At 39.8% G+C, this 243,345-nt stretch overlaps 5 protein-coding genes across 7 annotated transcripts; 3 read left to right on the top strand and 2 right to left on the bottom strand.

The window, feature by feature from the left end:
- Positions 1-25,182: 25,182 nt before the first annotated feature.
- On the top strand, positions 25,183-55,102 carry LOC128364708 (transmembrane protein 132D). Its single transcript, XM_053325300.1, has 9 exons — positions 25,183-25,255; positions 31,034-31,910; positions 39,220-39,357; positions 45,472-45,664; positions 47,367-47,510; positions 52,521-52,726; positions 53,000-53,264; positions 53,488-53,679; positions 53,768-55,102. Exons 1-9 carry the CDS (start codon positions 25,183-25,185, stop codon positions 55,100-55,102), a joined length of 3,423 nt encoding a protein of 1,140 aa, XP_053181275.1.
- Positions 55,103-58,436: 3,334 nt separating this feature from the next.
- Positions 58,437-75,168, bottom strand: glt1d1 (glycosyltransferase 1 domain containing 1). Of its 3 annotated transcripts, none has more exons than XM_053325940.1 (12): positions 74,732-75,168; positions 73,605-73,756; positions 73,377-73,482; positions 71,932-71,983; positions 71,049-71,085; positions 70,351-70,407; positions 64,711-64,809; positions 63,970-64,019; positions 61,720-61,763; positions 61,083-61,198; positions 60,464-60,562; positions 58,437-58,819 (listed from the first exon to the last, which is right to left on the bottom strand). In XM_053325940.1, the coding sequence occupies exons 1-12, from the start codon at positions 74,797-74,799 to the stop codon at positions 58,779-58,781; spliced, it is 921 nt and encodes a 306-aa protein (XP_053181915.1). In that variant the 5' UTR covers positions 74,800-75,168; the 3' UTR covers positions 58,437-58,778. The 3 variants fall into 3 exon arrangements, with proteins under 3 accessions (XP_053181915.1, XP_053181914.1, XP_053181916.1); XM_053325939.1 differs by having other exon boundaries at positions 61,083-61,203; positions 74,732-75,160; XM_053325941.1 differs by lacking the exon at positions 73,605-73,756 and having other exon boundaries at positions 61,083-61,203; positions 74,732-75,137.
- Positions 75,169-75,380: 212 nt separating this feature from the next.
- Positions 75,381-100,450, top strand: slc15a4 (solute carrier family 15 member 4). Its single transcript, XM_053325937.1, has 9 exons — positions 75,381-75,535; positions 75,769-76,405; positions 78,543-78,835; positions 80,027-80,168; positions 80,451-80,534; positions 83,302-83,482; positions 87,012-87,170; positions 91,889-92,047; positions 99,739-100,450. The coding sequence occupies exons 2-9, from the start codon at positions 75,824-75,826 to the stop codon at positions 99,888-99,890; spliced, it is 1,752 nt and encodes a 583-aa protein (XP_053181912.1). The 5' UTR covers positions 75,381-75,535; positions 75,769-75,823; the 3' UTR covers positions 99,891-100,450.
- A 9,152-nt stretch (positions 100,451-109,602) lies between these two features.
- Positions 109,603-201,091, bottom strand: si:dkeyp-14d3.1 (transmembrane protein 132C). The gene is made up of 9 exons (XM_053325575.1): positions 201,032-201,091; positions 198,893-199,836; positions 162,659-162,805; positions 139,710-139,896; positions 125,630-125,773; positions 119,724-119,932; positions 115,279-115,552; positions 112,181-112,372; positions 109,603-110,772 (listed from the first exon to the last, which is right to left on the bottom strand). Exons 1-9 carry the CDS (start codon positions 201,089-201,091, stop codon positions 109,603-109,605), a joined length of 3,327 nt encoding a protein of 1,108 aa, XP_053181550.1.
- Positions 201,092-230,081: 28,990 nt separating this feature from the next.
- Positions 230,082-235,955, top strand: asb6 (ankyrin repeat and SOCS box containing 6). The gene is made up of 7 exons (XM_053325938.1): positions 230,082-230,109; positions 230,498-230,645; positions 230,936-231,117; positions 232,844-232,950; positions 233,067-233,175; positions 233,259-233,345; positions 234,723-235,955. The coding sequence occupies exons 2-7, from the start codon at positions 230,536-230,538 to the stop codon at positions 235,442-235,444; spliced, it is 1,317 nt and encodes a 438-aa protein (XP_053181913.1). The 5' UTR covers positions 230,082-230,109; positions 230,498-230,535; the 3' UTR covers positions 235,445-235,955.
- The last annotated feature ends 7,390 nt before the right edge of the window (positions 235,956-243,345 follow it).

Below are 243,345 nucleotides of genomic sequence, written 5' to 3'. Positions count from 1 at the left end.
CTGGTTCAATGTGCAGCCAAGCTATCCCAAAAGCAGCAAATTGAGATCAAAGCAAAATTAAAGCTGACTCGTTCAAAGCAAGATAAAAATGTGTGAGCCTGCAGCGATATTTTCTCTATTGATTTCCTCCTTTGCTTGCACTCCGTGGGACTGTGCTGGCTGTGCTGTGCTCAGCGCCAGCATTGGAGACTCTAAGGCTGCTGCAGGGAGAGAGGAAATGACTATCGATACAGACAGAAAAACACTGTCATAATGATCAGGGATAAACGGATTTCACAGAGCGGTTGAGATCTAAGTGATTGGGTAACTTTTCATTGCCGTCCAAATCTGTTTTCACTTTGCATTAAGACACATGGAAGAATAATGAGAACATCTAATGGCAAGCATGAGAGTGGCATGAAGAGCAGGCATAGGAACGGCATTGTCTTGTGCTGTTATTAGCCACGATTCTCTGGATAGAAAGAGACGTTTAGAGCCAAGTTTTGTCATTGTCCTCCCATCCTGTGCATGGGACTCCTTTTTAAGGAACCACATGTGGAGTCTGTCTCTCTGAAGTTTATTTACATTTGCAAGAATACTGAAGAGCGTCTTTCACAGACATTTCTGTGACCGTTTTTTATTTGCTTTTATGTTCAGTACTAGCACAAAGAATCAGGCACAGATCAAGTTTTCTCAGCGCTGCACAGCAGATAGCTGCACACTGGAAAGATGTCAGCTTTAATTAGAGAGAGCTAGCTTGAATGTGGTGTTTCAGTAATAGCAACAACAGCAAACAAAATGTCTTTGTTATGTTGAGCTCAAATCTGAGTAATTATGGGTAATTTACCATCGCTCTACTCGCGCTGCAGGTTGTCGGCAAGGTGTGAAGGGATGAGTGAAGGTGCAGGTGAAGGATTCAGAGCTGTGTTTGAAGTCTTGGGAGGGATTGACAAGCCTTGCAGTGAAACCTGAACAGGTATGAAGACAAGCTGGAACAATCAGTGTCTGCAAATGCCGCAGACCAAGTGTTTCTCTTTCTGATGTAATGTCGTATCTTTGTCTTGCACATCAATCTTTATCTACAGTTGAACAACGTAGCAAAAGATGTCGGAAAGCTGAAATCTAAAATGTCTGTCAGTCTGCACTGGAGGCTCCAACAACTGACAAAAAATGAACTCTCTTTGTTTTCTGCATCTCCCAACCACATGCAAGAGTGCATGTACACATTTCGCCTGTTCTCTTCACCTCTCTGTTGTGAGGTGTAACACCTGGGCGAGCTGAAAGGAGCATGAATCAAGCTGAAAATGTCTTTTAATCTGTTTCAGATATTGTTTCATAGCTGTAAGCAGTCTTACCTCATCTATGAAGCTTCCTCCTCAGACAGAGGGATCACTGTATCTGTAAGCATTCCTCAGGCTCAAATATCAAAACAGCACTAAATAACCTGTCATTCTCCCTCTGCAGAATATAGAAGTTGCTGCATGATCAAGCTTGTGGTCCATTTTTTGAGGGAAAAATTACCCTAAAAAATGGTAAAACCTGTGAATTTTAAAGGTTATACTATATTAGACAAAGTAAAAGCAAAAGCAGTGCAACAAATGTGAAAAAGGAACTGCTGTTATCAAGTAAACTTTAGCCTGGAATAAAGTATAATGCTTCAGCCATATAATGAATGGTAGCAGTAAAAATATCCGTTATGGAATGTGCCAATGGCCTTTTTTTCCCACCCTCTTACACTCTGAGCAAGTGTAATGGCTGTTTGACTTTTACGCTTGTGGTGTTCAAGCGGTGTCCCTGACACTGATATCAAACCTAATACCAAGTGAATTCTATTTCACATCAGTACTTCCCGAGTGATCCAACAGGGAACCTGTGACATCCAACACTGTCAAAATAAGAAACCGCTGCGACAGTCAGTCAAAAGTTGTCCTGAATGGAGCTGTTTGACATGCAAGTTTCATACATCCTGTTTGATACACTTGAGTTTTATCTCCAAAGTATGCGGGATGGTATCTTTGGGGAATGGCTGTTTTCCCTGTGATTAAACAACACATGAAACAATATGCATTCCTCTATATCTATCACACACACACACACACACACACACACACACACACACACACACACACACACACACACACACACACACACACACACACACACACACACACACACATTGCTTTTTTATAGTTCCTGCAGACAAGACCATAGCTGCTTCTTGTCACGAGAAAGGATGTTGATGTCAGGGCTGAAGAAGAGGGATTTGAAAACACTTTTATTATTGGTGGCTCCACTATGAAGACAGTGAATTAAGCATAGGACTACATGTTCAAAGATGCCTGTTACATTTTACAACAGACTGGTACAGATCAGGTGTGACAGACTGAGGTCAGGTTTGAACTCTTAAGCTCATTATTAAAAGCATTCATGGACTGCAGCTCAGAGCAAAGAGCTTCTTCGTCTTCCTAAGTTGTTATTATTTCATTTAGATCAATTCAAAACAACAGAGTAACCATATAATTGTTTTCATGCTCAGACACTGTCGAAAGCAACAATCTGAAAATCGTTTGCACTGGATGTAACAAAACATTATGGTACGTAATCCGGGATTTTGCAGAATCATTAAAGTGGGTGTGGAGTGTGCCTGTGTGTGTTTGGGTGACAAGTCTGCTTCTGACTGATCTCAGAGCTCACTAGGATCCAGTTCTTTCTGTTACTCCTAATCCCTCTCCTTTTCTTTGAAACTCTGTGCATTCATGTCTTGAGGTCATTAAGCATCTTGATAAGGTCAAATTTTTTGCTTAAGTTGAAACATTTTCAACTTGCAAAGACCTTAGTTCATGATGTGCAAAGACAATTCCAGTCTCTTCACAGTTGCTTGTGTTTGAAGGGCCGAATATACAGTAGCCTAAAACAATCATGGACTCTCATCATGGCTTTATTTAAACTTCACTGACTACTGTCCGCACATGTTTGCTGGTGTGAATGGGGCACTCAGGGGCATAGGCAGATGTCAAAATTCATGTCAGGCAGACTATTCATTTAGTTGTATGGATCAGGTAAATGTGGGTACAGATAAATGACTATGGGGTACAAGGGAGTAATAACTGGGCATTTTAGTGGGAATAAAATAAAGAGAGAAATTATGCTAAATTTAGCATTTTTGACAATACTGGGTACATAGCAAATCAGTGGGACACAAAACTGATATCTGGGGAAAATGGTGTTAACAATGATGATATTCTGCAACTAACTCTGTAACTGACATGAGCAAAGGGCCAAACATTTGTTTTGTTGTACTTCATCCATTACCAAAAAGACAAGCACAAACACTGCAGTCAATCTAATGAACATAATGTAGTGGGCTAAGTCAACAATATGTGGTAAGTGAGCAAGTGAGTCCCTTAAATATGCTTCCTGCCACAAAACATCACCATTTTGGGAACGTAAGTCATAATTAGTATTGTATTTGTTCTTCAATAACCCCTCCATCTGAGTTTAGAGAGATTCTGCCGAAGCCAGTTATGGTAGCATATTGTAACTGTGAAATACAGTATCAGTGTTATTTTCCCCAAACTCCATCAGTTCTGTTTCCCATGAACCCCTTAGGAACCAAGTAATTACAAAAATACTTAAGAGTATAATTTATTTCTTTGTTCTCCAAAATGCCCAATTCTTATTCCCTTGTTCCTCATCTTGTTTTCCACTGTACCTTCATTTAAATACCAGAACTGGGAAGTATTTTATTGATATCTGATTCATACAGTGAAATTACATTATACATAATAGTTTGCAACATGAAGTGTTACTATTAACACAATAAGGATGAAGGACAGCTGCGTTTTTCATGACTGCATCCAATTATCATTCTGTTTCATCTCTTTTACAGATGCTGAGATGTAAGGAAGATCCATGCCTTCATTCACTTAAGTGGAAGACCAAAAGGAGAGTAAACAAAACTTCTGTGTCTGAAGTGCCGTCTTGAGTGTCAAGTGCTGTTGACAGTCTGTGTTCAGAGTGAGAAGACTGTTAGCTGTCCAAACAGGGTGACAGCGAACGCCCCACTGTAGTTCAAACAGGTCAGCAGGAGTGAAAGACAACACCGGCTCGGCTGGCCCCCTGTCCTCTGGGAGCTGACATAACCTTGTTGGTGCCCCCCCCCACCCAGCCCCAAACTCCTCTCCCTTGTGTCAAGTGACACCCTTGTCCCCTATCCTCTAGCTATCACTGTAAAGAATAGGACATGCTGTCACCACCATGACCCTCTTAGTCTGGGCAAACAACTGTAGCCTCTCTACATTTCAGTGTCTGTCTCTTCCTCACTCTCTCACCTCCTCTCCCTCTGTGGTTTTGACAGAGAGGCTGGTGTTTCAGGTTCAGGACGTTTCCATTAGCACCTTTTGGTGAAGCCCTTTCAACCGGCTGTCACAGCCTGTGTGATCTGACCACGGCTGGGCTGTTAACCTGCCGCTGTGACAACGTCAAAGCAGACAGATCTAACATTGGGGAGAAGTCCTTAGTTCAGCAAAGACTCCTTCTGTTTGCTTCCTCTCTAATAATTGTTTGCTCCGCTGTCTGGAGGTGTTTGTTTACCTCTGTTGACATTTGGCTCAGGGTAAATGTCTGATATGTGTTAGCGATATCAGTTTTGTATGAATGTCATTCTTGAGTGCAGCACAGTCCACTGTAAAATGTAATGTTTTACCTCAGAAATGTGGAGGTAATATTTCTTGCTGGCACCCTAACATGCATTTTATTATATCAGTTTACTCTGCAGACATGAGCATAGAGAGCTGAAGTCCTGAATTCATGTCCAAGCTAGCTTTTGTTTCTGCTTCTGTAACTCAATACAACCTCTCATTCAACAATTCTTTCATGTCTTTCTGAAAATAAATGTTCTTAGTCTCTACTATCCACATTTTAAGGTTAATTAAAACTTTTAATTAAAACAACACATTTTTAGTACACAAAAAACAACAGCCAATAAAAATGATCCAGTTAAGCAACACCAGTACTTGCGTCATCATGACTTGATTAATACTTATATGATATCCACCCAAGCTTTCTTCTAATGTCACCTACAACATTTGGATGTGTATGTCTGTACTCTAGACTAAATATATATAAATATTGACATAGCAAGGTGTGTCATCATCCATTGATTTGCATTGGATTTAGTTTGAAGCTCAGAGTGGCAGTGTATGGTTGGCGCCATCTTTTCTGTTTGGAGTCAGGACTTTCTAGATAAGGAGTCCAGGATGTTTCCTTTCACGCTGTGGAAACACACACCGCTACCTTAGACCCAAGCTAATGCTAGAACACTGAGTGGTGTGCACGTGGGCTAACATTAGCAACTTCAGCTAAATTGTACTACCAAGGCAGGTATCATAATCAAATAACATTGAACTCAACAAAATATTGTGATAATAGGTTGACTCAGTGCAAGTCCTGAGAGAGCAGCAGGTGATGGCAGATATCAATATGTCAAAATAGCACACTTATTAGAGGGCCTAATTTTATCAATTGAGACCATAATGACTTATTCACTTAGAATTTCTCAAGAACAGTTTATGCTTTTTGAATTGGAGTCAGTTGGAGGTAGGGATTTTTACTATCACTGGTATTGCACTCTCAGGTACTTCCACACTGGCGTCAGCCTAAAGCCCTAATAGTCACAACTTGGTCTGAACAAGCACTTGACTTAGCCATGAACTATTTAATCAAACTGCTAATGTTTTCATAAAGTAGTCTAGGGCTTATGAGATATAATGTAAAAGGCAGATAAAAACAGATGGATTAACAATGATGTTAAATTGTATTCTTAAAATGTACCATCCTTATCTTGACACACAACATACTGTTGAGTATGGTATCTTCCGATTTTTTGTCATTTGTCCTATAAATGTCAGTGATTTTAAATGATTTTCGGTTTTTGGAACAGTCACATGTGGTTATGGTAGATCAACTGTATAAATGGATATGTCATTCATAGTTATGAATAAGCCTGGCCTCTGCAGAGTAATGTGAGCTTCAACCAGTGATTTGTTCCGTGCCAAACAATTCATCTCTACTCACTGGCATCCAATAAGTCAAACCATTAAAATGATTAATCAAGTTCTCATTGAATACCAAGGGACATACTTCAATTGATGGGGCAAACAATTAATGGCATCCTGTTTATTTGAAGTGATTATACTGGGTTTGTTCCCATCTGCCTCGTGGGAGGAAGTGGCGTCCCTGGTGCAGATGCTGTTTGTCAGAAGTCAGAATGGTGAAGCAGCGAGCCAGCATGAAACAGAGGAGATTCAAGCAAACTGAAATAGAACAATGGCTCTTCCAATCCTGTATCCTATTTCACAGAGAACAATGCTTAGTTTGTGGCACTTTTCCGTACACATAAAAGACAAGCCTTCTATAGCGCTATACACTGTACGCATTTTTGTGATATTTTGGTTCTTCTTTGCTTTGAAGTGTGTTAGGGGAAACACAAGCCTCATAGCATCAAATATTTTGCTAACTCCAAAGGGTTTTTAATGCAGAAATAATCATTTAATTCCAAAATGTGTTTAAATGGGTTATACATATAGTATATTTATTATTAGCTGCTGCATCTCAGACTTTCCACACCTTCCAGACCAGACCTACCCAGGGGGTAGTTTAAGCAGTAAATGTTCCCAGCTCTCAATATTATATGCTTTGCACCTATAGCTTGTTCTTGTTATATCATAAATAAGACTAAATTCAAGAAATACAAAAGAGTCAGCACTAGAGTAGCCAAATAGTTTGGTAACTGCTCTCTTCTTTGCATGGACCCCCCTGACCAAACTGTGGCTGAAGGGGACTCCCCCTCCTCTTCTTGTTCCATAGCATGATTGTTTGTTGTCATTGCGGTATTGTTTTCTCTGTCACGTTTTGATCTTGGTTTATGGTCCCAGATGTTGGCAGAGGGGTGCTATCCCACAGAAAAGACATTTCAGGGCTGCAACTGATGCTCTCTGTGGTGTAGTGCTGCTAAAACAGTAAACACAGATTCTTCTTCCCAAAACACCAAGCAACCATGGGCCGATAGAGGAAAGAATTGTGGCCTGAGCCTGTGGCAACCTGTTCTATTGAGTTTGAACAAAACAGCCTAAGAGATGTCATTGTTTTGCAATCCCAACTGTCTACTCTTATTCTGTAAGTCTGGGATGCAATAGAACAGGCATACAAACAACATCAATAATACTTTAAGGACTACAATGATGACATACCACTGTTGACAATGCTACAGCTTTTTCAGTAATTTGTTGTAAGGACTATTGTTTTCTCATACAAGATTTGGGAAATGATGACTCCCTCTCCCTAGGTGGCTCCTACCTCCACTCTCCTGGTTGCTGTCTGGTGGTGTGAGGAGGCCACCCTAGTCTTTTTTGTATGTCTGTAAAGGTTAGGAGATGTGAATGAATCAGTTCTGTGTGTGCCCAGGGAAGAAGCAGCACAAAGGCCTGTTGTGGGGGGTGAGATGGCCCCAGCATAGCTTCTTACCACCAATCAGCAGTGATAAAAAAAGAGAGAGTAGAGTGAGCCAGAGGCGGCATGGGGAGTAGAGCTCCTCTGTAATTACAACATGGTCTTAAAAAGCAAATACCAAGCCCTAGCAACCTCAGCCGGGAGACAGAGAAAAAAGGGGGGGAAATAGTGGAGAGGAGGGGTAGAAGAAAAATAGGCAAAGGGGAGTTAAGAAGCGCCACAGAGAGCGACCCTGCAATGACCTCGGCTCTCCAACAATCGTCCCCTGCCAGCTGGAGCCAGGGTTAGGGGCGAGAGCGAGGGGCCGGGCAGGATCCCCTCTGATTTATGACTGACTATAAGGCCCCTGAAAGAAACCCAATCACCCAGGATTCCTGCGCAGCATGACTCTGGCTGGAGAGAATAGATAGCCCAAGAGAGTGTGGGACTGGGGCTTCGGCAGCAGAGCCAACAGCTCATACACAGGCACTGACACAGAGGGCCACTTTACCAAGGGGAGGGCTAGTGGGCACTGGCTCTATTATCTGCAGCTCTCTGCATTGAGCATGATATCATTACACTATGCCGACTCTAACGTCAGCTGCGTTAAACGACTGCCCAAACTCATCCTCTGAACTCTCTTTGTCCAACATATTTCACAACCTGGATTTACATGCACCCGGCTAATTGCTCTATCTGTCTAATTAGTAGAAATGTAATGGTTATTAAATTTCAACCTGCTATCAATGTAGAGTGGGAAAGAGAGAGGCAGGCTGAGAGTAGGGCATGAATAGAAAGGGAGAAGGCAGCTGTCTTTTAAAGCGGGGTAAGCCGCGCTTGGAGCTACCCCGCTGATCCATTAGCATATCTGAATGATCCTGTTCCTGCGCAGCCACCACCACGCTGCAAGGTGGCACATCTGAAGAACGCGCCCTTTGAATGCGCTTGCAAGCTGGGGAAACTCTTATTTTTCAACCCGTTTGAAAATCCGGAGACAACTTGATGTTTGAGAAGCCAACAAAAATAAAAGAGGGATAGAAAAGGGGAGAGGGGAATAAAAAAGTTTCAGATTTTGAGGAGGACAGAGTTTTACAAGCTTTTTGAAGCCGGATACTTAATAATTCACTTGATGCTACAAGCAGCAGTAAGGCAGTATGGAAACATACTCATGCATGACAACAGTTTTCATCGCCTATGTCTTGTCAGAAGAAAGTGTGTCACAACCTCTGGTTGTGGTAGCAGAAATGTAGGGTTTTGTTGAGAAGGGGTGTCTCAGGGATCCTCAAAAGCAAACCCATGTTCGGAAACAGATTTTATTGATAGTGCTTACAAAATTTGGAAATTTGTGAAAGTTAACATTTTTTAAATTTGCTAATGTGAACTCTACTTAATCTCCTAAGACTTTTAAGAATACAACCAAAATGATTCTCAAGGTTGAAACTTCATTTTCAAAGCACACTGAACTGCCTGATCCACACTGCTAAAGAATTTGTGACATGTAAATAATTATTAACAAGCTATTCAAAAACAGGTTTGGCTGGACGTATCACTTTAGTAAGACACACCCAATAACTGCTGCACAAGTATACTAGTGAACTTTTGAATGCATAATGTGTCTGTACGTTCTAATCCTGATCTTATTTAGTAAATGTGTCAGAGCTTAGGGTTTTTCTTTTTTTTTTTCTTTTTTTTTGATCAGCCTTGAAGTTGGTCTCCCCTCAGCCACAAAGCGGGCTTCTATTGACTGGTTCCAGGGAGCGTATTGATGGTTCCATAATTTGGGCACAGGAACACAAAAAGGCTGACCCCCGCTGGGCTCAGCACGACAGCCCAGTCAGCAGGGAGGCTTGCATTTATTAGCCTGGGAGAGGAGCTCCTGCAGAATTAAAGCACATTCACCCACCCATTGATCTCTGTCTTGAAAACAATACTCGCCTCCCTCTCTGGCAGCGAGCTAGGCACTGCGCGCTCTGAGGTAATTCGGCGGCCATAGAAAACAGGATGGCTCACACCCTCGGGCTCCAAGTAAACTATTTGAAAAGTGAGAGGAATAGGATAAAAAAAACACTAAGCCATATTAGATTATCAATCCACCTGTCCAATTGTATTATGCCATGAAACAGGATGAATGGTGGATGGATATGAATGCAGCTGTTTTGTGTGTGCTTCCAGGGAGCAGAAACCAGTCTTTGTTTTTATGGCTGTGTTGTGACATGTTGAATGCTACTTTATGTGGCCCTGTAGGATTCTAAACCTAGGTTTCCTCTATTTCTGTGAAAAGTTGTCTGTGGGTTGGATCACGGTTGGATCTCGCAGCTTACTCAACTTGCCTTTTACTTTTGGCTCTGGCATTATGGTCATATGAGAGGTGCAGCGCGTGGTTACATAGCTTCCGTCTCCAAGGGATCTTATCTGCTGGCCAGTGGACAAGGGTAATACATGGGATACAGATGAGGGAGAATTAGGGCAGTATGTTCCAACACTGTGAGCCCCCACCATCTTAGATTCTGCTAATCCACTGATAATGGCCTTCATCACCTCCAAAAATACCAGAGAGTCAGTCACAAGGCAGGAGCATGCTCCTAGTATCTCCCATCTGATAGGGTTCACATGTGCGTGAAACATAGACTTAAAACTGCTTTACACTTAACATGCACAACCTCCCAAGAGAGATCCATGAAAACTGAGTTATCAGTTGATGTTTTGATCTGAAGGCGGACTGCACCAAAACTGCTCCCTCTCCTTGTGTCAGTGTCACTGTGTGTGTGTGTGTGTGTGTGTGTGTGTGTGTGTGTGTGTGTGCGTGTGTGCGTCATGTGTGCGTGCTTGCGTGTGTGTGCGCGTGTGTGTGTGTGTATACAGCCCTGACTGTTGACCTAAGGAACATGTAGGGCTTTGATGCTGCCCTCAGCAGCTAGTGTCCAAGGAGAGGGGGGGGCTGTCTGGACTGTCCGGTCAACTCCTCAGACACAGGCTGCAGTGTCAACACAAGACCCAAGAAGACAGTGAATGTCACACTTCACACATAGTTGAAAGGAGTAGTGTGTCTCATTATGCCACCTAGAGCTGCTTTTGTCAGCTGAGGTTTGATGTGTGGAGGGGTAGGGCTCAGGAAGACGCCATGGCCTGGTATGGGGTCTGCCGCTGCCACGTTTGAAGTCACTGTTGGGACATGGTCTTTCATATTTACAGAAAAGAGAGGAAAACTCAAGGGATGGTCATGATTGGCACACTGTTTTGTTAGCGCAATAAATGGTTTGAGCTAATCACCATTTGCACCCGCCCTGTTCATCAACCCTCTTGCAGCCCCAGGAGTTTTAAAAACACTGCTTCGCAGGCACTTTTTTGGCTCCTCAAACATGAAACTTCCTTTAATCTATTCTTACTCAAAAAGCCATTCAAACATCTTACATAAATTATGCTCTTAGCATTAGAATCAAAGGCAAGCGCCATCTCTCCTCACGCTGTCAGTGAACTTTTTGATGGACAGATATATTGAGGCAAGCTTTATGGGTAGCATATGCGTATTGTAATTCCAAAAGTGACTTTGAAACTCGACCGCATCTCTCGGTTACAGAGAGAACTCCTAAACCACCGTCACAGTTTTCCCGCATTAATTTCATGTCAGAAGAATACTGTTAAAAATGCAATAGGACAAAAATTAGAGCAATGTCTGCTGTACAATATATCAAACTAGAGCACAATGAAAAAAGTTAATTTTACTGTGAGACTATGAAATACAATACATCAATTCCTTTCTGCTTCATCATCTAAATCTAGGCTATTTTAATCCCCTACTTCGAATATAATATTGAAAGCATACATTTTCTCACTAGATACAATGGGAGTCATACCTACCAGAACAAAAAGTGTCTAACATATACAGTATGTGTAAACACACAAACACATATATTACATATATTAAAGTAATATGGCCTATCCTTCTTGTACATAATCACTGCCTACAAGGTACCAGTTCAAATTAGTGTCTTAAATAATTACAGAGCATTTTGACCACAATAGTACTATATATTATCCAAAGGAGTAGTTCAGCATTTTGGGGAAAAAAGACATTTTCTTTGTTTTCCTGTCAAGAATTTGTTGAGAAGATCGCATTCACCATTTATGTCTGTCTGTTAAATGTGAAGCACCAGCAGCCAGTTAGCTTAGCACGTAGACAGGAAACATGGGGCTCTTCCCGAAGATAACAAAATACGCTATTCCAGCAACGCCTTTAAAGCTCACTAATTAACACAGCAGTTCTTGTAGTCTGTACAAAAGGGGTAAAAATGTGCTTTTACTGTGCTGTGTTTGTTTAGTCTTCATGCTGGTTTAAGCTGACCAGCCATTGGCTCCAGTTTCACATTGAACGGACACATTAGAGTTGTAACAATCTTCTCATCTAGCTCTTGACAAGCAAGCGAATAAGTGTATTTCCCAAAATGTCAAACTATTCCCTCAATGAAAATACTAGATAAAACCTTCTCAACACAATTTATTGTTATCGCCTCAGGAGTGCTATTCTCTGAAAATAACATTTCTATCTTTATTTTTGCTTTGTACTGCACTGAATTGATAGGATTAATGTCTCAACCTCCTCTTCCTGTCTTTCTTTGTAGTGTGAGTTAGTTCATTGTATGAAGTCTGTGTATAATGTTTAAAAGGAAGAGCATCAATATACAACATTAAATATGCTTTGTACTTCAGATAAAAAAGTCTGATCCTGTGTCCTTCCTCTATATTCCAAATGAGAGAAAGAAGACTTTAGAGGTGTTGACTACACCTCAAACCGCCATGGAAGGTCATGGTCAGGGCTTCTCTTTGTAATAAACACAAGGCTTCTTTCATAAACAAAAGGGGAGAAAAAGAGAAGAGAGAGAGAGTGGGAGTGTGTGTGTCTGATGGCAGAGTGTAAATAGACTCTGTTCTTATCTTTGTTCAAATAGTGTGGAAAGGGAAAGTCAGGAAACACACAAAAGGGAGAAAGGAGAGTGGAAACAAAGCCAGGTACAAGATAATGACAAGGTCAAGTGTGCACTCAATGGCTCAGTTCAGTCGGAGAGAGATAAGGCCCAACCTGCTGACAAGGTGTGTGCAGCAGAGGGGAATGGGAGGTCAGGTAAAGCTCTGGGGATAGATGGCCCCTCCACATACACGCTTGCACATGCTGTCACCATCTCAAAGTTCATTCTAGTGTCTGTTTGTTGGAACCCCAGCTCACTAGCAACACCTGCTGGAAAAATTAGCACATACAACAGGCGAGTGACAGCTCTAGTGACAGTGAAGTTTGAAAAAAAATGTTTACACTGAACAACTGAAGCGTGTATCATCAGTGAGATTAGGGTTTATAATTAGAGAAAGAGAAAGTTTCATTTGATTCATCATAGACATGCATACATACTGCGCCAAAGTGTCTAGAGTATAATGACAGCAGTGTGGGAAGCTTTAAAAACTCCCTAACCAAAAACAATGCTGGCTTGAAAGGCATGTTGCCAATGCATTCATCAAGTATTTCCTGGAGCAAGTCCAATAATAACCAACAGTCTGACTGGAAGAATTCTTGTCTCTCTTTGATGTTTAAGTTTCTTCGGTTTCTGAGAGGCACATCACTGCCTGAGTGAAATTTAAAAAGGCACAGAGCTCCCTTCTGACGTTGAGCATGACATTAAGTATGATTTCAAACGACAACAAATAAAGTGTGAAAGGGCTACAGGCTCGCAACTTACTTTCACAGAGCATAAAGGATAGGATTAGTTGAAGGCTATCTCTGATGTGTCACTCATCTCCAGGAGAGAGGAGAAGGAGAACACAAGATAAAAACGTCTTTTGGTGGACTGGCGAAGCTAGAGAAAAAGAAAAAGAGTGATGGGGAGATATGCTTCAGTAAATATCTGATACAACTGATCCAGATACTGATAAAGTTACCCTAATCCTGATCTAAAATTCTGATCTCATGCCTGGATGAAGGTATAAAACCCCTTTAGGGGGTTTGAGGCAAAAAGGCAGGCCTTGGCCAGACACTCTGAGGTGGGCAGGGTCAGTTGGACATCAGGCAGCACTTTGACCACACCGAGCCTTGAAGATGTAAAGGGCCGAGGGTCTGTTAAGTTTCACCCAATACAGCCAGGCTCTGGGTGGGAGTAAACACCAGGAGAGTGGGATTGAAGTGAACTACAGGGAGCAAGCTGGCTATGCTGTTGTGACTGATAAAGAAGCGAGTCGGCAGCTTTTTGTGGTCCTTCATTTGCCAGCTTTTGAGCCTATGGAATGGTCTCATGGAAGCAAGGGACAGAAGGAATAATAATAGAGTGTTATTGATTGTATACACTAAAACCAGTGAAGCTGAACGTGACTAGAACATCTAGGGGGGTACTTCTGAAAAATACAGTTTGATTACAATGAAAAAATAAAATAAAATGTAAAAAATAGAATAATATAATATAATATAATATAATAATGGTTTGTATTAATAAAATATTTAAAACATCCTGTTTTAGCCACTACAAGTGGTAGCAGTACAAATATGAATTTAACCAATCCAACCTGAATATACATATTTCAAATCTATGTAGAAAGAACAACTTTTATATGTCATTAATAGTTGATAATCCAATTTAAAATCAATTCAAATAAATAGGTGGTGTCAATGAAGGGTACTTGGGTTCATCTGACAGGGCAATGACGGTTTCTACGGCTGACAAAAAAGGTTGTGAACCGTCTGGTTTAAATGAAGAGGACCGTATTTGTGATCCTATTAAGACAAGAGAAACAAAATTGGGGGTACAACTTAGTGAAGTTTTTCTAAAATGTTAAGAGAGAATACTTTAAATGATCCAACAAACCCTACTAAATTTATTTTAGCTAATGTTGCCATCTAGTGGTGACATAAATGCACTCGATCAATCATAATTGTGCAGGACTCCAGGCAATTTTCTTGGCTTCATCTTAAGGAAATGTTTGCAAATTTCTAAACCAACAAGATGCACCACTGCCAAAATGACCCAGATGGCTGCCTGCTTCCAGGAGGAGACAGCCTTAGGTCAGAAATGGAAGCTCGCACAAACACACAAAATCCATGCCAGAGCCTCTGCTGTGTACTGAGGATTAATCAGCCATATAGGGGCCCTGATGGAGGGGGAACAGAGCGTATAGAGAACATGGCTGGCCCTACTCTATCAATCAGACACCTCTCCTTCTACCCAATCCAAATTGACCTGCTGATGCACTGGCCACGTCCGAGCTCTGCGTGGAAATAAATCACATTGAATCAGAAGTAGGTACCTGTCAGCTCCACTGAATGCACCATCCCTCCCTCTGCTTTCTCCAGAAGGAAAGATGTGTCTGCATAGCCAGCTGCCTCACACACAGCAGATTGAACAGTTGACTGCACTGCACTTGAGGACAATTATCAGAAGAGCTTGTTTTCCATGTATGATTGTCTTTGCCTGGGTCAGTTTTCCATTAATTTTCATTTGAATAAAAGATAAAGGGGTAACTTATTTTAATGTTATATTGCAGTTATAATCCAGTCCCCTTGGATTTGCACTGATTTATTCACAGCTGTGATAACCTGCTACAGCAGGACAGAAGAGGTTAAAGATAGGGGTGAAGTGGAAGTTTTGTAATAAAAGTGTTACCTTCTCTCCTTGGATGAGAATAAATGGACTGAGATTTGTCTTGCTGACACTGGTGCAGAGTTGTCGATATGTCCTTGCATCAGTGCTGACAAGACACATTCGCTGACACTCATTGTACCTGATGAATACATCAATTTGGAGTCTTACTCTCATTATAAATATAACCACAACACTGTGCTCCTAGTGGTGTAGCATGCCTCCCCTCATCCTTCACCTGTCCCTGTATTCCCTGGTTGTAAAGTCTGTTCCAGAGGCTCTTAGCTCCAGGAAGTTTCACAACATGAGCAATGGTGTGAGGGAAGATAATGTGAGGAGGGTTGGCTTTAAATCTCAGGTCTGCTCATCTCCTCTCATCCTCCGGTTCACCTACGCGGCCGGCTGACAGATGACACAGTGTGCGGTCCGGGCTGCATCTCTGTTCTTGGGTCATCCATTGCTCCCGGAGTGATAAGTGGCTCTGTCGTGGTGTGGCTCATCCTGCTGCATACACAGTCAATCACAGGCCAGAGCCACAGTACAACAGAAGCCTGTGGAGGACAGCAGAGCAATAACAAAACCTGAGGTGACATCTGTATCACCTGAAGTGACAAAAGAATTTTCCACCGGGTCCAGTATAGGACTAGTTGTGCTACTTCTCCTGCCACAACTATAACTGTTAATTAACTACTGCTGTTTTGTAGCTCTGTTCAACAGCTTGTAAAGTGATGAGAACATCAACTTTATCAACATGTCATCTGATATGTTGGTTGTTTGTTCCAGTGTTTCATGTCAGCACTTAAACATCCACTGTTTAGTCATGGAAACTGGTTACCATTATGTTATAAGCAACAGAGAAGATAGTCTGTAGCAGTCTACATGTATAGCTGCATCTCGCTGCACTTCCACACAGTTTAATGTTCTTCCTATTTTGCTTCAGAGCTGCAACAAGTTCAAGAAAAGAATACATGTAGTGGTATGAAGCCTTTCATTCAGTCTTTTGCCCAGGTTTTGAGATTTGCTTTACCACCCCAACACAATAGAGGTGAATTGAATGCCATTTGTAGTACTCAAAGTAATGACATGTGATTTTATAAAAAATGAAGTAGCCTCATAGTAAAACATTTGTACTCACTCTCTTGCCAAGGGTAAGAAGGAAAGATTGATACCACTCTCAAATGCAATAACGATCTTCTCATCTAAGTCTCTGCAAGAAAGTAAAAAAGATAATTTCTCAAAATATCAAGCTGTTACTTTAACAGCAATATCATCAGTGCTCCTTTCACTCCAATGAATGAAACATACTGTCAAAAGTTTTCGTAACAACTGGGGCATTGGCAAGAAATCATGGATTAACATCTAAAAACTTGGGCAAATTAAATCCAAACTATCTGCATAGTTGGATACCACTTTTTAAAATTTGGCTGACCCCCAAGAGTCAAAACATCAATGTCCAAACATCAATGACACAGACACTAAACCATGGACACAGATACACACTGTAAAGTTAAATTGATAGAGCGTAGCAATAACACTGCCAGGACTATGGCTTTGATTCTCTCTGGGATTACCATTACTGGAGACATGTGCACTCCTGGCACTTTAAGATGCTCAGAATAAAAATGTGCACTAAGGCGCAATCCCCAGATACACAAACACACACACACACACACACACACACACACGCACACACACACGCACACACACACACACACACACACACACACACACACACACACACACACACACACACACATGCTTCACAGGAGATAAATGAAAAGAAAATGAATGCAGCCCAGAACTGAATTCATTTTACATCCCACTGCAAGCTCAACAAGCAGTGAGGTGAAGCATAGTAGCACTAGATGGCAGCACAGCCGCACTGCTGCACCACTTCCTGACTATTTAGACATTCACAAATGATCAGAGGAAACTCTGATCATTTGTATGACATAATATGACTACATACATTGTCATATCTGTCTATTCACCTGTGCTGTTAGATTGACATGTTGCCTACCCTAAAACTCCTCATGTGTGCAACATCATCCCCAGTAAGAAAAAAAAATCTAATAACATGGCTGGCTAACTGCTCAGCCTGCATGTCATGCTGTTGTGAGTTTGCTTGAAAGAAATATACATAAATTAAAGTTGAGCTCTGACATCCACTCGTTGGCCTTTTCCAAACCCACACTCTGGAGATGGAAAAAAAAGTCTGACTGTGGAAGAGAATATTCCTGTTAATCCTCTGGACCTGATCACAGTTCGCCAGGTAATTCTTGGAACTTGGCACTCTATCAGTGAAAGAGAAATCAGGCTTAAGATGTGGAGCCTCTCTGGTTTTGCAAAGTGTCTTTGAGAATGCTGAAGGGGAAGACTTGGAAGTTGGATGTTTACAGTCACCACTACTTACTACTTAGCCTGCGGTTACTGTTCATGTGAGAATTTTGCCTCAACTGAAACATATACTTTTTTGTAAAATTTTCAGCTTTAATCAAGAAATAGTAGGTGACAAACATCAAATTGCATCCATACTATGCATAGCCATGCATACATAATCAGGACTCCAAGATTCCAGTGATCATGTCCAAATAGAGATCATGGGTTATCCACATTGTGGTTTGTGAATGCAACGTGTGGTGTTGTTGTATACATACTAATCTGTATCTGGAATGCCTGCCTGTCATGATTCATTCCATCATGGCTGACTGTGTTCCCCAGAGCGTGAGAGAGAAGCTTATCATCTGTCTCTTCATTTCATGCCCTGTAGCAGACAGTCTTCAGCAATGGAACAAACTCAAGATGTCGCCATCATTGACACACCTTTATTGCCACACAGGAGACATATAGGGGAAGCGACATATTTAATCATCATATTCAAAAGGAGTTTCAGTTGTGATAGTCCCACGAAATTTTAACCTTTCCGCTGCAGCGTTTTCAGGATAAGGTGAGCTTGCTACAACTTTAAAATGTGCTGTAAGCTGAGATAACCTATCCAATATCGGTAACTAATGAGGCAGAAAGAGGAGCTGGAGCAGACAGACACTATCATTTCAGCTCCATACGTTTTCTTGCACAAGATAAGCTTTGTCAGAGGTCAGATACTGTGTGATAGTTTGACCAATTTCCAGTACTATTTCTGGCAATGGCTGTCGATTTGATGGCAGCTTGGATTGCCAGCCATGGTGAATGAGCAGCTGCAGTGCTTTTGGATCACAGGGGAAATCTGTTTGGGCTGCCTGGAGTTGGACTGCCAAGCACTTTTACTCCTGGTGAGAAGATTGCTCTCATGTTTTATTGAACGTTGCTCCCGGCACCTCTCATCCTTGACAATCTGATTCCACCAAGGTCCACCTCATGACCTTAATGTTCAACCAATGGGGTGTTGCAATTCACTCACACTGACCCCTCCATCAACCTCATCAGCCTCATAGGTCCTTTGGGTAGCATTTATGTGCCACTCTCAAAGTGGATTAATATCTTTGCTGCCCCCTGTATTGTACTTAACTGTCCTTGCACTTAAATAACCTGTCATCTTTGCCCTTTAGTGTACTCGCCCGATTACAGACAAGGCTAGACATCACTTTATCATCTATTCTTGGTTCTCTTTCACTGTTAAAGTGCGCAGCCAACAACTTCCTCATATTGAGTATGTACATGTCCTTTTGGCAAACATATTAAATTTGGGTCAAGGCCTATCAGCTTGCCAGCAACTGAAATAAGAGCCTGTCTAGTCTCCTTGTCTGACCTCTAGAGCTGTCACCCAAACTGCATTGTAGTGGAGATTTAATCCACTATAGTTGTCATAGAGCCAGTGATGCTTCCATAAAAAACAAACACAGTCCTCTATTATCCATTTTACCTATTAACCTCTACACAGTTTCTACAAAAGAGGGAACACAGAGGGGAGAAAGAGATATTCATTAACCCCCACCAAATGAGAAACTTCTCTTTGAAGGATTACTGTATGTTAATATAGAAATAAATGATAAATGAATGAGAACAATGGGAGGATAATAATGAGTATTCCATGAAGCATCTATACTTAATTGAGGCCTGGATACTGCATCACTGATTTTATTTCCTCTACAACCTCCTTAAGATAACTAAACAGGAAATTAATGAGAAGATTAATAAAATATGAAGAGCAACAAATGATCTTTGTAGGACACAAACGATTTGATAATTGCCTGGAACGCATTCTTTTCTTCTTTTGACTTTAAAAGGAAACACATCTCTAGATGTCAAGATCTTATTGTCACTATTGGTAACATATTTCTTCAAGACGGCAGCCTCCAGTAAGAATTATTTGTCTCACAGAAACATCAAAGCTTTCTAATTAGGCAAAAAAAGAAAACGTGAGAAGGAAGAAATGTTTGCATCTTTTATATGGCAACCAAACATGTGGTTTTCACCCAGTCAGATTCCATCTGGTTAGTGCTTTTTCAGACAGCTGCAAGGAGACACATAGAGGTGACATCAGATTTTTTTTGTCTTCAGAATTGTTTTGCCTCGGCTGAATGATCCTCAAGATCTTACACTTCTCACAGAAGCGTCATTACAGAAGTGGGAAACAGAAAGGAAACTTACTTAGAAAGTTGGATGATTTCTCTGAGTGCAAACATTTCTCCTACGCAGCGGTTCTGAAGAGTGTTTGAATTCAAGAGACAATTTTTGAACTTGATTAATAATATTTGTGTGAGATATCTTGCTATGATTGCCTAAGAATTTCAAGAGAGAATGTGGCAACATAAGTATATGCCAAAACTCTCAGTTACATGCATCCCAGATTGGATAGTGTATTTGTTTTTTTTACCCAAGAGATTACTCAATTTCACTCAAAATGTAAACAATCCTCAGTTGCCTCATGCATTTTTGTCATTTGTCAAGACATGTAAACATCAATTCAGTCCTCAATCAAGCGTGAGCTCCAATTTTCATGTAAAGTGTCTGTTGCCGTCTTCTTAACAGTGTGTTCATGTGTACACTCCAGTGTGCGTTGGTTGTGCAAAGGGCTTCAGAGCTTGGCCCTGCCCGCCTTGGTGTGTCTGATTTCTCTGTTGTGGTGGTGGGATTACTCCGGGGATTAGCAGGATACTGGCAGCACCCATCGATGGGACAGAGATGACAGTTCCCATCATGTAGTCTCCCGCTTCAACCCCTCACTACTCTCCGGTCTTAAAGCGGCACAAACAGCAGATTACATGAGTACGACAGCAGGGGAAGAAGTCACACATCACACAGTGGAGATTAGGCTGAACAAACTCTTCTTGGGCTGCCTGGGGGTATTCAGCCCAAACATGGAGAGCTGTCTCTCATGGCCCAGTTTGGGCTGGATTAGGAAACTGTAGACAGCATTTCTCTGTACGACAGATTGAAATAAACAACCGTTGGTATGCTAGTCAAATAAAGAATTTCACTTTTCACACAAGTTTGTAGTTGCAAGCATCACTATTTCAACTCTTGCTTGTAAGAATGTGAGCAAGACTTTTAATCTCTAGTTGCATGGCTAACACTTCTCGAAATCATCCAAGTGCACACTCTGAACTTCTAGAAGCTGTAAATGATCTATCACAGTCAGTTTATGACCAGAATCACTTGTGTACTCAGTCTTAATAAATGATTGTGGCAGGAATTATAGCAGAGTTAACCTGTGTGCCACTAGGACCCTGGGGGAACAATAAAACATCAGGCTCTTTGGTATATTTGAGCCATCTGAGCTTTTGTTTGCTCAGGTCTCTGCTTTGTACCTTTCAAGTTTTACAGACTTGCTATTAATGTTTGGAGAGCAGCTTGCGTAGGAGTGCTGTGGATGCTGTACAGGCATGTAATAGGAAAAAGCCTCCAGTCGCCTCCCTCCTATTAAGAATGCCAAAGCCATTTTCTCTTGTCGTTTAATAGGTAGAAGCTTCCAGCACATATCAAAGATTTGCCTATCACTATTTTATCCACTGAAGAACATAATGGAAAACTGTGCCTTAGTCTTATAAGTAGAGGGCTCATTATTCATTGCAGTTTGAACAATGTACACTCTTTGAAGGTTTATCGTGTGGGAAAGTATAGCTAGAGCCTGCTGCAGGTGGGAGCATTCCTAACTGTAATTGCATGTAGCTGACATGGTTTTAAGTAGACTGTGTTTGATCTGCAGCTTTAGTAGGTGTGGTCTTACTTGTCAAGTATCATTCCTTTTCTTATTCTCATTGCAATTTTATGTGCAGTTTGTCCCTGCGTGAGATCATAACCACCACCGTGCACCAGCAAAATGCACAAAGCCTTCCACTTCATCAGCACTTCATTATCAAGCACTTTCAGTCTGTATTGCCCCCGTTAGTGAACACAGTTTGTGCTTAAGTCCTGTTTATTCCGGACAATTGCCCACAGAGCAGTAGAAAAGCAACTGGCTTGCATACAAAAAAGTAAAAAGTGCTAAAATCAATCAATGAGTTAATTAAACACCTTCAGCAGATTTGAACATTGAGGCATTTTCAGAGGTGTTGATTTAGTCACTGAGAAATGTTAACACTTGCTAACTCAAAATAACTGTCAAGTCAAGAGAAGTGAGAAGATAGCTTTAGGATTCATTAATGAGATCAGACTAAATCCACACCACATGTTGATTTTTAACACTCTTAGAGTTAAATTACAAGTTAGTCTTCAATAGGAGATATTTATATTTAGGGGTGTTTAATTCTCTCCACGACACATTAAAATGAGTGGTATTATTTTATAATAAGGCATCCTTACTAAAGCATTTATTGATGTGACTAATGACTTTATTAATGGTCAATAAATAATAATGCTTTATAAGAAATATTGAAAATCCTACTGGACTCCAGTATGATACTTATTTCAACTTTTTAGTTCTTTATTTCATCAGTTCGATAACCCTTCTTTTATGAGAAAGTGGTGCAAGGCATCAGAATCAAAACCCATGTATAAAAAATAAGTCAAAAATGACAGCTGCAGACTTGATGGCTTACTCAAAAGGGAAAAATCATAATCTTTTTATCACTGACTGCAGACATGATTACAAATTCAAATATGAGGAACTAATGAGACTATCAACTTGGCTGCATTGTCACCAAGTATAAACACAAGGCACACATGTTATTACTAAACAAAGTGGAACATTTTGTAGTGAATACTAACACACACTGCAAAACATCAAAAACTCATATAGGACCTGCAGAGACAATGACATATACAAGAGCATGCAAATAAGCCCACACTTATACACACATAAATACTCTACCTGCCATTCCATTATATTCAACCTTCAATGGTAAACAATGTTATTGTAAAGATATGTAAATTTTAGTGCACTCTCTTTCTGAGTTTGCAATGAAAATGAGAATGGGGACATTAGAGTATCGCGTGTGGCTAAATGCACCTCAGCAGAAGCTACCTCTATCTGTCAAACAGAAGGATGATGTACATTGGAAACACATTCCCTTCCTCATGGCACTCACATCTATCACCAGTTTATGGCCACTCTCCCCACTCTAGCACATCTTTTGCTTTGACATCTATCTATGTCAGCGTACCAACTTGAAAATCCAGGGGCCTGTGTTGTTTCTCTATCCTTTAAGTGTTCGTCGCATATTCTTGACAGATTTCACCATATGTTTGGTTTGCGTCTGTGAGAGCTACTCTGGATGCTTCTTACAGGGAGTCACGGGAAGAAGGTCACAAAATTTCAACCTTTTTTTTTTTTTTTTTTCAATGCAGCGTTATGTCATGTTAAATGATGGGTGAATGTGTGATGCTGGTGACTGGTGATTCACCTTATGTGCTACATCAGGTGACTCAAAAGGCTTGTGATATTTTAATGAAGATTCGGTTGAGAGATTACAACCATTCATGTGTCAGTCCCTTAAGTCAAAACTGTCTCATTTACATAGCAGAGAGAAGAAAAAAAAGTAATTTTGCTTACTTTCAGCTATTACGGCCTGGTGAATCTCATGAAATATTTCTTCTTGTATGCATGTATTACAAGTATTCACGTCCTCTTTACACTCACTCTCAAAATGAATATGTATAAATGTGCACGCATGTGTGTGAACATTGACTGATTTATGGCTCTGTGTGCACCGCTACAACAACTTCAGCACCAGTTCTGGAGGGTAAATCGTCTTAGCCTTACTTAATACATAGTGTTGTTGGTAGTTTCTCAGTGTGTGAGGAGCAGGTAAATAGGAAATTATCCTACGGCAGGACTAAAGCATACTGGAGCAACCCCAACACCCAGATGCTTTTGCTGCTGCTGTTTATCACAGTGCTGCAGTGCCAGGGAGGAGCTCAAGTAAGCTGACAGTATGAGCTTGTGGCAACTTCCTTGTGCCTCCTGATGATGTGAGGTTTGGTCTATGTGTTGATATGGTGGTTAATCCTCTTTATTAGTCAATAAAGCCCCATTACATTTACTACTGCAAATCTTCCAGCAACTAACTCTTATTGGAGTGAAAGGAGTCAATATTTTGCATCTACTATTAATACTGTACTTATTGTGTTTCTGAAAGATGACAGGCATTGCTGTTTTACCCTTTTCCCCACGCACGCAGGTATGGACTTTGGACAAGTGTTAGCATCCCTTTCACGCAGCACCTGCGCAGAAAACTATCATGCATGAATTTAAATTCCACTCTTCTGCTCATCAGGATCTCCTGTTAACAAAATGAGCTAAAATGACTTGAAAACCTGAAAATTTCTGATGCAACTGGGTGCAAGCAACAATAGTAGTCACTCACCTTTGCTTTACTGACATGTAAACTCCTCTTAACCATCAGAGGGCACTAAAATCCACCTGATGCTCTAAGCCATTCAGAGGCCACTGGGATCTAAATATAACTATAATAAATGTAATGTTTTGACAGTCAACATGCAACACACTAAAAGATTGCAGGTTTGGTTATACAAGTTCCACTTTAATCAATCTTTAAATGTTGAATGAACTGTTCTAATGAAGTAAGTGTGATGCAATAATGTCCCAATTAGCCTGTTTTTCCCCTGCTTGAATTTAAATTGTGATAATTACAGTGCATGCTCTCTACCATCCAGGGTATGACAAGGTTGAAATACCTTGATTCTCTGTGCAGTAAAAAAATCCAATTATTTTTTGGAATGCAGTGTATGTATTTGTCTACTTTTCTCTGACACTGATTAAAAAAAAGTTATCAAAATAAATAAGGAATACTATACAAGCGTTCTTGCGTATGTGAAAGGTGCTATACAAATCATACCTATTATTATTATTATGAAATGAATACAGTCATCATCACTAGTTTAAAAAAATGTGTTATAGGTTTACATTATTTTTTTAAATTCAAGACTTCATCCTTATGTTTGTTTATTTGATCCTTCTTTCAGTGATTTATTCCAATACTTCCACACCTCAAAGATACACAAGAAGATGAAAATGAGGGGTGGCGTCTTTGTATGTGTCAACATACAGTGAACTCCCACATTAACAGATTAAGTGGGGGGTGTCTTTTAGTAGACACTAAAAACGTGATATGAACGTGATTGATAATTTCTCCTGACATCAAACCACCGCAGGGTTAATCCTACAGTACCAGCTGCATACTGGACGTGGCTTCCTGAGCGGATGAACAGTGACAGATGATGAGTTTAGTGCCCTGAGGATTGCGCACAAGACAGTCAGTGATCTGCTAACAGCCGTTTAACACCACAGATTCCCAGCCGTTTGGCAGACTGGGACACTTCAATCTGGAGGGCTTGTTGAGATAATTCCCATAGGAGGATAATATTGATCGAAACTGAACTCTAACCATCGCGCATTTTTGAGCTCGAGATTCCCACGTCTTCTGACCGTACACAAAGTCTTCAGGGGAGCCATCCCCAGGCTCGTTACGCGCAACTTTTACGCACAACCGTGAACCTGCCGATGAACAGATATCGATGCGCTGTTCTGGTCACCTGCAACACGGACTACACTCTAACTTCTACCCCAACAGGTGTGAATATGTTAAGTGTGCGAACTGCAGAAATGGATGAAACGATCCGCTCCATACTCTGCTGAAAGAAGAGCAAACAACGGACACTGGGAACTTGTCTGGAACAACAAGCCACGCCGGGTGCCAACATGAGCCTTTACTGCCAGATCTGGAGGATCTTACAGATAATATTTGTTACAATCATAGCAGTTCTAACACAAGGTAAGTAGCCTTGGAGTAATAAGTCGGTTGTTTGTGATTTTTTTGAAATAAAAATGCCTGTCAGAGACCAGTTACAGCATGCAAAAGGGCAATGAATTAACCTGAAGCCTCACTGTCACCGTTTGAGTATGCATATAGTGTCTGCAGTGTATTTAATGATAACAGTTGGTAAACAAATGAGCAATTAGAATTAACTATGTTCATTTTTGTGCACATGCTACTGAGGGGAGGTGGGTTCTCTCCCAGAAATGCCATGCCTGCAGTAAGCCTTCTCTATAAGACTGAATAATAGATAAATGTCCTCATTTGTGCCACAAACTTACATCTTGCTCCACAGTGATACAGCATCCCAGTGAGCTTAACATGAGCATATGTGTCTTACATGCATCAAAGGGGTGTCACAGCAGCCAGTGGGATATTAAACATTTAGGATGAAATTGGTGAGGATTGAAAGACTTGGGGGGTTTATATTACAACTTGCTTAATATAATAATAATAATGATAATAAATTTAATCAGTACTTTTCTCTGGGAAGTATTACTTTCCTGTATATGTCTGTCAGAAAGCTGAAGCACCCCATTTCCACACACACACACACACACACACACACACACACACACACACACACACACACACACACACACACACACACACACACACACGCACACACACCAAAGCAAACAAGAAGCAGGCCATCTAAATTCCCAACTTTGATAATGAAAAAAGAAAAAAAAGGAAATCACAAAGGCATTTACTGTAAAGCCTATAATTGCCTCATAGACAGCTATTTGCAGGGAATGCAGTCTGGCTGATTTATATGGATAAAAAGATATTGAAATTGTGATAAAACAGATTTTTTAAAGCAGCTTTTAGAGTCTCATTGGACATAGCAATCCCTACCAATCACAGCACAAGCTTAAGCTTCTCTCAGTCTCTCTCTCCTCTCACTCTATCTCCTTATCTTCTCCACCCTCTTGCTACCCAGACCCTCGGAGTATTACACGCTATATGATCAGTACTACATCATTCCTGTATGTTTGTATAAAGCATTTCTTAAAGCAGATGGGGATGTAATGCTGTCAAGTGAACTTTGACTACACAAGGAGATTTTACTGATAAGAACTCTTGTAGTGACTTTTTTATCCTGGAAAGTGGTTATAACCAGGCTTATTTTGCGGCTTGGCAGCACATAATTCACTGTCATGACTCTACAGTACATGGCACAACAATAAATCAGTGAAATTGTTTTGATCTCAGAGAATATATACACTGCCAGAGAAAAGTTTTTGAACTACAGTTTCAGCATTGGTGGCTAAATGGCATGCATTGTGCTAATGGTAGCTTACCTTGTGAGTTTTCATTTCATTTATTGGAGCTCCAATATTCCAATTAGGCACCTGTGACAGACAATATTGGATGCAAGTTTTTCTCATTTTGTGGATGTCCCGTGATAATTAACCACAGTTTTCATAGATGCTTAAAAAAAACACCATTTGTAACTTTTTCAAAATCATGTGCATATCAACACCTTGTCTTTCCACCTACAGAGCTGCTGATTACCTCCCAACATGATTGTTAAGTGTCTCACAAAAGACTCACATCTTTGTATTAAATTACCTATTCATCATCAAACTGTCAGATATAATGGGGCTCTTTACTGTTACTGTCCAATGAAATACTAAAGATAGATGACTGTAAAGGTCAGCCAGCCATGAGGTAAAAACACAGACTATATCTGCTACAGGTGACTAATTAGCATTATTAGCACTTGGTCCATTGCCAACGCTTTCTAATTGTGGCATCGACCCATATGCTACATGTGTGATTAAAAATATTTCTATATACATTTATTCAAAAGCATTTTAAAAGCATAAAAGAGACCATTTGAGACACAATAATCTCTCAGTGGCTGATTAAAATGCAGACATTCATTGTTGTCTTCTGTGATACTTTTGGGAGTCAACTCAATTCTGCAAGCTGTTTTGCACATATGGTAAAAGTCATTACTGCACATCAGAATTCACAATGGTTACTCAAGCTTTGTGCATTTTAATAGAATAATACAAAGATTGATTGCAATTGATATATTGCTAAAACAAAAAGACAAGCCGACTGACAAGAAGTTATCTGACTTGTCTTGTGGAAATAATATAATACAGCTCTAGATATAACCGTTTTTTGTATTTAATAATTAATCACTACAATTTAATGGTATGCTATAAAAATGGACACAAAAAACAAAACAATGTAGACAATAGACACTATAAACTTATGACTCACTAGAAGTGTGTGGCAGTGTATTTATCCACAGAGACTGTATTGTCTTATTTCTTATTATTTTGCTATGTTCAGGATACTTCTGGGTCTCAGCATTTGGGTAGTGGATGTGTAGTCCCTATAACAGCATACAGAGTGTGAGGTTGAGGCTCGTAGCATAGCCACCAGGTTACATCACTGTCCCTGTCCCTCTCCTCTCCTCTCCTCTCCTCTGCTCCGCTCTGCTCTCCGTCTCTCATGGATGTATAAAGAGCTGCAGGTCTGTGTGTCTGCTTGACCAAGGGTGTGGCTGAGCTACACACACGCAGAGCAGAGAGGCCACAGTGGAGAGGATGAAGCTCTGCATTCACACCAAATCCAGCAATGCAGCAGGAATTTACAGAGGTGTGCAGAGGAGTAGCCATCTTTATTTGTTTTATTATTTACAACAGAAATGCTGTGAAACAATGATAAAATAATGTTTTATTTCTCCGATTCACAGCTTTGTTCTCTCCAGTGCCGTTCGCTCTCTCTCTTCATTCACTCGCTAACTTGATCAACCATCCTTGCTCTCTCTTTCTGTCTTGCTCAGGGTGAAGGGGCCAATTTTGGTTGATGTGTTTAGAAACACCAACTGACAAATCATGCAAAGTATACCTTTAAGCTCTATCAGTAAACTTTGTTGTTACTTACATATACCGTAAAGCAGAACTATACTTTTCAGATTTAAGTGCCATGATTGCTTTCCATTTCCATTTTAATATAAGACAGTAAAGCTATTACTGGACTGTATTTGTTTCATACAAGTGGCCAAACTGAAAGCACAGCATGACTGAGGGATAATGCACACATCAAAAACTCCATTTCAAAAAGTCACACATGCATTTTGGAAAGGCGATCCAAACCTGAAGTTAATTTTCTGCTATTGTGGTTGCTCGAATGCAGTTTTAGTTTCAAATCGTGTGTTAAAAAAAAAACAACAAAAAAACAACCAACAACTCTTAAATGTAATTTCATACAGGGAGCATTTTAATTTGAAAGCAGAGAGGAATCAACAAAGATTTAATCGACAACACATGTTTTAAGCCTGGCATGAAGGGAATTTCATTTTTCTTCTCTCTCTCTCTCTCTTAGAAAGCATGCACAGAGAATAAAAAAGAATAAAGCAACAATGTCAGGCACTGAACTTGTTTAGTCTACAGGAGAGCAGTCTTGGGGATGTGGCTTTTAAAGGCGGTTGTAACATCTGCATGGCAACACTGATGCTTTCTGACTCAGCCAAGGAGGAAGAGAAGCTCAGGGTCTTCAAAAGAAGTGATTTGAGAGGCTGGAACAGCTGGTGCAGCGGATTTGCTCTCATGTTTATCAGTTGAAGGCAGTACTCTTATCATGATGAGAGGACCACAGAAGTACCAGAGAGTTTTGCTTACATTGGTTACTTGTTAAATATTCATAATATTGGTATGGAGGGATGCTGCTATATTGCTAGCCTGCCATGTATCAGAAACAAACAAGGGCTGCTACTATATTCACAACACACGAATTTGCTGTGTGCTCTATATGACTTATGCAATGGTCTTCTTTGAGCTTCATGAAACAGAAAACATGTGAAATAATGAGAAGAACACACATGATGCACCAGACTCGATTTTAAAGGGATGGGCTTGCATGTGAAGTACTTTGTTGCCACATTGGCGGTGCTCTCACCCTCCTGGAGACAGTGAGCCAGTTTATATTCACTCCAGCTGGAGCTGCTGCCAGCTCTGGTATTAAACAGCACATCTGTCACTGTGGCCACTGGTCGGCTAAGCTTCAGTCTCTCCTTCATGCAGTTTGTCGCCCACACAGTGAACATGACTGACACTCAGGTCTGTGAGAGTAAAAGATGCCTTTGTCTTCCTCTAAGGACTCCTTGGTTGACATGACTCTGACACAAACAGTATAATTGTTGCTGTGTGAACAGTCAGACCATCATGACAGGCTCTTTGCTGGGTTATATGAGCGGAGATGAAAAGCAGAAGAGACCTTGATAGATGGACCTGTCAAATGTCAGTAACCATGACCGACTTGATGACTGATTTTGACACAGAAAGGCTCCAAACTGTCCTCGTTAGATAAATAATAATTATTAATAAGCGACAGACACTCTATCTGACATCTTTTGTCATAATTTCACAAATGCATCTTACACACCATTGTTTGATAAACCATGCAGCGTGATGAAGATGTGTTTGAGTTGCTGCTGAAGCTGTTCACTATGAAATGCCACGTTTAGTATGGCTTCATCCATTTTGTTATAATCTCCAGGGTAAACACCAGTGTTTTTTTGTCCTTAATTCACCAAGGAGGGCAATTAGCCACGAGATAAACTGTGCACACTCAGGTCAGCTGCCATAATCTTCATAATTCTATCAAAATGGATGTTTAATGAGGACACAGCACGGCCGGGTGACCTCTGTCTCTCATTTCCAATGAGGCAAACACTCACCATGAAGCTTTTAAACCAGATCAGAGACTATTTATGCTGTCGGTTTGTTTTAACTCACTTTGGTTGCGTATAAAAAGGTCATTCTCTGCTGTGTGTGATCAGTATTTAACAGTGGAGCCAGTAATCCCTGCAATCATTGTAGTGGTTTACTGTACGACAAGCGACTAATACATAAATGCATATCTTACTGAATAATATGCAGTTTATCAGAGGGATATCTGTTACAGTTAGCGCAATATTCTCTTTACTTCATGTGATGCTGCTCCACTACTCTTCTTTTTTTTTTTTTTTTTTTAAAAAGGAGGATCTGCTGGGTATTCACAGCCTGCTGGCAATCTGAAAAGCCATTTTAATCCCACTTTTTGATGGTTGATTTCAACCTTGTGCCAGATATATCAGATCCCACCTTTCCTCCCTATATAGAAAAAGCAGATCAGCCATGTGAGAGATGAAACTGGGGCAGTGGAGAGGAAATATGGAAATATACAATGAAAGGCACTATTTATAAAGGAAATTCCTCATTTTTAAACCTCTTGACAGATACCATAGAGTAATGAAGTTAACATGTTATTTTTAAAGTTAATTCTATGATACATTAAGTAGTTATTTAAGTAAGTTATTTTCTCTTTTTGTAACATGAATATTATTAAACTATGCCTCAGAGTTAAAATGCAGCTACATGCGAGCATTTGCTGTTTTTAATTCCTGCTTGCTGGCTCAGAAATGGAAACAATCTTGTAATAATTTACATTACTTCACCTGCTCTGTTACAGGAATTTTAAGATTATGCTTAGAGGCCTTTTAGTGTAATATTTTGATGCTGCATTCAGTTGATCAATTGGCCCTGGCTGACTTTTGTGCTCGGGTGAACACTGCTGGTATTTTTCACAGCATTTTATTCTCAAATGTAGTAGAGAACTGTGCCTTAGCTCTGTTTCTGTTTCAAGTTTACGATAAATTGCTGGCATATATGACACTAGGATATATTCCCATGATCTGTAACAACCTAAGTGTCATTTTCTGTTTTCTTACAGATCTGAGCAGTAAAGAGCTGACTGACAGTAAGAGCCCAGTGCCTTTCCCTGTCTTCTTGCCGGTCAACTATGAGGTGCGTGATGCTGACTACCTCTTCCTTAAGGAGGCCGGGCAGGACTTCATGAGGAACTCCAGCATGCAGAGTCACACACAGTCCTTTGTTATCTTAAGAGTCAATCGCCAGCCAATTGTCAGCGCAAGCTATGGCACTATGTCCACAGAGCAGCTCGTGCCTCTTGATCTGGTCCAATCAGTGCGGCTCTTCAATGCTCCCGAGGTCTTCACCTTTAATTGGAAAATCCAGGCCTTTGTGCTGACCCCGCGGGTTTTCTCCTCCAAGCCCAAAGTGCGGGTGCTCTTCTATGTAGCAGGGAGAGACTGGGGCAGAGGGGAAGAAGCTGCAGATGAGCTACCGTGTGTGACAGTGTATGCTTTCTGGCAAACGCAGGAGGTGAGGGGTTCTTGTGCACTGGGAGGCGAGAGGGGAACCTGCATGGCTGAGCTGGCTCCTGCGCCTGGCTGGTTTGCTCCTGGTTCAGAGGGCACCAGTAGGGAGAGGCAGGACCCATCTACTGGGAACCCTGTGGAGCTGTATTACCAGGCTCAGCCCAAAGTCAATGGGAAGTGTAATTCTCTGGATGCAAGCCGCTGGGGTAGTTCACAACAGCAGGCTGAATATGTTCCTGTCACTCCCATGCAGAGGATTGGCAGCGTACGTCTCCTTCAGGTGCCCAAAGGAATGGCAACCCTCTCTAGACTCAAGCTTGGTAATGCCATAGTCATTCGGACATCCTCCAAACCACTGAAGAAGACCGACATTGCCACCTTCTACATACTCATGGCCAGCTCTGCTCAGCTGACTAACTTCACTCTCAGGTAAGACTAGTTTCTGTGATGTGACTGGTTACATGGTGGTAATAATATTACCCAGTTGGAAGTGAAATAGTTTCATCACTTCAAAGGGCTCTGCAGTTTCAATGAAGTTCAAAATAAATGGCTGAGTAAGAATTCAGTATGGAGAATTGATTGTTTTGTTTTAGATATGTAGTATATAATTTAGAAGGAGAATACAAAGGAGAATTGCTGGAAATTATAGGATACAAACTGTCTATCTTCATGGTAACTGGAACACCAGAATTATGTATTGTTTTTACTCCTAGATGTGAACGTTTCTGAAGAGGAATATGGTGATCAACTGTATCAAATATTTTGAAAGAGTCTTAAAAAATACCTTACCGTTTTCCTTTCTATCTCCAGCTTTGTATGTTTCATCAATTAGATGTGCACCATATATGCTGAATGTCTCTTTCTAAATCCTTACTGAGGTGCATGTAATTACAAAATAAAATGGTTAGAGACAGAGAAGGTATTTTTTGTACCCTCTATGTTTAATATTGAAGGATTTCATGATGGTTGAAATTATTCACGTTTCGGTCAGTTTATGATGGGGTTTGGGAGACACCAAAAGGGAAAGCACAGATAGACCAGGCCTAGGGGATACAAACAAAGTAACAGCTGGACATACAGGCTATGAAGGATATATATATATAATATGGATTTGTATCACCCAGTGAAGAGCAGTTTTTCCCTCCTTAGAAATAATATCAAGAACATTTGCTTAATTGGCACTGAATAGACAAACTAGAGCTAGGTGGTCTTTAGATATATGCGATAATGGTCTGGCAGGTTTCAACAACCTCAGCCCCACCAGTCTGTAGTCTATTAATAATAATTTCTTTGTTCCCATGCCTGTTCCATTGTTGGAATGAGATCTGCTCTCTTCTTCCTGAGCAATTCAGACAGGTCCTCATTTACATAATCGAGCTCTCACCTTGGCAGGTATGAGTTCTTTCACTTTGTACCGTAACAATTTCACTACAATTGGTCTTGCTTTTCCAGCTTTTCTATTTCATATTTCCAGTGTGGTGGGCTCTTTCAGTTTCAGAACACTTTGGATAAATGTTCAGTTTGTTGTTCAAAAACTCTCTGATCTTCTGTTCCAGTTATTTTCTTAATAAGCAATTTTGTCTGTGTTTGTAGAGTTCATACACGGAGAGGCTATAACATAAAAATAACTAACTCACATCTTCACTACACGATGCCACAAGCTGGTTGTAAGTTTAGAAAGATTAAAATGTCACAATATTAAATGACCTGTCTCTCTCCTTGGAAAAGATCGACTCTCTCTTCACCACAATAGCTAACCATCAGTTAGTTACTGACAGGGTTGTCAGTATACTAAGGAGAGGACATGATAAATATGAAGGCACTGAAAACAAGCATGATATTATATTGAATTGTGATGAAACCCCAGACATTTGGTGGTGAATTTTGAAAACTGAGACATTTTAGTGTTTTACATATATTTGTCAAGACTTGAGACATCTAGCTTGAAACAAGAACAATCCTAGACAATCCAGGATGTCTGGTTATCGTACATTGGTCTTAGAGCAATACAGTTATCTTTCTGGAGGCATTCGTGACATCTTTAATAATGGAGGCCATGCAAAGGTGCAAAAGAGGACATATTATGCATATCTCCAGGTCTTTTCATTCTGGGGCTCACCTGAAATATATTTTCATGTTTAAAAAAAAAAAAAAAGTATCGTATACTGGCCCTTTATTCAGCTCTTCAGTTTAGCCCTGGCTTTTGACTTGAAAAACATTAACATAAACACTATAACAGAAAATGATAAAAAGCATGTTGTGTCTCCTTATGTATATACATATTTTCTTCAAATTAGTGCCTCAACTATGTAATGCAAACTGATTGGTCTTCATTGTTATTCACAGCATAACACCTTTTGTTATCACTATTGTTAAGGTTATCTGTCAGAACAGACAAGTAAAGATTTATGCTAAATTGATTAGAGACTTTCCCCCCTACTATTATTCAAGACACTATCTGCTTTACCCCAAGCTGGTAAATAATTGTCTGTTGGGAAGTGTGACATCTGTTTCAGTTGTTCACTTGGTTTGTTTGTACATTTGGATCATGAGTAAAGCATGTTATAAATCCTTCTTACATGTGTGGTTTGGTTTCACATTGTGTGTAAGCTATGGTCTGTGTCAGTCGTAACATTGGGTGATGTCTGGTAAGGTGACCTGACATAAGAACAGGTTTAACAACAAAGTCCTCGAAGGCAGCAATCCAAAACTGTGCTGGTTTCTGAACATTAGTTACAGACTTTACAGGTAGATGGAGAAACATTGTGGTGCACAATCGATACTTCCTGAAAAATAAATCATTTCTGAGTTACTTCTGTCTTGACGTGTGCTCATGCATGCTCCAGTGGAAGTGAGCAGGTGAGGAGACAGTCAAGAAGGGAGTCATGGATTATTTATTCCTCTTTCACCTGTGCCTACATTCATTCACTTAGACAGTCACTTAGTCAGATCAATTGTGAATGCTGGAATAAGTAAATATTGATTGAGCGGACAGCTGTACATGGATGAACTCCACTTCAGGTTTCAGAGTTTAGTCTGCAGTAGGTTTTTTATAAATGTTCTCTCAGGTTTGCTGTTATTTTCTGATGTGCCAAAAAAAAAAAAAAAAAAAAAAAACCCTCAAAGAAAGATGAAGGCGAGGCGAGTGTGCATGATCCTGTCTGGTTTGGACATTTAATTGTGCTATATCTGTAGCTGTGCATTCATGTATGTTATAGTGGTAGACCGTGTATTTGAATTAATTAGCTGGTTTCTTTTTCTTTCTGTCTTTAGAGTTTTTCTGAAGCAATTAAGCCAAAAGAGAAATCCTGATTTCCCCTCTTCATCCTGTCACTTTTAATCATTGCTGCTTTAATTGCTTGACTCAGTCCCCATTCCGAACAAAAAGCAGATAGCTATGTCTCCTCTCCTCTCCTCTCCTCTCCTCTCCTCTCCTCTCCTCTCCTCTCCTCTCCTCTCCTCTCCTCTCCTCTCCTCTCCTCTCCTTCACAGCTGCTGTCACTTGGGTTGAAGATTGACAACCTTGTTGGGAAGCTTTGTAGTGATTAAACTCATGTGAGGGGCAGTTATATCCACATAATATATACTGAAAGACATACTCTTAAATTCCATTTTTTACATCCAATAAACATGACGTAATACACTCACTGTTCCTTTAACTTACAGAGGAGTATCACAGTGCTACCCTCCCCCAACTTATCAGCACATTAACAAGCCCTGTGCATCCAGTCCTCAACAGCTGTCTGTGTGCTTTATCACTGTCTGAATGTCCCATTAAGCTTTGCTTAATACTCTCTCATCAGCATGATAAACCTGTTATTGATGTCTACGGTTGGAGTCAAGGGACATTCAAATTTGAGGTTGATTGAGAAAAAGACAAGCCACACCTGTCCGTTCCAGCAAAATGAACTTATCATTCTCAGTGAGAGTTTGATAAAGGTCATAGTCAAAGTATTGTACCTCCATTATCACACAACACACGTGAAGGGCAATTAGTTGATCCCTTTAGTGTTTGCTCAGTAAGTTGAGCATGAAGTATGAATTTTTCATTTTGTTTTCTTCTTAGTATCTATAACAAGTCAGCAATGACACATCATAGTTTGTCTTGTTCTATGGGTTGTAGTTAAAGTAAAGACAACATTGTGACAATAAATACACTTCTGTACCAGCAGGACACTGTGTCAGTGAGCTCCTTAACCAGGGAGCGTAATCATTCATCTGTGTGTCAAATATGACTTTAACATCCATTTTTAGTGCTGTGGTGCCTGCCATCTGGCAGGAGTGTTGGCATGAACGTCTCCCCAACTCCCTAAACTGCTCCATAAGTACGATAAGCACGTTGCTGATGGCTGGCCATCAGACTGGCTAAACGGTGGACATTTGCCTGCATAATTAACGATTGCATCTGTTTCCGATTGCACTAGGGTTCACCAGTGGCACATGTGGCCCTGCAGTGATGCATTCACAAAGCCAAAGATGAGAACACAAATTATATCAGGGAAGTAATTACAAACCCTATGTAGCATCTTGATATCAGGCTTGGTGATGAAATGCATCTGGGCCAGGCTTGTCTAGCTCACACAGAGTAGACAATCTATCTTGCTGGTCTTTGATCAGTCCGAGTCTCAGTTTCATTTGGTTGCGTATTTGCTTCTTTGTATTGTCTCATTGTTATTGCTCTCTTTTGTTGGCCATGGCTCTGTGATCTTTTAAATGTGTTTAAAGAAAACTGCATTCCACAAATAAATAAAGGAAGGGGAGGCCAAGGGCCAAAGCCTGCTTTGAGAGTATTTGACAGAGTGAGTGTGTACCTATTTGTGTGCTAGTTTGCAAGTGTGCATATGTAGTATTTTTACGTGTGTAAGTGAATGTAAAAGGTGAAACAATAATGCCACTCATGTCTTGCCTGGTCAGAAGTGAGATGGATGGCAGGTGCAGCACCTGAGAGCTGCTTTTCTCACACACTATCAGCCTCAGTCTCCACAGCCATCCATCTTCCCTGCCCCGGTGCGTCCAGCTGCCCACTGCCTCCTCAGGGGCTGCTAACCAGAGCCATGGACACTGGTTCCTGCTCCCAACCACTCATAAGAAAAACCTCTTCTAGTCGCAGGGGCTTCTTTTTGTGCAGAGGGAGAGAAAAGAGGAAGAGAAGGGCTTCAGATAAGTCTTCTTGTTACTGTCACTTTTTATTAGTTAAACCCTGCTCCTCTCAGCTCAATACACAGAGGTATTTCATCACAGCAGGGCATGTTGTTCAGCCATTACTAGATTAACAGTCCTCCTAGGTTTTCTCATTAATACACTGAGCGTGCCATCCTGTTTACCTCATTGATTATGCCAGATTAAAGTTTTCCCCATTGGAAGCAAATGATCACGTTGCATTTATTATTCTCTAGTGTCAGCATCTGTAGTGTAATTAATACATAAAAATAGGAAATTGAATGTTAGTTAAAGTTGGTTAATAAAATTTAAATGATTATTTTTTAAATACATTTTACATGTGCAATGTGTAATGTATTGCATATCAATGATGATTTATAAAACACTTAAAAGGAGAAGGTGGGATGTTATGAATTTTGAGCATTGGATAAAATGTAATGGTTTAAAACATTATGTTATTTTACATGCAGGCCTGCAAAGCACCAATGAACTACTACCTGCATTTTGGAAATTGCAATAGGCACAATCATTAAGTATTTTGAATATTTTTCTTTAAGATGTAGTTGGACAGTGTCGCTTAAATGTAAACAGCTGATTGGCAGAATGGTTGTACAACTAAAAATAATCTGCCATATAAAATTTTTATTGTGTTGCTGTCAAGTGTCAGCCACTTTCCTCCTGGTTATCACGTCAACTTTCATCCTAATCACATACCTGTAGCTATCCCTCATGAATTTCTCTTCTGCTCATTTAACCCAGACTGAGTATTTCTCCTCTGTGTTGTTTACACTGTTGCCTCCTGGGAACCTGCTGCTTGATAACAATGGACTGGCTACCTCTTTCTGCTCTGTGCTGTCACTCAGTCTAATGCACAGTACACAGAGAAGCTAGTCACCTTCATTTACTATACTAACACACAGAATCCACAAAACACCTCCAGCATTTTGATTAAGTCTGATTTCGCTGAAAAGCTAAATCTTCTATTAAGGCTCAAGTCACTGAAGTGTGACTAAAACTGTGGTATTCGACCATGTGCAATCATGACAAAAACACTTGGCACCAAATGAGTTCACCTTTTAGCCCTCCCTGGCTGAACTTGTGTTAATCAGATAAATCAGCAGCTGCTGTGGTGTGCAGCTGGGGTGGAAACCTACTGCTTTCCCCAGATCACCAGGCCACAAGATTTAAACCACTATTGAAGAAGACACTGCTCATTCTTTTTTAATCGTCACCTTTAACCTGTGAGCTCTTCGTCTGTTTGAACTTTTCACAGTGTCAGAAATGCCGCCAGAGGAGCCAAATCCATTCATCCTGCAAAAGAAAAAGGGAGACCTTTCTATCTAGCGCTCCAGCAGTTAAGGCAGAAGGTCATTTCAAACAGTGTGGCTACACAGCAGAAACTTCCATGCTGAGATTAGTAGCCACTTGAGATCTCCTTTACCCATAGTAACGCTGAATGTGCAGATGTTTTCACAAAGAAAGAGTTTACCAATGCAGTCGCTCACAATGTGAATGTGCACATAAACATACCACAAAACAATTAAGAGGTTATCTTAAATATTTTAATTAGGAGATAATGCATGTTGTGAGAGTGTTTTGCTTCTTTGTGCTGAGCAGGGAGCAATGTCTCCTCTCCTTTTGCCTGACTTTCTCAAGTCCAAACCCCCCAATCCGAAGCAGGAGGAGAGCTCAGCATCAGATTGCTGTTGCTCCTATCATAGATTATACCTCCTCAGAGACTCGTAATGCGCTCAACACTTTGTGTTTATCTCAAAGATGCAGAGATAAACCACACAGCTTTGCATGCAGATGAAAACCAAAGAATTACATGAGGATATTTTCTCAACTATTTGAGGCAACTTGTCTGAACTGTTACTGGGTCTCCAGGGACCCTTATCAAAGCTTTGAGTACATGAAATAAAGCAATACTTGTTGAGCATGTTTAGTATAGTTAGAGTACAGCGCGTGCGTCCTACTCCTGGCCTTACTTGATCGCAATTCTTGTAGAAGAATATCTCATTAACATTTGACCTACAGCAAGCTGCTTATGCTAGGAAAGTCCACTGAGAGGGTCTCCATGTTCAGCTGCATAATGCACATCATTTACAAATTAGAGGCCAAGAAAACGAATGATTCATTAGCACAGTTGAGATAATGTGCACAATTAAGATGATTAGGAAGACCAATGTTTTTTTTCCTGTTTCAAATGCTGCTTTCAAAAGCCTTTGGGAATTGTAGTAAATAACACCTTTTCTACATTTTCTTCCTTGGTTTTCCAACACTTTTTGTTTTTATTTGTTATACAAAGGATGAACTTATGGTAATAAGCTTAAAAGGTACAGTTTGAATTAACAAAGAGAACTGAATTTCCTGACAATTTTAAAAAACTATAACTTAATATATCACAGACAAATTCAAAAAGACATGAAAAAGGGTTAAATAGAAATATGTGTCTACATTACGTACCATTTAAACTTGGGAAAAATAACCATTTCTTGACCTCAATTCTATTGTTTGTTAATATGGTACATTTTACATTTACCACATACTTGACCTTTTCGTTTCTGATTTTTCACAGAGCGACAGTAAAGAAAGGTGTGACCTTTCGAACAGCGACACCCAGTAACTCTTTACTGTGGGACATCACTCTGGATATGGGTGCAGATGGAGCCATTGCTGTTATTTGTCAGAGGAAGGCTCCCATTCCTGGAAAAAGGCAAGTCTGTTCTCTACTCATTATGTTCTACCACTGTGTACTTCCTATGTGTATCTTTAATGGCTTAAATGTGAATAGGCAGAAAGCACTCCTGCAGTCTAACAGGAATTTTTCATGTACTGTTGGATGCAAGTGTCTCTAGCTGTTAAAAGTGGCCTTCTTGTAATGTATATCCTGCAAAGCATATCAGTATTTGTCTCTGCACCTGTGGAGTAGAAGACAAACCACCTGCACTGTGCAAGTCTGACAAGGGCTTACTGCAGAAGCACACTGTGCTGTGTCCTGGGAGGACATCTCTTATACTCTAAGCACGGGCTGCCGGCAGATGCACCTGTAAAGCTGCTTCTTGTAAATAGCTAGTCTAGTGCTTTTTCTCCTTTATTGCCCTTATCTCCTTTATTTATCCCTTTGTGCTTTAATCACTTCCAAACAATTACCAGATGTGCATGTTTATACATTTCTAGCATACAGTGAAACATATTTTAACCTATGACCTCATAGCTTCAATCAATGCAAGGGGTTATACCAAACTGCAAAATACAGACTAACAGCCATTTTAAAAACTTACACTTATTAGAACATGTCTACAGGTTGTCCAAACTCAGACCTTTGGGTTAAGTTAACTTGCTCCATAACCACCTCTTTAAAAGGCGTTACACCCTTTCCCCAACAAGCAGCTTATCTCAGACCTTTCAAGTTCAATTGAGTGCAGCTTTATTTCATTGAACCGAGATGAGTTGAGTTCAATGTTTAGCTACATGCACGTGGCCCTTGTCACTTGAGATTACAGGACACTTTTTTTTGTGTGTGGAATAAAAGGGCACTGGGTTCATGCTATCTCTTTTAAAGCCTTCTCTTTCTTGCTTTCACCATTCTGCCAAAACACTGGCCTGTCTATAATTTAAATCTCCAGACAGGCTGAGAAACCATAATGTGCACTTCCAAGGTGTAAATGGAAAATTGAGCTTGTTGGTTCCTTGGAGGAGAAAATGGTTTCTTTTGCTTAAGTTAAGCACCTGTTTTAGTTATTGCATTGTACATAATGTGTAAAATGTGACATAAGTAATCTATAAATGTGAGTTTATTGTTGTGGCTGGCCATCTAAATATCTTGAATGCAACCTACATTCAGGAGAAAACACATCTTGTTGTTTTTGTGCACTTTTTTTTATTACTTTATGCTGTTGAAGCTTTCCAGTGCTCAAACAGTAAGATTAATTCTGCCTCTAGAGCAGCTCCAAGAAATGCGTGTGAAACTAAAGCTCTAATCTGTGTGTGAATGGTTGGCAGAGAAGCGTACGCAGCCAGCTCTCATAGGATGAATAACAAAGAAAAATATACTACTATAAGTAGAAAAAGAATAATGTGTTACAATAAAGGATGTAATTTTGTTCATTATATGAAAAAAGTCAACTGGCTCTACAGCAATTAATTTAAACTCCCTGTGGTTAAACATGCAGGTTTGTCTAACACTGACTGTGAGAGGTCATACAACAATAGGCCCAACTTGCTTTAAATGGAGACAAAACACAGACCTTATCTGTGCATGTTACTATTGGTTTGACCTCATTAAGTTGTTTTCCTCATTTGGCATGGATTATGACCTTGTTTATCACATTTTCTTTATAGGTTAACACATTTTTTTCACTCATTTTGACTAATCCTCTTGAAAATGTCATGAACCTAACAGAACCCCTGCGGAGACTGTCTACTGTCACACCATAGTGGGAATTTCTTTGACTTTTTGTCTTCCTGGTTTCAGTGAGTGCTAAAAGTATGTGCTGTATCTGTACATTAAAGTCTTTTTTTATCCTGTGTCACAGTATAAAGGCTTGGTTTGGATCTCAAGCATTGCTATTCACAGACAGGCTGCCGGCCATAAACAAGTTGTTGTGGCAGTATTCTACTGCAAGCTTCACAGGAATGACTGAGGGCGTAAATAGCACAACAGCATTCCCAATCTTATGGATATCTGTGTTAATGCATACTTAAGAGGATATAGGCATGCTTATGTGAGTCAAACATATCTTGTTTTGATACTTGACCAAAATGACATTATCTTTTAATCTCAGGTCTCTGTGCAATATGTTCAGATTATTCAATTACACTAAATCCATGTCTTCCCCTTGATAAGGGCAAATATTATGGTGCATTGAGTGAGAAGGGGATACAGAGAAGGACTTTTGTATGCTTTGTTGTCGAGTTTGGAACTTAATGGAGGATTAACTAAATATGATTTGCAGTTTCTCCAGTTGTTGTTGCTTTAATGCAGAAAGGCGGCTGGTATGTATCCCTTTAGAGGTCATTTTCATGCAGTAAGCAGGACTTACAGTGTGTCTGCACAGCTCTGACACAGATATTTATAACATGTACACACAGATGCAATGGGTCTGATAACACCCACATGTGCATGCTTATTGTGGTTTTTGTCCACCAATATATCTTTTCTATAATTCAATACAACGCCAAGAAATAACACCCAGGATACTAACACTTCGGCCATGGGAGAAAATTGAATCCATAGCTGGGACACTCTGTTCTAGCTGGCATCACTGAGGTCATTATAAATTACAAAGGCTTATACTTTGTTGTGTATGCAGGGTGCTGTTGCCCTCACACTACCTTTTATGCTGTTCACACATTGCAGTATACTAGCAACTTCAGGCCAGCATAGTGGAATACAGCTCAGTTTTGCTTTTGGTTTAGTTTGTGAAAATGCCCGGAGATGTAAAGCCCTTTTCAAAGTTAAAAAAGGGGGATTGGGTCTTGTCGCAACTACTGGGATCACATTCCTCTCCAACAGCATCTTCACATTTTCTATCCACAGGGTCAACATCAAACTATCTCGCAATGAATTATCAGTTAGATTTCTCCTCAGCTACTTTTTACTTTCCTTTCAATAACCACAATAATTTCCCAAATATGAGATTAAAGATGCAGATTTTAAAGTCTGATCCTGGACATTAAAGTGATTCAATATTTTCAAGCTTCACTTTAAATATTGTATGGCGACAATACATAATGTAATTCAAATTCAAATAAAAAGTCAGACTTAATAACACTTTGCTTCGCTTACGTGTCTGTTTTCAAAAATACATGTTTTTCCTTCTAACATTAAAAGAGAAAAAGCTAAGGCTGTAGGATGAGGGCTATCTGACTTGTTTGGTAAATGTAATGCAGTCTCAGCTAATGTTGGAGTTGATGAAGTGCAAACTTCTCCAAATCCAGTAAATTTCAGAACCGAGCTACTTATGTTACCCTAGACTCACAAATGAATATAGTTGTGCTCCTTAACCTTAGCGCTAATGGTTGGTTATTGTAAGTATCCGAGTTAGCTTGACATGCTAAGGATCCCAACTTACACTAGAGCAGAACATGATGTTAAAACAACTCTTTCACTTTTGTTCTTGTGTTTTTGGTTTTGGAAAAGCTTCAGCATGTGGTGAAATTCAAAGCCTGTCAGTTTGAGTGTCTAGCTGTTGCTAAGCTGGACAATTGCTGGTTGCATAAGACTGAGGTTGAGCAAACAGAGAAGATGAGCCCAAGGGAAAGCAGACAACATGTTTTTTTCTTAAACGCTAATTTATCATCTGCAATTTGTTTGAACGTCAGACTCCAACTAAGACACAATAAAAGAAAAACCCATGTTTTGCAGTTTCCTTTGTGCATAACTCCCTGTGGATTTGGGCCTACATTGACTTGAGAGCACTGAGCCACAGGTTGAAAGTGCAGGATGCACTGCTGTATAATCATTGCACCTTCATTCAGACATGATTATCTCCACAGGAACTTTGAGTAACCTGTGGAGAGGGAATTATAGACACCAATGGTGACAGACCCGGCCCTAACCAATGTGGCGCCCTAGGCAAGATTTTAGGTGGCGCCCCCCTTGCATCGAAGTAAATTCCACTGCTGGTGTACATACTCACAAGAAACTGAATAGCTTTATCTTGGACATTCTTTTATTTAAAGAAAGAAATTGCCCAATCAAAATACTTAGAACAAATTAGAAAGAAATACAAAAAAATATGATATGAATATATGAAATATAATATAAATAGCTTACATAAAGTATAAGATTTAAATACCCACAAAATAAAAAGTGTAAACAAGTGACATGCTGCTGCATCACTTCTGGGTTGTGCTCCTGAGGTGGAGGCAACAGGAGGAGCGCTTGATGCTGTAGGTGGCCCAAGATTTGCAGGAGTGGGACTGAGAAACCTCAACAGCGCATCTGAAGAGAGAAGAGGAGTATGTGACACCAGTCTAATAATAAATATGATATGATACATAGGCTAACATGATTTCAAGAATAAAATGAAATGAAATAATATAAATGAAAAATCTAAGAGATACATGCATGATGTTCACTATACTGTACATGTATAATATACAATGTACTTTTTCTGATATGCAAACTATATATGATTCAATTTTATTGTCATTACAACAAAATACTGATTAGCAGAATGCAAAGAAGCAGTAAACTGCAGTATAATATAGAATGTGGGAATGCTAAGTTATGCTATAACATGAATGATGTGCACTTTAACACTGATGTAAAGTTTAACACTATAAACACACTTTAGACAATATGAACTGTAACACAACATACAGCTAGGCTTACAACTATAATAAAAGGGTGGAAAAGGAATAGCATTTTGATTGACTATTACAAGCTAAGAAAACCTTAGCTAACCAGATGTTAATAAAAATGCTGATTAGATCTAATATTTACACATTTCCCTGAGGAAACCCAGCGAGCACAAACCGTAATTTCAACGTTTGATTTCCGGTTAAAAACAGGTTGATATGAGGTCTGAACGTCTTTTCAACCGTCTAAAAACAGTTACAACATCAACGTGTCACAAAACACACATTAGTTTGATTTCGGTTGATAATTACCTCAGTTGTAGCTCTATTGATTATTTTGACGTTTTTTCTATAAATGAGAGGAGGTGAAATGACGTCTAAACAAAACGTAATTTCAAAGCATTTAATGTTGAATAAAATATCATAAATATGAAACTATATAGGCTATGTCTGCACACTAAATAAGCTGGGAATTTTCTATACAGCAATTCCCGGTGAATATGTTTTCTATGTGAAAGTTGAATAAACGTCTCCATATAGCCGGTAAAAAAACGTTCACTTTCCAACCAATTTTCAACGTCTTTTCACCGGTTACCATAGATACACGTCTTTTAGACGTCTTTTCAACCAAAATGTGCTTGCTGGGAAGTAAGGTGGGAGTAGTTACATTACTATTTTCCAACTTAGGCTCTTCCATAACATTAACTGGCGTTAAAACTAACAGTTTAACAACAAACCATGTTATGCTAATGGTTAACGACGTTATCGTCGTTCTGCAACACACAAATGATGTCATGATATCATCTTTATTGTAACATTACCTCTGTCTTTGTCTCGTTTTCCTCCTCTTCTTTTCTTTTTTTCCTCCCCTGGGCACCAGACAGTTTGGGACGTTATGACATATTGTTGTCGAGCTTGCCTTGGGGTCACGTTAAAAAACGACCATCCTCCCCCAGGTAGCAGGTACAGTCTAATTAGTGGGGGGGGGGGGGCGTCTTAGGAAAGTAACGTGTCATCATTATTATTATTAGTATTCCTATTTAACAGGCTTTGCTATGCAGTTAAATTAATGTGGGCTTATTATCTTCATATTAAGACATGATACCAAGTAGTTTTAAGAATAGTGGAAGTTACATTTTTTTTTTTTTTTTTTCTTCTTCCCCCATTTGTGGCGCCCCCTGGATGGACGGCGCCCTTAGCATTTGCCTATACTGCCTATGCCACGGGCCGGCCCTGAATGGTGAAATAACCATATTAGTAACTGTGATGGAGATATTTTGTCTTTCTGCTGCTAATTTACACAATTAAACTATAAGAATAGAATCCTTCCAAAATAGTATACACGCTAAAAGCATCAAATGAAAGAAAGAAACATAATATGACATTAGAAAGCTGCAGTGAAATTAAATTTTCAGTATGAAGTTTTGATGTATTGTTGGTACACTGTGGATTTTCAATAAAGCCCATTCCTCTATTGTATGCATATCTGTCTACCTAAGCCAGTTATTTGCTTCTCATCCAGGCTTGAAAGCAGTCTGCTGGAGGTGCTTCAGATGGATTTTGAGGTTGAAGAGCTGAGCAGTCCTCTCGACAGTCAGGTGATCATATGGAGGCTGGAGCTCCCGTCCGCATCCAAAAATGTTGCAAAGACTGAGGGAGCCATGAGGATCTATACCACTCAGAGAGACTTTGTTGGCTTGGCTCCTCTTGTGATGGTGAGTCGACTGACAGCTTACACGTCACACCTAATCATTATGAAAACCAGCATCAATGTTCCAATAATGACAACATTGCATCCGTTGAGCGTTGGTGCATTAAAATATCATAAAATGCACTTTGCTCTGATCCATTCCTGTCTGGTTTGCATACACAGACGGCTGGATATGCTTTGGATTGTTTAGTAAATGGGTTCTATTTTGAGAAGGGAGTGACCTTGTGTTGTTGACTGTCAGTTAGCTGATGTCTCTCTTATGTGTTGTTCTGCTCTGTTCTGTCGTGCAATAATGTGGTCATCCTTTCCTCCTAACGGCTGCTTCATTTGCTTCTATTTTGGTGCTGCGCCTCTTTATCATGCTACCTCTATAATTAATCCATGATATAATATCCGCTACTAAACATGGAACATTACACAAGCGTTTACACCACTTTGAATTGTAATATGGAATCTGAATTATCTGTCACCTGGGACAATGACCTCTTAGGATACCATTATATGCAGGAATGACTGGTTTATACACTGTAAGATAATAAACGCAAACTGTTTTTGTAGAAACATTTGAGCATTCGTTTGCTCACATATTATGTAAGTAATATCTAATTTATACATTTAAAACATTTACAATAATTATATCATATCATACCTTCTTTAGTTATACATTTGGGCATATTTCACAGCACTGTCTAAATTTCCATCATAATAGTGTTGGAGTGTATGAAGTCATGAGGATATGCTATCCTGATTTGTGAATTTGACATGGTTCATCTCTCTTGTGGATTACAAGCTGACCTCAGGCTGAGGGCCAAACACAAGGAGATTTGATGGTTGGCTCGAAGGGACATTAGCGCTGACTGATCACTCTTAGCCTTGCTCTCTGAACTCCAACTAGTACTGCTGCTCGATACTCCTATGTAATGATGAAAGCCTCCCTGACACAGTCTTCAGATCTGTGTTTTTTAACTACATTGCAATGGCAGTGAAGGAAAGAAATTATGTTGAGTTATTTCTGCCTCATTTAAACCAGTTTTACAGTCAAGGGACACATATCCATCTGTTTCATTTTCATACTCTGAGTGGCCAAGTGTCTCTTTACATTTGATTTAACTGATCCTTCACAGATCTTGACCGGGCTGTGCTTCACTGCTTTCATACTAATTTACACACACATACACATGTTATTCGATTATTTCAACTTCATTTAAAACAGTGTGTTTTCACAGAAGAGGGACAAATATCCATCTGCTTCAATTTCATGCTCCATGGATGCACACATATGCACAGTGACAGAGAATTTTTCTACCACTTGTACTTCAATGTAACAACAGTATTCAATAATAATTCATTCAAAGAAAACACCTCACCATAACACCTCACCATGTACACTGAAACAGGTAATCATGCACTAAGCATTGAAGAACAGGCTGTAATGTATATTTCTAGGCGTTACTCTGAGTTTTATCCACAGCTCTGGTTATTTGTCCATGTTTGAAGTGATATGGAATTGCTCAGAGGGACATTTCTGTGCCTAGCCCCCATCTTCTCTACCTTCCTACTGCACTTGCATCAAATAGTGTTCCTATTCCAAAAACCTTGTCTGGTAATTTCCCCCACATGAAAACACCTGCCTAATGTCTGAAATGTAAAATTAAAACCATTTGTTATTTGTACATTATGACTGAGTTTTCCTGGCATCTCTGCAGGACACAGAGATCCTTAACACAGCTGTACTGACTGGAAAGAAGGTGGTGATGCCTGTGAGAACAGTCGCTGTGGAAGAAGATGGTTTAGTGACTGATGTCTCTGACTACACAGACTGTAGCTCCACTGATGAGGATGTCCTGAAGGTATGATTTATTCCTCCTCCCCTTTCTCACATACTGTAAGGGGGACATTCACACATTCCAAGAACAAAGGTTGTATTGTGGCGCTAATGGAATCTTAAAGACTGTTTCAGAAAGACACAATGATAAAGAAAAGGTAAAAGGTGAAATTGCTCTGAACGTTTTTTTTTTTTATCTACAAAGTATTTTTTCATTCAGCCTCAATCACATTCACTATAGAAGTATTGTGTAAAAAATGTTCAGTTATTAGTGGTTATTTGATGGTTTTAGCAGCAATAAGTTCAGGAATGTGAGCTGTTTGCCTGCTCTGAGGCTAATTGCCTTGAGGTTGGTTTTATATGTGATGGAAAGGACAAGAGTGGACAAATAAGTTTTACAAAAGTCACCTTTGTTCCTTGTCTCTCTTCCACATGGTAAAACAAACTATTAGTTGGAATCCAACAACATCACCCATCAATCATGCTGACAATGAACAGCCACTGAGCTAAATCGCCCACCACAAATGACCTCACAGTCTACCACTGTGCTCCCATCCCGTGACTTGTCCCTCTTATCCTGTGAACCTAAGCACGGCTGACTGCCAAAAGCCGGCTTTGTTTACTGATGAAATTGAAAGTCAGGCCCCTGGCCCCAAAGGTCAGAGGCTGTGAATGTATTTACTCAAGGGTAAAGTGGCGTTGTAAACAAAGAATAAAGACATGCAGTAGACTCAAGCTCCTTAATACGATTTTTTTCTTTTTCTTTTACTGGTTAAATATATCCCCAAACAGGTTTAGCAAACAACAGGGGCCACATGCAAATTATGTAAATGCACAAAAACCACACATTCACCATTTCCTTCACATAAACTGGTATAAAAACATGATGGGCCTCATTCATCAACTGTTCTTAAGAAGAAAGTTCTTCTTAAAACCCACTCACACAGATTTCATCAAGATTCTGACATTCACTAGTGTTTTCTTATTTGGTAGTTAAGAACGGAATCTTGCACACTCAAGATTATTATTATGTAATTCATTTACAAGGCATTATGGTCAAATAAACAAAAACAATAGGAAATAAGATCATTCTTTATTAGTTCCACAATGGGGAAATTTAAAGCATTACAGCAGCAAAGTGGATAGCAAAAAATAGAAGAGCATCAATGAAAAAATAAAAAAACAATTATTTAATCTCAAGGAACAAAACATCACTTAAAAAATCAAATAGGTTTCACTTCATATTATTATATTATTATTTGTATTAATTTCGTCAAGTGGCCAGTGTTGAGGCTGACTGTGAAAGCGTTTGGGCCATTCTCTCTTGGTTGAAATCAGACATGGGGCAGTTGAATGGGACATGGGTGAACACATGGAAGTATTGCTGCAGGGAGGTATTAGCCACCAGAGGTGCCAGGTTCCGCCTCAGCAGGAGATAATCTGTAAATGAATGATAAAAATCAAACCATTGGCTTTCAATTATGCAATTTTGGTCTACTGAAAAAGCAGAGAAAAACAATCACCTGCTTTTAGGTTTTAGACACTGGTGATATGTTAAATATGTCACATGTTCCATAGTTTCACAGCTATAGCTTTTAAGGCTAGAGATACAATGTACACACAAATTGTATTAACTCTGAAAAAAATGCCAAAAACAACAGCTTACCTTCTGATTGATAGGAGATAGACTAGGAGATGAAACCACTAACATGGGGCTCAACTCTGTGTCCAAATGCTCAGTTGATGGCACACCCAAGAGTGCTGTCTCTATAATGGCCCATATGTGCTGGTTCTGCTCAGATAACTCTCCAGAGCTCAGTGTCTCTCTTCTGTGTTTGGCAATATTTTGGCCTCAGATTTAAGATCAAACAATTTTTTAAAAAACTTCAGTTGTTCGCCCATCTATGAATGCAGTGTTCACTGAAAGAGTAATAGCATCCCATACATATTTTTTTTCTGTTATTTTATATCCACTACTGAGGCTTCCACATATAAAAGCTAGTTTGGTGTTCACTTCCTGCAGTAGTACCTCCACTATTGAGGGTTTTTCAGACTTTCCTATGGGCATTCTTGACTTCTTTTCCATTTCTGTGTGCGCATACGGCCCTGCAGTCTCATGCCCCTTCATGGAGATTGGTGGGGCATTTACCTATGCTAATTAGGATCACCTGGCACGCATGTTCAACTTAAGAGGACAATGGGATTCATCATTAGGCTATAAGAACACGTGCAAACAGTTCTGGTTAAATCAGACTTTTCTTAAGACCTTTCTTTAGAAATAAAATAAGGACCAATGCATGCACCTCATGCATTCTTTAGACCACGCATACACATATTTTTCTAAAACAATTTAAGGGTGATGTGATGAAGTGGAGACGAAATCTTTTAGTAAAACATTGTTTGTTTATGTTGATAACCAGCTATACTGACAGTGATTTATGAGCCCTACAAACTGATCATTGATTACATTTCTGAGATATCACTGCAGAGGATGGTTTACGGTAAAAAGAGCTTCACAGCCGTGCATAATGGTTGTGCATAATAACGTGTTCTGGATGTTGGAGAACCTCACCGGTGCAACACAATCGGTGAAACTGACACTTCATCTTCCCTGTTTGTTTCACTGACGTGTAAAAACTGGTGGAGCAGGCTGTGAACTGATATGAAAACAGCTGGTGAAGGGCATTTCTTCATTCATTTATGACTAATGTGGGAGTGGAAGTGGCTTGTGCACCTGGGCCAGTTCCTCAATGCTGTAGATTTATAGAAACAGAAAACAGAAAACAAAATCATGCGTTTGCACATTTTTATAAATCTGACGAAAAGAACACGTATGCATATTTCTATCCTGGTCTGTATGCACAATTTTAGTCATGAATCTACAGTTTTATTCATGTGGCCCCAGATGTCTCAGCTAATAAATGTAGTAGTTTGTTCAGATGGGATTCACAGTACATTATATACAGTAAGTGCACATGTATTAAGTGCAGATGAGTGTCAGTTGTAAGAAAAGCAGGATTATGTGAGGATGTCAAGAGGCCGGATGTGGACTAAATCATTCTCTTCACCCTGTAATATAGCCATCTTTGCTGTTGTTCTAAGCTTACTGTCGCTCTCAGTGTATTTGCTGACCAGATAGCAGCTTCAGTCACAAATATTCCCTTTAATCTTCTTAGTCTAACAGCTTGACTCAGATATCTTTTCTCTTCTGGTATGCCTGAAGAGTATCAAATCTGCTTGTGATAGATGGGAAGGATTTATCTAGAATGGGCAGCTCATGTGACAAAACAAAGCAAAACAAAGTCTAATCTGCAGTGATGGAAAGGTTTTTCCAATGTGCATAAATGATGGAGAGACTTAGAATGTGCACTGGATTGAAGGATTGACACGTGAATTCTTAAAAAAAAAGGGACATATTGCACATAGATGTCTACTTGGTTGATTAATCAGGACATTTACGGTGTGACATAGCAATATGACAAATTTGATTAAGTGATGTATATCAAGCCTCAACTCAACAACAACAACAACAACAACAACAGTAACAACAACAACAACAACAACAGTGTAACACTTGAACTTCATTTGCCCCTCTGCAATAGATACAGTATATAGATATATCCCCTCTGCATACTGATTATGATTCTTATGGAACTTGTTTTATTTGTGCAGGAAACTCCAGCCACAACTATCAGTGAAGTCTGCATTTCAGCATTTTAAAATGTCTGTCTGTCTTAAAATACTCTTCCCAATGATGAAAGTGAAATCCTATTTTAAATAAATATCTATTTTGACACCAAAAACACAGGCATATTCTTGGCTACAGAATGAGATTTGTGACTAAGAAGAGTGGGCGGATGGCACATAAAAATGGCATTCCCTTTTAACTAATGCTTCAGAATATTATTTGAACATGGCTCATGCAAGTTCAGCATAAGCATAGAGCTCTTGGAAGATGTTCTCTTTAAAAAAAGAAGAAATGAGCACAGTGTCTTAGATCATGGATGACTGGTTGACTGCCTTCACACTGAATTAAAATCTGAGAACTCTGCCCTTGTCTATTGTTCCATGCTTGCATTAGAAATTTTCCATAACAACTGTTCAAGGGCTCCAGTGCCACATTTTGTAAATCTGCTGTTTGGAAATCAAGCATAAGATTATTCATGGAGAATAGGTCAGTGCATCACAGTTAGCTACAAGGATGACACATAGTGATGTGGTTTATCAAAAGCTTAAGCTCTGGTCATGAGTGCAGGATGACTGACGCTCAGATACAATGATGACACAAGATCCTCTCAAAAATAGCATGTCCCTGTGACAGCACATCCTCTAGCTAACTGCCAGGTCCACACAAATAAGAGCACAAATCTATTTGCTATTTGTATCCCTCCTTAGGCTATCTGTGAAAGTCACATTTTTTCTTCCCCTTTCCTGTGCACTTTCAGCGGCTGGTGACTGAATTTCAATGCTGTGTTAATTATCCAATTTGTTAAAAGCAGGGGCTGTTGAGAGGAACAATGAGAGCTCCTGACTCATGTCTCAAAATATCCATCCATGAGATCTTTCAGCAGTTGCCTAAACTTTCCAAGGTCACCTTTGAAATTATGGTGTAATGAATGCACTTGGCTGTGAAGGACTGATGTTCAGCTTAGCACCACATGATATTTTGATTTACATAAAATTGCAATGCTGTCTCTTCGTAAAGCTTTGGACCAGTGATCATCGCAGTAGTTTATTACAGTTAGCTGACATTACTATGGTAACACATGCAGTGTAAAACTGCTGCAAGGCCATTTGTTGTTGTATAAATGGCCTATTTGTTAAAATAGAGACTTTTATGAGAGTATTTGATCATTTTTTGCCATAGAATGGACAAGTAACATCTCCTTCACTGACAATAATCTCAGTCTGACTTTGATATAGATTGTTTACACAAGCGTACTTATACAAACTCTTTGATACTATCAGGGAAATTCTAATGATAAGATATTCACATTCTGATTCATTGTTATTCCCTTTATTTCTTCCCATCCAGGTGTCAGACAGATGCGACTATGTTTTCTTAAATGGCAAGGAGACAAAAGGCAAAGTGAAGATGATGGTGAACTTTACCTACAGCTACCTGAGTGCTCAACTCGAACTGAACGTGTGGATGCCCCGTCTCCCCCTCCAGATTGAGGTGTCAGACACAGAGCTGAGCCAGATCAAAAGTTGGAGGGTGCCTATACTAACATCCAAGAGGTGGGACACCCAAATAACCATTTGTTTAAAATAAAAAACCTCCTTATTTGGTTTACAGATGGGATTTCTAGACGCATCCTTTAGCCCATACAAATCCAAATCATATCTCTCCAAGGGTTTAGGGCTTTGATTCCATTACATAATGTACTGCAATATCACAATGTGATCCAATCAAGCAAAGAGACAGGGCTGAGTGATTGGAGTATAGCAGGTCAAAGCATTTACTGTGTGACAGGTGTGACCTGTATGTGTGTTTTTCTGCTCATGTCCCAGACCTGGCTGGAACAGTGAAGAAGATGACAGGAAGGGGAAGGGCTGCATGCTGCAATTTCAGCACGCCTTGGTGCGGGTGCTAACACACTTCATGGCGGAGCAAGCAGACCCTCGGGACCCCAAAGTCTATTTCCTAGGCTCTGATTGGCAGGTGGATGTCACAAGGCTGGTTCGATACTTCATGAAGGTGGAAGATCCCCGTGTGGCGAGGTTACAGGCAGGAAGGATACTATCAGGACGAGATCTTGGGAGCACCAGCATTCAGGTAACCAAACTAAATTACTTTGCTTTTGCTTTGTTTAGCCTTTGCCCCAACAGCTGTAATGATTCAATATCATGCTCAGACAGCAAGAAGCAGCTAGTTAGACACTGGACTGGATGGGATGGTTTCCTTTATGAGTAGTTGGATTTAGAACCTGAACCTGACAAGGAGATTCAGTCTGAGGCACCCCAGTTAATTTACTCCTTCTGATATTGTTCTGTGACAGGTGTTTTCTCCACTTTCTGACACAATTCTGGCCAAGACAACTATCAAAGTTGTGGATGACAAAGTGACCATCACAGAGTTGGGGGTTCAGCTGGTTACGGGCCTCTCCATGACCCTGCAGCTCAGTGCAGGAAGCAACAGGGCTGTTCTAGCAACCACAACCACACAGGAGGTTCTACAAAGCCCCAAACAGGTAACAGTCTTAATCTATTGAAATGTCCCAAAAATAAAATTAAGGTTCAAAACACAATTACAATTTCTTTTATTTTCTGTCCCATCAGGAAGCTTTGGTCAGTACCTGGGTCCAGTTCAGTGATGGCAGCCAGACACCACTTGACATTTATGATCCAGCTTATTACCGTGTGACAGTGACATCTTTGGATGAGGGGGTGGTGTCAGTGCAAGGCACACCTCCGACTGTAGTGGCAGAGGGAGAGGGCGAAGGAGTTTTGGTGAAAGTAGAAATGTCCATCTGTGAGGCCTGCCAGAAGTCCAAACGCAAAAGCACTGTGGCTGTGGGCAACGGCAGCCTTAAGGTCAAGTTTCAGTTGAACAGCCGGTACTCAAACAGCACTACCAGCGGTATTGACAGCAGCACTGTTGGCACCGGAGGAAATAAGGACAAAGGCAGTGACTATGGGAATGACAGAGAGGTGGACAGCAAGAGGAAGCAGAGGAAGCCATCCCAGGATACTCCACCACGTAGCCCAACCTCAGAGAGAGAGGACAGCGCCATGCAGAAGATCACAACTACAATCAAATCCACAGAAAGAACCTTCATAACCAGCGGCAGCCTCGGGGGAGTGGGTAAGACGAGCAATTCCGGAAATCCCAGCAGTCCTACCAGTGTGGTCAATATCAGTGTAATGAGTAGCCCAAGTGACAGCAACAAAGCATATGGCTCAGACAATATGATAGTGGAAGATATGAGCAGCGTTAGCTTCACGAGTACTGTGAAGGCCCCTGGTAACCTAGTAAACTACAACAACTTCCCCACCAAGGTCGAGGTTCCTGGACAGGAAACAGCGGACATAGAGATTGGTGGTGAGGAAATGTTGGCCAACAGGCCTCTCACAGACTTAGAGATTGGCATGTACGCTCTGTTGGGGGTCTTCTGCCTGGCCATCCTGGTGTTTTTAGTAAACTGTATCTCATATGTTATTAAGTTCAGACATAAGAAGCCTCCTTCTCATGGTCAGGAGCCCACAGGGCACAGGCATGACTGGGTGTGGCTAGGAACAGATGCTGAGTTGGTGATGAGTGTGCCAGGCAGCCCTGTCCAGCAAGACTCCCAGACTACAACCACCGTGATTGACATTGGGCCTGATAAAACTGCATCTTTGTCCAGAAGGCCAAGTTGCCTAGCCTCTGTTACAGACTCTCCCCTTAGCTGTGTGGGGTCCCTTAGGAGCAAAACTATGCACACCGAGTCCCTCCACTCACCCACCAGTAAGAGAAAGAGAGTCCAGTTCACCACCTTTTCCACACTGGAGCGCCAGCATTCACCACATCTCCCTCCCAGGGAGAATGGCCATGGCATCCACTGGGTTGGGAAAGAGGACAGCTGTGAGGAGGAACCCCAAGTGCCCATCACAGAGCCTGGGGACCACTTATAATACAGAACCTGATCAGACCTCACATTACAGTAAATGTGGCTTTGATCACCTCAATGCCTTTGTTAACTCCAATAACTATCAAAAATATGTGGTTTTCAAAATCACCCTCCACCATATTTCATTACCTATCAAGGCCTTTTAAATGTATATGTACTGTATATTATTGTTAATACTGGAGAGTGAATATGTGTGGAAATATTTCAGATAGTTGATCAGATGGACTCTTCTTTTCACAACGTTTAAAGCCAGCAAATGCTAATGCTGCATGTGGATACTTGTCTAAATTTTTGCACTCACTTGCTGGTATACACAGTTCAAGACACAATTTTAAAGGTATAGAATGAAGAATTTAGTGGCATCTAGCAGAATGGACTTGGCAGAAATGGAATATAATATTCATATGTATATAATTACTGGAAAATAAGAATCGCTGTGCTTAGAATGAGCCCTTTATATCTATGTAAGGAGAGAGTACTCTTCAACGGAGCCTGTCATGTTTCTACAGAAGCCAGGAATGGACTGACCAAGGCCTGGGTGAGGGGTGTGGGGTGATGCCTCTAGATGCCACTAAATTATACACATTGCTCCTTTAGTATCCAAAATTACATATTACAGTATTACAATTGCCAGTTGTATTACAGAACTCAATTTGACAGATGTGGGTTTGACCAAAATGTGGCTTTGATTAAAGATAATGATAACCAGAATGTACAGTATGTTGTTCTATTATGCAATATCCAAGACCCTTTCTTTGTCATTTTAAGTTGGTCTTATTGAGTTAAAGAATCCTATTTTTTTTGTTGTGATTATTATATTTTCTTTCGGCTAAAGGTTTTGGAGGCTCAGCAACCATAAACCCAAAACCAACCAAATCCAGTAGGTGGGTTACTATGACCCCCACTACCTAGGCATCAATAATCTCCAATATCAACTGGATGGTGGCACTGTACCAAACAAACTTTGTTCTTTTGTCCTGGATTCATGTGGGTCCAGACAAATCTATTGATATAAGCCAGGCCACCATGTGCCTGGATAGATTTTTCAACATTTTGAATTTTCATTTTTTCATTTTCATATCTGTTTTTATGAAACTCCTCTCATAATTTTATCACAATCATCAAATTTGACTCACTATACAGCTTTGAGGGACCGACATGGACAATTCCTCCATAAATGACCAGCATTGGTCCAAAAACATGGCTGCCAGCATTGAGAAAAACTTAGCAAAAGGCAAGATTATAAGGAAATTAAACATAATTCATTCAATTCATTGTTTGTTTTTAAATGTTCATTGAGCACACCTGGTGAAGCATATTGTGCAAAAAAGTTAAATCTTGTAATCGGTTGAATGAATTGTATGAAATTCAGTTTGCATGATTTTGGGTCTTGACTCAGCCAAGGCATAACATTTGGTCAAGACTGATTAAAGTGGGCGTGGCTTATTACAACCAATCAAAATTTCAAGACATTTTACATTCCAAAATCTAAATTAAATTAATAAATAAATCAAAGCTAAAACCTTTTCAGCAAATCCACTGACGTGTGACAAAAGTTTACCTCTGCATCCTATGGTCAATTCAGAAATCTGTCACTATATTTTTCAAAATACGCAAAATCAATTAACATCAACAAGTCTTCACTCAAATACTACCAAAATGAACACAGACATTCTCATCTAGATGGTAGATATCAAGTGTTTCAAATGGTGTTAAGCTTGTTTAAATGGTGAGTCTGCAATGACAGTCCATAGTTTGCAGAGTTTTTTAGGTTCAAACAGACAAAAATATGCCAGTCATTTGATTTCATTGCCCCACATTGTATAAGGTGTGCAGAACCATGTCCCCCCCAGTGGTGCAGTCAGTAAGTCACCTTCTCTGGGGATACAAAGGGTTCTGGTTTGAGTCCCACGGTGTCCACTTTATACTTGCCAAACGTGGCAATTTATGAAAGTGGCATGTTTTCAAATTCCTCTGAAAGTCATATTAAGACTGGAGACTACCTTTTGTGCTTGATCATTTGATTTTTTTTTCAGTCTTATATCTCATATATCTGATTTGATTAATCTAATAATAATAATTATAGGCAAATACTATATTCATACACCAAAGTGGAAATGCCCCAAAAACACAGATAGTTTGTTTCATGATGGATTTTGTAAGTTATTTTTAATCCCTAAAAAAATATTACAAATTACAAATAATGGGATATTACAAATAAATTACATGTGTTGAATAGATAATTTTCCTGCCTACATTGTAAAGATGGAAAGTGTGTGATTGGTCTTGCTCCTGCTTTTAACAGAGTCAAACTAGCTAAAATGACTGCTTGGCTTTGTGAAGTCTGAAACCCACTGATTGCTGCTCGTGGCCTGAATTTTGGCTGATTGAACTGCTTCCTACTGTTGAGCGCACATTTTTTTTAACCTTCTAATCGTTGCTTGTGGCTATAGTTCACTTTACATTTTCTTTTCCATTAAATACATAATGATCTTGAATATTGCCTTTCACTTGACACCTATCATATATAACCATCAGTTTTTTGAAGAGCCATATGAAGCTTAAATTGCATAATTGACCAGTATAATTTCTAACACATATGAAATTACAATATCAATTATTAGGGAAGTATCTCAGCTCATATGTGAAAAACTTTGTTTCATTAACAAATGAAGTTGTACATCACTAAAATTGTCTTAGTCAAACTGTCCAAACCCTTTGTATTTACATTCACTTCATGTTACCACATATACAAATTGTTTTAGACATAATAACTAGAAATAAAATACTGCCATGGTCACTATTTATTTCACATTTGCTCTTAGCATTGCATCTACATTTTGTATATTTTTACAGAAGCTTTCAAAAATGTGGCACGGTGAAAAACAATCATGTTTTTCTAACCAGCCTATGCCCCAGTTTGTGGCAAAAATCAACCTTTGTGACAGCAAATTACAAGAACCTTTTGTGACCCTTTACCCTTTAAATAAATTGAGTTTTTGCTCAGCCCTTGAATGTGTTCAACTCAACCGTTGCACTTCATCAAAAATAAATGTGGTAGCATAGAGTGGGAAAAGGATAAGAAATACTATAACTGTTTTGACAAAAGAAGGTTAGGTGAGGTAAGTATGACAGACAGCCTCTTAATTTTATAGTTGGCATACATTTTCAGTTCACTAGCCAGTCAAAAACAACAAGTGGAGCTCTTCTCCTTTTTATTGAGTACAAAGGAGAAATCATGTGTTTTTCTATATTTGAACTAAACAACAAATAAAGACACATAATATATTCCACATATATACATAATACATCAAATATATTAACAGGACAAACAAGCATTTCTGTTTTTCATTCATTTATTGCATCCCAATCATCCCTGGTCTTTGGATAAAAGTGCAAAGCAAGCATAATTTCAATCTGGTAGCATAGATAAAACATGAAATATTATATTTTAAAATATACCAGTCTTAATTACACCCATGCAAGGTCAATACATGGGTGTAATTTCCAGTTCTCTGTCGCTGAAGTTCCTGAGAATGTATACAGAGTGGAGTTGAATGGTGTGATCTTAGAATCAGTGCAGAGTGTCCACCAGCCTCTGGTAGGTTTCTCTCTCTTGTTTCAGGCCATGATGCTCTTGCACATAGAGTTTTCCATTCCTCACCACTCTCTCTCTCAGCTCATGATCTGACAACAGCCTCCGAGACTGATGCACAAATTCCTGGCAGGGATAAAGGCAAAACGAGTCTCACTCACTGCCAAATGCCACTTAAAGCTTGCCATTGAAGTTGCCCGCAGATATGTTTTTTAAAGAATAAAAGATATTCCAAGGCATGAGAACAGAACTCTGATAAAAGCCTGTGCACTGATTAGTAAATACTTCAAAAGTGTCTGTACATTGCCAAAGGAAGGAGATATTTGTGGTTTCAGATCCAAATACGCCAGTCCAACAGACCTTTTCAGGCTATCCTAATAACTGTCACCTCTCATTTACTTATGAAGAAAAAGAAAAAAAACTACTACAGTTGAATTACACTACCCTAAACAGCTGTCACGGGGATGTGGGGAGAGGAAGATGAGGATAGAAATTACACAATTAAAAAAGGAGAAATGGTGTCATCTTTAAGTGTCGACTGAGAGTTGGTGTACCCACACAGCATCCTCAATCCTAGTGGCCCATCTGCTGGCCCAGCAGACTTAATAAGGGCTCCAAAACATGAAGCGAAAGTGCCTTCAAGCGTTCCTGTAAAATGGCAACCAACATCTATTGCAGCAGGGAGCCAATGGGCACACAAACTTTAGCCTCTGCCAGTCAGCAGGCACTTTACTTCACTTCACTCAAGTGATGTGATTATGTCTGGAGAGGCTCTTGGTAGGGAGACGGCTCTTCTGTACGGCCATATGAGAGCTATAAATCCTCAGCAACAGGATTAAAGCTCAACTTATGAGCAGCATGCTTATAATCACTTCCCTCTTCCCACAAATTACAGAGCCAGACAGGGAAGGCCATTTTTCTTTTTAAACCTTTAAAGTACTTGTATGTTTGTTTTCTGTGACACATTTTGTGATTCCTATATACTCTCTGTGTAATTACTTTGACAGTGTTTCTAGTTCTTTAAGCCTTCAATCAAAAGCAAGAGGAGTTCAAAGCATGAAAAAAGTCTAGAGCGTGATCCACTGCAACAAAAGTTCTGGCTCAAACACTAGCACTCGCTGCCCATCAGTACTGGCTGATGTCGGTGTTTATCTGGCCCAAGTCACTGCAACCATCTGTGAGAGTTTCCTCCTGGCAGCTCAGCTGAACACACGTGACCCCCCCTAGAGAGGACTTATCTCATGCCTTTTCAACAACATCACGCTAGAGCATAGTGTCTTCAACCATGCTATAGCCCTCTGTTAACTGGCCCTTACTTCTGCTTCAGACCTCATTAAATATCAGACTTAATAGTTTTAGTGGGGGCTCCCCATTTTGCACTTTCCTGCTTGCAGGTATGTGTTGCATCACTATGTGGTAATGGGGTATCTTTCCTTTGTCTCTGAAGGCTTGCACTTTCTGATTCTAATCTAGGCACTTTAAGGAAACATCAGCTCTTTTTGTTTTATTTTACCTGCTTAGATTGGTCTAATGATAAGAATTTAAAGTACAAAGTTTCACAAAATTAGTTAAAGTTGAGAAACGTGTGCAAGGAAAGAGACATACACATCTGCAATTGTCCAGAGACAGTGAGCACAGGTCAGTTTGGGTTACAGGAGTAGCTGTTGGCAGCATACTGTATATACAGTATATCTCTGTAATCCATCAACTCAGTGTTAGAGGTTAACAGGACTTAACGTGGTGACCTGATCAGTATTTGTCACTATATACCTGAGGAGAAGAGTATAGCACACCAGTAACCCCGTGTTGCACCACAGCTGCATTTCCTGGAATGTCCCTGGCCACGACGGGTATCCCAAGATCCATGGCCTGTTAGAGCAGAGAGAATTAAGCACTCGAGTCACAACCTAAAATCCACAGAGTCACAGAGAAAAGTTGCTCACTTCACAGACTTATTCATTCTACAATATAAAAGCACCTAAGCGCCTTTGAAACTGTAGAGCTCGGCTCTCCTGCGCTTCAGTGCCATAGTTCACTTGCGGAATTAACAATCTCTATCAGTTAATACCTCCAGCAGGTTGTTGAGTGAAACATGCTAACATACTAATCAGACCTTAAGCCTACTGTGGATTGCCTGAAGTGGTCAGATAACATTGTAACCGAGCAAGAAACAGCAAGACAAAGACTCCTTTCAATATTCACCTGGTTTCACATTTTTCAAGAGGTTTGGATGTCAAATTATTAATATATTCTTTGATGAATCAAAGTCTCATTAATAAACTTATTCTGCGAGGAATGAGCTATAAAAAGATAAAGCTGTGTTTTGCAGTTGAACTGTTGGAGTGAAAGCGCTACATTCCAATTACTCATGAACCCTGAAGATGTTTACCTCCAAGATGGCTGCTGACATGCCCTCTGAGACTGAGCTGTTGACCACGGCAAAGCACCTCTTCATTGCAGCATGAAGCTCCTTTTGGCTCCTCTCTTGGGCCAAGAAGACCCCTGCTGTTCTGTGGAAACAGTGGCAAAGCTCAGTTCTGTGTGACTCAGGGCTCACAAAGGTGTGAATGATGCTGAACAGCAGTGACAAGCTCATAGGAGGAAAACATGGCTGCACAATGTGTGACATGCACGGAGAGACCAGGTAAATTCCTAACCAGAGAGGGCAGCTTTCTTGCCACAAAGAATTTTGTTGTGGTGAAGGCCTTTGGCAAAAAACTGAGAAATCAGCCAAGACTTGAGCGTGGGAGGACAAAAAACAAACAAAAAACAAACAAAAAAAAAGAAACAAATCTTGCTTCTCTCTGTAGAACTGCATTCTGTTCACATAATGTTGTGATAAATATAAGCCAGATTTGTAAAGATATTTTTTTGTGCCACATGGGATAAATAGAAGAATAAGCAGATTACACATTTCTCACAGGAGCAAAGTCTTGGCAACTAGACTGTCAAATCTCAAGTTTGCTTTTATAAGATGTGATCTGATAAAGAAAGGAAAACTGAACAAAACAAAACAGAGGGCTTACCTCTCGACAACAGCTTCAACCTCTGCTGTAAGCACAGGATCCATCTGAGAGAGATGGAATACAAAGACAAGTAAAACCCCTTTCCTGACAGTCAAAAGCTTTGTTTTCATCAAGGATGCCGGCAGGATGAAATAAACAATGACACAATTACTAATTTCTATCATGAGCAAATAATTTTCTGAAAATCCTGTATTTTCAGAGATTGGGGTCAGGGTGGGGTGGGTGGCCAATCTGATTAATTGCAATGTGGGATTTGCGTGCATTAGCCTGCGCATAGAAAAGTCAGAGCATAGCAATTTAGGTCAAAGATGATGCCAAGCAAGCTGCTACTTTTTCTTTTTCATTTCATAGCTCGTGACATTTCTAAATAGAATCTGCTTTAAAGCACGTGTGCATTAAAAATCAAAGAATCTAAACAATTTTTTGGTTTCCTGGTGTAATCTGGGATTTAATAGATACTGTAGAACCAGCACGGGATGGATCATGGGCCACGATAAAGACTAACAAACACAAATTATTTAAGCCTATATTCCGTACAGTATCATGGTGAATTAACAGAAAGGGACTGAAAGGACTCGACCGGCGAAAAGAAGAATGCAGGCCCTACATTAAGAAGACCCTGCTTTAAGTTCATCTGACTCAATCCGTCATGCTGATTTCCATGTTATACTAATAGTTCTTATTGTCTTGTCCTCTGACAGATATTTTCACATTTTCACACAGCAAATATCTAATGTTACATTTTCACATTAATCTTCACATCAATTTCATTTCATAATAACAGAAAGTAAGCTGTGGCATTGTGGGGCTTGATAAAACCCACTTACAGAGGAGTGAGATGTGTCATCGCTGACAAACTGACCTGAATTTTTCTCTTAATGACAGATGCTGTGCAGGCAGAGCGCTTATTACTGGAATGAAGAAGCTGTGGATTTGTAGTACGTCATGACAGCTTGAGCAAGGCATGTCTCATTCTAACTTCTATTTGTATTTTTAGATTTCACTGTTACTTCATTAAATGCACTCAACAATGTGTGTGTTGAATTAACTGTGTGAATCCTAAAGTTATCACGGAGTAACCCTGACGGTAACGCAAATACATATTTATTGTAATAATAATATACGGCTCTTCATTTCTCACAGAAACAAATAAACAAACAAACAAACACACTTTCCCTGTGATTCAGGGGTGTCGAGATGAATCACGCGTCTCTGCTTCCACTGAACCATTTCATCAAACAACAACAAAGCAAAGCGGAACAAGAAGCAGCAGTAAGTATGTAAGTAAGTAAGTATGAGCCCCTGGTCACGTCTAATTGAGTTGTTTCTGAGCAGAACTAAAGCAGAACATACCTCTTGCTTGATACCACTGTTTGAAAAAAAAAGAACAGAAACTATACTGTACATTGATGTCTTATCAAAGGAAGTCAGTGGGACGATGAAGACAAACACACAGAGAAATCAATGAGTGAGAGACTGGAAATGAAATGGAGAGAAACAGAGCAGTTGTAAGAGCAGTGAAGCTACTGCTGCTGTCTGGGATATGACTGAAACACGCAGATAGAAATTCAGTGCAATCAGTTAAAAATAACAAAGAAATGAAAAAAAAAAAACCTTTAACATTAAATGTATGAAAACTCCCTCCACTGATTTGATTGTCTGACTGACTGACTGGTTGATTTATGAATATCATAAATCATGGCAGTTCAATCTTTAAAGTTTTTTTTTTCTTCCCCCAATTATTTGGCTTGCTTGACATAGCCTGTATTTATGTAGTTATGTTTTCATGGATAATACACAGGACATACACATGATGGTGTGTGACAGAGCCACAGACGTATTCGGTTTTCATATAAACCAACACATGTACAGATACAGGCCCATCCATGTGCATTAAAATGACATGGCTTTACACAGGTCACTAGTCAGGCGAGCACTAATCTGAAGTGGGCAATGCATCACTATATCAAACAGTCCGCCAGTTAGACGTAAAATGAAACAGGGACCACCGCTACTGCAGCTGACCCTCGCCTTATTCGTGGAAGATTGCCATTTCCTCTCTGTGCTGGCTGTAATTCCAGCTAAACAGTTAAAGCTGGTATCTGTGCTACATCCAATTACAGGCTGCCTGAATTCCCAGGGCAGGTTTCAAAGTAGTTTCCACTGCACAAAGAGCCATGGTGCACAGGGAGATACATATATAGCACGTATGGAAAAAAAATGAAATAAAAAAATAAAATATGTACTTACCTTTGGCCCAATAATAACCAACACATTCTGGGGATTCTCATTATGCCACTCTGCAAGACACGAGGTAAAACAGCAATGCAAACAAAACCACAACCATTTAGTGGAAGCCAAACAGCAGCATCTTTTTAAAAGCTGTTTTTTAAAATATAGAATTCTGCTACACTTAGATGATTTACCACATGTTTTTTAAGAAGATCTGAAGAAAGAAATGTCATGAGAAAATCTGCATGAAATGAGTAAAACTCATTTTTAATGTACAATTTGACGCCCTCTAGTGCTGTCCTATTATCATAACTGTGTTCTGTCAATGAGAGTCACATAAGAGAGGATTTATTAAAGACCTCACTGACTTGGCTAAATAGTGGTAATTCTCGCTGATGTGTAGCATTATGACTATCACTAAAGGAAACCATAAAGGAAACACTCATAACAGCATAAAAATGTTTCTGTAGGGCCAACATGAGCTGTCAGAAGAATCTTGTTGCACTTTCACATGAATTTTCAATTAGCAGAAACTCAACCGCATAGATCTAACATCGTGCCTAATTTATGAGGGCACTGCCACTGTCTCTACCGCGAGTCACAACGGAAATAGATTCAGAAAGGCTTTGTAATTCAATTAATTTTAAAAACAGACAGACACCATGCCAAAAACACCTACTGCCTCAAGCAGGCCTATTTGTTGCAAGTGGCTGTTTGATGTCTTTTGGTACTTACAAAATTAGGAAATGCATGATATACCTGAAAACACCTCCGCCAGATAGAGGGGGTCCTTGACTCTTCTGAGGCCACAGACCAACAGGAAGACATGTGTCTGATCCACACGCTCTCTGCTTACACCTGGAGAGGAGCCAGACACACAGAAAGAGAGCGGCCACAATATCAAAACACTGCATAATGAACATCCCAAGTACATCGGCGGATAATGAAAGCAATACATCACCCAAGGTCATGAGGAAAATAAGACAGCAGTGACTAATGTGCTTGCACAATTCTCTGATCAGAGTTGTAACGCTCAGCAGGGAAATTGTCGGTTGAAAACATTGGAAGGTTGCAGCCTAATCAGTGTGTAATACGGCCTCATAACTACAGAGCCAGAGCATTTGGGTGACAGTTTGCTCACTGAACAGACCTAGAGTGAAACTAGCCAACCCAACATCAAGCTAACAACATCAAACGTTTCGAGAGCCTTGTATTAATTGAGAGGCAGTATACTAAATCGGCTCTTTTCCCAGATCATCCAACTTTCGGGTTCAATCCAGAGATTAGTTCGAAACTGGCAGCCGTACAATTGCACGCAATGCCAGTGACTACTGTACTGCACCTGACCTTCAAAAGGCAACAGATAAAAGTCCTGATCCTAATAACACAACCCTGCACTATAATGATGGCAACACACACACCAGACTGTCAGTCTGCATCTTTTCAACAATAAACAGACCCTGAACTTTAAATAGATAATTACAATGTACTTCCTTCACAGTAGAAGTGTTTATATTTTAGGTGGACTGGAATTACCTCCATAGGTACCTTATGTACAGGGGAATGCATAAAAGAGGCTACTTTGTATTTATAATGTGCCAGAGACAATCTATTCCCCCCACTGCCATCTCAGCAGAGAAAAGTAACAGAAATTTGTTTTACACTTGTGATTAGGGTTATGTGTATTAAGACTAATAGTCTACAGCCACACTAGCAGCGTTGTGAGGCTGTATTTTGGCACAGCAGGTCCTTGAGTTAAACATCTCTAACAACTCATTAGTACTAAATACAGCACATAGCTGAGGTTGAAGGGAATATCATTATCGTTTTTTGTGGTAGCTTTAGTATTTAGTCATAAACCAAAGTAATGAGCAAATTTAAATTTTGACCTGATGATGGCACTGGATGAAAAGATCACCAAAATATCCGTGCTGAATTTAATCAAATTAATCTAATGGTTGGGAAAATATTTCACTCAAAGCAAAAAAAAGAGAAAAAAAGTCAATTTGATAGAAGATAGGGAATTGAGACTCATCCTCTGAATGCCTTTACAAAATTTCATGGCATACTATTCGACAGTTCATATATTTCTACGACCAAAGTGACGGGTCGGTCAACCATCAATGCCATCCCAAGAGCCAAGCCTCCAGCACAGCTATAACAAGAACAATTGGTTAGGGTTGTGATACAACCCTCTCTGTATAAATAAATAGCTTAATTTGAAAGAGAACATTATTCTCAGTGCCTGAAAATACAGCCTTGGTTTTATTTGTAAAGGGCAACACCTTTTAAGTCTCCTGGCTCAATAGATGAGCATTCATTTACACTAACACGAGCACATGTAATGGGATATTGTAACATTAGAGTTGCCCTCAGGGTCAGAAAATTAATTTTTTATCCCTGATCTTAAATGCTTGACAATGACCCAAAAGGATAAATCATAAAATATTGAGATAGCAGTGTTAGTAATGGATATGCCGGCAAAGCAGTGCTGAAGCAAAATGTAAGTGAAGTAGAAAATAAGCTCAGACTAAAAGTACTTTGTGTCTGTGACAAACTGAGAAACAAATCAGTTTGAAAATAATACCACAGACAGACACAAGCACGTGCTTAAAGCACAGTGACAGTCAAGTGAAATCCCCTGCTGCCAGATAAGTCCAGATCAGGAGGCTGAGGCAGCTCTTTTAATGCTATTACCAGAGCATCTTAAAATGACAGCGTGGAGTCTGGGCATTGACCCTGATCCTAGGAGCTGATTGTCAAAAAAGCTCTTCATCTGCAAGATGTTATCGAACCTTCTTGCATTGATTTGTAGGATGAGAAAGCACATCAGGTAAAGGTAAACACCCATGTCACAACCTCAGAACAAGATGCAGGAAAAATAATTGAGGAGAGCCGGAATCATACCAGAGCACAGACCTGTCAAAATGAGCAAGAAATTCAAAGAAATGAAAAAAAAAAGAAACTTCTCTGGATCTAAGACACAATTCATCTTTCCTCAGGGGAGAAAAACAAATTGTACAAATCATCTGTTGTGCCAGCAGCAATCTTTCCCCTCTCTCTCTCTCTTTGCAGTGAGCTCTATGCAAAAAACATTTTTGTTCGTTTGCCTTTGATTTCAGAAGGGCATTCTGAACAATCCCCTTACGCTTTAATCAGTACGTGCGTGGATGTGTGTGTGTGTGTGTGTGTGTGTGTGTGTGTGTGTGTGTGTGTGTGTGTGTGCGTGTGTGCGTGTGTGCGTGTGTGCGTGTGTGCGTGTGTGCGTGCACGCGCGTATGCATGGGTGTGGGGAACACATATCTATCTGAACAGTTCCTATTAATCTCACTCACTCTTCTCTCCATCAGAGCATGGAGTCTGCAGGGAAAGGACAAAATAATGACAACACCATAAGCCTTTTCATGGAGGACATTTTGACATATCGCAGTAGGAAAAACGGTGTAATTAATACAGTTAATGATGGCTGAATTTTATTTAGCTGCTTCACTTTCTTCTGTCGATTGTGCAGTGTCCTACTGTTATGGCTTACTGTGACACTTGAACACAGCAGGGTAATTGTTGGTATAATAAATAAAACCCTTTTCCACTATGACAAGTCAAAAAAAGTCAACCAAAATATATGTGCCATACTATATATTAGTACCTTTTATTGATATATATTGAAGCCAGCACAAAGGAAATGCACCAAAGTAAGACAGTGGTTCAAGCTGGGAAGCAGCACTTTAACTCAGTAAATAACAAGCACATACTTTTGTGAACTGCTACAGTAGTTATGTTGAATGTTGGTATTTGTGTGTTTTTACTCTACTCTACTTGAAGTCTGCGGGTGAAATTTGATGTTTTTTTTGGTTCTGTCATTCTTACTATTTGAGAGCGTTTTCTTTGGTATTACGCTTTGGTTTTCCCAAGTGAGTTGCAGCCTGTGTGTTTGTGTCTTCAGGCGTGTTGATTGTTAATTGATGACCCTTTGTGAAGGAGATGTTTGTATTTTGATCTGACGAAGGTCTGAACAAAAGCCTAGATAATAAATTGGGATTTTGCAGAAAAAGTGCTGGTATGAGATAAAAAAAAAAGTAATAGAAAAGAAAAGAGAAGAAAAAAAGGCTTGCCTTCAACAAAAAGGAGAGACAAACAAACGATACTGATTACACACAGAGTCGACTGCAGAACTTGAGTAATTATGTCTAAGACCACTTCGGGGTGAGCCAATTCTGAAATATACTAACTACCGGCTAATATCTGTAGCTAAAAAATTGTACCTTTTCTAAAAGTATTCAGCAACACGACTGAAAACTTTACAGAGTAGCTTTTTCAGTATCAATCATCCTAAGACCAAGGAACTAGACAAGATAACAGACCCCTTTGCTTGTTCCTCCTCACCCGTCATCGATTCAAAGCATCGCTGCTCACTCTACAGTGTTGTTCCTCCCAGCCTAGAAGCTTGTGTATCCCTTTAACCCCACCTCACAAGGTGCACAGCAGGAGCTACAAACAATATACATGGAGTGGCTTTCATGGACTGACAGCTTTTGGATCCCAGTACTGAAATCTGTGCCTTTGGAGACTACATGACACCCGAAGGATAACACTGACATGCAGACATGTATCTTCAATCAGGTAGGAGAGTTGCTTTGCTTCTTTCATGTGCCCCCAGTACAGGTCTCTTTAGAGTGAGCCACTGCAACACATGAAATCAAGCAATCAAAAGCTTCTATACAATTAAGTTTAGATCACGCTATTTAGTAATGCTTAATTTACGTCAAGCCAGATGGAGGGATGAAATAGTAAATCAATATGCAGTAAGATCTGGGAGGAGAAAAGGCACACATGGGATAGTGCCCCCTGCTGTGCTGGGAGAGTGCATCAAGACTAAAAGAGGATGAGACCTGACAGGAAAGAATACAGGTTGCTGCAGGAAGCCGCCTCTGTCAGATTGCATTGTTGTGTCTGAGGAAAACTGAAAACAATGACTTAAGTTGTTGAGACTGATTATGGGTTTGGCACCTTCAGGTTATCAAAGTTCAAAAGGAAAAAAGAAAAAGAAAAATGGAACATCTAATCTTGATGTTTTTCAGTTTTCTGACAATTTACACAGTTATTCTCCCCAAAAAGCACATCTGTAACAATTACAGACCTCAGGATCATTTTCCTTTAAAAATAACAATAATAATAATAATTTCAGCTCTTTGTTGAGGAGTCCCATTCACTGCTGTACACACAAACACAAGTAAAAATCCAGAGTATATGGCTTGTTGGTTATAGCTAACACTAACCAGAAAAAAACAAAATTGATGGAAAATGTTCTTAATGTTACTGAATGAATCTAACCCACATTCACACACAAAAAAAGACAAATTAACACCATCAGACAGCACATGTGTTGAAATGGAAACTACTATGAGTCAGATTACAGCTCTTTCATCACATCTGATGAAAAAAAAATCCCAATAGTGGTAACTCCCATTTCAAGTATAACAAATGGAGAAGTGACTCTGGGCAATTAGTATTACTTGCACTGGTTGTGAAGCATGGTGACAAATGGCCCTGAGCTGTAGGGTTATTAATCAACTGTTCCTCTCTGGGGTGGACATCATATTGCAATGTCCAAATTACAGTCCAGGATGTTTGTGGAAAAGATACTTGGAGCAGTAGTGCATATTTATTGAGCTGTATGAACGAGAAGATGGAAGACGGGATGAGTGAAGGGAAAAGGGAAAACTCTGGCCTCCCTGACCACCACAGCGATGCATCTAACATACTGTATAGCACAGAGTTCATTTATGTTCTCTGATTGGTATTCTCCAAGGTAGGGGTGTATGAGTGTATCCCCTATTCTGCTCCCAGTGGTGGCTCCACTGTTGATAACATCTATAACAGTGAGAGAGGTGGAAGTAAAGAGAGAAGGATGTGGTCTGAAATATGACATTGGGCTTTTATATACCATATTGCAACCAGTTACAAACAAATAGCATATACAGCTGGTCAAAACAACATCAATATAACCTATTTTACAACAGTGCCGTAGGTAGCTCTTTATTTTATTGCTTCATTTTACCCAGCAACTGTCCCACTGAGGTTTGTGGGAGGTGCACACAAATAGACTTGTTATAGTTTAGACATATAGCTTTAATAATCTGATGAAACATATCAGACTGACTGTGCCTTTACTTTTAATGCTACAGTATATAAAAAGTATGAAAATTTCAAAATGTACTATTCAGTCCTGCTATTAAAAGGGCCACTTCAACATCCACAAAATAAATAGTTTTTTATAGTTTTATTTGCTAAAATTTTGAGAAACTGTTTACTGTGGATCATCCACAGTAAAGTAACTGTCATTGGAAAATATTTTCTGTCATACACAGATAAAAACCTCAAAACACAACTGTGCAGTACCTGAGCTCCTCAAGAATTCAGTCCAGCAGAATATCTCTGCCACTTCTGTCTGGATACCTTTAAAATAAATAGAAATAAATTAAGTCAGTGCTCCAGGACAGCTTTCACTTTACATCAGTGCTAACATCTATTACACAAATCACCAAAGTGGTTTTCAATAACACAAGTAACTAAGCTAGACTAGAATTACTTTTCTGATCATGGCCTTTGGTAGTGATGTGACATCTCTAAATGAAAAACAACAGTCACATCCTATATTCTTCACATTTAGTTATGTAAGGTAAGTTATATAAAAACAACATTAATTTAACCTTTAATATTAAATCAATCTAATGTAACCAAAATGTTATTTTCTGCTGTCCATGTAAACAAGCACTTCAGAGCGATCGCTATCATGGTGAGCATAGAAAAATAAGCTTTTACTGGTTGGGGCACAGCCATGCAGCTGGCCCAGGGCTCTCCTCTAATCTATGAAGGGACACTATTTGCCAAACAGGACTACTGGCGGGAAACAACATGGAAGAGTGATTTGGGTTGTCCTACATGACACGGTGGCCAATAGCAAGAGCAAATACAACTCTGTACTGCAGACAGCATGATAATGGAGGAAAAAAATGTCAAAGCTGATTAATGCAACACGTCAATGGCGGGTCAGGGATGCACAGCATCAGGGGAGGATATTCATCCTGCTAGCTTACCTTGAGGCTGAACATAGATTTTCCTGCTCTGGGACAGCTTCAGAGGAAAAACAAAGAGAAATATTGGTTAAAACAAGTCTAAAAAACCTCACATACATAAGTGTCTATCAGTAATTAAAGGTAGCTTTTGTCCATACCAATTCAATTTAATTATTAGGTGCTGTGTTTGTACCCTCATATTAAACAATGAAAATGCTCTAGGTGCCACCAACACATTCAGACTTTAAAAAGAAAATAGTCAGCAAGATAGTTGCTAAGATAATTGGGGCTGCAACAAAAATAAATCAGAGGGGATGAAAAGGAAATTGACTGGATGTTATCACACTAGATTCATCCCCTATGTGTGTTTTCTGTCACAATAAAAAACGTGACGATGCCTCTCAGTGCCTGTCCGCCTGCTGTCAGCACTAAATGGCAGAGATAAAGTGTGTCACTTGCCTCAATCTACAGCCTGCAGCTGAAATCTAATCTGAAAATAAAACACCGTAATATTGTTTTAATGCCAAACTATTACGGGACAGGGCAGCGTATTGTGTTTGTATAGTAAAAGCCCTTCTGTTGTTTTTATTGAAGCTGTCAGGCTCCTGCTGTTTGTTGATGTCAGATAAATTGCAAACTAAAAATGTTTGCTCTCACTTCTTTATAGTGGCTTTGTAATATAGGAAATTATGTGACCGAGCAGAGGGTCAAAATTTTATTTATGTTATTATATTACTTATGACAGTCTTGTTAGTTCAGTGGTACTTGTAATGGTGAACAAAGAATGAGGCACATACAGAAATGCTATGTCAAAACTGGGAGAAAGCTAATGAGTCACATGAGTCTTTCCCATGCAAGCAATCAGTGCAGTTCACCAATTACAATGAAAAAAGTAAAATCATACCAAGAATATCTCAGCCTCTTCTTTCAGTTTGGTAGTAAATGCAACTGCAAACCTGATTAAAAAAAAATCATAATAATAATAAAAAAATAACAAAATCACACAATTTCAGACAATTTTCATTGCTGATAGTTAGTTTTTAGCCTTTTACAAGCAATGACAATTTGAACAATAGTGGAGAAAGCAGCAGTAACAATAGTAAAACACAAATGTCTCCAGGCTGAGATTTAGTAAGTTAGAGTGGAAAAACTGCATGTGGTTTGAAGGAGGACTTATGGATGGATACACTGAGAATACCAAAGGGAAAAACAAAGGGAATGTAGAACAAAAAAAACAGTGGGGAGATATTAATTTGGGGCGTGTGTGTGTGTGAGCGTGCATTATGAAATGGGCCAACGGGCTCAGAGTGGCGACTGGATTTCAAGATCAAGGTTTGGGTGAGGAGGCACTAACAGCAGGAGGTGCATGGATTCAGATGTTTGAAGTCATGAGACCTACATCTACCCGGTTCTCCCACAAGGCAATTATCCCCTTAGATTTACAAGACACGCCCTCCCGTCGATTTTCATCATAATAGAAATAGAGATGCTGGGGTCTGACTTCAGGACACGGAACAAGTTATCGATAACCCGTGAGCGCAAATTTGACTTTTCAGTGTTAAACTAGGGGAAGAGAACACACACAGGTTACCTTACATGTGTTCAACCTCTTTCTTTCATGCCAGTGTGGGGATATAGTTATTTTCTCCCCTCAGACAATTTATACACTTTACATTTATACACATTTATATATGATACACATGCACTCATTTATTGCTCATGAATTATTTATTTAGTAGCATGATTGATGAAATCAGAGATTGTGTTGATTGTATATCAGCAATTTAGTTTAAAATGGTCACATTTACTTCCTGTTTTAGCCCAAGATGCTTTAAACCTCTATAAAAGGAAGAGAAACCTCTTGTGGTACAGACATGACTAGCATATTTGGTGCTCACAATCAATACAGTGCCTATTACGCTTATTGTGAGAAGAATTTAAATGTGACATGAGAGCCATGCCAATGAATGACAGGCCATGATTAATGTTATTAGTTACGCATGTACCTTCGCTGTGATGACATGTTGAAACTCTGCTCTGAAAACATGTTAGTATCATATAGAAATATATGTTAGTATTATATATGCTGTATCATATAATAGAATATTCTCTGCTAACTAACAGAGAAACAAATATATAATAAACATATGTATACGTATGATACCAATAAAAGATTTATCACAAAAAAGGGCATGAAATATATTCCTCATAATGTATAGTGTCAGAGTGCAAATTCTGAGTTGTTTTTTAAAAGTGTACAGTTTGTGTGATGTAATGAACCAAGGAGTAAAATGAATGTACTCAGTTTGAAAAGAAATGGGTTAAAACAGTAGTTTGCAGAAACATCACCTGGCTTTCTGTAGCACCTGCTCCATAACCGCACGCTTCTGCTCAACTTTCACATCTTCATTTATGTCTGTTCCACCAAAGATAACCCCGAAGGGTACCTGGATGTCTGTTGTAAAGTTTAGACATGAAACAGAAAGGTCCTGACATCTGACAAGTGTGACAAGTGATCATTTATTCTTAAGTCCACCTGACAAAAAGTATAGTCCATAAAACAGCAAGAGGGTTTACCTAACAGAAGTCGGCCTGCTCTGAACAGATGAATGGCCAGTGCACCATCAAATGAAGGATTTTGGGATACTAGTTTTGTTACTTCAGCAGGAGACTGAAATTCTGCTGCATCTCTGAGCTCACAGGTGTGTCCTGCCGATTCAATGTGGTACCTAGAATACAATGGTGATTTGATGATAAGGAACTAAAAATGTACAATTTACAATTTGCTTTACAAGTTAAGCAAATAAGGTTAGAGATACTGTGACTGTCACAAATATTGAAGGACAGGTTCACAATTCATCAAGTCTGTCTTAAAACAACACTTGTCAATATGAACACTGAAACAGGTTGTCCCAGCTGTAATCATTCCTCTTGTCATTCACAATGTGTCCACAAAAATGAATTAAAAAGTTTATCTGAAGCTTATATGAGGCTTAAAGTGGATATCTGCGACATTTACAGTCTTTTTTTAACATCATATCCTCTCTCTGTTTTCTCCGACTGTGGTGGAAGTAACAAAAAGGTGGACTTTGGTTCCAAAAAGACTGCAACATTGAGACAAAAAGACTGTACTAAAAAGACAGTCATTAATGTGCGTAAAACAATACGTCTACTTTATTTGGTGCTAAAAATACTGTAACAATATACTGTACTTTATATGACTCACTGGGAATGAAAAAAATACTGTAACAATATATACTTTATATGACTCACTGGGAATGAAGCTTCATATTAACTTCAGATAAACTTCAAAAAAGTACACTTTAGCACAGTAGGCAGCTTGAAGATTATGCTCACCATCATTCACACTTTAACTGCATTACGAAGGGTTAAACCGGAAGAATGATTACATTAAGAAACGTCGACTTTAGTGTAAATTTGGGCAGCTGCCATTGAAAAGTATGAACCTGTCCTTTAATGCTCTAAAGTTTTATTCATTAACAAATTCACTGACATTTGCGGTCACTGCAAAACACACACATATGTTAAAGATCATTTGCAAAAGCTACTGTGCAGTAAGGTATGCAGTTTCACTTTCACCACTTCACTTGAGCTGTTGCCTTAACTGACATCACTGTAACACTTTCCGGCTTAACAATTAGCAGCAGCTGTAACTAGCTACACTTAGCAACAATGTAAATTACCTTATTCTGTCAGCTGTGGTGAGGTTCCCAGTTTTGGGGCTGAGGCAAGCAAGAAAGAGTAATTTCATATCTTCATCTGTCGATCTAACTAGTTAACAGGTGCGCATTAACGTCACTGAAAACCAGATAGAAAAGAGCAGCGAGCTGATCCTCTTTTCGCTGCTCTGTGCTGTTGCTAAACTTGACTTCAATCACATTTCCTGAACCCGTGTCGGGTAAGTTACAAGTTGTGCAAAGCTAGGTCATGATTACTTGGCAGTGGCACCATGCTTGAAATGTTTACAAGTCCGTCTCCTAATTGATCCCCTGGAAACACATGACGGTAAGGACATAGTGTACTGCAACTGTAGGTGCAATTTGCTACTTTCTTTCAAGACTTTCATCTTAAACCGAGTCGAAAAAACAATTCTGACGCAGTTTACCCATGCCAGGACCAATGGTAATAAAATGATAAACATAACCGCACAATCACTTCCTCCTGTCGCTGGTACGTAGTGGCTGGGGGGGAACAGACCTCCAAATCACAGGGATGGGCTAAAGCAACTACCCTCTGCATGGCGGGCTGTGGACGGTTCATGTACAGATCGTTTCCACAGCAACGCGCAGGCGCACAAACGGTTTGTTGACTGGGCGAAGTGTCACGCGACAGTACTGTGACACTGTTGTTTTGTAATGTTGACTTCTAGTTCTCCTTTGTACAAAGTATTGGTTTAAGACGGAACAAAGTAAACTTTTGAGCGGTAAACATTATCTAGGTTAATGGAGATAGTCGAAGAATACAGGGACGTGTTGAAATAATTCAAGGTAATGTATCACCAAACTCTTACCAAGCTACTGTGAAGCTAAAGCTAGCTCACTTACTTGAGGTGTTTTGTACTCGTTTGTCAAGTGCTTGAATTACATGTGATAAGAAAGGTGGCTGTTCTTTGACAGTACATATGTTGTGTGTTCAGTACTGCAAGCTGTTTTATCTGCGTAAACAGTGATGACAACGTTGAACTAACCTGTGAAACCCTGTCCATTACTTGTCTTGGCAGGTTTGAACTCTTACTTATCAAGAAAGAACCTAACGTTAAGCAATTGCATTGGTTGATGATGGCTAACAACAGGGATGCCAGTGAGAGCACCCCTCTTTTGGACTCAAATTCTGGGGATGGTCCTTCACCACCATCAGTTTTCCAGGGAAGAAGACTAGCATGTGCTGGCATCCTGCTGGCTGAGTCATTGGAGAGGATTGCATTCTACGGCATCACATCCAATCTTGTCCTTTTTCTCAATGGTAGCCCCTTTTATTGGGAGGGCACACAAGCGAGCCAGGCACCTCTGATGTTCATGGGAGTCACTTACCTGATCTCACCGTTTGGAGGCTGGTTGGCCGATGCATACCTGGGGAAATTCTGGACAATTGCCTCAAGTTTGATCCTGTACTTTATTGGCATGCTATTTTTCCCTTTCATTTCGCAAGATAACACCAGGACCGCACTGTGTGGAGAAGAGGCGGCGTTTCCTGTGCAACCTGCTGAGTGTCTGAGCACAAACAGCACCCCTCCAAGCAATGTCACTTGTCCCATACGCGCTGCATACTGTGGCCCAGTAGTCTACAGTGGACTGTTTTTAATCGCATTAGGTGTGGGTACTGTGAAGTCCAACATCACTCCATTTGGGGCAGATCAGGTAGAGTATGAGAAGTATTACATTCACATTATAAATCCAGCATTAAACTATGAACACTGACATGAATCCATTAAAGACTAGAAGGTCTTTGAATGAGATCTGTCCCCTGATATGGGTCTGTATAAGATTTGGTATGCAGTGTGACATAACTGAGCAGGCATGTGATGAGGTTTCTGTTTTAGCGTGACAGTTCACTTAGACATTTATGCCCATGACCATAATGGCCACTGGAATGTATCTTCCCTTATAAAGTCCACATTCGTGCACTTACACACACAAAAAAACCCAAGAACAGCGCTGTGAATAATAAGAAGTGAAACACAACACATCTGCCAGTTTGGTGATACAATTACCCAGAACCTCTACAAGAGGCAGCCATAGAAAACTAAAGACGTTCATCAATGGAGTCATTGTTTTTCAAAATAGTCAAACAAGCAGCGGGTAAAAACTTTCAAAGGCCACTGGTGGGGAGAATGTGATTAGTTCTTGAACCCGCCACACTCATTACAAGATTTTCACAATTCTGTCAATGTTTCTTTTGATCATGCTCAAACACACAACATACACAACATAAAGCAAGATCCATACTGTGGTGGGAAGCCAAAAGGGAAATACGGAAAGAATACATCTTACAGCAGCCCTCAACAGTGAAAACTCAGCAATATAAGGAATAATTCAGGGCAAAATCATAAAACATGACAAAACATGAAGTACAATTTTTGTACTTTTAGCTAGCTTATTTGAAAGTAATTGTATAAAGGCACCATTTTAGTGAATGTCCTGACTGAGAGGAAGTAGGAGATGTGTAAACTTGAGAATTGCATGGTTTGAGTAAAACTTGATTGAATTTCTGAAACCTGCAGCTTGGTGTCTTAGAACTACACTGCCACACTATGGCAAAGTGAAAATTGTATGTTTTGTCAGTTTTCTGATTAATCATGCAACTTGAGCATAAATGTGTTCAAGTTACAATTCTACTCAAGCTGCACACCAGACCAGGTGCATAGTTGGAGATAGTTGGAAAAGCTGAGATATGAAATCAAATCAAATCAGAGGAGAGGAAATGATGTTGTTTGTGACACAGAAAAACAAAGGATATTTGTCTTGTGAGTCTCTGCAGATGTTATATCTTAACAGTCAATAATCAGTGCACTATTCAACCCTGCGTAGTAAATGAAATATTTATGTCATGACACAAATAACACCTGATTGGTGGTAACACATGCCAATCAGGTGGTCTGCTAGAGCCTTATGATGCATTTTATAACTGACATTGAACAACTGCAGTGAGGAGCTCCAGGAAGATTTATGCTCATCATCAGCTCATTAATGTCATGACATTATCTCCCCGATAGTTAATTGTGGCTGTACCGCTGCCTTTTTCCCCCTCATATATAAAAGACATATCCACTTTATCACACATTGATAAAATCTTTTCCGCCATGGGGATAACTGCGTGTGGAATGGCTCAGTGCCACCGTGAGAATAATTTTATTTGGTAGCATAGACATTTAACTGACTTTATTGCAGTTTTGGCAAGCTGATGGTGTCGGCTATCATTAGCATAAGTCCTGTAATAATGCTCAAAGCCACAGCAGGCAGATAAAGAATAAAATAATATTTTGGTAATCCCTCCCCTAAGTCAAACAAAAACCCACATTTACACAATTATTATACTTGTTATATTAAGCTAATTTCATATGGCTAGAGACATTTATTTTGTGTGTTGAATTAAATGTGTCGTACCTGTGAGTTTCACCTTGTGATTGATGTTTCTCTGCACTGTCAGCAAAGTTTGTTTTTTTTGTATGTCAGAGATTATATAAAAAAAACAACTTGTTCCCTTAAATAATACAGTGTGAAATATGTAATCATTTTGTAGTGTTGCCCAATGCATCTGCAGTTAGTTGCACCATGTTGCTTTGAAAACTTGCATTTCAAAGTAATGATGATCACACCTGTTTTATGGCTGACAACTGCTGCTATAGCTGACAATCAAAATGCCACATAGCAGTAGCAATGTTCACAGTTCAAAGGGTATTATTCATGACATAGCTGTAATGTTTTATAATCTCTCTGCATGTGGGTCGAACAAGCAGTGAGATGACTGGTTCTTGTCTGTAATGTGTCGTATCAGGTCAAAGACAGAGGACCAGAGGCCACGCGCAGGTTCTTCAACTGGTTCTATTGGTGCATCAATTTAGGAGCCATCCTGTCACTGGGGGGAGTGGCCTACATCCAGCAAAACATCAGCTTTCAGATTGGCTATATCATTCCCACCGTGTGCCTTGGGGTTTCCTTCCTCGTTTTTCTCCTGGGCCGAACGGTCTTCATAAGCAAGCCTGCTGATGGCAGCGCCTTCACAGATATGTTCAAAATTCTGAGCTTCGCTTGCTGCTCCCAGAAACCCAAGGACTCTAATCTACTCCGGTGAGAGAAGCTTGTCACCTGTGTTTAGGGCATTTTATGTGATGATGGGAAAACACAATGACTGTATATAAAGATGGACATCATGACAGCTCCCCAAAAGTGAAGCCAAGAGATCTAGTTCACCACCTGGTGGCTGGCTGCAGTACAGGTCATAAATCCCGCCTCCGCCATGATGGGAAATAGAATATGAGCCAAATTATAAAATTAAAGTACAAATCAAATACAGTTTTCCCAAAGATGGTTTCTGTCATTTTAGGTTGTTCTTATCACGCTGATATTTTTCCTGATAAGTTCGTTTTTAGGTATTAAAAGGAGGTGTGACATCATGATTGACAGCTATAACAGCTGCTCTCAAGCCTCCGTCAGGCAGTGGGACAGGTCATCCCACCGCCCGACTCTACTGCATGGATTCCGACTCCAAATTACATCACTTAAGCAAGATAGCAGCTTCTTGACAGGAGATATTTTGGCTTCACTTTTGCATAACGTCAGATAGTTTAGATGTGCCGTCCAAATGTATATACAGTCAATGGAAAAACGTAGCATGAAACAGTATTTTCAGTCAATTAAAGTGGTAAAAATACACTGAATGTTTAACAGCATACTTACAGTAACTGCAGTATAGCAAAGCAGTCTGAGTCTGAAAGCTCCTTTCAACTGTGTTGAAGTTTTTTTGCTCATGGTAGACTTTAGCTAGATGGTGACTGATCCAGCGGAATAACACAGCTAGATGTTGTTGGTAGACCTTTATGTTAAAGCCTCCTTTGATCCCCCTGTATAATTCTTTTTTTTCTTTCCACTGGTCCAGGCATTCATCTCCTTTCCCTGTGGTAGAAAGTTATTCTCAAATGCTGTTAGTTGACTTTGAACCAAAGTAGCACAATCAGTTCTAAAACTTGACATTAAATATTTTAAGTTGGCCAGTCCCGCAGCCTTTCAAGAATTCCTTATTAAGGTATTTTCTCCAGAGATGGGGATTATAGGCTTTAGAATAAAGTTTCTCTCCTATCTCTAGAAGTGCTGTTATTTAAGGCTAAGATGTTCACAAAAAAGGCAGATTAAGCCACTCACTTCAAGAGTTTAGTATAATTTGAGTTTAATTAATATTTATTGATTGTTTATTTTATGCTGCTGATCACACTGTAACTTTAAATATGATTTTAATCTGTTTCTTTTTTTATCCCCATGAAGCAACAAACCAACACTACTAGATGGTGCCAAAGTGACCTATGGAGGAAAATTTCCAGAAGAGAAAGTAGATGAATTGAAATCCCTAGTGAAAATCCTCCCTGTTTTCCTCGCCCTTATCCCATACTGGACTGTGTACTTCCAGGTAAGTTCAATCAAAATTTATGAGGCATATTTCACACGACTGCATCTGAGTGGGTGAAGACGAGCGCAGACATAAAAACACAAGATGAAAAACTACAAAGGAATTTAATATAGGAGCATCAGCTTTGTGGATGTGGAAACGCATAGCCATGTGTTAATATGAGAGAAGATTATTTTTTCGTTTCAATATTGGAGAAGAATGGTTTTTGTGCCAGACATCCTGGTGATCATAAAGTGGAGAATTACTTCATGCTGGGACTCTAATCTCCTTATTGTGTTGCAGATGCAGACAACGTACGTCCTACAGAGCCTCCATCTGAAGATTCCTGATACTGCCCCCTCAAACAGCACTCCTGACTCCCAGAAGGTAAATTTGAGTGGAGAAATTCAGTCAGATTACCTGTTTCATGTTTAATAAAATATAACATCGTTGTAGTGACATATGCGGCTTCACATTAAGATTTGTTGTCTGTGAGAAATTCTAAGCAGCTGCTGTATGTTTCAGCACAAATGCATTGGCTTTAACCTGCCGGTGTGCAGCTCTAGCCTGCCTCTGTACAGTAAAACTAGGTCTGAGCTAGATTTTTCGCTGCTGAGACTAAAGGAGTCAGTAGGTCACTGACACACAATGGTAGGCAACAGCTGGAGGCAGCAGCATAGGTTTGTAATGCCTCAGGGATTAAGTCAGAACTTTACTTCACAGACTAATGCCTCTCAGATTAGCAACCTGGCTGTGGTTGTATTTCTCCACAGCAGCGCCTCCACCTGATTCTTTCTGACTAGTGTTCCTGGCGTAGCTTCTTGTCAGATTGTATGTAGAGTTCTGGAGGGCTTTGATGACTGAAGCCCCCTCAGTTACCCTTGCATGATAGCGCTAGTCCTTACAAATCATAGGTTTAAAAGTGATGAAAGTGGAATATACTAGGAAGGAATGTATATAGCACAGGTGTTCTGCTTTTTGAACAGGCATGCTTGAGATGAGAGTGACATGCACTGATTTCATGGAAATGTGAAGTGAAACACTTGTCCTTAACCACCTGATCTAACCTAGTGTTATACAGATGGCATACAGTATACAGTATATATGTATATATTGTTACATTTCACAATAATACACACTGATGGTTGTAAGCCTGTGAAACCGTCTGACTTTGTTTTGTTTATTCATATTCCACTTCGTCTAACTGTGTTTTGTAGAATTTTATTGGCAGGTTGTTTCTTTCTTCACATATCTATCTCATCCCAAAAACGGAACTAAGCCTTTTCTCACACCTCTCAACATCAAAAGGGAAGTGAGATTAGATGCTTGTGTGATTTGCCTCCTCGCCTCACCAGACACATTTTAATGGCTAAGTTGAACGAATACTGTCTCTTCAAGGAAACGGAGCCCATACTAATATTAACAGGAGGCAGGAGTGAAAGTGTCATAGTTATTTATGATTACATTTTGCTCTGAGATGTCATGTCTTAATGCTCGACTACAACGTAACATTACATTTTGTAAGGAATGTGTTCATTTTCTTTTTCCAATCAAACTACCTTTTCATTTATCTGTGTGGTACCCTGTGACTCATATAATGCATTTGCTTGTAAGCAACATCAATTCACAACCGCTGTTCAAAGATGACACATTTTTGTAAGCTGTGAGCATTTAGAGCAAAGTGATTTTTTCCTTCTTATGTTGTTTAATTGGTATATTTCACACATTTTTTTGTTTTTTTACTTTAAAAAAACCTGAAAAAGAAAGAACACATTTTAAACTAACTTGTTAATTGTCTGCCAACTCAACTCATAATACAAAATAGTGACCCTAGAAGTGTCTCTCTTTTATCAGCGGGTTTGCTACCAGGCCCTGAAAGTTTTTATTCTATATTTTTAGCTATGTACTTTGATTTCTCTGCTTACTTCCTAACTAGTTTTTATGTATCGATCACAGCATGTAGTGTGGGCTTTATAAATGTCTCAGGTGTCCTGTGGAGTCAGCCTGCCATAGTTCATTGGTTATTGTGACAATAAATATACTGATGATCAACCTCACACCAATTTATAAGGCAAATTTTCTGTTAATTTTCTGAGATATAAATTGTCTATTATTTCAGAATTAGCTGAGTTACTTTGCAGTCTTTAACATTCCCCTTGATAATTGCAGAAGTGTGCCTTTGGGTACACGTACCCATTGTTGAGATCACATGGAACCTATATGCATACAATATGTATTTACATATAATTAAGAAGTGGAAAAGCACAAAACACCATGCTCTGCCACAGAGACCATAAATCAACACCTCTTGTTTCATGCCAGGCTTCGCTTGGCAAAGGAAATAATCTCACTTGGCACTTTATATCATTCTGAATATGATAATGAGCAAACAAGGGAGGAAAATGCTCTTTAAGGGGGCTGCGTATAGACTGCCAGCGGTTACTCCAAGAAATGGAAATTCAATTTGAGAATAAATGATGCTATCAGAAGTGTTAAACCAGAGACACATCAGGAGCTCAGATGGCTCTTTGAATTTGAATTGCAAAAAACATCTCCAGCCTTTCATTGCTCACACATTGAGATATTGCCTGAACTTGTAGATACTTTGTATGCTCACTGTGGTTTTTCTATCTGATTGATATGTCATCCAGTCTATTTGCAAAGTGTAATTACTCCTTTCATAGATTACACTTTATGGTAATAGACTGAGATGTGTTCTAAAAATGTATTTCGAACCCAAACAAGTACATCTTGTCTATATACTACATGCACATTTAATAGATAAACATTTTAAAATGACTTTACTACTACTAACATTAATTATGATAATAGTAATAGTAATAAAACAATAATGATAATAGTAGTAATAATTGTAACAATAATTCAGCTATATATTTACTAATAATTAATTGGCTTGGTTATGTGCTTGTTTTTCATTTCATTATTTTTGGTTTTGACCACCTGGGGGTGCCAAAGCAATATAAAGCCCAAACTACACACACTCATACACACATGCACACTCATATGCACACAAGCACTTGGTGAACTGTGTTGGAATGCACTGACATTCTCTATAGTTTTCATGCTTTGTTGCTTTTTGCACAGTTTTTACCTCTGTCTTTTTCCTCTGAACCCCTCCCTCTTCCTTCCCCAGATGACGTTCCGCTTCCCGGCAGCTTGGCTCACCATGTTTGACGCAGTGCTCATCCTTATGCTGATCCCCCTTAAGGACAAAGTGGTGGACCCCATCCTGAAACGCCGCGGCCTGCTGCCCTCCTCTCTGAAGAGGATTGCAGTGGGGATGTTCTTTGTTATGTGGTCGGCCGTGGCAGCGGGTGAGTGCACTAACAGACATGTCCGCTCTGCACTGTCACAACCAGTAAGTGGGCCACAGGAACACCAAGGAAACAAAGTTGGTACTTGTTTTCTGTGGTGAATGGCGCACAAAATCAGTTTTTCCCAATGCAACATCTGTAATGCCACATTTGCATAATTTCTTCATTTTAATTTTGAAAACTGGCAGGCTTTTGCAACATGGTATCAGTATGTCAGTGCCTCACCATCAGTGGTACAAATATGGCACATGTAGAATATTAAGACATCTTTTTTTATGGTCGATGCCTTCACTGTGTTGTTTATTTTGTGGCACTCAGCAGATGGTGTGTCACAGATGTGTTAATTTCCCCTGCATCAAAACATCACTTTTCACCTGGCAAAGAGAAAAAAAACACAGCCCCAGAGTTGTGCCTTTTTTCTCCTCACCCTGTAGAGCACAGGGGGAGCTGTGGCATCTCACTGTTTGCTCCAGTATAGCTGAACCTGCATGCCGCAGCACTGCTCAGTCCTGTTCAGTTCCAGTGTGTGGATTATTTTGGAAATCAAGTCTGAGCCCAGCCTGTCAGCGGGCACTGCTGCATTGATACATCCAGGCTAAAATGTTTTGAGAGAGACAAGCCTGGAGGCAGGAAGAAAGCAAATCACTAACACTCCTGGGAATCAATGCACATTATATTTTCAGCAGCCATTGCCCTTTCTCCTTTCTCAGATGCACAATACATCTGCCACATAGAATATGAACATTTTCTGTCATTAATGACCTTTTAGATATTGACTGGAGGGCTTCAAGCAGATTGCCAATTGACTGTTAAACATGCACTGAATCAAATTTGACAACAATTGTGAGGCATAATTACATTTTTACGGCATATATTAATATTGTGTTCATGAAAATTAAAACTAATTAAAACTAAGACTAATTAGAAAATCCCCAAAAATACAGATTTGCTATTTCATGATTAAATTAACTTCTAAAATACCAATTAGAGGTCTGGGCAGGCCCGTTCATTGTTCCAAATGATTTCACTTAATAATTTTTAGAGTCCCCCTCCACGCAGAAATATGTTTTTCTTCTTGTTCCTACAGTTAGATGTTTGAGCCAATTGCAGTCCAGTTTTCAACTTACACAAAAGTAATGTAGAAACTTGAAGCCTTCAGTGCACAAACACTGAGAATGGACTTTTACAGTGAAGCAGGAAACATCGTAGTTAAACTTTTGAAACAAAAAATATTTGCATGTTCATAAATTGTAGAATTTTTAATGAGAGAGAGAAAGAGATGTAGCTTTAAGGATTTTACTGAAACAATTGTGGAAAAAAACATAATATACAAATGATTATGCAAAGTGGAGTATTTTATTTACTACACTATTACTAATTGTTGCCTCTGTAGTTATTTGACAGAAGAACCACATCAGTGGGTCACATGGTCAACAGGTCACATGGTCAACAGGTCACATGACCAACAGGTCATTAATTATGCACAACATAGTATTTGTGGCTCATGAAGAACAGCTGCATTCCCCGATTTAAGCAGCTGCATGCAAGTGGTGAGTGGGATCCATAGACTAAATGTATGATCTAAGGATGAAAGGAAATAGTATGCATCTATATTTACATGGTGTGTGTGTGTGTGTTTTTATACATAGGAGAGGAATAAACTCTGTGCCTTACTTCATAGTATATGCACATGTTGGAGGGGAGGTGAGGAAATTTGGAGGAGGATATTTTGACGGTCTAGTCTGAGAGTTATTAAAGCCTGACTTAGCCCATCAAAAACATCCATTTCAATCAGCGTGATGTGGTAAAAGGTCTATTAAGCAAATCTAATGTCTCTACTTTTCGGTTTGAAGTAATATTTTCTTTTCAGGGTACATGAGCATTCCTAGACCACAAGGTGCTTTAACATGTTAATTTCCATTCAGGTATCTACTTTTCCATTTGGCTTCTTGAAAGAAAGTGCAATCCTTGCATTTGAATTCAGGCAAAATAAATTTTGAATATTGCAGAAAGCAATTTGAAGTCCTGGGAGTGGAGAGAAAGGGTTTACGATGGTGCAGCGGTTTGGGCATTGGTCACAGAACAGTAGGTGAATACACAACTAGTGTGCAACACAGTCCTGACCTGGATTTTAAAAGACAAATCGGACGACTGGATCAAATCTGCACAATAATGTTCTTTGTGCTATTGAGTAATAATGATATTAGAACTGTTTCTGTCATGCATCATAGATATTTCAACATTTATTCATCCAGGAATGATTTGCTGAGCCTGTGTGCTGTTTATCCACAGCATTGCCTTGCCTCACATTCATTCAGTTACACACCCTGACTCCTGGGAGCTGCCTTACACTATTAATATGTTTCAAACTGCACTTCCCTCAGCTGGCTTCCTGGGTGTCCTTAGCACTTATCTGCATCTGTCCACTAACTGTAATCATGTTGCAGAGAGACTGACAGATAGATAGTTGTGAATGACTAAGTGTGGCATTTTTTGCCCGGAGAACAGGCAGTCCAGCACAGTGCATAGTCAACCTGCCACTCTGTGTCCACAACATTGGCCGCGCCACTGCTGTTCAGAGTTAGAATCGCTTTCATCACCATGTGCAAGAAATGTGCAGGAATTTGTCATGATGACATTGGTGCAGCAGTATTTCACAGGGTTTGACACATGGCACAAGGACAGCTGGACCTCCTATGCAGTGCAAAGGGACAGGCGAAGACATGCTGTCATGTGGACACTGACTGGACTGTTTCTGATCCTCTTTTCATTTGTATACAATGATCCAAGACTTCAGCCACACACTGGGGCCAGCTCTGAAAAGCAGCACTGACATTGCCTTTGATGTGATGTTTTTTTTAAGCATGTTTTATCACATTCTCTTAACTTTATATGCTAATCTCCTTTGGTTAAAGCTCAGTGGTTTTTAGGTGTCTCTTTTTTTATGAAGCACAGTTGCCAGGGATCACACTGGGTTGTCTGATGTGTGATGTTCAGTGTGAGGGGGGAAAAAAAGCAGGGTCGGGCATTTATAGTGAGAGACTTGCTCTGGGCAGCCCAGTGGCCACACTGCCAGAGATGGACGGCTGGTATTATGGGATAGTCGGATTACAAGGCTAGAACTCCTCTCAAATACAGCATTAAGTGTAGCTGGATGCTGTCTCTGGGAGTTATCTGGAAATAGCCGCTGGTTACATGATAATAGCTATCGAATAAAGCTTTAAGGAGTCGGAAGCGGTTGATGACAACTGCTTGACTGTTATTATTGAGCCATCTGCACTGTTATAATATGAAAGCGTGCAGATGTGATCTTAATGAAGTCGTAGCGTAGCCTTAAAACTGGCTAAATCCTAAATGGAATGTCACTGAGTTCTTGAACTCTTTGCAACATGGATGTTTAATACTTTGAGTGGCTTCATCTTAAGTATATATTAAGAGTCCTGTTTGCAGAATTATAGTTTATACATGTGTGTATATTTCTCAGTGCAAACTGTGCTAATCCACGCTGTTTTTGTGTCTGTCCTGCCAGGTATTTTGGAGACCAAACGTCTGGATATCGTCAAAGCACATGGTACTATTGACCAGACACTTGGCAACGTTGTCTACCACGCAGCAGATTTACCCATATGGTGGCAAGTGCCACAATATGTGCTGATAGGAATCAGCGAAATCTTTGCCAGCATTGCAGGTACAGTTGTTTCACATCTCTTGCAGAATTTAGAGGTATTAGAGGCTCCGTGGTCAAGTAGACATTAATATTCATATGAGTCAGACTAACAGTAAAACACTGTATCCTCCAGTGCTGAGCGGTTGCATGGTTCGAGCTGGTCTCAATTTCCTTCACACTGAGCCACTCTGAAAGGATTGCAGGCTTTAAACTGTAGTGCTCATTCTTTTCAGCAGAATGCAATGAAGACTGATGTGTAAATCCTTTTTGAACAGTTTGCTTGATTCATTGCCAGACTGCACCAGCATAATCTGTATGTGGGTTGTATTCTAAAGTAAATAGCCCAAGACGTCGATCGATAATTGATTATCCTGATTTTCTCACAGCGCTGCAAGACATTGTTCAGTAATGGGACATTTTATAAATAAGGTGCGAAAAAAGTAACCTTTTAGAATTGAAGCAGTGATGGAAGCTGTGACATCGGTCCAGCAAATGATCGAGATCACATTAGCGCTTTTCCTCTGCTTGTTGTACTAACAGAGGGATAATAAGACAGATAAATACACAGATATATACTTTATACTGTGCCGTGTATCCCTGAGGGTGCAGTCACAGCAGCAACACAATTACCATCATGACCTAAACTTCTCACCTCAGTGCTCTATCACCTGATGTTTTGACATTTACTGCTATGAACTTAAATATTTACCAGCATATGAAATGGCAGTCACCGTGTATGTCCTGCCCTCACCATTACACACTCTCACACTTGAGAAAGATCGTGCACAAATAGACTGATACTGTATTGCAAGTCTTACTCTTAATCACTCAATTAGCATACTTCCCCAGGTGATGCACTATTCATTAGGACATTTATTAAATTTGAATACATAGAAAATTAGGCTAATTTTGTTCATCAGTTACTTATCAGGGTGCTTTCTTATGTAGAGAGGCAGATAATAACATTTTTCTAAGAATGCTTAACGATTTTGAAAAAATATTTATTTTGACAGATATTGCATTTGCGATATGACTTACAATATTAGAGGGAATGATCAAATTGACATCATTATTCACATTGTTATTGAAAAACATATGAAAATGGTTTGATTTTTGTGGGGATCTGTAGCAAACAAAGATGTTTTCTTAAATCTGTGGAATATGATGTGTAGGCCCGGACATCTCTGCAGCACAACAAATTAATTTAAGCTTAATTTCAAGCGGTATTTTGACACACATTTAATCTGTAACAGATATTGCAAATCCTGGGTTTTGAAAATTGCTGAAGGCCATATTGCAATTTCTATAAAATTTCAATGAATTGTTCAACCTTACTGTACCGCCTAATGACTGCAGAAACAAAAGAACAGTCCTTGGCTCACTGTAAAGCCAGAAACATTATTATACAGTCCAAATGGAAATGGTCATATTCTCACAGGCAATATAACAAGTTAATGAACAAAAAAGCCTTGCATTGGGCTCGTCGGATGTTTTGCATGATCTCGTTCACCACAACAGCAGCATTATGGATAAAATCTTCAATCACAGTATTTCAACTTCTGGTACTTTTTTCACATTGCATTAAAGATTATTTTCCTGGAAATTAAATTGAGAAACAAGAGAAGACAAGAAAAAATAATCAAGGTTCGCTTAATAGCTTTTTTCAGTATGTTCAACCACAGCTGAGCCTATTATGAAACATGTACAATAACAATTGTGAATATTACCCTTGGCTAATCTGGTGAACTGAACACCTGACAAATCTAAAACTTTACAAGAATCTTGTAAATCCAATATTGCCATGAAGCGTCCATGTTTATTGATTTGCCCTCACATTGCTCCCACTGGTCTAATACAACTGGAGATGTTGCTGCCCTGGTATAAAGGATATAAAAAATCTCTCACTGTAGAGCACAAACAGAATCTGATTCATCTCCATTGTATTTGGGATGGCGGCCAAGGTTCCAAAGGCAGATATCTCAAATCTTCAGCACATAAAACCAACTCATGACTGCATTGCTAGATACTACCTAAAGTAAGTGAGAAAATATTGTTGTAACCATCCTCCCAATTCATTGGTCACCTGAAAAGCTGTTGCTGAGATCTTTTGTGAATAGATTTTATCTTTGAACTTCTTAGAGAGAGAGAGAGAGAGTTTTTAAGGAAAACAGGATTTTTATAGAAAACATTAAAACTTAAAAATACAGCATTTAGACGTATTCCTCACATTAGGAACATTTGTGAATATGTCTCCGGGTCTGATTTGAATTCACAGTGGTCTTACTGTTGCTGTTTAGATTATTCTGAGACATATGCTCATCAATATGAAGCCACCCATAGTCCTTCATTAGAAATTTAGCATTGTTTGCTTTCCCTGGAGAAATAGACTCCCTGTTCTTTGTCAGAAAGTGATTCAAAAGAAAAGCATTGAATCAAAGCAGCAGCGGGTCAGAATAGTTCATGTTGGAACTGACAGCTGCAAACTTATTTTTTGATACTTTCCAAAAACTGCTCAGCGAGCCAGCTCTCCTATTTTTGTGAGCCCTGACCTAAAGAGGAAATGCCATTTCATTAAAAGCTATGAGAAATAAGGGCATATTGCTGTAGTAATACAATAATGTGACAAAGTAAGAAATTGCTCTAATGTATCAAATCCTGGCTGCAAAATGTATGACAGGAATAGAAACAACAGCAACATTATTCTCTTTTATTAAAAGAGGAGAAAAAAAGAGTGAGAAACATGCTGAGTGTGATCTAGAACATACTCAGAAATCTGCCATGTATTCTGTTTATCTGTCTGTCTTTTTCTTTCTTGATGTCTTTTCCACTGCATCAGGATCACAGTTTAAAGTCCCAATTATCTTAGTGATTTGAGTTTAGGGCCTCTGGCCATGATTGAGTCATTCTCCTATTATTGTTGTAGACTCATCGATACAGCACTTGCTTTATTTCTATATCAACAGTGAAGATTGAGCCATTAATATTTAAGACCTTTTTTTTCTGGCTGTAATGGAAGAATTGTCAAAGCCATCCAGTCACTCCAGGGTGTAATGAATGTACATATGTCTTCATTAAGTTCAAAATCCATGGATACTGATTTGTTTAATAAGCTCAGGTGTATTTTAACAGAGCTTCATAAGATTCCTATAAAACACTGCAATTCACACAAAACTAACCAGGTCCCTATGAAAGCCAAATCCAGACATAACAAAGCTATAGGGATCCTTAAAATAAACGTACTCTCTTCTCTCCCTTTATACTATCCCACAGGGCTTGCTGCAAGGAAATTTGGCTGACAGAATTGTGACATATGTCTGGTAAAGAGGAATATTTCCCCTTAGTCTTCTTCAGTTTAAATAAATCTATTTAAAATCTCTGGAGCCATCAAAGTTCTTTGCTGCAATCCCTAGTCTTGTAGGACCATGGGTAATTCTTTGCTCCTACAAAACCCAAGAATGTTTGATTTCAGGCAGTTAAAATTTGTTTTGCTCTTTAGAAAATGTTAAAGGCTAATGCTACTTTCTAGGAATGTAAAATCACCCCTCTAACAGTGCCCTTAGAAGAAAAGAAATATATATTTTAAATTGAAAAAAATCTAAAAATATATATATCCTTTTTTTCTCTAATAATTCTGCCTTTTGGTTGAGAAAGGTCAAACTGTTGGTGGAGCCATGAAGGAATTATTGTTCCACAGACAGACAAGGGCTTGATTTAACATAATGTTGCAATAGTGGTCTGGTGCTGTTCCCTTTGCTGTGCAGTAGTTGTATCTTAGAAGCCTCACCAACCTTTGCAGTCTCCTGTGATATGCACAACTATTGACCAGTGTTTGTTGCTATCAAAAGCTTACCTTAGGAAATAAACAAATATATTGTTGTGTACTTCTGGAAAGGTTATTCATGTTTTCCATTGAGTAATAACCTTATGTTTGCCATACTCTTTCCTCATTTCTTATGCAGCTTCTTCGTTTCTTTTTTTTTTTTTTTTTTTTAGCAGAACAAGCACAGGTATCTGTAAGGAAACTGTTCGTCACATTAATTTGTGTTATGTCCCCCTCCAAGGAAGGTCTTAAAAGGCAAACGTATTTAACCGCAGCCTTCTAATCTCTCCTGACAGATGTAGCTATAGGGCTTCATTTGAAAAATCACATGTTTGAGGTGCCATGAAATTATCAATGTCCGCTTGCAGGCAGACAGATCACTAGGCAAAAAAAAGACACAGATTTTATGTATTTTTTCCCCTCATCCCCCACATCTTTTTCTCTTGGGTCCCTTGCCCATTTTTCAGTCCTTTTCTATTCATTCACAACACAGTAAATACCAAGTGATGTATTTTCCAGAAATAACTGTTTTTTGAGACCAGTGCATAGCAGGCTAGATATCCAACAATGGCACAACAGACCAGTGCCACCATGGAAAATTCACTGCCAAGCAGCTGCTGTGGAAGCCTTGTGGTCTCACATACATTGTATTAAAAGGAATACAGTCACGGTTAAAAAAAACATGTTTTCATACATGTACAAAGCAGATACATTGTGTTTGCTCCACTATTACATACAGTATATGTTCAGGCAAAAATATATGTTCTAAAATGTGTCTAAAAGCCTGATAAAACAAGCTACACCAGCTTTTTCTTTTATTTGCCTCAGTTTACAGCATGTAAGTTGTCGTCACATGTTATATGCCCCACATTTTCCACAAAGAATTCACCAAAGTATCTGTTTACTCTCTTTGCTGCAGGTCTGGAGTTTGCCTACTCTGCTGCCCCCAAGTCTATGCAGAGTGCCATCATGGGGCTCTTCTTCTTTTTCTCTGGGATCGGCTCCTTCGTGGGCTCTGGTTTGTTGGCTATTGTGTCCATTAAGGAGATTGGCTGGATGTCATCCCACAGAGACTTCGGTAAGAGATAAAGAAGCTTATACACTCTACTTAACAACCGAAAGCTTAACATGATTTCCAATAAGTCACTCTTTAATCTATAGTAGTTCCATAATAATATCTGACATTATCTTGAATTAGGAGTTGTGAAGGCTGGATGTTAATGGAGTTGTACGTATGAGTGCTGACATTACTCAGAAACAAGCAATTGACCTAATTGGTGTGAGACTCTTGTTGTGCATGCAATTGACTCCACAGCCATTTGACATGCATGCAGAATCACGGGATGCCTATGTGAGATTACTCGATTTGTCTTGATGTCTTGATTTGTCATGATGCTGCTCTCGTCAAACACATCTTCAGCAGAGAGTTGACTGATCCCACACAGTTTTCTCCATGCTGTCCACACACCACCTCAACTGAGCATCACAGTTGTCAAACCTGCCGTTAAATGCCCGGCGCATGTAGAGCGCACTATTGACTCCGCACATCGACTGTATATGCGGACTCGTAATAGAATTGTTGGTATCGATCCAGAATACAGAAATGTATTTTCAAGGGACAGACCATAAGAATGTACATAGCTGTTGCTGATTTAAAATCCACTTAAAGAGTTTGTAAATTGGACGCAGAGAGGGTGGGAACAACACTGTGTGCAGTTCTCTTGTTTTAAAAGCGTTTCCCATAATAAATAGACATGTCAGACTAACGACAAAAGGTTTGTGTAAATCTGTCCAAGTGGTGGAATGAATAGCACAGTGGTGGCAGCAGATGGATGGGTTCCATAGCGAGAGGAGGCTCCCAACCCAGATGCACTTTTCCCTGAGTGTGCGGTAAATAAGCCAGCACTGTAAACTGTTTACACACAAACACCTAATAGCTCATTAATACAGTGGCGCAGACAGGTAGGGAGGTACTTTTGATGATGTTAGCACTGGAAGACGCTTGGCAGGCTTCATAAATCTATCCTTCGCTCAGCCTCGCTTCAGTTGAGGGGCAGTTAAACCGGAGTCGGATTGCCTCTAAGACTTCTTTTGCTTTCCAACACAAGTCCTTTGAAAGGTGAGCTGAAGAAATGGAACAAAACATCCTCCTGGCCACTGATAAAAGCCACATTGCACAAAGCTTAAGCATTAAGTACAGTCAGGAATCGTGCAGTTTGTTTTTTGTGGCTGTTTTTCACAGTTTGCTGGATATTAACGTTCTAGATCTCATGGCTCTTCGAGGTGGAATGGATTCAAGTTATTTCCATGGCCGCGGGCAAACTGGTGTGCAGTAAACAGCATCTTGGGTGAGCTGTGCTGAGTTGCACCGAGCTGTACGGGCCTGAAGACAGATGAGCAACATTAATCACAGACTCGGGGTCTGATTACGTTGCCCTGCTCTTCTTAAGTAAAGCTTTCCCGGGAGCGTTTACATGGAGATGGCACTACTAGTCTGGTGTCACACTGGTGGATGCTCAGCTTTCCTGTTGTGCTGTTGCTCCATCTCCCCGCACTAAGCACAAAGTAATGTTAGTCAGCACATGCAGAGAGTTACATAAAGAGTCTGTCAAGTCCTTCCTTCGTTATGATGTTCCCAGCTGGTTTGGAAAGTGGTCAAGCTTGGAGCTGAAGTTCTTAGTTTGGTAAAGTTGGCAGGGAAGATTATATGATGTCCACACACCATACACCAAACCCCCCAAGCCATTTGTGAGCAGTTGACTATTTGACAGGCCATTACGATTTTTCTGACTCTTTTCATGTGGTGAACTATGTAATAATGGATTCTGCTAAGAAGCACAGGGACCCATTCTGTAAGGAACTAATGGAGGTAAAAGGCAGACAGAGAACTGTGGGATAGTTTTCACTATTGTGTGTTTGGTTGTAACCCTGAAAGTGAAATGTACTTGTATTTTTTTTTTTTAAATCTTCCAATTCCAACATTTAACACAATTTGTGAATAGTGCAATTGTGTTGTAGTTATGCCAGTGTTTTTAAAATGTTTTTTATTTATCAAATATGTTATTGGGTGGCATGCTAGTTTTTTTTGTCTAAATTCCTTTCATCTGAGACAATTTTGAATATTAAAGGATGGTTTTGCAGTTTTTTCAAGTCTGCCTTACAACAGTCACATGCGCTCATATGCACATTGAAACATACTTTTCCTCTTGACATATTCGTTTTCTCTCATCATGAATTTATTTCCTACATGGTAGAAAAAATGGATGCTGTAATTATTTAACTCACCTCTATGGACAAAAAAAGGTTGTTTTCCTTTACAGAATTGAGATTCCACACGTGTCAGCATTTTACCAACGATATAAAAACATCTGTAAAATAAACGCTGTAAAAACATCCTTTCAAGTTCTAATCAACACAGATAGTAGTAACTTCACAGGGGGAAAAAAAACCCTCCTCAAAGTGCTATCATGCCAGCCACTGGTTCTTTGAGTCTTGAATATCTGAAAGTGAATGACTTTCCCATTCGGCATGTGGGAGTGAATGACAACATATGTGACCGACCGCCCATGGCATCAGTCTGCAGAGCTGAGCAGAGCCAAGTCTGTTCTCCAACTTTAAACATAGATTATGTTTGGAAATTATTGATCCCTCAACTCCCACTGCACTTTGTTTCCCCCTTACGTATGGTAGATGAGTCATTCAGCACACTCTTTAATTTGATATTTTCCATCCTCTCCTGTCAAAGTCAGCATGGAGGTGTTTTAACCTCACAAGTCAAGTCAATTAAAAAATCAACCTTCACTCTTCTCACAAGCATATTCTTTATACAGGAGAGGGCTTTTGTTTCTAGACAATGTATTTTGCTACATTTCCTTTTCCTATTATGTGTCTGTTAAGTATCTTTGAGTCAAAATAAATGGTTTTTGTGAGCCGTCTCAGTCACGTGACAGGAAACGGCCTTTCCTTTGACCAGCGCTCAAGTCCCGACTGATCTTATATCAGATGTCTGGGATGTGTTGAGACATTCAGAGTGAGCTGACATTCACACATCCTGTTCGTTCAGTGTTGGATCACACTCAGTGAAATGTCAATGTCTTAATGTAAGCCTTTAATGTCAGATCTGGCTAATTTGACATGAACTCTTATTCCGTTTGAAAATGTAACTTTTGGGGCACCTGTTAAGTCAAGTCAGAGGTAAGAGCGTGGGTTTCAGCACAGATTAGAAGCCATCGTAAACTTTTCTGACAGGTGGAGAGCTGCAGAAAAAAAAAGTATTTATAGCTGAAACACACATGCATCGACTCCCTCTCTGATTTCATTCTGAGACCTTGAATGCCTTGAAGCATTAAGGTATTGGGTCATTGCACCGCATGTCTGGATCAATTGATCCATTTTCAAACGTAAAATTGATATTGACCCATTTCATGTGGACCCACATGATATGCTCACACACACCGCAAGTTAATTATTCCCCTCAGATATCAGATGGCTGACCTCTTGTGTCGGGGCATGTTGTATAATCATAGTCCTGTCTTTTACTGACTCGGTGCTGAATAACAGGACCCTCAACAGGACAATTAAGCCTGAACCATAATAGTCCACTCTGATTGGTCGGCTCTTTTTCCCTCCCATGCTCGGAATTTGCCTTTAAAATAACGGTCAAATATTTATGGGCTTCATTAATGTTTTTTTTTTTTTTTTCCCCTTGTTTAGTCTTTTGCTGATGTAATTAGCCCTTCATATTTTCGAAAGTGCTTAGCAGCCAAGTGGGCCCTGGGGGGCGGAGGCTTAAAAAGAGGAGGTAGAGCCTAACTTAATGTATAATGAAATTAGAGCAAGAGCCATTACAAAATTGAAACCTTGCACAATTTTCCAAAAAATGGGATGCATTTTTTCTTCTTTTCTTTTTGCCATTTCTTTTCTCATTCTTTGGATCCTAATTAAGAGAGAATTTTTAAAAAAAAATATAGAACAGAGTTTGAGATCCAGTCATCTGTCAGAATAATCTTAAGACTGCAGTTGTAACAGTTTTTGATCATTGGCGTAAAAAATGTCCCAAAATCAGTAATTGTTACATGCTTGAGGACCTTTAAAGTAGCACTGTTAAATATGGTGGTGTAAATTATGCACTTATTTTCATACTGTAACTGTAATCATATGGTGCTGTAACCTTTAACAGTCAGAATTTGTCTCTCTCTTCATTATTTGTACTAATAAGAACTTTCTACACTCCTTGCTTTTTGTAAGCTACCCTGCTCTGTTAATTAAGACTACAGCGGCAGACTCTTGGTTTACTATCTGTTAAAGTGAGTTATCGATCGAACATACAAGCGCTCTCGCTCCAATTGCACTACCCTTTTCCTCCCGTGCTCTCCTGTTAACAGCATTGTTTTGCACTTCATGAATTATTCAAAGAGCACTTTAGTTTTTGATCTATTCCTCACAACTTAAACCTCTGACCAGATTAAGATGACAGCAAAATAAGTTAAAACTGTGACGGGGGTCAAAGTGTTTGTCAGATTTTCCATTTGCCACTCATCTCATTAATGCTCTGGCAGAACTTCACAGTCGTCCGCCAGCTCTCTGTTCCCAGATCAAAGGTTTCAAGCTATAGAGTGTAGATGGCCCAGTGCACAGAAAATTGACAAAGAATCAGTCCTGTGCAGTTCATCCTATCATAGTGATCTTTCTTTTATTCTCCTCGATTTCTAATTATCTACAAGCGAAGGCACACAACAGAGAGACTGGGAAAAGATTTATCTATAAGCACGATGCATGCGATGACATTACAGAGCGTGATCTGCTCTACTGATCACAAGTGATCATGCAAAGCTCTGGGATCACTTGTTTCAAATGACTTAATCCTGCTCTTTGATCAGCAGCAAAGGATGCCCTGTTAAATCATGTACAAGGACATGAAGCTTTCTGTGTTAGCCAAGGATACCTAATGAAGTCATATTACATCTGACCTGGGTGAGGGAAAGTTTCGTGTTTTAAACAACTGTTGCCTTGAGTTCACTGATTGTGCATGTGGCCAGATTTATGGGTATATTAACAGAACATCATTTGACTGTACATTATTCTTGAAGGACCAGTGTTTTGCCTCTGTGTTCCACATGATTTCTTAATGGATTACTGTAGGGTTGTATTTTAATGGAGGCGTAACGACCAGTGCCAGCAGCGCTCCAACTGTTTGATATTTTCCTTAATTACCTTTAAACTCACTTTGCACATCTGTCTGGTATTTCCCTGACCAGTGCAGAGCGCACAGTGCACAGGTGAGAGGTTTATTCAAATGAAGCAGCACAAAGACCTTTTTTGTTGTGTTTTGGTTGAAATTTGCTCAATCAGTCAATCTTTATTTGCCTAAGAGGTAACAACTTGTGCTTGTCATTGCACTTGCACAGAGGTGTTTAGCATTTGTTTAGTAATAGTTTGAAATTCTGGGAAGTACAGTTTTATATTAGGTTAGGTGAAAAGATAGCTACTATTTGCATGTCTGTACTGCAAATATTAAGCTACTGCGAGGAGCCAGTTAGCCTAGCATAGCACACCGACTGGAAACACAGACTTAAGAGGTGGGAATGGAATAGACAGTCAGCTCCTTTTAATTGGTCTCTTTGAATACTGACCATGATTATTGATTGGTTTTTTAGTTTGTTCTCTCAGGCAACTGACTGTTTTCGACTGCGTCAGTGATCAAAGGGAAAAGTAAGTATTGATATTTAGCAGCTGATCCTTGTGTTTTACCACTTATACTTGTGGAAAAAGTGTTAGACATCATAAAAAAAGCCTGTTTAACCTCACTCTCAGATGTGTGAAACTTTTCTTTTGCTCATGGAACAAAAAAAGAACGATTTGACTGATATTTTTCCATCCAGCCCACATTAGATCAGGTCCAGATCAAAAACACTATAGTTAAGAGTCGTCAAATCTGGATCTAGATTGTCTTGGAGACTCCAGAGACTCGTTAAAACACAGTTTCAGAATTTATTTCAACTGTTGAACCTCATTTGAATGCATCACACTATGTGGGTTGTGTTCGAATTAATTAGAAGATTTGTACAAACAACATTTTTGCTACAGCACACTTTCTGGATTCTTATTATAAAGATTTGTTCACATTCAGCTGAGTAGTTAGTGTAAGAAGTTGATGATGATGTTGAAGTTGACTGTGTTGCCCTCTCTTCAAATATGAGGCTTTAATCGTATACCTGCATCACACTTAACACATTCGAAGATAATTCAGTAAAATAGCCGATGAAGTTTAGTCTGAAACAAATGTTAAAATCTTTCAGTTCTTTTTGTGTTCATAAGAACCATCTTGACCCAGCAGTCTGTTAACTTTAAATGGACAGGTGTAATTAGGCCACCCTCGAGTAGATTCACCCACACACACACACACACTCCTCTCATCATGTGAATAGGCAGGAGTTGAATTGAGAATTGCCTCTATATCTAATTAAAATCAAGCCTGCTTCTCTTTCTCTGGCCCTTTATTCAGTGTGACAGCTCGACATGGAGAAGCTAATAGGAGCTTTCTGAGGAAGACAGCAGATTGCTCTGGGGCTTCACATTTACTCGTTTGACGATAATGTAGGATGTAAGCTATAGGTATCGTCCACTGGTGAAACTGTGCCTCACACGGAGTCTGTTACATAAAGCAGAAATGTTCTTCAATTAGCTGTAGCAGAAAAAGGCACATTTCAGAGGTCTCCTCACTCAGCAAAGTAGTACACAGCATCAGCTCATGCAGTCAACTGCAAAGTCAATTGGTCCGTCTGACATGGTCAAGAGGACAAAAGCCGCTCTAATGCCAATCCAATTGTCTCCATACTTGAACAGTGGAGACAATTGTATTGTTGTCAGCTTTGCCCTTCATGTAAAACCCCAGCAAAGCGAAAACAGGATTTATTTAGAGCTTTCCTCTCGAGGTTAATCGCTGAATGTGAACAAGCTCTTCAATCAGCGGCGCAGCAAATGTTAAGACAGTTAGAGCCTGAGTTTAAAGGCTGCCGGTTAAAATCCCTGGACCCCAGCATGCAAAAACAAAATGGGCACGGAATGTCAAGAAGCAGCGTTACTCCGTGTTTTTGAAGCTTTCAACTTACTCTATGTCCTCAGTTCTGTGTGTCTCAGCATGATCTGGTTGTCTTCCCCTCTCTTCTGTGCACAACTCACAATTCAGTCCCAGCAAATCACAAAGCAAGCATCCCTTTATTTATTTATTTATTGATTCATTGCTACTTTTTTTTTTTTTTTTTATTGCATCGTATTCCCATGAGGAAACAAACCGTCCTTTAATACTGATGAAAGACTCCCCGGCTCGAATCACAGCTGAGGGCCACGTTGCTCTGTTATTTCTGATACTTCAGTCAATAACACTGCCTTACTATATCAGCACTGAAGTGTGAGGTCAAGCATCTTCACTTTCAGAGGGTTTTCATTGTAGGGAGATGAGAAGTAACAAGGCCCCCCTGCTGAATCCTAATTCCTGACAGAATCGTGTTTTCCTGCCATTGTCACTTCAAACCTGCCTTTTATGTCTTGCAGGAACACAGAAATCTGCCACAGTTGCAAAATCTGGTGGCCATTATTTACCTTTGGTATTCTTTTAATACGGAGCACTGTCCTTCTCTGAATATGTCATCACTGATTCTTCTGTTCCACACATTTCCATCATCTGAAGGCCAATCTTGCTTCTCAGCTGTTTAGAGTGTCACCTAAATATTCTCTATAATAATGTCCTTTTTTTTTTTCTCTTTCTAGGTAATATTAATGAGTGCTCTCTCAACTACTACTTCTTTCTCCTGGCGGGCATTCAGGGCATCACCTTGCTGGTCTTCCTCATTGTCTCTGTCAAATATGACAAACAGAGGGGCAGAGGAGGAAGCCAACGGCAGAGACACATCTCTTCTTGACCCAAACAACAAGCCCCACACTGCATCCCTCTCACCATACCTGCCTTTCCCAGTCAAATCACACAGTGCCCAAAGAGCCTGTCCAATAGGTACTCACTAATCAAATCCTACAAAGTCACCACTGTAAAAAGTTTAACATTTACATATGTGTTTCTTATTTAAGTTAGTTTTAGCTTGGAATCAGGGATTCTTTATCCACTTTTTTTTTATAACGATAATGGTTTTACATCACTGGGTGGATGAAAAGGTACCACTGAAAAGATAGAGATTAATAGAGTAATGTTTTTAATTCATTTCTACTGTACTCTGTTACTCCTGTTTGTTCACTCCTGTTACCTTTCCTTGATCACTTGCACTTGACTTGAGGAGTGGTGCCATTAAAAAAAAAAAAAAAAAAAACGATATCTAGGTATTTCTAATCTTGTTTAATTGTTTTTAAAGTTACATGTTTACGTTCTGTTTTTTAGCAATGTCTTATTTTTGCAGGTACTATTTTGCTAACCATTTTTGCTACTGACCTTGGTATGATACATGAGTATTTAGTCGAATGATTCAAAGAATTTCTGGACATGCATCCACAGTGTAAAATTAGGGTGTTTTCCTGTTGCCCCCATGCAGGGGAGATTCAAATACCTATGCAGCAGCATCCAAGTTGTTAACACATTGAATAATTAATACAGGGCAATTTATGTTTAGTGGTTGTTGCAGATTCCTAGAAATGACTGCTGTTAATTTTGAGACAGAAAAGTTTTTTTTTCTCTTGTTTTTTGTTTTGTTTGAGGAGATTCAAAATGAACACGCTTCAATTTATATTCAACTAATCTGATCTAATATTCAAATCTAATATTGGGAGAAAAAAGTATCCCACGTTTGTTTCCACTGCCTGTGATTACATACTAAATCCACACAAATCCCCTCTATAAATCCAGTATAAATGGCAGATAGCACCAAACATGAATAATGATAACTCCTCATATTAAAAGTACTCCATGACTCCTTTGAAGCATCAGAGCTCTTTTTCTTTTTTTCTTTTTTCTTGGTCAAGCTGTAAAGCTGCATGTCAGCGTGACACAACTAATTAGAGCCTAACCTTAAGCTTAACAGGAAACCTTGTGTATAGCTCTAAAAATGTCTGTGGCATTAGTGCTTGGATCGTGATAAAAATTAGGTGTTGTCTTGACAAAATGACAAGAATGAAAAATGTTATTCATTCACATTGGCATCTTTATGTTTAGAAATCAATAGCAAATGAATAATTTAAGAGTATTTTCTTGTCAGGAACTTTCCGCAGTGTTTTTCGGCTTCGCCAGGATATCTCAGCTGTTTTGTTGCTGTATTTATTGGACTGTGATGCATTTGTTTTAGCTTTATACTTTTAAGACAGAACATTTGCCTGTGTGTGTGTGTGTGTGTGTGTGTGTGTGTGTGTGTGATTCTTCAAGCCTCTGAGTAAAGTACAGCACAAGCTACAGAATTTTATGAAACAAGAAAACTCTCAGGGCTCGAGGAAAAGTGTCAAGTGATATAACTCTCCTGGAAAAGTAAAAAAACTGCCTCTGAGAGTTCAGATCAGTGTTTACCCTGTGGTGTAAATGACGTTACATTTGTAAGAGCACATAAAAACCAGAAGCTATCTCTGACAGTATGTGACGAGTGATTTTAGTTTGTGTGTAACTGTTTGGATAAATGGATATTCCTTGTTTCATTGCATATTTTATATATAGTTGCTTTGTCATCTCAGTTCTCTTACAAAGATTTGTTAAAGGGGACCTATTATGCCTTAATTTCTGTCATATATATATAATTACAATGTTGGATGTTTTTATTAAACTGGCCAAAGTAATCTTGTAAACAGAAAGCAGCAGCTTCAGTCTGCCCTGGATGCTCAGTTTCCAACAGTTTCTTCTGCTTTCAAACTGAGCTTTACTTCAACTAGTGACAGATTTCTTTACATGGGCATCTGCTCCACGCTCCACGTAAGCTGCTCCCATTCTTTGGTGCGCAAGGTCACTGCTCCACTTAGCTAACATTATGGTGTTTTTGCCATTGTTATGTGGATAGTCACACTGAGCCACATCTTGAGTTGAGCTCGCATAAACGGAGAGCTCCAAATATCTCCAAATCATGTTGTGTACGACTGTTTTTATTGAAGAATAGTGCTGCTGACGTATCACTGCTAATATGGTGTAGAGCAAGGTTAATATCCTGTAAGTTCTTTACAACTAAAATATCGTTATATTTAGTCATTCAGAACATTTTTATATGAAGCAGCAGTAGCAGGAAATATTGTTTTGATCACCAGTAACTGCCTGAAGCTGGCCAATCAGAACAGAGTGGGCTTATCAGTAGGCTTTTTTTTTAAAGACACAGGCACTAAAACTGCTTGTTTAGAGACAAAGGCTGAACTGAGGGGCTTCATAAAGGGCCAGTATAAGATAAGGAATTTTTCGAACTGTGAATGATGTAAAGATATTCCAGTAGAACCACTGAATATTAATATAGAGATGGAAATGAGCATTATAGGTCCCTTTTTTAAGTTTATTTTGGAATTACATTCTGTTTTCATATTGCTACAGAACTGTAATATTGTTTTGTGGTTATATGTGTGGCCATTAAAGTGTATTAAAATGAGAATTGGGTCATTTTTATTCATTGTATTAATGTCTTGCAAAGCTAGTTCAAATGTCTGTCACATCACTTTAACTGCTGTCACATAGCAAAGTGGTTGTAAAAAGGATTTTGATCAGGCCACCACTGCTTTGTCACAGGTTTTACAGTCACCCACTCTTGAACTGATTGATGTATTAGGGGGAAAAAAACGGGGGGAAAAAACAGGTGCTGGTGTTAAATTCCAAAACGGTTGACTATATAAATCAGATATATTAACTGGACTAAAGAGTTACACATCTAAATCTCAAAATAGTAGCTTTCTACTATTCTACACATGTACTGCATATCTTTAAGTTTACTGCTGTGCTCACATACAATACTGATGTAAGCAAACATTTTAGAGCATCAAAAAGCATAATTAATTTTGAGTGATAGTATGTTTGAGTTCTGTATTTTGATTTTATGCAATGGGGTGACCATGTTATTTATATCTGAATCACAGATTGCGCCTTTCAAGCCCGCCACGATACTTTCATGATCGGGGTTAGGGTTTGTTAGGCCTAAGGCAAACTCAAAGTGGAGTGGCTAAATTATTTATATTACAAAAAGCATACCCTGTGGCCGGCTGCTGGGGAAAAGGTTGCAAACACTGAGGTGTAAAGCCTCATCTCGCATTCCCGATGGGACAGCAGCATATTTCTTCTTAGTTTCATCAGACACAGATTGAAATCAACACGTCATCACAGATAATTTTTTAATGTTGAGGCCTCTCAGCGATGAGGCTGGGAGACGACCGTTTCCTCTTTAATTTGGTCCACGAGCCCACATAGCTGTGACTGAGCAGACAGCTTGATGTTTGAAACCAACACAATGCCTCCAGGTCATAACTCTAGTGTGGCGGCTTGTTTCTCATGTTGAGAGGAATTCCTGACACGTTGAAGACGTTATGGAGGCAAAACTGCAAGGCAATAACACAGAGATATATCGTTTTAGCACTGGCTTCACAATATTTTAAGTTGATTTATTAGCCAGGATTTAAGCAAACAGTGCTTTGGAGAAAACACCACCTGCATATATTTGTACCTTCTGGGTACCTTCAAAGATTCTGATTCAACCTTTTCATTGTTTCCAACTAATTTCCCAATAATTGTTCAGTAACTCTCATATATATATATATATATTTTTTTTTAAAGGTTTGTAAAATTGAAAGAATATAAAGATGGAATGTGCATCAACATATGTAATGTAAAATTAAGTTTTGTTTTTAAATTTAGCTGGTGTTGGTAGTATCCAACATATTAATTGGACAGAGATACCATTTTCCAAGCCCTAAGTCAAATAACTTTGTCTCCTTTATATCTTCTCCAAATGACTTTTTGGGGGCATATGGGGCATAATCTAGAGAATGTTAAGCTGCTTTTAATTGTATTACAGACTCTTACCTGTGTAATGAGAGACCTGCAGATGCTCCCGAAGATGTTCTTCTAGTAATTGGAGGATTAGGAGGTATCATTGCATGTTAATTAAGATAAGCTAATGCAGACACAATGTTTAAGGAAACGGCCAAGCAGACACGTCGCCTATCTCTAAGCACTAATCATCCGCATTTACATAGAGCTAATTATCTTATCTGGGCTGTCTTTGTTGGTTGTCATCCTGGAGCCTTTTCTGTGCAAGATTCCAAATGGGACAATGTTGGACAAGAGACAAGTTGTTTAACTCAAGGTTGATCTATTTTAGACATAGCTGTCCCCAAATGAAATCATGCTGAAGATAGGAGCTACGGAAAAGAAGACGTATATAGAGTCTTTTAACAATCTCCTGTTCCAGAAAATGTGCTAGTCTTGTCGCTTGAGAGTGCTGTCTGTAGGGCTGAGCATAACAGCAGGTTAAGGATGTTCATTCAGATAGATGATCTGTGAAATAAGCAACCATAAAATGCTTTAACAGCGTACATCCATTTGGATTTACAGCATCAACCTTGGTTATTATGTGCAGGCCCTGTGGTTTAGAGCATCTTATTTGTACAGAATGGGGCTTGACTCCCATAAAACAGTACATGTATCAAGATAAATCTTTCTCAGTCACGCTGAGGAATACCACTCATGCCAGGTGTATCTTCGTAGGCATCTGAACTTCTGTTGTTTTCAACAAGCAGAAAAATGCCTCAGCTTGTCTCAGAGTGCATGGGTGATATGTTGTTCCCTGTGCACGGTGCCCCACTGGTCCTCCTGGGCCGATATATCTAAATGACATGGTTGGGTACTCACCTCATGTTGCTGAAGGGCTTCGCTAGCTGCTGTAGTTGTTTATTGCCTTTGGGTTTTTGAGTCATGGCTGATATATTTTTGTAGTGCATATGTTTGTACCGTAGCATGAGTTTGTGTTTATATCAGCTGGGAGGATCCAACCTGTAGGGGAGCTCCACGAGGGCCAAAACTATATAAGAGTGAAACATTCGATAGCTTGACATAGACCTCCATTGTCATTCCAAAAACAGATATAAAGGTGCCACATGGTGGCGCTGGTTGACATGTTCCTTCATTACCATGAAAATGGGCACTGAGTTAATCCCACATACTCTGTCCTGTTGCTGCCATAAATACTTGCTAGATCACCAAATAAGATTCAATCCTCCGCTGAAAATGTCCCCAACAAATACACCATCAACAAATGCTTGCTAGAAACAACAGCTGCCTATCTGTTTTAAGAAATGAATGAAGGAAACTACATATCTTTGTGACCCACTGTTAAAGACTTGTGTTCAAATCTATTTATGGGTTTTATTGATGACAAAATAAAGCCAGTCTTATCCTAAAACAATGGTTCCTGATTATTCACTTAAATGACATGATCAATATCATGGTCTCTGTCTGTCCGTTGAATATGAAGCTACAGCCAGCAACCGATTAGTTTAGGTTAGTATAAAGACTGGAAACTGGGGAAAACATCTAGCCTATAAGCACCTTTATGGCTCACTAATTAAATCCTGTATCTGGTTTGTTAAATCTGTATCTTGAGCTCTGGGAGACAATGATCGCCATTTTTTCACAATTTTCTGTTTTTATATAGATCAGTTAGATTAGTGCTGGAGTACACCAATGGACAATTAATTGAGAAAATAATCGAAAGACCATTGAATTTTTTTTCTAATTTTCTACAGAGCTACACTGGCTCTTTCCCCCTGTTCCCAATCTTTGTTCTGAGCTTGCCAACTAGCTGCTGTAGATTCATATTTCTAACACGCAGACACATATGAAAGTACTGTATTGATCTTCTCATTTCATCTCTCATAACTACTGGGAAAAGAGTCAATAAGCCATGGATGTATTAATAAGTGCTTTTCCCAAAATCTAGACCTATTCCTTTAAAGGTTAAATTAGATTAAGGTTTGAGGGAAGGGCTACTGTACAGGCTGAAACTAATAGATAGAGGCTTTAGAAGGATACTAAGACAAGTTACTCTGTGTGTGTGAACATTTGTGTGTGTGCTCTGGTGTTTGTCTTCCCACTTTGGTACACTGGTCAGGTGGGAGACTATGTTTACAAGACACAGAAGGGTTTTGTTTATGAACAATGTTGTCATTGGTTCCCTGCGGCTCCATCTGTAAAAATTGGTTAGACCGGAATGACAAGCTGACCTTGTCAGCTGCTCCTTCATTCCTCTGCTACAGTGTGTTTAGTAGCTGTGAAACTACTGTGAACTGATTTAAAAATGAATTCAAAGGAAGCAACATAAATCAAGCAGCGAATAATCATTTGGAAATTGCAAATACAGACCCGGCACATTAGGACCACAGGGAGCACAGCCAACCATTAGTGAAAGTTTGTTGGTCTCACATCATCAATTTAATTAAAAATCCATTTAAGATGGAGGCCTGGGGAAGGTTTTTTCTTTTCTTTCAGGGAAGTCAAGACTTCAAGGCCAACAAAAATAAGTGTTGAGTTTCCATCCTCCAAGAATGGAAGTGAATACAATCATTAAAATCTCCAGTGCCACGTCCCAGCAGGTATGAAGCGTCTAAAACCAGAACCCAAGGGGCCGAAGACGGTGGGTCTTTAATGGGCTGATGTTCTGCTCCAACCTGAAGAGGATGAAGCCAACGACGATGGCCACAGAAAGAGAGTCACAGTGGTGTTTTAATTGAACAGGGCCCCCCATCAATCATGCCCCTTGTGGCTGACAGTTAAATCCTCCCAGACCTACACCGGCTCTCCTCACCCTTCACAGTCCACAGGCTGAGCACAGCAGCAGCCATGGTCCCAGCACACAACCCACATTGCACATGGATCCCACTTCTATCCCCGGCAGCCACCAATAGACCCACAGAAGCAGGAAATTCACATAGGAGACACTGAAGACGCAGGACAAAAAAAAAAAAGAAGAAAAAAAAAGGAAATCAGGACACACAAGAAATAGAGACAGAGGTGAGTTCTCTCTCTCTCTCTCTCTCTCTCTCTCTCTCTCTCTCTCTCTCTCTCTCTCTCTCTCTCTCTCTCTCTCTCTCTCTCTCTATCTATCTGTCTGAAATCTACAATGCCAACAGCGCATTTTAACAATTACACTGATGTAGTGCGGATGCAGTCTTTAACAGTAAAACAGCTATTCTTTTATGAAACACAGTTTCTTAAAATTGAAAAAAAAACACTTGAAAATATTGGTTAGCTTAGTTTAGCACACAGACTGGAAACACAAGGAATCTATAAAAGAAGAAAAGGTCATTACGTCACTGTGTAGCGTTGTGTGAACTTACATTGGTGCCAAGTCTGAGAACTTTCAGTTCAGCCAATATTGAGATGAACAGGATTGCCATCTCCTCATTTATGATCTGTCATTTTAACAGATTATTACACCGGATATCAGAAGCATCAGCAATTTGTTGAATTGTAAACTAGCTAATGTATGATATAGTAGTTGATGTATCCTTAGATTTTAATTTACATTTTTTACTTAAGGATATTTACATTGCTCTGAGAGGCAAAATCAGCCAGTTGTAATAGAGCCTGCTAAAGCTCATTAATGAACATGTTACATCTTTAGACTTAAGGAAGTTTTAGAGCCCAACCAAGAAATAGTCTAGCATATAACCCATAGTAAAACCACAATGTGAATTTTTGACATTTTGTTTTATGTATAGGTTAGATTTAAAAAAAAAAGATAGGTATTCATTTGTGTGTTTTAGAGGTGATCACAGATGGATTGGGTCACTTTTGGACAGAGCTAAGCTAGCTGTTACCCTCAGTTTTTAGTCTGTGTGCTAAGCTAACAGACATAAGAAAAGAATCTTCCTATAATTGTCAGCAAATATTCTCAAATGGTTCCTTTAATGTTCTTTATTCCTATTATGACTTGTCATCTTACTATTAGTACACCGTTTATTGATTTTTTTGTTGTTAATTCAATTCTCTGGCTCAGCATGTAGTGGATCAATAGCAGCAGCACAGAAGTAGAAAAGGGAATCAGTCAACAGGCTGCTTTAACTAATTAAATAAAAGTAGAAAAAGCCACTGAACTGTAATACAGGTGTCTAGAAGATCAATGGTGACTGTTGATATCACTGAACCGATCCAATCGGCATTCCTAATTACATTCAAGCTAGTGCTACCATTTGCTGAAGTATCTTTCATCTCCCCTCACACAAGCTGATATTGTGAGCATTTCTGATTAACAATCTGATCCACACTGCAGCAACAGTTAACATAATGTGAACATCTCTCTGCTTGATGGAAAATAATAACAAAAAAAACGCCACAATCAGCCAACACCACTGTGATGATAATAACGTTCAGCGAGCAAAATGCAATTTTTCAGCCGACTGCCTTTGTTTAGGAAGTTTTCAGAGATGATTATTATTTGTGCAATTATCTGAATAATAAAAGATTCATTTCCCAAAAGAAAACCTTTCCCACCTTGCCTGTAATTATCCCTCTTTGTATCCACATGCTCCCCAAGTGGTGGCGAGCACATTACATCCCAGTTTGTCCATCAGGATGCTCTCCTGGAGGCAATGGGAAAGGGGGTTAACGAGACCTTAATTGGCATTTTCTTCAAAGCTCACAAAACTTTAAACTCAGGGGGGAAATGTCACATTACCATGTTGTCCAGTCATTTAGTTTAAAACCTCTTCCACACACTACAGTAGCGGCCATGTCAGGACCATGTTCTAATAGACAAGATGAGAGTATTAACAGCCACTGGCTTCTTCCACTAGTCATCATCAAAGAGGTATTGTTTTGTGGCTTGTGGGTAAATTGCATCTCATAAAATACTCTCGATGTAAAGATGAATGTGTAATTGGCTCCACCTCCTCAACCACATTCCTCAGCTAACTTTAACAAAATGGCATATTTATCCCTTGTGAGAAATGAATGGCCTTATGATGCTGTGGTCAATAAAAGCTGATACACACTCTTGACATTGTTGTGTATTCCTTAAATGTTATGAAAATACAATATACAGAGCAACAATACAATGCTTTGTAGGAGACTGTTCAGTATATACATAACAAGTCCTCTGCTGTGTTTAGGAGGATGAGAATGAACTGGAAAGTTATGCTTTTTTTTTTTTCACCAACTACATGCAGGAGTTTCTCTTGGCTTGCTTCGGCCTTTCCAAAACGCTTCCAAAGAGTGAGGATGTGGCGTAAGAAATTAATATCCAAAATGTTACAAAACTTCCAAAACCATTTAATGTGCACAAACATTTGGAACATCTATCTAGTCATGTTACTGTTGGTTTTAAAATCTACATGTCGTCTGGATATCACAGGTCATAGTTGCTGCTGATCAGTTCAGGGACCATTACTTGAATCTATCTAAACCCTGTAATAATAAAATGATGACAAAAGGTAATCATCTGATAAACAAATGAAACGGAAAGAACCACCTGATGTCCTCATTCATTGACATATCTTTCATTAGTGATTGACTGTCAGTCACTTGTAGCATTGTGACAGTCCTCTTAGATTTTTATGACCCTTTGGCAGTTTGGGGTGATTCTGAAGTAAATGTCCTCTTTCACCGCCCTAGGGTCAGGTTTGTATCCAGACCCACTTTCCTCTGAAAGGCATAAGGGTGAGTTTGTTACAAATGTACACAGTATATTATGCCACCTCTTTTAAAGCACTGTCATTTAACCTTTCCATGTAATTGCGCAACTCCTTGGAGTCTCCCATCTCTACATCTTGGCACACCCACTTAATGTTCTGGCTGTGGCATCCAGTCAGTGTGTTCACAGTGGGGTAGCTATTGTCTGAGGGGATGGTGGTGAATGTGGTGAACTTCACTCGCTTCCTCTTGGTAGTGGGTGAGTCTCCTTTGCTGTCCTTGGCTATGCAACCTGTGTCTGCCGCCCGGTGCACTTGGCCCTGCACGTTCTTCTGGGCTGAGCCTCCGTTCAGCAAGTGGCTGCCTTCCTCAAGCCCACTACTCGAGTCTATCATGGAGGTCTGTTCCTCCTGCTGGGGTGACAAGCTGATTTGGCTTTCTAACAGTTCTGTCTCGTTCCCCAGCCACACCCAGTCGTGGGCATGGTTCATGTTCTCTTGGCCCTCAATGGAGAACTCTTTATGGCGATATTTGAGGGTATAGGAGATGCAGTTTATGAGAAACACCAGGATAGCGAGGCAGAAGACCCCCAGCAGGGCGTACATACCGATCTCCAAATCTGTGAGTCCTCGAGCAGTCTGAATAAGGTCATCGTCCATGTTGCGACCACGGGGAAGGTCCACTTGGGCAGGAAAGTCAGCAAAGTCAATTGGTATGTTCTGACTACCATCATTTGAAAGTTTATCCCCATTGGGTCTGCGCATTATTGCACTTCTTGTGGTGGTGGCCCTCCTCAACACCCCGTCCTCCATGTCAGAGATGGAGCTCCCATAATAGTGGGTGTCAAGGCTGGTCCTGTCCTGGGAGGGTGATAGCCTACCTCTATTTTCCACATCCTCTACATCAGGGCCATAATCGCTGCCCCCTCCTCTTGAGCTGTCACTATAACCAAACTTCACCCTGACGTTACAGTTCCCTGCTGCCAAGATGCTGCGGCGCTTGAACTTCTGGCAGATCTCACAAACAGTCATCTCCACCCTGACCAGCAGGCCTTGGCCCTCTGCCTCCGTCACGATAATAGGCCATTTCCACGTGGGGTCCTGCTGTACTGTCACCACATCCTCATCTAGGGAGGTAGCTGTCAGAACAAAAAAGTCAGGATTGTACAGGTCTAGAGGAGCCACAGAGCCGTCGCTGAACTGTAGCCAGGCGCTGATCAAAGCCTCCTGCAGAAATGCACACACACAAAACAAAATGCAAGAAGAGAGAGTAAGAATGAAGGATGCAAAGACAACATGTAGCCTTGTTTAGTGGAAACAGACCATAACTATAGCTGAGATTATTAAGAAATCGCAAGGCCCCTTTGCTGGGTAGCTAGAACATCAACCAGATATAACCAAGTAATATTCTTTTTCATGTTATCAATGGCTGTTAGATTCAATGTCCATTTTGTCGATGCAGAGACTTACAGTATATGTGGAGCTTTTGAATAGTGGAATGCTGGGACGTAAGTCAAATACAAGTTCACTAAGTCATGTGGTTTTGCTAAATCGGCAGATATTCTCTTTAAGCTAAAGGGTTTGCAGATTAAAAAGATAGGCAGAAAAGATCAAACAATAACATTAAACATTGTCCATGTGAGTGAGGATTTGCAATACATAGGCATCTTAAAGCCTGCTCCTACTGCAGTTTCACAATTTGCCTTTTAATATCGCCGAAGGACAAATCCCCAGAGGCGTGCTAGTAGATCCCCACAGTGCTCTGTCCATGTGGTCTTTCCTAATTACCAACTGCTGAGGACTTAGAGTGCGTTGCTGCCTGCTTATCTTCACACTTTGCATGTAGAGATAGGGCAGATAAATGGACTTCCCCTCTATCGTCAGTTGGAGGAAGAGGGTGAAGAGCAACGTAAAGGGGCAGTTCAGAGAACGAGTGGGCTTGATAGGCAGATCAAAGGGGCCACAATGAGGGTAGCTAGGGCGAAATGAGAAAGGGAAACAAAATATGACAGCAGGGCCAAGTTTGGGCTGTAAGTCATATTTCGATACAGAAGCTGTGGTGTTGCGTTTACATGCTCTGAGATTAAGCTCCCGTTTCTATTAGCTGCCCAAGGAAACACATTCTGTCACACTCTGGCTTTCAAGCCTTGGAGTTAAGAGGGTTAGGGATGGTGTGGAACAAACAAATAGACACATGTACATAAGCACATGCACACTCACGGCTCTCTTTGATTGTAAAATTGCTCATTCAAGGGCCCTGTTAGTGTGAAATGAATCTGGAAGTCTTTTGTTTTGTAAAGCACAATATAATCAAGGCTGCAGAATGCACATTTTTGGCTTCAGCAGATATATAAAATTTTGTCTTTTATCAAACTGCAATCAAACCAATGAAGAATAATTTAACAGTGACTAAAGCTTGGAGATAATAATTAATGGTGTAAAATGAATAAACATCACTCTTGGTCTTAATCAAACCCAGCTAAATAGTGTTTGGAAATAATTACCGGTGTCGTTTTATTCAATTTTATCAGAGTGTATTTATTCATATAACTGTGATGACAAAGTGAGAGATGAGCAATAAAACAAGGCTCAATTCACACTTTACTACAAGTCTATTATATTACAGTGTCCTGACCTGTTTGGGGCTCTGCAGAACCTCCTGTGTGGTCGTGGTAGCCAGGATGGCTCTGTTGCTTCCTGGACTGAGCTGCAGGCTCATAGAAAGACCTGTGACCAGCTGGACCCCCAACTCTGTGATAGTCACTTTGTCATCCACCACTGTGATAGTCTTCTCTGCCAGTATTGAGTCTGACAAAGGAGACAACACCTAGGAGGTGCAAAAGACAGGGAAGGAAATACATTTCAGATTACAAGTGCGATATTAAAGGAAATTTAAAAGGAAAAGATGATGAATTAAATTTGTTCGCACTATCTTTCTTTAAATTTTATGATTGTTAAGCAATAACCTGTGACATTCTGGTAAGATACAATACAGATGCACATCTATTCAAAAGTTTCTCAGTATTTCTGTAGTCTTTATGAAAGCTTTTTCATTTCCTGCTCTTGACACTCCGGGTTGAGAAGGTCTTTCCCAGGAGAAATCAGCAACAAGAGCAACTATAACTGAACAGAGAAAAGAGCACTACCTATCAAAACTCAAACTTCATCAACAGAAAAGCTGAAAGCAGAATTAAGTCACCACTGGTCACGCTGCTTGATTGACAAGTGAAGTTCAATGCAAAAACATCACATCAATGAGCACTTAGCTGCGAAGATGTCACAGACTTGAAAAAGCAGATTACCACGAGTTATAGGTGATTTAAGAAAATGTCTTTGCAAGTGTTTCATCTAACATAAAAGGCTCACAAGCCTCTGCGCAATATGCAAAATGATACACAAAACCTACTTTTTATTTTATCCGTTTTCTCAGACTGTGTAGATCAAACAACAGCTCTACTTGGATGCCATCCAACCCCCATATCTCCTGTAGGTAAGAATCCATTCCCTTTGATTAATACTAGTAATCCAGAGGAGAGGGACACTTTAACCCCAAAACAGAGGCAGGAAGTCATACTGTGTTTATGATGAATGCCATCCAAGGTACAGTGTGACTTTCTCTCTGTGCATAGCCTTACAAAGGTCTCCTCATGCATCAGTCTGCAAAGTGCATGGCACAGGTAGTCACAGCTGTCAGACCTCTGCACTTGTCATGTTTTCTGGTTTGTGCTTGTTTAATCAAAGCTTGTTTTTTCCCCCTTTTTTTTGCAAAAGTGAAGACATGTCTGCACACAGACAGACAGATGAGTCTTCATATACCAGGGAGCACATCCCACGCACACGGATGTCATTAAGGCGCTGATATTCATCAAGTTATCCTGACGGGCCTGACAAACCAAAAGGCCGAGGGGGAGAGCCCACTCACTGTGGTCAGCTGCTAAGAGCCCAAAGTGCAGGCTGTGACACACCAGTAAGCACCTGTCTGCCCTAGACAAACTGTAACATTGACAGCGGCGTCTGTTACTGTCCCTGGAATAAATAATATGTTCATGTTCCTACCGTATATTATTCACCTTTCACAGCTTTGTTCTAACATTCATTTATGTTGACAAAAAGATGTACGACAGTGATGGTCAGAATTGTGTGCTACGTGGTGCTTTTACTTATAAAATATGTGTTTCATTTTCAATTAATTAAAATATTTCCAATTTGATGATATTATAACAGCAATAAAATCATTACCACAAGAGTTTTGAGCAAGTAGAGGAATTGCTACAAAACAGACCTTTGCAAAGATCACTGGTAGCCTCCACTGCCCTCTGCACTGCATTTTACATTGTGTCATGAGATTTTAGAGGAAATGAGCAGGTTAACTTTGCAACAGCAGAGCAGAAGCAGGCACTGATCTTCTGGCACAAACATGACTAAGGCTTTTAAAGATTCTCTCTCCATTTTTTTATGAAGCACAAGTAGGGGAAGGAAGGAGGACAAGTAGCTTGGACCACTGGTCAATGAGACATGAAACAACAGGATTCATTGGAAGAGTTCATTTTTAAAGTTAATTTAGGAAGCAATGGCATGAGTAGCATCATCATAGGAAAAGCCACTATAACTCGATCTAACACTCCAATTACTTCACAAATGCACTGGGTTACAAACTAAGGCTAGAAACTATTTACACCTACCTATTGAGGAAAGAATAGCTCTGATTTAATAAAATTGGTTTCTTATTTTTGTGGGTTCTATCATCATTATTAAACCATTGTACTCACCACAGTTCAACGAGGCAAAAAGGTAAGAGGTCAGACAAACAGAAAGGTTTTGATCAAGCCAAATGAATCTAATTTAAACCACTAATTCCTATAACAGTCCCTCATTGAACACGAAAACAAATGAAGTCGGTCAAAGTTGAGCAAGAAACAATGGGTAGTTTTACATTTGACCTTAGTTTTCTCTATATAATCATTTTGGCTAACCTGCATTTATTTTTATAATCTGTCTAACTGACTGACTACTCTTCATGTTGCTCTCTTACAGTATATTTATTTTTATTTTGAAGTTTCCAGATCTCAGCAATGAACCTAGGTAATACAGTTATATTATTTCTAATAGAAATGATGGTCAAAAGCATGAAAGTAAGATTTAAGTTGTAACTAATTGGAATAATCCTTTAATAATGCATTGACATTTTTAAATGTGACACACCAGGGGCCATATTCAAGAAACATCTTAAGGACTGGCTGAGTTAGGAAAATCTCAGTCAGTCCTAACTTTAAGATTCCTACGTTTGCACTTCTCAAAATATTTTAGCACTAAAAACAGCTGCCCAGTCTGAGAGAGGTCTAGAGGACTACTACTGTAAGTCACTAAGACAGCTGCTGCAGTCTATCGATCCATCAATATAATTTAATTTGTTCCTTTCACTACTGATTAATGTTTTATTCCATATTCACTGACACACTCTGATGATTTGTCAACCAATCACTGCAAACATAATGAGTAAGTTTGTTCTTGAAACATGATGTCATCTATATCAACAGGGTAAACCCTGTCCCCTTTCTTAGCTTAGGAGTTCCCTCAGTTCCTTAGTAAAAGTTGTGAGAGTCTGAATAGGGAATTTATAGCTAGGAATTTTTAGCACCAGTTAAGAAGATTCCTAATGCTAAGAAATGATACTTGTGAATGTGGCCCCATATCCTTTAAGTAGTGCCCCGTTTCAGATGACACATGGCCTACCTGGATAGTGGTCATTCCCATGTCAAGTCCCACCAGTATTTTTCTGTCCAGCAGCTGTGCAATCTGTGGGTCTTCTACCTTCAAGAAATCCCACACCAGCTCTGTGATGTCCACTTGCCAATCAGTGCCCATCATGAAGCTTGTCTGGCCTCGAGGATCCACTGTCTCAGCTACAAAATGGGTCAGGACTCTGACCATGGCGTGCTGGTACTGTAGAGTGCAGCTTCGTCCACGTCTGTCTTCGTCATCCTCGTCCTCGCTGTCCCGTGCGGACCTGGAAATTACATAACAAAACTCAGAGAGTCTTCAGCCATGCTCACAATGACAATGCTAACATGATAAATGATTGTTGAAACCATTCACTCAAACCCACAAATGGCAAGTTACTAGAGAAAGTAAAGGGCCTTATTACAACAGTGCTTTACGGTTATAGCTACATTACAGCCTAAATATGACAGCTACAGTCTAAAATAATTGTGACACTTACTGTAGATGTTAATATAGTTGTAGATGAGAAAAAAATCAGCTCTGCTTTGCTTTGATGTGTGGTTTGTGGTATTTTCAGCACCACTTTAGCTTTAACTGATCTCTGTCAAACGTACACACACAGCAACATAACTCATATAGCGATGTTTACCCATAAACTCAATGTTGTTATTAAACCACTAAGAGAGGATCAATCCCGTGCATGGCTATCATTTTTCTTCCTCAGTGTCTCTCCATGCTGGAGCACCCGGTCTAGTTTGTGAATGTGCATAGCCTACACCTCCTTACTGCTTTACTTAATAGCTTCCCTGATTGCTCTGTTGCATGCAAATCTAATTTTATTACTTTAAGCAACAAATCAGCCGACAGAGTCTCAGCTCTTTCTTGCCAGGAAAATTGCTTTGAGTATGACAAACTAGATCTAAATGGTTACAGTACCGCTGAGATATTATTACATTTCTTCCATAACAGTTTTTTTTTGTATTTTGCCTCAACAGTCAACTTTATAAAAACAACAGATAAAGCATTCTGAGATGTTGAGAAAGCAATGTTTAAAAGGTAGATCTCAGAGAATAAATACTTTTCAGTCTGACACTGCAGCACAGTTGGACGTGCTTTGTCAACAAAACTACTAATCATATACTGTACTGTAGATTTACACCCGCCCCTCTGTCTAATCACCATCATTTGTTCCCTTGTCTCTCTTTTTGTCTCACATCACATACACGCAAGCGGAAGTTGAGATCACGATAAAGACGGGCGGAGGGGGAATTAGTCTCTTAAACTGTTTTTTCTTGTGATTATCCGCTCTGCTTGTCTCCCTCTGTCTGAATCCCCTGAGAAATCCGACTGCATGCGAAACCGTGGGAATAAAGATGTTGCACGCTCTGGAGAAAAGCTGAGAGTAGAGTGAGATTTGGAGTTAAGGGCTTAAAACCTCCACAGGCAGGACCGATTTCACATGCAACTGAATGACAGCCATTCACAGAGGAAATCACTCCACTGTGGATAATGGAGGGTCACCGTAACAAACGATTCAGCATTCAACAGGGTTCAAGAGGCCAAGTGACAACAATCAAACTGTAAATGTGTTTTGAACACTATAAGTTTTAACTGAACTGAGTTGTCTTCCCAAATTTGAATACCTATTTTGGTGCCAATGCTGGTTTGCCTGAGCTGTAGTGCAGCAAAATTCTATTATCTCAAACCGAACAAGATAATGACAGACTTTGCATGTTTGTTGGATATAATTTGAATCAAAGTATTCATGCAGTCCAGGCTGGAATTAAAAAAAAAAAATCATTATCTAGTTTTTTATAGCATGACAAAATGTAGTGTAAATGTAGACACAGAAAGGAGAAATAATCAAATATTAGTTTGGTCTCAGTTCCAGTCTTGTCATTACTTACATTTTCTAACACTAGTTCACAAATGATTAAACACGGGCTTAAAATAGCAGTTCACTTGTCTCTAAACAGGCCCTGCATGATACATTTATTGCATATTCATGGCACTAATTCCCCCACTTATGATTTTTACATCATTTTCACACAGAGGTAGACTACTGTGCTGAATTTCCAGGCAATATGTCTATTTGACTTTAATTCCAGTCATTACTTTGCTTGTTTTTTCCACATGTATGGAGACTACTCACTGGGTTACCGTAGTCCAGCAAGGCTTAATTAAAGGCTGATCTTTGAATTCACATTTGAAAAAAACAAAAGAACTACCAGCTGCATAAAATATCACCCTCGCTCAGATACATTTTTCTTTCTCCGGAACAGACTAACAAGGTTTGTGATTCATGAATTTGTGATCAAACATTCATTTTTCTTTTCCTTTCATACATTGCTGTTCTCTATTGTCTCAACACTTTCTCTCCACTCATTTACATATTATACGCAGAGGAGAAAATATCTCTCACTGATTCCGATCATCACCATCTTCTAATTGTTCCAGTGGCAGTAATTGAAAGTTCCTCACCAATACTTGCTTTGGTTAACACCTTACTGTGATTGTTTTGGATGTAAATAGAACATTCACAGTCAATAAATTGACAAATGACACTAATGCTACCTGAATACCTATACTGACATATTGACTGAATTAGTCTTTAAACAGTATATCTATAAACACACTTATGCAGGTATTAGTCAGGTGTAATGGATTCATCTGTAAACAAGCTGATAGTGAAGTCCACCCATTTTAGCATCAGTGCAAATCTGATATGCCAGTGCTTGTGCAGCCATCTCAAAATCTAATCTAAGGTTAATCTAATAAACAAATCACACTCAGTGCCGAAAAGAACCTGCTTCACAAAGCAATTTTTCTTTCCGCTTCATTCACTTTCAAGCCCGGTTTTGACTTCAGAGGAGATGCTGCATATTAAATGTGTCGTGCTTATTTTTGTTTTTGCATTTTATTTTCTGCTACAATGACATGACGAAGGTCATTTGGACAGAAATAGGTGGTGCTGCTTCTATATATACAGAAGCAGCTCTGACAATAGTTGATTTTTAAACATTTTTTATTGTTTAATTCTTGTAGGGAATTCAAATACAGCTGTGTGTTTTACAGTAGAAAGAGAACACTCACGTGGGTTGTCTTAAACTCTGCCTGCACTAAAGACAGGGAATCAAAAATAACTGCAGGATGCAAATTTATTAAACACTATAAAAAAACCCTCAATATAGGCTGCAGAGAAGTGTTAAAGGTGCATGCCTGAGTACTACGCCTACACTGAAGTTTGCTGTCTGCGAAGGCTTATCTTGTCCCTGTTTTGACAAGGCTTAGGGTGGGAAGAGGTGAGGCATACAGGCAGTATCAGTCACACTGTGTGAGAAGTGCTTTTGCAACTATCCCACTAACAGGCCTGATGTCTCTTTATTTCTCTCTCTCCCCGTCAGTGTGGCCATGACTTGCCAGCCTGGCTGATGGAGGAAGGTCGTGGCTTATTGACAGTGGACCGATGCCTGCTCTCAACAACAGACATAGTGCTACTTTGCAAGGTCATGCCTGTTATCCCCTGATTAACCAAGACGGGATGAAGACAGGGAAAGCAAAGCTCTGTGCAGCTCATCAGCAGTGGTGCTGGCGTCAACAATGACAACACAACTCTGCTGTCCCTGCTGATAAAGGCATACGAGCATGCAGTTGGGAGAGTAACATCCTCGACAAGCCATGGCATTAGTCGGATGCTGTACCTCTGTCACTCAAAATAAGAGGAGAACAGGGATAATTAGAGCAGCCACACTGGTGTGTGGGATGAGTCCAAGTCCAACCTCAACACTTTTCCAGAAGTAATTACTACAGGTAGGCTGATTGCTGCGCCATCAATTGATGGATTTCAACAATTGCAGAGTAGCACTGCACAGCGGTGTTGGCAGAGGTGCTGCTACTGATGAGGCCCCGGGGGAGAAGTCTGACCTCCAGACAGCTCTAATAATGTTCTGTCCTACTGATGACTAAGAGGTGCAATGGCAGGCTCAGTCATAATGACAAGCTGTATTGCACAGGTCAGCCATTTTGTTATCAGCCTTGACCTGTCAGTAGGACTGAAGCTGGAAAGAGACAGGTGGAGTGATGTTCAGTCACACGTCTCATCATTATCTTATCTAAGCCTGCCATGATTCACATCGAGTACATTGCCTGGAATAAAGGTTCATTATTCATTACCCTATTAAACCAAGCTGCTGCAAAGGTGGGCAAAGTGCTCTGACCATTATTCATAAGCAGCAATGACAGGAGAATCTAGAAGCACAAAATGTTTTTCTATGGCAAAAGTGCAAGAAACCAGTGAATAAGCAACAGTACACCTCATAACTGAGTTTGTTAAAGGGTCAACCTTTTTAATGTGGTCAAATGGATGAAATACTTTTTTGTTTAACTCTTTGTTCAGTGGGTAAGTAGGATACACAGACACAAAGGCCTCTTACTAACAGACCCATGCAGTACTGTACCTTTGGCTGCTGGCCATAATGGGCACCCTCCACCCTTTGATCTGGCTTAGCTCTGTGTCTGACACCTCAATCTGCAGGGGGAGTCGAGGGATCCACACGTTGAGCTCCAGCTGAGCACTCAGGTACCCATAGGTGAAGTTCACCATCATCTTCACTTTGCCCTTCATCTCCTTGCCATTGACGAAAACGTAGTCACACCTGTCTGACACCTGCGTAGGAGGAGAGGGAAGGTTAAGAGAGATGGCATTTAAGTTGAGCTCTCAAGACAGTTGCACTAGATGACCTCACATTGAATTACACTGTGCCAAATGTACAGTGTACACAGCGGGCCAGACCCTCCAAGTTGATTATAAGGCTTTACACTTCTGAGCTTGCCACTGATACAGTATTGTTTTAACTAGTTTGAACAAGATGAAAGGTCCCCAATCTGCTCCACATTCAAGAAAAGAGGGAGGAGGGCAGCAAGGACATCTTTGAACCTGAGGGAAAACAGGTTGTGGTCTGCCTCCTCTATTACAGTCCTGCCTATAGCTAAAAGAAGAACCAACAGATGGAAACTAGTAAAAGGAGAGCAGCTGTCTCTTAAAAACATGACCAAACTAGAAGTAATCTGTTTTATAAATTGCTTTAGAAAGAGAATGACTGGGCCAATTTTGTGCTATCCAAAGACACAACTCTTTGTAGCATTGACTTATTCTCTTTAAAGCCCCCTGTGTGATTCTTTTTTATTTTTTTCTCACTTCTACCAGTGTTTGATCAATACCCAGAATTCTCTGGCTCTCTGTCTCTTTAAAATAATAGTCATAATCATGGCCTAACCCCAGATTCAGTGTATTCTTCGCTATTTCATTGTGTTTCATGAAAGTTAACTGTAACATTTTGGTTGCCTAAAAAAGTCTTGTTCAATGTCTGCTTTTAAATGACCCTCAAAGGAGTTGGATGTTGGTTTTAAGCCTGTATAACTTTAGTGGTCGGCAGAGAATACTGGCAGTAGAGGGCATTTCTGTCTCTGCAATGGAATCAACAAATCTGTTATATAGCTACCTCACACAAGGAGAAATATGGGCGGTTTGGACAACAAGAAGCAATTAATTCTGGTACGGCAACACCTGGAATTATACAATAAGAGCTTGAAATCCTAAAGAGGATTTTGGGGACGTTTTTGAGAGTATTTAACATCAATTTTGTGTTTGCAATAGAATATTATGAGAAATAGCTACATGCATTACTAAAATGATTACATAAAATAATAGACATGAAATTATTTAATTAAATGTATTTTATTCCATTCTTTGTAAACAATACAACATCACCATAGCAACATATCATCATGCACGTTTAGTTTTGCCATCCTGCCATTCTGTCAGACTGTTTGTTTTTCCTATGCTGTCCAGAAGGTGTTGTCCATCTGCCATCTACCGTCTGCCTGAACCCATGTGAACACAGCATTAAACACAGATGCCCTGTTTTTTTCTTTCTTGGGCACTTTGTCAATCCTATTGATCCCATCATGTAGTAGACTGCCACAGCTGGAACAAGATGGAATTAGATGGTCTGCGAAAATATTTTTTTTTCTACTCCCAAGTTATTTCTCCACAGCAAGATAAAACCATAAACAGCCATTCATCATGAAGCAGGATATCCTCTGTGACCAGGAAGAAAACTTTGTGTGTGTGACAGATTCTATAGCTTTGTGCTGCTACCACTTCAGCACCACCTCTAGAGTGGAGCCAGCAGGAGACTTTTCATGGAAATTCAACTTGGCTGGTTTTGTATATATAAAAAACAGATATTTGCAGATTTCCTGCACTGGCTCTGCAGTGGAGGTCCTTGAAACCAGTTTGTGATGTTGCCAAAGTCCTACCAGTTAATCCCTGCTTACATTCATTGTGAACATCTGGTGTACTTCTTTTCAGTCCAGTGTCCCCAGCAGTTGTGTCCATGTAGAGGTTGTGCTCTGCCACAGATCTCTTATTAAAGTTCACCTTACTATAAATTGTAACCATGATCATTCTTGAACTACAACCATTGTCTTTCCCCAACCAGTAGTGGAACAAGTACTCCTGTTTATTATTTCATTTCCTCTTTCACTATAACTTAAATATGAAGGATCTACCACAATTCTGTACATGCCACCATTATTGATAAGGGTACATTGGAACAAAAGGTCTTTCATCTTTATCTGACAAAAGCAGTGCATTTATGTTTCTACACTGGCCTGAGCCCTAGACAAGAATCCCTTGAAAACCCCTGTGAGAAAGCTGAAAAACATGCTGCAGGGCATCCTTCAAGGCTACAGCCAACCATCACAGAACTTATGTTAGGGACTGCACAAACTCTGCATCCTCAAGTAGATGCATGCAGGATCAATGGATATTTGCTCAATGTTATTAGCGCAGAACATAGTAGCACCTTGCTCACGCACTAGCGCCGCACATCACCGCAGCATAATGTGGACTGACAGAGTTGCTTAATGAAGCTTTTGAACATGTCTTCAAGGGCGGTGTCGCTCCCCTGGCTACAGTCAGTCATGGAGCAGATTGGGTGCTGTCAGGGCTCCCAGTGTGAGAGTGTGTTTAAACTGATAAAGATGTCAGAGCAGTCCCTGCTCCTTATCAGCCCTCATTGTTTGGCTCTTTCTCTCTCACTACACTCACTTCAGTCTGCTGAGACTGAAGTGCCTTTGACAGCCCCTTCATTTTCGACTTTTCTCGCAAGTTGCGGCTCTGCAACCTGTCCACACAAGCATTAGATTGCCAGCTAGATAACACCTGACTGGCTCTATGTGAGACTCATTGATCCTATCTAGTAGTGATATGAATGGTCAATAAAATGCAGGTAACATATATGTTTATCCTACCAGCATTATTTGTCTTGCCACAGCTCCATGATGTTATAGTTTACCCTTATTTGTGGGAAGAAAAGAATGTGTAAATGAGTGTGGGATTTATTAGCATACAGCTCAGCTACAGTAAGTCTGTCTCATGACAGAGAAATGAACAGCCTGCCGGCATTTCTTCTATCTATTTCCAACAACATTCTAAGCAGCAACAATTATGGATAACATGGCAGTTGATGTCCAGCCATCCCAATACATTATACTGACATGCTTACACCCTGGATGACATAGCTCCAAATACATTTTTAACATACAAAGACACTACTACTTAAACAGTGGCCCCTTTAACCCCTCATATACCCTCCCAGCAGGACGTGTGTTGTGGCAGACTCAGAATGGAACTGTCTCTGTGAATTAAACACTCTCTATCAGTCTGATTCACAAAGTATCATAAACGTCCAGGAGGATCTACTGCCACATTAATCAGACACATTAGGCAGCTAACGGGAGAATACTTACAGAGGACATTAAGGCTGTCTCTGGATCGAGCCCAGGAAATTAACAACTCACCAGACAGATACAATCCACGGCAGATATGAGCGATGGGAGTAGGGAGCATAAAGGTAGGATAAGCCCATCTCTGGCTTGTACACAGAGTTGGTTTGACAGAAGCAATTAAGCCACTCGCACTCTTCTGCCTAAGCAACACCGCTCACTCAAGTGCAAGGAGAAAGTCTGTACATATAGCTCTGCTCTATGGCTGCAGCTGTTATAAAAGCCTACTCATAGCATCACCTGAGTAGCTACAGTTCATAGCATGGAGAGTATTAAGTTAGAATATGGAAGCATATTTTTAAAGCTGTTTTTTTGCCATTTGGATGCAACAGAAACAACTGATGTAGCGAACTTGTTAGACTACATTTGCCTATTTACACATATAGCACAGCAGATACGGAGCAAGATTAGTATTTTTATGGAGTTCTGTTACTTACCACCTGGTGAGTATAGTCCCAATATTCATTATTTTTCTGTTGCTCCATTTTTTGGTCTTTAGGTAAAAGCTAAATACTCCACTATGTCCAGTTAGTTGTCAACTTTGTCTGTCTTCTGTTTGGTGCTAGAAAGATACTATACACTTTTTCTCTGAAAGCAATGACCCAAAACATTAAAGTTGCGGGCTATTAAACCAAAACAATGAGGTTATAGGATCGACAGCATGTCTTTGGATCCATTGTTAATACACAAATGTTTATAATTACCACCTTAAATCTTCAAAAATGGAATCATAACATTCTGCTGCGACATGTGTAGCTGTGTCATCAGTATAGAAGTATAGCAGATGAAGTATTTGATTGTACCATCCTTCCAGACCTATTGTAAATCACCCACTGCCAACTCACTTTATGCAGTGAACCAGACATTATGCATTAGCCTTGACTGAACTACCAAAACTATAAATCCAGAAAGAGCCACATGTGCATGCAAACTATTGAAGGCAGATCCTTTTGTCTGTCTATACTTGTCAAACATAATTTGCTTAAAGGAACAGTGTGTAAGATTTAATGGCATCTAGTGGAGAGGTAGCAGATTGCAACCAACTGAATACCCCTCCCCCATACTTATAAGTATTAAATTCCATTTATGCCAAGTTGGTTCTTATAGAAGCTAATAAATTCTACACACTACAGTACAAGCAAGAAAAATCTACAAAGAAGTTGAAAGAAAAAAAATGTGACCTGGGGTATTTTCTTTCAAATTCACTGCAATTATAAGACCACAAATGAGTACAAGCAACAGTTCATGCACACAGTGATTCATTATTCAGGTGAAATGTCACTCTGTGTTTAGTTATTGCTAATTCCCCTGGTCAAAATTAGATAAATTAGGCATGTTTACCTACATGATCGCAGGAGGCTATGTTTAGAAAAGAACCAGGTTACCTTCTCTGAGTGAGCTATGAGCAGGCAGGACGAATACTCTCACCTAGAGATCCCACAGGCAGACGTCTTTGACTGCAATTTAATTTCCCTCTGGAATTCACTTAACCATCTCAAACTCACATATTGGACATGATAAAGTGGATCGAAGTGGCAAGAAATCCTCCACTACTTCAGCTTTTGATTTTGTTTCATTAGAGCTTATTAGTGTACATTACTCGAGTTTGATTTGCTTCGTCTTTCCATCTTCTCTGATTGTCAAACAGGAAAACATTAGAGTGAGCCCTCTCCACAGCTGGGTGCCGTTTCTAGACACTGTGGAACATCTCAACCACTTATCGGAAACAGACCACAACCAGATAGTGTCTTTAATCTTTCAGGATTTTTTTCTTGAGCCCTTCAATACATGATTAAAGAATTATTTGAATACTGCTCGAGAGTTCTTGCACTAGGCAAAGTCATTGCTGCCAGGGCTCGACTCTATCACTGTAAGGGACTTTCTATTCTGTAGTGCCTTGTGTCCCAGGTTTGAAAGGGGATCTAAAAATAAAACTTGAGCAACCTGTCAGCAGTCGCTGCATATCAAACACACACTTTCATGTTGTTTGCTGGTGTTTGTTTATCCTTTCTGAAAGATTTATATAGATATGCTAAATATAGAAAAACTTCTCATCTGTAGCTTTAAAAAAAAATCATTGCTGTCACATAAGCTTTAATGTAGTGTCTGTTATGCTTCACAATGCTTGGATAGTGTCAGTCATCAAATGCACATATATTCAGTTTGATTAACTAGGTATTGCATTTGAGTTGCCCTATTATAATGGGGATAGACTTGGGAACCGTCAGCAGTCAATTTCTTTAAATGGACTGTGCAGATAATTTATTTGCATTTAAATTAATTAGGCAAATACATGTGCACACTATGGGTCCTTCCACATGAGTCTGATGAGAAAAAGCCCTTTAAATTCTGAATCACTTGTGCCTAACTATATTTACATGATCGTATCTGCATGTGGAACTACTAATGTGGAAGCCTCGTGCCAAAAAAAAGTCAACAAAAATCTATTTGAGGCCCGCCGATGGCATGCTATGTTTTCATGATTTCTTCTTCAACAGTTCATCTTACTGACCTTGACCACGTCTTCATCTGTAGAGCGACACTTGACTGCTTCGGAGACATCAGTAACAGAGGCATCTATTCCAATGGTCACCACCTTTACAGGGACAGCCACTGTTTTCCCAGTCAGCACGGCGGTGTTCAAAATCTCAGAATCCTACAGACAGAAAGAGAGAGAGAGAGAGAGAGAGAGAGAGAGAGAGAGAGAGAGAGAGAGAGAGAGAGAGAGAGAGAGAGAGAGAGAGAGAAGGAGATCAGCACAACACTGGTCAAATGCCTGGCAGGCCTGCAATCCATCCAATAACTGACCATCAGTAATGATAAACTCAGAAAGAATAGGAAAAGTACAAGTAACAAGTACTACTGAAAGTGACCCTAAGAGGCTTGGTGCAGCTCAATTAGACACTCAATTGTGGTGAACTACTGTGAAATCTGAACCACAGTTGGGTGGACAGATAATGACTGATGACTGCTGGTGAGCACATTGTCCAGCACATTGAACCTTGTTGTATTTGTTCCCCTGAAACGATTTTTTTTTCACATTTAAAGGTGAAACATGGAGCATTTTTTAAATAGATTTTTTGAGTAGCTAGAGTTTTTAAACTGAGAAGTATAATGTGAAATTAACCATAGTTATTGGGGTATTATTCTAATTATTGTGAATGCAATTATTAGACTGAATTCAGAAAATTGCACTCACTACTGTGCTCTTCAGTCAGCTAATTGCTGAAAGTCATTAGTGTAACATTGTGGTTCGTTAGTCGCCATAATTACAGATTGGCAGATAAAATTTACTGTAGATTTGAGTCGATTATTGACAGGGGAAAAATGAAATGTTCAGTCAATTATATTTAATGTGGGGAAATGATCTTTACCGTATTGCATGAGCATTTTTCTACATCCTTTACTTCTCTGCTCAGACACATCATGAGTAAGGTTACATGAAGTCACTGAATGTTTCTTTTATAAGGGTTAATCCAGCTGTTATTCATGTTGGTCTCTGTGGTGTTTGTGACTACCATCTTTGCCTTAAGCCCTGCCTTGTTTAGAATAGTGCTTGGGCCTTCAGTCTTTACAATATGCTTGACCTCTTTTCACATTGTCTTCTCAGTATTAAAACGCTTCCAGCAAACTGAGTGCACACATCACACAGGGGGCATGACAATGGCTTTGTTCTTATCCCTGCAGGGAAGGTTGAGCATCATAGATTGATTGAATTATACAACAAAACAATACAATTTATTGATAAGACATTCAACATGCAGTAAACAACAATAACACAGCTGATAAAGAACTAAAATAAGAACATACAAATAAGCTAAAAACAAAAATATATTCAATGTATTTCATAAAATCATATAAAATATAGCTCTGATACATTGAGAGAAAAATATGAGACTGTTAACAAATCAAATTATGGAAGATTGCATGCACTGTTTTTCAGCACAAGAATGGTGGATAACTTCTTTATGAAGTAATTACAGAATATGAATACACTAAATGGTTGTTGCAGGAAAATATCAAAAAATTGTTTTGATGGAGTTCTACCCTCTCCCTCTCCCTCCTTCTCCCTCTTAACTAACCAACCATTAAAAACATATTAATGAAATAAAGAAGTTTTCATTTCATGAAAATCTCAAGGGTTATAACAGTTATAATATAACTTAACCAACTTCAGGAACACCTTAATGTGAATTAATTCTTACTGGCCTATCAGCTTTGGCTTTATGGAAAAAAGCACCAATGCTGCAATTTGCTCCTGGATTGTAGTAGAGGTACTCTTACTGGATGACCTCAACAGTCTAGACAGCCATGATTGTTTAAGTCCAATGGCACAGCTTCATTATGCTGAACATAAATCTTAACCTTTCATTATACATACATACACAGACTCACACACACCACTATTGTCACAGAAGATAATTGGGGCCAATTAAGAGAAGTTAGAGGTAACTTTTGCTCTCTGAAGTCACCCATGCACATTGGATTGTCTCTTCCACCTATTCAGTCCAAAGAAATTGCTCTTCAATTACACAGATTGCTATGGACCACTCTGTACCACAGAAGAAACGTACCATTGAGGTCAAAGTGTACCTCTCAATACTTGCACTATAAAGCAAATGTTACCTCTTTCCTACTGGGGAACTGAAATGACTTCAGTTAACTGTACAAGATGACAAAAGTCTCTCATTGTAAGCTGTTTTCATTCTGCTTTTGGGATGGTCCTGCACAAAAGCCCTGCACTTATTTCTTTAACTTCAATGGTGCAGGAACCCCAAGACACTATGTTTTCTCCTCTGTATTGAAGATTTGCCAGCACTGAAGACATTGTAGCGCTATTCTATTGAGGTAGCTATTATTTTTCTTTTAACAGAGAAATGTAACTCCTGAGTGATGCCTGTTGAATAAAAAATGTCACAATCGTTTACAGTAATATTGCTGAAACTGACAAGCTCAGACAGGACCAATCTACAGTGTCTTGCTGTCACCACAGTCATGTGTACTCCAGAGTCACCAGGGAAGTACACAGGATTTCTACACTACTCAGTTAACCACTTTCTTAAGACTTCCCCTCAGTGTTTGTGAGCTTGCGAATCAGAGTAATTCAAAAAAAGAGAAAAGACGGATTAAGTTTGGATGAAAGGAGCATGGTCGTTTGTAAGCATCAATTACAGAATCCATTCAGCTTTGGAGTGAAATGATTATTAGTTGAGCCAAGAGATACCAATGAATCACAAAAAAACACTTAATCTTTAAATGGCTTTTCATTATGGTTTCATGTGTTATACAGCAATGTGCATGCCCCTCTCCCTGTGCCACTGACTTTGATTCAATTCCCCTTAAAATCGAGGATTGCTGTAAATTAATTCTATGTCTGCTGGGATTCCTCCATTTCCAGAGGGTCGTCTATAATACATGATGGGGTAAATGGTTGAGACCCGGTGAAAGCAGAGGCTAATGTTAGATTACAGCAGCTGGAAATGACCCAGCAGGTTGAGAGCAGCAGAGAGCAAGGCCTGGCATTAATAAACCACAGTGGGATCTCACAGTGATGCATCAATGGTCCACACACTCAGACATAGACAGCGCAATTAGACACAAAATGGAGACCAGTGGTGCACATCAGCAGCGTTTCTCAGTCAGCTTAGTCTGAATGAAGACCCAATGAAATATGGGCCTGTGAAACTGGAAAAATAGTCTATTAGCTGATGAGAGTTTTTATCATTGTCAGAGATGTATGGGTTTCTTATGTAAGATGCAAAATGTCCTGTCAGGGCAATTTCCTTCTGTTTTAAATAATAATGCAACACATTTCTTGAGAAATCTGACAAAATAGCAAAAACTGTATATTGCAATGTAGCCTGAGCCTATTGATAATGCCCTCATTTGCTCACATTATTGCCTATTGTCTTAAGATTAATGTCACAGTGACAAACCATAAAGTTATCATAAAATAACAGGCCATGCAGTATACATTATTTCTAATAACCACACAGATGTGAATAGATAATCATACTGTATATGAGTATAAATGTCCATATAATACAATATATTGCTTATTCATTTACTCTGTACTGTTGTAACCTACCATCTAAAAATGTAAGTTTAGAATGATGATGAGGCCTCAGTGTGCAGTTATCTGAAAATATTGCACACCTCCAGAGATTCAGTATTGGATATTCTCTGTGGCTTCCATAGTAAATGGAGGTAAGAATGATCATTTAGACTTTTATGTGAATCAGGATTAACTTGCATGTCCTTCAACTATCGGTGCCTCCCCATATGTCATCCTTCAGCATGCTGTCCATTCTACTAAACATGTTTACAAAAAACATATTAGCTACTTCTATTTTCTACTACTTATAAGGCTTTCATCATTGATCATTATTTGTGTGTTTTTGCTTTTGTTAAGCTCATTGTGCTAACTGAGCACGTGGATACTGTGTCCTTCAATGATATTACTGGAGGACGTATTCAAAGTTTTTCTAAAACTGTTCACATATTTAGCCCATGAGTAAGAGGACATGAAATATCTTTCTTTTTGTCAGATGCCCTTATTAAATTATAAAATAATTTTCTAACCATGCAGAAATGCTTTGCACTATAGGTCTTTTGATTCTCAACTGTTGACATAATGCTTGTGTTTGTGCTTTACCTATTAACCAATCTGCCCCTTCAAGTCTCACAGACAGGTCTTTTTGTTCAATAATCTGTAGGAGAACTGCCTGTCTGCTTTATCAAGGATCTCTCTGTTAGCATTCAGCACGCTGCTGTGGCTGGTAATGTGGTCTGGGCCGTAATTTCTGCCTGTGTCTCGGTTGGATCTGAAAATAAGTGAGATTTATGGTGTCAGCCTGAGTGACACAGACAGCATGACAAGTAGCGAAGCTGCCCATTGTGGTGTTGCGATTAACTTCTGCTTCTACCCTGCGTTAACGCATCCACATTCTGATCCGACCATCCAGGTTACTGCAACAAATGAACAGGTCAACCACAGTGTGTAGCCAAAGGATTTTAGTGCCTGCATTATTCATGGAGAAGCAGAAAAAAGAGAGGTTGGTACATAGTGTATATGCCTGGTGAGTACACCTATGTAAGTAAACATCTCATTGTTATGACCATCCTACAACTACTGTACCGTAACAGGCTGTCCAGGTAAACCCAAAAGCGTATTCCAGGATAGTAAAAAAAACCCTGTGAGCCAAAACCTATTCTGCTGCTTTTGCCACCATGATGGATGACTTGTCATTGGACATGAATCTCTTTATGATCTTCTATGTCATTTCAAGAGCAAAAGCATTAAAAGGGTCCGTGAAGTATGCCAATAGTCAACTAACCTATAGTAAATGAAATATTCATAGTTCTGATAAACATTTTCATTCCTTGGTGATAAAGTATGCGCATGTGTGAGGAAACTGAAAAGGGAGTAGGGGGATAGTGAATTATACGCTGTAGACATTAAACGCCAATCAGACAGTGTCCTGGAGCTATTAAAGAGACTAAAAGAGACATGTCCTTTCATCAGCTCTTCTCTCCACATTGTGCAATGCTCAATGTGGCACTTCCTCTCCTCTATTCCAGTGGGTGTTTAATTGGCTAGAAGTGAGAAACATGGAGGAGAGTGGGAATAAAGGCCTTGGAAGCACCATGCAGAGCGATACATCACTGCATGACAGCGCACTGAAGTGGTGGGATGGTTGTGAAGCCAAAACACTGCCTTTTAATGAGGGTCTCTCTCTTGCACCCTTCTCTTCTCTACCCACTCTTGCTCCTCCAAGAATTAACCAGTTCCTCCACTGTCTTCCTCTTCTCCTCTCCTCGTCTCCTCCCAGTTGACAGTGCATGGGTGGCAGCAGCACGCAGGACACACAAAGACCCGTCTCCACAGGGTGGTCACCCCTCACTGCTTCCTAAGACATCTCTAAGCGCTTTTCAGTAACAGTACCCTGTCTGAGGTACACACCGGTCAGAGATCTGATCTGCTCATTACTGTTGGCCATGGCTGCTAGATAGAAGATTAACTCAATGGCTGCCTTCATAGTGGATTCCCTCCACAAAGTGTCACTTGAAAAGCAGAGGTAATGAGAGATTATGCTGAGGATCACATGGACAGGATGAAAGTAGCAGGCATGTCAAGTGCCACTTCAATAGGTACCTCAGTCAATAATTATGACATATTATCGAAAGGGCACTTTATTTCCTGTCAAAGTACAGAGTAGAATCCAAGCACACAAAAGTGGAAATATGTGAATGAGCTGAATTGTTAGGCTGGCAGCTGTTATAGAGTCATGTAGATCATGGCCAATGGCACTTTCGTGGGAGTAATTTCTAAAACACACCATATTTCTTTTTGAGAATAGATTTGTGGGATTTGCATACATTTTGGAAGAACTCGCAGGGACACTTTCAGCGAAACTTCATATACTAAAGTTGTGCCTTCATTAGCTAGTTGGCAACTGCATTACACCCCCTGGCTCTTTCACAACATGCTCGGCAACCAGCTGACTAGTAAAGTCCTATCATATTTATGCAGGTGTACAGTGTGGCGTTTGGCTGCAGCTACCTCCACCACCTAAGACACCTCAAATATGTGCTATATTTGGGGCATTGTTGATTTGAGATGAAGATTAAGAACATGTGTTTTTATTGTTAAAAGAGGATTAGTTCATCCAGCACATTCTTCATTGCTTCTCAGATTTTTTTGGAGCTCCCTCACATAGCAGAGCCCATTCTGATTCAAATCTAACATTAAAGACATTTGTTTTGAATGGAGAATTTCTTGAAGCAAGTGTCTCTGCCTGAAATAAAAGAATAAAGCATCCTCCTTTCTCAATGTTTGACCTTAATGCTTTTAATGATTAAGCCAGTGTGGCAGCATGAGAATGGCATAGTAAGAAAAAGACAGTCAATAGATTGACTGAAAGAATTGCTTTCCTGAAACTCCTCATACTACCTAGGGATAAAATGCTTTACAGAAATTCCAGGCCTTAATGGACTCATGTGGTTAGATGATTTATGTTGTATTGTTGTCCTCATAAACTTCAACATAAGGGCAACCAATGACGTATCAAGAACCCCCTCTTTTATGAAAGCTGCTTGTGTGAGTGGTCAGTTATTCAAGAGGATCAACACAATAGTTCATGGATGGTATTGATTTAGTCACACTAAACTGCTCTCATCTGTAAATAATTTATGAGTGCACATGATTTATGGGGAAACTTTGACTGCAGTGAAGTGTTACAATGACACGCTGCTGACGGGACAAATTCCCCCACAAATATTAATTGCATTAAGAACTGTGCCAAATTCCTCAGTACAGTACATGGCTTATATACAAAATAATCTAATATGTTAAAGGTATTTAAGGGTCTTCATGAAATTCTATGAGGTGTCACAATTTTATTTTTAGTAGAGACATAGATATGTGTAAAGCAAGGCTTCTTACTGTGTGTGACAGAGATAGAGTAAGTTTATGAAATGCGGTTATAGCAGCCTGTGCTGCATCCACTAATCTTCAGGGAATTTCTTGTAAATGTGTCTATCTGTGATATAAAAGTACATTAACAGAGTGAGTATTAATGTCTGTGCTTTTAAAATAAAGTAAATTATTGAGGGTTAGTGCTGGAGGGACAAAGCCACCCCCTTGAGCCCAGTAGCTATGAATTGCACCTCATGCTGTGAAAATGAGCTTGTGAATAAAACATGGCTGGACGTGAAAGTACTATATTTTAAGTTTATAGGACAAATCCCCTACAATTCTCATGAATACCATACCTGTAATACATCTAGATCAATGGGTCAGGAGGGAGGAGCAGGAATCCCTGGAGAATTTCAACAACAGTCAGAAATGGCTCTGGAAGAATCAAGGTCAGGCACCAGGGACACAACCAGCTCTCTGCTCACCTGATGAGTGAGAGAGCCACAGGGGCTCAGGGGAGGGAGCTGCCGGGAGCTGTGAATGATGCTGGCGCTGGTACAGCGATGCCTCTTTGGTGCCCCTGCTGTTTGCCCATTGAGCCAGGGCCTGGGGGCCAGAAGGCAGGGAAACAACCCTGCCTGCGCCAGTCTGCTCAATTTCATCCCGATATCTATCACATTCAGCCGATCAATGAAGAGTTCTTCACCGACAGCCAGTCATGCCTGTGGGGAATGACCTCCTGATCTTTGTCTGATTCCTTCACCCGGCTCTGATCGAGATCCATACTGCCAGCTTAGCTTGGCTTAGCTGCCCTCTGGACACAGACCTCTCTCAGCAGGCACAAAGGTCAGTTCCACTGTACAGTCCATTACGGCTAAAAAATACACACATTCCTTTCAAACCTCAGTGGGCCAGGATTAAAGTCAAAATGAATAGAACTGGGCCAGAATGTGAAGTGGGATGTTAACAATTATGGGGAGATGTGAGATATGGGCATGTGCAGTCCCTGTCACTCTAAAATTGATCTGTCAGTCTGGATGCTGCCCTTTACTTCATCCCTGCTTTTTGCCTTGCTGTACAAACTTTTTTTCACTGTAACTGACAAGGTAAAGAGAACATGACGGGGATGAAGGTTCACAGCATTCAATTAGAGAAACTAGAATATAAGTGGTTCCACAGGGCACAGGTCTTAAGTATCTTCTGTAGACTTCGCAAAACAGAATTTTACACAAACAGTGTTTTATACATGAATCATGCAATGCATTGCAGGTCATCTCATGAGAATTATGGTGGCGATGCGAACAAATAATCTAACCCCACTGCTGGCAGAGCTTTCAAAAGCAAAGCAGAAAGGTTAGCTTTCTTAAAGGTGACTGATAATTTTCTGATGCTGCTGTAATGATGAAGTTTTGCAGAAACAGATTCAGCCATAGCAGATTGTATTCATCTGAGGCTCTAATCAAAAGCTGCAAACACAAAGAGAGGTTGTGAGAGTACATTTTAAAAGGTAACAAACCCATCCCACTCACTTTTACACTTCCGATTACAAAAGCATGTCAGAGCTTAGGAGTGAAACTGAAAGAATATGTCATTAAACTGCAGTGTATCTGATCTTTTTGAAAGGAACTCTCGATGCGCAGTAGTCTCATGTAAAGGTACTGTACCTCACCCCCTCACTTCCTCACAGTGGAAATGAGTCAGTCCTTCCATATACCTTTAACATTAATGCCCTATAATGAGAGACGACCAAAGGAACACAGAGAATTTTAAGTCCTACAGCGTCAAGGACTTGCTCTGGATTTTGTGACCATTTGTCATCGTGTGTTGTCCTAATTAGCATTGCATGTAGTATGACATGTGCATACTGCAGCAGTCTCAGTTATTGCAACCACTTCAAAATCAGTCTGTAAGCTGTAGTAGATGCTAATGGATTGTTCACTAGGGTTCCATTCATCAGCCCCTTATTGTTAACTGTAATACTCATGCAATGTGGGAAAAAAAATTCATGTTTTATCTCAATCCGCTGAGCACGCAACAGAGGCTCAGCACTAGTGGCTGAGGTTAGAAGATGACTGTCAAGCAAGTCGTTACAGTCCAAGCCCTTCTGATAAACAGCTTGCATGATATTAGCTACACACATGCTGCATTTCTGCTGCGGGATTAGCCAGCATATAAGTGCTTCTGTCTGTATGTCTAACTATGTGTTTGATGAATGGTTCTGCAGATTTCACTTGCCTGGCAGAGAAGATGTGCATTGCAACAGAGGGAATGGAATCGAAAGGAGTAAAATGAAACATTCATTGGAGGATGTTGATAGATGACTTTATCATGTGAGAGCAGAAGTGGCCAGAGAAGGCCGGGGTGATGATGTATTGTTTAACGATACATTGGAGCGGTCCGTGAATACAAACGGCTGCTTTCATTTCTCCTCATCTCTATGCCTGCGAATGCTTGTGTGAGTGAGCACAGTTTGGTGTCTCAGCTGGAACAGGAAGATGGATGGGTCCAGATATGATGTATGCCCTGTCCTCCTGCTCCCTTTCCATCACCAGGCTTCCACAGCATGGGTAATGATGATGAGGGCAGCCTGGACAGGAGCGTATTACTTCACGATGGTAAAAGATAATGGACCAGCCTCCTACTGTGCACAGGAATCTGCTCAGACATCCAATTACTGCCTTTAAGATCCATCTCGAGATGACCCAAAAAAACACACAGCTCTTTCACACTTTAAGTGAAATAGAAGATGCCAACACAAGGAGGTGGAGGGTGACAAGGGAGGCAATTAATCTACATTGTTAATATATTAATGTATGTTTGTCTGGAACAAGCAGAAAAAATAGGAGGAGAGAAAAGACACAGGAAAAAAAGTGGAGAAGATCTGAAAAAGCAGGTGAAGGGAAGACAGGCAAGCAGTATTACAGTCGACAGAAAGAGTTCTGAGGCATTTCCTCGCTCTAAACTGACTAAAACTTTTGAGTACTCTTTTCATTTTCTGCTTTTGAAATAATTGCTGCATTTGCAGAACTCCTGCTTCACGGTTTGAAATTGGTGACAAAGTGGTGAGCGGCGCTCTGAGCCCTCCCAATGCAGGTGGGTCTGTGACAACACGCAGGAGGAGCCCTCTTCAAAGGGAAACGGAAAAAAGAGAGCTCATCTTTCAAAACGATGTCGCTGCTTTCCCAGAGGTGTCACCCATGGCAGAGCCCATCACTTGGCTGGGGAAATGCAATAAAAAGACCTTTTTATAATAATCAATTTCAGCAAAGGGTGCAGTGATTTAGAACACACCATAAATGGGCAAGGAAACGGGTCTGAAGAGAAACTGAAGTAATAAGCCATAAATGTGATCAAACCCAAAATAAACTTCCCATTACTAATAGTCATTAGCTTTATTACATTACAACCTTTTGAGACATGGTCAGTTATGGATCCTCATTCACTCTGGTCAAAACACACTTAAAGCAGATTTTCCGTTAAGACAAAATAGAGCTTATTAGACTAATTAGTTATAATTACAAATGAAAGGACCTTCTAAAGGAAAAATACAGAACTGTTGTGTCAACAGATGCCTTCAGCATGCTCTGTGAAGTCTACCCTCTCAACATGATTAAATAAGATTGGAGAATTTGTTCTTTCTGTCTTTCTACTATCTTTGAAAACACGGCCTGCTTCTTCCATTCTCCTCTAAGCTTTTTGCTTTTCCTTTCGTTTATCTGTAACCTTGATTAACTGTCAACACCAACAATGTTGCACAAAAAAAAGAAAGCCATTCAATAACCATAGCAATAACATCAAATAGATCATATTAAAAATATATTACATATTAAAAGCTTGGTTATATTGACTAATTACAAAGGCAGTTAATGCAGTCACGTTCCTGTCAAAGATTACATTTTTTTGACATATTCGCTGAATGGAAGGACAGCCTGTAATGTTATGTGTATTGTTGCTAACACTGCTGGTCCCAGTGAGGATCAACACACAATCTGCAGCTTTGGCCAACTTTCAGTCATGTCCAGCTCATTATTTTGGCTTTTAGAAACCAGGATCTTTTTACAGGAGTCGAGGGATGAAACAACAGGCTAAACCACAACCGAGTATTGGACTTGACTTCTACGACTGGTGAAAAAGAGGACTTTGATAGAATGCGAAGATAGAATGTGAAGGTTGCTCTGTTTTTGCTGTATGACAAGCAACATTTTAAATTGGACAAAAAAGAATGACAGACATTGTTAAGATGATTTGCTCACCACCTGGTTTGAAAATGTTTACAAGGCTGAATTCTAGCTAGGAAAAAAAATCACAATACTCGAATGCAAGGCCAAATCTGAACCTCTGAGTGGTGGGAAAATGTAATCTTGTCATTCATTCTATTCTGTACATCTGGATAGAACTACAAGATTATTTCAGCCAACAGTCTGCATGTAATGATAAAAACATGATGTTGGATATTCACTGTTGTGGGCAGACAACTTTGGAGTTATTGGGCCTGGGACTCTCCATGGTTCCTTTATGATACTCCCATACTGAAGGATTGAACTGAAATGATGTTCCCACACTCCCAGTCACTACATCCCACCATCATCATTACTGGGCATCTGATACATATTCCTTCCATCCTGATTTCATATACCGAGCCTCTGCTACATCTCAATCTTCACTATTCTATTACGAGAGACTTGTTTTCTCTTGGAATCATTGAGTCTGTTCTCCTTTTGGTGGAGTGAAGGTAGAGAACGTAAAGGTGTGGGGGGGGGGGGGGGCGTTGGTGTGTGTGATTGTGTCTATGTGTGTGTGTGTGTGGGAGGATGGTGATGTTGGGGGGAGGGGGAGAGGGGGTTGATGGCTCTGCTCTTACATTACCTTACTTCCTCTTTTCTATCAAGGAGGAGTGTAGCAAGGGGAGGGTGAGGAACTTATCGGTGGGCCTTTCATGCCACAGTGATCCCAAGTAATCTAATTCAGCCTTCCTCTTTCTCGCTTGTGTGCTTCTCTCATATTGGTGCATGCAGATTGCAAAATCCTTATGTGCTTGTGTGTGCGTGTGTGTGGTGTGTGTGTGTGTGTGAGGGAGAAAGAGAGGGGAGAGAAAAGGGGACAGAGGGAGACGGACAGAGTTAATGAGTTCTGAATGTGTCTGCATGTATAAGTATTTGTGTTGTGTGTTAAGTACCACAGGGTGGCTGAAGATGCTCTGCACATTGGCAAGTTGTCTGTGCGTGGGGGGAGGCACTTGGAGCAAAATAGGGTAGAATAGCGAGAGGAGAATGCATGCAGCTTTATGATGGGGCAAAAGAAAATGAGATGAGATCATCCCAATCAACGTCTTTTCAATGAATTTCCAATGATGAAAATGTTTGAAATGTTAGTATCGAAGGTCTACGGTGATCCCTTTCAATACACACACACCGTCTGACATGATAGCAATTGCTTCACTGACTCACTGAAGGGCCCTCCGTGCAGAATAGCAAATCAAGATACATACACACACACATAGAGTATATAATCTGTTATAGTACACAGGAAACATTATTCATCTTACTCTCCTGTGAGGCTGCTGCCTAAATTATCCTGTCCCTAATTGATTTAGCCAAGTTTAGCAAATAATTGTAATATCAGGTTAATTGAGATGGATTTTTGCCTCTGTGAAAAAAAAGTTACATGATTTATAGTGAGCCATAAAATCCTTCCACTATGTAAAATGAGCAGAATAATCAGAGTGAGAAAGCAGACAGTTAGGAGTGATTGATGACCGCAAGTTTCAGATTTTGGAGGGGCGCATATGCATTCATTCGTTTTCCTAAAACAGCGGTGGAAGCAGTGCATCTGATACGGTCTTACACTACAGCGAATAAAATAGTCAAATCAAGATTAGTGTACCCTATTTCTTTTTTTTAAAATTGAGCAGACAATGGCAAATTCTTCGGTCGATTCTCTTTACGACCTCGAGCAGCGTCTTTGCGAGATAATCATGCAAATCATCTTTGCTGTTTTTGTCAGTGGAAGGTGTGGGAGCAAACTATATTTTCCTAGAGCTCGGAAACCCGACTGTTGATACATCAGTGACATGAAAAGGATGCGAGAGAAGGAACTCGAACAATACTGCAGCATTAAACACATAGCTTCAATTATCCAGAGAATGGATCAGTGGGTGAGGATGTGCCGCATTCCTCTGAATCCAGAAACAGCCACCCACAGGCATCTATCATCCACACAGCTACGGGCGATACTTAGAGAATAACACTGACACAACAGTCAGGTTTGTATCATGCAGATCAGAAGCACCGAAATAGAAATGAATTCAATCTTTGTTTTCATAATCAGCGCTGATGTGGCGGCATGTCTCTCTGTTTAGTCGACACAATTGACGCCGCTCATTTTTCACCTGAATGTTCTTTATCTAAATCAAAATCGGGTGCTCTCTGGGTTGCTGAACAAAGCAGCGGGAGATGTGTGAAAGGCTCTCTATGTGAAGTTCTATAGGGAAGCTTTGGTTAAACTACACAACAGAGTACCTGTGCCTCGCTGAGGGAGACATATAGCTCCAGGCTTACCTTCAGGCCACAGCCAACCTCCAGACCGTATCTGAGGCCTGCTGGGAGCTACAGATGCTCTCTTCCAGCCCTGCTCCTAAACACACTCAGCGGGCACAGACCTACGTTACAGCTCTGCCTTCTCTATCTAAGCTTCACTTCATGATTTCATGATTCACTCACCTTATTTTTGCTACTTTTTGTGGTCATGTCAGTATAAATGTACTATTATTTGTAATGTGTTAATGTCAGGGAATTCAGCATTGTTTACTCCACAAGCTGTAAGACCAAATATGTTGCTTGCTTTTCTGATGTTTTTTTTTTTTTTTTTTTTACTACATACATCACTATGAAGCAGTGCAAAACATGTGACTGAAGCATGAATACATTTATTTCCCCCCTTCAGGCAGTCACCAGTTATGATTAAAAGTGCAGCAGTTATTTCCAATGCAAAATAATACTTCATTCATTCATGTGGTGAACGAAAATATATGCTAATGTTGATGCAACGACTCAGAATGTTAAATTAAGAAAATATGGTGCTCCACATTATCAGGATGCCCTATTTGACATTCACAGCAAAAAGTGTCCAACTGTATATTTGGGTGTTTCACTGAGCTGGATGTGGCATCACTCACCATAGCCAGGGGCACAATGCCCGCCAGGTCCTCTTGCGCCAGTCGGATCTCCGTTTCAGCCTCCTGTGTGGCGACACGACTCTCCGGGTACTCCACCTGCCAGGCCATCCAGCGGCTGCCCAGTGGCTCTGGGAAGCTTTCCATTTTCAGATCCACCTGGAGCACCCTCTGAACTCCCATCTCAGACCTGCCAGAGTACAGAAAAAACAAAGACTGTCAGTTAATGGTTAAGCAGATGGTCGGATGAGCGTGTGTGCAAGAGTTTGAAAAAGCGTGTGCGTGTCACCATTGTGTGCTAACATGAGCTCATTCAACCCACTGTCTGCTCTAATGATAACAAACGATAAAGGCTGATGAATGTGTCTGTGGCTGAAATCTATGACATTTTACCAGCTGAGATTCTCCAAAATGTCAAGTCCCTTTGTGTTTGACTCTCTGGTCAACCCTCTGCTTCATGGAATAATATCATTCCCCCTTTTCTTTATTCCTCTCACACTTTACCGCAGGTGATGTGCACTGTAAATAGAACCTATAATCTTGTGGCTGCTCCCCAGAGCAGTTCAAAGGCATGCTTCACCAGGCATCACCCCTGCTAAGGTGTCAATGGTTGGGGCTTGTCACCGGTGCCCTTGTTTGCCATAGCAGAGTGAGAGTAAATATACAGCATGCTTCGGCACGATCTACAGCAGACCTGAATTAAGTCAGACAAATGGAGAGCGTTGATAATAAAATTTCCTATGGCGCCATAAGTCTCTGGTGCTCAGGGTTTAAATATAGCCTGGAGGCAGGAAAGGTCAGCTTTACACGGGAGCCGGAGGAGTTGGGAAATGGCACAAGATCTGTTAGCCACGTCTTGCGTGTCAAATGTAGGGACTCGAGGCCAATAAATTTCATGCATGGTCTCTGTGGCACACCGGCACAAAACAGCATCCTGTAATTTTAGCGTGGTGAGGTGGAGGGAGGGAGAGAGACGGACTTTGAATACATCCACATGGTGCTCACTGGTAGAAGACGGCGCCTGTGCATGTAACATGTGGAAAATACTGTAAAACACACAGCAGGAGGCAAAAAAGTACTTAAGCAAATAAAACATTTCCATAAAGAGAGATAATACATACATGGTACTGCAAGTCTTGGAAAGACACTGGAGCAAATGTAGTGTGTGACATCTTAAATAATGAATAGTGGACTAAAAACAGGAAAATGTTAAATAATAGAAAATGTTTTGTTCTCTCATATTCACATAGGTCTCACACTATTTTCACATCATTCTCATATTATTCAGGTTTATTCTGAGAGAATGAAAGATTTGTTGCGCAGCAGAGCACAACAACCCAATTTTCACATCCAACAGAGGTATGTATAAATAATTAAGATGACAACCAAATAACTTGTGTCACATTTCATAACAGCACACCGATCAGCGTACCAAGCTGTTGAAGGCGTAGTGCGACATGGCAGACTTACATAACTGCTCCACAATGCTCTAAATAAGACAGATGCTAATCTCTGCTTGAAGACCAGTAAAAGCCAGGAGGTTCGTCAGGCAAACAAAATTAACAGATGATGCACTGAATGTCCAGAAATAAACCTTTGAGCGCTCCACAGTCACTGTGCGTCACGCAGGACTCGTGTCAACCATCAGCCCAAATGGCCTACTTTCTAAACAGGCACAGGCAGACTTTTACCACAGAAAGGTTGCTCTGAAGGCAGTGAGACAGACTGGCAGAAGAATGAAAGTGACTATACAGCAGAAATGTTTGATTGTACTATAAGTACACGAGCACAGGAGCTAAACTAAAACCTTAAGAAAGTTAAAGGGCCTCCAGAAAAAGGAATAAAAGTTGACTGTTATTAGCTTTTTTTTTCTTTCTTTCTTTCTTCAGAGTTGTCAATTATTTCGCTCCTCACAGGATCCAGTTGGCAGAATTTAACAGCAGCTGCCAATGCTGCGAATTTTATGAGGTTTTCATATTTCTTCTCACAATAAAAGTGCCAACAAAATATTGAAGTTATGAGAATGTACAGTATAGGGTCACAAAAAGGCTCACTAATTCATTTTGTAAATCTGGACATGCTGATAATTTAGCATTTTTGTGACGGAAATGTTCAATGTCAAAAGAAGACCTGCGATAGATGACAGTAATATGAAAATTAGGACAAATGAAGCAAGGGGACGAATTAGATCTTAGGGTAATGCGAAGATCAAGGACAAGAGTGAAGACATACAAAGACATAGATGGATGACAGTCTTGCAAGGGAATGAGTGTGAACCGTGGCAGTAAAGAAAACCTCTTTTTCCTCCATTGTTTCCATAATTTAAGTAAGAAATTAAAATTCTCTGTGCACAAATCTGTGACTATAATAAATTCAATGTTCACTGTGAAAATGGTTTATTTACAGCGTTTTTTAAATGATGAAATGATTAAATCATAAAGCTGTTGTAGCTAGTTTGGCAAAAAAAAGAGAGGGAACAATAAACAAAAATATATTGGGCTTTTACCTCACTTTACCTCACATACAAAGCCTCACAGCACTCTGTTTTTGATTGTCTGCTGTACTTGACCCCCATTGACACGTCATAAAATGAAACCTGACAAAAACACTGGTGTCAGGGTGAATGTGACTCAGGCTTTGAGTCACAGGCATTAACCATAGACACCAGTATGCCATCCTGAGTTGACCTCCAAGTCTGTTAATCACATGGCTTGCTGGGGGAAAACTGTTCATTTCTCTGTCACTTCCAGCGTGGGGTCTAATTCAATTAGTAACAAAAGACCCTGTGGATGCATGCCACACAGCTGGCCTCAGCCTGATAATTATCTGTAAACTAGTTGTGGTTTGACTAAATCTGGGGCCAGGCAGACAACCGGAGGGCAGCCAAAGGCAATAGCGAGGGGCTCGGTTGATAACGGGCCCTAAAGTTGGATGCAGCTGGCCCTCTGGCTTTAGGGATCGGACTGGAGAGGAAATCAGACTTGACAAGGTGCTGCCCGAGACGGCTGACTACTGACTCACTGAGAATAGCACGGAGATGGCTGAGAGGAGGCTGTTTAGGCACATATGGGATGCCCATTAATCACAATGACACCAACAGAACTGTAGGACACGCAGTGACACAATGAAATGTAAGTAAAAAGTCCTCAGTGTGGATTTATTGTTTTTGTTTTGTAACTTGGTGTTATCGTGTATTTATTTAAGGTGTTCTGTGCAGCATTTGTATACAGCAAAATATCAGTGTAAGACCAATCAAATAACTGAGGGGACTGTGATGCTATTTTATCCTTTTCACTTGTCCAAAGAGTACCACTTTCCCAGATAAAATACTGTCAGTATTCTAACTGATGGCAGTGTTTGTTGTGGGCCACTCCACCGATTTTACACATGAACTTCTGTTTACTTATTAGGATTAGGTTATTAGGAGAACAACACACTGGGAAAAAGTTGTGTAATGTGATGCTGTCATCAGGGTTACCTCTGTTTGAGCTTGAACAGTCGGTATGAAGATTGAAAGATGTGGGCATTTAAGGAGACCGAGGGCGTGTCACGCCACATACATGTCATGTCTGAGTTATTGTAATAACGAGTTTCTGATTTTTAAATAGCATTCATGTCAACATGTAAGTCATAATTATAACTGGGAAACTCAGGCTTTTCTGACAATTCAGATATATCCAAATAATAATAACCGAATAATACAGAATTGCCTGAAAACTCAACAAACATGAATGTACCACTGTACAGTGTTTTTAACTCTTACATGAACAGCTCTGTAATCATACAAACATCTTCAATTGTCCGATGATGTGAAAGCTCATATGTTGTCAACATGGGCATATTTACTATTTCTGGCATAAATGCAGCATAATGAAAAATTGACAAAATTGAAGAAATGTAGGATCTAGTGTTTTTGGAGGCTGACCCATAATAGTCACCATTCTGTCTGTGCCCAGTGTTATAAAAGCACAATACTAAACCTCTGGAGTACCCCTTTAAGCATTCAAAATGATATTCTATTTATTTTCTTGATTATTTGTTAAAATAGAGAGAAAAAAAAGCCCAAAGTGATGTCTTTAAAATGCTTATTTTAGCATTATGCCTCAGTTTTGTGGCTTTCAGGTTCACATGAGTACTTTATTTTTGTCCTTTTAAACTATGCTGCTAGCAAATCCAAACATCTAATGTTCAACTTTTGTCCTCACTAATTACACAGTTTAAAAAGCTCCTGAGGTGATTCAGCTTCATCTCATCTTGACTGCAGCATGTCGGAGAGCTATTGAATTCAGGCCGCAAGAAGGTTAAAGTAAAATAGATTTAAATGTCAGGAATAAACAGACACAGGACAGAGTTATTGGAAGAGTTTCCTTTTTAGTGGATTTCTCTAGAGGAAGAGCTATAATTGAAAGAGCTTCTATTGTCCCATTATCAAACTCACTGTGTCATCATGACACTCTTTGTTTAATCTTCCCCTGATGTGATAGGATCCATGTGTCCACTGACTCACCCAGAGAATAGGAGAGAGATAGACAGAGAGCTTTTGTGGGATAAATAAGGTGACATTTTCAAGTCCATTTTTTCATCTCTCAACTTCCCCTAGTATTATTGTAACGTTTGAACAGAATGATGTCTGGCAAAACATTTGAAGCTCAAGCCTGGCACTTTTTTATGAGTATGTTTTATGTATAAGATACACAAAGTAAGATGTAGAGGACATACCACGAAGGACTATGACAATCCCCAGCAGAGCAGCAAGTAGCGCTACTGGTTCACCATAACAAGAGATGCTGAATGGAAACAGAATGGCAGATTAAGATGCATAATGCAAGCCGGTTGAACCAGAAGAGAAGCTGTCCACGATAGTCTGAGATGATGGTGTGTGTGTGCCTGTGTGCATGTGTGCATGAGTGCATGTGTTGCGGGGGCTTCATGCAAGCTCTAAACTACTTGTGGAGAGGGGGAAAAAATAATCAAATTTGTGGCTTCAGTGGTGCTTGAAAACAGCACCCTGAAACTCTGCTGTTCTCATGCTCCACCACCTGGAACAGCAATAAACCAGTCAGCACAATGAAGCCAAGATACACACATACACACATACACACACAGCTTGCATACATGTATGTGCATACACCGTATATACTGTACACCAGAGCAACCAAGCATGAATCTGTGCCTGCGCGCACACACATACACACACACACACTCTTACAAACCACTTACAGACCCAATCATATTGACAGATGAAGTTTGCTGAGTCTAATACAAACATCAATATGCAACAAACAGTCTTGACTACTGTCACCTGTTCTGCTATATAATAGAAGTAATGATGGCTACAAGTCCACAAAATGTTCTACTACACGCAGAAAAGCTTCTTTAAAGTTTCTGAAAACTGAAAAACCATATCAAATGTTCTACAGTGAAACAGCTCTTTTCTGTTCAGGAGATCAATGGTGAAAATGAGATGCCACAGTTCTGTATTCTCAAGCAGCATTGTTATTAACAAAATACATGATAGATAATATGGGTCTTATTTATGACATCTCGCCAAAGCACGGTGCTGTATATAAATGCATTTTCAAAACTTTTAAATAGGCTTATGCTTCTATTATTTTTAAAACAACTGCAACACTATTACAATAGCCATAGCCCTGGATTTTAGAAATATTTTGGAAAGAGAATTTTTTAAACATTTTTATATATTAAGCAAACTGTTTTGCAAATTCCTATCTCTCTACACAATTGTCTATTTCAATGCTTTCCACACTAAGCCAGCAATATAATACTGAAAAAAGGAAGGTCATGAAGGTCATGATTTTGGCATTAAACAGTCAAATTAAAAAGAGTTTGGAACATAATTGGAGACTGTATACTTGTAGGCTTGAAATTTACCAAAAGAAATACTGAGGATCTGACGTAGGGGTTACTGTATAAGCACAGCACTGACTATTACTAACCCACCCAGTGTTTTATCTATTACATTAAATACGGAAGGTTAACATGACGATGAACAGATGGAAAGATGATCGTTTAGGTGTGACAACGATAATATAAAATATCTGTAGGATAGAATCAATGTTATTAAAGCTGCACATTGATAATCTATTTGATACAGAACAGCATGGGCCATCAGTAGATATAGCTTGTAAAGCCTGTTTCAAATTTCTCCAAGCTGTGGGTGAATTTGATTTCACAGCCTGAGGGGAGCCCATTAGAAGCAAATTACATTGGGCCACTTCCAACAAGCTTCCACCTCAGAGGTCAGAACCTCTTTTTGGGCCTGATTTTTGAGAAAGTATCCCAATGGTCACAGCATGAAGCACAATCTCTCTGCTTAGGGAGCCATGAGTAGAGACCAGAGTCCTTAAGCCATACTTTCAAGGCCCTCTGATGAGGCACATCGCAATCAAAGCAAATCATGCACTGTAGTCATGGACACATTTCAAAACGCTAGCGTGGTCAATGGTGAAAATTATAAGGTATTGATTTGAAAAGCAATGAAAGAGATAAATGAATATGTACTGGAGTTTCCATGGATACTTACAATTACACAAATATTTATTATTAAGCCAATATCACAATGGATTTTATGAATGTGGTTAGAGAGGTGTACTTGAATCAAATTTCTACAAAAGGACACATAAAGTCATGTATGGTAACTCTCAAGTCAAATACAGTATGTTTCTGTGAAAGTACAGAACGGGAGACAGAGGAATGAGAACGAGTAAAGCCCGAGGGTGGGGAGTGGGGGTTGTGGAGTTGATGGGGGTGGGGGTGGTGGGGGGTGTGGAGGAGGTGGAAAAGCACCCTCAGACACCAGATCCCCAAAGGACCTTTTCAATTCAGTCTGTCCAGAACAGAAAGAGATAGTGACAGGAGGAGAAAAAAGGTGTCGACTCCCCCTGAAACACTGTCAAATAAAGGGAAGACAGGAATGAGAATAATAGTGATAAATGTCAGCACGGTGTAGCTGCCTCTGTGGCTTTGGAGGTTCATGGTTATGCAGAAATACAGTGCATGTAGTGGTCACAGGAGGGTTGGAGCTAGATAGAAGAAAGAGAATTTGTACAAGGCAATTTAAAATGATCCAGCAGTAAAAGTGACTTGTTTTTGACATGATGGTTTAAAGGACCAGTGTTTAAGATTTAGTGGCATCTAGCGGTGAGGTTGCAGATTGCAGAACCTATGCTGGCCACGAAACGTAACAAAAATCCAAAAGACCCTTTCTAGAGCCAGTGTTTCCTTATTACATTCTGGGCTTTTTGTAGAAACATGGGTTAGGGTTAGGCAGGCTCTGTGGAAGCAGACCTGTTCCCTATGTAGATATAAAGGGCTCATTCTAAACTAAGAAGAACATATTCTTATTTTCATCGGATTATACACTAATTAAAACATACTCATTAATCCATTTCTGCTATTTCACTAGATACCACTAAATTCTACACACTGCACCTTTAAAGATATGTGCAAATCCAAAAAGAAAAAAACCCAACCCAAATCACCAAAATTGGAAGAACAATCTCTACATTTGGAGTTTTTACTGGACTGCAATGTTTCAAACAGATTTCAAAGGGCATAAAAGTGTCAAGATAAAACTTCCCTCTAAGTAAGACAGAAAGTGAGAAAAACACCAAATTTGAAGCACCTTTTTTTCCTCTTTTACCTGACAGCAACAATACGTTCCTGCAGTCTCAGAGTGCTGTTTCCATCCTCTCCAGGATGTAAGCTATAAAGATCCTTCTATACCAAGCGCCTGCAGACAGGAGCCAGTAGCGCCCGACATTAACTTGTCAATATGACATTCAAAACAACGTCAGTTTTACATTTGATTAAACTTTAATACCCTGCTGCCTGTGAACGTATGAGCCTGTCTTGGGCATGTATACTTATGTGCACATGTGTGTGTGTACGTGTGTGTGTGTGTATCCATGTGCACAACTCCTGTACTTCAAACATGTTGAAGTGTTTCCTAGACTGGTGATACAATCAAGCGTGCAGGAGCATCCCTCATGTCGCTATCATTTCCTCCAAGATACTAAACCAATACCTTTGATTTATGGTGCGTCAACTGACATTCATTTACACCTCTCTAAACTGGCAGAACAGAAATAGAGGAGATACTAAAGCAGGCTGTTAAAAGAAGTTCTCCATTTTAAAGGTTGTGTTGGATGTGCAGCTTGATGGAAACAAAAGCTCCTGGAAGCATATTCCTTTAAAAATGACCACAGGAAGCACAAATTTAACAGATCTCTGTTTTGGCACACTAAATCTCCTTATATGCAGTTAGCACAGTAGCCACTGATGTTAAACAGAAAAATAAAACAGAAGGAAACATTTTACGGAGGAATTTGTGTATTTTTATGGTGAAGTGGTTGGCTTAGATTTAAGTGCTTTGACATTCATTTGAAAACAACTTATTTCGGAAGTTCACCTTGATGCAACTCCAGTGTGTTTCTGCCACTTCACTTATGAGACTACTCAATTATTTCCTGTTCATGTATATTTTATAATCATAACCAACCACTAGCACACAGTAGAAAGAACAGCTCTGTTGTACAGGTGTTTTTTGAGATGATTATTGTCTGCTAAATAATTAGTCTGGCAATGCAATGTTTTTGTTTTGTTGTTTTTTTTTCATGTCCACAAATACTACAAAATCTTAGACCTAGCCCCAAGCCCATTTATTCCTATTGAAGATATAAATCTTGAAAAGTGAGTCATTTTTTAAATAAAAGGCAATTTTCTTTAACAGCACTGTAGTTTTCAGAAAAAAACATAAATAAACATTAAGCATTTATTGGGGACTATTTTCTGCCATATTTGGTGGGCAAGTCAGTATTTTCAGCAGCAAACTACAGTATGTTCAGTGTAGAGAAGGTACAAGTCAGCAAATGTAATGATGTGGCTCACTGATGTGTTTTTAACCATTTTTGGACAACAATGAAGCCCTACAGCACAGAGGAATGAGATATAGCTGGCTTTGGAGACACAGATAATACTTGTTAGGTTTAATGGTTTTGGTCTTTTCATGAGATTTGTTGATAGTAAGAAAAACACAGAATGCAAGCAGACTTATCCTTTAAGTGAGTCACATATAGTTAATAAAAGGTGGTCTACAATATACTTTTTTGTTCTTTCTAACAGACAAGAAACTCACTCTGGAAATGTAATTTCCATTTATCTTATTCTCCAGGAGTGCATAAAAGCTGTTACATTTCAAATAACCTACAGTGCCTGAATTAAAACCCACTTTTAATAAGCATCAGATTCCCTTTAATTTAATCATTTATTCTTTACCCTCTTTCTAACGTGCACACAGAGAAAAAGGCTGAGTACTATTAATTATACAATTATAATGAACCATGGGCACAAACCGAGGGCTTCTGGCTTGTGTGCATCAAACCCAATAAGGGGATCAAATTTCCGATTAGCTTAACAGTGTTCTGCAGCATTCATCAGCTAAAATATTCAACTCCCACACACACTCACTGCTCTCACTCTCTCCTCGGCTGCTCTGGCTCTGTGCCTGAGTCATGCAAACTGTTATACACAACTACATGTACAAGGAAAAAAACAAAAACATTTAACTAACTGCCATATTTGGTTTTGATTTAAACATGGGGAGCTTTGTCATTTAATACAAGCATGTAATGTCTGGCCAGCTTCTACATGGATACTAATAGAATGTATTTTACACATTTTATCATGCAAAAAATACACTGTATTGAGAAAGCAGAGACACTATATCTCCAGATTGTCAGACGAGTTAAAAGTCAATTTGTCTACGGGGGGGGGGGGGGGGGGGGGGGGGGTGGGCGATGGGGATGTAAAAGGTAGAAGAGTGTCAAGTGGGGTATATTCCATTATTACATTTGTTCCTTAACTTGCTCCAGATTGCCTTGAGGGAAACGGGGCACAATCAGTGTGTTAGCCCAGGCTCAAACAGTGGCATATCAATTCCCAGACAACAAAATCTCATTTTGGAGTTAATGAAATGCACCATGCCAACAATTGTCTAATCAAAACTAAATGCTTTTCTGCAGCGCAACATCATTAGAGTCCATCAGCTGAAGTAGGCTCCGTGGTGTAATAGATCCCTAATGACGGTAGTTATCATCACCGGTGACCTCAGACCTTTTTGCATCAGACATCGCTTCCCAGTCAGTTGCACTCTATATCTGTCTCATTCATAGGAAAGCTATCTAAATAGCAAATTGCAATATAATAAATTGCTACTTGTCCTGACAGTTATACTCAATTTTCCCCCCATCAAAGCACTCATCTCAAGCCTGGATAACAGACATTAACCACTAGGACCGGCCAGCAAAGCTGCTGATAACTCATCCACATACACACACATACACACACACACTAGGGGGCAGCAGACACTGAGCCCTGGGGCAGTGATGCAAATGTATGTGCAGATAAAGTGAATCCCCCCTCCCCTCAGCCCCCCTCACGAGCTCCCCCTGGTTGATCTGTGGGTGACATCATGTGACCGTCAGGGCCTGTCCTTGCACCTGCAGGTGCTGTGACACTGGACGTGCCTGTCCTCCTCGGAAAAGTCCTTTAAGACACGCAAAACCTGGGTCCTTTCAGCTCGACCACCGTTGGCATGGCAACAGAACCTGAAGAACACACAAGAGTCATTGACCAAAAGGGACCAGACTATTAGATCAATGGTACTCTATTGTAACCTAGGTTTTAACCTCTATTGCTTGTGGGATATGAAAGGTTAAACTCTGACTCTGTGAGACACAAAAGGGGTGAAAAAGTCACAGAAAGGATCGGTTCAGTATTGCAGCATGTGTTTTGCAGACAGGTCAGCGGTAAATAAGGAAGCAGATGCCTCATTTGCTTTAACAGCAGAGAGAGTGATCTGTGCCAGCATCGTATGAAAAAAAAGTGGGAGAGTATTTAACCTCACATAGCTACAGCAGTTAAAATGAAATGCCAAAAAAAACCTTCATAATCTTACATGTTAGCTAATGCACACATGAGAACACAAATGTAAAAGGCACTCTGCCACTGTTTACAACTATAAACATACTGTATGTGTAAACAGAACTGTTCTGTTTGTGATAATTACAGTGTTTGTGAGGAAGTGATGCAGAGGCAGCATGGGCATGATTGCTTTGTGCCTCAGCCTTAATGCAGTGTCCCATGGATCAGAAGGGCAAGAAGTGCAACTCCTACCAACTCAGCCGTCCTTAAGAGGTCCTTTTTATCTCAGAGCCTCATAATAAATGTATGTGACACCCACACACTGGATTCACTTGCACACAAAAAAACCAACAACTCAAATGGCTTCCACATCTGTTGAGAGTTTCAAAGAAATTCTCTTTCCCACGATGTTTACAACAAATACATCAGTGATTATGCAAATTATTGATTTCATGTTCTACTCATCAAACAATGAGAGTGCAGTGCATCGGCAGCCTGTTGAAACGCTGCCTTGTAATCACAAATGGCCAATTTGCATCTACTTTGAATGATGTGAGGATTTGACTGCTCATTTACTACAAAAACACAGTAATTACATCACAGATTTTCTCATTACTTATTAAATTAATCTTGAATGTAAAATAATACTGTAAAATTAAATGAACAATATAAATTGAGAAGATAAATAATAGTCTATATGTTGACTGATCTCAGGGCTCACAATGAATCTGCATCAGCAAAAAAAAAAAAAAAAAAAAAAAAAAACCCCAAAAAAGATTTAGAAGCTTTCCACATCTGTAAACACCTTTCAAATCAAACTGTGCTGCAACTTAGTGCTGCTTGTGAACACTTTGGCAGTCACAAGCCAATTAACAGTAAGATTAGTTGACATTTTGGATTCATAAAACCCCTGAGCAGCTATCACGGGCTGGAGGAGCTGAACTCGAGGACCCAAATAGCCATTTTTAAAACACGAGTGTAGGGTTTTACAATCTCAAAGCGCTATATCAGCACCTCCTCCCAGGACACACCAGGCTCCCAGTCAGGAGTGCATTTAGGTATTAAGCAGAATTTAGCCCCCTCTCGTGCACTACTTAATGAGCTCAGTGCTAAATTACTACCAGAGTAATTACACACGCATCAGCCCCATACTCCGCAACATACTGCATCCACTATACATCCAACAACAGCACACATTCAGACAGGATGTAAATCAATCAATCATAGATTAAACTGTATATTTGTTGAAATCTGATCATGTTAATATAAAGAGAAATCTTATCAGTGCATATAATACATATATCAGTGGGCTTGCAGCAGCAGAATTTCTCATTGATCAGCAGTTAGGGAGTGTGATGTGAGCGGCTGTCTTGGCAGAGGAAAAAATTATAAAGCATTTTGTAACGGAAAAACTGCCTCCGCACACCCAGGGGTCTGTGTGCAGAAATGAGACATTGATCCATAATTGGAAGCACTCAGTCATGAAATCTAAAGACTAATTAAAGAAAGAGAGCTTTAATGGCTTTCATTTACATATTCAGTGCCTTGATTCAATGCTGCTCAGCGACTCCAGCCAGTGAGAGATGGAGGGTTGATCCAGGAGCTGTGAAGGGTTGAGCTAGATCACACTGTGATAGACTAACGACAAGTGTCTGAAAGCGTCTGACTGCATCAGCGTGAGCCGCTCTCACAACACAGCTAAGATGTGACTGTGGCTCTGCCATCACTGACAGACACATCATCTGTGAAAAATATGCAGCTCTAGTATGAATAAAGCTTTTTTAATGACGGTAAATCATAAATACTGTCTTGGAAAAAATGGCAATGAAGGTAGTAAGGGGACTGTTTAACTCCAGAGATGCTGGATGTCTTTATAGTGTGACCTCCACAAGCTTCTGGCCCCCTCAGTAACATTTAAGGTTATTGAACGTGTGTGTGTGTGTGTGTGTATGTATGTGTGTGTGTGTGTGTGTGTGTACCAGCATGTATTTGCGAGTGTTTACGTGTGCAGGTTCAAGGTGGAAGAGGTGACATGTACAAAGTGTGGCATCTCATCTGGAGGCATGAGCATGTCCGCTGTGTTGAAGCGCTCAGGGTCCAGCTTCTGATACCCTTACGGCCCACCGAGGTTTACACACAGCCTGATTACATGTCAGGGCTGGTAAGTCCTGCTGGAAAGGCGTCGGGCTGCAGCATAGGAATGCCTACTGTGGCATCCTACTTTTCTCTGCATGTTATCGGCTGGGCAGAGTTCTGCTTTCAACCTGTTAGGCTAGGAATGATAACAGAGGACAGCCAAAGATTGCTTGTCAGTGTTAGCATGCACAGGTGCTGTAGTACAGACAAGAGAGTGTAGATGGTACCTTTACTGTTTGTCTTCTGCTTGATTGAATCTGCTTTTGACTAAAACCAGAGCTGTCCATTTGTGTTCCGTGTGCTGAGTTTATCAAGATCCTTTTCTTTGGGCATTAGCAACCCCCTTGTAATTCTTTTCTCCGAATACTACTTCTACACCTTTCTCAACAGCCTAGGGCCTCTTTTAATAGGCTCATTTAAATATTTCTCCTGTGCAAGTTGGAGAAACGAGACAGCCTCAGTGCCAGACCAGGCATTTCTTTGAGTGGAATAGGCTTTGGTATAAAAGCCAATCATCTTGAAGGCCAAGCTAAACTGAGGTTAATTGGAGCCAACCGCAGGCCAAGGTGTCTGCAGCCTACCCAGTTAGATAAATCTGTTGGGAAAAGGTTTAAAAGTGTAATCTGAATAGCGATATTAAAGACGAGCGGAGCTTATTTTCACTGGTGTGCTGTTGTTCATCAGAGGCTGAGTGATGAATGAGGGGAGACCTCACTGCAATGCAATCCAAACTGAGTTCAATAGACACAACCAAGATGTAATTAGAAGAGAAACAACCACTATTTTGCCAGAATGCCTGTAGACAATCGCATGTTTACATCTCAGACCACTTTGCCTCCCTGGCTGAGTGCTACCTGCAGTGAGCACAGCCAAGTGTTTTGATCCAACCGCAGATCTAATTTCACCAAAACTGCATCAGTCTGAGTAGTGTCCATGTTGTGCTCTTTTGGGGCCCTTTATTTCACACAGAAGGATCTATAAACAAACCCAAAAGCTGCTGATCCTTCACAGAGGAAGAACGGAAACTCTGAGAGGAGTCTGTTTGTGTAGCTAGCTAGAGATTAGCTTACTGATGAATAGGGGCAATATATATGGGAGGGAAACAACCTTAATAGTTGATAAAAGTCATTACTTCTCTTTCATGTGGCCAAAGAAAAAAAAAGGGCACGAGGGGACCATTATATTACAGCTCCTAAATAACTGTGTAAACATATGATGTATCAATTACATACTAACTGGGTATCTACCAGCACGTGAGGGAAGGATTACATGGAATAAGGGTTAACAAATTTGTGTTTAGGAGCTGGAACACACTTTGTAATTACACTGGAAAAGAGGTGAACAAGCTATTTCTTTATTTCACAGTCTACATGCCCTGTACTTACACTGTGACAAGCGAGCCCTTATATTTTTGTACCGTCACCAAAAGGTAAAGGCCAGTAGATGAGATGGAATTACTCGAGCACTTTTTTCTAATATTTTTTATGCTGCCCATTGTCCAATAAAATGATCATTTTCTTTGGGTGACTATATATGTATTCAGCTGCTTGATAGTTTATGATATGGTGAAGCTGTTTGGTTTTACCTGAACACCATGTTTTAATTGTCAGACGGATCCCAAAACTACATTACTGTTCCCCAATATTATATAATCATTTTAAAACTATTTCTAAGTATGGCCATAGCAATCTGGGGACACACTTCTTATTGGCTCATGTTTTATTCTCTAATACTGTATGCATAATACTTTTTACAACTTTTTAAAAAAAGGATATCATAAATATAAAATAAACAAGTTTTTCTCTTGTACATTTTGGTCTGCTGTAGGCACCCTGTGAGTATGCTGACATTCTGCTTTATTCAAAATGGCATGATGTAATTTGTAGTCCCTAATCTAAAATGTAAGCATGAGTACTATTGACACTCACTCATCAGTCTAGATATTAAATTATGTCCATATTACATACATTTTGATGGCAAAATGATCAAACATGTTAAGTTGTTATAATGGAACTTAGTTCACACCAAACACCAAAAAAAGAAATATCACAACACAAACAAATCTAGATATAATATACACTGCTCATTTTGGGTTGTTTTTTTTTTCAAAGACTCTTGCACAAGAAAAGTGGAAAATGAAAAAGTAATGTAAGTGTAATGACCGTAAAAATAGCACTTATTTGTTCTATTAAGTACAAAAACAGGTTTACTATAAGTACGAAGATAAAAAAATTAAAAAAACTCCAGTAATGCAGCCATCCAAACACTGGTGGCTACAGTCTAATCCTCCAGAGGATTAACCTCTAAGAGCAGGATATTCCCTCATAAACCTTTATAAATCTGAAACACATGAACTGGCAGGGACACATGCAAACCTCAATCTGTCTCTTCTCTGTACATACACCATAAACCACATGGTGCTAGACACAAAAATATGCTGATGGACAGCATCCGCCATGGCGTGATTGAAGCGAATGCCTGCTGCCATGCAATCCAACATTGTTGACAAGCTGTTTAGAGTGCAGTATGTAAAATGGTGTATGAATATGTCTGAAATGGTTACCTTAGCAACTTTATTCTCACCTGGTGCACTTGTATAACCTACAATTCATATCAGATATTCCCAAAAGAATGTTATTACTGTCTGATTTGTGAACTGGGAAAAAGTGAAATGAGGCCCATTGGGACATTATTTCCCCCATATTGTTTCCTTGGCAATGGAACAGAAGCGGAGGAGAAGCCTGAACAGTCAGATGTAATCGGGGCTGACTGCTGTAATCAGCTGGCTGTCCTGGGAAGGTACAAAATATGTCACATCTCTGCTCCGGTCGTGATGAAGGAAACCAAGCCACATCTTTTCCATTAAATGCAATTTGAATGTTCTTTTCTCATCAACCTTACATTATGGCACGTAATAACACTCCCAGCGTTCACTCAGTCTTGATAAAAAATGAGTGTCAGGAGAAGCTGTGACACGTCTAGGCTGTCACACAGGAGCATTGATCGCACATTATTTCTATTATTAAGAGATGGAAAAAAAGTAGAGCAGTGGAGACAGTTGCAAATAATGCCAATGAGGCTCCGGTGAGTGTTTACAGTAAATGGAGGCCATGGGGAATAGGGCTGATTCATTATTAAGGATGTTAGCATTAAGACTGTCAAGTTAACATTCCTGTTTGCCCCTAATGTAATTGGGCTATTTCATTTCAGCCTTGATTTATGCAGCATTATACAGCATTAAAGCCTCCTGTGTGTGGCCCATTCGCAGGGCTGCTGTACCTCAAAAAACAAAAACGATCAAGATGGTTCAGTTTGGCCTCACAGAAATAGCTCTGTTCTGCCAATGTACTTGTACAAGGAAAACAAATATACCCTGTTTCAAATGCTTTATCTCGTTTTGGATCTAAGTATATAATTTTACTTTTATAGACCAAAGTGAAGACAGATTTCTAACTCAGATGCTGGCATATCAGGCAAAGAATGATGCAAGTGCTTATGGTTAACATTTTTTCTGGGGCCTTGAGGATTGCTATCTTGGGCCTTTTGCTTCATTGCAGTTTTGCAGTAAATGTCACAAACGATAAATAATTATGTTCTCTAGACTTTGAAATTGAGATGAACTGTGAGGTTCCTGCCAAATCTCACCCGTTATTACATAGCTGTATGATTTCCCTCCCCTCTGGGATCCTAACCATTCACACTGATGCGATTTACAAGCCTGCTTGTACAGAAAAGTGTCTTTGGAGGAAAATAAATGTATGGTGAATGGATTGATTAATTACGTTAATCCTGACTCTATGCAGATTTGATCTAGACAATATAAAACAGGACAGAATGAGGCTGTTTGACATTTGCAATATATATATTAAAGCAGATATTTAAATCCATAGTGCATATGCCACCCCGACCCCACCTCCTCCCACTTGGACTGGCTCTCTGGTCGAGTGGCTATAATGAGTGGACTGCCTGCTGTCCCTCTGCTGGGTGTGGTTTGGCGGATTAATGAAGTGGTGGCTCACAGGGGAGATCCATCTGCACCCAGACAGTCTTAATGAACTACCAAGGCCCAGACATGGCACTTTTACTGAGGCTTCCACTTATGGCTTATGACATGCTGAGGAAGCAGGACTGCTTTTGTTTTGAATAGGCTTGCCATTAATGGTGACAAAGTGAACTTTTCAATCTACTAGAGTGCACTTCTGCCAATACTATGTGTATACTGCACATAGCAATTTTGTCCCTTCCTATACGGACTCGTTTTGATTCCTTTGATTCACTATAGCACCATCACCATGAGAATCTCAGGCTGTCAAAGAACGAGTGCCATGTTCTCTTCTGAATATGACGGGAGGTTAGAAAATAATCTGCATATATTTGTGGCTGTAAGTGCATGCTTACTGTAAGACTCAGGGCTGTCATCTCTCTTCATGCGGGCTCATGTAAAGCACACGGAGTCTCATGTATAAATAAGGCAAAAAATCTTATAATTTACCATAAATCTGTTATTCAGTAAGTAATGCTTTTCGGTAAACTGCCCATTTACTAAATCCCCTAAATTACTGTTATTATATCGGTCATTATTTCTGTGCTTACATGGCAAATATGCAATTTGTAATGTAGTGCTGGAATAAAGTTAAAATCAGGTAAAAGGTCTGCATCCTCAACAGCTGATCCATGTAGACACAGAAATAATACGAAGGGTAATAAAAGGGGCAGCATTGTCTACGTATTGCCAGATGAAGCTAGTTAGCCTATCACTACTATTATAAATGCATTTCAAATGTTGGCCTATTTGTACTAACATAACCCTTGGATGCTTAACATAGAAAAACAATACTTGGACATGTAACATAGTGGTTAGCTATATGGTTTTATGTTGTATTTCTAAGCACTTTGCTTTACATTGACATTTGGCTAATATATAATGCAAGTTTAGCTAGGGTAGCTGGAATATAAACTTTCCCACATCCAATACAGGCCAAGGCAGATCTGCTACAGGTTATGCTAGCATCTTGCATAACCTGTAAACCCATATAAATATTATGTTGTATCTAATGACATGCAATTTGCATTGGGACATAAAGCTAGTTAGCTAAATGTGTCCATTTTTGGAGCTTCCGTTAGAGCAGATTTTACCGTTCTGGCTTTTGTATGGTGATTTATTTTTAAAAATCACCAACCTCGAAACTTTTTGATATTAAGTATAAATATTTGGTCTGAAATTATTTATTATTTAGTCTGAACAATTTTATCTGACTGCAGCTTTACTTGTGATGCATCACAACTGCACCCGATCTCACTATTGTTTAAAACACCTCACGAAAAAATCCTGGACCACCATAACTCATTATTGCAATGTTCAATAGATTTATTTCACTGAATTAAAAAGAACTGACATCAGCTGTTTGGTGGCATTTCCTTCAGGGTGAATTCAGCTCTGTTTTTCCAGTCAAAAGCCAAACCCGTCTTTACACTGTATAGCACCCCTTGATGAAAAACTGTCACCTCGGTATTAGGCTCAATGCCGCCAGTCAGGGAAAGGCAATGTGTGCAGGTTTGTAATGCCATAGAAAAAAATTATAATGTCTGCAGGGCTGAGAGACAGATTCAAAATGTGTCAAAGCTCTGAAGCCAATGTGGTGTTAGATGAATACAAGAGAAAATGTTGCATACTGTTATTTTAAGTTGTAAAGAAGATGATATGTCAGTTTGAAGGGTGCGTGTGAGTGCACAACAGCAATGTCTATTTTATTCATTTTTGAAATGCGCATTCACAGAGAGGAGGGTGTGGCTGTGGCATCAGCTGTGAACAGGAGGAAGGGAGCGACTCAGCTGGCCAGACTGAACAGCTTCAAGTGATTGACTGAATCTGCACATACAGTACACCTGACCCATCAGTAACGCTGTGCTTTCATGCTTGCGATGGTGCTGGGCTCCAATCATTGCACCCATACACAGGCTTCTATTAGCAGTCCGAGAGACATTCAATAACACTTACGTCCAGTCTGCAATCCAATGTCCGATGGTAGTGCCAACGGGCCATTTGTAGCACGGCTGACAGACTGAGCTTTGATTCCAATTTCAGCTAGAGAGTGTGTATGTGTGTGTGACAAGATGAAAATCCAACCTCATCGCAATCATGAGAGCAGTTACTGATGACATATATGTTTGCTGGTGTCGTTAGCTCAGTTATTAACAGCTGAGCACCATGGGCAGCTGAGACACTGAGTTTTCTTTTTGATGTGAAAATGATTCACATACCGGCTGAGACAGCCATTTTCGAAACAAAATAATAATATGTATACTTTATATAGAACCTGGAAAGAGTTTCATATCAGGTGTGTCCAAAGCTTTAACTGGTACTGCATATACTGTACAAATTTTGGCAACCACAATGACAGTCGGCAGACAGAGACATTGAAAAGCAGTTAGCCTTGAGCCTAATTCTGATTTTTCAGTATCACCCCAGATTGAGACTGAGAAAAAAAAAATTACTGCATACATGTGTATAATTTCAGTCAGTCATGTTGTTGTGGGAAAATCAGATCCATCTCTCTGACCAGATATGACTGAAGATGCTCAGATAAAGAAAGTAGGCTACTTATTAATAATAATAACAAGCTGGGAACACCATAAGGCCAAATGACATAATATAAATGCTTATCTTTGAGTGAGCGGGTAGAAAATCCATGCAGAGTGTGATCTACTTTAAGGTTTTTCAGCTCAGACTAGAAGTGAACTGCTAGTGAGAGTAGGGTGAAATGCAAAGTCTGTTAAAGATAAGGAGAGGAGATGTAAAAATGACTCCAAAATTGTGGAGGTTAAATAAATTGTATCTTTAGAAAGAGTTGTGCGTGTACAAGGAAGCAAAAAATGCTGCACTGTCTGAGTTTGTAACACAGAAATAACATATCCAAGGTTAGGAAAACCAGCTAGCATATATGGAAATTCACGTTTACCCTATTAAAATAAAAAATAAAAAATAAAGGAACAAACAAGATCCACATGTGTTTGACCTATACAGCAGTCACACACCTCGTCATCTTCCTATCCTCAGGGAAGGAGGAGAGAGAAGAAAGCTGACTGAATGACAGCTCAACAGATGAGATAGCTATGTCTAATCCCCTTCTAAAAGAGCTTCATTGAAATGACTGGGACCGGGGAGGACAAGACGAAAGAAAAATTGGAGCATTGTGTATTGTATAGCTATCATGGGGCGTCTTTGGTCTTCTCTCTGAAGTGACTTTGACAGCTGTGGGGATTAAGGAGCAGTCCATCGTACATGGCCCAAACAGCAGGGATTAGACTAAATATGCTCACTCTTGTCTCTGGCTCCTTCACTTAGTAAATCAATAAAACATGATTTTATTACAGTGTGTGTGTGTGTGTGTGTGTGTGTGTGTGTGTGTGTGTGTGTGTGTGTGTGTGTGTGTGCGCACACGTGTGTGTGGGCGAGAAGGTGAGGTCTTGAGTCAGAGCAGAGAGAATAATACCTGCATGAAGGAGGAGAATGGCTCCGGAGGGAAGGAGGAGCCAGCTGCCAAGTGTTGCTGCTCACTGCTGCAGTTTGCTGAAAGCTCCTTTTTATGTTGTTCAAGATGCTGCAGCTCCGCTTACAGCCAAGCACAAGCAGTGGTATATTAGATCCATGGGAACATTATTTTTTAAAGGCCAGGAATTCAACATGGATAAACTTGGTCAGTGTCCTCACAAACTCTGCTCGGCAAGTAGTGTTGTGGGATTTTAGAAGAGTATTTTATTCCACCTTTAAACATGCTGATTTCCATGAGAATTCAGTAAACTGCTGACAAAAAAGCGGCAATGTGAAGTTCAGACTTCTGGCTAAAATGATATAGAACTTAAATCATAGATATACCTTTCTGACAATGATTCTCATAACAGACATCATTCCCTAGTGGCGGCATAGATACTGTGGTCCATAAAAAAGTAGTTGGATGTGGCATAGACAAACATAATTATTATCAGCAGCAGAGTTTGCATCGCTATATATTTGCAGGATTCCAAATCCTTTCTATTTATATAGGCCTGAGCTGTCAAAAGTTATTACATGACTGAATGGAAGGTCTGGAAAGAAGTTTCAGTGCGGAGGCGACTTCCCGGGGCAGCTCATGTTTGAAACGGGCTGCTCAGAAAGTCAAATAAAGTCTTACAGTATGTTCTCAGAAGTGAAAATATTGAACCCACGTAAAAGCCTGCCACTGAGATCTGAGCGTAACCATCAGCAACCGGCATGGTAAATCTCAACTGCTGATCTGAATGTAGCACTGCGGTATCGAATAACAAATTACTGCATGAGATGTCTATTAAGGAAAATCTTTATTAGCAGCTCCTGATTTTACAATGGCAAGCGCAGTTATCTTTGTTTTATGTGGTGTAGCACACTGTAATCATTCCTTGTAGCGATCCAGTAATAGCAGCATGTCTACACAAATCACAGGACCACCAGAATGAAATTACATGTGTTCCATACACTCTCTACACTTAAATAACCTCTGAACAACTTTGATTATAAAGTCGCTGACTATATCAAGTGCTCTGTTTTCTTAAGGCAGTGGTTTAGAATTTGCTAAGTGGAATGGAAGCTAAAGAGCAAATAAGCAGAGCTTTCCCAAACCCAAATCTGTCTCTAATCCATAAAATTACACCTGTCACTAGAAAGTTAGATTTATTAAAACTACTTCCTGATCTGTGGAGGAAAAACCATTAAAACACACAAAGGCCTTCAATCAACTCATAATTAACACAGCAACCTTTTTCCCAGCGCTGGCAATCACTTCCCTATCTGCCAGATTAGTGTAAGGACATGCATACTGATAGGAAATGACCAAAACAACTTTAAGGCATTTTGAGGCTATGGCAGTGGAGAAAATAAGTATGCAAATAAAAAGAGAGTGAGGAGGAGGGGATATAGAAATAGTCTATTAACTTTTCCTTCCAACAGTGGTCTCAACAGACACATCCCATAGCCTTTAGGTCAAGTCAAGTGTGTCATTTCAGTAGGAGGACTATCACTTAGATAACCATTCACTGTGTTTCAGTGCATGTGTATCTCCTACAAAATGTGATCAACAGCCACAGCACTTGGTCATTTCAATCTTAAGAAATGCAAAAAGTTTTCAATAGATTACTAACACCTATATGTGACAGTAAGTGATGGTCATAATTCGATGGTTTATTGTCACAAAAGTGAGAAAATAAAAATATGTAGCAGCTCTTAATCAAATTAGGTAAATAAAGTGATTCGGTAAATTAGGTAAAGTTTTTTTTTGTATAAAACTGAAACAAAAATATGGGCCTACTTAAATAGTAGTCTGTTTTTAACAACAACTGTTGTTACAACGACTACTTTTGAAACCTGAACTTACCTTTTTTTTGGTCGGACACCAATGTTTCCCTCCACTCTTAATCTTTTTTGCTGCTTATTTTCTGTGAAAAAGCACTGATATACCCACTATATGTGACCCACCCAGCACCGAACAGTCAAAGCTAGCTAGTGAGACAAAGTCAGCAAATAACATCTAGCAGCTGAAGAGCCACATATTCCCTCAGGAGTTGTTGAAAAAATAAACAAAGCGATAAAGATACCGAATATTAGACTTATATTTGGTGGCCAGAAAGCCAACTCCTCATGTGCAAATAGGCAAACATACAAAGGTGACAGTATGTAAGTATTGTGTTTAGTTTGTTGCGCTGCCTCATAGTAGAGTAGTAGAGAGATCTGCTTTTTACTTTGAACAAAGAGTGGAGACGTCACAGATCTGTTGGAGACACATTCATATCCCCTTATCACTTTACTAAGGTAACCAGGTTACCTTATGTCCTCCTTTAAAGTGAAGTATTTAACTGCTGACCTTTGCTGGTCATAGCTGGACTCCTTGCGGCGGCAGTGGAGAGTCACCACGCGGTGGCCTTCGCTCCTCACATCTTGGCTGACTATCCACTGAGTGGGATTGCTGGGACGAGCTCCGAGAAACGCCACTCCCTCTTTCAACTTCACCCTGCAGAGAAAGAAAGATGTGTGTTAGCATATGAGGCATGAATGATTCTGTTATTAAGAAGATCCTCATTTCAGAGAGTCATTGGATGCACCCAGCTGATCAATGTATGGCAGCTGTGACCAGGAAGACAGTGATTTTTTTCCCTCCCTAATTCTGTCTAGCAATACATTATCCAGATGGTTCACTGCACTGTCTTGACTTCAAAAGATCACACAGCTGTTATCTTGGTTTTGATCACACCGTTTTCGATTTCCCAGAGGACAAGTAGCTCCTTTAAACATGTGAGTTATCCTATGTGTTCCACTGGTCAATCAATTAATCACACCACTTGCGAATTTAATGAGAAGTTTGTGCATCCTGAATAGTCTGGTGCGAAAAGTGTTTATGTACATTTTTTTTGCTAAAACTTAATTATTTTTCATTCCAAATAGTACAGAGTCATATAAATAAAATAAAACATCTAAATATAACTTATTTCTGACTCTTTGAGACCTGTCATTCACGGTGAATGTGCTGTTTGTCATAAAATGAAGGTATAAGTAGGATGTGACCATCCCATTATGGCGCTCTTCTTTACCTCCCTCAGTAATAGATTCACTCTCTCGCAGTCTGAAAAGAATATTATGAAAAGGTTTCTTTCACTTCAACAAAATTGCACCATCAATATCCTTGGCTCGGTAGACTACAAAGGAGGAAAAAGTCTATTGCAGGAAAAAATGAAAATCTCCCTTAAAGGTAAAACGTATTGTAAAGTATATTTGCTGTGCAATGACTGATCTTGGGTGAAAGTGTTGACGTAAAATATATTTAGACTAATGTTCTATAACATAACGTGGTCAAAGGCCTGCAGGATTTTGTATAAGGGTGACAGCAAAGTTCCAGGATTGAAGAGAAGACTAAATTATAACAGAAGGGCCAATCACTTTCCCTATCCAATCCATACCAGGTTGACAGATGAGACCAAAGATAGGACTTTGCTTTCATCTTGAATTTGTTGCTGCTCTTAAACATCCACTATGCAATTGCCTGTCTGTTTGCCAATGAATATATCTGCCCTCTCCAGTCAAGTCTCTTTCTTTGATGTGATGTCTTATCGTGTTGTGAAGGGGGTTATATTCACAGTGAAAATTGATAATATGACAGATGGTATACTTCCCCTCCCTATAGGAATAAAGATAAACACTACACGTAAGGGTCACTATGTATATGTTTATGCACACATATGTATTCTATGTGTGTATGTGTGCATTTAATCGTATTTTTGTGTTTCCAGGATGATTTGATGTGTTTTTGCCAGCTGCTTCCCTATCTAGCTTGTATGTATAACTGAAGGCTTAGAGACATTTATACATTATTCCACAACAAGTCGTGTGCCGTGACCAGAATAGAAAATATTTTTTATGAGATTTGGGTCTGTTTAGGCGATCAAAGAATGATAAATTCTTGCCATGACATGAGAAATATGGAAGACTACACATTAGACCATGACCAAATATTACTGCATGCCGATTTTCCTGACTTGTGTGACATATGGTAAGTGATCAATAAGGTTACTGTTCCATCTACCAGTATCAACAAACATTGGGTTTAACTTGAGTGAATGCGTAGGTGTGCACTATATGTGTGCAGGGGGGTGATGTCGCATCCACAGGTGTGACTGATTTGGTTATCTGCGAGTGAAAAGCAAAACCTAACCCCATGCGCTACTATGGCTCAACGTCACAGAATTCGTTTTAGACGTTGTCAAACTAGAAGAGAGAAGACAAAAGAATTCCGACATGCGAGTCTGAGATACTTCCCAGATTTGGTTGACCTCCACCATGACATACAGTACTAAATAGGATCAGGCAAGCTGTTGCTGCACCCGAGGCACATTTTTGTTCCTGATGCCCCACATGGGAGAAAATAACCTCAGTTTAAGTTGTTTAGGCTTAAATATGACAACATGTAAGAGAGAGCCAGTGTTAGAACTGAGGGCATGAAGGGTAAAAGAACCAGGGTTTTCACCATAGAGGGACTATCTAATAAAAATATGCTCTTGGCTGCATTATAGGAAATGCAGGATTCAGTATTTCTGAAGCTTTACAGCATACAGTATTACAGTATTTTATTTGAGTTTTGGCCATTATTTTCATTGGTTATTATATAACATAAGAAGTGAAAATCAATTTAAAAAACTACATTGCATATTGCATTAATTGTTATTTAGTGGTGTGTTATTAGTATAATGATATCATCATTTATTATTTTCATTGGATATTTGGTCAATTTGATAGAAGAATAAATCTACAAATTTTCCGTACAACAGTAGGATCCAAAGCAGCCATAATATATTATATATGTGCAACCTTTAAGGTACCTGGCGTTAACAGTCTAATTGCTTAAAATGTTATATTTTTATTCATCCTACTTTGAACCTGCTTGATAAACATATTGGGACAACAGCTTACCTCAGCCTGACTAGACAAGACAGGAAAAAGCAGCTACACCAAAAAATAAATTACAACACTTCATCTTAACCTCGTTCATGTCCTGGAATACACAGGACATCACAAAGAAAAGCTAACAGTGTCAGTCCAAGGGTAGATTTTTTCAGCTAAATGGTAGATCCCCACTTTTAGCCAGAATGAAAAGAACTGCTGAGGAGGAACTTACTGGCCGTGAGCATATAACTGTAACACAAAAAGCTCATGCACAGTCTTCCTCGATCCCAATGGGAGCAACCGGGTCTTGTATCTGGTTTCTTTACACTTCAGTGATCGGGATGTCTATCAGTGGCTTCCAGTGCGGCTTCAGGCTTTTTAAACACAGTCAAGTCTTGGAGGGGAACCAGTCATTACTCCACTGACCATATCCAAACTCACAGAGCAGTTGGAGTATGGTTGAAGTGTCTTTTATTGACTTAATGGTCAATTTGGCCTTGTAACCAGCCAGCATAGGAGTCTACTGCAGGTTAAATAGCAGTCATCGAATGGAAGTAACAAGATTCATGTATTGGATTCATGTTGTAACTTCAGCTGGGGAATCAAATAGTGCAGTTTTTAAAATATGGGCAGCTAAGCAATCCTCATATTAATCAAAACTAATGTTTAGCAGAGACCATTTATAAAAATCAATTGTGCACTGTAAAAAATGTGTTATTTATGCTTTAGATAAATCAGCATCAAAATCACTTTATAAGCCAAGTATGCAAGCATATAAATAATGTGTCTTGGCATTTGTTCCCACATAGAATATTAAAAAATATAACAAGGGCAATTTTTAAAAACTAAAAAAACAAAGAAATACTAAAATTAGATGAAAATTTAAAAATCTAGAGAATGGAATAATAACAGTTGTGTAATGGGACATTAAAACTTTAGATTAAATATTGACTGTACAAAGGAAATATAGATTGCCATAAAGACTTAGAAATAGTGAGTGCAAAAATTAAAATAAGGGACCATGCAGAGTTGCAGTGACTTGTTGAATATGCCCATGTATATGGGGGCTAATTGTTCAACATAGTGCTTTAAAGTGCATCTCTATATTTGTCTTAATCTTGTTGTCTTATGTGCACATTTACTAAATCCAAACTGTTTCATTCTGTTATTTGGCTTTGCAGGACACAGCTAGAGTGAAGTCAAAGGCAAACAAGACTAAAAAAACTTCTTCTCGAAGTTTGACAAGTTGAAAATGAAAGAGAAGGGAACACACTATACCAATGCACCTGGGCTCTCTTCAGTCTCTGAATAGGTCTCCTGTGAAGCCACAGAGCTACAATTGAAGCTGAATGTTCTGAATACCAAGCATTACACAACTAGAGGCAAAGTAAAGAGACGACGATGGCCCACAGATGGGAGAAGGGGAACGGTGCAAAAAGGTAACAGCGTTTAGCTGACAGTTAAAAGTTACACGAGATCCAACTTCTCAAAACTGTCAGCAATCATAAGAGAACCTGACAAGTCTTCATCGGTACTGTAGTAAGTCTGAGCAGAACTGAACTGAAGAAAGAGACGGGGTGCAGATAGTGCAGAGGCAATCAGAGAAGCCAGAGTGGTCCATTCACAACTCTAATGCATTTCATGTCATCACGACCCTTTTCTTGGATAAAAATTGAGGAAAACCATGCTGCAACCTGTGTGTATTCTAGCCTCTCATTCTTTCTTTCTCTCACTCTCTCGCGATGCTGTCTCTCTACCACCCATCCTCCCTCAGACCTGATTGTTTGCTCGGACTCCTCAGGGGCTCCCTTAATAAATAGTGATGAGATAAGTAGGAGAGCTACTTCTCAGCGGGGCACTGAAAGAAATAAACATTTCCAGGAGAAATCCAATAAGGTCGAGGCTGGACGATAATGGGAGTCCCCAGCCAGTGGTCTATGTCCCGTAACCCGGGCAGCACTCCTGTTACCTCAGTGGCCTGCTTCCATCTGGCTCTGTCGGGCTGCTCCCGGCTCACACGCATCACAGGGTTGGTGACCTATTCTGACCATTTTTCTCCGCTGACTCCACCGAGGACCATATGCATCCAGAATCATTGGCTCCCTGAGGATGCGTTTCTTGTTTTATTGTGCCATCCCGCCTACATAAACAGTGTGCAGGGAATGCAAGAGCTCAGTGGGGAACAGGGAAAAAGAGAAGCTGCACTGTGGCAGAATGGCAGAGAGACAGCGGGAGGACAGTAGTTTGTGATGGGTTGTGGTTGGCGGCTAATGGAACAGTCTAAAAAGCATTGCACTTATCTATGAGTCTGCTGTTTCGTAGATTATAACTGATGCAAGAGCAGACACTGTAAAAAAAAAAAAATACACATGCACATACACAGCGGCAAACAAAAAAATAAAGCAGGCCAAACGCCTACACTCCAATCCCAAAGTGTCAAATCAAAACAGATCTTTTTTCTTACAGTAGGACACAAAACTTTTGCAGCCGTAAAAAAAAACCAAAACAGGATTTGTACTGCTTTTTACTGAGTGAGATGCCATGTGTGTCTGTGAGTGCATGCAAGGGTAATGTTTTTTTTTAAGAAGTGCAATATACAAAATCCCGCCCCACTAGATGTCACACCAGCAGCTCAGACCAAAACAAATACATATATCACTTATTCAATAAAGTTGAAAAAAGGAAAGCAAGCTACATCCGAACACACAGCTCGCGAACCTCAGATCTGACTGTCAAACTAGGAAGTGCTGATCAAATATGAATGAAGGTCGTGTTACTGCTTTGCCCATTTCTCACTTCAAATGCTTTCAGACACATATTTAAGTGAACAGTTTAGCTGTGACATGAGAAAGTTTACGACCCAGGGAGGACAGCAAGGGACTATAACATGCACTAACATGCACACTTGGCCAGACCAGCTATCAAAACAATAAAGAGAAAAGCTGGGATTACAACACACACAGAGTGAGTGTGACTTCATTCACTGCTCATGTCACCATTACTCCACTATATCTTTACATCTGATGGGGCTAAATGTCCTATACTGCATCTTTAATACATTGTGGTATTATTGGACACTCCCTAGCTATTACACCATTAAGTTCCATTATGTGCTTGCTTGTTTATGAGTGTATGTACTATATACATTTTTATCCATGCACAAAGCCCAAGTGATGGCATGGTCAGTCAGCTGGTCCACCACTTAGATCCACCTTATGGCTTCAGTGATCTTCTGAAATCACAAAGTTTCAGTTATCCAGTGAAATATCAGCTGTGGGTTTCGTGTATGAATTTTGACCAGACATTTATTCTTCCCAGATAATTATTCCTGATGACTCTGGTGACTCTGGCTTTTCCTCTAGTGCCACCATGATGTTTTGAGTAAAATGTCTTATATGAATGTCAGATATTCATCTTCCTCCTCAGAACAGTTGCAACAAAATTGATGATATCTGACTATTCATCTAACTTCATCATCAGTTCAAAATTCCAGTTGATTCAATACTTTCATTTATGACTAAATACCTTACACTTGATCTGTTTATCTCTGGCATGTACACATCATAACTCTGACCATGTTAACGTGCTGACTTAAGCGTTTAGATCACAGAGGCGGCCGTGTGGCAGTAGATTCTTACTCCTGTTTTAAAAGGTAACAGAAAGAAAATAAACAGTGTATTTAAGCCCATAGTTATGTTGGAAGGAATATAAGACATAAAAACAGTAACAAAAAAAAAGAGTGAGAGAAGAAGGTTGGGGAAAAGGCCCAGTATCTGAGTTGGTGTGTTTGCAGGCACAGAGCGTGACTGTGCAACCTGCACTTACTTAAATCAATCTGTTGTGCTGCTCATCTCGACCATCCAGCAGAGAAGGAAAGGCAGTGCTGCGATACTAAAGGATATGAAGGCTACAAGAGACCAAAATAACTTACAGCACCACGGTGGCTCAGAGGTTTCAAACAGTTAAAATCATCATAAAATGCTAATTAAACGACAACAGCTACATTGATTCAAATGTAAAGTGCTGACAGAGAACTTTTGAGTCCATTTATGAAAGCTGTGATATATTCATACATCTGGGACAGACCTTCAATGCTGTCTGTCAGTATGGTCAGGCAAATATAATATCCTCACTATCAGTCTCACATCAGCCCTTTCTTTCAGTATGAATTATTCATTTGCTCACTTTCTTTAAGCAACATTATGTCAACATGAACAGTAGGGAAGCATTAAGGAATCCCCACCTGTATCCATGTAAATATTAGCATTTATTACAGTAAACAGACTAGATAGACAGACCTGTTTTAGCTTTTACTTGGTATAACAAGGAAGTGAGGAATACCAAAGGTGTCTAAAACAATGTGAGAAATTGCAATGTAGCTTTTGCTCATGTGTCAACTGGTGAGCAAGTCATGTGCTGGTACCATGCTCTACCTACAGTGGCAGTCATTTTCCCCACATGCCAGGAGGAAAATTTCATTGGCTTTTCATTTCTGAATCACACAGCAGAGATTACTGAAGTACCCATTGTTAAGCTAAGTGGCCATAAAAGAGGGGGGGAGAAGCATTTTGAATGGAGATCTGTTTGCCAATTACTCCATCTTTTGTGTAGACATGGTGTGAGCAATGAGAGGGAGCACTGAAAATCCCATATGAAAAATTCATATGATTGCTATCATGAAGTGCGGTTTTGTGGTGTTCTCACAGAATGTGTCCACCTAATTGGATTTTCACGACATTCAAGAGCACAGCAAGAGAAGGAAACATGCAGAATGAAAAAAGGAAGCAGGGAGAAATAGAGGCAGTCAATGATACTGAAATGGTAAGGTTTATAAAATATTTTCACAGGCACTCCTCTCTTGTTTCATTACTTAAATGAGGTTTTATAATTAAACCAGGCTCATATTCTGGGTTTGTGAAATGGTTCTTTTCAATTGCAATATCATCCCTAGTTGGAGGATATTAAAGTGCATTTGAGAAGAGCTGATTTAGAGTGAGCAGGTAGTGCAGCTCAACAAAGCCTGCTGGAAAGTGTGTGTTTCCACTGATTCCTGCACCGGGGGCAGGCAGCTGCAGGCTAATCTGCAGATGAACACATGTTTATAGGTAAACGCAACGCCTTTCATTCTGAGCACAACAGCAAACACTCTCAAAAACTCACACAAGCACAGGAAAATGTGCCTAAACACACGTGCGTAAACACACATATGCACACATGTTGTCATGCATGCTTGCACTTGTATGTACACACACACAATCAAATAAACACTTTAACATATACTCATAGGAACAGGCCTTTGTTAAGCTGTGACAAAGAGATAATGTCACAATGTTGCCTTTGGCAAGAGAGATTTACCCGTGCACTTGTTTTCCCTTTTGCTGCTCCTTTTCATTTTATTTCTAGTTTTGAGAAAATGGGAGGAATAAATAGTTGCATGCCCAGAGGATATGGCAAATGGGAAGCTATATTGAAAGCTCTGTCTCTGTTGTTCACACATGGATGTCTCATCTCTGGCTTCATGTGCTGTGTACATGGTGACCAAGGTGAGGATCCTGAATCATAGGGTTACTCCAGCTGACTTTGTCAAAGACCATATTGTTTCAAATGCTTCTGTAAGGATGAACTCCTCCACACAGGGCTGTGAAAGGTGAAGGGCCTGAAAGGCTTCTTTTTTTTTTAAACTACAATGTGTTACCATAGTTACTTCACTTGGTAAAAAGTAGTTTGAAAACATTCATACTGGTTATCAGTAATCTAAATGTATCTATTTCTATTTCAATCACTTCCATATTATAATAAAATATACTTTGATGCAGTGAAAGGTTCTGCTACCTTTATTAGATTTTACAGATTATATACCATTATTAATGGGTGGCTATACAGTGACTGATAATAGCTCACTTTACGCCTCCTCAATTCAACAGTAGACTGAAGACTGAAAAGTTGTTGCTTAATCACTGTCTTTACTTCTGTTGAGAGTGCTGCAAGATGAGCAATGTTTCCATGTAACCAAGACTTTTTAACATCTGTTTTGTTTATGTGTTCAGCACATGCACAAATAGATCTTAAACACTGAATTTTCCACCTCAACCATCACCATTGTCACTGAAAGAACTGAGCTCCACTTCCATGGTGCACTGTACATTACTCCCAACAGTCATGATGATTTGTACTGAACTGAACGTAACAACTTGAACCAGCAACAGACTGAACATACTACTGAACAGAATCAGCGCTGAAAGTCACATGTCAAACCTCATGTGTTCACTTAGCCTACTGTTGTATATGTACTTAGTGCATCAGTGACTGCAAATCTTTAAACTGAATTGACTGAAATACATCCAACTTGCAAAGTGATTTGTTATTTTAATTTCTGTTGTAACATTAATGGAATATAAAACTATTCAAAACTGCAATTTCAGAGACAATGTTGGTCAGGTGGCACTTCATTTTGCTTGAGTTTAAAAATCTTTTCCAGCTGAAACCAAAAAGCATCCAGTCTGCCACCTGTGGTACACTAATGCAATATTAATATAGCAGTTGCCCATCAACAGGGTAGATGGCGGTCATACAGCCTGACAAATAGAGACCTGCATGCACTGATACGCTGATGTGATGATGGGCATGGTGGCACAGTCAGAGTGGGTGCTGGAGCACTGGGTACTTCAGGGATAGCACTTAGTATTCAGCATGGCATTGGCTTCTTAACCTTCCCCCTGAGCCCAGGGATATTTACACCAGCCAGTAGCTTCCTGCCTTCTTTCACACATCCCCTGATCCCTTGCCCCGCCCCCATGTCTCCCCTTCCCAAGGGGGTACGGGAGTTGGTAAAAGATAAGCTTTGTGTTGTGGCAGAGGCAACTGACACCAGTTCAACAACATGAGGATTTAGCCTGCAAACAGAGAACTAATGCCGTGCACGTGTGGGGAATCTCTGAAACACACCCTCACCCATCTGCTTATGGATACCTAAACATGAATGGAATGGCACACACACATGCTTGTGCAGACACATTCACAGAGTGAAATAAGCATAACTGAAGCACTCAGGAGTTCAAACAGAGACAAGCTGGCACGTTCGCACGAGCAAAGAGATGCATATGCACGCACACACACACACACACACACACACACACACACACACACACACACACACACACACACACACACACACACACACACACATACACACAATGAGGTAATGAACAGCCTGCCGCAGTAAACAGCCCCCGGCATGGCTTACTCTAATGCTCACAAAATTGCTTTTAATTGGTGGAAGAGAATAAATCAATGCAAACCATGTTTATAAAACTGGCAAAGGGGAAGAGGAGAGGAAAGAGGGCAAAAAAATGACCAGAGAGGAGCAAATGCTGACGTGTGTGGATCATCAGGCAAGGATGCTCTAGAAATAGAAAAATATTGCAGCACTGTTGTTTTGACAACTCTCTTTTTGTTTCCCCTCTCTCCAAGGCCTTTTGAACTACTCTTACAAGTACGTTGCAGCTTATCATAAGGCTAGTAGAGTCTAGACCAGTGCAGACTGCAGGAACACATCTTCACACAGTGACTCAGTAAGCCTGATAAGTACCACAGAATCCTCAGAGAAAGAGGAGGCCCCTGGGCACCCCAGAACTCGCCTTCCTCGCCCACAGCTGCTTTGATGAAAATTAGCTGTCAGTCATCTGATCGACACAACTTCATTTGCGGCTGACTGACCTTTGCCGAGAGAGCAAGGGAGGTACAGCCCGCCCACCTTGCACAGAGATTGACGCGCTGAGAGATAAAACAATAACAACCTCAGAAGCTTGATGAGATGACACAGCAAAGAGTTCAACCTTTCTGTGAGTAAGACGAGACTGGAGTCAAGAGGGCTGCGTTATACAAAGATGCAGTTAGGTGTATGTGGCGCATGTGCGTCTGTGTTCTCGTAATGAACAGCAGTGGTTAAGAACCATTACAGCCCAAACTACAGGCAAGAGGGACACTGCTTTAATGGAGACAAGTTAAATCAAACTCAAAAAATAAATTATAATCTCCTGTATGTCACCTTCTTGTTAACAAATGCTCATAAAATGAAAATTGCACCTGCTCCTTTGGCTACAGCAGTTGATATGCCTGAAAATATTCGATTTGCACTCCCCAGGTAAAATCCATTGAAGCCAGCCGGTAACATCAATTGAATTAGGGCTGCTTCTTAGAAAGCATGGATTCCTTGCTCTTTGAGTGGCTATGCTGACACCTTGTTTGCAACCACAAGGCAAATAGGATTAGAAGGAGACAAGGGCCACTAATGTAACAACACAACTTTTCAAATCATGCAAAACCACAGAGAGCCACTAACAGCACAGAGAGAAAGTAGTGCAGTCTATTAAACACTTAATTTGTATCTGCAGAATTGGCACCTAGATTATTGAAACTCTGTCATCCAACTGGTATTTGTTCAAGAAGAGAATTAGTTAGGTTGAGGACATTTTCTTTACCTAAAAATCCTCAGTGTGAGCACAAGACTTCTTGTTACTGCTGCACAACAATGATCTTCCCTAATTATATCATTTTAAGAACATTTTTGGCCACTTGGAAGGAGCAGAACAAGCTGGATACACAACAGTGATATGTTATAAACATGCGGTGAACATGTGTCTGCTATTTTACACATCCAGCAGCAGACACAAAGCAATATTGGCTTACAGATGTTCAGTCATCCAGTATTCACCCTGGATATATAAACTGGATATTTCACTTCTAAATGCTAAATTTTTTCACCAGTCACTAATTTAGTCAGTGTGCCATCTGGTGCTGGGTAAGTAGTGAACAGTGGCTTTATCAGCTGTTTTTTTGTTTAACTGCTGCCTGCTTTGGTTGGTAGGTAATACTGGGATTGGTGATACTGAACAAAACACTACATTTGTGGGCTGTAAAACCAAAACAAAGAAATGAAAGACACTAAAATGCTTTGTAGAGCTGAGGGGAAATGCAAACTCCGATGATAATTCTCTGTGGATTCATTAATGCAAGCAACTATTTTCATTCAGATTTAAGTCCACTTTTAAAAAAAAAGACTTTTCCATAGCTTCGTTGTCTTGCCGTCTTCTCCAGGGGATTGAGTTTGCTCAGTTGCGATGGAAATGGCTCTATACAATACAGTACAATATGGAAAAATTGTATACAGACCTTGAGTTAAGATCAAACCAGTGATAATCACTGCTAGTCAGTACTATCATTGCATTTGTGTGGTGGGCATGCATTCAAGTTGTTGCAAATAAACACCCTACATGAGCTTGAGATGAGTGAAATAATTAGTTTTGAGTATTTCACCTTAATCAGTGGTGATGATGTCTGTGGCAGCATTGCTAACAGCACCACTGCTACATCAGGAGCACTTTTCCAATCCTTGAGGTGATGTGAGCCTGCTACAGTATACAATACTAGACTGTGATTGGTTATCATCAAATGTGTCTGTCATAAAGACTACGGATGCAAATTAGCAACTTTGCTATAATCTGGCATATTTACAGAGATGTCTAATATGCACTGTCCCTATCCAAAAATAAACTATTATTAATAATAAACTATTATTATTAATAGCTTATCTACACAATGGTATTTTTTTTCCTTTTTATGTTCATGAAGCTGAGCACAGCCATTATGCAATGTCCTCTAATGTGTTGAAATTTCAGTCACGCCAGCATGCAATTCACACTCACAGTGCTTGTTGGTCAAGTAGGTAATGATAACCATCCACTTGCGTGTTTATCTAACTTCTTTGTGAGTATAATTCTATACAGGTATGATGGCTTTAGTTGGAACTGAGCTTTTTATATTGTATTACTTTCTTTTTGGATATGTCTCTACAACACAAAAATGACCTTTGCTAAGCTGAGTGGAAATCTACAGTATGTCATTTTAATCACATTGTTCTTCATGGAGGCCAATTCTTGCTTCATGCCAGAATTACAGTGGGGTGTGCTGACCCCTATTATATAGACTCAAAGGTCTTCCGGAGAGTTAATTATCACCATACCTGGCATTGACCTTGGCCTGTGCACTTGACAATACACTGCTCAGCTCTGAATGACAGGTGACAGAGTCTATGACAAGCCAGGTGATATTGTATTGAAGTGGGCAGTGGAAGTTGTGTCCTTGTCTTGTGTATGTGGTCAGAGAGCTGAGGATAGCTGATAGACTCACCTGTCAGAGCGGCAGCCCTACAGCTCCTGAGGCACAAGGCTTTTGCCCCATTCCACTGGGGACAAGTGTCCTTCAGGTTGCTCACTGTAGCATACAGTCTCACACACACTGATACTGCAGTGCTATCATACAAGGAGAAATCTCCATCTGGACTCACATGTGTTTGTGTGGGTGTTTCACTTGTGTTTGATTTTTTATAATTAGTGCTGCGGACATGAATCAGCTCTTGCTTCGTTAAAACTAACTGAAGCATGACAACATACAGCAGGTCATAAAAAACCCCAACTGAAACAAAGGTAATCACCACCACCAGGTTTCTGGGAATCTTTAAAAGAAACATCTGCCCCGAAGCACTTAAAATCTTACACATCTTGCATAAAAGCTCAGCAGAATCAAAGAATGAGGGTGTCTTTGTAGACCTGTTCACACAGAATTCCACCATGAAAGAGGAGTTGGTCCAATTTCTCCTCCAACTGCAGCAGCCTGACACACATCCACTTTTCAAGAAGGAAAATTGGTTTCTTGTTTACTACAAGATTACATGGTAGTTGCAAGGCATTTTGGGAAGTGTAGATACAGTAACACTGACTGGATAAATTATATTGATTAAGGCATTATATATCATAGTGCCATACATATTATTAAAGCTGCTGTAATCAATACTTCAAATTTAGCAAAGTTTGCAACTAGCTGGAGCATTAAGCAGCTAATTTCCCTCTGGAGTTGGTGGAGACCAAAATAGAGTAAAAAGGAGAGTGAATATTGGGCTTGTGTTCATCCTGAGGCAAGAACCGTGATTCAAAATAGATGCTAATGTTGCTTCATATCTGCTGGATGTATAAAGTGTTTGCTTACAACTTTTAAAGGTGACGTATTAAGGGGGCACATTAAGTGACACATATATCAGGTCCAGTTATTTCATCAGCAAAATTTGTGTAAATAAAGAAGATGATTTATAACCATTTGTCTCACTTGTCTCAATGTCAGAGTACGGCTCGGCAGAAAACAAAGAACCAAAAAGGAAAGAGGAAGAGTGTTTTTTTTGTTATTTATCCATTCCCTTTCATCTTCTATGTTCATCCTCATCTCTTACTCTCTGACATTGAATTGTCATTTCCACTCGTTGTCTGTAAGCATCCTTGAGTCAATCCATTCCAGGTATACACGCATGAACGCCCACAAACACACACATGCACACCCACACTCTCTCTCTCCACTTACTGGTAAGTGCATATTATTTGCAGTATGCTTCATTTCACCTTTACTAAGGCTGTTTACTCAGCGTACACTGTGAGTTAATGAGACTGTGACAATTAATACCACTTGTTTACAAAGTGCCAGCGCTGTCATTGCTGGAATGTTTGTGCTGAAATTCTTACATACAGTGGCAACCTTGAACTGTGAAAGGGAAATAGTCCTACAGCTTGTATAGATCTGTGCACACATGACTGCAAATAACTAAATGCATCAGAGTTAAATAAGAGGTTACACAAGAGACTTTTCCCCTGTGAACAGATCAGATTCTATCAGAGCAAATATGTCCCTGTTTGCTTCATGTCTAATGACTGCAGTAGATTCACATTACAAACTAGCAGCAAGATACCAACCTGCTCTTCTTGTATGATATCTAAAGGTGGCAAGGTGCCCTGCGTAATGCTCATGTGTGACATCAATACACTATTAACCGTCTGCTTTTTAAAGACTTGCTTTGTTTGAATTTCATTCTCGCTTCATATTGTTGTAAAAGGAGCTTGAAATCACCTCCCCGCAATGTTTACACACGATACCTTCTCTGCTGTCTGTCTGCAGTGAGGAAATAGCACAGTTCAAGGTTTTCCCTGAGCTGCCATCAGCTTAAAACACATACAACAGATGTGCAAACAGTGTCAGGGCCTCAGCATTAGAGACCTGAGAGCGTGCTGCTTGTAACCGTACCTGTCTCCACACTTTGCAGTAGGAGCAGCAGAGTGCTGCAGTTTGTGCAAAAAAAGATATTGTGGCATTTTACCAAAGCTCAGGAGGATGGATGAAGCTGACACTCAGGTCCTCTGCTCAGAAGCAAGGAGATGGGGACATATGACTCCTGTGAAATTTGCATTTTAACAGCTACAGTACACAAAAGTGTCAAGTAGCCACTGGCATATAAAATGATGAGCGAATGTGTGAAGGGAAGGCAGCAGAAGTCACACAAGGAAACATATAGCAGACGTTTTTACTGTATGGCAAATTTACACTTTTTTATGCCAAACTATCCCATGTTAATCTACTTTAACTGTCACAAAGTCAACTTAAAAGTCTACTACTCAGCTACAACCACTGACATTGTTCTGCCATATACTGTAGAGCTCTACAAGGCTCCATATCATGATATACCTGAATTATATGAGGAAATTGCCAGGTACTTTAATAAATCCTTATTCATTAGTAACTAAATATTAACTCACATTTTCAGAACAATCAGAGCTTCAATTTGAATGAAGTTACTATTCTATCTCACTCACTCTTCCCACCCGAGGTAATTTGCAGTGTGTTCTGCTCCTCTCATCACAACATTGTTTTAGGCCCAGCTTCAGGAGCTTATTTTTTCCCTAGAAAATTTCAATGCCCTTTCATCAAAATTACAAAAAGACGTGCTGTGAAATTTTAATGAGGATCTAATCAATAAAATTATTCAAGGCTGTCAACTTTGATTTTTTATTTTGGTGAATCAAAATTCTGCCCCCCTTGAGTCGCCTATTCACTTTATCAAAGGTGAGGTGAATAATTAACCTCTTGATGTAATTATTATTAGTGGGCATTTCAAAGGCGCCCATTGTTTTCTTTTTTCAGCCACAAAATTAACTTACATCATTCTGTGCCACTGTCAAATGTAAAAATGTTTTAATTTTCTGATTGGATGGAGAAACACCTGTTTGCACTGTTCTATATGTTCCATTTTAACATAATGTTCATCTTTTAAGCTACCACACAGTTTTATATTAGATCCACATCTGGACCAATTTCAGCATACCCAAAGATAATCTAACTTGCTTGCACAGGTGAATGAAATCAGGAGTGGGGCCTACACTGACTAATTCTGGTATATGGGTGCCTCTTACTTCTCATTACTGCCCTGCTGAGCAGCTGGTAAAATAACCAGTGAGATTGGATGAATGGAGCAGGCATTTCATTATTTTTTCGTCCTCCTGCAGTGGGTGAGACACTGCTGTACGATCAATGAATGTGAAAATATTTTGACAGTTTACTGTATGTTCCCTCCCTACGGTGTGCAATGTTTTGTAACATCCTTTGAGATCTATTTGCTGTGGTTTGGTGGGTGAGCCATTTATGAAAACCAATACATCACTTATGAAAACCCAGTGAAGCAGTCATGATGTAAATGTTAAAATGTTCCTAGCACACATTAATATGCCATGGAGAGCATACATGGCTTGGTGACCATCATATATAAACTTCAAAACCCCATCCAGACATGGAGATATACATAAATGCTCTGCTTGGAACAATAATCTGTGTCAAAAAAGTATAATTACCCTTCTACAATCCTTAAAATGGCAGCATCTACCCCTTCCCCCTTTTTAAACTTATTGCACTGGAGGCTTCAAGTTTCTATATCACACAAGTTTCTATATTATGTAAGCTGAATATTGAAACCAGGATTGGCTCCAAACTAGTTGTGAGGTCACAAATCATGTTTGTAGGCCCACTTTTTAACATCAGACTTTCAGTGAGCACAGAGAAACTTTCCACTTTCGGCAGATGAATGTGTAGCAAACTCTGCACATACATCATTCTGTAAAGTGAAGCTCAAACATCCAACTGTAGGAGCAAGCAGAAAATCATATTTTGGAGTGGATGGGGACTTTAAACCTTTGCCTTCACTGAAAAATAGAACTAGAGCAGAACTATCCAATGGCTATTATTGCAGTTTTATACAACAGTTAGTTCCATTTGATTGGACAAGAGGCTTTTCCATGAGTGCTGATATAGAGGAAAACGGCACTGGCAGTCGCTATCTAGTAACGTATGTAACAAACTTTGCACTATAAAGATGAACATATTTCTATAAATAACATGAGAGTGAGATGAGTAGTAAATGTTGAGTTAAATAATGAATGGTCATCAGAAGAGAAAGAAGAGATGAAAAGAAGCCTCCATGTGTGCTCATATGACATCAGCCAACCTAGACAAGTTAGAGAAGGGCAAAAATGAAGCTAAGACTGTAAGGCAAACAACCTGAGCTTTGAACTACTATCAGACTTGGCTAAATCTAAAAAATATAAACATTGAGTCCATTAAGAAGATGTAGCTGAATACAGTCTTGAGGCAGTTTTATGGATCCGTCTGGACAACTAAAGGGGTGCTCTACAGCATCAACAGCTACCTTAGGCTTCAGGCTGGTTAAAATCGTTATATCAACGAGCCTCCGGTTAGCCATTCATGGAATTCAGCTAATAATGTTTTCAAAGGTGTTGTAAAAGAGATTAGAAGGGCAGGGAAAGACAAAATAACACACTACACCCAATTTCACCTTAAGACCAGCGTATCTTAAAATATTCTGCTACACTAAGTCTAGACAATCCAAAAGGTTTATTGAACAAGATCTGGTACAATATTCAATTGCACCTTGGACGCAGGGGCAAAGAGGGGAGTCAGGACCTCAAACATGACTCATTTATCCTAAAATGTGTCGACAATGGAGCAAAGTATTTCACCATGACATTCAACGAAGAAACACAAATCATAAAGATCCTGTGGAGAGAGACTGAGAAAATCGTAGGGGCGCTGTGTTTGAGAAGCGAAGAAATCCCCTCTGCTCTGCCCGGTAGCATTTTATCGAAAAATTCCTGAGCAAAATTTTGCCTGGTGTAAAAGCCCTCTATCTTCAACCCAGGAGGGTAACAGCTCCAACAGACAGCTTCTGGTATACCGCCGTTCCCCCGGGAGTAAACCAGCTGTCACAGATGTTAAGTGCAAAGAGGCAGAGACACACACATCTTACACCAACCACAACCTAAGAGCCACCACCATACAGAAACTGTCTAATGCGGGACTTGAAGTGAAGGAGATCATGGCCGTGAGTGGGCACAGGTGAGCTGCCTCATATAAACGATACAGAGACTACGATGTGGATTGTGATTTATAAAGAGTCACGGAACATAAAAATAAATATACCAGTAAACAAAAAACCTTTGTCTTTCAAGTCTGAAAGCTCACTAAAAAGTGAATGGAGTCCAGCTATGGAGAGCAGGGAATGACGGAGCAATGTACTGTCTGATCAAGCTGGTAACTCATCAGAATCACACGTTCCACCAAAGCAAATGTCAACACACTCATTCAGGGCTGCACAACAAATGGAAACATACAGATTAATGTACATGATACAAAGTAGCTGGCCTGCAGTAACATGTAGACTGACACAGAGTAGCAAGCTAGTGTGCAGAAAAATGTTGATGTGTTGCTTAGCAACAGTCCAGTCGTAGACCTTTATGAGTTGGAGGAACCATATGAATTCAATTAATAATTTAATTAATTAATTAATTAAATCAAAATTAAATTAAATCATAATCTGTTGTCACTTATTACTGCCAGCTAATAAATGACACTTGTAGAACTCTAAAAACAACATCACTCTCAAGGTCGAGGTTGTGCTGCTGTAGTGAATATCAGCACGGCTGTGATTATCTTCAGCTGTGATTACTGCCACTTTACCATTTTTTCAGAAATTCCTAAATTTAAAAAAAAGAGGAATACACCTCTTTCTGGCTCAAATGTACAATCCTTACCTCTGTAGTAGTTTGTGTTAAACATCTATTACTTTGCAGTTACACACTTTTCATAAAAAGTAACGATTTTAAAAACTTAAATCCAAAGAAAAATCACAAAAAGCAGCTTCAAAGATGACCATAGACTCAAATCAACCAGAGGACTGTGGAGCTTGATAACAATGTAATATACAGGGGAGTATCACTACTGACAAGAAACACAAATGGAACCCCTGTTTCTCCACATACAGTTGTGCAGGGCAGTGTGCCACTAAACTCACATTTATCCCAGCAGTCATCATAGTTATGTGTTACTCTGATGTACACTGATACAAAGGCACCTCAGTCGTAATGGCACCATCATGTACCGTGAAATAATCAGCAACAACAAAATGTTTGACAAGTTACCAGCCTTTCATGTGTTGATACTGATGCTTCTGCTTGTCATCCATTAAATCGATATAATATAATTTCATTTCTGCTTTTTGTTCTGTTCTACGGTTTTTGATGATTCGTTCCTTATTCTATTCACATTGGTACAGTAAAGGGAGACCTTTTTCAGATTATTGTTATTCAATCTAAGGGCCATTGTACCTGCATGGGGAGTCTTGATGCTTTGCTACAGTGAAGGACTCACTAGTAGAGGTGATCAAAAAAATCCATAATCTCTTTTCTTCGCCCCTCAAGGTGACATCTGTTTTAAAAGACCTCTAATCTGGGCTGATATAAAAAGACTTTCAAAAGCCATTTCACTGGCTTTTGTTGAACTTCCCCTGGTGTCCTCTGTCCCACAGAGAGAAAAAAGCAGAGCCAATGATTATGTGAAAAGGTTCCTCTGAAGCCTCCACAGCTGAACCTTCACCCTGTTTTATGAATACCATTATGTCTTTTATACTGACAATGACACAAAATGCTTTAATCTACAGTACTTACGTAAGCTGCAATGCTAATCATGATGGTCACTAAGCCATTCTTTGCCTTTTTTTGTACTGTCAGTTACTTTATCCCTCTTTCATCTCTTTGGTATTGTATAATAATAATAAAAAATAGCACTTCATTAATATTTTGAAAATTCTAATTAGCTCAGAATATGTACATTGTGTGCTATTGGAGTGCTTTGTCAACTTGATCTTGTTAGTCTGAGTGCAGCCTATGGTATCATTGTGACCCGAACAGACAGGCTCCTCTCAGCCTCAGTCTGTGGATGAGAGTGGCCGCTAAAAACTGACTGCTCCTAATGACATGCAGTCGTCGCCTCCCTGTCCCCAGCCCGCAGCCAGACGGTGCCCAACCCCCCACCCCCCCTCCCTGCCTGCTCCTTTGGCCCCCCTCCCACCAGTGCGGGACAGCTATCTCCCAGTATCAGCTGGAAATGTGATGGATGACAGGTGGAGGGAGAAAGAACAGGGCTCCTCAGAGCCCGTCAGGCTTGCTCCCACTACCCATTAGTCTTCCATTTAGCTCAGCGCTGGGCCAGCCACCCTGATCACACACACACTTTAATTTTCTGGTCAATGATGAATCCCTAACCTTCCTGCTGCAGGATGGGCCCGTAAGCTTGTCTCGAAGGAGAGAAAGAGGCCACCATGGTTCATCTCTCTCAGTCTTTAGCCACACAGACCAACCACTTTGCTCCGCCTCTCCTTCCCCACTGTTAGATAGTGCCTAATACTCCAAGAGGAGCTGTCATATTCTCAATGTCTGTCTAAGCTAGATACATACTGCAGAGGACAGGCGTGCTCTCTGCAGGAGAGGCACATGCAGTAGAGTGCGCTGTAAAGAGCTAAACCGCAGTGAAACAAAAGAGCGATTTAAATTTTTAATGTGACAGTGAGAAAGTTGGGGTCAGCTGTTTTACTGTGTTATTTTCTCTTGCTTTGGTGCCAATGGGCTTGTCAAAGAGTCCTTGCAGTGGAGCAGCACATCTCTTCACAGTCCTGCTGGAACTGTAATTCTGTAGCCTGTTGGGTAAACCATAGGTGCATTGATTAGGTCTGGGAGATGAAGGAAGGAGAGACAGGCAGAAAAGATCACAGAGGACCTGCAGGGAATTGATTGGTTTTGGTGATCATCCCCTTCTACAGCCCTAACAAGGCCCAGACCTCTGACATCTGCCCAGGAAAAACTCATGTTGAACACAGAAACATTGACATCGAAGGCACCAAATGAACAAGTAAAGGTTGTGACCTTTGGAAATGCCAGACAGTTGAATAACATAACCAAATTTGGAAGTACATGTGAAATGCCAGAGTACGGCATCTGAATGGTCAAATCCCAAGGTGTGGGGATGAGAGTGAGATGAGTAGTAAATGTTGAGCAGAATACCTCCTGTAGACTGACAAACTGAAAGCATTATATTGTTTGATTTGCAGTCAGAGCGTATGTTAGCATAATCAACATATGATTCAGTCGTGACTTACAACATCTCCATCAAATCAGTGATTGAAACAAGAACCCCAAGTGCCATATTGTAAGTGCAAGCCAAATATTACATTATTCTACCGCAACTTCCTGGCATAAAATCTAATCTTCAAGTCGTTTCACGTTCTATCTCCATATTCTTTTTACGAGAACAGGGTCTCCTTAGGTTAATAACAGTTTCTTCCAAAGATTATTACAGGAAGAGGAGGATGAAATGTAAAGAAGGGAGCTGCATTTTGATAATGCAGAGCTCTGCTCCATTTCCATCTAGGGGTACATGGCTGAATGTGGAAGGGGTTGATCAAAACAGTAGACTTCACACAAAAAGAAATGGATATGTTCTTCACACACACATGCACACACACACATACTGTACACCCTCCTTGATTAAATTTCACACAAACAAAAAAATTTGAAATTTTACTCCTTAAAAGTGGACTTACAAAGTGGAATTCTTTGCAAATGTTAATGTGTTTGAGTACTTCTTCATATCAATTACACAAGGACACAGTATTATATGTTGTGTGACGGCCTCATGGCCTCTGATTGGTTGTTTGGGAGGTGGCTCATCATGAGAGATGGGCAGCACCTGGATTGGTGTGAATGCTCCTTTATAAATAGAGCTCTGAGCATTCAGTCTGTCTCTCCTGTTTTGAGTTGCTGGGTTTGTTTGAACTTCGGTAATTTCTTCTTCTACTAAAAACCTATTCAGGTGCTATGTCTAGGTTCTATCAGATAAGTCCTTCCATAAATGTTCATATCAGAGTCACATTTAAAACCGACAGCATGACAGACAAATTCCACAGCATGTAATGAAAAAAGGAATACAATGAGAATCAAAAAACACTTTTCTTCAACTGCACTTGCTCGGATGCTGTCGGACTTTGAATAACAGGCAGCAAAAAACTATACTCCAAATATAATTTAAAAATGTACTGGGGGGGTTACACAGTGTTTAGACAATTACTGGTGGGGTTACTGACCGGGACAGCCTTCCCCATGCTGTAGATGGTCAGCAATCAAGCTGTGAGAATAAACTGTTTGTCATTTTAATCACAGAGGCAGACGTGTGTGAACGCTCTTCATCCTTGATGACATTATTTCTCAAATCACTGCTGTTCTCCAGCGGGGCTGCCACTGTTTTGAGGAGAAAAAAAGGTTATAGATTTGCAAGCATTGTGACTTTATCAGCAGCGGACCTGTCATGTTTTTACAGAATCAGCATGGAGCTTTCCATAATGGAGACCTATGTATAAACTACTAAAATACTCTTTTTTTCCATGATAGGTTATTTAAAATAAACAAGACAGAACATGCAGACACTGACACAAGCAAACATTACAAGAAATGCATGTCCCAACAGAGAGATAGTCTTATGTGTGAGTTGCATCAATACAGCAGCATAGGAGAGGATGTACTGCATCGAAGTGGAGTGTAATGACTAACATAAATCTATACTGTGTTAGCACACAGACTACTATAATGAAAGCCTGAAAATAGCAAAGCCGCATATGGTATGAATTCTAAAAGAAAAACACAAATGCATTCATTTCACAGTGTGCAGGACTACACATATTTTTCATTCTCTTATACACCTGACTTGTGGTGTGCCTTCCATTATATGTACTTATATGTATTGTGTGAATTTCTTCAAACACTTGCCTTGATTGATCATGAAGCAGTCAGAATTATTTTTAGCCATGATGGCAATGGTAGTCGATCATCTTGATCCAGACTAAAATGTCTCAACAATCATTGGATGGATTGCCGTAATATGTGGTACAGATATTCATGTCACCCCAGGATAAATCAGACTAACACTGGTGCTCCCCTGACTTCTCATCTAGCACCACCAGCAGGTCAAACTTTTCATTTATCCAAGAAAATATCTCAATATCTAGTCTACAAAATCCAATTGTGTGCCAAACTTACATTTAAATATTGAAGTTGTTGTATTGTTAATTATGTTACAAGTTGATCCACTGAGTCTCTGTTTAGGTGGCTGTTTCTTTATAAAACCAAGCAACGATGTTGGTGTCTTGAGGATTGCTGATGTAAAACACATGTGGAGAGTCACAAAGTTGTTCTTGGATCTGTTCATATAAATCCTCAGAGGCACTGTGGTGTGTGAAGTTCTTTCATGGAGGTTTTAAGCATTTCTTCTCCCTTGCTGTCATTGTGTTCTGTTAGTATTAGAGAGCATGACGGATTATCTCTCGCTGATCTGGTTTGGAGGTCAAGGAGCATTTCTCATTTTATACAGTCAGGTTAAGATGTTAGTCTGTCTATACATGATCAGAGGTCAAGTTGCCACTGGGTCAGGGCTAAGTTTAGCTCAGTGCAAATATGTCATCATATAATCCTCATATAATTTTACAAAAGAGGGACCATAATTGTTTCATACACAAGAACTGTTCATATCAATACGAAGAAAAGCTGACGCAGAGATGTAATTTAAAAATAGACTAATCTACATTTAAACTAAAAAGCTAAACTACATCTCTGAACACTCAGACAAGGCTATTCTTCTGTGCTTAAGCTTCATGGTGAGCTGAATGGGACTTAACATTATGTGATCTTCAAGTAGTAGTGAAGGATAAAGTCCAAGTAGTTTACACAAGGTACCAAAGAAAACAACATCCTTCAGCACATGAAAACACTGCTATGAGAGCAGTGTTGTGGACCAAAAGTTCAAGACAAAGAGCAGTGTTTTTGTGTTTTTTGTGGTTATCTTTAGTTCTCAGAACAAAAACCCATTTCACCATTTAAGAGTGATGAGATGGTAGCTAAGGAAACAAGAAAAACATACTCAACATGTTTGAATTTAAGTATTTGACATTTGTTTTTAATTAATATATTTGAATACCATCTTAACACAAAGGGTTTTTTTTGCACCCTAATTAACATGTAAATGTGGATATGGACACATTGTTCCAGAGCCTATTCATTATGTTGTACAGTAGATCTATATATATATATATGTATATGTATATGAAGTAGAAATTGATGTTAGGTATTTCTGGCATAGTATAAGACTTAAATCATAATGATATGCTTGTAGCTATGGAGGACCAGAGAGAGGGAAAATCCTGCCTACTCTATAGAGGTATGATGGCACTCTGCCTGAAACCACTGGTTGGCTGCATGGCTAAGGGGGCTGTGCTGTGTTTAGGGACTATGATCACAGGGGCTATACAACAGTAGCATCAGTCTGTGAAGAGCAGAGCTGTTGCTAGGTGCACATTTTACTGTCCTGATCCCTGAATGCGGCCAGCCAGAGATGCACTAGTTGACACACAAGGTGGGGATGAATGGAGTAAATCCTACATTTGAAGTGGTTTCCAACAAGGATTTTCGCTGAGGACATCAGAATCGGGACAGAGATTATGTGTAAAGTGTTAGATTGGCTATGAAACCTGTAGGAAAAAAAAAATCCAACCTGAGGGTCATGAAAGGCTAAGAGAGGCACATCAATTCTAAATACTAGAGCGCTCCTGCCAACATGTACAGTAATGGCAAACCAAACTGCAATATGCTGGTTTCACAGTCACAAAAATATAGTCATTGACACATTGAGGTTAAAACAGGCAAAAATAAATCTTATGTGTCCCTCTTTGCCTTTTGGCTGGACTTCCAGTGCTGTTTGAGAATTTAAAATTAATAGAGAAACACTGATTACACTGGTCTCAGTTGAGCTTGTGTCCTTGGGCTTTTCGCACATTGCACGCCATTATGCATCCTGAAAGGCCAAATCACTAAGTCAAATTTAAATAACAGGACAACCATGGCAAGGAAAATTAGAACTTGGAATTGAGGACATTTGTCTTTTTAAGCTGTCTGGTGGTGAGAATATAGCTCTATTTGCTCTATTTACATTATTTGGGAACTTTGGATTGTTTTTTTTGGTTATAGTTTATGGTTATAGTTGAAAAATGTATCAAGAAGAAATTTAAAATGTGTAGTAATACCATCTGTATATGTATAATCTATATGCAGAGGCACGTAATTGTTTGGTTGTAGCTTAAAGACTAAAGAATGGATTAAAGTAAATAAATCTGTTCACAGTCTCATGATGTCCTTGGCAAAGCTAGCAGCAAAGCTTTTGAGTTAGTGGTCTGTCAGTCCACCACTTTCTGAAATATTTCAACAACTTTTAGATGTCATTTTTTTAGGGACATTTATGGTGTCCAGAGGATGAATCCTGATGATGACAGAAAAAGTATAACATTTTGTACAGAAATTAATGGTTCCAAAGTGATAGCGCCACCATGAGGTTGACATTTGTGGTTTTGACGGAAATGCCCACTGGATGGATAACCATTACATTTTTTCATGTCCCCCTCAGGATGAATGTTAACCCTTAATTTTTCATCATCTGGTCAAAATTTAAATGTTTCCTATACTTTGGTTTTCTAACTAAACACCTGCAAACCTAATGACATTCCCATCAGCAAAAGCTGCACTTTGTTTGAAATGCTAATTAGCTAGTGTTAGCATATTAACACGCTAAACTAAGATGCTGAGTGTGGTTCATAATAAACCTGCTAAACGTCAACATGTTAGCATTTAGCTCAAAACCCCACTGTGCCCACATCCTCACAAAGTAGCTAGTGTGGCTCTCTTAGTCTTGTTCTTAATGGTTCATAGAAAAACACAGACAGTGACAGAATGCACAAAAGGACAATTTAGTTATTCTTGCATCAATCTGGAGAAAACATCATGTCTTCTCTTGATTTCATTTTAAACCACAGGGGCTGAGCTACAGACAACCTCCAGAATTTTTCCCCACAGGATGTATGACAACATTATGTAAAATGTAGTTCATTTTCTTGATGAACAGATGGGTGATAAACAAGTGTACAAATTGCTTTGTTTTGATTCGAGAAATTGTTGCACACAATTTTACAAGCAGCTGTTCTTCAACAATTAAATTCTTTCTTTTTGTTTTCTGTGTTGCTGAAATAATTAAAAAGAAATAACAGATCAATATGAGGACAAACTTTATATGCCACCAGAGACAGGGCATCTAAAGTTTAAATTAGCAGCATTCACAAACAAAAAAATCAATCAACTCATCCTGTGATAAACTTATACGTGGTGGAAATATATTCTTTTTACTTTTAATTGAGTCTCTTCTCATCTGGATGTCAGAAAAATGGATAAGTGAGTGTCCTTCAGGTTCGCCATGTCTCTAAGTGCTGACTACTTTTTATTTACTTGCCATAACAGCAAGACTTCAACTAACTGTTATAATTAACCAGTGTCAGTGAACAAGTGGCTACATGTGTCAGGGAAGATATAATACAAGCAGTTGTAGCGCCAGTTACAGAGTTTTAAGGGCACATTAAAGTCAATGAAAATGAAAAAGGAAACCATTCAATTTAGTCTTATTGTGCTCCGTCCAAGAAACAGCATTAAATCATATCTCTATACTTCCCGAGTGCTAATGAATTGAGCATCATTCAAGGTCTAATGGACGACACATTCAAACTGAGCCAAAGAGTCCATGTTTAAGAGTTGTCTAGGAGCATCAGGAGCAAGATGGATGGATGGCTCTTTTAATATATATCTTTTTTTAAACTGTACTTCTGCCTTTCTGCTTCACCTGCTTTGCTGTGTTACATATTTAATAAAAACCAAGGATGTACAACTGTACAAAACTATAGATGTGTTAAACTATAATTTATTTATTTAACATGAGGAGATGGACAACTATTATCATCAGCCTGGAAGAATCCATAAAATACTGACCCTAAATTACACATGAAGCAGCAAGGGTCTAGCTTAGGGACTCTAATTAATTGTATGAAAAAGTCTTTGATCATGTTTATGCTCAGAAGGGAATAAAAGTGTGAGGGGCAAAAGATAGTGTAACTAAAAGACTGGGGATTGAATAAGATGACCCATTAATTAGTACTGAATAGCAGATGAATTATTGTAATTTAATTCAGTCATTCTACAAAGAAATAATTACTGCCGCATGTATAATGTAGAGAATGGGAAATGTATTGTGATCTCCGAGGCACTGTTCTTGTCAATATATTCATCAGCAGTGAGGGCTCGGCCTCCATTAGCCTTCAAACTGGGTGTTCGATTGTGAGGTTCAATGTATTTTAATATTCGTCAACATTCAATTAGCATGCTAATCTTACCTGTAACATTGGGTCACGCTGGTTATAAATCTAATCATCAGTGGATAAAACAGAAAGATAATCTGTCTGTAAAATAAATCTTAGACAATTGATGTGTGCAGATGCTCAGGCAGATGTTGAAAGAGCGATGATTATTCACCTATCTTTTTAAAACATGCAAATACATTTACTGAGAAATGCACCTACAAATAATAGTTCTTCTGTGCTCAAAATGCCACATTGCATGTTCAGCAATGAGGCACGAATATCATTTTTATACAACCACGGGATGCAATTAATTAGTAATGGTTCTAGCTCTTTAACACACCGTATCACTTAATGTTTTCCTCTGTTTGCCCAGTTTGTTCAGAGAGCTTTACATTAGAGAAATGCAACCAAATGTACAACTACACAGGACAAATTTCAGTCAATTTATGATTTCAACGCTGCAAAAAAAAAATCTTAAGAGTACAGCCAGGGACATTTTGAGACGTATCATTAAATTCAAACTGATGTATGTTCTTTGCTGTCTTTACATTGTATCCTATTCCCTCTCTCTCACATGTTGTGCCTCTTTTTATACCAGATAAACATAATTTATTCTGCATAAAAAAAGGAGGGAGAAATTTACATGTGCATTGTTTACTGGAATATGAATTATGTGCATATTCAAAAACAGCAGACTGAGACTTTGGGAATGTCCCACCAATTGTTCAGAATTGAGCCACAAATATAATTCACTATATCTGACTGAAAACATTCACAGCTGCAAGAGAGAGAGAAAAAAAACTCCTCTTATATTAATAAGCAAGCAGTATAATATCTGTGTTGCAGTCTAATTGTATATGAATGCTATTCCTGGGTGTACAATACAGTATTTTCACTAAGCAGGAACCTAGGCATATGATAGGACCCCCCATGGAGCTGACTGGGAGCTAGATGTGGGAGCCACGCTCTGTTCTATTACAGCACTGCTGCAGCTCTGTGTATTCAGCTTTTGGCAGCAGTGTCTGTTAACAGGACCTCAGTCAGCTGCTGGCAAGGCCACACATCTACCAGCTAATAAAAATGTAACGAACATAATGGGGAAAATTTAAATCGGCAAGCTCGACATAAGAGACATCGAGGTTTGACACCTTGTAGCACCCCCCCACCGTGCAGCCTCAAAGACAACGTGAGGAGACTCCTAAAGGCAAAATAGCTCTGCAACATTCATAAGTGCTGTGTTAGTGTTGTTTTCTTCGCAATAATGTGTATGATGACATCCAGGAGGACTCCAGAAAGTCTCTCTTGTTGACACTATTAGCCAATTTAACAGGAAACACAGTTTGTTTTTGAAATGCATAAGTAGTCTGTTGCAGGATGCCGAATCACATTGAAACTTCTCACAGACTATGTATAAACAAACTACAAAGAAATTATTCATAATGACTAGGAGACATCTGACAAGATTTATTTAATACATGTACGAGTCTGCTCTCTCAGATACATTTCTTAATCATATATATCTGCTCCCCTGAGTGCTTCTTTCTCCCCACTTACAAATGGAGAAGCTGTTTTAGGAAAATGGCGTATGGCTTCAATGCGTGCCAATAAAATGACAAGGCATTTTCGTAGTCTTTCATCACATATTGTGCCCTGTGGAAGCACCCAAGTGGCCACTGAATCTGTGCCTGTTTATAGCCAGCGATGGCGGCTCTCAAATGAGATTTCACTATAATGAATCGGATACGAGTGTGACCACTGAGATGATCTGTGTGTTGTGGTCTTATGACAAAACCACAATATACATGTTTTTGTCAATTTCTAAAACCTGAGCTATTCATTCCCATTTCCGCAAAGTTTTAGTTTATAGAGGCTTTTACCACTGTTGACATGCCTCCAGCCATCAGTAGACAACAGCTACAAGCTTGGAGACACTGATGCTTGCCCTTCACCTGTGAAACAGAATGTAAGTTTAAAGCAGAGGTTGTTGCAGATCAGCACTGCGACACAGAACCTTTTCCTGCTGCCTGCAAGGAAACAATATGATTCTGCAAAAAGAGGCTTAATGATACTTATATAACTTTATAAGCTATTATAGACTAATCTGCAGTAATTATCTTGATCTAGGCACACTCTGTGCTGCCTTTTCCTCATAGTTCCCCAAAATATTTATGTATACGACTTATTAGATTTTTAACAAAAATAGATCATCAGTGTAGTATTTTTATTTAGAAAAAAACTACAAGGAAATACAGAGCATATAAAGTTATATTTTGGCTTATTTAGAAGCTCATTAACATCCAGAGAATCCTCTCATTTTAAGGCGCTCTTGTGTTTTCAGAGGATAAATAGAGTGAGATCATACTTGAGCAAAAACTTGCTTTTTAACATGATTTGTAGGCAAGCATGTAGCCTCACACAATCAGAACCTGTGTCCTAATGTTATCTTCCAGTGTTTGTACTATGTGGGAGTTAAGAAGAATGAAAGAATTATAACCCCCTGTCTATGGCAACAGCATTCTCAGATGGTCAGAGCTACTAAAAAGGCAGGGAAGCCCTGGTTGAGAGAATACACTTGCTTGCTTGGCCGTTTTGTTACTGTGCTGGGTCAGAAATGAAGAGCAATTCAGAGAGATTTGTTTGTGTAATTAAAGTGCTGTGAAAACGTGTCTCATATGGGCCATCATAGTTACTGTAATACAGAAGGAGGAATGCTGTTCTGTGCAATTCTTTCCAAAAAGCATGCAGTGTAAAGTAAATAAAAACATTGCTGTGGTTTAAATATTTAAAAATCCTGTAGAGAAAGTGTATCTTTGTTGATATAATTGCATGTGTTGAAATGCATGTAAAATGAGATCAAAGGAGAAACACATTTGAACCTTCTGAGGACAAAACATTTTTATTCTGTCCTGCTCCTGCTGATATTTTAGGCCTCTGCTTCTTGCATACATTAGTCACTGTTGTCCATCAGCACACATAATGAAGTGTAATGGTGGATAATTTGTTCACTGATGCACTGCCTTTTAAAGATGGGGCAAATTGATTCCATCACAGTCGCTCATACAGTACTTTTGGTATTCACAGTGTGAGCTGAGCACTCCCATACACACAGGCACAGACACATGTGCACTGACTATTCTGTACACATACAAACAAACTCGCACAGACAGACATGCATACACAATATGATTACAAAAGGCTGGCAGTTTTAGTGAAATCTATTTGCAAACAAATGTTTGGTAGAATGTTCTCCATGGGAGGAAAACGACTGAACAAACTGCATGCAGAGGACCAGCAGTGCTGACAAACACAGACACTCATACATGACACACCTGCAACTGTCACCCATCTGCATCACACAAAGTGACACACGCAGAGAGCATGTTAGTCCAGCGTCCACATCGTTTCATTACTCACAGATATATAAAAAGTAGATGAAAGTACAACCACAGCAATAACAATAGCACTGATGACAGCATTGAATTCTGTGTCACTGCAGCCAAATTTAGTCTAATCTAAGAGTGAGACAAATGGCACCCAAGGGAGCAAGATCACACAAGATCAAGCAAGATCAAATAAAATAGTTTTTATGGGCAATTGCAAGAACTAAATATTTGGTACCAAACTGGAAAGGGTCACTGATTATGACACACTTGATACTGCGAAATAAAATTGTTAACTCAACAGACTGAACTGAAACCTGCTCTTACTGTACAGCATGAAGCAGAAGGAATTTTTACTTTCTGTAAATGTAATAGTTTTAAATTGACAAAGGTTTTTCAGGGCTTTGTTTTTTTCCCAACAGGCCTCTAACCTACAGTGTCATCAGAGGTGTCTGTCTGTGTGTGTGTGTGTGTGTGAGTGTGTGTGTGTGTGTGTGTGTGTAGGTGGCTTAGCACAGTCAGAGAGGACAATGTACATGTAATGACCCTCACTATCCAGTGACTCATGCTGTATGGCAGCACTGCACCAAGACAGAAAATAGAGCAATTTCCTTTTGTGCTTTGGGTTTTATTTTTTTTTTGTGCCACTGGAGACTGCAAGAGGAAAATATCTTTTAACAATCATTTCCTTCATTGGATTTGCATATGAACTTTCTAATGCTGAGAGATAATAATGAATTATCAATGACATACAACAATCTAAATTGCTCACGCAGTGATACCAGAAAACATATTATGATAATGACTCCAGCATATACATTACTTGCATATTAAATTTAATGGCCTTAAAGTCCTTAAGTGCCTTTTCAATGTCTTTCCCTTCATTCGACTCCCCTGCAACAGTGCTGAATTTGCTGGTGTGCAGAAATGTCTTTATTCTTTGAAGCTATTACAAGGAGTAACTCCTGTTCATGATAAAACAGCCCTACAGTAGACTATGATGTGATACTGTTTCTCATCCAGTACAACAAAGCAGAGAAATATCAAAGCAGGATTGCAGCAAAGGACTAAAGCATAGAATTGCACCACAGGACACACTGCAATCAAAGAGTTAATCTTGCCTAATCCAGTTTTGTTCACAATAAATTATATTGAGATGATCCCTTTTGATACTGAAAACACATTTCTAAATCATCATCCAGATGTTATATATTTTATGATTTCCAGCATTCTCAGTAGAACTCTACAGTATTCACATCATCATGGCTGAAGGACTGTATGAAATTAAATTAAACATGTTTCGTATGTATGTGATAAACTGCCTGATAATGTAATAACAGATGGTGACAACTCAAAACTACATATGTCTAATGCAAGTGAAGGCATATTCACCTGGGGCATTTCAGCATAAGATGAGGATGATTTAGCTTTAATGAAAATGTGCATTACGACTCCAATTAATGAATGTACAGAGATATGAAGGAGAAAAATAAGGGGGAAAATGGGCTGTCATTTGTGAGATGAACCAAATCTACACTGAAACCTGTTTCCTAGAAATTACATTCATATAGCACTAATTTGTTTTCCCAGTTAGGTACGTGAGAAACTGTCTGCATTATGCTCACATGCAATGTTTTTTTGAGTGAATCACGCGCTATATTTATGTATCAAACAAAATTCATGTGGGACGAGGTCGGAGTGAATGTTGGGTGTACAAAGCTCAGAAGGTGTCCTTAACCTGCTGGTGAAGGTCTGGAAAAGGTTTTGGTTTGGGGTGAAACTACAATAAATTAAATGCATTGTGTAATGCTTCAAGTACCTATTGACAATTATTTTTATATCTAACCAACAATAATGGTCCTCTAACCTTAACAAAGGGTTTGAGTCATAAAAAATATTCATTATGCTTTAATTGATAGAGTGATGAAGATGATTTTTTTTTTTTTTTTTTTTTTTTTTTTACAATTGGAAGATATTGCACATTCATTAAAACCTTTTGTCACAATAGTTATAAAACATTTTAACATTTGGGGGCAGCTGTGGCTCAGGAGGTAGTGCGGTCGTCCACTAATTAAAAGATTGGTGGTTCGATTCCAGGCTCCTCCAGATGTGTTCTTGGGCTAAGATACATAACCCCAAATTTCTCCCGTTGCTGTGCCAATGGTGTATGAATGTGTATGAATGGCTAGTTTCCTGCTGGTGAGCAGGTTGGCACCCTGCGTTGTAGCCTCTGCCACCAGTATATGAATGGGTGAATGAGACATGTAATGTAAAAGCGCTTTGAGTGGTCATAATGACTAGAAAAGTGCTATATAAGTACAGTGCATTTACCATTTCTTTCAGAATGCAAACATACTTTCTAGGTCAGACACACACCTAACACATAATTTTTATTTTATTTTTAAATCTTATTTCTATGATGTTTGGAATTTGTTCTTTTATGGTAAGTAATGTGTCCCATCCTGTTTTAAAATGCTATGTAAAATCTTGCAGCATTTGTCCATTATCACTCACAAATTTCCCTTCTGTGGTGATAATTAATTCAATATTTTGACTATTATCAAGCGGTTACTACACTACACATGTACATGCATAATAACAACAGGTGTAAGTGTTTTCCTAGATATTTTCTGCTATATGCAAATAAAGTAGTACTCTCCAAATGCTCTCACTGCAGGGAGCTGTTGAAACACAAGAAAACAAAACTCAGTTGAATGCGACCGGACTGGTTTTAAAATGGGTTATTACAGTGTATGTTATTCTGAGATAGCTCCTCTCTGTCTGTGTGAATATCTGCCACTGTCTCCCATAATCAGGAACAGGAGATAAGAGTTCCTTCACCGTGTCACACTGAGGCACCGCTTATCACAGACAAATAAGAGAAAAGGTAACAAACATGTTCACAAACAATAGATCATGCCACGGTCCAAAGACATATGGGTTCCAAAAAATGTTTTTTCATTTAGCGGGCAATAGCAGCTGAAGTAAGGTAACAGGATAATAAACACTTTCAGAAATTCAACACAGTTCATTAGAAAAAGAGAAACGAGGGACCGCTTCTATCTTCAAATTGAAATAAGATCCTCTTATAAACATCTGCTGAATTGTCACTCTTATTCCTCACACTATCAGGGGTATGTTTTTGACCTCCAATTTCACCCCTTAGTGCCACACAGATTACGGTGATGATGCGTCTTTAAAAATGTAAAAATAAACATTCTTAACTACAAACCTAATAACATCCCTTATATAATTTTAATTTCTACAGATTGCTCCTTCAACTCACATCTAAATCATGTCATTTCTCTCCACTGAATGATGACATATCAAAAGGCAGAGGAGACAGGAAATGCAAATGCACTCATATGTTAGGATGACTCATGATAGTGACTAAAAGCAGCATCGCACCAAAATCCCTCTAAGCATGAGGAAAGTAAACTAAAAGAAGACAAACTTTTCTGTTTCTGAGTGACACAGCCTATTAACGCAGAGGAGGTCAAATCAAATCAGAGCCCATCAAATTAAAAAGTAACATGTCAAGACAGAATGTAGAGTACCACGCTGGGCATCCACAAAGCAATAAATTGGCCGCATGATTGGCTATTAAAAATATGTGAAATTAGCTTTCATTGCATAACATCTATCACAGCATGAGCCTTTCAGGATAATGGATGACACGAAGGTAAAAACTGAATTGGAGAAAAGGGAAGAATTACTGAAAGGCTTGGTGGCCATTTTAATTGTCTTTTAAATTTGTGTTTATAAAGAAAGTGAGGATTTGAATATGACTAGAGAAATGAATAAGAGGAACTTGGCCTTGAATATTGCTACTAAATGTACCAAACCGGAGCTCTAATAAACATTTAAAACTAACGTAGTGAAAGGACTGATTTCACAGGATCATAAGCTCATCCTGCATTCAGGGCTGCACAGCCAACAATGGCTGACACAGAAGTGTGTAGTACACAGATGATAATGATGTTGTGAATATAGAGATCAAAGTCTTCTCGCTCTGGTGATTAAGCGTCCTAACAAATGCATGTATGAGGACAGCCTTATCACCTAGGACCACACAGAGGCCTTTTTCATATCTGTCGCTCTCAGATGGCCAACCTGCGCCTGCCATGTGCTACGTTGCCAAATAAAAGCACCACAGGCATTGCCTCTGTGGCCAGCCTGGCCTGTTCATTTGACTGATGAAAGAAACCATTCAGAGTTTCTCAATTTAGAAAAAGAAAAAAAAAAAGTTTTGAATGCCTTATCACTTCAGGACAACTAGTCGGTAATTAAATGAAGCACAGGGAGGATAGAAGTCTGGTGAATTTGTTTGGCTTGTTAAAACTTCACAGCTTTTGTCAACTTGTTTACCTTGCCTCCAATTTTGAGCCTACAGCGTGTACACTGTGTGTCTTTATTGTTAGCTGGGAAAATGATCTTTATTAGTTCACAGCTGGAAAAAGAAAATAAGAGTGGAAGGTCTTTACATAAACATTAATATGTCTCATCTTTTGAAACTGCGTCAGAAAACACATTGTTCGGCATACTGCTTCTTTTCCTTTATGTTGGGTGACAAATTGGCTTGACCCGTTATCGCAGCATCTCGCAAAGGTTTATAAATGTTCTAAACCACTGTGATTAAGATCGGCTTCTGTCATTACACTAATGGACATGCATTTTAATTAATGACATCCTCATTTGCATTGCATGTTAATTATCTAAATCATTTTGTCTCATCTGTTCATTGTAATTACTACCTATCAGCAGCTTCACTGAGTCATGCCGCTTCCATGAGATAACCCTTCTCTCCCTCAATTTCAAGTTTAGTTATATGACTGAAGTTATGATGTTTAAGGTAGTAAGATAAAAACATCTGCATAACTTTATAATCAAGTTATGCAGTTTCCTCTAAATTTTAACAAAGCACACCGAACATTGGCCTATTTGTATAATACGTACATCACACTCTGCTCTACTGTCACAAAGCATGACACTCTCATAGCCAGAGATGAGATGGTGCTACACATTTATGATACACGTTAAGAGTATTTGCAAAGGATTGGTTGTTGTTCTCTGAGTATGTACAGAAAAATACAGTTTGTCATAGGAAATGCATGACGAAGGTCACTTCTGTGAACCTTGTGCAGCTACTGAAAACATTTAAGTGTTGAAGGAGCTGCTTTGTTAGAACAGCTCATCACTTATTCTCCTACATACCTGTCTGAGTACAATTGATGATAAAGACCACTTTTCCAAAGTGACGACTTGTGTAAGACACCAAATTTCCTCTAACTCTCTTTGTGATCAGTCTTTCTGAAGGCCCTATAGTTAATCAAACAATAAAGGTGTTATCATTTACCTGTGTTTTCTTTTTGGTTGTCAGGTGACTTCTCAATCGATAATGCTTTGATCAATGGTCTCAGTGCAGCAGCACAACAATTACTGTTAACCTTGCTTAACAGAGACCATTTCTGAGCAAATCATTATTTAATAATCACTCTGGCTGAAAATAAGAAATATTACCTCAATGAGAAAAAAATGTCTTTTCATAATGAAACAGAATTTAAGCAATCATGGAGAGCACGAAGGGACAGAATAGAGGTTTAGTGTGTGCTAACAGAACAAAATAACAAAACAAAAAAACCTTGGTGTATATAAATTTTTCAGGACAAATAAAAAGATGAAAGAATATGCAGCAGTCAGATGCTGGCTGCAGAGTTCTACAGTCTGAGACTGGCAGAGAACGTCTACAGCCTGACATGACATGGAAGAACAAAGAGTGATGAGTTCTTACCTTAGAGTAAACATCTCCACAGGAGAGTAGGCTGACACTGTGATAAAAGCAGAAACCGTTTCCCTCTGTCTCATGGGTGTGGCTGGCACCATGACCATAAAGTTGTTATCCAGCCTGTGTTCAGCGAGAGGGGGAGGAGTGGGGTTCTGGTAGAGCCTCACACCACCAATCCTCCTCAGAGGTGTGGAGGTATAGGAACCAAACAACCCTTCCTGGCTTGAGCGGATGAAGTTTTCCTTTCTGGCCTCCTCTGAATGGCACTCCCCTGCTTCTGTGGACTGCAGCAAGTAGTAGAGCTCCACTGGGGTGCCCTCAGACACTTCGAGGTTCCTCTGGCGTCCTGGCACTACGCTAGGTGGGCTGAACCAACTTGCTAATGGCTCCAGCTCAGCTACACAAAGCCCCAGCTCCCCCTTCAGCTGGCAAGTACCACGCACCTCCTGGGTCTCATGGAAAGCAAACATGTGCACGCAGGGCAGCTTGTCAATGGCACTGTAGTCATCCCAGTCCCTGCCTGCAACATAGAACAGAACCTGGACTTTAGGCTTGGCCAGGTGAATCCTGTTATTCATGATAAAGGTCTGCACCTTCCAGTTAAAGGTAAAAACAGAGGAGGCAGGAAAGGTGCCCAGACTCTGTAGGAGCTCCAAAGGGACAGGCTGCTCCACAGACAGAGGCCCATAGCTAGCGTTCAGTGAGGGCAAACTTCTGGCCTGGTAGATGAAGAAGGGCTCAGTCCGCGACAATAGGCTAGAGTTCCTCATGAAGTCCTGGTTGGTTTCTTTCAGGAAAAATGACAAGTCAGCATTGAGCACCTGGTAGTTGACAGGCAGATATGTTGGGATGGAGGAATATCTTGGCAATCCCTCCAAGACTCGACAGTTGGCTACTGCAAAACACAAGAAAAGAGCTGAATCAGGACAAGCTTTCAGTAAAACTACAAGCTAGGAGTGAGTAAGTGGCAGCCATTTGAAGCAGTAAACTCTCTTAATGTTGACCACTGGTGCTCTGTACTGATAGTATTGTGTTACATTTATTTATTTGTGTTTTCATGCCCTTAATCATCCCTTACTTTGACCATACAATATGTATTGTTTTTGGCAATTGACATTAGGTTGTGAGAATGTTGCTGGTGAGTTTCCAGAGTGTCTAGTGCAACTGTAAAAAAGTATAAAACATGCCCCAAGACATTATATTCTAATTAGAGTTGAAACAACTAAGCAACTAATCAATAATCAATCAATAAAACATTAACCCAAACCAGCTGAGGCTGGAACTAAACATGTTCACAGCTTCCAGCTTCTCAAATTAGACATTGCTCCACATTATAAATTGAATATTCAGTGTGTAGTGGCATAGGGTAATATCATCATGTAGTATCACTTAAGGTTGGGTATCAAAAGGCTGTGGCTGGATTAATTTATTACTGGACTGTAGGGCATAACGTTGCTGTGGGGCCCCTTTTGACCACCCACTTCTGTGCATTGTTTATGTACCAACCAATACTACCATTGTGGAATAACACAGTCGCAAGGTATTTTAGTATTCAAATTAATAGCGTTTCCTAACTGACCAAAATGTGTCAAAACCTGTCAGCTGTTAAACACTGGCATTGTATCCTTGTAATTCTGTTTACATATTCTTTAGTTCCTGATTGAAATCACAACTTTGACTATTTTATTTTATTTAGGCAAAGTTCTTGTATGACTACTTGTGTAACACTTGAGATTTATTGCTCGCTCTGATACTTAGGTATCCCAGCTGTGTTACAAATTGAAGGTTTACAACCACTTCAAAATGTGTAAAGTATTTATGGCAGAGAGTGGACTAAGAATAGTGAACAGGACTGAAACAAAACACAATATTTCTGCTGCAAGTAGGAGTTATCAATCATGTTTATGTACAGACAACTGATGCGACTATTAAAATCAACTATTCTAATCAACTAAATATGTTGTTATAATTAAAATTAGGACACAGTCCACAATTCATTTTTGCCCTCCAGTGTTCAAAAACAAAAGTGTTCAATATAACAGAATAGACTGACAGTTACTTTGTTATCACCTATGGCCCCACTGGTTGACGAACTGCACAGCACACACAAAAAATGTTTTAATCACAATGAGAGTGGGCTCTGACCTTCTTCTCAAGAGCAGTCTGCTGTGTGATTACACTCCCACAGCACACTTCCATCTCCATGCTAGCCAGAGGATTTCTTTCCTCTGATCACCTAAATCAATGTCCCGATGGGTTACAAATCAGACAAGGTTTTGTGATTCATGGTACACGTCTTGACCCCACTGCTGTCCCACTGAGGGATGCAAGGGTGCAGGCGAGCTGCAGTTGTCAGCCACTCTAGTGCAGCGTCAGTGCAACTTAAAATATTGGTTAACTGCTTCAGAGTAAACACTCTGATTCAGATTGTGTCTTTATACGACAGGGAACACAGAGATGTGAGCAACAGAGCTCCACAGAGCAATTTGTATTTTTCCTGAACAAGCAGGAGCTCTGTGCTGTTTGTTGGCACAAGGCATTGCTGTGTACGCACCGTTATGCTGCTGACAAAATGAAAAGCTTGATAGTCCAGCAAGAGCAAAGCAAGACAGAACAGTCAGGAACAAAGTCATCCTCTGGTCTCTGGGTAGTAATGTTACCAATCATGTCTCAAATAAAGCAAAAGCAAAGTGGTCTCTCCACAGGCTGAGCACACCACTCTCTGTGTTGTAATGTGATTTATTGTCTTCACAGCTGACATAAAGGATTAAAATGTGCTTATACACACAAGCTGAAAAAATAAGACTACAGCTCACTCCTTATCAGTGTATAGTGAAAAAATGAATTACATTGTGCAGCAACAAGAGGCAATTTTAATATTTTTGGTCACAAAGAAATAAAACAATTATATTTTGAGGGCAAAAAAATCTTCCATCTCCGAGAACCAAAATATGCACTATTCAGGATGTGACCCCCCCAAAAAACTGTGTTATCACTGTAATGAAATTCTTAAAGGTTGGGTGATTTTGTTAAAACTCTGCAAGGCTGCTCTGATCATATTTTATAAGCGAAACACACACACACAATAAAAGAAAACATGTATCCATACAAAATGAATGATTTTCAAACTATTTGCAATTATACTGCAAGGTGCTCCTGCTAAATAAAATCAATCTTGTGGAATTTGTGTGGGCTCTCTCCAGCTGTGACCCCAATAAATGTCGCCAACATTCAAGTAATTTACAGCTATGCAACAGAAGCGAGAGATGATGCAACTTGATATTTGGATAACACCATCACAACAAAGTGTCCATATTACAGGACATTGTGAAAAACTATAGAGGATTTACTCTGGTTATTGTGTCCCTTAGGGTACTGTAGTTATCGCTTCACTCACATACACTGTATGGACTGTATATAAGCCGTATTATAACTGTAGTGTTAAGCAAAATTATCTGTCAAAGGAGTTAAACATTTTGGGAAATATGCTTGTTTACTGTCCTTCGACAAGAGTTAGATGAGAGGACTGATATTTTTCTCTTGTGTGTACAGTAAGTATAAAGCTACTGTATACCCAGCAGGGGGCTAGTGTAGCATAAAAAAGGATTAGAATTGGAAATTCAGTAATTACATTACAGTGACTGATCCCAGTACTGCTCCGTGGTGTCGACAATGCAATTCCCAAATGACAATCGCCTACATTCAGGAGCCTCTTGGTTTAGCTCAGAGCTGGAGGTTGTGTGAGCTCTATTTCTAAACGCTAAATACAGAATATGTGTGAATATGTTGGTGTGGAGGATTTGGATTGGATTTTATAGACACCTTTGTGGGAGCTGTGCTGAATAATGAGAGAAAAGTAACAAGGAATGTAAGCAGTTACTTTTGCTGTTGAGTAGTCGATCGTCATTTTTAGGTAACTTACTTAACATTGGTAGTCACCCATTAGAATTTACAGTATTTAACACTTTTAGCTTTCATCAACGGTCAACACTGCATCAAATCCACTCTCAAGTCAGCCTTTGTCAACTACAATAACTTGTCACAGTGAGATACAATAGAAGTCAATTGTCTTAGCAACAATAAGTGTAGTACTAACTGCAGTTGTAGAGTAGTAGTTGATGAATTATGGAGGAATGTTAAAATATATCACATTTGCTCATCATATTTCTTCAACAAAAGGGGGAAGATGAGGAATTAAGGAACACACATTACTTTCAACTGGTAGAGAAATGCAGAGACAAAAGAAAAATAATGATAATTCAACTGAGAAAAATGTCTATTTCAGCATACACTTCAAGATGCACATCATGTATAATTAAATTTCCCTATTGTGTGGCATTAAATTGTAAAAGGATAGCCAGCATTATGCTGAGCCAGATAAATTCAAATCTCTTCATTTCCAAGTTTTAATAAAAAGGACCCCCCCCCCCCACTTCTCTTATGGAAATGTTGACGAGGATGTGTTTTCCTCATGGAACAGCTGTCAGGACCTCTTGCTGATGAAACTGCAGTGATTGCAGCACACCACAAATACTGAGAGTGTATGTCTGCACATAAGTGGTTATTGTAATTTTTAGCCACACTAGTATCTGTGTTGCACTGGGGATGATAATGTCAGTCAGCCAGCATAAATGTGTGTATCTCAACAAGTACTGGATGGATTGCAATGTGGATCTCTTAACTTTATCTCTGGTTCCATCATTAGTTAAAATTTTGAAAAATGTGTCCAGTATTTTGGTTTATGAACAAATACCTGCAAAACTAATGACAGGGCCTCAACTGTACTTTTTGATTACTACTAATTAACAAATGTTAGCATGCCAACACTCTATGTTAGCATATAGCTTAAACCACAACTATGCCTTACTACAACCTCATAGAGTCACCACTGTGTCTGGTCTGGTTAGATACTGCATTGTGAGACATTTGTGTTCTGTCTTTTTCCTTCTATTTACACCTTTCATTGGGGGATAGCTGTAGCCTATAAAAACCTGTGATGGTGTATGATGTTTAAGGACTTGACTCATTATGTAAATACAGTCACATTAGGACTTAACAAGTAGAATTTAGTACTGGCCATAACAAAGTTCTGCTATGGAAGTTATATGTTAAACACCAAGCAGGCACTCTGGCAGTATTAAATGAGGGAAAGACAGGGTGTGTACTTCACATGTACTTGCTATGACCAGATTTTCCCAAGAAAGATGTCAGACAATTTAAAGTATTTTGGAGTAAATGTGCTATTGTGGTCTATTGTCAGTGTAATCTAGATTCTAAAGCAATATGCAAGCATAAAGCATGAAACAAGCTCACAAAATATTTTAGTTCCAATTAGTTTGGTTGTCACTTAAATATATCTGATGCCACTCTTGCACATACAGTCAATTTAAGCTTTCCGGTTTCTGAGGTGGCCATTCAGAAGTCTTCTGTCAGGCAAGGCTAGGCAGAGGTGCTCAGGGAGAAAGCCAGGTCCCAGATGAGTGCTAACTAGCCAAGCAGTAACCCTCCTATACCAAGCTTCATACGGGCTCACTCATCCTACCACTGGGACTCTGCGCAAGGTTATGTAGCGCTGGAATAGGACTGGCAGAGCGAAGATCAGCCTTCACACTCTCACAGGCTGAGTAAATGAACAGCCAAAATAGAGGACACCCGGGAAGGAACGGCCACGTTCCTCCTGTCCACTCCTGTAGTAATATGGGTGGACACAGAAGTGAATGGCTGCCTAGGTGACTGGCTGGTCGGTTGCCCATGTTTCTGCTTCGTCACACATGTCAAGACAGACAAGAAATAAAGAACAAGGACAGAAAGCTCAATACGAAGTAGCAGAAATAAATGAGAAGCAACGATGAACTAAGTTAGAGAAAAGCTGTTTCTGTCATTTCTGGAGATTGAGGGTTTTTTAATGATCACTCGTGCAAAATTTGCACATATAACAAGGGCAGCCTGAGTGTGGTTTTTTTTAAAGAGCCGAAAACAAGCAGATCATATTGCAAACCTGACAGAAAAATGCTTTCTGTCAAGGTTTACAATTACACTCCCTTTGACCCTCATGCTGAATCATTCACAGCTTTGCTATGAATGCCAAACAGGACAGTCTTAAACATGAGGGATGAGAGAAAGCTCTCTAGTCCCATTGAATTACCCACATCATATTTCTCACCATGTTCAATTAATAGGGGCTATTGAATTTGTGACCATGCGTCAAGAATAATAAATACAATATTTCCTTCAAGGATCATTTGCGGATGATTTATGCTTTTGAGTCACCAAGAAATTCAAGAAAGAGGGACTGGGAAAAGAATCAATACATGACACAGTATGGTATTACTTCATGCCAGCCTCTATAGAAAGGGAATCATTCAGGCAGATATAGGTCTGTGGAGTCTGCCTGGCTGATAAGTAAGAGTCATGAAGGAGCAAGGTGCTGCCATAAATGAAAAGTTTTTAAAGGGGAACGTATTACACAGGTGACTCTCTTATCTCTGACATGTGTTGAATTCAATGCACAATTATTGCTCTTGATCAAGGGTCAGTTTAAATTAATATGTGTGTGTGTGTGTGTGTGTGTGTGTGTGTGTGTGTGTGTGTGTGTGCTAGTAGGCTACTGCAGGAGCTGCTTGGGATGTTTGTTGCCTCGCCTCTAATGGATGGCCACATTTAAGACGCTAAGAGCTAATAAAGAGTAATGGGCCTGTGGCTTCACTGGGGAGGAGGAAGAGCTATTTTGAGTTCATGAGAGAAAGCATCATCTCGGGGATTAAAGAGTATCGACCAATGAAGAGTAAACACTGCAATGCCGTGCCGCTGGCCTATTTGGTAAAGCTGTGGATGGAAAAGACGAACCCAAATAGGCGTCACTGTTAGTGGCTGGGTGGGTCAGTGGGGAAGTCATTAAGGGATGCTGAGATGGGCCTCCAGGTGCTGCGAAGGGGCCTGATATGTCTGGAACAGTGTTATCACAGCAGGAGACTGCAGAGTAAGTGGCAAGAACCCTGAGCATTCTGGGTATCCTGCAGACAGAGAACAACATATCCTTTGTGCCATCCAGTGCACATGGCTGGAGGGGAAAGGGGCTGAGAGCTTTTGGCTTTGGCTGAGTGGGATGAGACAAGAACATATCTGTGCACCAATCAGTATTCCCGTGGCCCCTCCGGACTTTGCTAAAACATAAACTAGGTTTCTTAATGAATCTCTTCCCCTCACACTGGCTTTTATTGCAAAACGATATCGTAAATCAGGCTAAATACAGAGGCATTCGCTAGTCAGAGTCAGTTGGCCTCTTTGTGAGTGCGCAGGGACATTAAATGGTGAGTGAGCTCTGTTAAGACAGGAGAACAAGTGGACACAAATCCAACAAGGACTTACTGGCACTACAGAAGAGAACTCAGTTTGGGTAGAAATTATACTACAATTACACAGCAAATAGGATTATGGGGGGGGGGGGGGGGGGGGATTACATCACTATTGATAATAATCTGTGTTTCACAGAAAACATTCATATCTGCAATTTCTTATTGTGACATGTTACTGTAATTGTCAATGTTCTACAACTTTATCATAGTTACACTCTATGAGTGTAATCACCAGGAAACCATGTTAACACTGCACCTAATCAAGGAACCAAAGAAAATCAAATTAAGAGAATATTCAACACAAACAAGGAAGATTGATTAAAAATGGTGACGCCTGTCTGTGATTTTGCCACTCAAAAATGAAGTGCTGCCCCTGTCTGACTGAGTGTGAAGAACATGAGGCAGCCTCTGATAATGGAAGTGGGTGTGAATCAAGCTTTTTCCTCCTCCTGGGGTCAGCATGCATCAATAAAAACTTTGCCAAACCCAGCAAATGTAACTTTACAGTTCAACTATGCATCAACAAAAAAAAAAGAAAGGTCTCACAGTGAACTGCTCTTACCTAGAATGTATTAAAGCCAAAATTGCAAGGTTTCTCGTGGGATGCTGAGGAGCCAGGGGATGATAGCAGTGAAATCCTTAAGTTAATTAAATCAGTTTATATAGTCGGTACAGAGGGAAGATTTTCCCCCAAATCCCTTTATTTATAGCAAGGTGTGAAAAACAGAGCTACTGTAGTAAATGAAAGAGTTCTGTAGCACAGTGTCTCTGCATTCTTAAGTGCCTCCTTATCCAACTCTGCTCACTCCCCAGATCTACTGGTAAACCTCTCCCCAAGGTCACACACATATAGGATGATAAATTCTGCCTGGAGCTCTCCTGACAAGGCTGAATTCCTATAAAGGTGGCCACATTGCAATGAGTCTTGGCTGCGCAGTCTTTATGAATCTAGAGTTCTTTTTCAAGCTTTCCTCTCTATGTTCAACAGCATCTGACTTTAGGTTGACTGACAATGAATAGATGATAATTATGCTGATAATTGACCATGACTGGATAATACCTGGCAGTACTATTAGACTAAATGGTTGATATGGATGTCTTCATTTGAAAATGAATGATGCATTCAGACATACTGACAAGAAAAATTAGGAGGTGGTACAAATGCATTCAGAGTCAGCAGAATGATGTAAATGGAGAGACACAGGTGCAGATCCACTCTTAGCGGTGCAGACTGAGGTAACGGCTTGTGTGTGCTTAAATTGAAATAGCTTCAAGTTGAGCAAGAAATTCAAAAAAATTGATTTCCCAGGTTACACGATACCACTTCATTAATGCAAAAAGACAGCAGCCAAAAGGAAACGGTAGAGCATAAGTGAAACAACTGATGAGTTCCTCTTAAGTTATACAATCAGCCTGTCTCAGCTGTCAGTCAAACAAATACGCAGAGACAGATTTGGTGTGTGTGGTTACCGTTATGGCTACACTGTTTGTGAACATGTGTCATGCTCATGGAAAATGGCTGTTTGCAGTGAATAAACATAGACTGCCAAAACATTTAAGTGTGGTTAAATCCACATGAATACAAGGAGAGAAAACAATGGATTGTCCTGAATCATCTTTCTTGTTGGTATATTCAAGTCCACAATGTACATTCACACTGAGAGAGTGAAAGGATTAAGTCCAAGATGACAGACTGCATCCTAAATCTGCTTGAATTTTGACGGGTTGGAAATTCATCGCTTTGGTGTCACTATGTCTCCAGTGTCTATATATAAATTCCATAAACTTGAATATATGACAGAGCTACCAGAGCATATCAATATATAGAAGTATATAGACGCAGTATAAACAATACAGTAGATAGTAGATATCATTTTGCTTTTAAAAATAAGTTGGTAAATATTATGCTTATCCTCCTTATTTTTAGACTGCACAACAATAGAAAAAGACAGCACAGATGGTGTTTAGACTCTACACCTATCTTCTCATCTATGAAAAACAGGTCGAGGTCCCATCTTTCTGCTCATACTCAGTGCTACACATTCTGCACTAAACTGTACCAAGGGACAAAAGAAATACAACTATGGTAGAATGAAACACTAAATTAATTTGACAATGATATATTGAGGTAGGTAATCTTAGTTTCTAAATGTAGAACAAATATCCCATTGGGCTGTGTACCTCAATACAGCAAGGTCAGTGCTAGTCCCTGGTAATGTATAATTTGATATTGTTAATCCACTGGGCCTATAAAAACATAATGTTTTCTTTGCCTCTATAGAAGAAGTGTCTATTCACCCCACATTGCCTTGTTCCCTTCTGAAGACAGACTCTATTGTGGCTCCAGACGGACTGGCTTTAAGTCTACATTTAACCTAAAACCTGTGAGAGTGGGAACTAACTCTATGAACAAGTAGCTCTATTTTGGGCCAGGGAAAGGAAACTATTAAAGCAAGAGTAAGAGAAACGCTACTATTTCTGACTAGATCAGAGCAGAAGGCATTGTGCTTTCACACCACTGACAAAATCTGTTTGTTTTGAAGAAATATTTCCAACTAACAATGGAAGGCATCCCCTGTTAAGCTCCCAAAATGGACTTTCTTCCAGTGATTGACAACATCTCACTCAACACTCTGGCAAACTCGTCCATAGGAATATTAAAAGACTACATGATTCCTCTTGAGCCAGCTATACAAGCTTTTTAATGTGTTCAAAAAATAGGCAAGGAAACAGAAGCTAATTATAATTTTAGTTCTACAAACATTTCTTGGATGCAGAGCTGCTCTGCAGGCAGGAAAAAAATCTCTCTCACTGAGTTAATCCTCAGTAGGCCAAGCTAACGAACCACGTTTTTTACTGGCTGACTAATGTTAGACTGAACCCCAGTGAAAATCAGAGATGGGAGGGGGCAGCCAATATTATGAAGCCTTTTTATGAGTACTTTTGCTGTTAAAAAGAGAAAAGGCAATGTAGTCTAGTCGTATTAAATTATTTAAATTAGCTGATACCTACCATAACTGTCAACTTCACCCTAGCCGTAACGTACAACTCGTTGCTAGCTAATCTGTCAAGATAATAAATGCCATTATCGGGCACAAGAAAGGTCACTCTTTCTTACCTCTGAGATCCTTCAATGTCATTGCACATTATAATGTCATTCTCCTAGCAATGAATATTGTACAGCTTGCTAAACCCCGCCTTACAGTAATTGCCTAATAATAGCTTTAGCAAGCAACTATTACCTACAGCTAGTAACCTAACATTACTTACAAAGGCCCAATTGTTTCAAAAACCTACAATAAGTTCCAAGTGGTAAATTTGCCACTGTTAAACTGTATGGGTGCCGTTCTACATTGGACAGTAGTTATCAACACTAACTGAAGGGGCTGAGGCTTAGCAAAGGAGGTGTCAGTTAGCTAATATGATGTTAATTGACTCTGCCCAGGTAGATTAAACACTATTTTTTTCTACAGGTGTAAAATCTATATTCAAAAATAAACTTCAAGGCAACTTGTGATGTGTTGCAGAATTACTGGTGATAGCAAAGACCTCTGTCCTTTTGAGCTGACTTCACACATCTTTCATAACCTTTATCAATACTCTGGAAGACAGTAAATACTCAGCTGGGAGAGTACAGTATCATCTATTCTTGATCAATGTTTTATTGCTCCAGCGTAATGCCTCAGCCTCCAAAAGACAGCTGAGGTTACAAGTGTAAAATATGTCTGACTGTATAACTTTGACACAGCTGCTCCCCTTCATAAATTAGGTGATGCACAAAAAAATTGACTATAAAACACATCATGATTTTTTTTTTTAAATCTGTATGCCTACTGTGCACAAGGGCAGACACAGATATCTTATTACAACCATTACTAAAACAGCTTTAATATTTGAGTAAAAGATGCAACAACTTGACTTCCAAGAAAATTTCCTTGTAACATTTAATGGCCTTTTGGGGCTGTTGTCAGAAACTGTAATTTGGTTCCTTTGCTCTAGACCAAAGAATACAAAGTTGCAGGTAAGTGCATTTAGAGTTCACACTGTTGTATTCATAAACAGGCCAAGCATGAAATCACATGGACTGACAGGTAACATGCTTATTGGATGATTCTGGTGACTTGTCATTCTTTGTAAGAAGCGTTACAAAATCCCATTGGGGAAAAACAAAACAAACCTTATTCAAGTGAGCAACAGGAAGTCATTCTACACTTTAATATAGTGCCAGAAGGCTTTATTTTCTCTGGGGATCTCAACAACAACGTGCTAATGCAGAAAAAGTTTCATATGAGCTTTAGTCGATCAAGCAACTGGATGTCATGCATCATAGATTTAAAGACTGGCATTATGCAGAAATGTGTTGACGTGATCAGAGTAAATCAGGTGAATTTGTCTGGATTAGATTTATATAATGTTATGCTGTTGGATGTCTAGGTTAAAACATGGTCAAAGTTACAACACATGAACGTATGTAAAGATACCGCCTTCACGTTAAAAGCCAGGGTTCACCCTCTTCTGAACACTCTGTTTACCTCTACTGCCCCATCAAACTAAATATTTGCACATGCCCACAAATGGCTGTCTCTTCTGTGACCTTTGTTGCTAAAGTTGTTCCATGTGTTGTTCGCGTTGTCTACTCATATATTGAGGATTAGATTTGGGCTGCAACATGTACAGATGTATTAGGGAAGCGTTTGTTTCAAGTAAAGAAAGCAAAGTCCAATTACTATTGTATGTTGCCTCCGGAGTTGGAGTGGGCCAAATAGGACAGAGGCTGAACAGAAAAAAGGTAAATAAATAAGGAGTTTTTAAAAACTGTAAATCATGCAGAAAAATATTCCACTAGAGCCACAAGATGAAAATAGAGACTTGGAAATGTTCATTATATGTTATCTTTGATGTCTAATATTAATAAACTTTTTGTCATTGGTAAAAGCTGTTTTCTAAATTCACACCACACTGGGGTGTGAATGAAAATGGAACAAGCCTAGCCTTTTCTGGTGGTTTTAATGTGGGTTGATTGTCCAGCACCATGGTTGAAATTAGCACCATTCAGCCATAATGAATCAGATTAGATTGAAAAAAGAACACAGCTTTGTTCAAACAGCACCAAAAAGCTCAGTCTTGTTTCTGATTTGGACAGCTTTTATTCAGGTAAAGGCATAATTTGTACCACTGGTTGGGAAGCAGCAAAAAGGAGACAGACGATGTTATGTATAGTTAAGTAAAAACGTGCTGCACTGGTTCAGCCATAGCACTATACCATTAATATGATTAAACCCTACTTTATCACTGGGATCCTGGTTCTCATTGTATCACCACTGCCAAGTTGTTACAGCATTGCTCTATTTCTACAAGAGATATACCAAAAATAAATCAGAAGTTCACTTCCCCGTTCTCTGTGAAATTGTGTGCGACTCCAGATCCCTTATCAAATAATTGATAGAATTCCCCCTATATAATATGCTTTCAGGTTTTATGTACTTTGTATTTTGTGTGAGAGAGGATCTGTACTTATGTTTTTAGTTTTTCAGTGTTTGTCTTGAAGGTGAGTCCATGTTTACTGTACCATATCGCAGGAACAGAGAATTCTTCTTCACTTCTCATCTGTCATCATTCACAGGAACCTGCTGTCTCAGATCAGCTCCACCTCTCTCTGCTGGTCAGCTCACAATATATTTCCAGACAAATTTCTCATTCAGACAGAAGTTGCCTTCTTGATGTGCAGGTCAGACCATGCACATTTCTTTGGGTGAATCACACTGGCTTCCATCTCTGAAAAGACCAGATAATACAATGCCTGACATGCTTAGTTGTTTTATAGGTCCTTCATGCTTATCACGCTGTACTTTTTCACACTGCTTTTCCGTGTCCTTTGGCATGGATATTGTTGAACTAGTCATGCTTACCTGAAGAACTCTACCAAAGCAATACACACTTTTGTGACTTCCAGACAAGCTGTATAAAAAAGCAACACAATGGTGAAATCCAATGTATGGGCTAATTTCAGAAAGTATCAACTGGCAAAAAGATTGCTATTTCTTCACTCGCTGACTAAATTAGCCATCCTACACATAGCATGTGCAATTAAGGATGAAGCACAGATTACATCACTCTGAATTTCAGCACTTGCCATAGTCCCAGAACATCTAATTACAGGGCCTTCACACAACAATCTTCAAGGTTCTGTGAGAATGCACAAAAACAGCATTAAACAGGAATAGTAATCAAATGCAGCCCAGCAGGGCAAAGAACCACTTGCAACTGCTTGTTTGCACTTATCTCAAGCTTATACATGGGAATAGTTTGCATGTCCTCTGAGCTAATCATATCAAGGCCTATCATTGTCAGTGGATCTGTGCCAAGAGTGGAGGAGGCTAGAATTAAATGTGAGAGGGCAACTGCTTGCCCCTGTTTTAACACAAAAAATGATTTCAGCAAGTCACTGGGATTAGTGTAAATCAAAAACACGTGATGTAGCGGAGGTAGTAGTGTTACACTAGGGGAAAGTACTTGTGTGTATCACTCTGCCAAAATGAATTCTGAGCCAAAAAAGACTCAGATCAAATTTTAATATTGTGTGGGTTTTTGACACGTGGTACTTGCAGCATACAAAGCGCCATATGAATTATACGCTGGCAAACTGCATGCACCATTATTCAAATATATACTGCTCTGCAAAATCTATATTACTGCTGTAGGCTTATAATTGATGTTGAGATAACCTTCGTCTATCTGCACTCACTGCCAAAAAAATTCTAGTCAATTATAAGATTTTACTCATCACCTTCAGAACATTCAATGACTTGCCTCTGGACAACAATTATGACATTCATCCCATGCCAGTATGGACATTTTTATGTGATGTCCTGGAATGACGTATAAATAGTGCACCACTTTTAAAGGACATTTTGCTTGTCATGTCATTCAACAACGTTGGTTAGGTTGGGACATAAAAGCCATTAGGTTGGGGTTGGGGAAAGGTCGTGGCTTGGTTTTAAGTCATGAGTAAAATGTCCCAATGGGATAGTAACAATGTCCAGGTTAATGGCAGCAAAATACCTTATGTGGTGGTAAAAATGTCTGATTACTGGTCTCAAATGGTGCTCTTGTGTCGCTTTGGCAGCTTTTGCCAACTATCTAGCCATCCACCCAGCTTGTCTACTCATAATAAATCACATATACCTAAAACTTCCCCATTACTCAAACGTGATGAATTATGACCTAAATGGCATGAAGTGACATGTAAAAGGAAAAAAATGCTCGTTAAATTGGCTTGTTAATCATACACCATGTCTGGCAGTTGGTATACTCTAAGTTACTACTGTTTTTTATTTACTTGTTTTATTTATCGTTACGTTTTCCTTTTTTTCTCTTAAATCATTTCCTTATCTTTTATTAAGATGGATTGTTATGCTACTTTTATTCCCCTTCTTTTTTTAATAAAGTGCTATTAATAAAATGACTGATATGGCTAATCTAAATTATAAATCTGAGCAGGTGTAAAAGACAGCACTCAGTGTTGCATTAATATCTTTATACAATTTTATTCCCAATTTGAATTAAACTGTAATATTTTTAGGCTAATCCTTCGTTATCATTGGGGTCATTCCGCCTAAGCTTGGTGTGGCTCCTTCCAATTTGTGTGAAATTGAGGGCCTCGGGGTTAAGAGGAGAATCTGCAGGAGCAGATAGTGGTTCAGAAAGAGCCATGGTAGGAATGTGCTAACTGCCAGTGCTGGCCCCCCTACCCTGGGTGACACCACTGAGCACCACATGGTCAATGACTCACTATTGCCACACTGTCTATGTTGTGACTGGACAAATCTAATCCTCCCTCATCATCAGCTCAGTGTCCCCTAGAGTGAGAGAAACAAAGCAGCATGAACGCTCCAGGCTGCCAAAAACTGAGGACTGGAGGCTGCTGGACAGCAAGGGCAAGATGACAGCGTGAAAACATCTCATTGCTATGTATGTACGCATTGAACTGCACAGAAACTAAATAAATAACAAGACAATGCCTTTTAGATCCAGAGAGTTAGTGTGCTTTCACAGACTTTTGTGCTCTTTGTCTATGAATACAGTAATGCCGACTCAGTGAGTGAGTTCACTCAAGGGAGTTCATTAAGGTTGAACCACTCCTGCCAGACTAACTTGTACACTGATTGTACTCTGAGGTGGTCATTACTCTCACGCTGATTAGAAGCTGCTGATTGTATCAAGCCTGATTGGTGACACACACATACACTAGCGTTCCAGTAACACCAAATACCATCTAGTCAATGGTCAAAGATGTTATTAGACTTGCATTTAACCGAGTTGCAGTGAATAATTAAATGATTGTTGTACAGAGGTAGAGTATCGGCTCAAAATCAAAGCAATACTTACAATGACTGCCCAATAAAACAACATTAGAATTAACATTAATAAAAGCATTGTATATTAATTAAAACACTCTGGTTAGTTTGAGCAGAAAGAAACCTCAGAGCTAAAAATTTAATCTGTGATGCCACGCTGATGTAAATCCCAGAGCTGCCTCACTGACAATAAATTCGCTGAAATAATAGTGTTTTCTCTTCATATCCAAAAGTTTCATATTTGGGAAATGTTCTTTGTTTCCAATTATAAAATGTGCTGTGTCAGAGGCACCTTTCCATCTGCCATAATTCATTCTCTGTGCATCTGTACATCAGTTTGCTGTCACAGCTGAGAAGACACAACAAACTCGCTGGTCTTGTTCCGGCTACAGCAGACAATAGTGATTATTCACAAACAGAACAGACTGCTCAGGGGATAGAACTAATATATTTCAAAATTAAAATTCAATGGTAGTTTTAAGGCTGCTGTTCAGCATTCTACTGCATGAGCACACCACTCTGAATCACAAAGAGGCGCACAACTCCCATTTTAACATAATCTCGACAATCAATCAGCCACACCACAAAGAAGTCAATGGGCCTTGACAATATGTACCTGTCAGATCATTGCCTCTAATGCATTAGGCTCTAATGTGTCTGATAGGCAGCGACAGGTCCGCACACAACCAAGTGCTCCACTTTCTCAGATGCAGTGACAGCCTTTTGTCCGGCTACCTGCCTATGATTACTCAAATCAAAAATGTATGACGAATAGAAGTTACAGATGCATCTCCTCCGACAGGAAGGAAGCAAGACCCAGCTAAGGAACTGCATATAAAAAGCTAGACTGTAACTGATTCAAAAAACAGAAAATAAACATTTGTATTTGCATTGCAAATAATTATTTATAGACTGTGTAAACCACATTGAATATGCCGTTAAAGTTTTGGAAAAAATATCCATCTTTTCTTTTTGTCTTCATGTTAGTGCTTGCAGGGAAGACACAACAGTTACAGGCAAACAAAGTTCTTGGGTGTATTCATATTGTTTAAGCCTTAATGCAGCTTATATTACACAAATATCCAATATTGTGGGATGCAGTCTTAGCAGTTTATGTTTCCAGAGAAAGCTCCCAGGCTAATGACATTTATTAATGTATTGAAGTAATAAAAACATAATCCACTTTTTAGTCCGGTGGCTTTTTTGTTTTGTTTTGTTGCAATATCCCATAATTCAGTAGCTTTTACATCACAGTAAACAGTGTATATCTATTTTTATGCTCTTTTAATGCTGAGTAAAAATGTTTAGCTGTTATAAAATGAGAAGCAGAAATTTATAATAAAGAAATTGGTTATAAGGAGAGTCAACGCATGTTTTTTTTCATTGGATAGTATTTGCAAGACATACATCATATCACAACACTGTTAAGATGAGCTGTGTGCAGAGTTTCGTTGCAGCCTTTAAAATCATACGTTGGTTCAAACTGTTTTGTATTGTGGGGATGTAGTTGCTTTAGTCCTGATGTACCACAGGTCATAGAGGAAATTGAGAAAACAGAAAAAAAAACATCAAGGCATATGTTTAAGAGCTGAAATAGTTACTAATGAACTGCATCACAGTGTTTTTACCCTCTCCTGAGCGAGCAGGGGTTTAGTGTCAGTTCTTGTGTTACAGAAATATTACATCATTTGGCATAAAGATTGCAGTTGATTCACTTGAGTCAAGAATGTGACCGCAGGAGGTGGTCACGTTAAGAGGTATTCCTGTCAAGGAGAGAACTGCTCCTCAAATTGAAATTCCTAAACCTACTGACTGATGAATCTAATTATACCAAAACACTTTTGGGGTTTTTAGTGAAACGTCTTAACAAATATTGAATAGATTGGCAACACATGTATTACAGATGTTCATGTTCCTCTCAGGATGAATTGTAATAATTTTGGTGACCCCAATTTAAACATGGTTTATGACCAAATACCTGGTGATGTAATGACATTCCCATCAGCTCCAGCAGAACCTTAGTGTTTAGTGTGTGTTTAGTATACTGACATGAACTGAAATGAGGCACATGGTAAACATTACGCCTACTAAACATCAGCATGTTGTCATTATAATTTTGAGCATGTTAGAATGCTAACATTAGGATTTAGCTATTAATGCAATCTCACATAGCATAGATGGGTTTTTTTTGTATTTAATGTAAATAAAGAGCCTCTTAATTCTGCTACAAATATTTCTCTAGAAACTTTCATGTAATCTGTTTGATCATTTTTATAAAAACTTTTTTTCTGCCACGTGTTTTTGATTAATTGATTTCTTTATAATATGATTCTGAACATTATGCAGCCTGACGCGAGCTACTGTTTTTCCTCTGCTGCACCACACCTAGTCGTCGCAGCGTGGCTGGAGTGTTCGGTCTGGCTGTGAACTCCCCGACAGATTTATGTGGAGGAGATCCTCTGTGCAGACACAACTATCCACTGATGAGAAAGTGCACAAACACCACATCAGCATACTTGTCAATTATTACAATGAACCCACCTTCCCCTTCACAAGCTTATACACACCTTTCACCAGCTCTCACTTTAAAGCTTTTACACAGATTTCATTCATTCAACTTTGATTAAATTGAGTGTAAGATCACGGGTGTTATAAAAAGCCAATTAACGCAGGGCAGATGTGCTTTGTGAAATATTACAGGACATTATACTAATGATATATGAATTTATGGGGGCAACAACACTCCTTTGACTCAGTGATTGGAGAGCTAGAATGTATGCCTCCCACACGCACTGTAAGTATAATGAGCATGAACTAGCAGTAAAAGGGATTTAAATGAGAGTCCACCTACTCAGTGTGTTTCATAAAATGGTCATTAAACAAACAAAGGCACACACAGATCGACATACAAACCTATAGCATAAAACATTTGTGATGGTTTGTAATTAGGCAGCAGGCAAGTTCAAACTCCAGCTTACACCGTGTTGACACTGAGCTTCAGCAATTCTCTTTTCCTCTCTCCTTCAATGATGAGAAACTATGGAAAGACCCGCCAAATTGGATTTGGGAGTAGTGAAAAATCTGCCTCTTTTTATCAGTGTCCTCCGTCACAAATCTCAGAGGTGCACCACAGTATGCTCAAAGCACGGCTGTAAGATAGCCCTGATAAAAATACCACCAAGCCAGGGATTTCTTCTGCTCTTTTCATGTTCTCTGATCCGTAAATAAACACCATAACTGAGTTAACGCCAAGAAACCAGCAAAATGACAACACAGGTCTTTGTCCAATTAAGTTCAGTCAAGACTAAGAATATAATTTGAATCCTAACAGCCATATGCTCCTGATACAAGCATAATTGATGAGCTGTCAATGCTTTGAAACAGAATTTGGAGTGGGGGTTCTCAATGAGACATCCTGGACTTGATTAAAAATCTTCCAGTGAAATGAAAAAATATGAAAAGGAGTAGAGTGAAAACTGAAATATCCACAGGCCTTTTGGTTAGTAGGGCTGTAGATAATTTCAATTTGACATTGTACAACCTGAATAAATGAGACATATATATATATCTCTGAGTGTAAATAAACATATTCTACACCTATGCATAATGACAAACATGATCAATCTACCGATAGCAGATGGAAGTTTAACATGTTTTTGTAGTTGAGATGTTGAGCTGAAGGCACAGTTGTCCCCATACTGATCACCTTATACACCTGTCTTTCAGTTCATTTATTTGATGTTTTCCTGTGCAGTAAGATTTCCATTTCCTGCACAAATGCAGTATATCACCTCTCCCTCTCATTTCTTGGTCCTTGCTCACTCAAGGACATGAGTTGCAAGGCTTAGAGGACTGCCAGGGACAAAGAAGAGAAGCTGGATGTGTGCCACATCATTGGGGGGTAGGCTACAGGACCACATAAGTGGATATTTCTGAAAACAATTACAGATAAAAGCTCTCTACAAAGGAGAGCTTAGGAGTATATTAAAACATTGGTGTTCCCAAAAATCCTACAGGACAAGCTGCATTCCTTGACTGGGATATAGTTGCATGAGGACAGACACATGGCAGAGACAAGACACAGCATGGGCTGTGTGCTTAGTACTTAAAGATGTAGACTGAGGGCTATCCTTGCTTGATCCCCTTTTGGATCTTGTTAAGCTCATGGATAAGATGAAGGGAGGGAAGATTGGATATTCCTCTCAGGAATCCCACCAAGGCATCTCACTGGAACGCACCTAGGGGCTTCAATTAATAGAAGAGTGGACAGAATGTTTTGAGATATATGGAATAAGGCCAATTCTCTGAAAACAGAAAAAGATCTTCAGTCTATCACTTTGTCATATTTTTATCTGTAAACTCACTGCCCTGATAATACTTTGTATTTTGTATTACAAAACTCAGGTTATAGTCACAGTCACACCCAAAACTTTCCCTCTCTCATTATGGCTTCATTATGCTGTGCATGCATTTTTCTAGCATGGATCTGATCCTCTCATTTCCTGGAGTGTGTTATCAATTTTCATCACTATTCACAGTGAGAAGCTGTGTCCTGCAGCTTTATGGCACACAATGCTCAATTAGGATCATACTGTGTGTGGTTACTGAGAAGACCTTGGCATATGGCAAACATCATTACCAAACACCTCAAGCCAGTGAGTCAGCACTCATAATAGAGGTGCTGTCAAATACGGCTTTCTCTAAGCAACAAAAAAGACGCATCATAAGGTGAGCATGCACAGTGGATTGGTGAGATGCAGTCTGAGGGTGTTCAACATTGTAAGTGAACATCTGGAAAACCAATGATCTTTCGTTCCATAGGGAATCAGTGCAGGTCTTTTATTTTGGCCATAAATGAGACATGATTGCCTGAAGGCTTTTAATTCGAGTCCAAAAAGATGATTGTTGGTCTCTTAAAATGAAATGGGCAAATAAGGTTAAAATTTTAACTGACAAAGTGATGCTTTTTCATTGCAGGTGATTAAATTGAATATTTGCAACTGCAAAGCAAAACTGATCTTTGTTTTATAGACTTAATATGAAAAGTTCCATCAAAGGCTGCTAAATCAAGGTATTGCCTGGTGAAAATAATCATACTAGTGCATAAGACAAATCTTCCAGATAACAGTTCAATTTGAACCCTTTCCCCACAATTCAGAAGGTAATTAAGGTAGTCAAACCCCCAGCTGCCCTCAGATATGCACATTCTGGCCGCAAGGCTGTACTGTATGTCGGCCAAACTAAATGCTGCTCTCCTCCTTGTGGCTCCACAACACTGAAGCAAAGTCAAATACACAGAAACGGAAACTGACATTCTCATTGTTTCACTAGGAAACATGTTTTCCCCCATAATATGCAGTGATGCCATTATTGTAGTATTGTTATGTAGTGATTTGAGCTATATAGAAATCTCTCACCATTGCATGTGTCTGTAATTTTTCCCATAAAATAACCATGAGCTTTGGGATTAATTTTGATGAAATAACTTGACAAGCCAAGAGGTAATAAAACCCCAAAGCCTCTGTTGCACATAAGAATCCCTGTCATATTTAAATATTCATGAGACAAATGTTATTTAAGACCAGAGCTGCTCTGGGTTGTACAGGTGCTAAGACAGAGTACTGGCTGCACTGAGTTTCTCCTAACATGAAACGTATGACTAAACAGATAGGAGCTCTAATTATGGCCAGACAGTGTAACCAAAGTATATTGTACACATATGCTACTGTATGGATTATAGCACCCTCACGGGATGTTACTGCCCTTCTTCTCTGTGTTTTTCAGGTGGGATTTGCCCCCCTGTTCTTTGTAGGATCATGTTCTTAGTTGAAAGAGTGGGGCAGAAGACACAGAGGCAAATAGGCTGAAATTGTGCTTACCTCCCAAAAGTAACACCACCGACTGAAGCGCAATGATATGCAACATGTTTCTTTGAGCCGTCAGGAAAACAAGAATCACCCAAAAATTGTATGGAAGCCGAAATGGCTTAAATCAAAGAAAGAATCCTACTTGCTGCATCGTTAGTTAAAAACAATGGGAAAAGCATCATTTTTTTTGGTTAAAAAATGTCAGCCCCATCCAGTTATATACAAACGCTAAAAAATCATAATGTGTGTGAAAAATATTCAGCAAGCGTTTTAACTAGTGTCCCATCTACTTGCTTGTCGATGTTTTGTCTGGAAAATTCAGGAACTGAAGAGAATGAACTTGCGCGCAGCTGTAACACTCTTCCCAGCATTTTTGGAAACGAAAACGGTTCAGGCGCATGGTAAAATGTTTGAGATCTCGGTGAAATTTTGAAATTCCAAAATAATTTATCCAAATAATAGTCAAATTAAAACCGCATTTAATCCTTTCTGCTCAGATCAGTTTGTCAACTCTGCATCCTCCGCATCACCAAGCTGCTGAAGTTGGACACTGTGTAGTGCGTAAAGTCCGACAGTTTGGGGCGAATGAGCAGTTCCCTCCCGGCATCGTGTCTGGAAAAGACGAAAAGAGTAAAGAAGTTCAAGTCGCAATATAAGTCAGCATACATCCACACCCAGGCAACCTTGACGTTTCACGAAGTCCTGATGAGCGCAACTCCAGCAACAGCCGAGGAACACGCAGTGCTCTGCCTCCGGAGCCAAATGTTCCCGCTGCCACTTCCAATAAGACTTTAGCACCAGGTGGTTCAGATGTTCTGCGAAAGTCCGATTCCAACCCCTTTATCTTTCTATGTTTATGCAGGTCTACAGGCTACCCTTTCAGTGAAGCCTACGCATTGTCAGCCCGTCCAATGCGCGTCGAGAGGAGAAAGCCTACAGCAGTGACAATAACAGGCACTTGCACACATCGGGAGGCGTGTGACGCTCCAGCAACACATACAGATGTGGTGCGATTGAGAACATAAACATTTGATCAAACAATTTATGACTTGAATTCAGACTCAACTCGAAGCATATTACTTCTAAATACTGTAGCCTGTATATCCAGGTAGGATTGACAGAGTCCTTTTTTTTTTTTTACCAAAGCAACACCTTCACATCCTTATAGAATGCCATAGTTCACTATCAACTCTATCACCCTCTAAAGAATAACTTTAAAAGTTGTTATCGGACATCCATCAGTCCAATTGAGTGCATGATTGCGCCACTTGGAAGGCACTAGCGACCCCGTGTGGCATGTCGATTGAACTGAAAAGACCGATGCTGCGAAGGTGTGGAGGTGAAGGATGAAAATAAATAGACATTTAATGCCGTGGACACCGTTAGAAAATCATGATTAAGGTAACTGACTTTAGAAATATCACCAGATTGATGAAATCATGTTAATGGATGTGCCAGGTTATCCCAAAGGAGATGCAACATGCAGTATGTTTAGGTAAGTGTGTAGGGTTCAGCAGTCAGTTTCTATTGCCCTTACTGTATTTTCAAACAGTTTCCACAGGGACATCTTTATTCATTCATTCACTCATCAATTCATCTTACTCTCCAAACATATTTCTATGCAGAAGCTTGAGGGACAACGGTCTATTTCCAACATTCCCTATATATTCTAGTAGACTATACATTGTAATGATGCCATCGACAAACTATTGCTTATTTCATACCTAACCATATATAGTGAATTTGGTTATATTTGCAGTTACAGTTTGTAAAATCATTCACAGGGACTCCAAAACCAAAGTGATGTTGCTGATGAATTATTTAAAAATGAAACAAGAGACTAAATGCAATATGATTTATTACTGTAATCTGATAACTGATTAAACTGTGAGTCAAACTGATTTTTTACCCCCATGCAGAGCAGGTGGTGTTGTGAAGTAAAGATAAAGAACACTAAAATACAAAAATATCAGATGAGTTACCCATGGCCAAATCATTTTTCCCTGATGATGTGCTTCATTGTTCTCCTTGGGTGCCTGTCTTGTCATCAGTGTAAGGTGAGGACCTCCCAGTGGCTGAGTTCATAGAAGAGATAATCATGCCGTTTTAAGATTAAATTAATGCAATTAATACATAAGATTTTATTTAGGAAGGCAATGTTTGTTAATGAAAAGCTAATCATACAGTAAGCTGCCAAATACTAATACAGTTATTTTATTTGTTTAGAACTGAAGTTGTATGTGTACACAATACAATAATAGCTTATGTGGAACAGCAAACACCACTTACAGCAAAAGCACTTTTATGTAACAAATTCATGCCACATGCTGTCAGTGATATATCATATGTGACACATTGCTGTCAACACAAGATGTGAACTACATATGGTATCAACCTATACTTTTACTCTGTATGAGGTCTTTGCAGCAGTTATGTCTGAAACGCCCTGGTGTAGACAAAGCAAATCACCTAGAGTAGAGTGTTCAGGTGGTACTGTGATTGCTTGTTGTGAAGATGTTTGCAAAGATGACAAAGAGTCTAAAATCAACTTGATCGCTAAATCATATTACAGCCACTACATTTGTCCTAATCTTATAATGTCTTTTCTGGCCGACTTTAAATTCCATTTTTTGCCTCAAAAAGCCAAGCTTTTGCTTCCTCCTCAATGTGTGCAATTTGATCCTGGAAACAAATTCACTCTTGTACAGCTGCAAAAAGCATTAGAGGTTGGGGGACTAAAGTGTTGATGTAGAGCAGTCACTTCCTGAGCTGTAATGGAGGGCTGGAACATCACTCACACAAAGGCTGGTAGCTGTCCAAAAGTAGTCCCTCTAGAGCCCAACAGTCGGACAAATCCCTTGAAGCCCATGCTACACTGAGGTCCATTCAAGTGCTGGAAATAAGAGAGAGGACCAGACGCAGCCCAAGTGGCTTAAGTTACATCGTCTGTGGCTGCAAGTCATTAAAAAAAAGCAGCTGAACTCTTCTAAGTTCTGCACATGGGAAGTCAATTTTCGAGGCCAAATTACTGAAACATTGGCTGCTGTAAAAACACACACACCATCCATCTCTCTCCCAAGGATGATAGGCACATATATACATCCCGAAATATCAAAAGTTAAACAAAACAGGCAAAGCAATTTGATGTGATATTTAAAGGAGATATCGAGGGGTGAGAAATACCGGTGATTGTGTCTTGACAGATGTGGTGTTTAGATCTGCAGACTTCTGCGAGGACGGGTCTCAAGACTTTGATGTTTGGAGAAAGGTCTCGAGTCTTTGATGCCTTGAAAAAGATCTAGAAGCTTTCATGCCTTGAAAATAGACTGACGACTGAAATGCCAGACACATGAAGATACAACAAACTGTATTTCCACTTTCAGACAACTATCTGCTTATTTTTGCATACTCACTTTGGAACGTTAGTTAGTATCGTTTCCTGCATGAGTGCCAATTTTTATTTTTTTCATTGCTTGTATATAAGATGTGTAGCATCTGTTGGATAGTCAGGCATTAAAAATACCAAATGCATAAGTGGAAACACACTAGAGGCTGCGTCTTTGAAGTTTCTCCTTGTCACCTCATGACCTTCAGAAAGTCCCTGGGGTATATACTATCCTATCCTCTATATTATACATAATGAATCATCCCTTGTGTCTTCTTTTGGGTGGTATCCTTCATCCATGACCTTAACCAGCCTCAGTAGCTTGTCCTCCAGTCAGTTGGTAGACAGGAGGCCCAAATTCATCACCACCTTTCATTCTCCTCCCCTGGCCTATCTGATCTATGATAGCATTAATAATAACCGCTGCAGAATGCCCTGTCGCCCTCTGTGCCTTGCCCACTCCCGGCCTGTGCAGATTACCACCAGCTATTCACAGCCCATTAAAACTGTATTTACTTATCGGCCTCTCTGGGGCCGTCACTCTGTTTTCAAGACTGATGCCCAGAGGGAAGGCAAAGAGTGACCTTCCAGTGCAGTAAGTCACTGGTCCCACATGATTTCTCTTTTATTTTGTACCCTAGACTCCACTGAAAGCAATGTTTGTGCCTTTCAATGACAAGACAAAACAGTTTAACAAGTCTGTTAACAGAACAAGTCAAAAAAAGATTTGATTTAAAGCAACTTTAAGTAACATCTTTATACTAACAATGGATCATATGACTACTTTTATGTAAAAGGGGTCGCTTATACCGATGAGCTCACAGCCGATTATCAAATTTCCCCTCAGCTCTGCAAAGGGTTAGGGTTAGCGTTGTAGTGTCTTTCAGCCCACTGTTTTGATTTTAGGGTACACAACTTTTCAAAACTTTTTTTCATTTTGGTTCACCCTCATCTCGTTGCAGCAAGCAGCTGTTTCCAACTATACGCTATTTGGTCAAGCTCCAAACAACACATGAGCAAAGTTAGTTAGTTGCTTGTTGCAGCTAAAGAGCCAGATGTTACCCTCAGGAGTTGGTGGAGACCAAAAACAGAGCTAAAATAAGGGTGACTTTTGGACTTGCATTTGCCAGGTGGCCAGCAACCAGGGTTGGAGAGTAACGGATTACATGTAACGTTATAGTTGCAGTTTAAATTGGTGTACTCAGAATACAGTTACTTTCTTAAAAAAAGATTACTTCACTGCACCACGCAGGTTGCACTATGCGGATGCAGGTGGCATTATGCACGCGCAAATACGCTGCAAATCAATGCGCAAGAGCACTTTCCACACAACACCAAATGACAATTGCGGAGAACGACATGAAGGACAAGAGGAGGAGGACAAAAATGCCTTTATGGCATGGAAACACAGAGAACATTTTACCTACACACCTGGTAAAGAAGGTCGCAACATCAAAGTGCAGTGCAAGCTTTGCTTACCATCAAGAAGCTGCGTTCAGCGTCGAGAGACTCCACATTTAATTTGAAGAAGCATCTTGAGTTAAACTGGCTAATTAGCGTTAGCTAGCCGGTCGGGTCATGCAAATTATAACCATTGGGTAGGGAGTGGGGACTGACTGAATCAGGGCAATCTAAGCTTTCTAACAATGTACGGCATGAATATATATGTTTAAGGGTTGGTGTTTAAAACATTCAGAAGAACTTGTCGCTACCTCCCAACCTCCGACCCATCCCGTGGGCGGAACACCGTGTTCATAGTATCAGTTGGAGGACAAAACGTATCACATTTGTGTTTTGTGTATTTGCATAACTTTTTCTCTGAAGACAGGAATAACATCGTTCTCTAAAGCAAGTGTTAACTAAAATCAGTGTCCCAGCTAAACACATGCAACTAGACGATTTTGAATTAAGCTAAACGTAATCCAAAAGTATTTAGAATACATTACTTTACTTGAGTAACCCAAGGGAATACATTACAGATTACATTTTAGGAAATGTAATCAGTAAACTGTAGGGAATACATTTTAAAAGTAACCCTCCCAACACTGCCAGCAACATAACTCTAAATGAATGCTAATGTTGCTTTATGACTGTTCGACAACTGTGTGTATGTACGTATCACTTTATTATTTTAAAAAGTGACAATGTGTCTGTTGATGACAGCTTTGTTTCTACTGCCCCCAAGAGGCCAAACAAATAGCCCTCACTTTTTTGCATATAGTATTATCATTCTGAAATACATTCTGTTCCATTGCTGCCAAGCTATAAAGTAATTTTTAATGCATATGTTTCCTTAAATGCACTTTATGCATAAGCAAAGTTTTCCCCTGGTTGTGGTTGGGTTGACTAGAAATGTGTCATTATTTTAGACTGGCAGTTGAATAAATGGGACAAGGTGAACTCTCCTCATTCTTCCTTACACAGACAGTTATTTCTTATCAGCTAGAATGTGTCATGGTCTACTTTGGGTGTGCTTAACTTCCCCTGACCTTTAAAGGGGCTGATTATTTCCACCCACAATCTTCACTCAGCAATACGCTGCCAGCACAAAAGGATATTAGGCCCAGACCTGCTGGTCTGATAATTCCAGCTCTCGGTATGGAACTGAGGGAACTCAAACAATGCTCTGCCCCTCAATTATCATTTTTCTGCCTCCACCTTCACCTCACCATTGGTATTCCATCACCTTTCACCTCAGAGTGTGCAGCTTTTTGTAGAGTCGAGGAGTTCTGTGCGTGTGCATGTTCTGTATTTTTATCACATCTTAAAAGTACTTTGTATCCACGGTAATTAACTTCTTCTTTATGCATCACCCTTGCGGGACAAATTACGCAGCTTTGCATAGCCCAGAATGCTTTGCAGCTGTGTAAATCTCCTCGGTGTTGGGAGACTCTCGTGCCTCCAGCTCCCCTGACAGCATTATTTGATAAAAATAGAGGGAATCCAAAGGGGACCAACAGGTCTAAATGTTTAATAGATTCTTATTTTACTTGTGGTAATCTCATAATCAGAGGTTCAGGGGGGTCACATCTATCACTAAGGGAACAAATAAAAGTCTTATTGTGTCCTGCTTTCCTCAGGAGGAAATGTGAACCAGATAAATGATGGTCTTGTTTCAACAGAGGCTCAATCTATTGCAAACGATTTGTGGCCAACAAAGTAATTTCGATACCATTCTTTGTATTGATAGATGGGGCCTAAATTTAATAAAGAGCCTATTTACTCGTAAGGGGTATAGGAATAGAACTGCAGTTATCTTCCCTCTTTTTTCCCCATTTTGCCTCCATCTTCCAATCCAGCTCAAAATTAGATGGCAGGAAAAGGACAAGCAGCACAAAGGATGATATTTTTGGCAATGCTTTGTCCTTAACTACCACCATTACTCTTTGATACCTATAATCCAGGTGGGTTGTTTCATCACACAAATCACTGTATCAATGTGAAATGTGTGTGACATTGTGGGTTTGTTTTTTGTTGGTGGTGTTGAATTTTAGGCTTAACAGAAGGGTAGAAAACAGTAAACCAGCACAGTAGTTCAAGTAATTTGAAGTTTCCTCTATTTCCTCAGCGAGACTACATATTACAGTGATTTTTGCAAGAACAGAGTCAAATGTATTTTGATGACCAAGTTGAACTACTTGAACTGCAGCGCTTTGTCAACGATGTTGACACTCGCTGTGACCACAGTGATGTTCATAAACTTCCTCAAGAACCTGCATTAATTTAGCTAATTATTCATTCAGCCTGGCCCCTTTTGGCAAGTTTTGGGACAATCGCCCACCCTTCCATATTTTTGACTTTTTTGACACTACTGGCCCTGTCGTTTTTTTCAATTTTTGCCCGCTTTGGAAAATCCTTCACACTTTTCACACAATGCCTTCATAGTGCTTGATTTTGCTCATTTTTCATTCAGCCCTCCCCACTGGCCTCTTTTTTGCCAGTTTTGGGACAATCCTGCACCCTTCCCCATTTTGGACTTTTTCGACACTGCCGGCCCTGTCGTTTTTTTTCAATGTTTGCCCACTTTGGAAAATCCTTCACAATTTTCACACATTTTTTTCTCCTTTTTTCATGGCCAAACACTGAATGTGTTGTGCCACCTGCTGTTACTGTTGTCTGACAAGAAACAGTATGCTCTTGTGACCACATGGCGGAAAAGGTACAAATTAATTTCAGAGTGATAAAAAAAGAGATTGCCTGCTTCACCAGGGAACCTTGGCAGGTGTGTGCACAAAGACTTAAGCACTAATCACCTGCAGATTCTTAACAGAAGAGGTGAACTAGATTATTCATGAGCACATGGCTCGAAATTCCAGGGTAAACTGAGTGTGATTGGAAAGTGGCAAAAGAGACCTCAGCTACTTCAGAGGGATGCTGAGCACAATGCTTTATTGATCAGATAGTTTGGATGTGAAAACAATAATTGTTTCGAAAGTCACAAAATTGGAATCAATCAAACTTTTATTAAACTACTGCTTTCTCAGTATTCCCTTAGTGTTGTTTGTGTTTCTGTCTATGTCTATATTTATGGATTATGTATGCTTTCATGCATACGTTAAACTGCACTCATGCAAGTGCTATATAATACCAGATTTGTATCACTCATCTCACTCAGAGAACTGTACTGTATGCTTGTGCAGCTCTGCTGCCACCTAGAGATAGAGTTGGAACACTGCAAATATGCCACAACAATGTTAAGCTTAATATTTATAATACACACGCTATCAGTTTTCAAATTATGAAGCCATCAAATTTTATTTATATTTAACTGTTCTTATATGATTTGAAAATATCTTACTTAATAGAATTTCTGGTTTACATGCCTTATCAGTACATTGTGGTTACAATATGAATGTCATATAAAGACCTATTGTTATAGTAACCAAAACAGCTGCAAACAGAAAGGGCATGTTTCAGATTTTCTTGTTACTAAATATCATTTAGTGTCATTTACCAAATAGCAATTCCTCCTCAAATACGGCAACTTTTACTTTCCCCCTCAAAACCCACTATCCTAACATCCTCTTATTTTCATACAATCCACCATTTAAACAAGATGAATTTAATTTATCTCACTGCTAGTCTCACAATCTTGGAAATGATATGTCATTTGAAGTCATTTGTCTTTCTCAGGAAAACATTTGCATTATTTTCATGTTACAGTCATAACATATGCTGTGTTAAAATGCAATGTCATTAACATATGTTGTGTTCAAAATCAGACACACAGATGTGTTAAAGTGACATCTTTTGCAAGAGTGTACTCTTCAATGGTTCTCAAAGTGAGCCATCTGTCACCACAACCAGGCACGGCAGGGTTTTGTTTTGTTTTTTCTAAACGGGACAAAGGCGACTGTTGGCAGCCAGATGCTGTCAGCATAATGGAGTAGTTGTCAAAAGCTGCTGTCTTAGACTAATGTGCCATATGGACAAAAGTAATTTTTTAAACACTGTTTGTGCTGGTGGTGAAATATTTTGTTGGACACATACTTCCACCAAGACCATTTGACTGAAATAACAATGCCAGCTGCTAATCACTAATCAGTGACTTGATCTGTGGAAGAAATGGACAAAATTAAAATGTTCGTTAGTAGCCTACAGTTACAAAAGGTTTATTGCACACTGTAATCTAATATAATGAAATGCAAATTAATTACTGACATTCATTCAGTCAGATACATGTTCAAAATAGGGGGTTCTATTTAGAAAGGCATCTTTTAAGTCTGTCGTTGTTGTGTGTAACCTGCAGGGGTCCTATATTTTGTACTGAACTGCTAGATTGTGTTGAGGTTTTTGCGTGCCATAAAAACTTGGTTGGAAGTAGTGGCCAACTGAGTAAATAGTCAAATTATTATGATTACAGTACAGTTTTAAAGTAATTTCAGTTACAATATTTTTCGACTACATATTTTACTTTGGATAGAAATAATTTAGGTCTACACGTTTTGAAAAGAAAAAAACTGGCACGCCTTATTGTTCCCAAAGTTTAATGATCCATTTGGGGAAAAACACTTCTGCATCCACGACATGTAATCTATGTCATTGTATCTTAAAAACTGCATTTTTTTTAAGTTGTAAAGTGGACACAATTAGGTTTAGTGTAGGGAGGTCGAGCTGCTGTTGAAGACCAGCGCGTAAAGAGGAACCATTTTTACCATCTCATGTTCTTCGGGGGACTGAAAACACTGTCGGCGGGTTGGAAACTTCCTGTTTTGAAGAAAAACGACTGGCGTGAGTATCTGAATGAGTTTTAACTGAGGTGCTTTTTTGTCGCTTTACCCAAACACTTTCATTGACGAATAATATAAAAGTAGCTAGTAAATGAAAGAATATATTAACCTTCTATGCTAGCTTGGACTGTGACGCTGAATGTCTGCCTGCTAGCTAAGAACTTTTTTCTTCAAACTTAACGAGCAAAGTCGAACTTGCACACATGATACAGCCCTCAATATATGAATAGGGACAATGTGATATTGTTTGAAGCATTGTAAAGCGTTTATGTTAGTATTTTTGGCGTGAAAATATGTCTCAGTTAACTCAAAATGTGAAGCAAGTTGAGCTGAGATGGAGTTCCAGATATGAGTAATCTCTCACTCATGAACACACCCACAGTTTCTACTTTGTACATTTGTTTCGCGGGTTTTTAGGGTATTGACTTACGACTGCTGTGAAGATTGGAGGAGCCATGCCTTTCCTCCATGGGTTTCGACGGATCATCTATGAGTACCAGCCGCTGGTGGACGCTGTGATGAGTGTTATTGGGCTAAAGGAAGGAAATGGTAGCCAGGATGACAGGTAATACTGAAGCCATACGTGTTTGTTTAATATAGCTGAGTCACTTGAATAAGCATTTTTTGCACGAGAGAGGATAAGAATTCAGTTTTGCTGAAGTAATTTTAAAGTTGCTTAATTACTCACAACATGACCATTCAGCTGAGTTATAATGTTGAGTTGTTGCACTGCTGTATTATAACCACCTACTGTGCTGAACACAGAAACACTGGGATAAATGATAGAAATACTGCCAATACTGTCATTTCCTGTAGTTTGAATGAAATATGGCTACTTTCTGCTCTTGTGTCCAGAGTGAGAACACCTGAGGATGAGAGTGGTCTGTGCAGCTCTCTGGTGGAGCTTCTGGAGCGAGAGTCCCAGTCTGAAGTGTTTATGGAAGGCATCAGCTACGCTCTGTTCAAGATATCAGAGCGGGGACTGGTGTACGCTGCTGAAATCCTTCTACGCTACGGTGCTGATCTAAACTTTGAAGGTGAGAAATTGAAAAAAAGGGAGATTCAGGTACTGTTAGTTCAATGTTTTTCCTTCCCCACAATCTTTTGTGTTTAGAAGAAAATGTACCTCAGGAGGTCTGTCTGTTGGTGATTTCAAATGCATTTAGTCTTTAAAGCAAATGAAGTACAGTGTGTTCTCTAAAAATACATTTGCCTGAATTCAAGACACAATATGACCATTTTGCTGAATGTCCACTAAATTTAGCACCTTTCTTGTATCAGCAGGTGCATCACTTGGATGTGTGCTTTATTTATTAGGAGCACATACTGACAGTTGAACTGCCTTTCTCACACTATAAACAAGGAACTGCATATGTATGATAAGCAAGTCATCCATATATATGTATGAGTAGGTCTCCCTCTTAGCAAACTGCAATGGAAAGTGCAGCTTGTTTTGTTGCTGTAATAAAACCTGCCAGAGCTCAGCCAAACCCAGCTGTGGTGACCTCTGGTGGTTATTAAAAAAAAATGTCCCTTGGGACATAATTGAGGGCACCTGGCAGAGGCTGATTCATTAATCTTTTATATGTCTTGAACGCCTCTTTCCAGAAAGTTAGCACTGACAAATGCTCCCACATAGCATGCAGAAATGTCCAGGTTTCTGTTAGTATTTGTCATCTTTGACAGAAAATTAATTACCAATTATGTATTAATTAATTAATCAATTGTTTTGATTCTTTTTTTTTTTAAAGAAAATATGCCCAGTTTCTCATTCCAGCTCCTTAAATGTGTTTGTTTTCTGGGTTCTTTAGTTCCTGTAGTGAACTGAATATCTTTGGGTTGTGGACTGTAAGTTGTAACAAAACAAGTCATTTTAAAGATGCATCTCGGGCTTTTGGAAACATTAATTAACATTTTTCACCATTTTCTGACATTTTATTAGGAACTAATCAATTAATCTAGAAAATAATCAAAAGATTATTCAGTAATGAAGATAATGATCAGTTGCAGCCCTAATTGTTAACACAGTGTACACTGCAATAGAAAAGCTCTGCAAATACAGAAACACTAAAAAACACACTTCTGAACTGAGCTACAACACAATATATATTTTATTTATAGTGACATAAATTACTTTAACATACAAACAAGTCATACCTGCAATCCATCTATAATAAAAAATGTCAATGATAGATTTTTTTTTTCTGCCAGTGAAGCAGTGCTCATTTTTCACCTATTTGCATCCCTAATGTGCAAGCACCTCTATCTATGATGCTCCCTGCTAGGAAACTAAAGTATTGCTTCAAGCTTGTCGCTTGCCTCAGTTTGTCTGACATGATGCAACTCGATTCTTTTGATGTTCAAATAACAGTGTTTTTGTTATTTTATGTCCTCTCTGTGATAACTGTCGTTTCAATATGTTTCTGAGGAGGTTTTCACATCAGTACAATTGACCCCAAAGGCCATTTTATTTGATTGGTGTGAACACTGGCCCACTTGAAATGGTGGTCTCTAGTACGGTTCATGTGTACTTAGGTACGGTTCGCATCAGTTGTGAAAACTACTTAAATACAGCTTATACTGTATGTTGCCAAATTGGTGAATGTTTTTTCTCTGTTTGTCTTGAATTAGGCTCCTTCAAGCCATCAATGCCATATATTATACACTGTTTGCCACTGTTATAAAGATGTAGCATTAGCAAGAGAACATTATCTATCTTGTTAATATTTCATTTCCATGGGGATGTTTGCTTTCACTCTCTAGACCCAGTTTCTTACTACAATCCACTACATATAGCAGCTTTGAGGAACCAGCCAAACATGGTGAGGCTGCTGGTCAGTCACGGGGCAGATATTGAAAAGAGGGACAGGGTAAGGCTAACGGTTAAACCAAATAAAGAAATATGTATGCACTCTCTTGTTCACACCATGTCCTTCTTGATTTTTTACCAGTATGTGGAGATGAATATTCTGTATCTGTTTGGTAGATCCATGAGAGCAGTCCCTTGGATCTTGCCAGTGAGGAGTCGGAGAGACTGCCCTGCCTGCTCACCCTGCTGGACCTGGGTGCTGATGTGAATGCAAGGGATAAACATGGTAGATGTTGGCCAGGCTAATATGAAAAACGTTGATTAATTGATTTGTTTAGGAAAGTGATGGTTTTGGTCTTTTCTCCAAAGGAAAAACACCTTTGCTCCATGCCTTGGCAAGCAGTGATGGACTCACTGTGCACAACACAGAAAACATCCAGTTTCTGCTTGAGAGAGGTAAGACTGTGAAACAGCTGTCATCCTCACTTTGCCTTTTGTCCACTTTCGGTCATTAAAAAACTTCTTCAAGCAGCATCACAACTATCCCGCTACATTCAGAAACTTAATGCTGGCATTCCTACCCGCTTGCCCGTACACATTTTCAGATGAAAGTAAACTGTCAGCTATTAGGATAAAATATGCAAGTACAGTTTTTAACTCAACTGGAAATGGAGCAGAAACATTCCTGTGATCCAGGCATGAAGAAACTACCTCTGAAAAATGTCTAACTTCAGGATGTTAAAGATGCAAAGTGTCTTTAGCACAGTATTACAGTATCAGCAATCTCTTCAGTCCAAATATTTAAATATATGCCAGTGACATTCATATTCCTCACTACAAGAAAGTCAAAATTTTTACTGCTTTTTTTTCACCAGAACTAGTGCTGTCAAAGTGAACTTCCTCCAAGTGTAAAGAGGAAGGTGTTTTATTCAGCCGAGTGTTGAATAAAATGTCTTTCCAAAATGGTTGGAAAGACAGATATAGTTTCTTCAGGATGAGTGTCTTTGCTGCGATGACTGCAAACACCTTACTGTACATTAAAAGGCAGCCTCCAGACAACCAAAAGAACCTATTTGACATGTGCTTTGTCCCAATGAAAAATGTACCTCACTAGTATTTAAGCAGTAATAATTAGAAATTTAGAAATTAAAATAAATTAGAATTAGTAAGAATTTCCTTCTTCTCGAGTATGGTCAGTAGCAACTCAAATTAATAGTCTCTATTATAGGCTGGAGGAGCTTTGTCAAATGAGAAAATAGCCTTGATGATGTCATCAGGGGTATTTCAGCTTGACCTTGGGGACTAAAAAACTTTCAAGAGGGACCATGGGTTACAAAGCAGAGGTGTGTAATTGAAAGACACATATATGAGGCACAGAGGTAGACCCTCTATCCCTCGGATATGTCCGTGTCTTTCTTAAAAGATGCTTTTGAGTTGCATTATGGAAATTGTAGGAACAAGAGGTTTTAGAGACACTAAGAGGTGAAAGTTACCATATTTCATTGTCTGCTGCTTTGAATTTTTTGACAGTTCTGTATTAAAAATAATCTGCCTCTCACCATTGTTCCCCAACATTGCCCTTTCAATGTTTTAGCTCTAGTGCTTCTTATGTCTGAGCAACAGTCAAAGACCAGAAAGCATTCAGTTAACAGTATGAAACACAGAAAAGCAGCAGAAGCTAATTTTAAATGTTGTTAATAAAGTAAATATTCAGTAGTTTTGTTAGTTACATAAATGGTAAATGAGTACACTGTCAAAAAAGTAATAAATACATAGGAACTATTGACTAATTGATTACAAATGTAGTTCTGAGTGATGCCTTCCTTTGTTCAGGTGCTGATGTGAATGCTGCTACTGTAGATGGTGAAACTGTTGAGTCCTCCTTGGTGTTTCTGGTTAAGGAGGCTCTTGAGGCCAACGTAGAGGATGCTGCTGAGATTGGCAGCTTCTGCTTGAAAACCACACAGCTCCTGCTGGCCCACAGTGTGGACCCCAGCTGCTGTCTGAACGAAGATGGCGAGGCCTCACTGACCCAGACGAGCCTGGAGCACTTTGACCTGCTCTTCCCTTTGGCTGTGCTCTTAATCCAGAGTGGAGCCTCTTTGGTTTGTACCTATCACGTCAACTGCTGTTGGTCGTTTGACAGCCTCCTTTTCCAGCGGCTCCAAACAGCCCTGCAGCAGTGCTCTGATCAAAGTCATGCCTCTGAGCTCCTTGAGCAGGCTGAGGTGTTGCTTGACTTGGCAAAGGTAAATGTCCCTACACTGCATCTGCCTTCCAGGCTGGAGCTCCCTGCAGCTGGGCAGGACCCTCACCCCTATGCTCAGGCTTTGCTAGACCTGCACAGCCAGGTAGTAGAGCATTATGCAAGCCCTCCTGCTCTGCGGTGCCTCTGCAGGACATTTATAAGGAGCCACCTACAGCCCTGGCCTCTGGAAGACAAAGTAAAAGCTTTGCCATTACCAGACAGACTGAAAGACTTTCTTCTTCCTGAGCACACATACACCCCAAAGCCTGGCTGGGACTGCTTCAAGCCTCAGAGTAGCCAGCGTTGACGATTTTGTTGTTATACTTTAGATCTGAAATGAAAGACTGAACAGGCCTCTAATAATTTGTGTGAAACATCTGTGCACTTATCCTTAAAAGCAACCTAACAACCTAACAAACCACCAAGGCCTTTATTAAATCCTTATCGTGTGTTGTCTGTGCCAAATATACAGACACGTGTGTATGTTTACTACCAGATTCAAAGTTATGTCTGTGCAATCAGCCTTTTGAGTTGTCACTGTTGTGATTACACAGCTGCTCAGCTGGCTCAACCTTATTGTATAAAGGATGTTGCAGTACCAAACAACAGCCACCAGATGGCAGTGTTGCTCTTGCACATCAGAAGCAGCTCAGATTTCAGGGTCAAAGATTTAGTTATTCACAGTGCAGCCTTTTAAATTTGTTTCCAGCACAGTAGAAGCCATTTATATTTTATCTCCTCAACATGATGTGATGGTGATATATTGTGGAATTTGTGTATCGTCTTGCTTGGCATAAAGATGGACAAATAAAAAAGACGTGTGTCTCACTCACAGTGGTCCTGATAGTGGTGTAAAGCAGTTTGGCATTTTTGTCTGTTTGTCAACAGATTACTGTTTTCTAGCTGACCAGATAGTGGCAGTGGAGTGCTGCATATCACTTCATTGCACTCACTGGCTACCTGTTATAGGGGAATAACGTAAATGGTGCTATACATTTACCCTTAGCTTGCATTTGTACAGTAGACATCAGTGGAGTCTTTGCTAAATAAAGAATTAAAATCTTCAAATTTGTGGATGACAACACTGCAGAAAGAGTATGCCTGTGGTCGTTTTGACATGTTTTTTCACTGTGACATAATGTAGCTGCAGTGGCTGCTGGCGTGGAAAGTTTTACCAAGCATTCTTAATGCTTATGTTTAAATTCAGATGAATTTAGGGCCACTTCCTTTCCCATCTTTCACTCCCTCACATTTACCAAAGCCATTCTGTGCATCCCGTCTGCAGTAATAAACAAACCATGCTCACAGGAATCGTACTGTGATTGTACAGGAACACCATAGGGTACATATGTGTTTGCGTCCATGTGTGTGACAAGCAAACTAAATAGGACATTGTGTTACACAACTAACCCCTTCCTGACATTGCTGAAGCTGGAGTGGCTCCAAGGCTTGCAGGCGCTCCAGCTCCTCTTGGTTATCTAGGTCACAGCCTCTGAGGAGAAGAGCCTCAGCAGCAGCAGCAGCCCTGCATGACACACGCTTCACTCTCCTGTCTGTCTGAATCTCCCTGCATACTCTTGACAAAACCTCAACACTGGCCCTGGTCGAATGAGGGAGAGAGGGAGGGAGGGGGTTGCAGGAGGCAGAACAGTGGATGGGGAAAAAAAGCCTCTACTTTAAAGATACAGAGACGACATATGTGGACTGGATGTGGGAGCGCTCATGGAGGACACATGGAAATGGAAATGGCAATGTTGGATTACATTCATACAGTATACACACTGTAGGAACAGAATCCACCCAACCAACAATCACACAACACTGAAAAAAAGCAGCCTTCTCGCATAGACTCCAATCCCTGCTTGTAGAAGGTGATAGAATAGAGATAGTGGGGGGAGGGCTAAGCCAGTACTCTCCATCCAGCATTTATTGGAAAACAGTGCGAGTGAAGCTTGGTACTGAAATTAGTTATTGATCTATTCTCTCCCTGAAGCCCATGGGTCTTTCCCACCACACCTGCTCGTTCTCTCATAGCCTTTTCTTTCACTGCAGCCCACTGTATCTTTCAACCTTTGCGTCGAGCTTCGACATGTTTTCACTTGTTTTGTATTTCTTTTAGTTTCTTCAAAATCATCATTTTTTCACACAGTAGAGTTGATTCCAAAGTGAGATACTGAGATAATAATGTAATACCAATTTGAAAGTTTTATATTTAAAAACTAAAATCTTAAGGGTTTTCGGTGGGGCAGCAAACACTTTTTCATGCTTCATGGTCTACAAAGTAATCGCAATCATTTACAAACTGATCTTTAGCTATTTGAAATTAACTCTCACACATGCTGTGTTCTGTTTATTTAAAATGAATTCTTAAAACTCAAATTTTTTTTAATGTAAACTTTTCACACATTAAACCACTGTGTGTATGTTATTTTCCATTCACCATTCTTCTTCGTCTCTGACTCCATCATCTCTGTTTGCATCTGATCTTCAGCACTGCAGACTGAAGTATATGGGGGCCTGGTTCATGTACTTAATAATGAAATGCAGCACACGCACATATTAAATGTTTTCAAGGATGCTCCAACAAAACTTTCATTCAATTCAACTAATTCAAACTAGAAGTCGTTTAGAGTCACTAGGCTCATAAACAAGACCAAGATTAACCTCTTTGAAGGAATATTGAACTGCGTTTTTCCTCCCTGTGTATCATGAACATAAACCCAGATAACACTTTTTTCTTATATATTTAGTAAATAAAAAACTAAATTGAAATGAACTACAATTACAAGTGAATACTGTTTTTTGTTTGTTTATGTTGATGCTTGTCAGCGGAGTTCCTTGTCTGGCCCTAACCTTTTCATTCACCACCACGTCACCAACTAAAAGACATTGTAGTCTATTCTGGGCCTTTTCTTCTAGAGTGCAGCCCGTGCAGAATGTGCATCTCCTTGTCTTTCACTAGACATTGTCTAGACATGGGATAATTGCAGACATCACTGAACACTCAGCTGCTGCCTGGAACCTCATGGGAGTTGAGGTGGACTTTGAGAGAAATGGCCAGCAGTCAGTGAAGGGGGTCACAACGCTCACGCCCCCCTTTTAGATATTGTGTTTATATGCGTTTGTGTAGCATGCATCTACAAAGTCTACAGTATGCGTTTGCTGGTGTGAAGGCAAGCATGGAATTGAGCTTGTGTGGGAGAGAGGGAGAGCAAGAGCGAAAGAGAGCGTAGACGCTGAAACACACAGTACCAAGTGTTCATAACCGCAGATGTGGTGACTTCATCAGAAAAAAATGTACCCCGTCCTTTAGCTCTGCTCGTGTTGATGGAGTGCACCAAAATTAATGGCTGCTAATACTAAGAAGAATTAAAGGACATTTTTGCTGGATATCAATACATTTTGTCCTTACATTGGCTTAACCTATTTTATCTCCTATAAGATTATGGTGATTATTAAACATGGAGCTTTAACTGTGTGTGTGTGTGTGTGTGTGTGTGTGTGTGTGTGTGTGTGTGTGTGTGTGTGTGTGTGTGTGTGTGTGTGTGTGTGTGTGTGTGTGTGTGTGTGTGTGTGTGTGTGTGTGTGTGTGTGTGTGTGTGTGTGTGTCTGTGTCTGTGTTGTGGGGGGTGTTGGTTGGTCTCTGAGATCTGAGAGATGGTCACAGGTCGCCGGGTTCAGCCAGGGCAGAGGACTAATCTCAGTGGGGGTGGATTGGATGCTGGATAACTGAATCCTGTTGGAACAGGCCACCTTCTCCCTCCACTCCAGGTGTTGGTTCCTGCTTCAGACTGACACATACTGACTCTTGTGCTTAATAGTCTGTACAGTTTCATTCAGCTTTAAGCTGTGAGATCATATTCAAGGCTTTTCTATGTTTCTTGTTTGCTTTCTTACTCACTTGGGGGAAATATGTTGAGATTTAAGTATTTAATCATGTCATTTTTTCTACTTTTGTTCTGTTTTTAATTTTTATCACTATTTTGCCAGTGACATCTCTTAGATGTTATATTGGTTACATACCAACCCTGAACTGTGTTTCATCACAGACTGGCAGTATTTTGTTAAGCTTAAGTGTCTCTTTTCTTCTAAACCTGAATCTCCAACAAGACAAGTAAGCATACTGCTACACACAAGCATTAACTGTTTTTGCTCTTTGAGAGGGGGGTGATTTGAAAGCGTAGTGCACCAAAAAGTTACAGTTCCATACTCCAACTTCTATTTTAGAAGCACACAAATCCACCACCCTCTACACTTCTACAACTGACGCCATTTCACAGAAATTCCAGACAACTGGCGCCTGAGCTCTGCCTCCAAGAAGGACATGATGAATAGGACACACCCTTGGTATGCTAGTGAATGGTAGAATATATGGCACACTGCAGTGTTACAGCCTAGATTCATTACAGTCTCTCTTTCTAGCTCTTTTTCAGTGTCGTTTTCTCTGCCTTTCTCTCCTGCGCTTCATGCTGCTCGACTATTTTTAAAGCCTGAATTTGAGTGAAATGCACTGAGGCACCAGTAAGGCGAGCTACAGCTCTTTCCAGCGCTGGTTCCTGATCCACCTCTTTGTTGTGGTCTATGCATGCCTGCTCTAGTCACATGACTGCGTTTCTATGGCAACTCGGGTTTGAGTAATCATTTGCGTTACGACCTTTATTCCCTTGAGGAAAGGGGAGGGGGAGGTTAGACTGAGCCTGTAGAAAGAGGGAGCAAGAGGAAAGAGAAAAGACAGGCAGAAGGGGAGCGGCGTAGAGGCACAGGGAGAGAAAATAGGCGAAAAACAACGGCTGCAGAGGGAAAATGTAGTCTTTGCTCGCCTTTATGTTTTGTATTTTATGTCTCTTTCTTCATATGGGACGCCTGCACATCACCATATGCAGCAGTAGGAGGAAAAAAAGACAAAGACCTGCCACTAAACACTGGTTTGTGTGCTTCAGTTGCACCATAATATCTTTTGTGACTCACTCAGTGACTGGAGCAGGCAAGTGAGTTTGGTTGGAGAGGCAGCAGGCATGTATGTTTCATAAAGGCCTACACACACACACACACACACACACACACACACACACACACACACACACACACACACACACACACACACACACAGACACACACACCTCCCCTTCATTTCTTCTCGGAGGAAAGGCAGCACTGTGCCACATGTGCAAGTCTCAGCAGAAACAGATTCTGTATGTTCCTGTTTCTTGCTCTCCCGGCTGCGTTGTCATGGTTACCGAGCTAGTCCACCAAGGCATGCAGCTCCTCTCTCTCTCTCTCTCTCACACACACACACACACTCCCTCTCTCTCCACCGTTGGGTGATTCAACCCATCAGTTGGGTTGTGTCATCTCCTAGATGGAGTTTCTAGCGCTCACATCTCCTAAATGGAGTTTTTCAGCTTGGGCTTGTATTCCAATTGGGTTGTAGTTTGAGAAAATTGAATAATTGTGAGTGTGTGTGTGAGTGTGTGGATGGGTGAGGTAAATGGGTGGGTGTTTTGGGTGTCTTTCTTTTTTTTCTTCTTTTTTTTATTTTTTATTATTACCAGCAGTGGGGGGATCCAGCATTGACAGGAGGTGGGCTCAACTGGGGGGCTGGTGATAGACACTATGGGGGTTGCGAGGTGGTGGTGGAGGTGGTGGTGCTGGCTGCTTCCAGGTGCCTGTGACTGGGGCTGAATATGAATGAGGGGCCCTGGTTCTCCAGAGATGGAGGCTGGGGAGAGAGCTGCTAAAACCAGAGACCAGTGGAGCCTGGCTGGTTGAGAGGCCCCCACAAGCTGCTGACAGGAGCTGGAGCTAGCCATCACGTTAATTAGCGTTTTTACTCTAGCAGCGCTGAATAGGGGGAGTGGGTTAGAGGGATGTGGGGGTGGTATATGACTCATAGACACAGTATGGTTTATTCATGATGGAGGAAGGGGATGTGTGTGTGTGTGTGTGTGTGTGTGTGTGTGTGTGTGTGTGTGTGTGTGTGTGTGTGTGTGTGTGTGTGTGTGTGTGTTGCCTTAGTAGATCACTGATTGGCACCAAGCCAAGATATTATTATATTTTGTACATAATACTCGACATTCATTGTTATTTGGTTCAATTTTTCCTATAACTTTACAACACACATCTGAAATTAATTCCTTTTATTTGAAACTAGATCTTTCCTGTGATTTCGTAGCACATACATGTAGCAGTAAATTTTCCAGCACACATACTGAAATAAAGATCGTTCTCTCCACTGCAAAGGAGAACGAGCAACATATAGCACCAGTCAAAGTTTGGACACACCTTCCTATTCACTTGATTAAGAAAGTGTGTCCAAACTTTTGACTGGTACTGTATCTTGTTCATTTATTTCTGTTTCTGCTGTTCCAGGGACATTATTGATCACAGGCTTTTGAGGCCTGTCTGGGAAGCATCAGACTGATGAAATGGGTTAAGGGTGCCTCTCTCATAAGTGACCTGACCTTGTCTCCTCTGCCTCAGCCCCTGACAGTGATCCTCACCCCCTGAGGGATGCGCGTGATCAATAGATTGGTCTTTTACCCACACCAATCACCCAGGACTCCCCATTCGAGTCGAGAGCTGAGGAGAGGAGCCGCCGCAATAAATAGAACATTCCAGAAGAAGCGTCTCCTCCTCAGCTCGTTGGCTTGCTCCACTCTTCATGCCAGAGCAAGGGTATGAGGGCTTGTTGTGTGTTTGTTTGTGTGTGTGCATATGCAGGGTGTATTGGTGGTGGGTGGGGGGGGGGTTACATTACAGCTATGCTATTGTCTAATTGTCTTCTCTTATCATTAGTGACAACCATGACCTCTGTTATTGGCATATCTGCATTCTGCCTGCACTGCAGAGCCTCCACCACACTACTTGCAGCGTTTTTCTCCCAAGAGCGGCAGGGCCCATGCCTCATAAATACAAACACAATCTCTCCTACACCTCCTGACTGCAGGACAGGACTCCACACATATCTGCCCGTGGAGCGCAGCCCATTTGCATACATATTAAAGTGACGCCTCAGAAAAAAGGAAGAGAGAGAAAGAGGGGAGGAGGGGAGTAGGAGGAGGAGAGGGGGGAGAGAGAGAGAGCGGGTATATGCAAACAAGGCTTTCATCTAATATGCAAGAACCGGCATTGCTCTGGCATAAATCTGCATCTGAGCTCAGGCAAAGAGAGTGGAGCCCATTTGACAGTAAATGGGCTGGGGATGGCTGTCAGATGCACAGGAGAATACTGTGTTACCCCACAGAGAGCAGGGCCATTGATCAGTATGGCATGTCACATATAGCAGGAACTACATGGTAACAATAGCAAATGCAAAGTAAAACCTGTAGATGAGATTAAAGGGAAAAGAGGATGGATAGAGAAGAGTATGTCAGTAATAGCTGGGAAATATGGAATGCTTAAAGGAATAGTTACACATTTTGAAAAATACACATTAATTTCATTAAATCAAGAGTGAAAATTTTGTATGGATCAAACAAATAGTGTAAGATATAGCATATAAATTAGCCAGTTTTAGCTGGTAAGTGGCTGTTGTTACCTTTCAACAGACGTAGGCTAGCAGTTTCCCTCTTCTTCCAGTCTTAATGCTTTGCTAAGCTAACCAGCTGCTAGCTAATTATACTATATACATTCATAAAAGTTGCACCAATAATGTCACAACGTTTCAAATGTTACTTTAAAAAGGCAACATGTGTTCCAAACGTATACTGTATGCATGCTGCATGATCCTATTAACCTGTACTGAAAACATATGCACTGCAGACAGATGTTTAACATTTCTGAAACAATTTTTGCACAAGCAAAAGTAGAGCACATGATGGCAGTGCTCAAGCAAAAAGAGAAAAAAAAGTGCACTAGTGAAACTTTACTTACTGTCTTCAGAAAAACTGGAGCACTGCCACGAGCTCTGGGTTTCCCCTAACTCTGTGAGTATTTCATGTTGGACACCCTTGAACTCCCTTTCCTGTTTTCCTGCCTGAGCATGTCGCACTGGAGCACGCCATTCTGTCTGTACAGGTGATCTTACGCACAGGAAATGGAAACTTTGAATGTGCATGTGTTGTCTTGCGTACGTGTGTGCCGTGTTTGTGCGCGTGTGTGAGAGAGAGCAGAGAGCGTTGGAGTATAAGGGGTTGGGGGGGGGGGGGGGGGGTTGAAACAGGATATGTTGGGAATAACACAAAGCACAAAAAGTGTCACATGATCTGA

Source organism: Scomber japonicus, chromosome 9 (genome assembly GCF_027409825.1).
Source record: "Scomber japonicus isolate fScoJap1 chromosome 9, fScoJap1.pri, whole genome shotgun sequence".
Lineage (NCBI taxonomy): Eukaryota > Metazoa > Chordata > Actinopteri > Scombriformes > Scombridae > Scomber > Scomber japonicus.
The sequence above is the reverse complement of the archived record's forward strand: the minus strand, read 5'-3'. Positions and strand labels throughout refer to the sequence as shown.

What these genes read in the sequence shown, in the direction of transcription:
- LOC128364708 (XM_053325300.1), top strand. Translation starts at nt 25,183, where the DNA reads ATGAGCCTTTACTGCCAGATCTGGAGGATCTTACAGATAATATTTGTT. An exon ending in GCTTGGCTCCTCTTGTGATG is followed by an intron (nt 45,665 to 47,366) that starts GTGAGTCGACTG and finishes GCATCTCTGCAG; the next exon opens with GACACAGAGATCCTTAACAC. An exon ending in TTCTACAAAGCCCCAAACAG is followed by an intron (nt 53,680 to 53,767) that starts GTAACAGTCTTA and finishes CTGTCCCATCAG; the next exon opens with GAAGCTTTGGTCAGTACCTG.
- glt1d1 (XM_053325939.1), bottom strand. Translation starts at nt 74,799, where the DNA reads ATGAAATTACTCTTTCTTGCTTGCCTCAGCCCCAAAACTGGGAACCTC. An exon ending in TGAATTCTTGAGGAGCTCAG is followed by an intron (nt 64,810 to 70,350) that starts GTACTGCACAGT and finishes GCTCCTCTCCAG; the next exon opens with GTGTAAGCAGAGAGCGTGTG. An exon ending in GTTGAAGCTGTTGTCGAGAG is followed by an intron (nt 61,204 to 61,719) that starts GTAAGCCCTCTG and finishes CTGTTTCCACAG; the next exon opens with AACAGCAGGGGTCTTCTTGG.
- slc15a4 (XM_053325937.1), top strand. Translation starts at nt 75,824, where the DNA reads ATGATGGCTAACAACAGGGATGCCAGTGAGAGCACCCCTCTTTTGGAC. An exon ending in ACTGGACTGTGTACTTCCAG is followed by an intron (nt 80,169 to 80,450) that starts GTAAGTTCAATC and finishes ATTGTGTTGCAG; the next exon opens with ATGCAGACAACGTACGTCCT. An exon ending in GCACTCCTGACTCCCAGAAG is followed by an intron (nt 80,535 to 83,301) that starts GTAAATTTGAGT and finishes TTCCTTCCCCAG; the next exon opens with ATGACGTTCCGCTTCCCGGC.
- si:dkeyp-14d3.1 (XM_053325575.1), bottom strand. Translation starts at nt 201,091, where the DNA reads ATGGAGATGGAAGTGTGCTGTGGGAGTGTAATCACACAGCAGACTGCT. An exon ending in ATTATGGCCAGCAGCCAAAG is followed by an intron (nt 115,553 to 119,723) that starts GTACAGTACTGC and finishes TGTAATTTCCAG; the next exon opens with GTCCGCACGGGACAGCGAGG. An exon ending in TGGGAATGACCACTATCCAG is followed by an intron (nt 112,373 to 115,278) that starts GTAGGCCATGTG and finishes TGCACCTCCTAG; the next exon opens with GTGTTGTCTCCTTTGTCAGA.
- asb6 (XM_053325938.1), top strand. Translation starts at nt 230,536, where the DNA reads ATGCCTTTCCTCCATGGGTTTCGACGGATCATCTATGAGTACCAGCCG. An exon ending in ATATTGAAAAGAGGGACAGG is followed by an intron (nt 232,951 to 233,066) that starts GTAAGGCTAACG and finishes TCTGTTTGGTAG; the next exon opens with ATCCATGAGAGCAGTCCCTT. An exon ending in CCAGTTTCTGCTTGAGAGAG is followed by an intron (nt 233,346 to 234,722) that starts GTAAGACTGTGA and finishes TCCTTTGTTCAG; the next exon opens with GTGCTGATGTGAATGCTGCT.